At 38.4% G+C, this 262,543-nt stretch overlaps 56 protein-coding genes, 3 long non-coding RNA genes and 2 pseudogenes across 99 annotated transcripts in view; 34 read left to right on the forward strand and 27 right to left on the reverse strand.

The window, feature by feature from the left end:
* Positions 1-300: 300 nt before the first annotated feature.
* Positions 301-2,573, reverse strand: LOC103333553 (Heavy metal transport/detoxification superfamily protein). Its single transcript, XM_008236404.2, has 5 exons — positions 2,251-2,573; positions 1,949-2,129; positions 1,688-1,860; positions 1,483-1,573; positions 301-930 (listed from the first exon to the last, which is right to left on the reverse strand). Exons 1-5 carry the CDS (start codon positions 2,269-2,271, stop codon positions 428-430), a joined length of 969 nt encoding a protein of 322 aa, XP_008234626.2. The 5' UTR covers positions 2,272-2,573; the 3' UTR covers positions 301-427.
* A 212-nt stretch (positions 2,574-2,785) lies between these two features.
* LOC148917543 (uncharacterized) lies at positions 2,786-4,010 on the forward strand. Its single transcript, XR_016127059.1, has 3 exons — positions 2,786-3,263; positions 3,375-3,443; positions 3,571-4,010. It is a non-coding gene; the product is annotated as an uncharacterized LOC148917543 (long non-coding RNA).
* A 5,556-nt stretch (positions 4,011-9,566) lies between these two features.
* Positions 9,567-12,168, reverse strand: ILL3 (IAA-leucine-resistant (ILR1)-like 3). Its single transcript, XM_008236403.3, has 5 exons — positions 11,667-12,168; positions 11,406-11,531; positions 10,913-11,227; positions 10,393-10,521; positions 9,567-10,166 (listed from the first exon to the last, which is right to left on the reverse strand). The coding sequence occupies exons 1-5, from the start codon at positions 12,018-12,020 to the stop codon at positions 9,786-9,788; spliced, it is 1,305 nt and encodes a 434-aa protein (XP_008234625.2). The 5' UTR covers positions 12,021-12,168; the 3' UTR covers positions 9,567-9,785.
* Positions 12,169-12,381: 213 nt separating this feature from the next.
* TIP (TCV-interacting protein) lies at positions 12,382-15,741 on the reverse strand. Its single transcript, XM_008236402.2, is given in 7 exon segments — positions 12,382-12,643; positions 12,646-12,886; positions 12,971-13,215; positions 13,317-13,407; positions 13,587-14,126; positions 14,720-14,997; positions 15,308-15,741. Coding segments are annotated over 7 exon segments (1,608 nt in total). The 5' UTR covers positions 15,489-15,741; the 3' UTR covers positions 12,382-12,611.
* A 2,083-nt stretch (positions 15,742-17,824) lies between these two features.
* On the reverse strand, positions 17,825-22,124 carry LOC103333549 (Calcium-binding endonuclease/exonuclease/phosphatase family). The gene is given in 11 exon segments (XM_008236401.3): positions 17,825-18,527; positions 18,530-18,629; positions 18,924-19,031; positions 19,148-19,258; positions 19,409-19,534; positions 19,612-19,720; positions 19,814-19,890; positions 19,992-20,212; positions 20,570-20,675; positions 20,778-20,882; positions 21,234-22,124. Coding segments are annotated over 11 exon segments (1,341 nt in total). The 5' UTR covers positions 21,378-22,124; the 3' UTR covers positions 17,825-18,393.
* A 2,773-nt stretch (positions 22,125-24,897) lies between these two features.
* On the reverse strand, positions 24,898-27,205 carry LOC107881224 (WAT1-related protein At5g64700-like). 2 transcript variants are annotated; one of them, XM_016794527.2, is made up of 7 exons: positions 26,660-27,205; positions 26,503-26,565; positions 26,222-26,338; positions 25,881-26,112; positions 25,605-25,763; positions 25,295-25,446; positions 24,898-25,182 (listed from the first exon to the last, which is right to left on the reverse strand). In XM_016794527.2, exons 1-7 carry the CDS (start codon positions 26,857-26,859, stop codon positions 25,017-25,019), a joined length of 1,089 nt encoding a protein of 362 aa, XP_016650013.2. In that variant the 5' UTR covers positions 26,860-27,205; the 3' UTR covers positions 24,898-25,016. The 2 variants fall into 2 exon arrangements, with proteins under 2 accessions (XP_016650013.2, XP_088908631.1); XM_089052505.1 differs by having other exon boundaries at positions 26,503-26,568.
* A 1,058-nt stretch (positions 27,206-28,263) lies between these two features.
* On the forward strand, positions 28,264-30,091 carry LOC103333548 (large ribosomal subunit protein uL6z/uL6y). The gene is made up of 3 exons (XM_008236400.2): positions 28,264-28,713; positions 29,559-29,681; positions 29,863-30,091. The coding sequence occupies exons 1-3, from the start codon at positions 28,339-28,341 to the stop codon at positions 29,947-29,949; spliced, it is 585 nt and encodes a 194-aa protein (XP_008234622.1). The 5' UTR covers positions 28,264-28,338; the 3' UTR covers positions 29,950-30,091.
* A 619-nt stretch (positions 30,092-30,710) lies between these two features.
* LOC103333752 (L-type lectin-domain containing receptor kinase VIII.2-like) lies at positions 30,711-33,257 on the forward strand. The gene has a single exon (XM_016794609.2). The coding sequence runs from the start codon at positions 31,013-31,015 to the stop codon at positions 33,071-33,073; it is 2,061 nt and encodes a 686-aa protein (XP_016650095.2). The 5' UTR covers positions 30,711-31,012; the 3' UTR covers positions 33,074-33,257.
* A 521-nt stretch (positions 33,258-33,778) lies between these two features.
* On the forward strand, positions 33,779-37,234 carry LOC103333547 (uncharacterized). Its single transcript, XM_008236399.2, is given in 10 exon segments — positions 33,779-34,027; positions 34,198-34,444; positions 34,542-34,691; positions 34,982-35,039; positions 35,140-35,232; positions 35,422-35,487; positions 35,633-35,724; positions 36,582-36,641; positions 36,748-36,816; positions 36,818-37,234. Coding segments are annotated over 10 exon segments (1,221 nt in total). The 5' UTR covers positions 33,779-33,815; the 3' UTR covers positions 36,992-37,234.
* Positions 37,235-38,498: 1,264 nt separating this feature from the next.
* On the forward strand, positions 38,499-40,765 carry LOC103333546 (UNC93-like protein 1). The gene is made up of 2 exons (XM_008236398.3): positions 38,499-40,156; positions 40,334-40,765. The coding sequence occupies exons 1-2, from the start codon at positions 39,000-39,002 to the stop codon at positions 40,575-40,577; spliced, it is 1,401 nt and encodes a 466-aa protein (XP_008234620.1). The 5' UTR covers positions 38,499-38,999; the 3' UTR covers positions 40,578-40,765.
* Positions 40,766-41,299: 534 nt separating this feature from the next.
* Positions 41,300-42,158, reverse strand: LOC103333751 (uncharacterized). The gene has a single exon (XM_008236645.2). It carries the CDS (start codon positions 42,048-42,050, stop codon positions 41,487-41,489), a length of 564 nt encoding a protein of 187 aa, XP_008234867.2. The 5' UTR covers positions 42,051-42,158; the 3' UTR covers positions 41,300-41,486.
* Positions 42,159-43,722: 1,564 nt separating this feature from the next.
* On the forward strand, positions 43,723-45,085 carry LOC103333545 (uncharacterized). The gene has a single exon (XM_008236397.3). The coding sequence runs from the start codon at positions 44,324-44,326 to the stop codon at positions 44,753-44,755; it is 432 nt and encodes a 143-aa protein (XP_008234619.1). The 5' UTR covers positions 43,723-44,323; the 3' UTR covers positions 44,756-45,085.
* An 824-nt stretch (positions 45,086-45,909) lies between these two features.
* LOC103333544 (DNA mismatch repair protein MutS, type 2) lies at positions 45,910-52,498 on the forward strand. 9 transcript variants are annotated; one of them, XM_016794723.2, is made up of 21 exons: positions 45,912-46,283; positions 46,377-46,505; positions 46,596-46,763; positions 46,863-46,946; positions 47,137-47,187; positions 47,538-47,591; positions 47,671-47,753; positions 47,915-48,035; positions 48,138-48,197; positions 48,404-48,646; positions 48,956-49,036; positions 49,170-49,318; positions 49,624-49,751; positions 49,913-49,960; positions 50,067-50,197; positions 50,434-50,516; positions 50,803-50,906; positions 51,146-51,216; positions 51,488-51,768; positions 51,888-52,114; positions 52,224-52,498. In XM_016794723.2, exons 1-13 carry the CDS (start codon positions 46,029-46,031, stop codon positions 49,667-49,669), a joined length of 1,524 nt encoding a protein of 507 aa, XP_016650209.2. In that variant the 5' UTR covers positions 45,912-46,028; the 3' UTR covers positions 49,670-49,751; positions 49,913-49,960; positions 50,067-50,197; positions 50,434-50,516; positions 50,803-50,906; positions 51,146-51,216; positions 51,488-51,768; positions 51,888-52,114; positions 52,224-52,498. The 9 variants fall into 9 exon arrangements, with proteins under 9 accessions (XP_088909327.1, XP_088909328.1, XP_088909326.1 ...); XM_008236396.3 differs by having other exon boundaries at positions 45,930-46,283; positions 47,912-48,035; positions 52,227-52,498; XM_008236394.3 differs by having other exon boundaries at positions 45,931-46,283; positions 47,912-48,035; positions 52,193-52,498.
* Positions 52,499-53,475: 977 nt separating this feature from the next.
* On the reverse strand, positions 53,476-55,041 carry LOC103333543 (TRP-like ion channel protein (Protein of unknown function, DUF599)). The gene is made up of 2 exons (XM_008236392.3): positions 54,579-55,041; positions 53,476-54,314 (listed from the first exon to the last, which is right to left on the reverse strand). The coding sequence occupies exons 1-2, from the start codon at positions 54,738-54,740 to the stop codon at positions 53,730-53,732; spliced, it is 747 nt and encodes a 248-aa protein (XP_008234614.2). The 5' UTR covers positions 54,741-55,041; the 3' UTR covers positions 53,476-53,729.
* Positions 55,042-56,007: 966 nt separating this feature from the next.
* On the reverse strand, positions 56,008-58,783 carry EMB1687 (ribonuclease P family protein / Rpp14 family protein). 2 transcript variants are annotated; one of them, XM_008236391.3, is made up of 5 exons: positions 58,625-58,783; positions 57,724-57,911; positions 57,474-57,611; positions 56,783-56,969; positions 56,008-56,439 (listed from the first exon to the last, which is right to left on the reverse strand). In XM_008236391.3, the coding sequence occupies exons 2-4, from the start codon at positions 57,899-57,901 to the stop codon at positions 56,821-56,823; spliced, it is 465 nt and encodes a 154-aa protein (XP_008234613.1). In that variant the 5' UTR covers positions 57,902-57,911; positions 58,625-58,783; the 3' UTR covers positions 56,008-56,439; positions 56,783-56,820. The 2 variants fall into 2 exon arrangements, with proteins under 2 accessions (XP_008234613.1, XP_016649893.1); XM_016794407.2 differs by having other exon boundaries at positions 57,724-57,932.
* A 628-nt stretch (positions 58,784-59,411) lies between these two features.
* LOC103333539 (cyclic AMP-responsive element-binding protein) lies at positions 59,412-62,260 on the forward strand. The gene is made up of 2 exons (XM_008236390.3): positions 59,412-59,578; positions 60,265-62,260. The coding sequence occupies exon 2, from the start codon at positions 60,270-60,272 to the stop codon at positions 60,705-60,707; it is 438 nt and encodes a 145-aa protein (XP_008234612.1). The 5' UTR covers positions 59,412-59,578; positions 60,265-60,269; the 3' UTR covers positions 60,708-62,260.
* A 610-nt stretch (positions 62,261-62,870) lies between these two features.
* On the forward strand, positions 62,871-64,212 carry LOC103333538 (Pathogenesis-related thaumatin superfamily protein). The gene is made up of 3 exons (XM_008236389.3): positions 62,871-63,399; positions 63,533-63,797; positions 63,902-64,212. The coding sequence occupies exons 1-3, from the start codon at positions 62,919-62,921 to the stop codon at positions 64,050-64,052; spliced, it is 897 nt and encodes a 298-aa protein (XP_008234611.3). The 5' UTR covers positions 62,871-62,918; the 3' UTR covers positions 64,053-64,212.
* BIN4 (double-stranded DNA binding protein) lies at positions 64,166-67,134 on the reverse strand. Of its 2 annotated transcripts, none has more exons than XM_016794615.2 (12): positions 67,052-67,134; positions 66,897-66,949; positions 66,549-66,686; positions 66,101-66,371; positions 65,956-66,017; positions 65,822-65,872; positions 65,517-65,634; positions 65,332-65,378; positions 65,145-65,171; positions 64,970-65,045; positions 64,731-64,873; positions 64,166-64,648 (listed from the first exon to the last, which is right to left on the reverse strand). In XM_016794615.2, exons 3-12 carry the CDS (start codon positions 66,594-66,596, stop codon positions 64,544-64,546), a joined length of 948 nt encoding a protein of 315 aa, XP_016650101.2. In that variant the 5' UTR covers positions 66,597-66,686; positions 66,897-66,949; positions 67,052-67,134; the 3' UTR covers positions 64,166-64,543. The 2 variants fall into 2 exon arrangements, with proteins under 2 accessions (XP_016650101.2, XP_088908632.1); XM_089052506.1 differs by having other exon boundaries at positions 66,897-66,966; positions 67,052-67,069.
* Positions 67,135-67,744: 610 nt separating this feature from the next.
* On the forward strand, positions 67,745-70,740 carry LOC103333537 (chloroplastic import inner membrane translocase subunit HP30-2-like). The gene is made up of 6 exons (XM_008236388.2): positions 67,745-68,143; positions 68,834-68,949; positions 69,681-69,807; positions 70,090-70,238; positions 70,339-70,401; positions 70,485-70,740. Exons 1-6 carry the CDS (start codon positions 67,856-67,858, stop codon positions 70,522-70,524), a joined length of 783 nt encoding a protein of 260 aa, XP_008234610.2. The 5' UTR covers positions 67,745-67,855; the 3' UTR covers positions 70,525-70,740.
* A 1,572-nt stretch (positions 70,741-72,312) lies between these two features.
* LOC103333536 (protein RESPONSE TO LOW SULFUR 3-like) lies at positions 72,313-72,980 on the reverse strand. Its single transcript, XM_008236387.3, has one exon. The coding sequence runs from the start codon at positions 72,918-72,920 to the stop codon at positions 72,594-72,596; it is 327 nt and encodes a 108-aa protein (XP_008234609.1). The 5' UTR covers positions 72,921-72,980; the 3' UTR covers positions 72,313-72,593.
* A 2,354-nt stretch (positions 72,981-75,334) lies between these two features.
* On the forward strand, positions 75,335-79,120 carry ATG13 (Autophagy-related protein 13). Of its 4 annotated transcripts, none has more exons than XM_089052509.1 (5): positions 75,336-75,521; positions 75,802-75,876; positions 75,954-77,501; positions 77,611-77,792; positions 78,570-79,120. In XM_089052509.1, the coding sequence occupies exons 3-5, from the start codon at positions 76,134-76,136 to the stop codon at positions 78,880-78,882; spliced, it is 1,863 nt and encodes a 620-aa protein (XP_088908635.1). In that variant the 5' UTR covers positions 75,336-75,521; positions 75,802-75,876; positions 75,954-76,133; the 3' UTR covers positions 78,883-79,120. The 4 variants fall into 4 exon arrangements, with proteins under 4 accessions (XP_008234608.2, XP_088908635.1, XP_088908637.1 ...); XM_089052511.1 differs by having other exon boundaries at positions 75,807-75,876; XM_008236386.2 differs by having other exon boundaries at positions 75,335-75,521; positions 75,802-77,501.
* Positions 79,121-79,510: 390 nt separating this feature from the next.
* On the forward strand, positions 79,511-82,414 carry LOC103333534 (Peptidase C78, ubiquitin fold modifier-specific peptidase 1/ 2). Its single transcript, XM_008236385.3, is given in 7 exon segments — positions 79,511-79,685; positions 79,833-79,912; positions 79,915-79,943; positions 80,201-81,066; positions 81,160-81,271; positions 81,386-81,481; positions 81,563-82,414. Coding segments are annotated over 7 exon segments (1,434 nt in total). The 5' UTR covers positions 79,511-79,518; the 3' UTR covers positions 81,647-82,414.
* LOC103333749 (ABC transporter B family member 19-like) lies at positions 82,362-87,244 on the reverse strand. The gene is made up of 10 exons (XM_089052507.1): positions 86,987-87,244; positions 86,850-86,904; positions 86,549-86,724; positions 86,266-86,466; positions 85,916-86,175; positions 85,514-85,827; positions 85,151-85,374; positions 84,718-85,061; positions 84,169-84,599; positions 82,362-84,064 (listed from the first exon to the last, which is right to left on the reverse strand). Exons 1-10 carry the CDS (start codon positions 87,242-87,244, stop codon positions 82,587-82,589), a joined length of 3,741 nt encoding a protein of 1,246 aa, XP_088908633.1. The 3' UTR covers positions 82,362-82,586.
* A 1,312-nt stretch (positions 87,245-88,556) lies between these two features.
* LOC103333532 (cullin-associated and neddylation dissociated) lies at positions 88,557-98,370 on the forward strand. The gene is made up of 29 exons (XM_008236384.2): positions 88,557-88,709; positions 89,191-89,299; positions 89,417-89,586; positions 90,054-90,264; positions 90,988-91,153; positions 91,577-91,706; positions 91,918-92,032; positions 92,174-92,331; positions 92,423-92,546; positions 92,744-92,794; positions 92,871-92,953; positions 93,147-93,231; positions 93,306-93,407; positions 93,526-93,624; positions 93,789-93,899; positions 93,977-94,060; positions 94,132-94,272; positions 94,437-94,529; positions 94,659-94,780; positions 94,894-95,053; positions 95,138-95,377; positions 95,653-95,901; positions 95,989-96,165; positions 96,264-96,410; positions 96,555-96,671; positions 96,879-97,047; positions 97,151-97,228; positions 97,341-97,479; positions 97,747-98,370. Exons 2-29 carry the CDS (start codon positions 89,264-89,266, stop codon positions 97,841-97,843), a joined length of 3,654 nt encoding a protein of 1,217 aa, XP_008234606.1. The 5' UTR covers positions 88,557-88,709; positions 89,191-89,263; the 3' UTR covers positions 97,844-98,370.
* A 1,109-nt stretch (positions 98,371-99,479) lies between these two features.
* LOC103333748 (uncharacterized) lies at positions 99,480-101,548 on the forward strand. Its single transcript, XM_089052761.1, has 7 exons — positions 99,480-99,765; positions 99,856-100,041; positions 100,129-100,290; positions 100,389-100,767; positions 100,873-100,983; positions 101,078-101,179; positions 101,292-101,548. The coding sequence occupies exons 1-7, from the start codon at positions 99,691-99,693 to the stop codon at positions 101,456-101,458; spliced, it is 1,182 nt and encodes a 393-aa protein (XP_088908887.1). The 5' UTR covers positions 99,480-99,690; the 3' UTR covers positions 101,459-101,548.
* A 97-nt stretch (positions 101,549-101,645) lies between these two features.
* On the reverse strand, positions 101,646-103,623 carry LOC103333531 (replicase polyprotein 1ab protein). Of its 3 annotated transcripts, none has more exons than XM_008236383.2 (5): positions 103,115-103,623; positions 102,957-103,010; positions 102,742-102,867; positions 102,321-102,534; positions 101,646-102,061 (listed from the first exon to the last, which is right to left on the reverse strand). In XM_008236383.2, the coding sequence occupies exons 1-4, from the start codon at positions 103,478-103,480 to the stop codon at positions 102,355-102,357; spliced, it is 726 nt and encodes a 241-aa protein (XP_008234605.1). In that variant the 5' UTR covers positions 103,481-103,623; the 3' UTR covers positions 101,646-102,061; positions 102,321-102,354. The 3 variants fall into 3 exon arrangements, with proteins under 3 accessions (XP_008234605.1, XP_008234604.1, XP_008234603.1); XM_008236382.2 differs by having other exon boundaries at positions 101,646-102,084; XM_008236381.2 differs by lacking the exon at positions 101,646-102,061 and having other exon boundaries at positions 102,088-102,534.
* Positions 103,624-103,761: 138 nt separating this feature from the next.
* Positions 103,762-106,916, forward strand: SWC2 (DNA binding protein SWC2). Of its 2 annotated transcripts, XM_008236379.3 has the most exons (12): positions 103,762-103,952; positions 104,031-104,100; positions 104,201-104,272; positions 104,358-104,404; positions 104,483-104,735; positions 104,872-104,947; positions 105,073-105,192; positions 105,327-105,395; positions 105,499-105,541; positions 105,918-105,983; positions 106,144-106,520; positions 106,606-106,916. In XM_008236379.3, exons 1-11 carry the CDS (start codon positions 103,885-103,887, stop codon positions 106,331-106,333), a joined length of 1,074 nt encoding a protein of 357 aa, XP_008234601.2. In that variant the 5' UTR covers positions 103,762-103,884; the 3' UTR covers positions 106,334-106,520; positions 106,606-106,916. The 2 variants fall into 2 exon arrangements, with proteins under 2 accessions (XP_008234601.2, XP_088908888.1); XM_089052762.1 differs by lacking the exon at positions 106,606-106,916 and having other exon boundaries at positions 105,918-106,047; positions 106,144-106,306.
* A 267-nt stretch (positions 106,917-107,183) lies between these two features.
* LOC103333529 (agenet domain-containing protein) lies at positions 107,184-110,183 on the forward strand. The gene is made up of 3 exons (XM_008236378.2): positions 107,184-107,780; positions 108,968-109,414; positions 109,865-110,183. The coding sequence occupies exons 1-3, from the start codon at positions 107,322-107,324 to the stop codon at positions 109,877-109,879; spliced, it is 921 nt and encodes a 306-aa protein (XP_008234600.1). The 5' UTR covers positions 107,184-107,321; the 3' UTR covers positions 109,880-110,183.
* Positions 110,184-110,636: 453 nt separating this feature from the next.
* Positions 110,637-112,505, reverse strand: LOC103333527 (large ribosomal subunit protein eL13x-like). Of its 2 annotated transcripts, none has more exons than XM_008236376.3 (5): positions 112,353-112,505; positions 111,786-111,908; positions 111,555-111,688; positions 111,133-111,291; positions 110,637-111,029 (listed from the first exon to the last, which is right to left on the reverse strand). In XM_008236376.3, the coding sequence occupies exons 2-5, from the start codon at positions 111,892-111,894 to the stop codon at positions 110,808-110,810; spliced, it is 624 nt and encodes a 207-aa protein (XP_008234598.1). In that variant the 5' UTR covers positions 111,895-111,908; positions 112,353-112,505; the 3' UTR covers positions 110,637-110,807. The 2 variants fall into 2 exon arrangements, with proteins under 2 accessions (XP_008234598.1, XP_008234599.1); XM_008236377.2 differs by having other exon boundaries at positions 111,786-111,901; positions 112,353-112,502.
* Positions 112,506-113,642: 1,137 nt separating this feature from the next.
* On the forward strand, positions 113,643-115,740 carry LOC103333526 (Tetratricopeptide repeat (TPR)-like superfamily protein). The gene is made up of 4 exons (XM_016794499.2): positions 113,643-114,994; positions 115,076-115,228; positions 115,370-115,441; positions 115,556-115,740. The coding sequence occupies exons 1-4, from the start codon at positions 114,068-114,070 to the stop codon at positions 115,664-115,666; spliced, it is 1,263 nt and encodes a 420-aa protein (XP_016649985.2). The 5' UTR covers positions 113,643-114,067; the 3' UTR covers positions 115,667-115,740.
* A 3,201-nt stretch (positions 115,741-118,941) lies between these two features.
* LOC148917544 (late embryogenesis abundant protein At5g17165 pseudogene) lies at positions 118,942-119,622 on the reverse strand (annotated as a pseudogene).
* A 4,004-nt stretch (positions 119,623-123,626) lies between these two features.
* On the reverse strand, positions 123,627-126,697 carry LOC103333525 (late embryogenesis abundant protein At5g17165). The gene is made up of 2 exons (XM_008236374.3): positions 126,458-126,697; positions 123,627-124,320 (listed from the first exon to the last, which is right to left on the reverse strand). Exons 1-2 carry the CDS (start codon positions 126,559-126,561, stop codon positions 124,044-124,046), a joined length of 381 nt encoding a protein of 126 aa, XP_008234596.1. The 5' UTR covers positions 126,562-126,697; the 3' UTR covers positions 123,627-124,043.
* A 2,085-nt stretch (positions 126,698-128,782) lies between these two features.
* Positions 128,783-130,527, forward strand: ENH1 (rubredoxin family protein). The gene is made up of 6 exons (XM_008236373.3): positions 128,783-129,055; positions 129,147-129,371; positions 129,600-129,766; positions 129,863-129,947; positions 130,038-130,106; positions 130,194-130,527. The coding sequence occupies exons 1-6, from the start codon at positions 128,915-128,917 to the stop codon at positions 130,362-130,364; spliced, it is 858 nt and encodes a 285-aa protein (XP_008234595.1). The 5' UTR covers positions 128,783-128,914; the 3' UTR covers positions 130,365-130,527.
* Positions 130,528-131,136: 609 nt separating this feature from the next.
* LOC103333523 (transmembrane protein, putative (DUF1218)) lies at positions 131,137-133,690 on the forward strand. Its single transcript, XM_008236372.2, has 3 exons — positions 131,137-131,395; positions 132,482-132,684; positions 133,055-133,690. The coding sequence occupies exons 1-3, from the start codon at positions 131,300-131,302 to the stop codon at positions 133,392-133,394; spliced, it is 639 nt and encodes a 212-aa protein (XP_008234594.1). The 5' UTR covers positions 131,137-131,299; the 3' UTR covers positions 133,395-133,690.
* Positions 133,691-134,551: 861 nt separating this feature from the next.
* On the forward strand, positions 134,552-137,498 carry LOC103333522 (cell division cycle 20.2, cofactor of APC complex-like). The gene is made up of 5 exons (XM_008236371.2): positions 134,552-135,038; positions 135,595-135,867; positions 135,986-136,255; positions 136,377-136,958; positions 137,046-137,498. Exons 1-5 carry the CDS (start codon positions 134,940-134,942, stop codon positions 137,184-137,186), a joined length of 1,365 nt encoding a protein of 454 aa, XP_008234593.1. The 5' UTR covers positions 134,552-134,939; the 3' UTR covers positions 137,187-137,498.
* A 138-nt stretch (positions 137,499-137,636) lies between these two features.
* On the reverse strand, positions 137,637-139,825 carry LOC103333521 (P-loop containing nucleoside triphosphate hydrolases superfamily protein). Its single transcript, XM_008236370.3, has 4 exons — positions 139,369-139,825; positions 139,195-139,237; positions 138,351-138,430; positions 137,637-138,222 (listed from the first exon to the last, which is right to left on the reverse strand). The coding sequence occupies exons 1-4, from the start codon at positions 139,385-139,387 to the stop codon at positions 137,801-137,803; spliced, it is 564 nt and encodes a 187-aa protein (XP_008234592.2). The 5' UTR covers positions 139,388-139,825; the 3' UTR covers positions 137,637-137,800.
* A 146-nt stretch (positions 139,826-139,971) lies between these two features.
* Positions 139,972-144,587, reverse strand: LOC103333520 (scramblase-like protein). 3 transcript variants are annotated; one of them, XR_016127524.1, is made up of 12 exons: positions 144,466-144,587; positions 143,463-144,030; positions 143,013-143,099; positions 142,460-142,501; positions 142,314-142,358; positions 142,027-142,092; positions 141,863-141,919; positions 141,687-141,748; positions 141,367-141,487; positions 140,748-140,825; positions 140,497-140,666; positions 139,972-140,207 (listed from the first exon to the last, which is right to left on the reverse strand). XR_016127524.1 is itself a non-coding variant. In XM_008236368.3 (12 exons), exons 2-12 carry the CDS (start codon positions 144,009-144,011, stop codon positions 140,177-140,179), a joined length of 1,245 nt encoding a protein of 414 aa, XP_008234590.1. In that variant the 5' UTR covers positions 144,012-144,030; positions 144,466-144,587; the 3' UTR covers positions 139,972-140,176. The 3 variants fall into 3 exon arrangements, 2 of the variants coding, with proteins under 2 accessions (XP_008234590.1, XP_088909837.1); XM_008236368.3 differs by having other exon boundaries at positions 140,560-140,666; XM_089053711.1 differs by lacking the exon at positions 144,466-144,587 and having other exon boundaries at positions 140,560-140,666; positions 143,463-144,054.
* Positions 144,588-145,182: 595 nt separating this feature from the next.
* On the reverse strand, positions 145,183-149,761 carry LOC103333519 (Tudor/PWWP/MBT superfamily protein). Of its 5 annotated transcripts, XM_016794760.2 has the most exons (6): positions 149,240-149,672; positions 148,391-148,584; positions 147,989-148,228; positions 147,530-147,814; positions 146,609-146,847; positions 145,183-146,504 (listed from the first exon to the last, which is right to left on the reverse strand). In XM_016794760.2, exons 1-6 carry the CDS (start codon positions 149,428-149,430, stop codon positions 145,668-145,670), a joined length of 1,986 nt encoding a protein of 661 aa, XP_016650246.1. In that variant the 5' UTR covers positions 149,431-149,672; the 3' UTR covers positions 145,183-145,667. The 5 variants fall into 5 exon arrangements, with proteins under 5 accessions (XP_016650246.1, XP_008234588.1, XP_008234589.1 ...); XM_008236366.3 differs by having other exon boundaries at positions 147,989-148,584; positions 149,240-149,679; XM_008236367.3 differs by lacking the exon at positions 147,989-148,228.
* A 2,833-nt stretch (positions 149,762-152,594) lies between these two features.
* On the forward strand, positions 152,595-156,150 carry LOC103333517 (uncharacterized). The gene is made up of 5 exons (XM_008236364.2): positions 152,595-152,852; positions 153,598-154,051; positions 154,280-154,549; positions 154,680-155,692; positions 155,823-156,150. The coding sequence occupies exons 1-5, from the start codon at positions 152,739-152,741 to the stop codon at positions 155,901-155,903; spliced, it is 1,932 nt and encodes a 643-aa protein (XP_008234586.2). The 5' UTR covers positions 152,595-152,738; the 3' UTR covers positions 155,904-156,150.
* Positions 156,151-158,162: 2,012 nt separating this feature from the next.
* FU (kinase family with ARM repeat domain-containing protein) lies at positions 158,163-167,015 on the forward strand. 7 transcript variants are annotated; one of them, XR_016127020.1, is made up of 23 exons: positions 158,163-158,248; positions 158,846-158,978; positions 159,067-159,141; positions 159,253-159,345; positions 159,493-159,567; positions 159,710-159,802; positions 160,345-160,408; positions 160,516-160,600; positions 160,959-161,031; positions 161,109-161,177; positions 161,280-161,360; positions 161,554-161,656; positions 161,737-161,880; positions 162,244-162,382; positions 162,543-162,714; positions 163,056-163,154; positions 163,242-163,778; positions 163,993-165,153; positions 165,361-165,601; positions 165,683-165,826; positions 165,995-166,075; positions 166,310-166,498; positions 166,600-167,015. XR_016127020.1 is itself a non-coding variant. In XM_089052472.1 (23 exons), the coding sequence occupies exons 2-23, from the start codon at positions 158,889-158,891 to the stop codon at positions 166,843-166,845; spliced, it is 4,047 nt and encodes a 1,348-aa protein (XP_088908598.1). In that variant the 5' UTR covers positions 158,163-158,248; positions 158,846-158,888; the 3' UTR covers positions 166,846-167,015. The 7 variants fall into 7 exon arrangements, 6 of the variants coding, with proteins under 6 accessions (XP_088908598.1, XP_088908601.1, XP_088908602.1 ...); XM_089052472.1 differs by having other exon boundaries at positions 165,368-165,601; XM_089052475.1 differs by having other exon boundaries at positions 161,749-161,880; positions 165,368-165,601.
* A 4,112-nt stretch (positions 167,016-171,127) lies between these two features.
* LOC103333516 (protein TOPLESS-RELATED PROTEIN 2-like) lies at positions 171,128-179,534 on the forward strand. Of its 2 annotated transcripts, none has more exons than XM_089053713.1 (25): positions 171,128-171,916; positions 172,247-172,426; positions 172,687-172,800; positions 172,896-173,054; positions 173,329-173,506; positions 173,593-173,719; positions 173,827-173,936; positions 174,068-174,206; positions 174,287-174,396; positions 174,580-174,649; positions 174,739-174,812; positions 174,891-174,986; positions 175,065-175,160; positions 175,323-175,450; positions 175,722-175,956; positions 176,040-176,207; positions 176,388-176,498; positions 176,571-176,717; positions 176,994-177,104; positions 177,198-177,380; positions 177,516-177,644; positions 177,753-177,848; positions 178,214-178,399; positions 178,623-178,795; positions 178,936-179,534. In XM_089053713.1, the coding sequence occupies exons 1-25, from the start codon at positions 171,837-171,839 to the stop codon at positions 179,141-179,143; spliced, it is 3,408 nt and encodes a 1,135-aa protein (XP_088909839.1). In that variant the 5' UTR covers positions 171,128-171,836; the 3' UTR covers positions 179,144-179,534. The 2 variants fall into 2 exon arrangements, with proteins under 2 accessions (XP_088909839.1, XP_008234585.1); XM_008236363.3 differs by having other exon boundaries at positions 176,391-176,498.
* Positions 179,535-180,645: 1,111 nt separating this feature from the next.
* LOC103333515 (serine/threonine-protein phosphatase 4 regulatory subunit-like protein) lies at positions 180,646-183,363 on the forward strand. The gene is given in 8 exon segments (XM_089053716.1): positions 180,646-180,676; positions 180,679-180,745; positions 181,155-181,235; positions 181,416-181,464; positions 181,645-181,741; positions 181,894-181,946; positions 182,387-182,449; positions 182,751-183,363. Coding segments are annotated over 8 exon segments (717 nt in total). The 3' UTR covers positions 183,027-183,363.
* Positions 183,364-183,748: 385 nt separating this feature from the next.
* Positions 183,749-190,698, reverse strand: LOC103333745 (uncharacterized). 6 transcript variants are annotated; one of them, XR_016127526.1, is made up of 19 exons: positions 190,317-190,698; positions 190,153-190,211; positions 189,917-190,048; positions 189,659-189,799; positions 189,417-189,473; positions 188,888-188,982; positions 188,314-188,446; positions 187,491-187,658; positions 187,151-187,341; positions 186,905-186,971; positions 186,630-186,763; positions 186,174-186,240; positions 185,894-185,956; positions 185,548-185,792; positions 185,332-185,461; positions 185,093-185,193; positions 184,940-184,990; positions 184,516-184,701; positions 183,749-184,212 (listed from the first exon to the last, which is right to left on the reverse strand). XR_016127526.1 is itself a non-coding variant. In XM_089053715.1 (18 exons), exons 2-18 carry the CDS (start codon positions 190,161-190,163, stop codon positions 183,919-183,921), a joined length of 2,211 nt encoding a protein of 736 aa, XP_088909841.1. In that variant the 5' UTR covers positions 190,164-190,211; positions 190,317-190,694; the 3' UTR covers positions 183,749-183,918. The 6 variants fall into 6 exon arrangements, 2 of the variants coding, with proteins under 2 accessions (XP_088909841.1, XP_008234860.2); XR_016127525.1 differs by having other exon boundaries at positions 184,926-184,990; XR_016127527.1 differs by lacking the exon at positions 185,093-185,193 and having other exon boundaries at positions 184,940-185,018; positions 190,317-190,696.
* A 1,189-nt stretch (positions 190,699-191,887) lies between these two features.
* On the reverse strand, positions 191,888-194,801 carry LOC103333514 (uncharacterized). Its single transcript, XM_089053717.1, has 7 exons — positions 194,463-194,801; positions 193,762-193,852; positions 193,560-193,675; positions 193,371-193,430; positions 193,226-193,291; positions 192,254-192,453; positions 191,888-192,172 (listed from the first exon to the last, which is right to left on the reverse strand). The coding sequence occupies exons 1-6, from the start codon at positions 194,517-194,519 to the stop codon at positions 192,262-192,264; spliced, it is 582 nt and encodes a 193-aa protein (XP_088909843.1). The 5' UTR covers positions 194,520-194,801; the 3' UTR covers positions 191,888-192,172; positions 192,254-192,261.
* On the forward strand, positions 194,107-194,444 carry LOC148917545 (uncharacterized). The gene is made up of 2 exons (XR_016127529.1): positions 194,107-194,243; positions 194,311-194,444. It is a non-coding gene; the product is annotated as an uncharacterized LOC148917545 (long non-coding RNA).
* A 420-nt stretch (positions 194,802-195,221) lies between the features above and the next one.
* LOC103333513 (anthocyanidin 3-O-glucosyltransferase 2-like) lies at positions 195,222-196,998 on the forward strand. Its single transcript, XM_008236360.3, has 2 exons — positions 195,222-195,868; positions 195,981-196,998. The coding sequence occupies exons 1-2, from the start codon at positions 195,358-195,360 to the stop codon at positions 196,892-196,894; spliced, it is 1,425 nt and encodes a 474-aa protein (XP_008234582.2). The 5' UTR covers positions 195,222-195,357; the 3' UTR covers positions 196,895-196,998.
* Positions 196,999-197,172: 174 nt separating this feature from the next.
* Positions 197,173-208,108, reverse strand: LOC103333512 (protein EXPORTIN 1A). The gene is made up of 32 exons (XM_008236359.3): positions 207,757-208,108; positions 206,988-207,104; positions 206,488-206,580; positions 206,295-206,366; positions 205,935-206,042; positions 205,757-205,839; positions 205,487-205,625; positions 205,333-205,401; positions 205,124-205,201; positions 204,664-204,726; positions 204,545-204,589; positions 204,240-204,347; positions 204,016-204,114; positions 203,070-203,273; positions 202,729-202,788; positions 202,209-202,319; positions 201,900-201,997; positions 201,628-201,736; positions 201,360-201,425; positions 201,066-201,164; positions 200,906-200,986; positions 200,646-200,735; positions 200,245-200,330; positions 200,075-200,155; positions 199,812-199,994; positions 199,540-199,606; positions 198,965-199,075; positions 198,706-198,813; positions 198,493-198,630; positions 198,280-198,417; positions 198,101-198,205; positions 197,173-197,851 (listed from the first exon to the last, which is right to left on the reverse strand). The coding sequence occupies exons 1-32, from the start codon at positions 207,853-207,855 to the stop codon at positions 197,729-197,731; spliced, it is 3,231 nt and encodes a 1,076-aa protein (XP_008234581.1). The 5' UTR covers positions 207,856-208,108; the 3' UTR covers positions 197,173-197,728.
* A 1,593-nt stretch (positions 208,109-209,701) lies between these two features.
* LOC103333511 (ER lumen protein-retaining receptor-like) lies at positions 209,702-212,127 on the forward strand. The gene is made up of 6 exons (XM_008236358.3): positions 209,702-210,103; positions 210,595-210,860; positions 211,055-211,170; positions 211,356-211,429; positions 211,528-211,591; positions 211,875-212,127. Exons 1-6 carry the CDS (start codon positions 210,013-210,015, stop codon positions 211,909-211,911), a joined length of 648 nt encoding a protein of 215 aa, XP_008234580.1. The 5' UTR covers positions 209,702-210,012; the 3' UTR covers positions 211,912-212,127.
* A 2,232-nt stretch (positions 212,128-214,359) lies between these two features.
* Positions 214,360-218,733, reverse strand: LOC103333510 (protein STABILIZED1 pseudogene; annotated as a pseudogene). Its single transcript, XR_514215.3, has 2 exons — positions 216,680-218,733; positions 214,360-214,931 (listed from the first exon to the last, which is right to left on the reverse strand). The product of XR_514215.3 is annotated as a protein STABILIZED1 pseudogene (transcript).
* A 189-nt stretch (positions 218,734-218,922) lies between these two features.
* Positions 218,923-221,804, forward strand: LOC148917546 (uncharacterized). Its single transcript, XR_016127530.1, has 2 exons — positions 218,923-220,307; positions 221,341-221,804. It is a non-coding gene; the product is annotated as an uncharacterized LOC148917546 (long non-coding RNA).
* Positions 221,805-222,545: 741 nt separating this feature from the next.
* Positions 222,546-224,973, reverse strand: LOC103333509 (laccase-15-like). Its single transcript, XM_089053718.1, has 5 exons — positions 224,804-224,973; positions 224,455-224,606; positions 224,128-224,372; positions 222,973-224,046; positions 222,546-222,878 (listed from the first exon to the last, which is right to left on the reverse strand). The coding sequence occupies exons 1-5, from the start codon at positions 224,894-224,896 to the stop codon at positions 222,748-222,750; spliced, it is 1,695 nt and encodes a 564-aa protein (XP_088909844.1). The 5' UTR covers positions 224,897-224,973; the 3' UTR covers positions 222,546-222,747.
* A 2,383-nt stretch (positions 224,974-227,356) lies between these two features.
* On the reverse strand, positions 227,357-231,314 carry LOC103333507 (ERAD-associated E3 ubiquitin-protein ligase HRD1B-like). 2 transcript variants are annotated; one of them, XM_008236354.2, is made up of 8 exons: positions 231,224-231,314; positions 230,320-230,865; positions 229,616-229,792; positions 229,091-229,240; positions 228,785-228,993; positions 228,294-228,432; positions 227,832-228,090; positions 227,357-227,727 (listed from the first exon to the last, which is right to left on the reverse strand). In XM_008236354.2, the coding sequence occupies exons 2-8, from the start codon at positions 230,850-230,852 to the stop codon at positions 227,563-227,565; spliced, it is 1,632 nt and encodes a 543-aa protein (XP_008234576.2). In that variant the 5' UTR covers positions 230,853-230,865; positions 231,224-231,314; the 3' UTR covers positions 227,357-227,562. The 2 variants fall into 2 exon arrangements, with proteins under 2 accessions (XP_008234576.2, XP_088909845.1); XM_089053719.1 differs by lacking the exon at positions 231,224-231,314 and adding an exon at positions 230,941-230,965.
* A 198-nt stretch (positions 231,315-231,512) lies between these two features.
* Positions 231,513-234,230, forward strand: LOC103333506 (NADH:ubiquinone oxidoreductase, 17.2kDa subunit). Its single transcript, XM_008236353.3, has 5 exons — positions 231,513-231,671; positions 232,447-232,473; positions 233,186-233,274; positions 233,690-233,799; positions 233,885-234,230. The coding sequence occupies exons 1-5, from the start codon at positions 231,583-231,585 to the stop codon at positions 234,038-234,040; spliced, it is 471 nt and encodes a 156-aa protein (XP_008234575.1). The 5' UTR covers positions 231,513-231,582; the 3' UTR covers positions 234,041-234,230.
* An 877-nt stretch (positions 234,231-235,107) lies between these two features.
* Positions 235,108-239,943, forward strand: VGT1 (vacuolar glucose transporter 1). The gene is made up of 14 exons (XM_089052749.1): positions 235,108-235,389; positions 236,070-236,164; positions 236,635-236,713; positions 236,881-236,940; positions 237,084-237,150; positions 237,242-237,366; positions 237,470-237,571; positions 237,777-238,145; positions 238,228-238,275; positions 238,376-238,438; positions 238,651-238,731; positions 238,857-238,955; positions 239,219-239,356; positions 239,492-239,943. Exons 1-14 carry the CDS (start codon positions 235,345-235,347, stop codon positions 239,621-239,623), a joined length of 1,503 nt encoding a protein of 500 aa, XP_088908875.1. The 5' UTR covers positions 235,108-235,344; the 3' UTR covers positions 239,624-239,943.
* Positions 239,944-240,470: 527 nt separating this feature from the next.
* LOC103333504 (uncharacterized) lies at positions 240,471-241,386 on the forward strand. The gene is made up of 4 exons (XM_008236351.3): positions 240,471-240,704; positions 240,837-240,903; positions 241,025-241,111; positions 241,204-241,386. Exons 1-4 carry the CDS (start codon positions 240,543-240,545, stop codon positions 241,281-241,283), a joined length of 396 nt encoding a protein of 131 aa, XP_008234573.3. The 5' UTR covers positions 240,471-240,542; the 3' UTR covers positions 241,284-241,386.
* Positions 241,387-241,657: 271 nt separating this feature from the next.
* Positions 241,658-244,319, reverse strand: LOC103333503 (uncharacterized). The gene is made up of 8 exons (XM_008236350.3): positions 243,859-244,319; positions 243,644-243,752; positions 243,410-243,525; positions 243,176-243,298; positions 242,977-243,066; positions 242,474-242,622; positions 242,125-242,392; positions 241,658-242,037 (listed from the first exon to the last, which is right to left on the reverse strand). Exons 1-8 carry the CDS (start codon positions 244,081-244,083, stop codon positions 241,885-241,887), a joined length of 1,233 nt encoding a protein of 410 aa, XP_008234572.2. The 5' UTR covers positions 244,084-244,319; the 3' UTR covers positions 241,658-241,884.
* Positions 244,320-244,791: 472 nt separating this feature from the next.
* On the forward strand, positions 244,792-248,634 carry LOC103333502 (transcription factor-like protein DPB). Its single transcript, XM_008236349.3, has 9 exons — positions 244,792-245,258; positions 245,740-245,819; positions 246,049-246,092; positions 246,544-246,606; positions 246,708-246,854; positions 246,951-247,019; positions 247,213-247,311; positions 247,712-247,782; positions 248,043-248,634. Exons 1-9 carry the CDS (start codon positions 245,050-245,052, stop codon positions 248,287-248,289), a joined length of 1,029 nt encoding a protein of 342 aa, XP_008234571.1. The 5' UTR covers positions 244,792-245,049; the 3' UTR covers positions 248,290-248,634.
* A 401-nt stretch (positions 248,635-249,035) lies between these two features.
* Positions 249,036-254,666, forward strand: EMB976 (Tetratricopeptide repeat (TPR)-like superfamily protein). Of its 3 annotated transcripts, none has more exons than XM_089052747.1 (8): positions 249,036-249,750; positions 250,081-251,473; positions 251,616-251,927; positions 252,190-252,294; positions 252,378-252,465; positions 252,554-252,675; positions 253,053-253,127; positions 253,355-253,498. In XM_089052747.1, the coding sequence occupies exons 1-8, from the start codon at positions 249,139-249,141 to the stop codon at positions 253,363-253,365; spliced, it is 2,718 nt and encodes a 905-aa protein (XP_088908873.1). In that variant the 5' UTR covers positions 249,036-249,138; the 3' UTR covers positions 253,366-253,498. The 3 variants fall into 3 exon arrangements, with proteins under 3 accessions (XP_088908873.1, XP_088908874.1, XP_008234570.2); XM_008236348.2 differs by having other exon boundaries at positions 249,039-249,750; positions 253,053-253,117; positions 253,355-254,666; XM_089052748.1 differs by lacking the exons at positions 252,554-252,675; positions 253,053-253,127; positions 253,355-253,498 and having other exon boundaries at positions 252,378-252,469.
* Positions 254,667-254,702: 36 nt separating this feature from the next.
* Positions 254,703-256,485, reverse strand: LOC103333500 (Tetratricopeptide repeat (TPR)-like superfamily protein). Its single transcript, XM_008236346.3, has one exon. The coding sequence runs from the start codon at positions 256,386-256,388 to the stop codon at positions 254,952-254,954; it is 1,437 nt and encodes a 478-aa protein (XP_008234568.2). The 5' UTR covers positions 256,389-256,485; the 3' UTR covers positions 254,703-254,951.
* A 105-nt stretch (positions 256,486-256,590) lies between these two features.
* LOC103333499 (NADH-ubiquinone oxidoreductase-like protein) lies at positions 256,591-258,334 on the forward strand. The gene is made up of 3 exons (XM_008236345.3): positions 256,591-256,794; positions 257,809-257,893; positions 258,033-258,334. The coding sequence occupies exons 1-3, from the start codon at positions 256,678-256,680 to the stop codon at positions 258,143-258,145; spliced, it is 315 nt and encodes a 104-aa protein (XP_008234567.1). The 5' UTR covers positions 256,591-256,677; the 3' UTR covers positions 258,146-258,334.
* A 466-nt stretch (positions 258,335-258,800) lies between these two features.
* Positions 258,801-262,543, reverse strand: part of LOC103333498 (P-loop containing nucleoside triphosphate hydrolases superfamily protein) — a 4,090-nt gene continuing 347 nt past the window's right edge. Inside the window, exons 1-8 of the mRNA XM_008236344.2 lie at positions 262,244-262,543; positions 261,744-261,839; positions 261,502-261,612; positions 261,102-261,411; positions 260,682-260,772; positions 259,978-260,308; positions 259,701-259,849; positions 258,801-259,568 (exon numbers count right to left, since the gene is read on the reverse strand). The exon at positions 262,244-262,543 is cut by the window's right edge and continues 347 nt beyond it. Of these exons, the coding sequence (XP_008234566.1) occupies positions 259,055-259,568; positions 259,701-259,849; positions 259,978-260,308; positions 260,682-260,772; positions 261,102-261,411; positions 261,502-261,612; positions 261,744-261,839; positions 262,244-262,543 (1,902 nt within the window). The 3' untranslated portion in view covers positions 258,801-259,054. The remainder of the gene's footprint in view (positions 259,569-259,700; positions 259,850-259,977; positions 260,309-260,681; positions 260,773-261,101; positions 261,412-261,501; positions 261,613-261,743; positions 261,840-262,243) is intronic.

Below are 262,543 nucleotides of genomic sequence, written 5' to 3' on the forward strand. Positions count from 1 at the left end.
TATTTTTCACATGGAGAGAATGAAAAGCTTCTAATTAGGGGTCCAGCAGGTTTACTACAGTGGTTGTGGCTCTCTCTCTCTCTCTCCGCGGAAGATTAAAATTCTAGAATTTTTTTCTTCCCAATGTTTGTTTTTAAAAACATATTGTTGGATCATCTCGAGTTATTAATTATGACTAGAATATTATATATCATTAATCGATTCAATTTGGATGAATATTCCACTACTTGATAGACACCATCCACCCAATTACTTGTCTAAAATTCTAGTCACGAGTGGTAGAACTTGCTATATGGTATGTATAAAAGAAAAGAAAAACATTTTTTATAAATATAAATAATATACTACACATAAGTAACATAACAACATTTTAATAACTTGTTATTATGAAATATTTGATTGATCATCAAAGTTGGAAGTTGGTGGGTCATGAAATGCAACATGCATTTGGATTCTCATCACTGAACAGCTGAGGAGGTGGGATTCTCTCAATCAAATACAGCGGCTGATAATAGTACTGCATCATTCTTTTCGTACTTTCCTCATCCATACCACTATTTACGTAACTGCCGCTCATCTGCTCCACCACCTTGCCGACCTCCTCCTTGTTTTCCTCACCAGCTTTCTCCTCCTCCTTGTTTTTACTTTCTTCTCCACCATCACCACCACTCTCTTCTTTCTTTGCCTCTTCTGCAGGTTTTTCCTCTGCATTTTCTTCTTTCTTGTCTTCTGATGGTTTTGCTTCTTCTGCTGCCTTGCCATCACCTTCCTTGTTCTCTTCTTTCTTCTCGGGTTCGGGCTCCGGTTGTGGGACGATTCGGGCTTGCTTCTTGGTTCGTCTGTACACATAATCTACTAGCTTGTCGCCGTCCATGGTTCCTGTCACCATCACCTTCCCGCTATTGTGATCAGTCACAGCACTTTGCACTCCTGCCATTAATTAATCAAGTTGTTTAAATTAACCTCAACTAAATTGTATATCTAATGAGTTGTTTAATTATATAGGGCCCAATTCTTAGAAACATATAAAAACAGTTTTGTCCCTAAGCCATACTTATTTACAGCTCTACTGATGAACCTGAGGAAATCTAGCTCTATCGGGACACGTCAGATAGGGCCCAACATTTGGTTGGTTATATGCTTAGTTGTAAAGATCAATCTTGACCAAAAAAAAAAAAAGTAGTTGTAAAGATCAACGTGGCTACAAGAAAGCAGGGCAGGCAGACTCGTAACATAATGCATCCTTTTCTGAAGTTCCTTTGTCACCAACTTTAATTTGCTATTTCTGAGATTGGTCAGTCACAATCAAATTTATCTCATGTATTGCTTCTGATTCTGCTAATTTGTTGACAGTAATTATTTTGACCTCATTATTAAGGCATAATGTGATAGGACATTGCCAACTACATGAAGAGTAAATTAGGTCATTAACATGACTAATTAGGTTTAACTTAAGTTGAGTACTACATGAATTGTAAATACCTCTGAGTTTGAGTATCTTTTTCTTAAGTTGCTCTGCGCAGGCCTCACAGTGCATGTTAACTTGGAGCTCCACAGTTACTAGTCCACTAACCTGAAGCAGTAAGAAGAATTCAGAAATCACAAGTTATTACTGGCTCCAGTGTTTCAACATACTTAATTTCAGTTTGTTTAATGTTTCTGATTAATTAAGGTTCTGCGCATGGACCTGTGAAGCAACAACTTCCGGCATGGGTTCACCCTCTGCAGCTGGTAATGGGGACAAGACTTTTGCTTTTCTCTTGGTTTTCTTCATGATTTTGTTGCACACTGCTTGAGGCTCCACTATTCCCTTTATTGTCACTTCATTTTTAACCATATCTATCACAACCCCCTCCACCCCTGCATTTTCAAAAGAAACTGCGTTAGCAAAAATGCACACCAAATTACAGACATGCAAATGAAAGCGAGAGGGAGAGAAAGGAAAGACCTCTAAGTCGCATGATGGACCTCTCAATCTTCTTCGCACATCCCACACAATGCAAGTCTACAAATAGCACAAAAGGAGATGGTGGTTTTGGCTCTTCCTTCTCCTCTGCCTTCTCTTCTTTCTTCTCCTCTGTTTTCTGCTCTGCTTTCTCCTCTGGCTTAGCCTCTGCCTGAGCTTGTTCCTATCCAACGAAAACCAAGAGGGGCAATCAATAAGCATTACAGCAAATGCATGGAGTGGAATGGAATGAACGTTTCGTAAGTAATAAAAGAAACAGGAAACATGCAATACACGCTAATTACCTGCTTAGCCTCTTCACCCATTTGTTATCTCACTGAATAATTGAGTATCAAAATATATGATTTATCTGAAATTGCACAGATAAATTTAAGAGCTAATGATAAAGAGAGAGAAGGGGGCTATTTTATATGCAGGGGAGGGGAGTGAGAGTATAATGGATGGATGGAGATGGACGGTTGGGTTATTAGAAGACAAAGTGACTGTTATTCAAGAGCACATGCAATGCCACTAAATTATACAAAGAACCTGTTAATGTAATAATGTTTCTTTTTGAATTCTTTTCCCAATCTCCAAGACTTTGGAGGTAGAAAAAGAGGGAGATAACAGTGGAGCAGAGTTGGCAGATTTATAGAGAGAAGGGGAGGTGAATTAGATAGATTATGGGGAAAAAAGAGAGAACCAATTGATGAAAAAGGATAATACATGCATCACCCACCGACTAGTGGATTTTCATGACTAGGCGGTGAAGTGTCAGACATCTGTAGCATCTGATGATGTGTACAACCTGGATACCTTGGTCCTGAAGGAACTTATTATTCTATAAACCCTGTTGTGGTATAAACCATCCATCATCGCTCTATGATCGTCTAGTCTTTTGCCACGTCAGTGATCATCGTCATTTTAGTTACTTGAGGTGATCAAGAAAGTAAATATACTTTTGATCTGGGTTTTTGCTGTTCTGCATGTTTTCATACTGTACTTAGACAATGATGACCAACTTTCTTGGTGGTCCAGGTTAAATTAGCCATTAGTTGTAGGTTTTATGCCGTACCTGGACTCTAAAAGAATTTAATAAAGTTGCACGTAGAATTTACCAGATTCCAATTTCCATGAATCATATATAACTCTCTTGAGTTGGGATGGAAGAAGCTTGGGGATGTGAAATTTGCATCCCAAGTTTTGCGTGTATATAAAATCCAGGAGCAAGTAAAGTTGATCTCACATGGGTTGCTTCCTCCACTCCACATCACAAAGCTAAAGTCTCCCTTTTATCTTTCTTTTGCTGTTTTCTCAGGTTATTGAGAAAGCTCTCTCTCTCTCTCTCTCTCTCTCTTGGTGATTAATTAATTAGTTCCCACTTTAATTTCCTCACCAAAAGAGTGATGGTATTTCTTTCACCATGCAGGTGCAGCTTACCTTTACCCATTTGCCCATTTCAAGCAAATACATATAGGAGAGGAGGAGATTAAAATTTGTAAGTTTGGTGCAAATATTTATCCATTTTGGTTCATATATCTCCTTGTGTCAAATCAAAGCCAACCATGCTTTTGAAACGAAAGCTGAAAACTGATCGTCCTCCTTTCGTTGGTTTGCTTCCCAAGAGCCAAAGTTAAATGCAGAAACTTTTTGAACAAAAAGATTTCGTCTTTCGTACCAATTCAGAAAGAGGAGGCCCAACTTACCATGGTGGTTACACGTGGGAGTGAGTCAGCAAAGGGACACCAACAGAAGCCCGAAGTTGAAAAGTTTGGTGAATGATCACAACCACTCAATTTCACCAACCAACAACGTATCTTGTGCGGCCTCATGCTTAACTAAAGTTAAGCCAAAAAGAATTTAGGTTGACCACCTGGATTACCTTTATCCATTTTTTTCAATAATAAAGTTGGAAGATTTAGGTTACGTGGGTGAGAATGATTTGCACTTTCAAAAGGTTAAGCTAATTAAGAGATTCTAATCAAGCCAGGGTGCGCTCCATGCATTGGTTGGGATGGGCGGTTAGAAGAATCTGGATGATTACTTGGCCTGGTTAGTAACGTAATCATAATCAACCACCCAATTATTTTTGGATTTGTTTGTTGCTAGTACTAAATACACATGATCTTCTGAATCATTTGATGATCCCACAAACATATAAATATTAGAGCATTATTCAATATTCTTAAGAAAAGACTATTGTTAAGGCACCTGGCTTGCTAGTGTTTGGAATAATGCTTCAAATAAACTGAAAATTCTCGAGTATCATCGTCACATTACCATGTAGCCGTGTGACAGTAACATAGAAGAATTTCTCCAATTAAACAGAAAACTAGTCATATCATTAAGAAAGAAGAAAAAGTATTAAGGCATTGAGTTTCACCAAAAGAGGCCGAAAGATAATCCAAGATTCTAGGCAATAGTTTATGTCCATCCATATGGCCCCCAATATGAGGAATTAAAACAGTCACTTTTAAATTACTCTTCTAGTAAAACTTTCCACCTGAAAATTCCATTTTATTTTACCTTTTTTTAATTAATTTATTTATTTGTGGCAACGAGGTATAGTCCAGTGAAAATAGACATTGATTTGCAAATCAGTAGTCTCAGGTTCGACCCTATAACACCCCGATAATGCGTGTGTGTGAAAAAATCTCTCCTATAAAAAAAGACATTATTCATCCGTACACAAGTGAATCATTGAACAAAAACGAATTCTTTACTTGTTTGAAACAATACATTCTCTTACACTATTATCAGCTTGACACAGCTTAGTACAACATAGCAGCACGCAACCAAACCATCAAGTTTCTCCAGAACGCTCCACAGAAAATAAAGGGACTTACTTGGCTATGGAGGGGATCAATTTCCCTTGAGATGAGCTGTTGCAATGCCAAAATTGCAAATGAGGCAGCAACTATTGGGTTGGCAGTAAGATGGGGTTCTGCAGCATGCCCGCCTATCCCGACCATTTTGGCTTCAAAAAAGCAAACAGCAGCTAAGGGTAGCCCTGAAAGGGATGTCTCACTGTTCCCTTCGACACCATATGAAAGAAAAGTTTAACGCAAAATTTTCCTGTTTTGAAAGGGTTCTGCTTTGCATTTTCTTGGAAGAAAAGAACAAGTATTAGGGGTTAGTTTGTTAAGCGTGACCAAAGAATTTCGGCAATTAAACAGAAAACTATTCGCATCCTGGAGGGAATATCCAAAAATGGCTGGGGTGGTAAACAGTGTATATTCCGAAGCATAGCATCATAATGGACTGTATAGTTTGTTAAGCGTGCCTGCCCACCTTTGTATATGGGATCAATCCATATCGGCCCAAATGAGGAAATGAAACATTCACATTTAATGGTGTTGGCGTGACTTGTGGATATTGACTTACTTTCCTTACACGGATTCCTATTTTATTTGTAATTGATTTACTTTAATTCCTGATTTCCTACTGTAAATAGATTTAGGAATTTATTATTTACTTGCCCATTCAGGTTTTGTTGTATTATAAATATGACCTCCTGGAGAAGAATACATAGAAAATTCCACAAACAAATATTCTCTTATAGTTTTCATATTTTAGCATGGTATCGAGCGGCGATCTTGGAATTCGACTCTAGTTTCAAACCCCGCCGCTATGGGGTTGATGATTTTCAACCCTCATGGAGGTAGCACCACTCCTTTTCTCATTCTCAACCAACCATACAGGTTGAGTGCCCAAATGGCTCAGCTCCTCAGATGCGGACTTTGGCCCCGAATTTGATCTGAATCGGGATCCTATTTTGACGACCCCAACCCGACTATGGCGGCGGCGACCCAGACCAACTCAGAAGGCGATCTCGACCCCAACTCCGATGATGACCACAACCGAATTTGTCTATGATTCGGACCTCGATCCGATTTCGACTTGACTCAGCCCCGACTCAGGCTCCGCATCCGATCCGAATTCCTACTCTACCTATATCCTATGCATCTTCCGCATGATTATGACTTCTCGACTAACGACAAACACATGGACTAGATTGCGATATTGTGGTGATCCGAGACACACTCGTGAGACTTGTTTTAAATTGCATGGCTACCCGGTTGGTGGGCTACTCTAAAGATCGAGGACAATGCAATCGACCGATAATGAATCTGGTTATGGATTCCATACTGATAAGATTGATTCCGTGGAGTTGGATAATTGATTCGGTGCAGATCATATGACGTTTGATCTGATGATTTTCGAATACTACACAACCTCGGCGAACTGTATTGCAAATGCCAATGGCGTTACTTATCTGTGTGGTGTGTTGCACTCTCATCCTCTCTCACCGTCTAATACTTTACTTGTTCCATCTTTATCTACTAAATTGTTGTCCGTTAGTCGACTTCTTGAACAATTGAATTGTTGTGTACTCATTTACCCGAGTTTTTGTTTGCTTGGATATTCACACTAAGGAGATTCTTGGTCGTGGTACTAAGAGAGGCTATATTATGTCGATGACTTGATCCCGGCATAGCTAACAGTGTGACGCATCCCTTTGATAGCAAACAAAAGCAAATTTGGTTGTGGCACCGTCGATTGGGACATCCGTCTTTTAGTTATATGAAGCATCTTATACAGATTTATTCTCGGTTTCAAGGACTCCGACTTCACATGTGATACTTGTATTTTGGCTAAGAGTCACCGTGTGCCCTACCCGTTGAGTACGAACAAGTGTACTACTCCATTTACGTTAATTCACTCTGATGTCCGGGACCTTCACCTATCACGCTTGCTCCTCGGTGTTAGATGGTTTGTCACATTCATAGATGATTGTACGGATGACATGGCTTTATTTGTCTGAAGAATAAGCGAAGTGTTTTCCGTTTTCAATCATTCCACAAGCGATGAAGCTTCGGTTTAATGCTCAAATCAGATTCTTGCTCAGACAATGGTGGAGAATTTGTCAATCATGACTTTCAAACTTACTTCCAACAACATGGAATTATCCATGAGACGACTTGTCCTCGACACCGCAACAAAATGGTGTTCTGAGCGAAAGAATCGACATCTTCTTGAAACCGCCGAGCACTTCGATTGGCGCTCATGTTCTCGCCATCACTGGGATGATGCTATTGTCACTGCAGTTCACCTAATCAACCGCATGCCTTCGGTGTATTGACTTTTAAAACTCCTTACAGGTGCTTGCGCAACACGGACCTCGCCCTCTGTTTTGGTACTCACACCCGAATCTTTGGATGTGTGGCTTTCGTTCATCTCCACAAAAATCAGCGTAGCAAACTTGATCCATGTGCGCCGTTGTGTTTTTGTGGGTTATCTCCCACTCATCGGAAAGGCTACCGTTGTTATCACCCTCCTACCCGTACCTATGTCACTTTGGATGTGACCTTTACGGAATCATGTTCTTCCATGACCCATCATCCAATTCTACGCTTGGGAGATCTGAAATGAAGAGCGAGTGGAGCAACTTGGAAAGCGAAGAAATTCTCTATGTACGAAATAATTGATCATCCAAGTCCGAGCACAAGATTACTCTCTCGGCGACCAATCGCCCATTCATAGCGATCAATTACGACCCACTGATCCATACGAAGATATTTCGATCCGAGTCTCACACCTGGACAATACAGAACAACAAGATGAAGACCCCTCTAACTCAGCAGTACGCACCAATCTCACGAGAATATCTTTGAGGTAAGTACTCCTACTAGACTTGTGCATTTAGAGGATAAAACTATTGGATATCAATTACCTTTCAGGCAAAATCGTGGGAAGCCACCAAATCGCTATTCACGATATTAGCAAGACATCCAAGTATCCAATTGCAAATCATGTATCTCGAGAAGTGTCTGAACCACTCAAGACTTTTGTGCATCAATTATGTCACTATCCATATTCCAACCAAGGTCTCTGAAGCATTGAAAGATCCTAAGTGGGTCCAAGCTATAAAAGAGGAGATGAAAGCTCTTGAGAAAAATCAGACTTGGACATTGGAGACTATACCACGAGAAAAAAAGACTATCGGATGTAGATGGGTGTTTACTATAAAACACAATGCAGATGGATCTATCGAGCGATACAAGGCAAGACTTGTGGCAAAAGGGTACACACAGACCTATGGTATAGACTATGAAGAAACCTTTGCTCCAGGTTGCAAAGTTAAACACCGTCAGTCTTATTGTCCCTTGCAGCTAATTTGGATTTGCCACTACACCAGTTTGATGTAAAGAATGCTTTTCTACATGGCGAACTCACGGAGGAGGTGTACATGGACATTCCTCCTGGTTATAATACTACTCGGTGAGCAGTTTGCGAGGCTACAAAAGCATTGTATGGGTTGAAAGCAGTCACCACGTGCATGGTTTGGACGGTTCACCATGGCAATGAAGAACAATGGTTTCAAACAGCAACTTTCAGGATCATACTTTGTTCTTGAAACATCGGAAGGAAGGTAACAACATTAATAATTTATGTTGATGATATGATTATTCTGGAATGATAAGCAGGAAATATCACAACTACAAGACTATCAGCTCTGAGTTTGAGATGAAGGATCTAGGTGGACTCAAGTATTTCTTGGGAATTGAGGTGGCTCGATCACTGAGGCATATTTCTCTCTCAAAGGAAATATGTCTTGGACTTGTTGATTACAGAATGCTAGATTGCAAACCTGCGGACACTCCTATTGTTGAATCATCATCTTGGAGAATATCCAATCAAGTTCCAACTAACAAAGAAAGATACCAAAGGTTAGTGGGAAGATTGATCTATTTGTCACATACTCGACTGGACATTGCTTATGCGATGGCGTTGTCATCAATTTATGCACTCTCCAAGTGAAGACCACATGAATGCAGTTCTTGGATACTTAGATATTTGAAGTGCGCTGGAAAAGGACTTATGTTCTCAAAGCATGGTCATCTAAATATTGATGGTTATTGATGCTGATTAGGCAGGTAATGTAATGATAGAAAATCCACATCGGGTTACTTCACATTTGTGGGAGGTAATTTGGTGACATGGAGGAGCAAGCAGAATGTAGTAGCTTTATCGGTCAGAGCCGAGTTCGAGGCATGACTAAAGGGATATGTGAACTTCTTTGGTTAAGAAAGTTGCTTACTGAACTTGGGTATAAACCTACATCAACAATGAATCTCTTTGTGACAACAAGGCTGCTATAGCCATTGCACAGAATCCGGTTCAGCATGATCGTACTAAACATGTTGAGGTGGATCGACACTTCATCAAGCGAAGCTTGAGGCTAAAGTGTTTGATTTCCTTTTGTGAAATCCGAGGATCAATTGGCGGATATTTTGACAAAGCGATTTCAGAAAGCATTCCACAATTCTTTGGATCGGTTGAGCATTGGCGACATCTATGCACCAACGTGAGGTGTTGGCGTGACTTGTGGATATTGACTTACTTTCCTTACACACCAAGGATTCCTATTTTATTTGTAATTGATTTACTTTAATTCCTGATTTCCTACTGTAAATAGATTTAGGAATTTATTATTTACTTGCCCATTCAGGTTTTGTTGTATTATAAATATGACCTCCTACAAGGAGAAGAATACATAGAAAATTCCCACAAACAAATATTCTCTTATAGTTTTCATATTTTAGCAAATGGTACTCTCTTGTTGACTTTCAACCTGAAAATTTTCATTTTCCTTAACCTTTTTTGTTTGTTTATAAACAAGTGAATCATTAAACAAAACGAATTCTTCACTGGTTTGAAACAAATTTACATTCTCATTCATTACTTTATCAGCTTGACACTGCTTAGTACAATAGAGCAGCATGCAACCAAACCACCAAATTTCTGAAGAACGCTCCGCACCAATTGCTCTGAAATTTTACTGTTTAACCGAATGTTGGTGGCTATCCAAATAAATCTCCGCCAAGGCAGCATGTAATGCAGCCCCAATTGGAAGGACATCCTCATCAAGAAAGAAGTAAGGGGAGTGTGGAAAGTGAACTGAACCCACTTCCTCATTTCTAATTCCAATGCTAAACATCACTCCAGGTATCACTTCCTGATAGAAGGCAAAGTCTTCACCTGCCATGAGTTTCTCACACGCCATCACATTCTCAGGACCAAGCATAAGTTCTCCAACCCTCTTCACATGCAGATGCAAGCTTTCATCATTGAAAACAGCAGGTAATGGTGGGAATTCTTCATCTTTCATGTCGACATATGCATTACATCTGTGCACCACTGCCTGGCTCTCAATAACCTGCAAGCAATTCCAGTTTTTAAGGCATCACCAACTTTATAAATATGAACCAGCTACTTCACTCACTTCTATCTTTGTTCTCTTGAAACAGGCTAACAGCCTACCTACTCAGCTACGACACAACATCGGGCATGATTTTCGAGTAAAGATAATAGGGTGGTGATGACAATGATGTAGTAATATACCTATTAAGTGTAATGAGAAATGGTTAGCGAATGGCGTGTACCTCTTTCAACCGCCTCCTGAGTTTCCACAAGCCTTCAGTTGTAAGACTCCTCAATGTGCCCCCAAATTCAACATGTGATGGAATTACATTGGATGCACTCCCACCTCTAACATAAGTAACGGACAGAACCTTCAGCAGAAAACTAGCTATTAGCATTAAGCTGAAGTGCAGGTTTTTATGTCTTTGTTCCTTCTATATGCATAATTCTTGCATACCAAAACAGGCTGAAAATTGAACGTGATGATACAATGTGGGAGAGAATAGTTAAGCGAACAGAGAGAAGAGGATAAAGGACAGGAAAGATAAACAGAATCTTATATAGAAAAATAAATGCTAAACATAAACAGATGAAGGCTCTGAAACCTACATTTAATAGTCATCATATAAGTTCTTTCAGAGATGTCAAGTAACTGTCTCTTCACCAATTGTTCAAGTTGACAAACAATAGAAATTGGAATGAAATTAAAGTAACATGAGGGGGGGTTGTGTGTGTTGGGGTGTGGGGATGTTGTGGACTTACTTGGCTATGGAGGGGATCAACTTCTCTTGAGATGAGTTGTTGCAATGCCAAAATTGCAAATGAGGCAGCAAGTATTGGGTCAGCAGTAAGATGGGGTTCTGCAGCATGCCCGCCTATCCCGACCATTTTGGCTTCAAAAAAGCAAACAGCAGCTAAGTGTGGCCCTGAAATGGATGCTATAGTTCCGGTAGGTATTCCATAAGCAACGTGCATCCCAAATATTGCTTCAGCTTCACCAAGCGCACCTCCTTTTATCATCTCAGATGCGCCGGCACCTCCCTCCTCCGCAGGTTGAAAAATAAGTCTCACTGTTCCCTTCAACACCATATGAAAGAGAAGTTTTACGCAAATTTTTCTTGCTTTGAAAGGGTTTTGCTTCGGTTTTTCTTGGGAAGAAGCTGAACCAGTTATTCTATAGTGATGTTTTTCCTTGCTGAATCCACAGAAAAATTGAAACTTGTGCTCAGACTGCACAACATAAAACTTAACTGACCTTAAGTTTGTCTTTCCGTTGATTAAGCAACTTAGCAGCGCCAAGAAGCATGGTGGTGTGAGCATCGTGACCACAACCGTGCATCTTACCATCAACCTTACTCTTGTGCTCCCACTCTACAAGCTCCTAAAAATCCCCACCCCACAAGCCATCAATTACTACTCTTATAAAATTCACACAAACAAAAAACACAAAACAAAAACAAAAAAAGAAACTTGCTGAAAATTACAGAACAAAAAATAAAAAGAAGTTGGGGTTTACTTGCAATGAGAGGGCGTCCATGTCAGCTCGAAGCGCAACAACAGGGCTCGAACCAGAGCCAATTTGGGCAACAATACCAGTTTTGGCAATTGGGTATGTGTAAGTGATGCCAAGTTGGTCCAATTCTCTGCGTAGAAGAGCACTGGTGTTGTACTCTTCGAATCTGAGTTCTGGGTTTTCATGGATTTGCCTTCTTATGGAGACCAACCACTGTTTATCTTGCTGGGCTGCGCTTAGAATCTCTTTTGCATAGTTGGTATTATGATCCTCCTGATGAGTGCCATGGACGGGACAAAGAAAAGCAAGTGAGAGCAGTAAAACGAGCAGAAAATTGGCGATCGAACGAGAATCCATCTTTGTTGTTGGTATGATCGAAATTGCGAAGAAAACCAATAACTGATATGGGTCGGAAAGAGGACAAGAATAGTTTGTTGACTTGACTGTAAGAGAAGGGTAGAATTATAAAGTGAATATTCTTCCACTTGCAAAGCTCGTTGCTTTCACTTTGGCGATGGTAGCAAAACACTCTCCACTTTACTTTTCAAAAGACGTAATTTCGTAAACGCTTTTGCTTAAGTTCCTTTTTCGCTCTTTTGACCCAAAAAGAGTCCTTTTTCACTTTTTCACTCTCATTAGACTGGTGTTGTTAATTGCATAAAGGGCAACCAGTATATACAGCGCGGGAAGCGAACAATTTCTAATAAATCCGTGCAGCTTAACTAAAGTTCATAATTTTATTTATGGAAGAAAAATACCCTCAAATTGTTAGCTGCTGTACATAAACACACGAGAACTCGGTCTGAGTTATACTAAAATAAGCACGTAAAAAATAAATATCAACAGACCTAACAAATCAATGATCTATTCTGTGAGCCTCACAAAACAAGCCCCTTCCTCAAAAATGGGGCTCAGGCCATACGCGCGGTAAAAGGGCTTCCAGCAGCATCAAAACTTATGAAATCCCCATACGCTAGCAACATTATGAACAAGAATGCAACCACAACAACTACCCTAAACAGAAAGGCAAATGACCACATAGAATGACCAGCAGGAGAGGCCTGCAAGATCACATTAGGGACCCTTTCGCCTGTCAGAATGCTGCCCTCTGGGGTGAAGTTTGGTCTTGTGGACATGGTTTCTTTTTTTGGTGGATCAGTAGCAGCATCAACAGCATCACTAACAGCAGCATCAACAGCTTTCTCTTCAGTATCTCTTATCTCCTGCAAACAGCGTTAAAAGGATTACCAATCCCTGAACAAATCTCATCAGACTTTGACATTATTTGGGCTTCACAAACTTCTCACCTCCACAGCCATTGGTTTTGTTTCTTGGTCTTCTGGTCTACAGTTCCAATCTTTAGACAAATTGCTGCAGTAGAGTACTTTACGCTGAAGCCGTAGTCTTCTTGGTGCATCACCCTGCCTCGCAAAGTTCTCGGTGCTAGTTAGATTTTGTGTTTTGCGAGCCCGAAGCCTGATTCCATTCCCAGCGTCTCCACTAAGAAACACATTTGAATGATTGCTTGTTACCCGGAACATTGAGGATTGGTCTGCATCAAAACCAAATGTCAAAACCATTCTGTTAATAACATTCATCTAGTAAAGCACGTATCTCCGAAACTCAAAAATGTTCATATCAGAAAATACTTACCACAATCTATTCGAGTTGACTCATTCTGCACTGGACCCTTTCTGTCAATATTCCCCTCAGACTGAACAGGATTTTGAAACTCTGTCTCGCACTGTATGAAATGAGATCAATGGAAATTTAATTTTCTAGATACAACTATTTAAAAGCGCATGACACCGAAATCAACTATTTTAGTATAGTGCTGCAGATATTTACGACCGCAAGTTTGGAGGCAAAACTTGAAAAGACGATTTTGATTAAAATTTAAGTAGCATGAAAGTTTCCACTCACTGGTACTGCCACTTTTGCATCTACATCACTGTGCTCCCCTGAACTATTAAAAATTGAGCTCAAGAATTCAGAAATATCTGCATCTTGATCATTGGTGCCGTATTGAAACTTCACCCCCTGATGACCGTTGTTGAAGTTATTGCTGCCATAGTAATAGAGCTCCGTTTGCATCTGCGAGTGCAGTGGGGAAAAAAGTGGCTGTTGCGGGGGATCATAAAATATGTCTAATTCCTCCAGCGGCACATTCAGTTGATCTTCTGCATCATAACCATTATAGCTGTTGCTAGGGCACTCAATAGGTTGTAGAGTGTCTGGTTCCATCCCATTTGAACAATCAGCAGTGGTACATTCTACTTTAGTCGGCTTTTCATTTCTCTCAAATGATGGTGATGCTGGACCCAGTGCATGATCAGACTGCGTGTCTTGAGGAGAAGATATGGCAGCAGTAGGGGATGAAACTGTAGGTTCAACTTCAGCTAAGTTTGAATCTTCGATAGTCTCATCTTGTTTTTTAAACAGACGACAAAGAACAAAGGGATTCTGCATAATACAACATGGACATTAGCAACAAACACGGTCATCTGATTTAATACTTGAAATTTTAGTAATTTTAAATTACAGGCCAGTGATATGTGCATATGTGTGTTGGATATCTACAAAAGTGCAATATACAACCACACATGCAAACAATTAAAGAACTTTCTTTAAAAAACTGTACGTATTTCCATGCAAAGAGACTCAAATAAAGATTGAGATTTTCGAATTGCTTCTTAATACTTCATAATTGGGGTTCGCTAATCACTAACAAATTTACATGTTTTGTCTATAGATGACCTTATTTGTTCTTTTTTGGTTGCCCCATTCCAGTAATTTATCTGCAGGCTCCATCAATTATGATATGACATCCAAACCATCAAACAATTCCTCCCTTCATCGCCTGAATCACCAATTCCTCCCTTACTAAATTATACAATTTACACTTAACATTAACGATTTTGGAAACAAAATATGGTCATAGAAACAAAATAAATAAAGAGTAAAACAATTACTGGAGAAGCCAAGATCAATTAAATGTCATAAACAAAATAATCAGAAAACTTAGAAGCAAAACAGGAGTTGAAGAAAAATCCAACCTGGCCAGGATTAGTGCCATCAAGCTCCTTTTGTGTTGTGCGGTATTCGTGCATAACCCAATTGGTCCTCTTACCCTTAGGAGCACGACCAGTATGGAAGACCAGGGTCTTTTTCATTCCAATCAAGATTGTTGCTGACTTGATTTGACGATCTTTGCCAGTGGCCTTCCAGTACCCTCTACCTGTAGCCCTGTTCAACCTGTGCCCATTTGGGTACTTTCTGTCCTGTGGACAGAAGAAGAACCACTCTGGATCCGTTGTCCGTATCACTGATAAATCTGCAGCACAACATAAACTTAAAATTGAGCGAAAAAATTCCAAATTTAAGATCCAAAGATAGATAATTGGTGAGAAAATCAAGTAGTTGCTACCAAAAGTTTATAAATTTACCCAAGTTTCAAAAATTAAACAAAATCCCTGCCTAATTACAAGTGAAGGGAAAGTGAATCGTGAATATGACAACTAAATAAGCCATAAATGGATCGTTTTCTACTATAAGGCTTTAATCATAAGGGAAGTCCTAACCATTTTTTACTACATTCAATCAAAACCCATAAACAGAAAAAGTAATGAGAGAGAGAAAAATACCAGGCAAATCCCACGGCTCCCATTTGCAAACATCAATTTCACGAATAACAGTGACTTGCTTATGATTGCCATTGATTTTGGAGCGCAAATAATAATCAATAAGCTCCTCATCCGTAGGCCTAAATCTGAACCCTAGTGGCAGAGTATTCGTAGAGAGCACTGTCATATCCACCACCAACATTCACAGAGACTGGAGAGACAGAGATAGAGAGAGGGAGAGAGAAACAGTAGGAAAGCAAGGTTTTTTCAAGGAACCCAAAAGAGAACCCTAGGAATCGGAAGGATTCTTGAAGTCGAATTGAAGAGTTGGTTTTTAGAGGGGATTAGATGTGGCCCATACTTTTTCATTCACCAGAGAGAAGGTAAAGAAAGTTGGGAGACTCTGCTGAAAGAGAGAACACAGATAGTTGGTCCTTCAGTCTTCGTTTTATATCTAGCAGACTACCAACTCGCGTTTAAATTCCACGTACTTACCGCGTCCCACAAAGAGTAGGGGTATTTTAATGCCATCATTTTATTCGTAATTTCGGGAATGCCATGGTTCCCACAGAATCAAAGGTCCTACAGGATAGCGCGTTTGGGTAGAAGCGGTAGTTTTCACGTGACAGTAAGGGTATAATGGAAAATTAAGGAAGCGTTGCGACGAAGGTAATGAGGCGGGGTTGTGCATGCAAGCCAATCCTATACGGACACGTAATAGAAGTGGCTTACCTGGTAGCCTGGTCCCGCTTGTTTCATTATTATATGAAATTGCTAAGAACATTACACCCTCCTATATATTATTGTTATTATTTTCTTAATATTATTTTTGTATTTTAGCAATTTGAAATGTTCTTATCAAAAAGAAAAAACAATTTGAATGTGGTGGCCTGGTAAAGGAGAAAGAGACTGATGTGATAGGATGAACGAGTATGATACAGTGATATGTAACTGAAACTTTAGCACCAAGGAAAAGAAAAGAACATTAATATACAAGATTTGTCTATGAAAATGATGTAGTGTAGAGGATTTTTAATCAACAAAACAAATAGTAATATACATAGTTCTTGTAGAATGTGTGAAAATAACATTTTGAGTATGTTTATTCTTTTTTGGGCATTGCTCTTATTATTTACTTTAAAATGGTATGTTATTTGACTGTAAATTTGGATTTTATATTTTAAAAAATAATTTACTTAATTAAAATCGATGTTTTTAATATAACACATTAGATTGTTGTGTGATAATCATTTTCCTTATTTTCCAAATGTAGTATTTGGATTGTTGGTGGCATCCTCCTCGAGTCGGGTTTTTTTTCTTAGTTCATATTTTCAAAAAAGTTAGATGTTTAACTATAAATGCCAAAAAGATGTTGTTTGTGTGTGTGTGCGCGTTTTTTTGTGATTTAAAATAATGTGGTTTTTTAATCACAAAAAATGAAAAATTGAGAGGGGATCCTATTTTCCCTCACTACTAAAAGAAAAATAGTTTGATAGCAACAAAGTGACCATAGTGATGGCTAGCTAGCATCATGCATGGAAATATGGAGTCTAAAATTGATTTTATTGATGATAAAGAGACGCCATTGGCATTCATTTATGCTTGTCACAGTAAATATAAATATCACGGAAGAAAAAGAGAACAAATTCCACGATATTTACAATGAATAACATTTGGGAAGCTTGTGGGAAACCCAGAAGAAAACCCTAAGACTTGGGATATTCATATTCTGTATACGAAAAAGAGAAAAAGCTTGGAATATTTAGTTACGCTGCTGATATGTTAAACTAGTGTGGTCTTTTTTTCACTTTATACTTTTCAAAAGATTACAATTTATTAATCCAACATTTTATAATTAGGATTCTAAATGATTCCACAGTTTTTGCTTAATTTGTGATTTATTTATAGTATCATAAATTCATCTTTTCATCCTATCATGGGTAATAGTGTGAACACAAAGAAAAGTGATTTGAAAAAAGAATCTTTTCCATTCGGCAGGGTTGCATTGCATTAATGCAATTTGAATGGGTGTGGAAAGTGATTTCAAATTTGACAAGGGAGACAACAAGTAGCAGGACCTTTATCCTTAATCTAATCTTAAACTCTTTTTACATAGGAGTATACCATGTTAATATGGTCTGCTAGAAAGCCAAAGGGGTTTTTGAATCATCCTTATCATTTAACTAACAAAGAGAGAGGTCATCTTCCACTTATTACATCTTTTGCAAACTTTGTGCTTTTTTTTTCTTTCTAGTTTGATGCATCATACAAGAAGAACAAAAAGAGAAACTTATTCACATCAGGCTTGGCAGAAGATTTAAAACTTCCGGCATGCTCCTTTGTTAATCACAAGTAATGGGTTTCTGAATCACAGTCCAAACAAGGATATTATTTTCAAAATTTCTGAATTAATGGACACAGTCAAAAGATCTGGTGGTTTTTTGTATCTAGTATCATAATATTGAGGAAACCAAACCAGAAGATAAAAGTCTGTCACAAACTATTGTTGCTGTCATAATATGTCAACGTGCTGCAGAATAGCGAAATCAGTTGCGATATGATTGTATTAACATTGATGCTCAATGCACCGTAAGTACAAAAACCCTCTAATTTGGTACATCTCATCTCACCGTGCTACAAATAGTGGGGGATCGCTGCAAGCCTACGCATATGCACTGCTATGCAACTATCTAGACACATATGCAAATGCACAGCTACACAACTCTTTGTTTCTTATTCTTAGCTTCCTTTTTCACATCAATGGGCAACAATGGAAGGCAATATAGAACCGAGTGTAATGCAGATGCTAGTTCAATTTATCAATTGCAGATCAAAGGGCCAGTTCTAATGTGTTTGTTGGAACTACTTGTATATGGAAGATTGAGAAGGTTCGAACCCGGGCACAGGAAGAAACGAGGAACCCCGATCAGCGGTCTTTTTACTCTCTCTGGCTTTACAATCGAAGTTCTTTTTACTCTCTTTGCTGAAGACAACTGGTTTTACATCCATTCCCCACGATCTGGCAGCCACTGACCTTTTCCACTTTGCAGGTTTTGGGTTCTTTATGTACAAGTCTTAAACCAAAGCTCCGCTGCACCTGAGGTTGATCAGGGAATCATCTGAGAGCATGGCATTCTTATTGGTGAGAACACCACTGTGAGTCGTGCATGATCGGATAGAGAGTAGTCTTCAGGCCAAGTTCCTTTCTCCACTTCAGGAGGGAAGAGAACCGCATTTTTACACTGAAACCAATTGTTTGTTCCTGATTTCCCTTGGAACCACTATCACTGTCATTACCACTTTCATCTCTCTGCTCTAATCCCGTAGGATTCCAAATTCGTTGCTGCAATGCCAATAGTAGTAACATAAACATTACAAAATGTGACGAAGAAACTGTCTAATGGTGTCAAAATAGATTTAAATTGCTGAATTGTTAGAACCAAATCGCAGAAGAACCCACATAGGTGAACAAACTAAGCCCACTGGCACCAGGAAGCAAAAGCCTTTTCCTACATATAGGCTTAAACTCCCCGCACTGCTAATGGTGGTGCTTAAAGTCTACATGCAATTTTACAAGTATCTTGGTGGTGTATAGAAGAGTAATTGTAATGAGAAATAGTTGGTGAAGATAATTTACCTGAAATTCTGCGTAATCAAGAATACCATTTCCATCTATGTCTGCTTGGACCCACAAGTCCTTGGTCTCTTCAAGGCTAAGTCCATGGCAATGACCAGTCATATTAAGCTGCGTAATATAACAAGAACCAGTTGGCATATTTACTAATAGGCAGAGATTCTGTTCAGAACAAGAGTGAAAAGAGAGAGAGAGAAAAAAAAAATTTGTTTCAATTGATATCACACCTGTCGAAGTGCTTCACAGAAACCTGAATAGGTAATGTAATCACCAGGATTATCAGCCTTCAGAAAGGCAAAGGCATCATCTTCTGTCAGGGAAGCTTTTCGTAGTAGATACTGAAAATGCGAAAATTCTCTCCCATCAGAGACCGAAAGAAAGGTTGGTTTAAAGGAACACAACATTTGAAAGTATATAACTTCATGCAACTACATCTGAGAAAGGTCTTAGGCAATGCAACTAAAAAAGGTGTAATATGTATTGCTGACCTTGAACATGCCAAATACTGCCTCACTCCAACTTGTTTTTAGTAATTTGCGGTAACTATTAGGATTGAGAAGCCATATAAAATCAACGCCACATATGTTTCCCCTGTGGTTTCGGTGGCTAACCCACTGTATGAAAAACATGAAAGACATGAGTTACAGCCATATGGAAACAAAACTATTGGTGTAAAGTTGAAGATATTGACCTTGTGTGCATCTGCATCAGTGTAATGATGAGCAGTATCATAAGAAGATACAAACCCTTGGGACCTAAGAAACTTGTAAACATGTCCACGTTTGCTTCCATTCCAGTCACTGAAGCAAGAATAGATTGCAACAAAAGGTTACAAATGAATCTAATTTGAAAATTGGGAAAAAATCTCAGAAATAATAAGGCATTAGAAATACCCGCAGAGTATGATGGGCATGGGATTAAGCTTGTTCTCTTTTTGATAAGACTCTACGTATTGTAAGATTCTGTAGACCTGTGATTCGAAATAGACAAGATGTTGTCAGAGGATAATACCATTAGGTTAGTAATAGGTAATAACTAACAAAACGTTTATGCAATAGAGAATGAAGTTACCTGATGCAATCGAACTATACACAAACTTGAGTCATGAGGAAATAACAAGTGGGTGTTCACAATGAGGATATCCTGCCTAATATCATTGTTTCGAAACTGTGAAATTGGGGTAGCTAATTCCACATGTAACAACTGAGCAACACGATCACCGCAATCATTGAATAGAATCTCCTGATAGTTTACAACTCTAAAGTAGTCCTTATGCACCGCAGTCAGCAAACCTGTACACCAGCAGAAACCCTTATGAATCATGATGTATAATGTGTCTGTGCTTCAAATTCAAGTCATAAACAATTATTTAGGACTGACATAAGAAGGAAATTCTGACAAAGCTTAAATGGCTACTGGAGAACACAAGAGTCAGCTTAAGGATCACCCTGAATCAGAAGTTATATGTTGTAATTAATTCTCTGTCTAACTAAATCAAAGGTGGTACTTTCATACCCCCATCTCTTCATTTGACAGTTTTCTCAGAAACTTTTCCCTTTTTCATTTTCTGGGCGGTAGGATGAACAGTTTCCTTAATACCCAAAAACAGAAGAGATTTTTCTTTATATTCACAATGAAGAAGTCAGTACCATCGCCACGGTTGTTGGTCCGTGCTAGCTGAAAGTTGACATAACCAGCATCACCAAGTCTCTTCTCATAAATATTCACTAGCTCTTCATTTCCTACCCAGAACTCCTGTGCCAATCCGTGCACCAAAGACAGAGATAATAAGCACCATATTAGCATTACGCCATCACAAAATGTATCCTAATCCGTTAATAAGTTTAAAATGCAAACCTGAAGACAAATGATGGAAGATCTCTCCGCCAACAAACAATCCAATATCCTTTGATTCCTGGCCAGCCAATACGCTCTGTAATCACTTTCTCGACAATTAGGGTCCTGAATTTATAACAAATGAATAAAAAGAATTCAAAATGAGATTACCCATTATAAAAATTGATTTTAAAACAGAAGCAAGAGGAGACTTTTTATCGTGGCATAAAATAAATGAGGCTTGAGGCCAAATTAAGATTACCCATCAGAAATTATGGACTATAAAATCAAAAAGGAAGAAGCTTTTCACTATATATACTTACATATATGAATAATGAACAATGGTTTAGGCAAAATCAACAATACCCATTAACTAATGATAGAACACAGCATCAAATATCGAAGCTTTACAATGAAACTCAAAAATGAAACCTTTATGATTGTTGCGAAATGAACAAGAATGAATAGCATACGTACGTCATGGTTGAGGCGCTTGTAGATTGGAGCGAGGATGTTGAAAGTGGTGCACGTAATGCAAGGCTGTTGATGGTGGCCGTCTCTTTTGGAAGATGCAATTGCATAGCTTCCAATTCGTGATACCCTGCTCTTCATTTTAGTCATGCTGTCTTGTCTGTTCCTCACCAATAAGCACCCACCTTTCAACTAAAATCTATATATATATATATATATATATATAATATTTGCACACAACAATATCACCAGCACCCAGAATATTAAAATGCAAAACAGTTCGCCTGCCTGGTGAAAACAAAACAAAAAAACAATGGGCTCTGATAGCCGAATGATGATGGTCTGGTGGTCCAATGCAACAGAAAAACTGCTTTTTCTTAGACGGATTCTGACCCGATTGCATTCGAAAGAGAAAGGAGAAAATAAAATATTGGGGACGACGTTGTTTTGGGGGAGAAAAGGGAAAGTTAACAGAAATACCGGCAGTGGGGAGTGATCCTCGACCTCTCAAAGAGAAGAATACGAAGAAAGACCACCGCCACAACCACCTTCTTCAACTTGTTGTGGGTTGTGGGTTGTGTTGTGAAAGGCCAACCTCATTTTTGTTGTCTTTGTCAAAACGACAGTTATGTAGAACGTGTTTTGAATAATATTTAGAGTCTTACACGGCCATGGCCATAACTCTCTCCTCTCTTCTCTATGTATAGAAGTTGCAATTTGCAAATGGGGCAAATGGCATATTTCCTAGGGCACCCCCAGAAATACTAAATCTTGGGCGCATTATTCGCGTTTTGCAATTTGAGTCTTCTTCCCCAAGACTTGCCAAAGGTTCCTTCTTTGCCTATAACCAACGCGGCCTCTTCTGCCTCTTGCGCTCTTTTCACATTTCAAGTTTCTTTCTTCATTGTTACCCCTAAAAAAAATGTTTATTTCTTTATTTTAAAATAAGTTCCTTTTCTTATTGTAAATTTTGCGACTGTCCTTTTTAAATCACCTTTATTATTATTAAAACAGGGAGAATAAAAGGTCGAATATCTCGGTAATTACGTAGGCAAGGCAAGGTTGACAATAGGGGGGTCCACATAATTTTCATCCTCTCCCTCAGCCGACAGTTGGAAAAGAAAGGGTGTTGATGATGAGGAGGAGGAAAGCTTTTGGATATGGATTGAGGATTTGTACTGGCTAATTATTACTACAAAACCGTGCTTGATGCCATGAGCGCATAAATGATTAGGAATCGGATTGTTAATCCAACTCATTACAGACATCGTTTATTAATAATAAGTTAGAAACTGTGATTTACTATCAACCGGCCGGCAGCTATAATCACCAACGTGCATTCAAGGCGTGTAATATGCACACGCCTTGTTATTCATATGCCTAAATCGGGATTTTTCTAAATAAAATGGGTGTGGTAGGGTGATAAGATCCAAGCACAAATAATGTGCCTGAGTTAACGTTTACCATGAATATAGCAATATCGAATCGAAAAAGGGTACTTTCAGTTTTTCATTCTCTTTTTCCCGCTTGGTCCTCCTAGCATTGTGCAAAACTATTGAATTAGATGCTGCAAGCATTCAATCTTGGCCACGCCTTACAGAATAAACGCATCATTTAGAGAGACTCTGATCTTTTGTTGTCTCATTTATCTATCTCAAATCAAATGTTGTCGTGGTCGTGGATGAATAAAAACAACTTCGATTCGGCCTTATCTAGCGTGTGTTTTACACTCTAGATTCTAGAAAGTGAACAGAGTATTTAATTTTCATATGTCCTCGACATAATCCTAGTAAAATATCTTTTGAAAGATCGACTATAAATGATGGTTGTTAATTCCCAAAGTTCTGACTTATAATCGCCAAATGTAGGTGGTGGCCCAAAAGGAAGTTGAGAAATGTATGATTAATTATTTGTTCACATATGGACATGGAGTGGGAGGCATAACTATTCATCACTACACGTCAGTGATGGATGAGAGTGGCATGTTTGGCTTTGGAATGAAAATTATCTGTATTCAATTATATTGTGCAAAGTCAGACGTATAATTCCAAATGTGAAGCATAAACAATCGGATTGGATACGTGAGATGAGAGAGTGAGGACAGAGAAAGGACCTATCAGTTTCGGAGATGGATGGATGAAGACATTTCTACAGATGCCATGCCCCATTGACCCCATGGATCTATGAGAGTAAGTAATCAAAATCCTAACATAATAAGGAACCAAAATCCTAAAATAGTAAGGACTCGCCAACACATCTCAGTCCAAGGACCTCTCTGTCCTCCCATGTTCAACCCATTGTCTCTCATTTTTGTTGCCTTATCATCAGCTCTCATACTTGGCGAAGAGATCAGAATCGGAAGGTGCGAGTTTTATACTTTGCTAAGTATTTACTGTATGTATATTTCTTACATTATGCTGCAAATATCAATCCAAAATTAATTAATTATTTTGCCTGGACTCGAATTTCTGCAGTTTGCTGGGCAATTTTTTATTATAATCATGTTTGGATTGTACTCCACTCCTTGTGGGGTAAAAGAAAGGAAATGAAAATCCCAGATTTGCTAAAATCAGAAGCTCCGGGAGTAGCAAAAACAAATGGGGAGCTGCCCGCAGCCACAGGGTTGCAACTGTAAGATGGTTGTGAGAAAAGCCATTTCCCAGATAAAGTTCACTTTACAGTAAGCAGAGAACTAGTTCTAAACAAAATTGGCAAACAAAGTCAAAGGCTTTTTTTTTTTTTCAATCATTATGTACTTCAAAGTCGACAGACTGTATCTTGCTTAACTGGCGTGAAAGAACCCCACGGACAGAGAAAGGACCTTTCCCGCCATGCCCCATTGCCCCCACGGACCCATGAGGGGTTGGTTTAACTAGGCGTGCAAGTTGCCATCAGCTTTTGGCCATGGCGTCAGGTGTGCGACATTTAGAGACTCATCGCAACAAAACAAATGGGTTGGCGGCAGAAAGTTGAGAATGAGTCACATTTTGATGTATGATAAAAACTAAAAAAGTTTTGCGAAAGTAAGCGGAAGCTTGGGCTAGTATGATGGCGGGTCGAAGCCCATGCAATTTGGACAACGTTAAATCTCTGATCCGACCCATTAATGACTCACTCACTGACACTGTGTGTGCTTTTAAATTCTTCACATGAATTTTCCTTTGGCACCCGCCTATATTCACAAGAAGCAGGCTCGCATGCATTCATGTCTTTCAATGGCTGAATAATGCTACTACAAATTCAAGCTAGCTACTTAATTTCTTCATGCCAAGCATTGTGTTGTGTTTTGCAGGCAGGAGCCATGGATGTCACCGAGGAACATAACAAGAAGAGAGAAAAGAAAGAGAAGCAGAGGTGGAGAAACAGACTCAGCCTCTCAGCCAGCTTGCCTGATGATGTTTGTGGTGTTTTTGCAGGTAGTACATGCTTGGTCAAGTACAGCACAGACCCAATTTTTGATATGAGGGAATCAATACTAGAGATGATCCGGTACGAGGGTGTTTGTGATTGGAATGATATGGAAGAGTTAGTTTACTGTTATGTTGCTCTTAACCCACCAGAGGTTCATGAAATTGTTAGGGAAGCTTTTCTCAGTTTATGTTCTAATTAAATTTGTTTTCTGAAAGCAAGATACAGTCTGAACAACCTTTGAAGTACATAATGATTGAAAAAAAAAAAAAAAAAAAAAAGCCTTCAACTTTGTTTAGAACTAGTTCTTTGCTTACTGTGATGTGAACTTTTTCTGGGAAATGGCTTTCCTCACAACAATCTTCAACATTAGCAGTGCAATCAGCACAAGGGTGACAGTTGCAACCCTGTGGCTGCGGGCAGCTCACCATTTGTTTTCCCTACTCCCGGAGCTTCTGATTTTGGCAAATCTGGGCTTTTCATTTCCTTTCTTTTACCCCACAAGAAGGAGTACAATCCAAACATGATCAGAATCATGCCCAGCAAACTGCAGAAATTTGAGTCCAAGCAAAGTAAATAATTAAGTTTGGATTGATATTTGCAGCATAATGTAAGAAATATACATACAGTAAATACTTAGCAAAGTATAAAACTCGTACGTTCCGATTCTGATCTCTTCGCCAAGTATGAGAGCTGATGATAAGGCAACAAAAATGAGAGACAATGGGTTGAACATGGGAGGATAGAGAGGTCCTTGGACTGAGATGGCCCATGAAATTAAGCAGAACGTTGCAGCTGTGGTTAGCGCTCCCTATACAACAATTACAATCAATTCATTCAGTAGCTTGCACATAATTTATCCTAGAGTTCAAAGAAAAAACAAACCTTTTCAGTCTTGACCACTGGATATCAGTTAAAATTTACACATCAAGGAAGAAGTAGTGCTTGATGGTCTGTAATTAAGCTTACCGAATAAATTATCGTAACTAGCTGCAAATTCCACCCTAACCTCCACGAAGCCGCCCGTCTGTCTAAAAATAGGCCTATGACTGTTGATTGCAGGGTTGCCATAATGCACGTTAACATTGTTGCCCAATATTTGAGTGGAAATATTTTGAGCAATTTAGTCTGTTCATGAGAAACAAGAAGAACGTTTACCAGCATCAGTTACAGAAACCATATCCTAGACCATGGCAGGCTACATTTCCTGCTTAATCAAATGGTTTGCAAAAAAGAATTACATACTTGCACTATGAACCATGTAGAACAGGACAGGCAGCTACCGGCCAACATGATAGTGCCACGTGTCCAGTGAGCATAAGTTGTGTTGACAGTGATATGAGAGTGATTGCTGTGCTGGCGCATATAAAATGCCTTTCCCTTGTAAAGGCTAGCAGTGAGGGTACCCCCAACGCATACAATTACCCCCAAAGTCTTGACTTTGCCTGCTCTGGTTTGCAGGTTCAATTTATCTATGCTGCAAGCAACAATTCAAAACAGAAGCAAAAGAAACTTCTAACAACATTTTCTCTATATATATACACACATGCAAAGCTTCAGTTGAGGGGTGCCTCAGAAAAGCTTACCGAGTGATGATGGAGAGCACAAACGTTGCTATCGGAATTAAGTTGAGGAAGTTTGTAGCATATGTAGGCGTGGTGTCTCGGAGGCCATAGTAAAACAATCCCATCGCAGATGTGATCCTGCATTTTTATTATTTTCTATATATTTAAAATGCCACTTCGTATAAAAGTAGAAAACAAAATGCATGAAAAGCAGATTAGATTTGCAATAATCTTTAAAGGGCATCGAGATAGCAAAATATGTCAAACATGATGCGAAACCAACCAAACCAAACACGGCTTACCCTGTTAAGGCATTGACAAAGAGCCAGAACCAAACTGACCAACCCAACTTGATTTGTCTAACACTGCTGCAACAATGCCACCAAAAAAGAAAACAGTTAAAACATGGAAAAGATGAGAAAACATCACGAGAAGAATGTGAAGCAAAGAATATTAAACCTTTCGAAAAAGAAGGCAAAAGGAGCAACACAAATGGCAGCAACGATATGACGGTAGGCCATGAGTGCAAAAATGAAGGTTCCCTCACTCAATATCACTTTGGAAAGCAATTGCATCCCAGTTACAAATATCTGCACCATCAACATGGCCAGCACCAACTCTGACCACTTAAACCATTTTTTCAACAAACCCATATCCATCTCTCTCTCTCTCTCTCTCTCTCGAACTGCAGTGGGATGTCTAATTAATTTGTAGTATGTTATGATTCCGAAAACACCTAGAGCCAAAGAGAGGAATAAGAGAAATGAATGCAACTGCGCATTAGAAATAGAAAATCCAATGGGGCACAGATGGCTACAGATGCCATATATTCGTCGTTAGGAACCTATCTGTGTCAGCCACTATTCTGCCTCACTGCCATGCCACTACTCTCTCTCTATTATTTCTGGCCCTGCCTTTGCCTCTGCTCACTGCCCTGCCCTTTCATATCTCAAGACTCAAACTCTGTGCGGCGCCTTTCACCAAACTGACTTCCTCTGAAACTGTGTGTTGCTTGCTATAAACAACCACGAAAGATAAGAGATCTGTTTTGAACTTTTGATCATCATCTTTGTACCTGGTTTGCTTTTAACATCGTCACGTAACTAAGTAGTAGTTGAAAAAACTCTTTATGTATTTAGTGAAAAAACAAAATCAAATCTTAATTAATGAATAAATATGATACCTGGCAATTTCATGGTACTCTACTACCCAAATTATCTCTATTCCTCTGCATTTGTTTTCTCCTTATTTGACCAAATATGTGCAATTAATCTCAGCCATTAGAAACTCTGATTGTTTTTTAGATCAACGTGGGGAAGGAATTTGAAACAAACCCATGTTGGAGGTTCAAACAAACTCCCCCACCAACTTTTCACGATCACTTCAAATTCAATATAGAGGTGTCAAGGGATTATTATGGACTCTTATTAATCTTTTTAATTGGTTATATGATTCGAATTAACAATGCATTATTATTATTTTTGAATATAAAATTTCTCTAAATTAATGAGGGGAGCCTAATTTGTGTGTAAAAGGCGGACTCTTTGACTTGGCCACCCCATCCCCACTCTTAACTCACCCCAACCCCACCTTCTAGTTGTTCTCTCCCCCTCTACTCTCCCTCTCTCCAAGATAATATAGGGTTGAAGTTGAATTGTTATCAAATGGTTGAAATTCTCTCATCATAAAATGATTGGTACCCACCCATGATCTGATTTGATACGATATGTAACTCACTTTTGTTGTCTCAAGCTTCTTACACATTCATAACAATTAGGTTAAAATTAAGAATAAGAGGGAGAGGGTAATGTTAAGGACTTCTAATGTCACAACAAAAGTTTAAGGACGAAATATGATAATTTTGTGAACCTCGGATCATTTGCGATAAAAACAGGCTATGACTTTTCCACTCGAAGCCCAAGAAACATTTTCATTTTCCTACGTCTGATCAAGCCCAGATTTATATTGGGCTCCATTCTTTCGGCTACGAACGGCCCGGCCTTTATAAATTGGGTTTTAGGGTTTAACATCGAATCGTATTATATAAAGCATACATAACACATTAGGGTTTGCTGTCTCTCCCAAATCATTCATTTACGCACCAGAGCCGCTGAGAGAGAGAAAGAGAGGTAGCGGAGATGAAGACCATTCTGTCGTCCGAGACCATGGACATCCCAGATGGGGTCAAAATCAAGGTCCATGCCAAGATCATAGAGGTCGAAGGTCCTCGGGGCAAGCTTGTTCGTAACTTCAAGCATTTGAACTTGGACTTTCAGCTCATCAAGGATGAGGAAACCGGCAAGCGAAAGCTCAAGATCGATGCCTGGTTTGGCTCACGCAAAACCAGCGCAGCCATTCGCACTGCCCTCTCCCATGTTGAGAATCTCATCACTGGTGTCACCAAGGGCTACCGCTACAAGATGCGTTTTGTATATGCCCATTTTCCCATCAATGCTTCCATCACTAACGCAGCCAAGTCGATCGAGATCCGTAACTTTTTGGGTGAAAAGAAGGTACCGTTTTCCCAGATTTTAGCTGGCTTTGCTTTGTTTTGTTTTGTGTTTTTTGTATCTGGGTCATTTGTGATAAATGTTTCTTGTGCATTTTGGTGTTTTTGTTTGTTTGATAGATTCTTACAACTGTTTCTTTTGTACTGATGAGATTTGTTAATCCTTTTGTACTGATGTTTTGGAATTTCTTAAACTTTCCGTTTGAATTTAGTGAAAGCATGCTTGTAGTCTATGGTTATCTGGTTAGCCCGAATACATGTCTGTGCTTAGTCTTTAGGTATTTTGGACCTTACTGACATATGCTGTTAAACGTTGTCAGTTATGTTCTAGTTTTGTAAGAGAAACAGATTTCATTAGCATGTGGACTATTATTGTGGAAGAAATATTTTCAAATAGAATAGTCATTTGTCCTCCTTTTTTTGGGTCAAGATTTGTCCTCCGTATAATCACTTTATTTTCTGTGTTTATCATATGTCCCATATGCTCTAATTTTTATGTTCAAGAAAGATGATACCATTTCTTTTTATCTGGAATCTGTGTAGCTTTTGATCTCATAAAATGCAATTAGGTATTGGAAATGATTTCATGCAAATATATGGGCATGTGAAAAAGGCCTGTGTTCAAGCTCTTGCTTGAGCTCAGAAACCTGAATGGCATGGTTATGATGAGAAATTAGAATGTTGTGCTGTTTGCAGTTATGAATTGCTAACGAATGAGTCATTGGTTAGGTTAACATGTTTTGTCCTGTGAGCCAATAACTGATTTTGATATGGCACAATTTTGTTTAATCTAACTAACAAAGATTTCTAGTGTGTGGGTCTTGATGAACTATGTGTTTGCTCAATCAGGTGAGAAAGGTGGATATGCTTGATGGGGTTTCTATCCTCCGATCTGAAAAGGTGAAGGATGAGCTGATATTAGACGGAAATGATATTGAGCTTGTTTCTCGGTCATGTGCTCTGATCAACCAGGTCTATATTTTCTTATCTCTCTCTCTCTCTCTCTCTCTCTCTCTCTCTCTCTATGTATGACTCATATCAATTTCTCTCTTTCTCTACAAATGCTCGGAGACACTTGTATTATTGTTGTTGCTTTTAACATGGCAGTTGCATATGCTGAAGCCTTAATTTTGTTTATTTGATCTTTTGACAGAAATGCCATGTGAAGAACAAGGATATCAGGAAGTTTCTTGATGGTATCTATGTTAGCGAGAAGGGAACCATCCTTGAAGAGGAATGAGCTGTGTCTGTTTTGTTTTATTTTCCGAACGTAGTTTAATTTCCTCATGGAACTGAAGTTATCCTTTTGTTGGAGTTGGCATCATTTATAAGCTTGTTTGACGTCTGATCGATAATTTTGTGTTAAAAGTAATTTTTCATTAGATTTTTGATTTTCTGTTAGACCTTATATATATGGGGGAACAAATTTTGTGCCCACCGCTTGGTTATGTGATGTCTCGATGCTCGGTTTTGCGATTCACGATTATAATACTTGTATAGTTTACATATTTAACACAGATTTAGAACAAGTATAACAGGTTAAGAAGGGAAAAGGAGGAAGTGGAACGGGGCAACAAGAAACACAAAAAATTGATCTACCCTAGATCGATATTGGGCTTCCATTTTTCATCCCTATCTAGAATGACATTCTTTCTTCATGTTCATGTTTTTGGTATTTGAGCGTGTTTTATTGAAGGGTCGAATCATTGATAATACACATGATACCTTGCCGGTAAGAATTGAATATCTGAGTTTGATATAATCCTGTTGATATGGTCTGGTGGTCGACAACAGCCCAACAAGAGCCAAGGAAAAAGAAGAAAAAAACACAAACTGGTGGTCCAATGAAGACTCAGTGGGAGAGAAAAAAGAGTGTATAGGGACATGGCATGGACCCAAAACCCATCTCCATCGTCCATGACTTGTTGCATGACTATGATGAGAGACTCAGAATATGTCATACAATAATAATATGATTGGTAACAAATGATTCATCATTCCTCTTCTTCAGCTTCAGTTCAGGATGTTGTAATCAAAAAATTATCTCTAACTTGCCTGCTTTCCTATCTTACCTTTATATGTGGCCACTATTTCTTTCTATTGTCGACTTGATTCTCAATCATAACTAACTAATTGCAGATTTTAATCAAACAAAGCTACAGAACTACTTGTCCAATGTCAATACGTATTTATCCCAACTGGTACAAGTAGTTTCTGTAGCCCTCCAAATCTTGTTTCTTTATAGGAACCCCCACCCCACCTCCTTCCATTATCAAAGCATTTCAAATCTTCAAAATATATGAATGGGTTGCTGCAACCACAACTATGGCTTCATCTGGTTCATATGCTTGGTGTTTATGGAACACACAGTTACAGTTCATTCAGGTAGTGACAACAAGCACCGTATACATGGACCACTGGTTAACGTCACCAAGCATCTCTCTTTCCCAGATTTCAGCTTCTCCAAAAACCCCCGAGTTTTAGAAGATGTAAAGCTTCTTGGCAGTGCCAAGTTCTCCGCATCATCAGCCATCCAAATCCCTGATGATCATGATCCACCCCACGGCAACGGCAATGATATTGATCATCTCAGACACCAAGCAGGCAGAGCCCTCTACTCTTCTCCCATCCGTCTCCTTGACCCTCACACCCAGTCCCCTGCTTCTTTCCAAACAACCTTCTCTTTTCAATTCCACAACGCTTCTTCTTCCAATTTCAGTGCTAATTCTTCTGATCATGGTGGCAGTGGCCTCACCTTCATCATTGTCCCTGACGAGTTCACCATTGGCAGGCCTGGCCCGTGGCTGGGCATGCTCAACGACGCTTGTCAGGATGATTACAAGGCAATAGCAGTCGAGTTCGACACGCGTCTCAATCCTGAGTTCGGAGACCCCAATGACAACCATGTAGGAATCAACCTCGGCACGATAGTCTCCACCAAAACAATCAACGCTTCCGATGTTGGTATCTTTCTCGACGATGGTTCAGTCCACCGAGCTTGGATTGGCTACGACGGCTCACGCCGTTGGATGGAAATTCATTTAGGATCAGACGGCGGCAGCAAGGACAGTCCTCCATCAAAGCCGATTTTCTCTGGCCCTCTTGATCTCTCACCCTTTCTCAACGAGTACATGTTCGTCGGATTCTCAGCTTCCACTGGCAACCATACCCAAATCCACAGCGTCCTCTCTTGGAATTTCAGCTCCACTAGCCGAGCTTTTCTTTGGATGCCTTCAGTGGAAACATGCCAGAGTAACATCATTGTACATGGCAGAGCAGGTACCACGAGCGCTGAGCCTCCAGGCACATTCTTAATCTTTGTTGCTGTGCTGGTTTTGGTTCTGGCTGTTGTGCTTAGCCTATACTACAACAGCGGGCGCAAAAGTACAGAAATATCAGAGACTTCCATTGTGCTGCCGGAGAAGAAGCAGAGACCAAGGCCCCCCAACAAGCCCCGCTGCTTCACAATCTCCGAGCTTTCCTTGGCTACTCTATCCTTCAGCGAGTATGAATTTCTGGGTAGCGGCTCGAGAGGTGTGTACTATAGAGGAAAGCTTTTGAATGGATGTCAAGTGGCTGTGAAGCGGTTTTCTTTTCAGTTTTTGTACTCTCAAGGATTTGATAGGCGAAGGTTTTTGAAGGAAATAAAGGGCATTAGCCGAGTTAGGCATCCAAATTTGGTTCCGATCCGAGGGTGGTGTCAAGATCAGAAAGAAACCATGGTTGTGTATGAGTTTTTCCCCAATGGGAGCCTTGACAAATGGCTATTTGGGGTGGGTGTTCTTCCGTGGACTCGGCGGTTCAAGGTTGTGAAAGATGTGGCTGAGGCCCTCAGTTTCTTGCACTCCAATCAATTATCCCACAAGAACTTGAAAACAACTAGCGTCTTTCTTGATATTAGTTTCCGCGCAGTCCTTGGGGACTTTGGGTTTGTGCTATGTGGTGCAGAATCAAAAAGGTTCGAGTCAGCAGTGAGCCAAAGCGCGGATGTGTTTGAATTTGGGTTGTTTGTGTTGGAAGTGGTTGGTGGGAGGCAGAGACTGGAGGCAGAGTTGGGGCAATTGGAGGAGAGGGACTTGCTGGACTTTGCATGGAGAATGCACGAGATAGATGAAATGGCGAGGGTAGTGGATAAGAGGATGGGCACAGTGATAAACTTGGAGCAAGCAATTAGAGTTACGCAAATTGGGTTGCTATGCACACTGAATGTGACCAAAGGGAGGCCTTGTATGGAGCAAGTGGTGCAGTTTCTTTGCATGGAGAGACCAATCCCGGAGTTGCCACCGAGTCGACCGGTTGCTCTGTTCCCTTACAGCAGCACCGGCGCCCTTTGCACTGGTTATTCTTGTGCTTCTTTCAAATGAAGCTATAATTACTAGTCTTTTGATTGAGGTTTGGATGTCGCGGCCTTTAATGGTCGTGTTTGTATAATAGATTGCAAATGTAAAAAGCCAATTCGCAACATGTGCTGCTGTGCTTCATTTCCTTCATGTATTTTAATAAGTCATATGCAATATCAATTGCCGGTGCCAATTGCAATTCTTTTTACGCATGCCCTTCTTGGGTTGGGGGCCTTACTATTCACCATTGGTCTAAGTAAGCCAGAGGAGCTGCCTGCAACTAGGCCTGAAATGAAACCCATTGACGCAAGTTCATCCGAGAGTATCACTCTGATTGCTGTGTTGATACCCAACTTAGGCCTACCACAAGTTTTTGAGAGCCAATTTTGGGGCAACTCGAATATCCTATGAGATTATGATGTGGCCAATTGTTAATCAACCTATCAAAATATAGTTTTGATTTTTATTCTTTTTATTTTTCAAAGGAAGCCGACATAAAAAATGGACAAAATGCTACTGGTAATTTTCGGGTAATAGTTTTAGTGTTGGCCAAGGAAGTTTTGAGGTAAAACCGCAATCAGTTAAAGAAAAGAAAAAAAAGAAAAAGAAAATACCGTACTTCTTCTTGGAGAGCAAGAAAATAAGGAGAGAGATTTGAACAAGGCCACGAGGGCTTCATAAAACCCTTCGCCTTTGTAAAACCTCCCATTGAATTCTTACTAGCAGCAGAGAAATCCGGAAAAAAAGAAAGAGAAAAGCCAACAATATGAATATGTTTAAGCTCAATTCCCTCAACTCGTTGAGAGCTCTGAGGCATCTCCACCATTCCCAATCTGCCGGTGTAAGAGCCCTCACCACCTGTTCGTCATTAATCCTCAAACAGTCGAACCCACTTCTTTCCCCTCCATCTTCCTCTCCGTTTGCCCCCTCACACAATCTGCTTGCCGTTCGGAACTACCGAAGCAGTCGCGATCTCAGGTAATTCCTACTCCCACGTGTTTCTTCTGACAAGTATTGGGTTGGTGGATTATTGGAAATATGAAATGACTTGCAGATTTATTTTGGGTTTTATGTGTGCGTGCTTTTTCAAGTTATGGGTTGGTGGTTTTTATAGGATTTGAGTGAGAAATTTGGATCTTTATGTGTAGAAACTATGAGATTACGCCTCCGACGAATTTTGGCATTCGGATTGTGCCTGAGAAGAAGGCCTTTGTGATTGAGCGGTTTGGGAAGTACGTCAGGACTCTGGATTCTGGTATCCATTTCTTGATTCCCTTTGTGGATAGAATCGCTTATGTGCATTCCTTGAAAGAAGAGGTCATCAATGTTCCTGACCAGTCCGCTATCACCAAAGACAATGTCGCTCTTATGATTGATGGTGTGCTTTACATCAGGGTAATATCACATTCTTGAATCGGATTTGTGTGCCTTCGTATATATATATTTCTTTAGTGGCTTACACGGAGCTTTGTTTTCTCTTGTGTGGGTGCAGATTATGGATCCTATGCTGGCCTCCTATGGCGTTGACAATCCTATCAATGCAGCCATTCAGCTTGCACAGACTACTATGCGTATTGCAATTGGGAAAATGACTCTTGACAAGACATTTGAGGAAAGAGAATCCCTCAATGACGAGATAGTGGTATGTTTATCTTCCCTTTTGCTTCTGATAACTATGAAGATTAAGAATCTGGCGTCTTATTTAGAGCCATAGTTTTGGCTTGAGTCTCTGCTAAGAAGCTTTTGTCCTGTATTTTGATGATATTTCTGTCTTAAATTTCTGGTAATAAGCAAATGTCTGATGAGGGCCATGCCTTCAGTTTGCATACCCTTGTCTTTAAACGTTGTTGCATCAGCTTTAGTTAAGTTCTATTTTCTTTGTCAGTTAGCATATTAGGTTAAGAAATATTTTGAGTGGGCATCATTTTGCAGACAGGGCTCAACAAGGCTGCTACAGCATGGGGCTTGGAGTGCCTCCGATATGAAATAAGTAAGAGACCCCTTTTACTAGTGTTTCATCAGATACTCTTTATTATTTTTATCAAATTGTATTATCATTTCGTAAATGCTTGACTGTTCATACTTGTTAGAGGACATAACTCCTCCTCGTGCGGTGAGGGAAGCTATGGAGATGCAAGCAGAAGCAGAACGCAAAAAGAGAGCTCAAATTCTCGAGTCTGAAGGTAAGGAACTCAATGTTCGTTTTATAGTTCAATATATATGTGCAAAGTGAAATTCTGTAGTGAACCTTAAGGGTTGCAAACAGATGAAGACATTGTCTTTTCATGTGCTTCTTCTAAGTGTAGTATTTCGAGTCACACTTGTAGGTAGAATATGCATTGGCAGAAACTAATATTTCTCATCTTTCACAGGAGAAAGACAGGCAAACATAAACATTGCAGATGGAAAGAAGAGTGCTATAATATTAGCAGCAGAAGGTAGTTGCAATTCTGATATAATTTAGTCCCAGTAGTGTGCAAAGTTGTGGTTAATTTGATGTTGATGTTCCTTTAGTTGATTAGATTTCCATTTATCATTTGTCCCTTGGACCCTTTCATTCTTCTTCATGTCATTCTTTTACAGGAGAAGCACAGTCCATCCTTGCTAAAGCAAATGCAACATCTCGAGGAATTACCCTTGTGTCAAAGACTCTCAAGGAAAGTGGTGGTGCAGAGGTGAGGTTCTTCAATCTCCTTCATTTTGCTTGTAGTATTCTCAATAAAGTTTTGGGGATTCCAGAAATGAGGTGCTAAGTTGTTTGTTTTGGCAGTATGCACATAGTTGGTTGGCACTTGTTTTCTTAGTCCATTCAGGCTCCAACACATGTCACTCATTCCAAATGAGTACATCCTTATTTTGCTTATTTTTCATATAAAAAATGCAACATCATATGGTTTCCCATCGTGCATCTTGTCAAATAGGGTTACTATTAATTGGGAAGTTGACAGAATATTGCTACATTACGGGCTCTTTAGCTTAGTTTGTTGAGATTTTGTGGAAGGTGATGCATTATTCTCTCTAACCCCTCACATTTCACCTACCCCTCACATTTTACCTGAGATTTTGATATTGAACTACATGATGCTCCTTCTTCTTCTTCTTCTTCTTCCCCAACCTCCCCACTAAGCTTTCCTTTATATCTCATATCAAATATCTAACTGGATGCCATCCACGTACTCTAGTGTCTAATAGGCCAAAGCTTCTAAATCCTTTAACTCTATTTGTTTGTAAAATGAAAAAAATATATAAAAAAATCATGAGTTCTTAGGTTGTTGCAGGACATGTGGGTGTGGATGTGGATGAGTTTCCATGTTGATGTTATTATAATGTATTAAATTGTTCAAGTATCAGTAAATCTGAAAAGGGTCCAGTTCTTCCTTAGCATCTTCTAGAGCTGGGAATAGTTTTTCCTTATAAGCAAGGATCATATAGACTTGTCTTCCGTGATGTGTACGGATTTTATGAAAATCTTATGTGTGTGCTTTGTTTGTTTGTGTGGATGAAGGAACTAATATTATGGTCTGATTTGCAGGCAGCTGCCTTGAAAATTGCTGAGCAGTATGTCGAAGCCTTTGGTAATATTGCCAAACAGGTGAGAGCAGAACCATCTAACTATGTATATATGCTGCTGTATCTAATGATGCTCAATGGATTAATAAAATAGTTTTTTTCCTTCCTTTTATTTAAAATTTTTGCAGGGCACAACAGTGTTGCTTCCTAGTGCTTCAAATAATCCTGCTGGCATGATTTCTCAAGCACTAACAATCTTACAAAAGCTTGGTTAATGATCCTTCCACTATTGCAACAATTGGAGGCACGAAAGGTGATACTTCCTCAGAAGGATCTGAGCATGGGATTCGACTGATTGAGGAAACAGTTGATGAACATAATGATGCAAAGGAACCAGGGTTTTCGCTTCAAAACCGCAAGAAAGGAGCATAAAGTTGACTTGTTTCAGTTGTTTGCGCAATTAAACCACTTTTGGGGTTCTTATACACCAGACCAGTCTCTTTCATTGTAGGATGGATGCTTTCTTTTTGTTCTTTTAGCCTAAAGGTAGGATGCGACCACGTAATCTGAGCTGTGATTAACTTAATGAGTGTCAAATCTTTGCAATGAGAATGACAGAATGACAGATGCCAAATCATATCAAGGAATTGAAATTTTTTGGGTTGGAACTGGTTATTTTCCCTTGTCATTGTTCTTTCATCTAATTTCTCATAGTGGTGAACGTTCTGTGGATATAGAGTGAAGTGAACCGTCTGGAAGGTCCTTATTGTGTTTTCGAGGACCTCCCATTTTGGCTCTCGATGGGCTTCGGTCCCTTTATACAAATACAACGATTGACTTTTGAAGAGGGATGGGCTTTCTGCCTAACAGATTTGAAAATCAATACTTTATCTTATCAGTTAACCGGAGTTATTTTATAGGAGGGTTTTATATATGACTTTAGGTGATATAAGACGTTAACTAATTTAATAGAAATATAGAATTCTTGCAGTTAACTGACCCGTAAAAAGATATATATAATATTTTGTCTGGTCTTGTTGTAGTAGAACTAGCCTGGTGGTGTTTTCGTTTGTTTTCCTCTTAGGAGCTGCTTCCAGAAATTACAACAGGCGAAAAAGTGAGAAGAGAAGGCAAGCCTATAATGTCAATTCTTGAAATGAACGACATCATCCCCTTATCATTTACAACCGTATTACTGATGGTCAATTCTTGATTGGACCACCATGAGCTCTGATGAAAGGAAGGCTTTACATCCATCCAAGTTCCAACCCAAGTGAGCTTGTGTTGTCAAATGTTTTTCCACAAAAACAACAAAAATGGTCACTGATAAGATAACTAGTTGCAGCCGGCTGGCCTGCTGTTATTTAAATGCCTTAACATCACTATGTTACGTGTGATGGAGAACTTATTTGTCGCAGCAAAATATGACTTTTTCTGTCAAGAGTCATGAATGAGAGCTCCCTTTGCTGAAAGCAGAAGCATATAAAGAAAGAAGGGCGAGCCAAACAAGTTGAAAACAACAAGGCAAGTGTATGGTTTCCTTCATTAAGTATTAGTTAGTCAAGCTGTTGGACCTTCCTTTCCTTCTAATATGCGCCTGCAAATTAGACATAATCCACCCAACTTAATTATCTATGTTAGTGAATCTTTAACATATTCGTATGTAATCTTTTTAGGACAGGTTGGCATAAGACATAATAATAATACCCTTGTTTTCCCAACTCATTTGTTTTTGGTTTATGGTTACTAATAACATTCAAGTGAAAAAAAAATATTACTAAAAATATATGTCATGTTTTTGGTGGTCTCTGGTCTCTGGACTGGCCTGTTATTTATGCGAGAAGAAGCGGGTCCACATAGGAATTGAAATCCAAGATTCTATTCCGACTATAACAAAACAAAACAACCGAAACTGATTGAGATTAACTTATTCTTAATTATTTAATAGTTTTATTATTATGCAGATTCATCCCCGTCGTCCCGTTGGGATCATGGATTTATATTTCGACCTTTCTCGCTGTCTTTCTCACACCCCGCTGGATTCTGGAAAGGAAGCAAGCCTGGAATCCAAAATTTGTCATTTGCAATGCAATTTTTCTCCTCCAAATCCCAATTTCCAAATTCCTTGTTATTTTTTTGACCTTTTGCAATTCATCATGGACTATATCTTCTCAACTTAAATCAAAGCTACATAGCATGTTCTTGTCAGAATCAGAGACAGCCCCAGCAACCCACTCGGACTCTGCATTCAAATCAAAACCCCTGTCATCTCTTTGGCCTCCCCAACTCAGAGCATCAACCCCTCATCCCCAAATTCCCTTCTGTCTCTTTTGTCCCGAATAAAGCCTCGAGCTTTCCCATCCCCTCTAAAAAGAAGAAACTTTTCATTTTCAGCAATCACAAAAACCATTAAAATCGTCAAAGTCATCATCTTGGCTTGATGGGTTTCGAAGGAGCTGAAGAATCAGGAGGCACTGAGGTGCCCCAATCGAGATTCAGGTACAACTCCCCTTTTGTGCAAGTGAGCCTTATTGGGTTGGTCTGTTTTTGCTGCCCAGGCATGTTCAATGCCCTCTCAGGCATGGGTGGTGGTGGCCAGGTTGACCCAACAGCCTCCAACAACGCCTCCACCGCCCTCTATACCACCTTCGCCGTCTTCGGCATCCTCGGCGGTGGCATCTACAACATCCTTGGCCCTCGCCTCACTCTCCTCTCAGCCTGCTCCACCTATGTCCTCTACGCTGGCTCCTTCTTGTACTACAATCACCACAAGCACCAGGCTTTTGCAATTGTCGCCGGAGCAATCCTTGGAGTCGGTGCAGGCCTGCTTTGGGCTGGCCAAGGTGCCATCATGACCTCCTATCCCCCGGCTAATCGGAAAGGGACATATATTTCCATTTTCTGGAGTATCTTCAACATGGGTGGTGTCATTGGAGGCCTAATTCCCTTCGTTCTTAATTACAATAGAAGCGAGGCAGCTTCTGTTAATGATGCTACTTATATTGGGTTCATGGTTTTCATGACTGTGGGGACTCTTTTATCCCTGGCCATTTTGCCGCCTAGCAAGGTTGTTCGTGATGATGGGAGTAAGTGTACCAACATTCAGTACTCTCGTGTTTCAACTGAGGTTGTTGAGATTGCCAAGCTGTTTGGAAATTGGAAGATGCTTCTTATAATCCCTGCTGCTTGGTCCAGCAACTTCTTTTACACCTACCAGTTCAACAATGTCAATCAGGTTATGTTTAATTTGAGGACCAGAGGATTGAACAATGTGTTTTATTGGGGAGCCCAGATGTTGGGGTCGATTGGGATTGGATACATAATGGATTTCAGTTTCAAGAGTAGGAGGACAAGGGGTTTTGCTGGCATTACAGTGGTTAGTATTGTTGGCACTGCAATTTGGGTTGGTGGGCTTGTCAACCAGCTAACCTACTCTCGCGGTGATTTGCCAGAGAAGTTGGATTTTAAGGACTCTGGTTCGGATTTTGCCGGACCATTCGTCTTGTATTTCAGTTTTGGCTTGCTGGATTCCATGTTCCAGAGCATGGTTTACTGGGTTATTGGAGCCTTGGCTAATGACTCTGAGACCCTAAGCAGGTAACATAGATGATAGATCAGATCAGATAATAGAATATGCCTTATTGCTCAAGTTTTTAATATCTCAATGATTTTTGTGTGATAGAATAAAGTGACTGTTTGGAGGCTAACATATAATCAAAGTTTGTGATCAATTTAATTGTGATGCTTAACAACTTTTGTGCATGTGTATTGCAGGTATGTTGGATTCTACAAGGGAATACAGAGTGCTGGGGCAGCTGTTGCTTGGCAAGTTGATACACACAAGGTGTCCTTCCTCACCCAATTGGTTACGAATTGGTCGCTCACTACCGTGAGCTATCCGTTGTTGGTGGTTCTAGTCTTGCTGGCTGTGAAGGATGAGAGTAAGGCTGATCTAGAGGAAATTACCAAGGAGAAGGAGGCCGCTCCTTCATTTGCTGGACCTGCCTCAGAAAAGTGATAACAATGGGTGGGCTTAGCAGATCAATTTAGTCATAATTTTATTGGAATTGTCCTTTCCATTTTCTCGGGCATTTAAAGTTTCTATCACGCTCACACAAGTTGGAATCATCACAATTTGTGAAATAGATATGTCATGTTAATTGTTCAGTGTTCTATAGAGTAATCAAAATTAGTGTTCTGTTAAAATATCGTTTGGAATATTTCTTGATTATCTTCATGTCTGCTTCTTTTCCTGCTTAGAAATGATAAAAGTCTTTTCAGTGGAAGACTCTTTACAGATCAAAGGAAACCATCTTTTTAAATTTTGTAACAGAAAAGGTGCTAGAAAATATCAATTTTTATAAGGGAATACAGAGTGGTGGGGCAGCTGTTTGTAGAATTGACATCAAGTTTAATAATGTTCGTAAGTTCAAATCTTCCCAAGTAGTATATTTGGGAGGCTGGCTGTCAATAGTGAAAAGTTAGTATTCTGTGGCTCCATCTCCAGGAGATTTCTGATTTGTTCTTGTATTTATCCATGTAATGTAATAGTAATGCAAATTCCATGCAAAGATTGTAGCTGTTATTTGAGTCACAGAAATCCAATTTTGAATTCTGACTCTGAGCATGTGATCTATTTTTGCCAGATTCTTCTGCAGCAAAGAAATGATGGTCCTAATCAAATATTTTGCATCACACATGTTATTCTTAAAACTCCAGAGTAAACGACTATGAGGCATATAGCATAGATAACTTAATAATTATGGGATATAAGTAAAATAGGATTTTCAATACTTGTGGTTGTGGAGTCCCAAAAATTCAGATACAAAGTGCACCAATATATCCATCAATGCTGTGTTGCACTTTCTGGCTCTTTTTTGGGAGACACATTAATTAGTAGCTAGATTTAGACTGGAAGCGCAATGGATCAAACAGTGAGAATAGGTGCATCTTTATTCTTGCCCTCCGAGGCAGGAGCTGCCTTTGGTTTGATGTCTGCAGCAGGCTCCTCCTCCTTGGCCTTGGGTTTGATCGCTGCAGCAGGCTGCTCCTCTTTGGCCTTGGGTTTGATCTCTTGAGCCGGCAGCAGCTCTTTCTCTTTGGTCTCCTTCACAGCCTCAACAAGATTGACCTCTGCTAGTTGTCTGGCAGCAACTTCAACTTGATCAGCTACTTTTTCCTCTTTTGGTTTCTGAGTTGCTGCCACCTCAGCCGCAGCTGCAGCCTCAGGCTGAGCCTCAGCAGCAGCAGCAGGAACAACAACAGGTGCGGCTTCCTCCTCCTTCTCCTCCTTTGGCTCTGAGAGATCTACCAGAGGTGCTTCTGCTTCTACATTGGTGGTGTCCACCGCCTCTTGATTAGCTGCAACGTTGGTACTATCAGTAGTCGTTTCAGCTTCACGGTCTGCTTTCTCGGGTCTGGTGGACTCAGTTGGGAGAGCCTCAGGGCGGGCAGTATCGAACTCCTTTGGTTTGCTCGCACAGCCTCCCATGATTTTTGATCAAGTATGGGACGAATGAGCGAGTCTTTGGAGTTCTTCTGATGAAGCTCTCTCCTTTTTATTTATCAACTTTCTGTTGCTGTTTGTTGGAGGAGGAGGGGCTGTTGAGGCTGAGGGAAGAATTTAGGACAAGATGGGTTCATATAGTGGAAGGATGGGTCTTATGTTCAGGAGAAACTGTTGGTCTCAATTTCTCAACTCACTGGATCGCCCGGTAAAACCTCCATTTTGCACCCATTCTAATTTCTATATTGGAATATGCCCTGACTTTTTCAAATCCCACAGCTCACCTTTGCTCCTCCCTCCGCCTTTCTTGCTCTCCCTCTACAGAGACATGCGCTTCCAGTTAGTTATTACAGTTGCTTCTGTCCCCATTTCATGGCTGTCCCAACACCATGCGTCTCTTGTTCCACCATTCTAGACTCGACCAAATCAAGAAAATAGAAAGAATAAATATTATTAAGGTAAAAAAAAAAACATGAAACAAACAACTATGGGCTAGCTGGCGGCATACGTGAAGGCTCATGCTACAATGCTACAACTATGGGCTGAGTTGCACTTATTTAGGCGATGGGCTACAGTTGAAGGTGATAAACTGGGTTAGGAATAGACTGGACTGTGAGCTAAACTAACTTGGAAAAGTTAAAAAGTAATAATAATAACAAATGTGCCATGGGCTAAGCCCGTAACTTCTCTAATGAGGAGGCTATGATCAGGGGTTGAACATAACCGTTGAATAATAAAATTTTCATTGATCGGCTACTATTAAGGACCCCTTACTGTCAGCCCTCGTTATAAGTTACTAGCCCTATGTGCCAATTGTTTTTAATTTTTTAATTTTTTAATTTTATTTTTAAAATTAATAAAATATAATATGGATAGTTATGTTCCATAAAAATAGAACCTATTATCTGATTTTGTTTTTATTTTTAATTTTTTTAGTATGAAAAATGTGAATTTACTATATTATCCTCATTGAATTAATAATTTCAATTCTTAATGTTTGAATTAACCAAGGACATTTTCTGGTATTTTGAATGTTTTATCATTCTCTGCATTTTGCTTTATATTATACTAGCCTCTTCGCACGCATTTCCGCGCCTACGAGAGGTTTTTTTTTTTTAAAGAAAATTTTAATTTATTTTAGAATTAAAAAAGATAATGGGTAGTTGTGTTTCATAAAAATATGATCAATTATCTGATTTTTCTTTTAATTTTAATTTTTAAAAATATAAAAAAGTGTGAATTTACCATATTATCCTCATTTAATTAATAATTTCAATTCTTAATGTTCACATTGATCAAGGGCATTTTTTTGATATTTTGAATGTTACACCATTTTCTGTTTTTGCTTTATATATATATAAGTTATAACCTATCTTAGACAAAATATTGAATGTTTCCTTGGCCTATTAGTCCAAGTATATAGTTTGCGAAATAATGGTGTCTATATTTATTTACATAACTTGAGAAAATAATTGCAAGCCATGATTGTAAGTTTTCTTTGGTAAGTATTGTAATTTGCAATAAGTTTTCCTTTCGGCCCAAAATTAATTAGAAAAGTTAAAAAAAAATCAATCAAGATTCAAGACACGTAATAGTTGTAATCTATTTAAGACCCAAAAGAAGAAAATCTATTAAAAACAGATTTATTACTGAAAAAAGACGAGCACACAAACTCAAGGTCGATGTCCAAAGGCAATGGCTGTCCCCATATTCCGGCCGAATTCAGCGTTCAGTGTCAAAATCTATTTGACGCATAAACGACGCCGTCTCGCAAGATCGAAGGCACAATTAACCCAATAAGGCATTACGCGTCAAACAAGTGTCTCATCTTCGCCCCCTTGGTTCAACCCTAAAAATTAGGGATGAACTCGAAGGTCGATCCTTTTCCCCCCTATTTTTTTCCCACCGAAATGAGGATATATTGAGTAAGTAGTCAATGAACAACATTTCCATGGTAAACTCAGATTTCGGAGCATCATAAACCAATCTAACCTAACCTAACCTGATTTGGAGAACCAATCTCTCAAATTTAGGGAAGGTTCAGGGAAGAAGAAGGATTTGCAGTTGGAAATTAAATGATTTTCCCTCAATTTTCTTGAATTTGGGGAAGATTTTAGGAGAGGATTGGGTTAGCTTCCCCAACAATTCCATAACATCAACTGCGTAAGAATAAAAAGGCGAGCTTTTCTTTTCTTTTCTTTCTCATCAACAAACAAGAAAGAAAAGAAACGAGCTCGCCTTTACTTCAAATTCAAACAATGGAGCCCCAGTTCGCAAAATCACCAATCCCTCTCATCCTCCTAATCCTCTTCCCCATCTTCATCCTCTGTTCCTTCCCCACCGTACGATCCGAGCATGAATCTACCATCATCCGACTGCCCTCGGATTCCCAATCAGCCGATCGATGTGGCGCGACTCCATCGTCTCCCTTGTCATCGTCGTCGTCACCCTGGTCCCGCCCCATGTGCCCCGTCAATTGCTTTCGACCCGACCCGGTTTGCGGCGTGGACGGTGTGACCTACTGGTGTGGGTGCCAGGAGGCTCAATGTGCTGGGGTGAAGGTGGCCAAGCTAGGGTTTTGTGAGGTGGGTAATGGGGGTTCTGCCCCTCTCTCCGCTCAAGCCCTGCTTTTGGTTCACATTGTGTGGCTGATCGTCCTCGGCTTCTCGGTTTTGTTCGGACTTTTCTGAATTATGGGTCTGGACTGATGATTCATTTGAATTGAATTATAGGTCAAGCTCTAATTTTTTTTGTAATCTAGCCAAGCCGCCAATGGGTTACGACAACAACAGCAACAGGCGTTTGTGCAAGAAAGACTTGATATCTTTTTGTCATCTTTTTTTGGTTAGGCTATCTTTGTATGGTAACACCTTCTCTTTACCGACCGCTGTCATGACCAGTAGTAAGTAATAGAGGAGGACAGACAGGCGTTTGTGCGTTTTCAATGTACATGCAACAAGAGCAAAACAAAATTAACGGCTAGTTTTTTTTAAACCAGAACAAACATAGTTTTTTTTAAACAGCCTCCACATTATTCTTCCTTTTCGATTTTGTGCTGTGCTGCATTTGCGTATGTATCTGTTAGCGTGATTGAGGTTGTAAAGACAAGACTAAAACTAAAACAGGACCAAATCATCAATTAAGAACTACTTACAATTGTAAAGAGAATTGTCAAGAGCAAAGAGACCTGGAGTTAACAAGGCCAGCAGAGCAGCTGCACACTTCTTCTCTATCTACAAGTGCCTCAAATTACAAGCCCGAAAAGAGCCCAACAATTCCACAAGTACAGAACCAAGAGGATGAAACTTGATGGTCAGCGTCTAATCATCTCGATTCTCGACAGTTAGAAGATTCCTATAAACCAGAATGGCAACACAATCAGAAATCCAAACTCCGCTGCAATCTCTAAGTGAACTACCATAACCATTAAAATCGCGAGAGCCTCTCCTACGTCCATCATAAGCATTCAACTTTATCCAACTTTAAGGCAAACCAATATTTACAGAGGCTTGTACCTCAAGAGGGTAGTAAGAGGAGGGAAAACAATATTTTTCTTTTGAGCAATGAGAAAAACTCTGACAACCAAGGCTGCTTTTTTATTCAATCAATCAAGACTGCTTTTCCTATTTCTTCTTTTTACTTGCACATCAAGGCTTCGGTTCGAGCCGATAAAGAAAAATCAAGCGGGTCTGGCCTTGATGAGGGCCTGAATTTTACTTGCATATCAAGGTATAAACCCATCCCTCTATAACTATAAGCCCAGTCCTAACATTTGAACCGGCCCGTTAAGTTATTTGGAGCCCACTATAAGACCAGTCGGCCCATAATCTAAAATATGGCTGGTCGGTAGCTACACCACACGTTGCCTGGTCGTCATCATCAGCATCATGGCGGCCTGAGGATAAACGCCGATAAATTGTACCCGCCAGTTGTGACCGTTACGGAACCCATAGACTGAGAGAAATGCTTTCTTGCTCACCGTTTGGAGTTGGCAACCCCATCGTCTCCCTCTTTCCCACTCCTCTTGCTACTCTTACTCTTACAAAGTTCAGCAACCGTGCTAATTTCCTCAAACGCTCCTCAATTTCCGCGGCTAATTACCAGTCCCACAAAATATCACAGGCCCACTACGACAGTCTTAGGGTTTTGGAATGGGACAAGCTCTGCGATTCCGTTGCCTCCTTTGCTCGTACTTCCTTAGGCCGCGAAGCCACTAAGGTACTCCTCCAACAAGCTCTTCATCTTCTTTCTTCTTCATTTGTTTTATATTCATTGGTTCTGCTGCTGCTGGTGTAATATTGCAATACATAGGCACAGCTATGGTGTTTGAATCAGACATACGAAGAAAGCCTCAGACTTTTGGACGAAACCAATGCGGCCGTAGAAATGCGCAAGCACGGTGCTTGCTCTCTGGATTTTAGCGGCCTCAATATCGTTTTGGTAATCATCTAAGTTAATATCATTCCTTTCATGAAAATTTGATGACTTTGCCCACTGCCCACCTAACCTTTTGCTTTGTTGTGTTTGAAGGTGCAATCTGCCATGCAACATGCTCGGAGGAGTTCACCACTGGATGGGAACGAAGCGTTGGCTGTTGCGGCGCTGCTACAGTGCGCAGAGGTTTTACAGAGTAATCTTAAAGTTGCAATCAAGGAAGATGCAGATTGGTACACACGTTTTATGCCTCTTTCACCAGTGGTAAACACAACATTGAGATTTGAATAAACTACTACCAATTGTTATTTGTTAGCATACAATTTAAATGCATTTGAATGTACTTTTAACTATTTTGTGCAGATAATGGGATTTGTCATTAACCGATCACTCGTTAAGCAGATACAGCAAGTTGTAGAGGAAGATGGCAGTGTTAAAGACTCTGCGGTTTGTTTCTGACTGTGCTAGTCTATATTTATTATTTTCTTTCCCTTTCTAATAAATCTTTGCGTTTCTTCTTTGTGCTTCAATAGAAGTCTTTAGTTAACGTTATCTGATTGATTTTTTTTTAAAAAAATGTTCTGTCTGTTTTCCCTGGATTCTTGTCTCACTCAAAACTTGTATTCCCTGTTTTTAGAGTCCTACTCTGAAACGATTACGCAATCAAGTTCGGACACTTGAGGGAAAGGTAAATTCCTACTTTCTATTTTGTTTATGATCACGTCCTATGTACATTTAAATAGACCATGAATTGCTTGGTAATATAGTGACCCTATCCTTAGTGGGTTTGAGTTGTGTGCCTTCTTAGTGGGTTTTACATGTTAGAGAAGCATGTTCTAAATCCTATCACTTTAGGAGTTCTTTGGTACTTTAAAGTACCTCACCCAAACACACTGTAAATGTTTTTCTAACATGTACTCTCATGCTTATTTAAAACGTAAAGTGATAGCTTTCAAATAGGCTATGGTTTTGAAATTATCATTTCTCTTCATTCTCATTCACAACTTATTCTTACAACCGGTTGCTCCTCCTGTTCAGATAAATCAGTTAATGAACAGCCTAATTAGGGATGACAGTGAAACACCCTCTCTGGTAAGAAGCTCAAGTTCAGAGATGTATTTCGTAGAATCTTCAAGATGATTTCCTAATTATTATACTGTCATTCGTTCAGGAAGTGAGTACTGTTGATGGCAGGTGGTGTATAAAATCCAGTGCTAGTGAACTGACAAGTATTAAGGGTCTCCTATTGCCCAGGTCTGTTAAGTTTGTTGTATAACGTTTATCACCTCTGAGCATGCAAAGAACTCTTTATTTATTTTTTATAGGTCTTAACCAATTGGTGTGGCTCTCTCTCTCACTCACTCATCTCAGTTGTTGATTATTTCAATCCTGAAAGTGATATAATGTTATAGTAGTTCAGGCATAGGAAGCATCATTGAGCCATTATCTGCAATCCCTCTAAATGATGAGTTGCAACGGACAAGGGCTCTAGTATCAGAAGCTGAGACAGAAGTTCTCTTAACGTTAACAGAAAAGGTTTGTGGCTTTATGTGGTTATAACTTTTTTTATTCTGGCTATATAATCTTTTCCTTTTTTGGGAAAAAAAAATTACATTTATGTTGTGGTTTACTGTACAGATGCAAATGGATCTTGATAACATTGAACAACTATCAAACAGTATAATCCAACTGGATGTGGTAGGTTGCTGCCACCATTTAATGATATCTTCTCATACTTTCCTCCTCTCTCTCTCTCTCTCTCTCTCTCACACACACACACACACACACATACACATCTTATTCTTCAATGGGACTTATGGAATTGCTTTCTGAATGCCCTTGTGGTGCTACTTTGTCTGCTTGTTTTAGTTGGCAATTCCTTTGCTTGGGCTGTTAACTTGTAGGTCAATGCCCGAGCAACTTATGGTCTAGCATTTGGTGGAACATGTCCCAATCTATTTCTACCAGGAGGGCTTGGCTCTTTCACTTCTGATACCTACTTATCAGGGAACAGACATCCACAACAATCTGATCCCTCAAAGAATGAATGGGTGTTGTATCTGCCAAAGGCTTATCATCCTCTACTACTTCACCAGCATAGACAAAATTTACAGAAGGCCAGGAAAGATTTAAAAATTGCTACTATGGTATTTATGCAATATCCATAACCTGGTGCCACTTTTTTATTATTAGTTTTTGTCTTATTCCAGTTCCTGAATAATGGTTCAGGATATATAATTAATTTAAATCGACGTTATTTTACTTTATTCTTTTAAAAGAGTGGTCATCTACTCCTTGCACAGGAGGAATTGCATTGAGGTGATTGCCACTTGTCGACAGTCATTGTTTTCTTCTCAAATATGAATCGTTGCACATATAGCTTGCTTCTTGACAAATGTATTTATATACAGTTCTTTGGTTACTTATCTTTTGGTTATTTTCCTTTTTCTTATTAGGAAATCAAAAGAAAACTGCAAGGAGAGTATGTTACACAGAAAGCAGGAAAAAATATAGATATTTCATCCTTAGAGTTGAAGGTAATTTTTTTTGAATAGGTTGATTATTCATAATATCAGGTGATAATAAATTCTTATCTCCTAGTATTTAGACATTCTATTTTTTGTTATACAACTATTCTGTTTTTAAGGTTATTTTACCTCTGTTTGGCAGGCTATAGAACTGGAACAGGTTAAACCAATTCCAGTTGATTTTTTCATAGCTCAAAAAACTCGAGTTTTGGTTATCACTGGCCCTAATACGGGGGGTAAAACCATTTGCCTAAAGACCATAGGATTGGCAGCTATGAATGGCAAAATCAGGTTTATCTGATATCTCTCAATTCTTTCAATCATCCTTTAAGCTTGTGGAGTTTTACCAGTAGTTTTACAAGCATACATATGTTTCTGATGTAATTTAATTATTCTATTTTATTAGTATCCTTATTTGGATAGGAAGCACTCATGTAATGTAATTCTCATCATTTTTCTTATCAATATGAGGTTCTTACACTTCCTTTCAGCTTGCTCTACAAGAGGGTAGAGAATATTCAGGGACTGAAGAATTAATCACAAATGCAATTCATCAAGTTGCGTGGCTTGTGACTCCCTTTTTCTAAATATCGCAGGCCTTCATGTTTTGTGTTCTGGATCAGTACAAATCCCTTGGTTTGATTCAGTTTTTGCTGACATTGGTGATGAACAATCCCTGACCCAATCACTTTCCACCTTTTCCGGCCACTTAAAACATATAAGTGTAAGAAAAAGAGTTATTTTGGAAAGTGTTTCTATAAACATGACCAAGTACAAATGTAGAATAGTTAAAAACTTGATTGACTACAAGAATTTGGTGAAAATCTTTAACGTGTACTTTTATGATATGAAACATTCAACCAGTATCTTTACTGCATATTGCAGGACATCCAGTCACAGTCAACAAGTCATTCACTCGTGCTACTGGATGAGGTGTGGTCAAATTGCCTTTTCTGGAATATGACATGTAAAAATTGTTACCAGAACAGAAAAGGAAATACAAATGAATACAGGTATCACCTCCTTTTGTTTTTGGTAGGTTGGTGCAGGAACAAATCCCCACGAAGGAGCAGCACTGGGGATGTCTCTATTGGAATCTTTTGCTGAAACTGGTGCTTTGCTGACAATTGCTACAACACATCATGGGGAACTCAAAACCCTGAAATACAGGTATTTGGCATACAAGTTAAAGATGCAACTAATGAATTACTACAGTTCAATTGTTTAATACATCGAGTCTGGAAAAATAAGTGGTGGTTGTCAGACATTTAGTCAAAGTTGTTCTGCATGTGGTTTATTGAAGCCAAGTTTGCCCCATCTTCCTACTTAAAATCTATATGAGCCCATAGAATATCTACCCTGCCATTAAGTCTTGTTTTGTGTTGATGAGATTGTTCCTTTGACAGCAATGACGCCTTTGAAAATGCATGTATGGAGTTTGATGATGTGAAGTTAAAGCCAACTTACAGGATTCTCTGGGGAGTACCAGGTCTTCATTCTGACAAACGACTTTAACTTCTGTTTTGCTTTTTTCCTTTTTAAATCTTTTCTCCTGAAGAGAGAGTAAGGGACGATCCATAATATATGCATCTCCATGTGCAATTGAGTAACTGGTCTCTTTTCTGTTAGCATGTATTGTAATTTACTAGCATGTAAAAATTTGTTTAAAACACTTTTTCTCAAGCAACTAGTAGTCATTTGGTCTTCCGATCTGTTGTTACATTATATATTTATATTACTGCATAATGACTCAAGGAGTGATATTTATGCTGCAGGGCGTTCAAATGCAATCAATATAGCTGAAAGGTTAGGACTACCTGGTAAAGTAGTAGATAATGCCCGCGAACTATATGGTGCAGCTAGTGCGGGGATAGATGAGGTGACATGCCTAGATTTTATTACTGTTATATTAATTAATATATATGTATCTCCTTATTTGTTAAGGAAAAACACTGTATGAACGGCAGAAAAACAAATTTCTGATATGTTTCTTTTATTCTTTTTCTTGCATTTACAGAGAACCTTTTTTATTATTCTTTTTGAACATATATAATAGACATTCTTTGGATGGTTGTACTTAGTCATGCATAAAAATGCATCTGTTTATTCCAATGGCAGGTCATAATTGATATGGAACGGTTAAAGCAGGGCTTTCAAAAGCTTTTATATGAAGGACAGCATCATCTGATGTAAGATTTTTCTGCCCAGTTTAGATAATTCTGATGTGAACTTACTCTTAAAATCTTCGACAAAGGAAGAAATTTGTTAAAAACAGAAAATAACATGAAAATGAGGGATGTCATAACTTAAATTTTGGGGCATCCAAGTTGATAAAATAAACTCCATGCAGAGGTTTTGGTAATAATCAATGCTATCTGTTAACAAAGTCAAATCATGCTGCATGGATAAATCTATGGCTACAGATGGTGCATCTAAATTTGCTCATGCTTGTACTTGTAGGCTCTCAAGAGAGTCGTATGAGAAACTGTTGGTTGCCAAAAGGAAGACTATGGAACATAGTAATGATCAAAGACTTATTAAAATGAGAGAAATATCTGAGGCTGCTGCAATGGCTCGTTCTATCCTTCATAAAAAAGTAAGACAGCACCGTGCATCACTGGTTCAACCTTTGCAGCCTACTTTAATGCATAAAAGCCAGCACAAATTGGAAACTAACGGTCAACGCACAACTGATGATAAACATCAAATGGAAAGGAGTGCATCCTTTTTATCATCATCAGGTATTGAAAAACCAATGAAAACTTTTGAGACTCTCAAATCTCTTTGACAGAGACTCTCAAATCTCTTTGACAATCTGGTGAGTTTTCAACTAAGAATGTCTCTCACTTTTATATTTCAGAGAAGTTTGAGATTCCCAAGGTTGGCAATGTGGTGTTTGTTTCTTCCCTTGGTAAGAAAGCGACAGTTTTAAAAGTGGTGCCTTCTAAAGAAGAAATCGTGGTTCAAGCTGGAAACATGAAGTTGAAATTGAAACTAGACGACATTAAGACGTGACTGTCAAGAATAGTTGCATGTGAATGCCATCCACGATGTCAACAGAAAGGATTTTTGCTTGCACATTAATGAGTAAGCATTCGTATTTTTGTTTAATTCATATCAAGCATGATTTGTTTCCATAGCAACTCGTCTCTTTCTCTCTTTCAGTTAGCATTATGTTGAATACCATTAATTGCAGCAGTGCATTCCGTCGAACGAACTTAACAATGAACAAGATTGAGGGCTGAAACACATCTTTGGGTATTGAAATGCAAAGCTTCAAGAAAGTATTTGGACAGCTCATCACTCTAATCAAGCATGCTAATTAGGCGCACTATAATAAGTTGAAAATGCAGACATCTTGAAGACGAAGAATCAGTGGGAGATACATCTTTTACTTTATTGTTTCATCGAATGACAGATGATGTAAACAGCATCCGGAGTAATATGAGATGTAATTGCTTCTTTTGATTATACATGATCCTATCCTCTTCTGATGTTATGTTATCGTGAGAATATTTATTATCAGTAGCACTTGAAGTCTCCATTAGCTGGAGAAGCTACTAGGACTCCCTGTCGCTGGCAGGATGGCTGAAGATGAAATGCTCTTTGAGAAGGAAAAAAGAAAGGAAAATAAACTTTGCACACGGGCTACAGTTGTGTTTGTTTAATGGACATTCGCGGGTCAAATCAGAGGTAAAAGACATCCAAGACAGGGACAGAGAGATCACAATTCTCTTGGAACTCAATTCGTTGAAACATGGCCCAACTTTTAAATGCCATGATCGAATCGAATGGATCATGGATGGGACATGAAACTGAAAGACCTCTTTGTGAGGAAAATAAACTTTCTTGTAACGGGGATTTTGTGAGGCATCTTTATAACTGTGTTGCATCCACAGCATGTTGCCCGCCCTTGCTTTATGTTTCTTCCCTTTAGTTTTAGGTAGCGTCTGGATGACGCCACTATAATCTGTTGACTTTGCTTCTTATTAATCTATGAACTAAATGAATCACAAATCTTTTTTTTTTTTTTTGTTTTTTTGTTTTTTGTTTTTTGGCTAATGGATATGAATCATGAACCTTTCACAGCCACCTTGTCAATGTCACACGTTACCTGCTTCACGAGTAACACTTATCAGTATTAATTTTGTGCTTTAACTTTTGTTTCTTCCATCGAAAAGAAAAGGAAAGGGGAAGAAGAAAAGCCTTTTTGTCTGTATTTATTAGTAATATCAACCATGAAGCCTGCTGAGCTACTTCCATGTGATTGGTGCCTTTTTTTTGAGTGACTGCGATATTTCAAGAACAAATAAATCGACCTCAACTCGGCATGATGTTGATTCGCATGGGACATGGCCAAACTTTGCTTCCTGCTCTTTGGAAATGTGTACGAACAAATGCCTTATTTAGACCAAGTGATCTCACTGCATCGGCCCAAGATTCCTTACTAGAATAAAAGACGATAAGGCAGCAACAGATTCCTCTGTCTCTGTCTCTAAATATTATAACAGCAACAGACCAGAAGAGCATAGCGTTTCCTAGTGGTACTTTTATTTCAACTCGCTTTGTTGTTACATCAACTTATTGGGCAATTCAATTCAACTTTTATTGAATCTGAACTGCTTTTAGGTTCAATACTTGTAGGCAGTTTTGTTACTATTCCTTTCTCTGCTAATGATGTTGTAATATGCTAATTAAAACGCTAATGATGTTGTAATGACGTGCCTTGTTCCTCATCCTTGTTAAGGCCGTTGTGCTCCTCCTCATCTGTAACCCCAACAACCCATCCAAACTGAAAGGTGACATCCAGGAAATAGAGCATGATGACCAAAACAAAGCAGGACACGAACATGGGAATGGGCCCAAAGATCCACAGAAACAGAGGGAAAGAGAAATAGAAGGCACGGAGGCCCAAGGACCAGAAATAGCTGCCTCTGTTGACAGTGTTGGCAACATACTCTGTTGTGAGATAATGATGCTTGTGATGCGGTGACATCTTTTTGAAGGGGGTGTTGATGAGAATGCTCGCGTGGCTGTAGTATCTTATGGACTGCACATTGAACAGGAAAGCCACCAAGAAACAGACCAATATGGCAAAGAACTTGATGGAAAACGCGAGCTCGCTTCTGTTTCCGAAGACGAAAAAAGCCTTTCGATCCTTGCTGCCACCTGTCATCAACACGGCAATGAGAGAACTGAGCATAATGGCCGTCGAGGCCAAAAGGGTCGATGCCATTATGTTGTTTCGCAGTGTCTGCACCGCAAGAACACCATTCTTTGGCGCATCCTGCATTTCATGCATGCCCAAATTGGTCAATAAAGATTTAGTATTTATATCAATCAATCAATCATTCATGTTGGTTCTTTTAAAATTTCAAAGATTAGTGATAGGTATATAAGAGGCATCATTTTGAATCATCAAGAGGGATCGATCGATAGATCATTCATACATACAATAATATATGAACAGGAAGGAAGACATACCTATATATATATATATATATTAAAAGAAGTGAAGTGATGGTGTGTGTTAGGTTGGGTTGGGTTTTACCTCCATCATAGCGTAGACCCAGAAGCGGCGGTTGATGGAATTGATGCCGATGATGGTATTATTTGGTTGCATTATAATTCGATAGAGAAGCCAAAGGTGGTATGCCACCATAACTAGGAGGCCTGCCGGTACGAAAATGTAATCAAGAACTCTTTCCTGCATTTTTAATAATCAAAAGAAACAGAAAAAAGAAAGCCCTCTTTTAGTTTTCTTCTCCTCCTCCAAGGGAGGTTCAAAGAGCAAGGTAAGAAAAAGAGGGAGGAGTGTCCAAGTGTAATACGGGTGTGGTTTTTGTGTTATGTTGTGTGGAGTGAGTGATTTGGGTGAATAAAAATGAGAAAAATGAGGTGGGTTTTTATAAGGCTATGTATGTATGTATGTATATATGTATGTATCTTCTTAACAGCCAGCCAGCTACACATGACATAGAGGAGATGGAGCCCTTAAAATGCGATTCATACGTGGAAATATAGAATTTTAGACGCATAGGGGTTGAGCCACGCCCACCACTGAACTCAGCAAATACAATTCACAAAGCAAGCTGCCTTTGAATTTAATCAGGCTCAGCAAATACAATTCACAAAGCAAACTGCCTTTCTGGCTTTCTACCTATTGCCGCCCGCCTTCAACAACATCAATGCTTAATGGAAAACAACCTGTGTCTGTTTTCTCATCATTATTAAATGAACAGAGCACTACTAGTATCTTCCTCCCACATTGCAGAGTGCAGACTTTGGTATAAAGAAAATGGTTTTTGGGCAAGAACTTTCATGCGAAAATTCACAAAACATACATTCCAATATGTGCTGGTGCTATCTATCTATCTATTTCATTACCTAGAAAATATTGATCACCACCAACCCACTTTGAGTTTGAGTATGTGAATATATCTGTATATTTGAAGAAAATTACAGAGCCGTACGCCACTTTGAGTTTGCTCTCATGTCATGCAAATATGCACACATGCTTAGTAAGCAAAGCACTTGAAAATCTCAAGCTTCACGAGGCAGGGCCAACTGGCCAAGAGGTGATATGATATCTAACTTCAAATTAGGCCCTAACTTGTGTCATTTATAACTAACGTACACACTTAAATTAATTGTCATCAAATGCCAAATCCACATGGCTGATAAAACCATTCTATATTATTCGGCTTCTCCGAGGATCATCTGGCTAAGCTTCTCCATGGGAGAGGAGAGGTGACAGTATCTTATGTAGTACGTCCCAATAACATCAATTGATTCTTCGGAATGAAAAGATTCTAAAGGTATCAATCATTCACACAAAATAGATTCGAAAGGTTGCTACTTAGAAGATTCCACCATATACCATCATTAGTGCTCACATAGTGCCCTTGTAACCTAACAACTCATAATTTATCTGAAATATTATAATCGTTACCATTTGAATTTCTAGCACAGAGATAACATAAACATAAAACTGTTCTTACTTGCTGTATATATAAAATTAAAATAAGCTTTCGCTTGTTGAATGGTTATACAAAATGAATTTTGCTACTTGCTTGATCGTCATCACAACAGTGTATGTGCAATACACGTACTTATCCCCTCCACTAGTAAATAACACAAACCCGACAGCACAAGCACATATTCCCCAAGAAACTAGATAGAAATATAGCCAAATCAAATACTTCCCCTGCCTAATCCACTACTTGATTTTACATCCACATAACCTTTCACACCTATTTAAAAGAAAATTTGATGTTCCTGCAAGCTTCCTCTCCTTTTAGCTTTCCTAACTTTTCAGGATTCCACACGAGTCACAGATTTGGCTGGATAATAGACGCCAAACACCAATGGAGCCAGGGCATGGAGACGGGGAAGGAAGGCTCACCAAATTCCTGCAACATGTTCAACAAGAATGAGTTCGGGTTTTAGATAAAAAAGGAGACATAAACATCTACTTTATGTCTTCCTGAAAATGCTACAGATCAACTCCTTCATTTTAAAGAGTTCCACTCCTTTGCAGATACACAGTAAGAACCCCCTCTATGAAATATGAAAGAGCAGATATTTTTATCAACTCAAAATCCCAACATTACTGACTGCTGATTGTGATCTATAACACCAGAAGCTCGTTATTACCGAGCAATAACAAGGCTCCATTTAACAACCAATAATACTTTTTCCATGATAGCCCATATATTAAAAATAATAATAATAAGATATAGGAACAGGACTTGCCATCTGAATAAGTATGTCACACCAAATGCAGTAGAACTTTAGTGCTCCAGGCCTTTGATCTTGTCAAGATAGTTCTGCATTTTTTGAGTATCTTGAGCTGAAAGATTAGATCCAACCGCAATTTTGTGCTGCTCAAATTTTAGTTCATCACACTTCAAGGCAGCTTTTTTACAAGCTTTGATGCTTCCTGATACAAAGTAAAAGAACAGGGAAATTAAATGACTTTTCTTTGACAGATGAAAAACTCGGAAGACAATAACGATGTGTCTTTGTTTTGACAGTAACATTAGAGTAGCTCGAGTCTTTTGCTATGATAATGATGATATTCTATAAAGAAATGCACAATACGATGTAAAACATATGTGACCTCTTAAGATATCTCAAACAATGTTTGAAATAAGAATTGTGCTTCCTTCTAAGGAAATAGTAATTCGACAATCACCATAAAAGTTAAGCACAGTATTTTTCTTTCAGCCAATAATCAAGCACAATGATTAAATAACGAAAACCCAAGAGTCAAAAACTTCCACATTTAAAGATGAAACCTTGTTACACCTAAATCGCCAAAAAAAATTAATAACCTCTGCTTTAATATACTTTTTCTTAAAACTATGCAAGCCAAAGCCATGTTGGAGGAAAATAAAAGGCATCATCAGCATACGAGTTACTCTGTTGCAATTCTTTAACTCACCACTTAGATCCAACAAATTAAATAGCACCGGGCAACCTGCAATACTCCTGACCATGGTAACTGCAGACCATACTTTTTGATATTCCTCCCTTGAAGCTCTAATGATACACAACCTTGTAATGTCATTTACATACTTCACTGCACAAAAATTGGCTCAACAAAATTTAGACAGGCCATTCTACTGAAAATTAGTTGCAAACGTCCATATAAACAATGAAGGAAACAATAATTATTTGGAACCATGACTTACCTAGGAATGATCCAAACGATGAAGCCAGACCACACTTCCCAAAATTTTCAAGAATGCTGTCTTTGATAGCGTTTGTAACATTATATGAGGTAATTATAACAGGATCTTTTCTCACCAGCTCTCTATTAGGATCCAAGATAACCTCCAATACCATATACCTATTCTTAAATCCCACCATGATCCTTTACCTGTTTACAGCACAATTGGATCTATAAAATATTATGAATTCCAGAGGAAAATATTGTATGAGAAGCAACCTAAACTGTGTTTTGAAACTCAAATTCAACAAACAAGGAAATTTAAGGTGAAAAGAGGCACTAGAACCCAATAAGGAATAAGGATTGAGAAATCAACAAAATCCAAAAATTATTATATACAAAAATTAGGAAGTACTGATTTCGTTCAGAATCCTGAAAACACACAGGCACTAGAAAACCTAATACTGAATGATAAGTCAACAAAACCCAAAACTTATATAAAAAAATAAAGTTACGATTTTGTCAAGAATCCTGAAAAAACACAGGGCAGACTTTTAAAAGAACAAATCCAAATTTCTGATCAAAAGTTATTGAAAATCCTGATAATACATATAGAGCATATAGGTAGGCTATAACTAAACAAAATTACACACTATACATCATATAGCATCAATCAGATTATTACACAGTGATACATATGAAGCATCTACAACAACAGAGTGAAATATGTTTCTCAATTCGAGCAACCCTAAAAAAGTTGACAAGAATTGGATTGAATTATATCAAAGAACCGATCCATTTTAAAGACTTAAATAAAACACAATCATTGACAAAGCAGGTGTTTTTCCGATTCAGATTTTTACAAAGTTCACGACTTGCAACAAAAAGTGAATAATTTGAAGCAGAAAAAGAGATGAGCAGACCTAATAGTTGAGTCTGATACTGAGAGTTGAGAGCATAGATGAGTTACGCGCATGGATTTGAAAACCCTAACCCTAGCCCTAGCAAACAGGGAGGACTGAAGAGCGAAGAGCAATGGAAGCAAGTCGGGTTGAGAAAGTGGTTCCGGGTCAAAAGCTGAAACCCAAGAATAACTGGGCCGAGACTTGAAATGCCAATTTGGGCCTGAGAAGTCATAGGCTCAGCGAAAATGACGGCGACGTGGCAAATGGTGGTACGTTTAAAAAGTCAGAGAGAGAGAGAGAGAGAGAGAGGGAGAGCGTTTGAATCGATAAGGGAGAGAGACCGTTTGGGGTGGGGACCGGGGCACATGACAGTCCGAGTCACACTCTCTCCGACCTCGGGGTTCACATTTTTACTTTTTTTAATTTTTAATTATGAAAGAAAAAATAGAAAAATAGAAAATTTACTTGGATTATCCACGTTTGTAGGTAAACCCTTTAAAAAGTCAAGTTCACTCGGGAATCGGGTCTTTTTTTTAATAAGGAAAAAATGTGGGGGGACGAATTTCACCCGCAATTTACCCGAAATTTCATTTGGCATTTTGGAGCTTTGTGAGTTTGGGTCTGGGTTGGGTTGGGCTTTTGGATTTTTGCATCCAAACACTGTAACTACAATCTCCTCTCTCCCAGTTCAACGTCAACTACCCCCCTAACCCCTTACCCCACTCTCTCTCTCTCTCTCTATCTCTCTCTGTCTCTGTCTCTCTCTAACTATCTATCTATAAATACCCACCCCTCCTCTCACGTTTTCTTTGTTAGCTTGCTAGGCATTTTGGATAACGAGAGAAAGTTTGAGTCTTTGAGAGAGAGAGAGAGAGAGAGAGAGAGAGAGAGAGAGTGAGGAGTAGGTGGTGCTGTTGCTGGGTAGCGTGGAAGCACAACGCGTGTTGTTGTTTTTGACTTTTGGAAGCACAAGTAAGTCATTCTCTTCTTCTTCTTGTTCTTTCTTTTCTCCTATTTGTCTTTCTAAATTTGATTTTGTTAGTGTTGTTTCAGATAGTTCTTTGCATGTGTTAGGAATGATCATGTAAATGAAAATATAAACGTTGTTTCTTGATTTTAGAGGAATAAAATTGTATAATTTTATATCCCACATTCATACATGTATCAGATCTGATGAAGAAAGTTATTTGCTGGCTTCATATGGGCCATGATAAGCGTTGCTGTGATCTTGGGGATGCTTACAATGCTCTTTTTTCCAAATAAAAATATTTTCTTTAGAGCAGCTTGGTTCTAAAAGACAAAAGAAATATAAATAAGATGTCTGTGGGACCATGTTTGTCAGGAAAACGTTATTAAGCAGTATTTTTTTAAAATAATTTAAATGTGAGGATTTGATGTGATGTGAAAATATATGCGTGATCAATGTTGTACAATTTGGTTAGAGATCCGGTATATATATATAAACAGAGAGTGTTCCTGAAGTTGAACAGTCAGGACTTTGTAGAAATTTCATGCAAGCATTTAGTTATTAAACAGATTCCATATGAAGTCTGGGGAACGAATTTCTACGTTGTGTTGACATCTGTAGAACCTTTAGAGGCAAAGGCCTCCGAGAGTGGAATCTGTTCAATTGACTTTATTAGCTCATCAATTCGCAGTTGCAATGGAGGTGGATGGCAAATCTGTGGTAGCAGGATCTACGAATGTTATTTTTCTGTCGACTATTTTGGGCCGAGATGGGTCAACTTCTGTTCACAAATGTGACTGGAAATGCCAGAACGAGCATGTCTGCGCGAATATGTATTGCTGCAAGCTAACTGGACTCACTCACATCTGTGACAAAAACTGTGACCAGAGGATCCTGTATGATAACCATAGCTCCCTTTGTCGAGCAAGCGGAAAGATTTTCCCCCTTACACAAGCAGAGGAACAGGCTGTGAGAGGGGTCCGGAGGAAGCTTGAGTCAGAGAACTCTTCTGTGGACAGTTGTTCTTCTAAGCGCAGACGGGATGCCCAGTTCCATCCTTCTCCTTTCGAGAGATCCTTCTCTACAGTCAGTCTGATCTGCAGCAAAGTTGGAGATGGCATGGATATGAGCTAGAGTTATAAGATAACTGAAAGACTTTTATTGCTTATCTTTATCTTGTTCCTTTGAAACCTTTCCTTATTTTTCATTCGTCGAACGGACATGGATGATGAACTTGATGAGTACTTAAGTGGCGGACCTAATGTGTCCTACCCGTCTGTAGGAACAATCTATATTTGTAGTCCTGTTTACTGCAATTTAACTCAACCATTAGCTTGACTTAAACAAGGAATGTCAATTCGGGGGTTGGTCAGGGGTTGTTTAACTGCTTATGAATCTTGGATTTATCTTTCTTCTTGCTAACCTTACTGCTTCGAATGTGAGCTATATTCAGTACAGGGTGCTCTCAGGTCATTTGTATGACTTGTGTCATGATTTAGCTGTGACTTTGTTGTCTTATCCCATTAATTATTTTGCCTTATTAGGAGCACTTCTTATTGATTTGCATTACATGATGGTTGTACTGCAGAAATGTAATTAATTATATGTAATAATAAGTGGTTCCCTTAGTTATTTCTTTATTTGGATCTGTACTATCTTTCATTTTTGTTTACTGCCGGTGCATGCAGCATAGGTTGTTGTTGAGTTACTCTGCCTAGTTTGGTACAGGTTACACAGGAATGATCTGGTTTTCACACCTTTGATTTATTTTCATCATCGTACTTTGTTAATTATTTATTTATTTTTGCTTTGGTTATTTGGGGAGTATGGATCTGAAGTTTATGTCAATTTTGCAGGGCTTGAAGCATGTGCTATCGAGGAGACATTAAATATGCTTGTTAATAATGAACAATGTCTTATATTTAGACATTTTCTGGTATGGCTTCTTATTTATTTTGTCTTTCGTTTTCTCATGTAGGTAATTGCATCATTTATTGGCGAAGAAAGCTACACCTGGTGATGCTGACGAGTTTACCTGGCTGTCCTAAATATGTCATGTAGAAATGATTGCACATCAGAGAGACATGTTGGGTCAGTCAAGCTTTCGAATTCAGGTTCAAATTTAACTGTGCTAGCCATGTGCACAATATGATACAACTTCGACAATACGATAATTCATTGATTCTTTCTGTTTGCCTTATTGGTGGGGAAAACAGAGCAATTTCTGCTCAGCCATCAACGCAAGTTGCGCGAACATTCAGTTGCTTTTGAGCTTACACTATGTTCATCTGATCTTACGCTGGTGGCAGGTCCAAGTAAGTTGTGTTTGAGTTGTCCTGCCCATGGCCTATTTGGTTCGTTAATATTTTCCATGCAAGGCAAATTCTTTTGAGCCGGCATGTCTGAAAGTCACTGGGCTAAGCAAGCAATTAGGACCAAATTTGGCTGATAAGGTAGAAAGTGCGTTGAAAGTTGTAACTAGGATATTCCGTGTTACTATATTAGTTATATGTACTGTTAAATTCAAACCCTTCTTATTCTAGAGGATTTTCGAATCTCTTAATATGGTGAAAGCCCTCTTCTGTTATAAATTTTATGGTGGTGCCAAGATATTTTGATTACTTTGGCATCATCCGTTTGTGTACATTATAATTGACTCAGTTTTATGAGTAGAAATTTCCTCTTAATTTTCCATCCATCCATTGGATAATTAATTAGTCAAAATGCTTGTGTTTCCTGTTCCTTGTTCTTTACTTTGATTCTGTTAATTCACATTATGGTATCCACACAACACAAAGCTGTATTTAAATGATGGTGCAGCATTTACTCTTTAGCAAATGCTATTGTGCGGTGATACCTACGCCACGCTCATACACTCAGGTTTTAGGTTACGCTAACCTCACTGATTCTGCCTCTCTGCAACTTCTCCTCGTACATCTTTAAAGGATATTGTTTTATGTTTCTTTTGGAGAGAGAGAGAGAGAGAGAGATGAGCATTTAGCTTCCATTGTGTAATGTGTACTACTACTAATAAATCCGTCGTGTGCCATGCAATTGCAAAAGAAAGGAATCGCTTCTTAAAGAGGCAGGCCATCCAAGATAAAAGAAGAAATGCTAAACCCAAAAATGTCATCTTGCGGCCGAGAATTTCATCACAGCAACGTAACCCCCCCTTGGATTTGTATTGTCACGCACGGCACACAATCCCTTCCCCTCACAGGTTCTTCAAAATACAACAAATATGCTTAGATTGGTCGTTTCCTGTTATTCTCAACAAATTGCATAAATATATCCATTCCACCTGAAAAAGGAAAGGCTAAAAAAGCCAAACCTATCACCTACACAATGACACCTCAAACTTTCCCTTGTTTCCTTTTCATCCTCTTTCCCTTTTTCTTCTCTTTATCCTGCTCATGCACATTTACTATAACAAACAACTGCCCGGATACCATCTGGCCAGGTACTTTAGCGGGTTCGGGCAGGCCTCAACTCCCAACAACTGGCTTCCGGTTGGACTCCGGCCAAAGTGCTAGAATTCCTTCTACTCTCGGATGGTCAGGACGTATATGGGCAAGAACAGGTTGCACATTTGATGAGTTGGGAGCGGGCACGTGTCAAACAGGCGACTGTGGAGGAAGACTGGAATGTAATGGCAACGGTGCCACTCCACCTGCCTCACTCTTTGAGATAACCCTTGGCAATGGCAATGATAAAGATTTTTACGATGTCAGCATTGTAGACGGCTACAATCTACCCCTTATCGCTTCTCCACGCGGCGTGTATGGTGCCTGCAATGCTACTGGCTGTGCTTCAGATATCAACATAGGTAAGGCTTCGAATCTGATCATGCTCCAACATACACAAGTCTTCGATTTGCAGGACACATTTTCTTATATGCTGAACCAAGTTGGTCACCAGATGCTTCAAATTTTTAAAATTGAAACGAAACACTGTTGCAGGTTGCCCAAAAGAGCTTCAGGTGGTGGGAGGTGTAAACGAAGGGAGTGTGGTTGGGTGCAAGAGTGCCTGCGAGGCATTTGGTTTCGACCAATACTGCTGCAGTGGACAGTTTGCTAACCCAACAACATGCCAGCCTTCCTTTTATTCAACCATTTTCAAGCGGGCTTGTCCAAGAGCATACAGTTATGCTTTTGACGATGGCACAAGCACTTTTACATGCAAAGCCTTTGAATATGCCATTGTTTTCTGCCCTGACGGCAACGGGTACACTTTTCATCCCATCATCACTCAAACAAATTCAACTCTAATTTTTATATGAAGCCACCATAAAACCCTTTTCTGTCCAATGAAATATATTTTTGATACAGGACGAGACAACCAGATGATTCGTTAGCTCCTCCAAGATATCAAGTGCCTGGCAGTGAGAAGGTTGTGCAGCAGATGGTTTCTTCTTCAAACATGCTCTTACCGATTCCGTCACTAATCCTTCTTCTCATCTTCTTCTACATACTCTTTTGAACATATGAAATTAAGTACAGGGGAACAGAAGGGTTGAAGAAACAAAGAATTTGAAATTTTATTTCGAAGAGGAAATAAGAATGTATTAGATAATTCATTCAGGCACGCCAAAGTGCATTGAAATGTTGGGGATCAATTGACTTTTGAAATTTGAAAGGAATCCGAAGCCTTTAGTACATGAAAGGGGTTACAAAACAAGGGTCAACGACATGGTTCTAAGCATGACGTTTATGATTCATGACGATACAATCATAAAGATCCTGGCTCAGTTAATTGTAGGCAATCTACAATAATGTAAAATATTGTACGTAACCACGAATCTGCGTACGTTAAAATTTCAGAATATTGGCCACCAATGGCCATCATTATACAATAATCTGTCACTACATAATCCTCAATCAACTCTACTTTCGTCAATATGAGAACTAACATCTAGTTACTGATTTATGATTTGTTGCAGTAACAAGAAATGATAAACAAAATTGTACGCCTCATTTTTTGCTCTTGGCTTTCTTGGAAACTTGAGTTTTCTTTCTTGCTTTCTTCGTTGGCTGTGGCTTCCCTCCAGCAGTTTTACCCCTCTTCCTTACAACAGTCTGTAGACAAAAACTTAAAATAATTGAAGATTAATTTACCCCAACAAAAATTGTAAAGGAAATTTAAGGTTCATAAACGTACCGATGCTTTCTCAGCTTTCCCCTTGGCTTTCCCCTTAGTTTGTTCTTCAACATCCTCCTCGTTTTGATTAGTTTGATGCGGAATGGCTTTAGGAAGTTTATCAGTTTCATCTTCTGAATCAAATGAGAAACCATCTAGGGTTCCTACACATTCAAAATGACAAGTTGTTTTTAAGAAACATACAAAGCAAAAATAAAGAAACTGCCATCACAACAAAATCCCTTTGGAAAATTCCCTACCTTCAACCATTGTTTCAGCTTCATAAACATTTGATTGTGGTTTCAGCTGAATAAAGTCATTCATGATAGCTTCAATCTGCTCAAACAATATACAATTCAAAGTTTAGTTAACATTTCTTTTTTCTTCATAAAATCCTGCATTTTTTCAGCTAATCTAACTAACTGATTAACTAACCTTTGCCTCTGATTGACCAAAGCTAACCTGGGCAAGAAAAAATTTGTGTCACGTCAAATCCCTATTATTTAAAATGTAATTTCATTAGTAATAGAGGAGGAGATATCTGATTCCTACAAAGTGCTAATTACATAATTAAGGACATGATCCCCGATGTTAAAATTGTAAATGGAGACATATAACTTACAACACAAAATGTCCTGGAAGGAACTATTGTTGTTTTGTATACGGTACCTGTAATGTTAAACAAAAAAGCAAACCAATCAGATGTAGGCAGCTAATACGGAAACATGCAGCACAATAAGTTGTACTGGCAAAGCTAAACAATCAGCACATTTGTCTATATGATAAAGAGATATGAACAAGACATGCCTTTCAAATCAAGGTACATTTCCCGATTTGCAGATTTAGAATCTGAAATTATTACCCGTCCTACAGCACCCATATCACCGCTCAAATCTATTGAATTTCCTTCACACTCAACAAGTGCCTGAACAAAAAGCAAATCATTTATTTAATCACAGGTTTCCCCCCCTTTTTTTCAAGGGAAAAGAACTGGTCAGTTAAAACACCAAGCTATTGAACAATATCTTTTCAACTTAATTTTTTTCTTCTGTTAAGAACAAGATCTTGATAACTATAGATACAAGCTACAACCAAGCAATTTGTTGTTGTACCTTTGAACGTTGGACTTTTTCAGAGAGCACCAAAGGCAACTTCGAGGATACCTGCAAATTACATATAACCAAAGCAACTCATTATGGAAAAGATTACATAGACAATCATCATTGCTTCTATAGATTACTCTTACATGAGGCTCAACAGGCTTGTCGGATGCTTCTTCCTCTGCAACTTCCACATCACCACAATTTCCTGAACCAAATTTCTCTCTTTAAAAAGTCTCTAAACATCGTGATCAGGGAAACCAAAATTTTCAACCAAAGCTTCTGTGTTACCTTCTTCCTTGGGTTTGTCTAGTTTCTTCTTTTTCAGGGACTCTACGTTTTTCCTTTGTTTCGGAGAGTTGCTTTTTAATCTCTTTTTTGATGGAGACTCTGCAACAGATTTCGTAAGAGTTTTATCTAAACTCTCATCTTCATCGGGAATTTTAGAAGATTCAGGTGGAGACAGTACTTGGCAATCAGATTGATCCTCCCCTGAAGGAACACCATTCAGTGAAGACTCGGAATCTGACGATAATGACACCGTTGAATGAGTTGATGGTACCTGAAAACAAAGAAAACCTTGCACTTAGCATTCAAAATAAATAAATAAAGTTGAAGGAAAACACAATGCTTCAAAGTAATTTTAACCATTGAAATGCATCAAGACCTAACCATCAGATCAGACCATGGAATATATAGCCCAGCAAAAGATAAATGAAATGATTCTTCTTCAAAGTACCTGGAAAGAGCGCAGCCAATCTGGAGACTCCTCCCTCGAGGTGCTCATTCCTGCTGGCTGCTCGAAAGTAATATATTACTTAATTTGATTGCAAGACCGAGTCTGGGTTGCCCAAATATGTCCTTCCTCCTCTTTCCCCTTCTCGCATGACAAATTTTAATGCATTTCAAATGATTATAATACAGAAGAAAGAATCAGCAGCTATGCTCTTAAGATGTTTGTAAAAATGCCAAACCCACAAATCAGAAGAGAGACTTAGAGCAGAAACTAGAATTGCGGATCTGATATCGAACATTTCACACTCTCAAGCAAAATACAAGTTTCTGTCAAGCATAACGAAGAAGGTACCACAATATGGAGAGGCCGACTGCGCAAGAACGAATTGGACGGCTGCTAGCCTCCTACAACAAGTGCCCGACTATGAAATTAAACTGAGGGTGATTTGCGCCAAATATAATAATTAACCACCGTACCGCCAAAGAAAAGAAAAACGCGGGACTTACAAAACTAAATAAATATTCTTTTTTCTTCGATCGGCGATGTTTACGAACCTACACTGTTCCGCTGCGGAATTGTGTGTGCCGCTGCCTGCTACACCTATAATATCTCCCCTTTTTTTTGGGTCCAGCTTATGACACGCACAACATTATTGGGCCTCAACCTGGGCTGCCGTTGCACGGCATAAGGATCATATTCTGTTAATTTTGTGTGTTTTGGGCCTTGAGCCTTCCTACCTATAACCAAAAACAAAACGATAAAAAAAAAGGGGGAAAGTAATAAATATTTGCAACAAAATTCATCTCTCAACTAGACAAAATTGATGCATATATGGGTTTAGTGAAGTTTGATAGGGCGGATGTGCTTCCTATTTTGCACCTAGTTTGAATCTTCCTTCCCATAGTTTATATTAGATTCAAGTAGAATATTGTTTGAATCAAAACAAAACAAAAAACTGAAGAAAAAAGACGGTCATTCAAATACAAATGCAAAATGATATAACGATGTTCATATACATATGCAATATATATATATAATTCCAATTTAGCTTATTCTAGGTACTTTATGATATAATTGCGGATTGATTTGCTTCCATATATTGTTGCTGAATTTGTAAATTATAAAAATATGTTTATCAAATAGGTCAAATTTCTGAACTTAGGAGGTTAAATAAAATATAAAGAGGGAAGAAAAGAAGGAAACCTCGTTATCCATTAGACTCACACACCCTACCCTAGTAGTACGCGCTCCAATAGTGCTAGAGAAGAGAAGAAGAGGAAGGAGCAAATTGAATTGGGAAGTGAAAAGAAATGCAACAAGGGAAACAGGGAGTTATGGTGATACCTCAGCAGAATCAAAACCCAATAGAGCAGTTGCAGGCTCGGTTCAAGGAGCTAGAAAGTGGGTTCAAGGGTTGGTTGGCCAAACAGTCTTTGCCTGTGGAGGCAGCCGTCGTCACACTCACAAGCGGCGCACAGGGCGCTGCCATCGGTGCCTTCATGGGTACTCTCACCAACGACGTTTCTTCCTCTCTTCCCACCCCTCCTCCTCAGGCCGGCCTCAACCCTCAAGCCATGGCCTCTTTCAAGCAAGCTCAGGTCTCCCTCTCATATTATAGGTTTTTCTTTTTCGTCTGTTTTAAAAATTACCTATGATTGGATTGGATTTCTATAGGGAAAGTTTGGAGAAAATTTGAACCTTTACCATAACCCCTTCAACCCCATTTGGCATTTGGATTACATTATAATTCCAATATTTCATTCTTGTTTCTATCAATTTTCTGTAGTCAAACACGGGCAAAGTTTATTTCACGGGAATAAATTGTTCTTTTGTTCTTTGACGTTGCTTACCGTGATTACTTTCAGTGCTGGAAAATCTTGGCTTGGTTGAAACCTATAATTCTTCAAATATGTGGTTTTCAGATAGGATCGATGTATACAATTAGTAAGCAAAAAATGATGCAATTAATCAGCTCAAAGTTTAGAACTTTTCCCTCTTCTTGTTGACTTTAAACTCCAATTTGATTACTTTTCACATTTTTTAGTTGAAAAGTTCTGATGTTTTAAGGATTTGTGGAAGGCACAGTTTTTTCTTTTCGTCATTTATGTTATTATGAACTCTAAAGTTTGTAGTTAAGGATATCCCAATTGTAACCTAATTGAACAGAAAACATGTTCCCTCACTATGATCTCAGATTAATTTGAAACATGGGTAGTGTTTGAATTAGTTGTTGCGGTTACTTGGTGGAGCAGTTCTGTTGATATATGCAATGTTCACTTTGATTATAGGCCCTTGCTGGGGGTCCCTTGATACAAGCTCGCAACTTTGCTGTTATGACTGGTGTCAATGCTGGCATATCCTGTGTCATGAAAAGATTGAGAGGCAAGGAGGATGTTCAATCTAGGTGAGCCTTTTCTTTCCTCCGTATTGCTTATGATATCCCAATCACAATAAATTAGTGTTTTGGTTGAACTGAGTCTGGCTGTTAATTTTGATTGCTTCAGTGAATCATTCTAGGTAGAAATTAGCACAATTTCTTCACGTTCAATCTTCTGAGATTCACCTAAAATTATATAAGTTCTGAAACAATATTAGGTTAACCCTTCTTTTGAAATTTATCCTATCACCTTTTAGATGTCACCTCGATGCCTTTATGTCTGTATATAGGTCATTTGAGGAGTAAGAAACAGACTTTAGTGAATTTGTTCCTTTGGTCCACTTATGGAAAAGGAAAACTTATTCGCTTCCTGTGTTTCATAGAGATCATAGTTCTAAGGCAGAATTTCTGAGGTACTCCCTGAAACTGAAAATGCTTCATTTTTTTTCTTTGGTCCCAGAGCCATTTTGCTATTTGGTTCATTCTATGAGCGATAGACCTGGATCTCTTTCTTTTCTTCCTGCTTTTATATGTTCTCAGGGAAATCTTCCATTTGTGTATGTTCCCCCCTCCCCCCACATTTTTCTTTTACATAGAAAAGTGTCTTTCTGTGTCTATAGGTAGATCATATATCAAATTGTTCTTCATAATATCATGCCTGCAATGCGCAAGTAGTATAGATTTCATTTATTTTTAATATTGATAGGCGTGTTTTTTGGGTTTTACCACAACCTTATTGTTATTCCCATGTACTGCAGCATGGTGGCTGCTTTTGGGTCGGGAGCCCTATTTTCACTGGTGAGTGGCATGGGCGGCCCCAATCAAGCAGCAAATGCAGCCACTTCTGGACTTTTCTTCGCACTAGTTCAAGGTGGACTTTTCAAGGTGAGCCTGAACAAGATCTAATTTATCATTTTGATAGTAGGTAAAGTGTGTTCATTTTTCTAGTCCCTAGCTGCACATGATTGCATTGCAAGCTTTGAGGAGACCTCAAAGTGAACAAGTCCTTTTTAAGACAAGGAGACAGCTGAAAATTTGGAACTAACATTTTTCAAAAATACCCAACTATAAATGAATCTATATGGGGTCTCGTGCTAGTACTCTGAGTCACTGATTTGGTGCTGGTTACTTATCTGCGCTGAAAGCACTTTCACATGGTTGATGCAGTTGGGGCAAAAATTTTCTCAACCACCAACTGAAGATATTTACTACTCTAAAACAAGGAGCATGTTGAGTAACCTTGGCCTCCAGAATTATGAGAAGAATTTCAAGAAAGGGTTATTGTCAGACAACACTTTGCCTCTGCTCAACGACAGGCAAGTAACAGGCTTTTCAAATTCTTTCACCCCCATACTCTTGTAAAGTCACTTTGTATATGTTTTGATGGCCTTCCTTCCATTTGTGATGCCATTTCAGTGCACTGAGAGACGTGAAAATCCCTCCTGGACCAAGGCTTCTTATTCTTGATCACATTCAGAGGTCTTACTCCTGCTCCATAAGTAGTTATATTGCCCCCCTTGAACTTCTGAGTTTATCTCACTTATGATTAATTTTTGTTTCAGGGACCCTGAGATAAAAGAGAGGCGAGGATTTAGCAGTTGAAGTGAACTGCCTATTGTCGATTTAGTCTGCTTGGCCTTCCTGAAGAACCTCTTCTTTCTCCAGTTAAAACATCAGTAGACTCATAAGGGAGATGTTTTCAGTTGAGATAATGTCATTTTGCTGTCAACTGTGTTCTTATTATTCAACCGCTACAATTTGCTAGGTAAAATAATGATGGCATGATTTTGGTATTTATGGAAATTCATTTATTTGCAATCCTGAAGATCTATAGGAACTCTCCTTCTTCAAGCATGCCATCATGATTGCACAAGTAACAATTCATAAAAGTAAAAACCAAAACCAAAGAGACCAAGATTATGAAGAAAAATCAAGAGTGGGATTTGTTTGTTCCAGAAAGGCAACCCAGTGATCAATTGCCAGATTTGTACCCGTACTTGTTATCTTGGATGCATGATGCAAGCGGACCTTACATTACATGTGTAATAAGTAGTATGCAGATACAGCAGAACATTACACATAGACTTTGGAATGGACAGATGTAGCTTCACATGGCACCCATTGTTCTTTGTAATCTTGCAGATGTGATTGCAGTGTAGCTTCACCTTCACGATGCCCTTGTCCTGTGGCCTTCCTTGGCGAATAGTACGAAGTTGGAAATTCACGTGAGGTGCCTAATTGCGGATAAATAATTCTTTGATGTGAACGTGACACCTCCGCGTTGTGTTATAAATTGAATTAAAATTTATTCATATTATAATGTGTATTTATTCATTAATACTATAAGTCCATAATAATTAATTAATTACGCGGTCCATCCATATTATAACTACTTATTAACGCTATGTGATGGTGTCATGTCACCGTGCCATCTCTCGTTGTATTTTTGCTATGCGTTTGCCTTAATGCCAGCCAGCCCTCGTCTTCGTCTTGTTGGCCTTTCATTTTCAGCAGTAATGCTAGTCCCCATGTGACGGACCGTTTGATCTTGGCAATAATGCAAGACCCCTTTGCTGTGAATTGTGAGAGCACGTCTCTATAGATTGCTTTTTTATTTGTCAAGCTTCTTCATTTGTCAAGCGCCTTGACGAAGGACCTAGACTCTATACCTTTTCTTTCTTCTTTTGCTTTCAAGTCTTCATATTTGAGATAAAATCAATAGATTTGATACTGCATTCTTCGGTTGCCATCTTCTTTCTCCAGGAGTCCAGTCACATTCACATCACTTTTTTTTATTTTTTAAAATGTCAAATTAAACTCGTGAGTTAGGCAAGAATTACGTAAGATTGTACTGTAGTGTTAACAAAAGACTAACTTCATATCCTAAGCAAGAGGGATCATAGAGAGATAGGTCGGAAAGGCTAGATAATCTGCCTAAAATCAACACGCTCAGAAAACTTCGAATTGACAATTTTTTCAATTCAAACACGTTGCGTGCAAGTTATAACCAACCAACCTGTTCCCGGGCGGAAGATAATTATTTGGAATAAAATAATTAATCACCAATTCCAGTAAAAAATATTTTGCATAAATTCCCTTAATACGAGTGGACCTTTCTTCCACTCATTCGTTGGGTGGAGCAAAGGTCACAACTTGTCCACAAAACAACTTTTCAGCATTCACACCATGATTGCACTTCAGTCTTCATTCAAATTAATTATTCACTAATCGGACACTATTTTGCTTATGCATTCATTTGACATCCACCTCCTCCAAGATTACAACTTTGGTGGCCGGACGGAAATTACAAACCCAAAAACAAGAATAGACTTTCAAGTATCGGAGAGGAAGTGGAACAGAACAAAGATGCAACTTTGTTGCTCAGAGAAATTAATCAGATCAAAGTAACAAACTTTATATTTATATTTGTTTTATTTTCTTGAAAGAGAAGATGGATCAAAATCAAATGATTCACATCATCAAACTACTTTATACACAACACACAATTACAACCAACAACTACAATGGACCAATCCCAACCCAAAAGCACTACAACAACAACAACAATAATAACAACCAAATTCCAATTTTTTTTTTTGTTCAACCAATAAAAAAGGAAGAAAAAAATCAAAGACGACGAAACGGTTAGTAACTGAGCTTCTTGTACGTTGTCATTTGGAAGCGAGTCCCAAAGGCTGCGTAACGGATGAAGCCTGGAGAAGGCGTTGGGCCTGAGAGAGCTGGTTCATGAGGGCCAGAATCCGAGCGTGATCTGTACGAGCCTGATCGACGGCCTCCGCTTCGAGCTCACCGAGCTGTGAGCAGAGCCGCTCCTCTGCCTCCTCTGCGACTCTGAGCCTCTCGCGGGCCTTCTGCAGCTCAGCCTTCATGCGCTCCTCTCTCTCCTGGCTCTTTCTCAGCTCTCTCTCCAGCTCCTCGTTCCTCTTTCTCAGCAGTTTCTCTTCTTCAACCTCCGGCACTTGCTTTGTTACCGCCATTTTTGTTTCTTTCTTTGGAATTGCCAGGCTTACAACAATGTGTTGTTGCAGAGTACGTTTGATGGTGGGGTTTATAAAGGCAAAAACTGTGTCCAGGTTCAATGTATCTGCCTTGCTTTCGAATTTGTGATTCTGCTTACGCCCTTGCGTCTGTCATTCAACTCGTTGGTCGGTATTTGATAACTTCTTTTCCCTTATTGTTTTTCACTTGGCATCTTCCTTCCATATCGTCATTACCCAACTAATCATGTCGCGCCTCGTTTAATTAGAGAGAACATTTTTCTCACTATTTTAACTCAAGTGTATTCTCATTATTATTCTCAACACTAAAAAACGTGTCTATAGGCATAACAATAGTTCCACATATACAAAACATATAGTCAACTAATGTTATGCCCATGTACAGACACGTGTGAAGTATTGAAAAGAATGTTAAAAATACATCTTAAATTAAAATAGTGCGTACAAATATTTTATTAATTATATTTTTTTTAACTTTCATCACCGTAATTAATTAGAAGATCGGGATGAGGCGACTTTTCATTTCTAGAAATAAATGGCTGATCTAATGCAGGCTGCGCGTTGTATTAAAAAATTCAAATATTCAGTTGGTTAATGTCGATATAGGTGACCAAATTCTCGTTGTTTTCACACATACGGCATTGTTATTGACCAATGACCCAATCAAGAAAAGATTTGAGCTTGTTTGGGTTGGTCTTTAATTAACCTAGGAGTAAATAAAAGGCAAATCAATAAAATCGAGAAAGCAAATGCCCGACAAGATGTGTGGTGGTACTAACAAAACAATACTATGTGAAATGGATCCTTGTAGTGGGTAATTATCGGACAAAGGATCGTGGCCAATCGAGGTCGCACAAGACGCACAAGTGGGTGGGCCGTCCAATCTCCTAAAGGTTGGGTCACACATTATAAAGTACATCAAGGACCATAACTTTTTTTTTTTATAATGGAGATTCGAATATGATATATTTTTTCTCAAATTAAGGTAATCTTTAATTACGGACTATAGATCAAATATAGCTCTAAAATAATGTAAAAATCATCTCCAGTTATGGAGAAAAAAAAAATTGGCAAAATTGGCTCTTTAACCTTCCAACCAAGTCAATTGTAGGCTAGCTTCCAAATTTTTTTTGTAGGCCCCAAGCATATGCTTTTTAAGAAGAGAAATTATAAAGTGTGGAAAATAGCGAAACATCTCGTGCAAATGTATATTCAATATCCAATATTAAAGGCACGCTAATGTCATCGATAACGTTTAGTCATATGACTGGAGATGGCTTAAGATATTTTTCCATTGAACTAGATTCCGTTGACAAAACCAATTTTTAAGCTAAAACAACTTTAGCAAATACAAACCATCTAAATAAACAAATGTTTCACAATAATCACCATCCCTATTTTTTGTTTCTCTTCTTAAATTATTTTAGACTCCCTTTGGATGGAGGGATTTGAAATAATAATAATTTAGATGTGACAACAAGATTAGCAACATAGATTGTAATAGTCTAAACAAATAATATTAATCTATGAATTTAGAATATCTCTCAATCCAAACGGAGCTTTAACGAATTCCATTACATTTATGACAACACAATGGATCGAAATACGATCTTAATTAGTAATCTAAAACATTAGATTTGGCATACTCTTTCGTTTTGCTTCTCTTGTCCTAAATTGTATGTGAACGTAAAATGAAAAACAAACTATAGTACCTGTTTCAAACGATGAACATTTTCTATTATCTCAACCGCGTGGCCCTGGAGGAGACTTGCTTGAAAATGAACTAGTGGACCCTGGTGAAATAGAGAGTGTAGAGTGGTGAGGCATGGATTGTGACATGGTGGTGGTGAGCACGCATTGCATTATATCATGATAATTAAATAAAATAATGGTGAATCGTGGGCTTGATTGGTGTGTCGGTAGGATGAGAATTCGTCATTCCAATGCAAATTTCTATTTATGGGATTTATTATTTGGACTAAAATTAATTACCATGCATTTGTCAACTCTTGCTTTTGGACAATCCATTGGCCCAACTTCCGTCCTCCCAAGAAAACTTCATAGAGATAGTCACAGTGGGCAACTACCAAATTTAAAGAAAAGAAAGAAGAAAAAGAAAAATATAATGGGCTTCACTATGAAAAGACGATAATGGACTGGGCTCAGTTTATAGATTTCAGGTGATGGCCTTAGGGTTCTTCTACACTCTTTTTGTTACCCATTCACATAAAAGAAAACCAAAACCCATTAGTTGCTAATGTCTTGTTTATTTTAGATTGCAAGAATTTTGTTTTTTTCTTTAAAAAAAAAAAAATAGATTTTAGTTTTAATAATAATAATAATAAATTGATCGTGCTTTTAAGTTTATCCCCACCGGCCAGTCTATTGCAATGACATAACTTAAAGCAAGGCAAATGATTGAGAGATTTTTTTATTCGAAGCAATTTGAAATGTTTACTTCAACAAACTGAGGAAGAGAAGACGCGCTGCGTGGGCTCTTTGTGCTCTACGCAACCCTTGACGTTGCTGTCTCTTGCATTGTAGAAGAAGAACATCAATCACCTTCGCTCTTTTCTTTCGGTAAGTTTTTCATTTGATATGCATGTTTTTTATATTATATTATTCTACTACGTTTCCAATATCATCCTGGGTTTTCTTTTTCAAGATCTCTGATTTTTCATGTCATCTGATTCATACTGCTATGATTGTTGCTAATTTCTCGATGTTCTTGGATCATCCGAAGACCCATATGCTTGATCCGTTACTTTCCGGTGCTCATGGGTGATTGAATGCTTTATATGTTCAATTTTTTATTTTCGTTTATATGGGTCATTTGATTTTGCTCAATCTCTTTATACAGAGTAGCTGCCTGGTTGCTTCTTGCATCATTATCTAGGTCAATTCTTGAATTTCTTACTTCACTGGCACTTATGAGGTACACATCTACGGTTCATAAAGCTTCCTTGAAGAGGGTATTTCTTTTTCTCTGCTTATGTCTCTTCGTTTAATCAGAGAATGCACTGGTACACATCAAACAGTTGTATAGTTAAATGCAAGTGCAAGACTTTATCAGAATTCGGGTTTGTTTAAGTGATTTGGGCAAGGAGTGGTTTTTGTGGTATCGATTGCTTCTGAGTAAAATGCTGTATAAGAGGGACTTGGAGTCTAGTTAGAGATTTAGTTTTAAGAATTATGGATTTTCAGAATAATTTTCAGCTCGAATCAGGGAAATTGGAACAGATAGTTTCCCAGTTTCTACTGAAGAGCTTGCATATTGTTTTGGACTCTAGGATCCCTTCTCTTCACCCACACGATCGCAGTGGTGACCTGTCATCCGTTCCTCAAGTGAGAAAGAGTGACAAGTGGTTCAACTTAATACTAGGGGACCGCCCTGCAGCTCGTGAAAATTTGAATTTCTGGCACAGAAATGTGATGGATCCGATGATAATTGACATAATACTTGTTCGTGGAGGGCCTAGTTCTTCTTCTGTTGACAATCTATATGTGAATTCTGTGGAGGGGACATCTGTTGAGACGATTATAGAGAGGTGGGTTGTCCAGTATGAAACTCCGCGGGTTGTGGCTCCCCAAACTGGTGACACTTCGGCCTCTTATAAGAAGACATACAAGAAGTCAATCATACTTTTACGTACTCTTTATTCATATATGAGGCTTCTTCCAGCTTATAGGATCTTTAGACAGCTAAGTACATCTAGTCAGACTTATAATTTTGATATTGTTTACAAGGTGTCTTCACTTAGAGATCCATTCTCAAGGGCAGAGGAGGAACTAATGGAGGAGTACAGTTTTGCTCCTGTAGAGGCTCATCCTGGCTGCCTTTCTTTATCCGTGACTTACCGTTCAACACTATCTGATTTCAATCTTGAGCCTGCAGCACCAATGCCACCAAGGATAATTACAGATTATGTTGGTAGTCCTGCCACTGACCCCCTGAGGTCTTTCCCCTCATCAGAGAAGGGTTCCTTTCCGCGAGGAGGAATACCACCGCCATATACTGTGCCACTTCAACGACCACACAGCTGGACAAGTGGCTTCTACAGGCCACCTCCTTTTATTCACAATAAACCCCTAGTCGGATCTCCACCTGCATATCGTGCACCTCCAATGTCACATGACGTTGGATCTCCTCCTATTGATACATTTGCTAACAGAGTTCAAAACTATAGACCTCTAGGTGGTCATCAGAGAAATATGAGTTATGATGAGTATCAGCTTTCACCTCCATTTTCGCCATCTCCATCCCCATCTCCCCCAACATACTTGTCCAGTGGAAATTTAAATCCTATGCAAACTCGAATTCGTTCAGGAACTGCCCCTGTTAGTATCCCTCTTCCAATGGGGAGCAGAAGCCCTAGATACCTGTCCCCCAATTTTTCTGATCCAAGTAGAAATTCTCTTCCTCCATTATCACTCAGAAGCACAAGGAATGACGCTTCCTCTCAAGAGTCTTCATCTGTAATCAGAGCATTTAGAAAATTAGAGGCTTCAAGGACCGGTGAGATGCACCCTGGAACATCAAATCATATGGTTGGTCAGAAGGTAGTCCCTGTTTTCTGGTTTAGCAGCTTTTTCGCGCCACATTTATAGTCTTGAAGTTAAACTGTTTGTTTCTTTCTTTCTAGTAAGACCATTTATTATTGTTTCATAGGTGATGAAAGACAGTAAAGATGATTCAGGGCGGTTCTCAGGATTGTTGTCTTCTAGTGGCTCACCACGTGTTGGATTTTCTAGAAGCTCCAGTAGATTATCTTTCCAGGATGATTTGGATGGTTTTGAGTTCTCATGTCCTTTCGACGTGGATGATGTTGATACATCAGATTCTCAAGTCAGGTACTTAAATTAATCTTTATGGTTAAAATCTATATACGCAGTCATGGCCCATTTTTGGCCTAAGGAAATTTGTATTTGAGTAATGGTATTATTTATATTGAAGTTGTTTCCTTCACAATTGCTGTGGCTACTTTTCTGGATGCATCTTTTTTCTGTTTCTCACTCTAACGGTTATTTGTTCCGGGCCTCTTGAATTGCTGAGTTTTATGACGGAGAAAAGTAGCAGCAAAAAACAGAACATGGTTGGATCTATTTCACAATACCTGAATCCCTGTGATACAAATATAAAAAACAATGCATTTTATTTGCATGATCATGATTACCCATCATGCTCTATCATTTTCCTGGTTCAGCTCGTGTAGGGATTCACTTTGGCTGCAAGAAATGCCACCAAAATCTGATATTGAAATGACAGTTGCTTTCCTAGTGCTGGCTCAATTGGAGATAAGCAACTGTCAAATTTTCAAAAGACAGTTGACTGGGTATTCTACCATTACTTGTATGCATCGAGAAGTTATGCATGCTTTTATATTACTTATTCAAAATATAAAACTAAGAATTCAAGTATATTGAAATGGATGAAACGGATAAGGTGTTTGCTATTTACGATGGGTTATTTACTATTTTGACTTGAATTGATATGCCATGCATTTGTTTTCTAGCCTTATCTAATGCACTTGATCTGAGGTTACATTTAGTATGTTGCTTGTTGCAAATATGCAAAGCTTACTTGCTTAGTATCTTACTTATGTTTCTCTATTCATGTTTTTGGTGCAGTCAAAATCTCGATGGCAGAAAAGCTTCTGAGTATACATCACAGTCATTGCCAATAGGCAGAAAATCACATGATGCTGCGGTTGGCGTTCTGGTTCAGATGCTGAGGACAGCTCCACCTCTGCGCCAAGATTCAAGTTGTTACTCATCCCAGTCTTTGAAACCTGAACACGAGGGAGGAGTTGCTACAGCTTCTGGTTTCTTTATGCCTCGGAAGACATCTGATGCGCTGGAGGAGCTCAGAAGTTATAAAGAAATGAAAGACCTTCTACTATCAAAGAGTGGAATGAGGGTGCTTGCTAAAGAAGAAGCATAATGATACTGCAGCTTTGGTCATTGGTGGGTTACTTGTATTTCTTGTGTTAGAGGGAAGCTTGAGCTCCCCAGTTAAAAAGATTGCTGTGTGTATAACTGGAGCAACTATTGCCACGCCGTGACAAGAACATGTATTTTCCTGTGAATGCCCTGAATGAAGGACTAACTGACTGTAAATATCATGACTGATAACTAGTTTACCATCATTAAAGCAGTTTACTGAATTTTATTGATCGTTACTCTCTCTCTCTCTCTCTCTCTCTCAATCTCTCAGAAAAACTTGGAATTTGCCACCTTGATAATGGAATAATCGCAGTTAATCACCTTTTATTTAAATAATGATTTTGAAAACTACTAAATTAAAATCAACATATATTCAAATTTCAATCTCCTACAGAACTGAACTTAACTTGAAAAAGGAGATGGGGAAGAAATGCTTAAACTAATAATAATTATTAATTTTTAAAATAAAAATAGAAAGAATTATCCCCAAAAAAAAATAAAAAATCATATAACATTATGGGCCATTATATTTGTAACAGACTGTAGCACACAGTCAGGCCCATTACAGCCCCGTCCCGAATCCGAAGTCCGATCCTTTTAGCAGAGTCGGGTTGGCTTGATCCGGGAAAGAAATATGAACGAACGCCCACGCAATTCAAATCAAACTAGGAGAGCTTACAATTTTCTTTCATTTGTTCTTCTTCTTCCCGCTGTTTGGCTCAATTCGGAGAAAATTTATGTCATGGATCTGTCGTCTTGCCCATTCTGTCATTTGGAAGTTCCATCCTCAGAACTTGAGTGGTATTATAATACGCAACTCGTACACACATAATATATAGCTGCATAAGTATTTGCAGCAAAGCAAAGAAAGTTAATCCTTTTTTATTTATTTAAAATTTCTGGATTGTGGTTATGTATGTGATTTGTAAATAAAATGAATTGTTGCAGGCATGCCAACAGTCACTTTGAGGTCGAGGATGAAGATGAACAACTAGCAGGGGACTTGGAATTTGCCCAACAACTTGCTCTTGCCCCTCTTCACCTCCATCATCATCCATGGTACTCTTTTACTTTCTCGTTTACTTTCTCTTCTTATGGCTTGCCCATTCAAATCATATATGAAAACAAAAGTTTCTTGGGTTTCTATAAGAAAGAAAGGATTTTTATTCGTTTTTCTCAGGGAAAAGAGAAACGTCTTTGTTAACAAATGGTTGGACAGCAACTTTGTTTTCTTCTTCTTCTTTAGTCTTCTTTTAAGTTGTAATCTGAAGCTCAGTCTTCCTAACTTCTTAGTTTCGAACTGGATACACCCGCAGAATAGTCAAGCAATCAGTGACCTGCCAATTTCTAACTGTGATGCACAAATTAGCATGGAGGAAAAAGTCTCTTGCTTGATTGCTTTACAGACTAGGACCACTTTCTACGAAATTGAACATGGCTTGATGGCCTTGATGAAAGACTGTTTGGAGTCAGAACGTGGAAATACAACCAGTATTGTGTCCGGTTATATTGATCATTTTCAGAGCATTCCATCTGAGGACGTTGGGTGGGGTTGTGGGTGGCGTAACATCCAAATGCTTAGCTCCCACTTGCTTATGCAAAGGCACGAAGCTCGGGAGGTTTTATTTGGTGGTTCGGGATTTGTTCCTGATATTCCATCTCTCCAAAGATGGCTTGAGATTGCTTGGGAAAAGGGATTTGATGAACTTGGCTCTGATCATTTTGCTAATAATATTTATGGCTCAAAAAAATGGATTGGAACTACTGAATGTGCTGCCCTTTTCCGTTCTTTTGGGCTTCGAGCAAGAGTAGTAGATTTTGGTCCCAAGGAACTTGAATCATTTTATCCTTTGCTTCCTGGTTCAAGTCTTGGGAAAGAAGTAAAGAGAATACATAATGGCGGAAAGAGGAAAGCAATTCAGGTTTGTGGCCCGATGGATGGGTATCTATTGGCAAGGAATCATGATGTTTCCCAAGCAAGTTCAAGTGGGGATGAAAAGTCTGGATGTTCTAGTATTCCTCTTGGTGACTCGTTGTGTAGCAAAAGTAATGAGAATTTGGGAAATAAGTTTACAAGGAATAGCAAGGGTCATCAGGTTCTCATTGATTGGATCTGGAACTACTTTTCTGATAAAAATTTTACCAAATCTGGCAATCGTCAGGTTGTTGTCAGTGACAAAACGTAAGTTTCTATCTCAGTTAGTAGCTATAGTACCAAGAGTGCACAATTTATTTTTATATTTTGTTCTAATTTGAAGAGAGGTTCTTTGAGCAGACCCTTGTACCTCCAACACGATGGACATTCGAGAACGGTTGTTGGGATTCAAGTCAAACATCAACATAATGGGATGCAGCAGCACAATCTCTTAATATTGGACCCTGGCCATGTAATGTTCCATCAATTCGTAGGAATCTGTGGTGCATCTTAGGTTTAACATCTGTATTTTGCAATTTATTATTGAATACAATTGTCTTTTCACTCTTGTGACACATAATTACAGAGAACAGCAGATCTGGAAAGATCGCTGAAACAGAAGGTCGGATGGCAGAAGTTCATCAAAAGAGGGGTTCACACACTGAAAAAGCCACAGTACCAGGTAATGATTATTTAAATATAACATTTGCCTTTGGTTTGACTACTCATTAGGATTGGAGTTGATGCAATAATTTTATCTCAGTTGTGTTATATTGATACTGGAATAGCAAATCAGGAGGAAGTGGAGTTACTCAAGACAATAGAAAGTGTTTTTCTGGAGTTCTAGAGGAACCTGTTGCACATTTGCGATCTGGATTCCAGTTCTTCTGAATATATATGAACAGAGGAACAAGTGGCTATATTAGTGTTCACGTATATGCAGTGAGTGTTGACAGGACAGGGAAAGATAAGATATGTTTGAAATTAACGCAGCCTAAAAGAGAATGATTTGATATTCACCGTGTTAAGGCTTGTCCCCCACCCTTAGAAAGACAATTTGATTTCTGAAGATATTCCGGCTGCAGTTTCTGTGTTGACCTCTTCTTTACAAATGATCCTGACTAATGATGGATTGATTTTGAGAAAATGTGTTACTGTTAGTGGATTTCATATGTGCAAGATGGCCAGAGAGTCAGGGATTCAGATCTTCTTACTCTTCAGATGCTAGGATGTTGTGATGTTTTACAAGCTCTTAATCTAGGCTATCTTGGTTGTCATTATGATCAATTTGAGTTGCTTTTTAGCTGCCTGGAAGATTTGGCAGGAGACACAGCATAAAAAGTGACTCCCTTATGCTTGCTTTCTGCGGTGTGCTTACTTTTGAGGGTGAGAAATAAAGCCTGCTGGAGCTCAAGGGAACACTCTTATATTCTTAGTTGATGTTGATGGAGCGAATGACTTCCTGTTAGTCTATTATTTTCTTAGGTTTTGTTGATTCCATCCATGAGTGTATTCTCTTGTATACATTGTATTTAGAGTCCATATGGCATCATCCGTTGAACTTGAGAACAAATTTATTCGTTTATCAATAAATAGGAATATATGTTGCAACTTCTGTGCTTCTCTATTCAACAATTCATTGTGTCATTAACCTCGTCCCGCCCCTTTTTAATACGAAATGGCTACAACAATATTACTTTAAGCTCCTAAAGAAAAATATATAGTCCTAAGGATTTTTTAAGTGCCCTTGCTGTATGCACATCTCCAAGGCAACTGAACGTATTATGTTACTCTTCTGCCAAGTTCTGTAGCTGATATAATCTTGAATAAACTCCCTCAGTTGCTGTTATCAGGGCTGAGTGGGAACCTATCTCCACAATCTTGCCTTTATCCATAACGATAATGGTATCTGAGTTTATTATTGTGGAAAGCCTATGTGCGACTGTAATTTGTGTGGTTTTTGACAGTATGCCTCCATTGTTTCTCAAATTTATCGCAGCCAGTGCACTCACAACAGATTTCTCAGATTCAGCATCAAGGGCACTTGTTGCTTCGTCCAGGAGCAAAATTGCAGGCCTCTTTAGCAGTGTTCTAGCTATGGCTATTCTTTGCTTTTGTCCTCCTGAAAGTTGACAGCCCTTCTCCCCAACAACCGTTTCATATCCGTCAGGCAAATTACTTATGAATTCATCTATGTTTGCTTCCTTAGACACCTCCACAATCTCAGTCTCAGAAGCCCCGTCGGTCCCGTAGCAGATATTTGCTTTGATTGAGGAGCTAAAAAGAAGAGGCTCTTGTTGAACTAACCCTATTTGTCTTCTCAACCATCTCAAGTTATATTCCCTTATCTCCTTTCTGTCAATGAGTATTCTTCCTTCCATAGGATCATAAAATCTGAGCAGAAGGGCCAATACAGAAGATTTCCCAGCTCCACTTGGGCCAACAAAGGCCACCTTTCTTCCAGCTTCAATTTGCAAACTGAGGTTGTTCAGGACAGTTACTTCTGGTCTTAAAGGGTAATTAAACTTGATATTTTGAAATTCGATGCTCCCTTTGATTCTGTCAAGATTTGAATCTTCTGGTATAGCTGGTTCTATTTCAGTTTTGCGGTCAAGGGTCTGGAATGCAGGAGTTAGCACACTGATGGCAGAGATGACAGTGGGAACCAGTGTCCATAATTCTGTGATTGAAGGTACTGTAAGAGAAAAAATCTGGTATGATCTTATGCTATTTTTAAAGCTTGCTTGATGTCTATCAACCAACACTGTTGTATACCACAATGCAACAGCATGTGCGATGTTCCATAAGCAAAGGGAAACACCCTGAATTATGCCGTACTTAATACTTTCTCTCCTGCACTTTCTCCTGGGGTTTTCCAGAGATATTTTGGCTTTTCTGAGTATATGATCTTCATGACAGAAGGATGCAACGGTTCTTATGTTGGTTGCAGACTCAGAAGCAAGAGTAACAAGTTCAGAATGTGCAGCAGCTGCGTCACCTGAAAATCCTTTAGCAGACTTGGCTTGAATCAGACCACCAATGAAGTGGCAAGGCATCACAGCCCAAGCTACCAAGCCCATTCTCCAGTTAACATACATGCTCACAATTGTTGCAATCAGTATGGAGGAGATGCACTGAACAATAACAGACATACGATCAGCAATGATGGTTTTAACCATTGAGGTGTCATTGATGATCCGTGAAGTAAGCGGACCAATGTTGTTCTCAGGTTTCTCAAACCATGCGATTTCATTGCGTAGTACACCTGCAAGATTATAATGGATGGGTGTTAATTTGTAGTTTTGTATTACCTTCTTGAAGCAGAATTTAAAATATGAGATGATTGTTACGGGCAGGACTGTATGATACCTGAATAGAGAGCTCGTCTCAGGTTTGTCATGGCCTTCTCTCCAACCATTCCAAAGATGTAATGTTGCACGGTGTGAGAGAATAATGAAAGAAATGCTATTAGAGAAAAGACAATTGAATAATGTTCGACCTCCCTCTTAGCATCGTTGTCGTAGTATGCTACTCCGATTGTTATAATGAAATACCCAAAGGTAGGCTTTGATATGCCAGAGAAAGCTGCTGCAAAGGAACCAAGAGCAATCTTTCCAAAGTCTCGCTTGTTCAAGTCAAACCAGATTCTGAAGAATATAGCTGCTTTTCTTCTTTCCTGTTCTTCATGCTTTGGAGACTCCTTAAGCTGGCTGTCAGGCTCCCTAGGTTCCCTGGCTTGTTCTATCTCTTTGGGCGAAATCTGTTGGGTGTTGGCAGGTTCTTGAGAGGAACTAGTGTCTCTGTTTTTCAGTCCACATTGTATAATGGTTAGTGAGGTTGTTATGATTTATTGCTATTACGTTACGTGTGTAAGCATTAAGCAAGGAAGATTTTCAAGTGTGAATTAATATTACTAACCTTGACTCATGAACGGGGTTGAGGTTCTGCATAGCAAACAAGTTATTGTAGAAGTTGCTGCTGTCAAGCAATTTACGATGCGTCCCTGTTTCTGTAACTTGGCCATTTTCAACAACAGCAATCATATCCGCATTAATGACAGTTGAGAGTCTGTGTGCGATCAAGATGACTGTCCTTCCCTGCATGGCCTTGTCAAGGGCGTCTTGAACCACCTTCTCTGACTCTGAATCAAGAGCACTTGTTGCCTCGTCAAGCAGAAGAATTGGAGGGTTTTTTAGAATGGCTCTAGCTATGGCGATTCTCTGCTTTTGTCCTCCTGATAACTGGACACCCCTTTGCCCTACCTGGACCCCCATGTCATCCAAAGTGCACAAGTTATCATCATAATGTCTTAATATACTGTTCTCTTAATGAGTTGAGCTGAGTTGCTGACCTCTGTTGAGTAGTCATCTGGAAGTTGGGATATAAAAGAGTGTGCATTTGCCATAACTGCTGCTTTCTGGATCTCTTCATCTTCTGCATCCATCTTACCAACTTTCATGTTGTCTTTGATGGTCCCTCCAAACAGTGATGGCTCTTGCGAAACTGCTCCTATGTTTTTCCTCAGGAACTTCAAATCAAGGTCCTTGACATTGTGGTTGTCAATCAAAATCTCCCCTGAATATCCATCCGTACATACATTTATCAATTTCATGTACCAATAAGAAGAACTCTGTGCAACAAGTAAACTCAAAGAAAAGCCTGCCTACTTAGTTGTGTGGTTAAGGAGTTGAAAATCAAGGAGGCAACAACAGACCTTTTGAGGGATCATAGAATCTTGCGACAAGGGAGATGATAGTACTCTTCCCACACCCACTGCTGCCCACAAAGGCTACTGTCTGTCCAGCTGGGATTGACAACGAAAATCCTTGAAGGATGGCTCTCTCCGGTCGGGACGGGTAGGAAAAGTGCACATCATGTATGTCAATGCTGCCATAAATCTCATTAAGTGTCTTCCCTTTTGAATCATAACTTATAACTGGCTCTCTGTTTAAGACTTTGAAAACCTCAGTTCCTGCAGCCTTTGCCTGATTGAAGATTTGCATGTCTGGTGCAGCATAAGTGAGTGATCTGAAATTCAATAGAAACCAATTAATTGAGGTTAATTATTGAACTGTCAATCATATATAGAAATTTGCTTGCTTGCTTCCTTGCTTACATAGCTCCAAAGAGAATGCTCATGACAGCAGCTATAATATCTCCACCGCTTGCCCTCGTGGCAGTGACTACAACAGCACCAACCCATATGATGAGAGCCCAAGAACCAAAAGACACAGATTGAAGCATTCCTGTTCCAACTCCCTTTATTAGAGCCTCTCCTTTGCTTAGCAAATACTGTTTTCCCATGCACTCTGAGAAAGACTTGATTGCAGACTTTTCTCCAACAAATGCATACACTGTTTTTATCTGAGATATTGTCTGTGATGATGATGCATACAGGGATCAGTTAGATAGTAATATGTATCTTTGTTGTTTGGCACTGGCAGGGTCTAGCTAGCGAGCTGTTACCTGTTCTACCATAGACGTAGCTTCTGACTGGTAAAGCATTCTTGCGGCGGAGATGGCGTTCATTTTCTTTGTGTAGGTGGCTCCAATTATAAGAATCAACGGGACAACCAAAAAGGTAAGCAGTGCCACTTCCCAACAGCATATGGCAGCAATCAAAATTCCAGAAAAGAAAGTTGCAAGGCATGACAGAAAATGACCCAACTGCATGCCGCATGCGAGTGATATTAATATTCATTAATATTAATTGTCATGACTCATGAGCAAGAGTAGCTAGGAATTAAACCTTCTCTCCAATTGCATCCTGTATGATACTCATGTGGTTGCTAATTCCAGTAATGATTTTGCCACTTGTTAAGTCTGTATCAAAAGCTCCAATCTCCTGGCGGAGCACTGCTCTTAGATATGCTAATCTTAGACGTGCCACTTGTCTTTCGCTTGAATACATCCAGCATCCAATTTCTGCAAAACTCCACTCCAAGCAAGCAGCAGGATATATAAGTAATTAATTAATACGATGATTAGAGGTTTATTATTATCTTACTAACATGGACATTCAATATTAGTTGGAAATGAAATATATATACCAAGTATTCCAGCTGGGAATGTGGCGAGGGCCATGTACCACACATATGGAATAACCTAATTTACAAACAACAACAAAGCTCGTGAGATGTGAAGCAAGCCTGCACGCTTTTTAAACTTAATTTACATACAGTACTACCTCGTTGAGGGATTTAACCATGGCAACAGTGTCATTGATGTTGTTCCCAAAGGCATCGAGAGCTTTGCCAAGCAACAGATATCCAACTGGAAAAGCCATACCATGCACAATGGAACCCAACGTCCCCAAAACCATCAGGCTCCAATCCAACGCGTCTGCATAGCTCAGCAGTTCATTAAATCCCAGAGTTTCGACTCTCGTCATCTCCTCCTTGGACTTCTCGTCCTCCATCATTTCTTTCTTCTCTCCGATCTGCATGACTACTTTTCCATCGCATGCAGCATGTACTTATACAGCATGCACTTATTTTATTAATTAAAAGAGTTGCTATCGCCTTTTAATTTAATATACAAAATTTATGAAAACAATACGCATATACAGATGCACCAAACGAATATCTCCGTATATACCTTGGCAAAATCAAGGGGAAAAAAAAAGGTCCTCCTGGAATGGTTTATTCTCTTGGCTGCATCTTGGTGTTCAAAATACATGCACAAGAATATGCATGGTGGCTGGCAAGAAGGCAGTGATTTGTATATAAGTTAAACCCTGCTTACCACCCAGAGCATTGTTTAATAGCCATTTCATTTTCAAATCCATTTGATTATGAGATACATACAGAGCAATTGAAATGATTTATTGGAATCTCTGGTGCTGAAACGGATCAAATTAAAGTGAAGGAAATCTGGATAAGTATCAGTACGTATGTCGATTAAGATAGTGATAATGATTTTAATAATAAAAATTTGTATTATTTTAATATATATATGAAAACTAGTAATATTCAGTGTCACTTAATTACATGCATATATATTCTTACGGAATATTGAATATTTTGAATGTTCCATCATTCTCAACTTTTTACTTTATATATATAGAGATAATGTTTATCTTTACTGTAAAAAGTTATTTCGAGACCACCACTCCTTTTTTCCCCTTTTCGGTTTCGTTTGTTTTTTCTGAAAGCGCATCTTCCAATTATACTAAGAGATTTGGGCCGTGCGATTAAATTTCACAATGGACCAAGCCCAGCACATCAAACAAACAATAATGGGCTCAATCACTTTATTGCAATTTGGATTCCTCATGGGCATTATCGTTAGACCAAATAGAGAAATACTAAAGCAACTTGGATTTTCAGTTTTCAGTTGATAATCAATGTTTAGTTCAAAATTTGGATGGTCTCTCAAGTTCTCAACCCTTAACTCAATTGCTAATTTCTTACTTTACACTTAACTTAGTCCACCTTCCTTCAAATTTCGAGTTACACTAAAATTTGAAAGAGATATATACGTATTAAGTTACACTTGTATATCTTTCAAATAATACATGAAGTCGTCATATTTGACATAATTCAATGTAACTATTTTTAACAAAATTGGATGGTAAATAATGACAGTTATTTGTGAAGTAAAACGTGGAGAATGATATTTGAAGAAGAAAAAAAAAATGCCATGACCAATTTGACAGATGTAAAGAAATAAAAAGAAAGAAAAATAAAAATGTTTAGCTGGGCGCGTGGTTTGGAAAGGTGGAGGGATGATATTGCGGATCTTGGGATACAATACAAGTCGAGTGCTTTGATTGTCCACGTATATAAAAAGGTGTTCCTAACACTCTCTCCACCATGCCCTACGCTAAATGAACTCCGAACAAAACCAACCCTCCACTGTGACTCACTGAGAGCTCGTCGCCGGTCGTTGCCGGTCGTCGCAAACCGCCGGTTAGCTTCTCTCTCTTCTTATACTTTTCTTTTCACCGATTCAACTTTTTTTCATCTTCCCCCTTTTGCTCATCCGCTCTCTATTTAATTTATTCTTCTCGTTTTTTTCCTTCTTTCACCATTTATTTTTGATAGACTTTTTGGGAGGCTTTCTGCCAAATGCGTCTGATGGTATATCTGAATGCATTGAAGTTTGCTATACATTGTTACCCCATACAATCTATATATATTTTATAGCTTTGCATATCGCTAGCTTTTAGTTTGACAATGTCGCTAGGGTTAGTTTTCCGATTTTGTGTAATTGGTGTTTTTCGTAGTTATAAACTTGTTGCTATTATTGATTAGGCCGCTGGAGTTTCCTTTTCGTGTTGGGTTAAATAATATGGTAGTTTATTTTTCTTTTATGTCCATGTAGTATGTGTACTGGGTTTCATAAACTCTGATTATCTAATACTTGAATTTTCTTTTTATTTCTTGTCAGATTTGATATAGGCGAGCATAACATTTTTTCTTGAGTTCGCTGCGCACAGTACCCTTCATATAGTATCGCCAAGATGGCGAACCTAGCAATGACCGGTATACTGGAAAAGGTGTGATCCTCTTAGGTGTTTTCTGGCTAAAGGAAGATGAATGTGTGTTTACTGGTTGCGTCTTTCAGCTGTGCTGCATGTGTGATGCATTTTGACTTGTTCGAGTTTGTTTTTCAGATGACCGGCAAAGATAAGGATTTCAGATATATGGCAACATCTGATTTGTTGAGCGAATTAAACAAAGAAAATTTTAAAGCTGATGGTGATCTAGAGATAAAGTTGTCAAATATTATAATTCAGCAACTTGATGATGTTGCGGGTGATGTATCTGGATTGGCTGTGAAATGGTATGGAATATGTATCTGGTTTAATTCTATTCAGCATTCATTATTGTGGTTGTAGTTGTACAAATATTCTGGCCAGTGTTCTGGGTGATTGCTATGTAACTCTTGTTGAATTGTAATGAAAAAGCATAAAAACTCATAATGCTTTGGTACTTCTTTTCATGTAAAGTAACCTTGTATAAGTTTCTAGACATATTGACACAGATCGTAGGTAAATTAGTAGAATGTTATGGAAGTCTCCCAGCACATTTCAGGCATTGGTGATTTCAAGTACCATGTCCCTGAAATTTGAAGTGGTTTACAAATCAAAAATAGGCATGACATGCTGTCGATGCCTTATGTTCTCTCGGTGTATCAATGTTAAAATGAGTGGAAAAATAGAAAAAGTTATGTGATACAGATGCTACAGTAGCAAATTTATACAACTTTTAGTTTGATTATTTATTTGTTGTTTTTATGTCATACCACAGTCTTGCTCCATTAGTCAAGAAGGTCAGCGAGCAACGAGTTGTGGAGATGACAAATAAACTTTGTGAGAAATTGCTAAAGGAGAAGGATCAGCATCGTGACATTGCAAGCATAGCTTTGAAGACTATTATTGCTGAAATTTCTACTCAATCTCTTGCACAGTCTATTCTTCTGTCTATTTTGCCACAGTTGATTAATGGAATTACTGGCCCAGTGAGTTAGTAACTCTTATCTTTTGTCACTTTATTATAGACTTTTTTTCCCTCTTTCGGTCAAGGCTCCATTTATCATTTAATAAGATATGTTGGATGCTACTAACTTGGAGATGAAGCACCTAACAAGATTGATGATTTGCATATGTAGTCTAGAAAATTATATCCATGATGGCCGTAGAGATGCTTCTAATTTGTAAATTATCACACTTTGGAAAGTACTAAGGCTATATAAACATTGAAAAGGCTTTAGAAATTACAAATTTACGAGCACAAAGAACTGATGTGCATAAGTTGGTTTTGTTTTTGTTCCACGTGGACATTTGTGCTTTTGCGTTTTGTATTTGTTTCAATTTTGTTTGATGCTTAAACCAACTTGATTTTGAAGGAAAACTGGTTTATAGGCCATGTTTATAAAGGACTGGAGCACAATAATTAAAATTAGTGAAAATGAGTGATTCATGTCCCTTGGTTGAATGGATCAGTGACTCTCTCCTTCTCCATTGATTCTTGAGTTTTAGAATCAAATCGAGGGCTTATTAACTAGTGGTTAAATTCAACAAAAAAACTGGAGATTAGTCAGAATCAATTTATATTATCTTTCATTTCCTCTGGTATCATCTGTTTTTCCATCTAATTCATTCATTTATTCCATTGCATTGCTATTTCTAGATGCTAACTTTTGGTTTTTCTTGCTAATCTTTTGTACTCTAATTTATCCCAGGGAATGAGCCAAGAGATAAAATGTGAAAGTCTTGATATCTTATGTGATGTTCTTCATAAGTTTGGCAATCTAATGGCAACCGACCATGAGCTGCTATTAGGTGCTCTCTTGTCTCAGTTGAGTTCCACTCAAGCCAGTGTCAGGAAGAAAACTGTGTCATGCATCGGTAAGATTACTGGATTCCTTGCAGTGACTTTTGCTTACCTCAAACATGTATTAGTTTTTTTTCGAAGATCTGAAGGCCGTTTGGATTGACTGTTGCCACTCACATTTAGTCCGTTTAAAAATAAAAAAAAAATTACTATTTTGGGTTTTTGTTTACCATTCAGAACTAAGGGTTCTGGTTTGGGTTCTTAGTGATGTAATTATTTCTGAATTCTAATTGTTTCTGAGGCTTGTGACTAACCAAATTTTATGAAGAAATATGCATAAATTACCATGTACGTAGAAACCTGTTTGATTTGGTTCTAGCATACTACTATTGTTCATACTTGTGGAAATTGGTATTGAGAAATTAGATGTAGATTTTCCTTGTTTTGTTTCGTAAATTGAATGGTAGATTGAACTTGACAAATTGTTTTGCCTTTAGCTTCTCTTGCTTCGAGCTTGTCAGATGATTTGTTAGCAAAGGCAACAGTTGAAGTTGTTCAGAACTTGAGAAATAAAAGCTCAAAATCAGAAATGACTCGTACAAATATTCAGATGATTGGTGCTTTAAGGTGAGCTTTATGGTTTGCATTCTTTTGCTGATTTGCTTGACTTTCAAGTGGGGCGCATACATGGGCAAAAAAGAGTGGAACGCATGATTTCACTGTCAATGTAGTTCCCACGGATTACAAGTATCTGACTTTAGTCTTAGATACCGTGTAATGCGCTTATGGTCTAGAGATAACTTACTTTTGGTAACTAGTTTGATATTATGGTGTGCAGTCGTGCTGTTGGATATCGTTTTGGACCTCATCTTTCTGACACTGTCCCAGTGCTAATTAATTACTGCACAAGTGCATCAGAGAATGATGAGGAGCTTCGTGAATACAGCTTGCAGGTACTGTTTGTATGATTTTCTTTGTTGTGTTGGTATTTTTCATTAGATTTCAAGGATTATGTGAAAGGTTTGTTATGTCTAAACCAATTATTTTTAACATATATATTGGTTTTGTTCATATATGCTTTATTTTGACTGCAGGCATTAGAAAGTTTTCTGCTTAGGTGCCCCAGGGATATTTCTTCCTATTGTGATGAAATTCTTCATCTTAATTTGGAATATCTAAGTTATGACCCAAACTTCACTGATAACATGGAGGAGGATACTGATGACGAAACTCACGAGGAGGAAGAAGATGAGTATGTTTTCAATCTGTTTGAGGTTATGTTTGATTCAGAATCACATGTACACTATATGATTTCTAAACATGCTGGCTTTATTATGTTGTAGTGAGAGTGCGACTGAATATACGGATGATGAAGATGTAAGCTGGAAAGTCCGAAGAGCAGCAGCTAAATGCTTAGCAGCATTAATCGTTTCCCGTCCTGAGATGCTTTCAAAGCTGTATGAGGAGGTATCTTTGCAATTTTCTTGAAACTTCTCATTATGTTTTTGTATGCTCTCTTGTGTTTTTGATAAATTTGTAACATTATGATTTTGCATTTTACTTGGTATGGACCTCTTGTCGACTTGAAATGTGATGTTTAATTTCCTTCAAATTCTCAGATAGTCCTTCAATGAAATCATTAAACACTTTCTGCTTTTCCGCAGGCTTGTCCAAAATTAATTGACAGGTTTAAAGAGAGGGAGGAAAATGTCAAGGTAAACCAGAATGAATGTCAGTGGATCTTCTCATTAAGCTTCACGGGATTAATTATCTGATATTATTTTGTTGCAGATGGATGTTTTCAATACATTCATTGAACTGTTGCAGCAGACTGGAAATGTTACAAAAGGACAGATTGAGATAAATGAACAGAGGTAACTTAGTTGTAAACTTGTAATGTTATCTGAGTGTCAAAGAACGTGCAGTTTGTTTTCTCTTTTGCCTCTTATCTAGCATTTGCTCGGTTGAGTGTGGTTTTTTAAATCTTAGATTCTTAACTAGGGAATTGAACTTGTCCTAGTTCTGAATTATTAGATGCCTTTGCTAAATTATTGGCATGTTTTGCAGTCCAAGATGGTTATTGAAGCAAGAAGTGCCAAAGATTGTCAGATCTATAAATAGGCAGCTACGTGAGAAATCTATTAAGACAAAGGTAGGATTTTTTAAGTGTCTTTTGGATTGTCCGTTGTGGGAATGTTATAAACTATAACATTTATCTATTTTCAGGTTGGCACATTTTCTGTTTTGAAAGAGCTTGTGGTGGTCTTGCCAGATTGCCTGGCTGATCACATTGGTTCACTCATTCCAGGAATTGAAAAGGCATTAAGTGTAAGTAAAATTATCTCAAATTGGAAGTGTATTTTGGACTAATAATTTTTTTTTTCTTTTTCTGATGCCGACATTTGTTCCCTTTCCTTTTTTGGGGGTTCCTTGTAATTTTTTCTAGGATAAGTCTTCTACCTCCAATTTGAAGATTGAAGCTCTTATATTTGCACGATTGGTGCTGGCTTCACATTCTCCTCCTGTTTTCCATCCTTATATCGAGGTAAGTGCAGTAACTCGTACGAATATGCTATGTTATGAATACGCTGATATGATATCGAGAAATAGACCATAAGTTTTTTTTTTTTTTAAATTTTTTAAATGAAGTAGACCACAAGTTGCATTCGGTGTGGGGACATTATAAAATATAAACTCATATTCTTGCAGGCTCTTTCTAGTCCTGTTTTATCTGCTGTGGGAGAGCGTTATTACAAAGTCACAGCTGAGGCATTAAGGGTGTGTGGGGAACTTGTCCGTGTCGTTCGCCCGAATATTGAGGTAAATTAGTTGGCACTCTTAGTCTTGTGGTCCAATTAAACCATTCTCTACTTATATGATTTGGTTTTTCCATGTAGGGGGATGGTTTTGATTTCAAACCTTATGTTCATCCAATATATAATGCCATAATGTCACGCTTGACAAACCAAGATCAAGATCAGGTAAATTTTACTTTATATGTACTTCTTAATTGTTTTTGTCTGTATTGTGGCTCATACCTCTTCTTATGCAGGAGGTAAAGGAATGTGCTATATCTTGCATGGGTCTAGTTGTGTCAACATTTGGTGACAACCTTGATGTTGAACTACCTGTATGCCTTCCTGTACTGGTCGATCGGATGGGAAACGAGATCACTCGACTTACAGCTGTGAAGGTAATTTTTTTTGCTCACTTTTGTGACTGGCTGTGACTGTACATTTGCCATCTGTATGCTGATGTCTATTTTTTGGCCTTTCTTTTCTGAAGATATACATTTGGGACTCTGTATTATTATGTACATGTGTTAAGTTTTTAAGACCTTAAGTGTTTTGCAACCAGGCATTTGCTGTCATTGCTGCTTCTCCACTGAAAATAGATCTATCATGTGTGTTGGAGCAAGTGATTGCAGAGTTGACTGCATTCTTAAGGAAGGTATGGAAATTTACTTAATTTGTTGTTGAATTCATAATCTGTTACAAAATGTTTTATGAGATTTTTTCTTAGAATCACTTGAAGACCTATGAAATTAATCTTAATATTCTTTGCCTTTGTGGAAATCAGGCTAATCGGCCTCTAAGACAGGCAACATTGGGGACCCTGAATTCCCTAATTGTTGCTTATGGAGATAAAATTGGCTCATCTGCTTATGAAGTTATTATTGTAGAACTTGCCACACTGATAAGGTTTCTCTTGCTACTTCCACCAATTTTATTTTGTTCTTTTCAAATTTTTGTGTGATTGGTGGCTGGGTGGTTTAGTTTCTGAACCCTAGTGTCTATCTAATACCCATTTCCAGTGATTCGGACTTGCATATGACGGCCCTCGCCCTGGAACTCTGCTGCACCTTGATGGCAGACAGGTCAAGCCCGGTTGTTGGTTTGGCTGTTAGAAACAAAGTTCTTCCGCAAGCACTAACGTTAATTAAGAGCTCATTGCTGCAGGGGCAAGCCCTTTTGGTAATTTTATCTATCTAACTGGTGTTTTGTCTTGATCTAGAAACTTTGCACATGTTTGAGAACATTCTTTGTTGGATATTGCAGGCTTTGCAAAACTTTTTTGCTTCCTTGGTGTATTCTGCAAACACAAGTTTTGATACCTTACTAGACTCTCTGCTATCAAGTGCTAAACCATCTCCCCAGTCAGGTGGGGTTGCAAAACAGGCTTTGTATTCAATAGCTCAATGTGTGGCTGTCCTTTGCCTTGCTGCTGGTGATCAGCAATGTTCATCTACCGTGAACATGCTAACTGAAATTCTCAAAGATGACAGCAGTACAAATTCAGTAAGTCCCCCTCCCAAAAGAAAACAACTCGATTAGGGTTATCTTCACTGATGACAGTGTTTTGGTTTTTGTAAGCAAATAGGGATAGGCTATTTAACTGTTCACGATTTATTATTATTTGGTAATCTTAAAAAATGAAGGCAATTTGGTGGTAGGCAAACTCTCGTTATAAATTTGGGGTAGATTGATTGAATCTAGTTGATTTATAGTTTTTTATTTATTATTTTATAACTTTTATTTGGGCCCAGTATAATTGCTTTCTTCATATGATATAGGCTAAGCAGCACCTTGCTTTGCTGTGTCTTGGGGAGATTGGAAGGAGGAAAGATCTAAGCTCCCATGACCATATAGAGAATATTGTCATTGAGTCCTTTCAATCTCCTTTTGAAGAGATTAAATCTGCAGCCTCCTACGCTCTTGGCAATATTGCTGTTGGTAACCTGCTCAAGTATTTGCCTTTTATTTTGGACCAGATTGACAATCAACAGAAAAAACAGTATCTCTTGCTTCATTCTCTGAAGGAGGTGCATTCTTCTGAACTTTAAGAGCCTGATTTTGTTTCCTGAAATGTTTTGTCTGTTGAGTTTAAGTTTATTTCAACCATTTTTCAGGTCATAGTAAGGCAGTCTGTAGATAAAGCAGAGTTTCAGGATTCGAGTGTTGAGAAGATACTTAATTTACTTTTTAATCACTGTGAAAGTGAGGAAGAGGGTGTTCGCAATGTAGTAGCTGAGTGTCTGGGTAAAATTGCACTTATTGAACCTGCAAAACTTGTTCCTGCACTTAAGGTATCTGGTCAAATGACCCTGTGCCTTCTCCATAAGATTATGAGTAAAGAGTATTTGATGGGTTGCATATCTGTGTTTCTAATCCTAATTCCCTACAGGTGCGAACAACCAGCCCAGCTGCTTTCACAAGAGCTACTGTTGTCATTGCAGTTAAATATTCAGTAGTTGAGAGACCAGAGAAGATAGATGAGATTTTATATCCTGAAATCTCATCATTCCTGATGCTTATTAGGGATGATGACCGGGTAAGTCTCAGATTTCTAGTGCTTGATAAACTAAGTGTTTTGCCATCTTTTTGTTCCCCCCCCCGATTGTTTCTCTTTTCAATATTGTTTTATGTTCTAGGTTTGTTGACTTTGTGGTGACTGATTTGCTATGACTCCATGCAGCATGTTAGGCGTGCGGCTGTGTTGGCTTTAAGTACATTTGCCCACAATAAGCCAAACCTGATTAAGGGGCTTCTTCCAGAGCTGTTGCCACTTCTTTATGACCAAACTGTCATCAAGGTTGGTTGAGTGTTTTGAAGTTTATCTCTATGTTATGCAGTTGATGTATGTATGATATAGAGTGCCTTTACAGAAGATAGGACATTCATGGTATTAATACTGCTGTGCTCCATGTTTAAAGCAACACCACCTTCTGTCATTCGTTAATTTGTTTCCTGTGTTAGTCTTGAGTTGTTATCTTATTTAACGTGAAAATTCTGGGTGCAGAAAGAATTGATCCGGACAGTTGATCTTGGTCCTTTTAAGCACATTGTGGATGATGGGCTTGAGTTAAGGAAGGCTGCATTTGAATGTGTGGACACATTGCTGGACAGTTGTCTTGATCAAGTGAACCCTTCATCTTTTATTGTTCCTTATCTTAGATCTGGTTTGGACGGTGAGTTTAGTTTTGGTTTATTCAAATTTGAAGATGTATGGTTAACATGTGGTGCTTGTTAAATTTATTACCTTCCTAACTGAATTGGATTTTGCTTTTCCAGATCATTATGATGTTAAGATGCCTTGCCATCTTATACTCTCAAAGCTTGCGGACAAGTGTCCATCTGCTGTTCTGGCAGGTCAGTTAATTTACTGATCTCTCCTCCACCCCCACTCCCTCCCTCCCTCCCCCCTCCCCAACCCAAAAAAAAAAAAAATTTATTATGTAATGTAAAATTTTCTGTCCTTCAGTGCTGGACTCACTGGTGGATCCTCTCCAAAAAACTATTAACTTTAAGCCAAAGCAAGATGCTGTCAAGCAAGAAGTAGATCGCAATGAAGATATGATTCGCAGTGCTCTTAGAGCAATTGCATCCTTGCATCGTATAAGGTTTCACCCTTTGCCTTTTTATTTATGACCTGATGTAGGTTCTGCATGAAATTCTTGTGTGCATTTGTTCGTCCTCTATAGACTGGAGTGATTAAGTAAAGCAGAAATAACTGTGGTCCTTGGCTAGGTGGTAAAGAGGTTGGATTGAGTTGGGTCTTTGGATTTAATCAGACCTTTTCCCCAGTATTTTGCTTTCCTCTGCGTGCATGTGTTTGTTTTGACATTGATGAATCTTCTACTGCTTTGTTATATTTGTTTATCCTGCAGTGGTGGAGATTGCAGCCTTAAGTTCAAGAACCTTATGAATGAAATCTCAAAATCTCCAACACTCTCGGACAAGTATTATTCCATCCGAAATGAATGATAGACCTGTTGTAACTCGCCCGTCTTGCTGTCATGTCAAGGTCATACGCAGTGAACAAGAAAGATTGTATCATTATTTTGACGTGTGCGGGCTAAAGCTTTTCTGCGGCAGATTACAAGATAGAAAGGTTGTAGCCCCCCATCCATAAATACGTGTTGTAAGGTGGGATAGGAAGTTGAAAATGTGAAGTTTATAATTCAAAGCTGCATGCTGCATGAACACATGTTCTTATCGTGGGAACACCAGTTATGGTGTCTTTCTTGTATAGGTTCAAGTCATTGCGTCGTTTTTGCCATTGCAACCAACCATCATTTGGTTTGGTTACATGATGATGTCACGACCAGCAAACAAGTTTACTACTACAGAAACGCATGTATTGCTGAACAGAACAGATATAGGGTGTGGAATCAACGAGATTTTTGTCATTGAATGTTTTATTTTTGAATTTGTCTCATTAAGTCATCCATTATATACGTACAGTTGAAGATAATTTTTTAATTTGTAAATCTTTCTCTTATTTTCTTTAATCAGGTTGTACATTTGGCCTTGGTATGCAATTTTTGCAGGCTTGAGTGAAAATTCTTTCCCCAATGGGAGAGATGTTTGCAATTTGACTTCCAGTGAAAACATATCACATTAACACCGTAATTCGAAAATTCTAAAAATTAAACGTACATTTGAACCTTGAAACAATACATGCAAACTGGTTTGCATTTTGGATTAGCGCTCCATTAATATGATATTAGCAGTGGTAGTAGTAGTAGGCTGAAGGACCACATTTTTAAGTGCATCAAAATTGTAGGTTAATGATGGGGATATGGCATAAGGGGCGGGGCGCATGGATCCCTATATATATATTGCATGTGCAGCTGCCTTAATCTTTGCATCATTGCTTGTAGTATTAGAACGATTGGGCAAAACTAAAATGGCACGAGAGAGAAATGAACAAAGAAGACACAATTGGTCATCTTTCTTGGCTCCCACGTGATCCCAAGACCCCCATTAACCTAAAATAGGAAGATGATGCCTATTTTTACCAATAATTAAACTTTGCTCCCTCTTTAGTCTAGTCTAGAGATAAGTAACTATGCCTTATTGACATATCCCGAGAATAGGCATTGCAATTGGGATGAGAATGTCGTTATTTTAACCATTAATCATTATTTTTCCCCATCTTTAAGTGTTGTTTAAGCTTTCCGAGGCGTTGTTTATACAATCCAACGCAAAATTAAGATATCAATTCGATTCAACAATACAAAAAGAACGAAAGAGAAGGATACTCGTAATAAAAGTTGTCTCATGCGCACACAAGAACCGCATATAATATAAGTATGCAAAGAGATAGAATCTCACAAGCTATCAAAAGAATATTATTATTTTTGGAAATACCCCCGTTCCTAGTTATAAACGGAATGTACAAATCCAGGAGCCTTATTACATATAGTAAAGCCTATTTGGGCAAGTGTCTCAGTTCTAGTTGCCACCTTCCTCAAGTAGTAATAAAAGTACACTGGCGTTCTCATTAGCTTTCCTATTTCAGCAACTCTTCCTTCTTTTGTGTTATTCTGAGCAGTAAGTAACTCTTCCTTCTTTTGTATTACAGAGAGAAGAGAAGCCGCCTTTACTGTGACTTTGTGTTATGTTCATCTTCTTCTTCTCTGACCTTTTTGTTTCACATTCGGATTCCTCTTCTTTGTTTTGTAGAATAAAAATCTACTAATGCAATGCAAGAGATAAACATAAACCCCATGCATATAAATCATCAAATGTTGGTCGAAAATGGCTTGCTTATATCTCTATATATAATTTTCTTGTACAGGTAGCATTGACTAAAGATTTGAGTTCTCATGGAGGAACTACCAGGGACAGTTAGGCCAGGCAGATCAGTCTCCTTTAAAACCCAGCACCAATCAACACACACAGTGAGTCTAAAGCCAGCATATAGACTTTCATCTTGACGAGTTTAAATAACAAACAAGATAAATTGACTTCCCAATTATACTGTTGATTAGAATGGAAAGCTGGAGTCTTGGCACAGAACAGAGCAATGCTTACAGAGAAAACAAAAAACGTTTTCTTCTTCTTCTTCTCGCTGCAGCTCTTCGGAGATTCCACAGAGCCCCGTCCATGCCATGGAATTTTTATGTCGCTCATGGAGCCCATCAGCCTATAACTTTCAGCAGATGTTTACACCAAGTGTGAGAGTCTTTAAATTCTTGGCACTTTGCACGTATCATGTACATCTTGTCTTCAAGTTCATATAAATATGACGTTAATTTTTACAGGATTTGTTTGGTTCACATGACAACTGGACCTCAGGGAAACAGGAAGACAAGTTCAATTCAGGGGAACCAGAAGAGAAACTGGAGATACAAGTCATAGATGAGTTGCCATCCCAAACTAGTAGTAGAAGCCCTATGATCAGCAGGGTGGATGACACGATATGGGTAATTAGCTCTCTGTCTCTCTGTCTCTCTCTCTCTCTCACATGTGCACTTCAAAATGACCAGTCTAATTAGGAAATCTCTCTCTCTCTCTCTCTCAGATGAACTCCAAGCACACAAAGGGATGGTTAGGAGGCAAATCCTTAATAAGCATATTCGGACTGCAGAGAGTGAAGAAGAAAGATGATATTCGACTTCACACAGCTAGCGTTCATGCAGCCCTTTCTGTCACACGCTTGGCTGCAGCTATTGCCAGCGTTGCTTCCAACTGCAAGAACAGCAGCATAGAATCAGCGGAAGATGCCGACCCCATTATAGGTGACATCGTTGCTTCTGCCGCAGCTCTGGTTACCACGGTATGTGCTGAAGCCGCAGAGTCATTGGGTGCACAGAAAACAAATGTTTCTTCTGCCATCAACTCCGGCTTGGCTATCCAAACAACTGACGACATGATCACACTTACAGCTGCTGCTGCAACATGTAATGTTTTGATCAATGTTTCCTTCACCATAATCTTCAGATAACCCCTCTCTTTTTTTCTCCCATAAAAGACACACGTTAACTAACTCGATGACAAGTTGCCAGGTTTAAGAGGAGTTGCAGCGCTCAAAGCAAGAGCTATGGGCAATGCCTACTTTCCAAGAAGCCAAAATTTGCTTCAAGTAAAAGCCGAGCTATCAGTTGTCACTCCTTCTGGTAAAAGAAAATGCGAGGACAGAATTTTAAAATAACACCTTTGCTTTTGCTGTTATATGAAAAAATAAAGATAGATTCTTGTTTGTGCAAGCAGGAAGCAGAACATACGGGTGGGCCTGCATATATTCAAAGCATAGTCAGCTCATGCTTAGCCTCCAAAAGAAGCATCTGGGATTCTTAGCCACAAGAAAGGAATGTAAGATCAAAGGCTTCTGATTTTGTTTTCCTATTTCTTTCCCCTGAACTACGCTTTTAATTATTTTTTATTTATTTATTAGAATTGTGAAGTAAAACTTAACGCTTTGCAGACAAGATTTTGCACGTGATGGAGGGAACCCAGGAAGCTCAGGGTCAGGGCAACCTTTCAATCAGCCTAAGGAGCAACAATGGAAATATCAAGCTCTTGTTTAAAGATGAAACTCAGTCTTTAGTTTGGACGTCAAGCATCTCTAATCTCTTACAGATGCATAATTGATGTCATGTAAACCTAACCTATACAGGCTTATAGCTTTTAATATTCAAACTCGTCAATGCATAATGCTGGTGTTTGTTATATACATCAATTTCATGTGCATAATGCTGGTGTTTATTTCTTGCTCGATTTCATGTGCATTCGTCTTATAGATCAATCATCACACGAGATACCTTCTTCTCAACAAAAATGATACCAAGCTCAAAATGGCATAAACAACAATACACTGCAACAAAAGGCAGATTATTAGAGTGTACAAACAGAGATACGAGATTTCTCTTCTAAAAACATGACTTCAAAATACGCAAGTAAAAGATTTCATGAGCTTTTCTGCACTGTATATCTGCATTTGTGTTTGACCGGTTTCTTTTTGTTGCTCGATACTGACAGAGTAACTACATTGACATAGCTAAAACCATGCTACACAACCTTTGCGACCCTTCGCCAAAAGGAAGAGAGTACCTTGCTGCCCAATAATACAGAAAATTGAAGTAATAAGAGCACAGTAAATTTAATTTTCTTTCTCAAGACATACCAATTTTCTCGCTTAAAAGTGCCACAAGGAGCACCAAAACTTTTGCTGATCACTCATACTAACTTGATTCACTGCAGACCATAAGAAGAACTGCCTATCAATATAAAGATTTTTTCTGTCATCAGCAAAAAGGCCATGTATTTTGTTTCTCAACCTCTTCCTATAGTAGAGCAAACGATATACAAATGGCATGATTGAACAATTCTTACTTCCAAAATACAGGAGGCATAATTTACAACAAGAAGAAAACCAAGAATAAGACTTTATATAAGCGGAAATGAAAAGTAAAAACTCTTGCGTTTTCTCTATGTATGTAATCTAAAAGTCTACCAGGCGTGATCTTCCACACAACTTGGGTATCTCCTCATTTCTCTTCAAACTCAACATCAATAATCTCCGGTTCTGATTTCGACGAAGACGGGCCTCTACCATCTCTTGAAAAGAAGTCCCCTTTTGGCTGCCACACAGTGTTTCCGCAGCTTGCACAACGAATTACTTGGTTCTTGTAACCAACAAATTGCCTCTTACAAGCTGGACAAGCCCCCTGTCCAAATTTGGTGCAACAAACACAATTAGCCCTATGAAGAACTATCTGATTGGTTACATTGCAAAGTCGAATTGCCATAAAACTCACTCAGTTTAGTTGCAGACTTCGCAGCTAGTATAATTATGAAATATGATGAGACATACCCAGTAACACTAACACAAACATTAACATATTCAACTTGTAGCAGCAGGCAGCTAGTAATACCTTAATAACAAGGTTATTGGCAACCGCTCCAATGACCAGAGGAGCAGCAAATGGCAGTACCCATGTAGCGAATATCAATAACCGAAAAAACCATCCGGATAATGCAAACCACAGGAAGAAGATTGTCTTCAAAATCATTCAAAAAATAAAAATAAGTTGAATTAGTTGAACATAAACTGAAGACCATCACACAATTGTAGCAAATGTTAACTTACCGCAAAACTTCTTCCCAATGGGGTTTCCAGGAAATCATTAAGCTGCTTCCTGTACTGCACAAATTGCAAACACCAACCAAACAAGAACTCAGTAAACACAACACCACGTCGTATCCATATACATAATAGAGCAAAATGGTAAAAGCAAGAGAACAAACCCTAGGCAAATTTCTGCTCAAATCCATGCTAAAGGCGCGCCAGCGCGTCCCAATCTCGAGGTCTCTGTCAATTTCACGGGCGCGAGCAGCGGCGGACCGAGCGATGGTGTCGAAGCGGTGCGAAAGGGCGTATCGGCGGTCCAAGCGCTCCGCCGTCTTCTTGGCCTCGAATAGGAATCGCTCGAATCCGTCGTTGGCGCTCCGCCACGCGTCCCTCGCGAAGCTTCCGATGTCGCTTCGCCCGAAGGCCCGGATGTTCGACACCTGGCGGGGCCCCATTGGGATTGTGCCTCTGCTGTTGTTGGGCCTTCTCGCCCTCCATGGAAGTGGTGCTACTGCTTGAGGGCAGCGAAGAGTTGTGGCCATTCTGAGATGATGGACTACGTTTGAAGAAAGATAGAAAGAGGCTCTCGAAGCACTTCTACTTCAACTGCACTGCGAGCTTCGTCTTTGTACGGTTTGGCTCTGCAAGCCTACAACGTCGATCAATTTTCTTCTTCTGAAATTCACTCAAATACAACACGACACTCGATTCTATCGGGAAAATCTAGAATGACGACATGCCGTTTATTTATTATAAGCCATAGAACGACATATCGTTTTTATTTACCTCTTTCTCTTCCCGTATGAATTACTAATTAGGCCGTGGGGTGAGAGTTTATCAGTGAGACTGAGATTGAAACTTTGGCGGGGGGTGCTAGGGCATATTTCGGCTGATCCAAATCAAATCGATTTTTCAATTTCGTCCTTTTAATTTCTCTTGGGTTGCCATGGAGACCCCCAAAAATGACCCGCCTTTGATTCTCGATCGTACCTCTCGCGCCACCAGAGGGAAGAGGTAACTAAAGTTCAATAACTGGGTTAATGAATTCGATTGATTTGAGGTTTAAGCATTTTTTCATTTTACGATTTTCAGAATGACCAAATTACTTGATGAGGAAATCGAAGAGGACGAGATGTTCTGGAATCAGGAGGCTCTTAAAGAGGTGTGTTTTACTGTAACCTCTTCTTTCGTGCATGAACAAAAAAAAGTCTGAATTTAGTCAAATATTTATAGTTACCCTTATGAATTTTATATTCTGGTAGGATGAAGAGGATGGTAACTATGAAGCAGAGCCTGAGGTTGCTGACGAGTTTGATAGCGACTTCGACGAAGATGTGAGTTTTTTTCTTGGATTGTTCACTTCAAATGTTAGTTTCCTACCAGTTCTATCTTGCTTAGACTTGCTTAAATTGTTGGTAGGAGCCAGACCCGGATGAAGGAGTAGAAAACAACGAGGCAGAGGAAAGGTTGAGTTTTGCTTACCCAAATGACATTTAGTTTCTTTTACTCAGAATTTAGTTAAATTCAATGAATTATAATTACAGAGTTCAGACAAAGAAGCGGTTGATATTTCCAGGAAAGCAATCAAGCAAGAAGAAGAAGAAGAAGAAAGTGCTAACGGAATTAGAGAAAGAATCTAAGGTTGAAAATGAGAAATCTTCCCAACCTGAACATCATCACGATGCTCCTGAGGAAGGAGAAGGAGAGAGAATCGTGAGAAAATCTTCAAGAACTTCAGTGATTATCAGGCAAGCCGAGAGGGATGCAATACGTGCGGCTTTGCAAGCAACCATGAAGGTGAGTTTTAAATAGCATTTGATATTGAATGTACTCCAAATTCTGATTAAAGACCGTTGGTATTTGTTTGTGAGATCATTGCGTTGATTAAGATATCATACTATTTTTAATGAATATAAATTTTCTTTTACATTAGCCAATAAAGAGAAAAAAGGAAGGCGAGGAGAAGAGGATGACCCAAGAAGAGATGCTTTTAGAAGCAGCTCAAACTGGTTTGTACTTTAAGCCTCAATATTCGTAATTAGTATGTGATTTGAATTGCTGGGTACTTATTTATATTTACTTGAAATTGAAGCTGGCTGTATCTAAACTTGAATTGTTACCTGCAAAACTTCAGAAATTATGAACTTGAGGAATTTGGAGCGTGTTCTAGCAAGGGAGGAAGAAGTTAAGAAAAGAGCAATTGTGCACAAAGCTGTCTATACTGGCCCGCAAGTACGATATTTCTCAAAAGATGGTAAGCTTTCAGCTTTACAATATTCTGATCTTTCATTTTCTTTTTTGAAAAATATATATTGTTAGTATACACAAATTGATCATTGTGGCAATGTCATTCTCTGATAAAGAAATTTCTAAACTACATTTCTTTAGGTTGCTCGTATCTGGAATTCAGTAGAGGATTATCATTTCAGTCTGAAATCTCTAGCACGACTGTTCCCTGTAAGTGATAGTTTAGATGAATGTGTTGCTCAGGGATTTATTTTTTATGTTTTATGTTTCATAACAATGTTTTTTATGTATTTTTATTTCTTTTTATTTCCAGACCCTGAGAAAGCTGTTTGTGCAGTTACTGGTTTACCTGCCAAGTAAGTGCCTATATTTGATGTCATGGTTTCTGCTGTGTGTGTGTGGGTATGCTGTGTGAGCATGTGTGTGTGTGTGTGTGTGTGTGTGTGTGTGTGTGTGTGTGTGTGTGTGAGAGAGAGAGAGAGAGAGAGTTTGAAAAGATTGATTGTTAGTTAGTGTATCACGGCTATTGTCCACCTCTTACACAATGCACTAATAAGCATGCTGTTTGATGAATGAATGTGTGGTGCCAGGTAAATGATGATAAATGTTAGAGCAGTTCTGAGTGGCCATGGAGAGTGTGAGGATTGATGGTGTTGGAAACATACAATTATTTAGGTTAAGCTGGCCATCTTGTATAATGCGTCCACTTAATGAATTCATTTGATGTTGCAGGTACCGTGATCCAAAGACAGGGCTACCTTATGCAACAAAAGAAGCTTTTAAAATTATTCGCCAGCGGTATGGTTTTCCATGTATCAGAGTTAATTGTGCGACACTAATGGACTTTTTCTCTTTACAAGGCGTTAGTTTCTGTGTTGTGATTTTAATATCCTGCTCTTCAGTTATATTTGACATCCAATTTAGATTCGTTTACAATTTTGTTGTTGTTGATTTTCAGGTTTCTACTTGAAAGTGGTCGGGTCAGGAAAGAGATGGACCTGGGAGATTTGCACGATTCACTTTCTGGGAAAGGGTTTCTGGCAAGGCGGAAGAGATCAGTGTCGTCAAATAAAATTGATGTGTCGTATTCACGTTACTTTGCACGTTTCCGCAGAATTCCAGCTCTTGAAAGTGAATCTTCTGATTAACTTCCATGGTAATCTGAAGAGTTGTTTGCTGCGTGCATTTTTAAAAAGGAAGAAATGTTACATACTTTTTGGGCGGAGGCCTAATTATTAAGATACAAACAAGGATCTTATTTGTCATCTTCACGAGGAAAGATGATAAAAGCTCTAGGAAGAAGAAGGCTTGCAGACTAGCATTATCCTGTTGTGTGTAAGTATTTCAATTGTAGTAAATCGCAAGAAACTTGTTGACTTATCTTAAATTGAGATATATGATTGAATTTGTGTGCATTTAGTTTGGCAGTAGTGTTCCATGCCGCCATGGTGCAATCCAAGACTCGATCATGCTTGCAGGGAACGCCTATGTCCAACCAAACCACTGTGTTATAATGAAGAGCGTATGACTTGCAACAGGAGGAAAGCCTGGGTCCTAGCATATCCAAGACATTATTATTATGTAATTCAAGTAATTGTTAGATGTCACGTTGATCATTGAAAGCTCTTTTCTGAGTTTATTTTGTTGCTGACATATGCCGCGCAACAGAGAATTTTGTCCAGTTTTGGCTTTCTATTAATCTGGTCATTTCAATTTTCTGAGAGGGAAGAAGTTGGTTTTTATATCATTTTATGAATTAATTTTTCTGAGCGGGATAAGCTGATCATAAACATTTTCTGGCCAAAAACAAAAAGATATTCACTTTTCTGGTAACATTTCTTCAATCAGTGTGTAGTCTATATTATACTGCTTTAATCCAAAATAATAAAACCACTCAAGTATTTAAAAAAAAATTATATATATTCTTCTATAACTGGAATTAGAAGCTACGTGTAAACGAAAAAAAAACCCGCTTTTGGTTTGACGGACCCACCCGCCCCAACGCTTCATCTCCCGCCTATATCCATCTACTACTTTACTGTACCTGATGCGAACGAACCCCTTGAGTTGAGAAGAAAAATAAGAGAAAAGCCCTAAAGGGAAGGCGGTGCCCTGAGAGAGAGAGAGAGAGCTTCAATGGTTGGCTCCAATTTCAAGATTGGCGACGAGGTGGAGGTGACCAGTCCAATCCACAATATGCGTGGCACTCTGTTCCCGGCAAAAATCATCGGCAAGTCGAGAGATAAAACCAAGTTGAAAGTTGAATATAACAAAGTGAAGGCCAAGATTGATGGCAATCTCAGCAGGAGGAAGAGGCACCAGCAGCGCAACGAGGTGGAGGAAGAGGTGGACGTGGCGCTCATAAGGCCCTTGCCGCCCCAAGAAAGTAAGTACTGCTGCTTCAAGTTAGGCGACGTCGTTGATGCCTTCTTCTGTGGCGGGTGGTGGGAGGGAGTCATCACTGATGTTATGAAGGACTCGACGTTTGGGGTTTATTTTCGGTTTGCCAAGGAGAAGTTTGAGTTTGAGTCGGAGGAGCTCAGGCTTCACCGGGAGTGGGTCAAGGGCTCTTGGCTTCCACCTCTTCAGCAAGGCGTAAGTAATGAATCGCCTTTTTTCTTGATTGCCTTTGTTATTTTTTTTTTTTCTTGGTGTGCCATTATTCAATTCAAGGGATAATATTAATATTGGGATTTTCTGTGATGATTTGCCCTCCGTGATTGTTTTGTTACCGGATAGGAGATATGAGAAGCATTTGGTTTTTGTTTTGGTTTAAAGTCTGAAGAATGAATAACTTTTGTTATTACGTGCTTTTCCCATGATCTATTTCGTAATATGGGTATGTATTTTACTAGTATGAAAATTTAGGGGTGTTCTGTTCTGTTCTGTTCTGTTCTGCTTTAAAATAATATATGTGCGTATTGTAAAGAGCCTTTTCTTTTCCTTTCTACTTTTTTTCTTCCATTTGGCTTGAGCTGGGAATCGGAGGACCAGTGATCAGCTGACCTTTGAACTAGTTTCATGGGACTATAGTCAGGGGATAAGGAGAAAAACCAATATTATTGTTATTGAATTGTGGAAAACTTGATCTTAGTTGAGAATGATTGACAGAGAAAGAGGTGATATATTCATGACAGACTTCCTGAAAACCATGTTTAGTGCCAAATACCCCATTAGCTGCTTTGCTGTTCTTTGGGAGAGTATGCGAACCTTGTTTTTCCTCCTATTTTGCTTGATCTGTTGGCCAATCTCCTCCTTCCTTGACATATAGCTTATGTTAGATTAGAAGATTGGATTGCTTGATTCTGAGAATGTATGAAAGATTTAAGACCGGTCATTTGCCCTCTTGCAGTTGAGAAAGAGTGGTAGATTTCTACTTTTTCCTTTGATTATTCGTGTTTAAAAAATAAAATAAAAAAGAAGTCTGAATCATATGAGTTTAAAGGTTGAACAGGTCGATTTCATGAACCTTGTCAGATGCAACCAAGTGTAAAGAATATGTTTGTTGGCCTTCTTTTTGATCAAGGAAGTTATATCAATGGTTAGACAATTATTACATGTTGTGAATTATCTCCAATTGAGTTTAAAGGTTGAATGGTCAATTTCATAAACCTTGTAAGATGCAACCAAATGTTTCTGATGTCTTGTTTAATAGTTGAACATGTACGGTGTATTTGATATGATCTTTTACTTTTTTCATTATCTAGTTTTATCTCCTATTTTGTGGATTTCCTCTATCTTATTTTAACTGAAATGCAAACTCCTCAAAACTTGGACTGCAGGATGTCTCAACTACCGAAGAACCAAAGCCCTGGATGAAAGAGGGCTTTGTACAAGGAACACAAGTTGAGATTTGCACTGATGAAGATGGATTTCAAGGTGCTTGGTTTGCTGCAAATATTGTCAAAGTAATGGGGAAGGACAAATTTCTCATTCGATATAAGAGCATAAAAACAGATGATGGTAAAGAGTTCTTGACAGAAGAGGTCGATGCACAGCACATAAGGCCTTGTCCACCTGAAACTGTTGTGGTTGAAAGTTTTAGTCTGAATGAAGAGGTTGATGCTTTCTATAATGATGGATGGTGGGAAGGTGTGATCCGCAAGGTCCTTCGTGGGCCAAGGTACAGAGTTTACTTCAAAGGTACAAAAGATGAATTGCTGTTTGAGCACTCAGATTTGAGACCACGCCAAGATTGGATAGATAGAACATGGGTTATGGCTTCTCAGGTATAACTTCTGAAAACTTTCCTTACAATCTGTTAGTCAAGATGTTCAGCTGAATATGTTAGATCACAAACGAATTTAGGTTAAAATAAGAAAAGGAGAATCTGCCTAGAAGTTTCTTATATGCTTGTGGCCAAAGTGCTCAAACACCTTGAATCTAAACATGTCAAATTTAGGTAACACTCAGCTGCATTTTTACAGCTATCCCGTGGTTGAAGTTAACCAAACCCTTAGTAATACATGACAGTATGTCTTGTGGACTACTGATGTATCAGGAACTAGGGAGTTATTTGATGTTTGAACTCTGAACTAAATTATGCTTGATATGTTCTTCCTTTCCAAGTTTCAGTGTAAGGTATCTGGCAATGATAACTATTGTATATTGGGGGGAACTAGTTTCTTAAGTTATTTAACATCCTGATACCGGTTTGCTAACAAATTTTTTTTTGTCAGGCATTGAAGCATTGAGTGCAGAACAAAAGTCAGATACTAACCACTGAGCATTTGCGCATTTCATATATGGCACATTGTCAATCTGGAAGTTTCATTGCTGAAAGCATTTGGTTAGGACGTGTTCTTCGTCCTATCCATCTTAAGCGTAAAACTGATGGTTCTTGGTGTGTTTGGTATTAGATTTGGAAGTCCTATGAAGAAGAAACCTTGAAACAACCATTTTTTTTCTTTTGTAGTTTTTGAAAGAGAAACATTAAACTTACTCGTAAGTGTTGCTGTTCCATCTTTGTAATTAAATGGGGTTTTGAGTTTGCGGACAGATTATGTGATTCTGGATTGCACCGTTTGATCATTGATGATGTGAATGAACAATTGAAGCGGACTTGGATCCAAATACTAAGGAAACGAATCCACTGCATATAGCAACCAAGCAACCTAAAGGTCCTGCCTGATCTACTTTCACGTCTCGTTTTATGGTAACTGCATCCAACTGGGAACGGTTATAGACAAACGCAGCCTTGGGTACAACTCTTTTGGTTAACAGCCTTGTCCCAACTTCGCAACTGAAACAACTGAAGGCATCAGGCATTTCTGAAAAGCGAAATTGAGATGACAGAGTGGATATTCCATCAACCAACGCGAGCATAGCATTAAAGTACCTTCCTTTTACGCAATGTGTTGAGATAATAGTCATGCGGTCTATGCAAATGCTTTTAGCCTTACAATTGAAACCAAGTAACATAAGATAAACCGAATTACAAAACCATCCGAATTAATCAAATAAGAAGCTTTAATAACCATAAAATCTTTAACTTCCACGAACTTAAGCGACATTACAAACTCTAAAATTGTCATGTCCAGTAAACAGATCAAAACCTAAAACGAAACACCTTCCAAAACAAAACCAAATTTTAAGGGCTCATTTAAAGGGCCCAGGCTCTCTCTACTTCTTCTCTTCCTTCTCAGCCTCTGCTGCCTTCTTAAGCCTGGCACCTACATGACGTTGGTTCATCCTTTCCACACGGAGTTTGTCATATGCCTTGAATGATTTCAAATCCTCAGTAACCTTCACAAGCTCAACGGAAGGCTTCTCCCGTGCAATTGGAAGGTAGGAACCTTGGAGCTGGGTGGCATTAGCAAGTTCCTCTGGGGCAGAATCACCAGCCTGTAGCAAAAAAAAAAAAAAAAAAGAATACATATCAGATGAGATATCATGCAGACAGCAAATACACATTCTTACACTACTCCAATCAACCATTTAACATCACCTTGAATTTGCCAGCACGTCTTGGGAAGACAACTAATTTGGCCTTGTATGTCTTCAGTCGCTGCACATTAGCTTGAAGACCCTCAAGAGAACGATTCTTCCTACGATGATCAACTGCGATCCCAATGGTTGGTGCAAGTTTCTTTGGTATCCCAGCAGACTGGTAAAACATCATACAAAAAAGCGAGAAATAAGGTTACATATTTATTTTTATAACACAGCAGCCTGTAATGAACTTCAAGAAACTCCTAAAATACAAGCTGGACAAAATCTACAGTACATTTTTCATAAATTCAAAGTGGAAAACACAGAGCAAGGCAATGAGCAAAAGTTCAATGGTCCTTGACCAATTATATCAGCAATCCATAAGAAATGGCAGAAATGCCGAAGGTTATAGCATTGTGGTAAAATCAATAAACTTACCTTCAACTCTTCCAAAGTAAAGCCCCTACCAGCCCTAATTTTCATGTTATACTTCAAAGTCTGTCCATGAACAATTGGACGGAGAGGTCCGGCAGTAGGGCGAGGGAAGATTTTGACAGCCTTCTTTTGGCGAGCTGATGACATTTCAGAAATATTCAAGTCAAATTATAAATTACATGTAAAACAAAGAAACAAGAGAGGTGATAGGAAAAAAAAGATACTGTTACTCACCAGTTCTTCTCCTGGTCTTCCTGGCAGGTTGGTTAAACCAGGTCTTGACATAGTTCTGCCAATGCTTCCTGAAGTGGGAGCTAGGGATAACGTTGTTGTGCTTCACCATGGCTTACCTGTAAACTAGTCACATAAGTCGGAATTAACTTCAATGTGCACAAGTCATACAACGAACAAAAAATGCAATATAGATTCTTCTGAGAGCGCTAAGAACAAATAAATACCCAAAAAACAGATTCATACAAATTATAATAAAATAGACGCATCCTCTATATTCTGCCACAGTGCAGAAAATGCAAGACATATGCCAAACAGATATAAAGAAAAAAACTGCACCTTCTAAGAAATAATAAACGCTACAGATCTAAGCAATAGCTAATTCAAGTATAAGCTTGAGAACCCAAAAAACACATTAAACAAAAGCCTGCTTAAAACTCAGAAGCTCAGTTATGGCTATCATTGTTCGTCTTTCATGGAACGAAAGAAGCAATTGACATGAGACGCCGAGTAGTCATAAGTCTTCTATAGAAACAACCAGGGGGAAAGAATAGTGAGGGAAAACCAAACCTGAAATCGCCGCCGAGGAAAATGCAGATGAACCCTCCTCTTCCTTTCTCTCTCGCGGCTGCAAGAATGACTGTACTCTAGGGTTTCTTGGGTTTTATAATGGCTGATATGAGTCTATTTTCGTATTGGGTCGGCAGTCTTGGGCCTTGCCCTTTCCCTCAGTTTCGTTCTTACAAATCAACTGACCCAACTTTGATCGTAAATTGATTAGGGCCCATTAAGGCCCAGCCCAACACAAGAAGGTGGCCCAAAATTTTATTTATGTTTTCGTTTTACTATCAAATTATTTTTGAAGAATATGCACAACAAGGTTGGGTACAACTTATAGTAGTAGGTCAAAAAAAAATTGCTGGTTCTTCTTCATAATGATTTTGTGTATGTGCTGGATTAAAGGATATCGGTGTTTCCTTACGTGTTGAAAATAGTTTTTTATTTATTGAATGAAAAGATTGTGAGGTGGTGTTTACATAGAGATGGCCTCCCCTCTCCCCCATTGAGAGCAATCGGTCATGTGGAATGTGCGTTCTTGTTGTTGGGAGACTTGGTTCCCTCTCGTTATTGTTATATATATGGTGTAATTTCCTTGCTGCCTTTGTTTTTGCTGGTGGTTGTATTAGCTTTGTCTTTCAATGAAGTTTCAATTCTTTATTAACCAAAAAGAAAAAAGATTTTGCAGAAAGGGGTGATGATATTCTTGTGGAGTGTGGAGCCCTGAAAAAAAGAAGAAGAACCTGTTACCTGTGTTCTAGTCTAGCCTATTATTTCTGTGTGTAGCCTCATAGCATATTATAGTATTAAACCACAGTAAAATGCAAGAGTTGCACTAATTTGAGGTATTGTCTTCATACACACACATTATCAAGATGTCATATAAGTTCGAACTTGAAACTACTGATATATAAATCAATGCAATTTTCCAATGGCACCTTTCCATTCCACGCCCAATGGTGCTAAGAGCAACTCCACCCATATTGGCGTTGGTTGTTCCTATTCATATCTCATAATCGGATAAAATTTTCAATTTCAAATTTCGATAAATTTTAAAAAAGGCTGGTATTTATAGAAAAAATTCATTAATTTTTGGTATTTTTAAAAATTTCAATTTTTCCAATGGCAGGAGGAAAAATCGAATAGCACACTTGGGTTTGACTTGGGAAGCGGATTTCAAATGGGCTTGTGATTGGGCCATTGGGCACACTTGGGTTTGACCTGCAAAGTGGGCTCGCCTGATTGGGTCAGCCTCCAGTGTCAGTCATCTTATTCTAACTCTAAACTCCACCTTTTTTTCCCGTTAATTGTCTAATTATAATCATCGTCATTCCACAGAGCAAAAAAGCAGTGCCTGAAGCGCCTTGTACAGCCAAAAGATAAACGAGGCAGAAAGCAAAGCCTAACCGTTTTGTTAACACAAGGGCATAGATAGATATGCTGATGCAGTCCATTTTGGGTCGCAAGTCACCTTCATTTTCATCTACAGGTGCCTTCACTCCTCTCCCTTTGTTGTGCTCAGGTTGTCTCAAATACTCTGATACGTACAAGTTCCATGGTTCTTTCACTCACTCAAAGCGCAGAAAGGGTGTGAAAGAAGTCAAATTTATAGCATTAACTGATCAAAACCATGCAACTACTAATGCCCAAATGGTGAGGAACTCTCTGGTGAGTCATACAACCATTTGATAAGTGATTTTTGTAGAGCAGGCCAAATTGACAAGGCCATGGCTCTTCTTGCTGAAATGGAAGCTCTTGGGGTTCGACCCAATTCAATCTCTTACGCTCATTTGATTGACGCTCTTGGAAGTACTGGCAGGACTTTGGAGGCTGATATGTTGTTTCAGGAAATGATATCTTTTGGGTTTAGGCCAAGAATTAAGCTTTACAATGTTTTGCTCAGAGGGTTTTTGAAGAAAGGCCTCTTAGGACTGGCAATTAGAGTTTTGGCGGTAATGGGTGATTTGGGGGCCGAGAAAAATCAAGAGACATATGAGATTCTTCTTGATTACTATGTCAATGCTGGGAGGTTGGAAGATACTTGGTCAATGATTAATGAGATGAAGCGGAAGAGGTTTCGGCTAAGCTCATTTGTGTACAGTAAGGTTATTGGTCTTTACAGGGACAATGGAATGTGGAAGAAAGCAATGGACATTGTGGGCGAGATAAGGGAGATGGGGATGGCATTAGACAAACAGATTTACAACAGCGTTATTGATGCATTTGGGAAATATGGTGAGGTGGATGAAGCTTTGGAAGTGTTTGAGAAAATGAAACAAGAAGGTGTAAAGGCTGATATAACGACGTTTAATTCCTTAATACGGTGGCATTGTAAGGCTGGGGATATAAGTAAGGCACTTGATTTGTTATCTGAGATGCAGGAACAGGGGTTATATCCTGATCCAAAGATCTTTGTCACCGTTATCAGCCGACTGGGGGAGCAGGGGAAGTGGGATATGATACAGAAGACTTTTGAGAATATGAAACGCCGAGGGCATAAGAAAAGTGGGACCATTTATGCTGCTTTGGTTGATATTTATGGGCAATATGGAAAATTTAAGGATGCAGAGGAGTGTATATCTGCCCTAAAGGCGGAAGGTCTTATTCCTTCAGCCAGCATGTTTTGCGTCTTAGCAAATGCCTACGCTCAGCAGGTTTTCTGCCCCTTCCAAATTGTTTTCACTTAATGCACGGACATCTGGTCCCATAATCTCTTTTTTTTTTTGTTAATGCAGGGATTATGCAGACAGACAGTTAAGGTACTTCAGCTCATGGAAGCTGAGGGAATCGAACTGAATGTCATAATGCTGAATGTGCTGATGAATGCATTTGGTGTTGCTGGTAGACATTTAGAGGCTTTATCCATTTATCACCATATAAAAGAAAGTGTAAGTCTTGTTTTTGCATAAAACTTGTCTAGTTGTGGGTGATAACTTTTTCAGATATATTGAATTTCTTCAACCAATACAGTTCTCTCATGATACTTGCCTGCTGAGTTGCTAATGGTGATGGTTTTGTTGTTTCTGAAGGGTTTTAGCCCTGATGTGGTTACGTATACTACCCTCATGAAGGCATATATTCGGGCAAGGAAGTTCAATAAGGTGCTATATATTCTTCATGAACTTTAAAATTTAATGTGAGCTATGACGAATAAGAGAGTAGGAAGCTTGTTTTCTATTCTAAATCTCTCAAAATGCAAGTGGTTTCCTGATCAGGTCCCTGAGGTTTACAAGGAAATGGAACATGCTGGATGCACTCCGGATAGGAAGGCTAGGCAGATGTTAAAAGTTGCTTTAATTGTCCTTCAACAGAGGAATTGTGAGTAGTAGTGAATGGTTGGGTTGTGATGCAATGTGCTTGTTCAGTCTGGTATGGACACAGGCTATGATCCTTTCAGCAGCAGTCAAAAGACGGTGAGTTTTTTTTTAATCCTCTCTCTCGTGAATTTTGTTGTTCACTTTACGTTTGGGACTCCTGGACTCCTAGTCATATTAATTTATATCATATTGACCTTGTTTGTGGGTTATAAAATGTTTTCTCAAATCTCAGGTCTTACGTGATGGCTGTGCCATTTTTTTACAAACGCTTCAAACCAGATGCGGTGTTAACTTTCGCCACATTAAAATGCACAACTGATAAAGCAGCAAGAGTTGCACTGATGAACTGGTGTAATATGTTGGAAAGACAACAGCTAAGACTAGCCCCTCTGGTTTAGCAGTTGGAAACATGGACAACAGAGCAAGGAAGTGCAACACAAACTCTCACTTCAAAGCACGAGCATTTTCGTGGGCTATCAACTTGGTGCCTGCCTATGCAGGGCAGCATTGGTTACGATGTTAGAAACTTGATGGTATAGCTTGTGCTGCAACTCAAACAGGCGTGTTTCCATACACCGTAGCCGAATGTAGTGGAACAATTGGCATTTCAAGGTGCCAGTTTTTAGTGCTGCTGCCATACGGGGTACACCGTAGCCGAATGAATTAATTACAATTATCATCTCATTTCATGTGGTTTGACTCACATGAATGTCAATGACGATATACATTTGTGATAAGTTGGATATTTATTAAACTTATGTGAGGAATCCATCAACTGAAGCTCTTTGTGTATTACATAGTACATTAGCGTCCTGACAAATTATAAGTTTCGCGTAACATATGGTTTCAAACTATTCGGTTCCAGTCCCATCTACAATTAAGTTCCTCGAGAAATCGGAGATAATAATTCCAGTAAGACCATTGTTTCAAAAAATACCCTTATTTGCCTGGAAGGAGGAAACAGTGACAGTTGTTTTTATCAACATTAAACTAGTTTTGCGGTTAACTTCAACTACATTCTCACATTTACAAATGTGGCATCCGAATGAGATAAAGAGAAAATGCTATCACACATCAACTTATTATTTCCAAGAGCTATATATACTTGAGAGCCTAATATAGCTTCAGCAATTGGACTGGTAAGAGTTTCGTAGAGAAACCGGTTTATTCAAAACCGCAGGAGCTGCTCGGCTGCTTTCTTGAACTCAATCAATTATACTGATGAACGTGAAATCATCAGTGTCAACCAAACTTTAAGTTGAGATTGCAATTCATGAACAAAATACATTTCAGAGTCCTAGGATACACACAGAGCGTTACCTTTTTTTATATGTTGTCTCACACTTTGTTTCAGATCAAAATTAGAAAAGTCTGCTTCTTCTAATAGCTATTCAATATGGATGTTAACTTGAGTGTTTTCAACAGCATACTCCTAAATTCAAATGAAAATTTAAGAATTAGCTGATAGATTGATAAATCCTCTGTCCCTCATCTCTTTTACGAATATGACCATAGAAATAGTCAAACATAAAGAAAGAAATTGATCAGAGGATCAAAGAGATAACTAATTTTCCAGTAATCAAAGATATAAACACTCAATCAGCAATCTGAAACGCAATTAATCACTCAGTTAATTGCGAATTTATTATATTTAAAGCGTATAGAAGCACGGGGATAACCAATAAATATATTCGAAGTTATTATATTTAAAGCGTGTAGCCGCGCGGCTATACCATTTAAATATATTCGAATTTATCATATTTAATGAGTATCGCCGGCTATACTCTTTGAATACATTTATAATACAAGAGTGTAGCCTCACGCCTATACCCTTTGAATATATTCGAATTTATTATACGTAATGAGTATAGCTTTGAATTTATATAATTCAAGCCTACAGCCGCATGACTATACCTCGAATTTATTATACGTATTGCGTTTAGCCGCGCGGCTATACTGTTAAAATATTTTAATTTATTATAATTCAAGAGTATAGCCGGGCGGCTATATATTCGAATTTATTATATATAGGCTATACCCTTAAAATATTCGAATTTATTATAATTCAATAGTATAGCCGAGCGGCTATACTCGTTAAATATATTTTTTTCCCTTCCGCATGGATGTTAACTTGAGTGCTTTCAACAGCATAGTCCTAAATTCAAATGACAAATTAAGAATTAGCTGATAGATTGATAAATCCTCTATGTCCCTCATTTCTTGTGCGAATATGACCATGGAAATATTGACTATATAAATATCAGAGTCAAACATAAAGCAATAAATTGAACAGAGGATCAAAGACATAACTAATTTTCCAGTAATCAAAGATATAAACTCTCAATCGACTAAATCAGCAATATAAAGCGCAATTAATTACTCAGTTAGCTAGCTTCTTTAAATATTATATGTAATGAGTATAGCCGACCGGCTATACTCTTTAAATATTCGATTCAAGAGTATAGCCGATCGGCTGTACCCTTCAAATATATTGGAATTTATTAAATGTAATGAGTATAGCCGCCGGGCTATACCCTTTAAATATTCGAATTTATTATAATTCAATAGTATAGCCGGCGGATATACTCTTTAAATATTCCAATTTATTATATTTAATGAGTATGACCGAGCGGCTATATCCTTTAAATATATTCTAATTTATTATATGTAATGCGTATAGCCGTCCGGCTATACCCTTTAAATATTTGACTCTATTGTGTTTAAAGAGTATAGCCTCTGTAAATATATTCGCATTTATTATACGTAATAGTTTCCTTTGAGCCATCCGCTCTGATAAATCCAACAGTTAGGAAGGGATTAAAGGTCATGCATGCTTTTTTGTGGATCCATTCACAAAAATTCCAACAAACACCATATCAATACTGTATAGAAAAATAAAAATAAAAAGGAAAGCCATGAACAGGAAGGTGCTATGACTGAGTCGGCGTCATTAGCCAATGCCTCGATCGATTCGAAGATGAGTATAATTATCTTCAAATTTTAAATTAATGATTATCTGTTTGCTTTAATTTAACGGCATCTGCGTGCATGCCATTGCTTTCAAAAGGGGTGCAAAACTCTTGATTTACTGATTTAGTTGGTTTCTTTTACCCTTCATTTCTTTTTCATAAGTTCACGTTAGTTTCGTTAAGCTTGGCATCAACTGATTCGCATCTTACTAAATTTGGGGAGAGAGAGAGAGAGAGAAAACAAGTTCGAAGGCATATCCATGTATCCTATAGCAATATACCGTAGAAACACGTCCCATAAGCATAACTAGGAGATACATAATTAAGTTACATATAATAATGTAACATACAGTCAACAACAACTCAAGCTCTCTGATTTATGATATATGATATATGAACATCAACCCACTGCTCTCTGTATATAGTAGTTCGCGCGCACACAACACAGAATAGAAAATACAAGTACTACTGCATAGGCAGGGCGTGCACCCGCCTACCTATAACCCTTATTTATATGATTAATCTATACATTCAACACTCCCTATCTAACTGATTCACCAACTCTCTCTCTATTTTAATCTCGTAATATATTCCTTTGCAAGGACGGATATCTGTATATTATAGAATAGGAAGGTTGAATAATAATTGCCTCAGACTCAGGGAAGGTGAGGCTTCTCCGAGTCCTCGATGCTGGTAGGGCGGAACCAAGCCTTCTGCTCCAGCACCGAGGCTTCCTCGCCAATATCCACAGGTGAGGAGCCGTCCCTTCCACCTGCGGTATGACAATGTTCAGCTGCAGGCCCAAATACCCCAGTTTGAGGGTGTGGAGCCCAGTACTTGTCAGGTTGGGGCGGGATCACATTGTCTGGCACAATGCTGGGTTGAATCTCGTAACCTGGTTGACTTCTGTGATGCCCACCCGCATTTGTGTCACTTGGTGGCATTGCATTGTTATGTTGCTGATACAAGTTCTCAATTTGTTAATTATCCTGGTTTCTTTTTCTGATGCTAATTATATAAAAATTAAAAGGATGACTATTCTGATTCTTCAGGAACTTGCAAGTTTACCAACTTTAGAGCTGATTCAGAATGATGGAAGTCCTGCTGCCAGAAAGCTCTTCATCCTTGAAGGACCCCTTTGTTCATTTGAAGAGATTGGCTGAATTTTTGGGCCAGCCATTTTCATTAGAGGAAGAGAGAAAGGGGGTTGTGCAGGAAATAATAAAGCTCTGTAGTTTTGAGAAGTTGAGTCATCTGGAGGTGAATAAAACCAAGGTGCAATGGTTTAGCAGCCAGCTTGTTGTTAAGAACAGTTACTTCTTTAGGAAAGGTCAAGTTGGGGACTGGAAAAATTATTTCACAGATGAGATGGCAAGACGTCTAGATCAGATCACAGATGACAAGTTCAATGCTTCTGGATTGACATTTGGTCCCGCTGCCGAGTAATTACGGTCTTTTCTTTTGTGCCTCTTGTCTTCATGCATGTAACTTATAATTTAATTCATCAAATAAGGTTGTAGTCCATCCATACCATACAATCAAAAGCATAAACAAATCGATGTCTTTTATTGTAGAAATATTAAACAATTAAGCGAGAGCTTAATTAATGCTTTGATTCATCTAAAGTTTCAAACCAAAAGAACCCAACTTTCCTCTGTGATTTTTGTCAAGATGCTCAAGCATCTCAACCGTTAGATATGGTTCTTGGAGTCTCCAACCTCTCCTCGTCTGAAGAAGGCACTGTTGTTCACCAGCAAAGGTGTTTGCCCCGTTTGGGACGCAATATGGACATGATATGCCCCACTTTTGTTCACCTCCAAATTACTCAAATTCTGAAAACTGCACAAGTTTATAATTTCTTGCACAACGCCTTGCCTCTCTTCCTCTAACGAAAAAGGATGCCCCATGAACTCAGCCAACCTCTTCACATGCTGCATTGTGTCCATTTTCAGATCCTCGTACTTCATAAACACTACCTGATCAGGGATAGGCTGTCTTTTACCGGACACTCCACTGCAAGGGAAATAGTACATGTTGCTGCTCTATACGAGAGAACCAAGATATTACCAACATCAGGTGGAGGTTCTGTCAGTTCCAGGTCAGGATCATCGCCCCATATGAATCAGACCCACCCTGGCACGCAGACCCTAAACCCTAAAGAACGAGACCCACCCTGGCACCCAGATCCGCCTAGCGCCGCCTAGGGCCGCCTAGACCCGCCTAGCGCCGCCTAGGGCCGCCTAGACCCGCCTAGCGCCGCCTAGGGCCGCCTAGACCCGCCTAGCGCCGCCTAGGGCCGCCCAGACCCCCCTAGACCCTCCCAGCGCTGCCTAGACCCTCCCAGCGCCGCCTAGACCAGCCCCGCAGTGCATAAGTTTGAAAAATCGCTAGGCAGTGGGCTTAAAGAACAAACGAAAAGAACCATACCCACCCTGGCACCCAGAACTGCCCAGCGCCGCCTAGACCCGCCTAGCTCCCCCCAGACCAGCCCATGCCGCCTAGACCCGCCTAGCTCCGCCCAGACCCGCCTAGCGCCGCCCAGACCCGCCCATGCCGCCTAGGCCGATTTTTCGTAATGCTATGGATTGGAAGGAATGGTTTCAACATGAGGGGATATTTGCTTCCAAGGTTGTTAAAGTATGAAGATTCTGTTGCCCTCAGTGTAGGACATTAAGCATATCCGTAGTCGCAAAGGGTTTTTTTTTCTTCTTCCATATACGTAGGAAAAGAAAAAAAAATTTAGAAATAGGGAAACAAGCACAGTAGACATTTGTGAGAACCAACCAACCATAGTCTGCAATCTGCATTAAGTCCAAACAGGGTTAAGCCTGTCCGAAAAAATTCGAGTTTCATTGACATTTTGTTTGATCTGTTTGATGATTTTTGCTCCCTTATATATCTATGATGAACCTTCCAACCACTAGAAAACTGGCTTTGAAGAATAAGGTTGTTTTTGGTACTGGTGATTACTGGTGTGCTCCAACTGTAACGGCAAATATGGCATTTGTGAGAGCAATTTCACAAACTGGGATGTACTTGTTTACCACTGAGCACAGACCTCGGGCTTTGACTGGTGATTAGTTCTATGTTGTCCTCAGATTAAGAAGTGAAGCATACTCCCATGGATGGTGATATCAGGTATAGTTAATGCACGTTAACAATTGAAGTGATTGAATCTGTATCTACATTCATTAATAGCAGCAACCTTTACACTTATAGAGAAACAAGCAAACACATTATCCATTAATTCTAACTGTTACATCAAATGTGTGTTGAAACTGATTATAGGAATATCCTCTAAATAAATGTACATCTAGAGTTTTGTGAGAGTAATGGTTGGTTGCAAGGGTATGCAACTTTTGATGAATTGTTTCCTTCAGTCTGCAAAGTGGCTGAATTTAATTTCACACATAATTGTTGTGGATGCATACAGCTGGTTTATTTCAGCCACAGTGGTAGCTTTATAGGCACCACAGATATTTGCTTCAAATTTGCAGAGCTCTGCATGTCAAATTTTGGTACATAATTTTGAAGCCGTTTTTGTTTTTATCTGAGGCTGCCAGCCTGCCAGCATGCATCACAAAAAACTGAAATCTTACGTTGTCATCTCAACTGCTACAAGTTGGTATACAAAACTTGAAAGCAATGGGAACATATGGGGTCAAATTTTGCTGAGAATTCATCTAAGATCACATAGAACAGAATAGAATGTATGTTGTGATCATTACTGGTTTTGCACGAACAAAATTCAAATTGGTGATGATTTCCTTTTCTACTCATAATATAACTGAAAGGAAACGAAATTGTCAATGACGATATATATATTTGTGATAAGTTGGATATTTATTGAACTTATGTGAGGAATCCATCAACTAAAGCACAGACGCACGGAGCACAAGAAGAAGAAGAGAGAAGCAAAGAGTATAGCCGATCGGCTGTGCCCTTCAAATATGTTCGAATTTATTATATGTGATGCGTATGGCCGAGCGGCTATACCCGTTAAATATTCGAATTTATTATATTTAATGAGTATGGCCGCGCGTCTATACCCTTTAAATATATTCGAATTTATTATATGTAATGAGTATAGCCGTTCCGCTATACCCTTTAAATATTTGGATTTATTATGTTTAACAAGTATAGCCGTGCGGCTATATTCGTATTTAATATATGCAATGAGTATAGCCGGCTATAGTAGAGCCGCGCGGCTATACCCTTTGACGCGATTGTTGCGTGCTATAGCCATTTTAGCGCGGCGATACCCTGTAAATATATTGGAATTTATTATACGTCCTGCGTATAGCCGCGCGGCTAGACCCTGTAATCCAATTTATTATACGTAATAGTGGCCTTTGAGCCGTCCCCTCTGCAAAAGATTCACATAACTTGTAATTACTTAGCTAAATCCAACAGTTTTGGAAGGGATTAAAGGTCATGCATGCTTTTCTGTGGATCCATTCACAAAAACTCCAACAAACACCATATCAATACTCTATAGAAGAAGAGAAATAAAAAGAAAAGGCATGAACAGGAAGGTGCTATGAGTCTATGACTGAGTCGGCGTCATTAGCCAAGGCCTCGATCGATTCGAAGAACAGTACAATTATCTTCAAATTTTAAATTATGATTATCTGCTTTAATTTAACGGCATCTGCGTGCATGCCATTGCTTTCTAAAGGGGTGCAAAACTCTTGATTTACTGATTTAGTTGGCTTGTTTACAGTCACAGCTGCGTCTCTGTATAAATAAATAAAAAATTTATATGACAACTGATTAATCGTGCATGAACTTTCTAATTTGCTCATCAGAACACGATCATTACTATTCTTTTGGTTAACTTGTGTTGTGTCACAAATTTTCCTTTTACCCTTCATTTATTTTTCATAAGTTCAAGTTAGTTTCTTTAAGCTTGGCATCAACTGATTCGCATCTTACTAAATTTGGGGAGAGAGAGAGAGAGAGAGAGAGAGAGAGAGAGAGAGAGAGAGAGAGAGAGAACAAGTTCAAAGGCACATCCATGTATCATATAGCAATATACCGTAGAAACACGGCCCATAAGCATAACTAGGAGGTACATAATTAAGTTGCATACAATAATATAACATACAGTCAACAACAACTCAAGCTCTCTGATTTATGATATATGATATATGATATATGAACATCAACCCACTGCTCTCTGTATATAGTAGTTCGCGCGCACACAACACAGAATAGAAAATACAAGTACTGCATAGGCAGGGCGTGCATCACGCCTACCTATAACCCTTATTTATATGATTAATCTATACATTCAACACTCCCTATCTAACTGATTCAACGACTCTCTCTCTATTTTAATCTCGTAATACACTCCTTTGCAAGGACGGATATCTGTATATTATAGAATAGGAGGTTGAATAATAATTGCCTCAGACTCAGGGAAGGTGAGGCTTCTCCAAGTCCTCGATGCTGGTAGGGCGGAACCAAGCCTTCTGCTCCAGCACCGAGGCTTCCTCGCCAATATCCACAGGCGAGGAGCCGTCCTTTCCACCTGCGGTATGACTATGTTCAGCTGCAGGCCCAAATACCCCAGTTTGAGGGTGTGGAGCCCAGTACTTGTCAGGTTGGGGCGGGATCACACTGTCTGGCACAATGCTGGGTTGAGTCTGTTCATCAGGGTTCTTGTCGTAGACTGAGGCGTGAGCAGCCCTCCTGATCAACACACGCATAAATAAACATATGCACATCAATTATCTGTCTAGGAACCAATTATCATTAAATTAATTAAAACATAATCACGAACACATATAGCATAAGTTTCAAGTTTTAAGTTAGTTAAACAAAATAAAGGGTATACAAAATGAACTTTAATCTACGTAGATTGCAGTTTAGCCAGCCATTCATTCATATGCTTGAAAGATGGGGAGGGGTAGGGACAATACTTTCCCATCAAACATGGAGACAAGCTTAAGTTTACCTTCCCTCTCAAATTAATAAACCTAGCTACTACTTGTTTTCATCTTTTGAGACGATAAGAAAGAAGTATGGACGGATGGCCCACCATCTTTTGTACTCATTAGCTGCCTACCTTGCAAATTGGGCATCAGTTTATCTTAAATTAGATTAGATTCCCCAATAGCCAAGCATATATAAAGGGTGAGGATTTGTCTTAGGGTAGATGTGACTGCCAACCAGGGTGCAAGTTTTAGACGGGTTAGGTGTCACCTAATAAGAAAAGAAAGAAAGTCCATCCAATTCAACAGAGAAGGCGATGCTACTCACATGACCATCAACATGTTATCTAATAAAAAAGATAATGACTAGAAACCGACCCAACAACTTTTCCATTCCCCAAAAAAAAAAACTAGTGGAGTGGGCTGCTGTTCTGCATTTCTCACACTGCACTTCTCCGGCCTATTGTCGTCATGCAGGCATGTATGTATATGCTATATGGGTATCCTTCCAAGTTCCATCCAAAATATAAATTATAATAAACCAAAATATCTGACCAAAAAATATCTAAAATAATCTTTCATGGTCAAAGTAAACGAATTCCTCATATTAATGTTAGAAGAAGATAGCTACCCCATTACTTCAACAGTAAAACCAGACCAGCCCATTTATAGTATTCCAACAAGGCAACAAATATGATACGGTGGAGTCTCACTATTCCGATAATTATTTATCATACTAAAAAAACTCAGTCCCACAAAAAATAATAATGAAACCACAAGGAAAAGCTATATATATTTATTTATTTAGAGCACGAAACATGCAAGTTTTGAACCCTAGATCACTTATTTAGTTCTTATTTTAAGTTATAACTTATTTGACCAAAAAAAAAAAAGAAGTTCGATATTTCATTGGGAGATACCGTGGCCATGCCTATGATATGATGATATGCATGTCCATGGCGGCACTCCACCAGTTTCATATATAGGATGTAAATTTACACCCAAAAAAAAATTGAAAGAGAAAAAAAGAAAAAGGAACAAGGCACATAAGCGAAAACACCAATCGTTATTAACTTATTATTACCAAAACAAAAGTAAAAAAAAATTCCTTCTCTTTTATTTTTTTATTCATTAAGTACATCTATGATGCGGTGGACAATCGTCAAAGAAACGTAGTCAGCACAGCAGTCTGTCCTTATCCATACGATCCACAACCACTGAGTACGGCAATGAAGCCCTCTCAGTTCGAAAAAGCAGATAAATATTATTCAGCTTTTTGTTTTTCAATTTTTAATTTTCAGATAAATCACAAAAGCAGAAAATATTCGATGAAAACGAAGCTGCCTGAAATGGAAATGGAATTACAAAATCTAAGCTCTACTCTGCATCAATGTCAGTCAACAGAAACGAGCATCATGTGGCACTAAAAAGAAAGCAAAGAATTTAAAACAGAGAAAGCAATTCTTTCACATGAATCTCTCTCTCACACACACCTCTGTCATAAATAAATAAAAAAGAAGGAATGGATCTCCACAAGTGATTCAGATTCAGAACAGTCGCGCATAATTAATTATAGTAATATAGACAAGAAAATAAATTTCAACTATTTTATTTTTCTTCGTTCAGTATTCAGATCATAAATTGAAAAACTCCAAAGAATTAGGCCAAACTCTAAGACCATCAAACAACTCAGATCGCAACTTTTTTCTGTAACATCAAATAAAATTATCAACAATCCAAACTGATCACATAATCAATAGCAAGCAATATACTCAACGACCAGACCAGTCACACTTCCCCGCAGATTTTCCAAGCAAAAATGAAGAATATTCTCATCAAAAGTAATTCCTAGAAAAATTATACCAGTAAAACACGAAGAAACTCAAATCAAGTACCTGAGAGTGAGAGCAGATAGCTGAGTTGAATCGCGAGCTCGGATCTCGTTGACGACTCGCTTCCCTAAGCTCACGATCCCTCGACTGCTCGAATTGGCGGCCATACAAATAAGACTAAGCTCGAGTTTACAAAGAGAAAGAGTGTGTGTGAAGGTAGAGAGAGAAAAGCTTATAAAAGGAGGGAGTGACTGATCGTTGGCTTTTTTCTGTAATAACAAGAGTTGTTTGATGACTCAGTGTTTATATAAAGAGAGGGTAGTGTCTGATTCTTTCATTTCACGCCTCACCTGCCCCAGCACCTGCCCCAGCAGGGACTCGTTTCTTTTGGACCGCACCTACCCGTCCCGTACTGCTTGCTAGTACAAAGCGGTGTCGTTTTTCTTTTTGACGGTTGGCTTTGTTTTACGCGGATTTGATGGAATATTCTCGTTCCAATTCTTTAACGGCGTCAGTCGTTTGTTGACATGTGCGAACTTTCTCTTCGTCATTTAATTATAATTTCATTAACTATATTAAAATGAAAGGACACGTACTATTCTTTGGCTGAAATAAAATCTTTTATTCTTATTATGGTAAAGTTTTGTTCACATCGATCTCTTCAGTTTTTTTTAATCAAATCTATCTCTTAAGTTTAAGTTTCATAAATATATTTACCTAATTAAAAATAAAGAGTCTTGAATTAACAATTCGTGACCTTTTTTATGCTAAAGGGGAACTTGAATATTCCGTTGTGTTTGAGCAAACATGGAATTATGCCATAACTCAATTGTTGTAATGAAAATAAGGTAGAGATTTTACCCTCTTTTTTTTGGCCGATGGTGGGTAACCTAGTTGGTTTGGTGCTCAACTTCCACCCAAGAGATTGGCATCTAGTGTGCAGAAAAGCTCCCCCTCCACGTGGTGTGGTTGTGGCTTCGATTCCAACAAACATCGTCAAATTTTTTATGTCCAAAAATGAATGATCACTATTAGACCCAACTTAGAAGTAATTCTGCCTTCGATTTTGTCGATCCTTTGGCATAAGAGAGAGTGATCTGCAAGGAGAAGAGAAATAGCACTGTAAGACCTTAGGCATTAGTGTACCAGCCGAAGTCCCTCCAATACTTAAGTAAGTAGAAATAGAAGGGGAAATAAGTAATTGGACAGAGTAAGAGTAATTGAGCCAAGTTACTATTACCCAATGTCTTGGGGGTAAGAGCCCTAATTATATATCCTTAGGAAGAAGAACCTTGAATTGTATTTCTATGTGAGACTGTGAACATCGTGTGATAGGCTGCCACGAGTCCATATATGGGATAGTTTGTGAGGTGCTTTCGACAATCCAATTCGGCATCTAGGTTACCGAAGGCTAGCCTTGCCTATGGAAGTTTGTGGGCTTTAGAGATTGGGTTGAGCCTCATGAAGCCTTTGTCTAATGTCACGTGTCTTTACAAAATAGTCCAATCATATATGGTACAAACGATGTTATGTTAGCACGAATCTCGGTTTCGAATACGGGTATATATTGTATTTTTTTTATTTGTCTACAAGAAAAAACTAATAAATATTATTCTCACAAATCCCCCTTCCGATTCAAATGATCATACATGTAATTTTTTTTAAAAAAATGAAAGGACTAAAGAAAAAACAACAATTACGTGGAGAAAATATTTTTGTTTGGATTTATCTCTACTAAGATATGTTTAACTTATATTAAATACGTGCTACAAGAGAAAAATGTGCGGGGAGTGTAAATTAATATAATTGTATAGAGTAAGAAAGGTTGTTTGGAGTATCATCATGAGGAACATGTGTAGTCTTTGTTTATTGTTAAATTTTCGTATAGGTATATATACCAACAATGTGTGAAGAGGCAGCTTATGCTAAATGGTCGAATGTATAAAATGAATGAGTGGTATTATCGGTCGCTGGTTATTTAGAAAATTAATTGCGCCAACCAACAGAGTCTGAATTAGATTCAAATGTCTTAACTGACCAAACTGCGAGGCCTATAGAATGGAGAGGGTCCATTTCAATTCATTTCCATTAAAGCAAGAAATACCATTCACGATTCGACCGCGAAAGAAAGTATGATGCCTGAGTGCGTGGTAGGCCAGGCTTGGCTAAGCATTCGACCCGCTTATAAAAGTACTGCTGGGCCGGCTTGAACCCTTTTGGGCCAACCAGCCCTTGTTTGAACAATGCTGCTGCTGCATCTCAAAATTTAGTTTTTCTTTTTGAAAAGTATTATTGCTACTCATAATTTGTGGCCAGCTAGCCGTTAAAACTCAAAGCCGATCGTGTGGCTGTTTGTCAACCAATCAAAGTTTATCTCGTCCTGCTGCAACACTGTGCACAGCTTCAACAAACACCACCTTAAAGAATACAAGAACAGAGGGCGTGTGGTTGCCTCTCACTCTCTCCAGCTTATCTGTGTGATCTGGTCGTACGCTTTAGAGTTTGGTCGTAGCAGCAAACATGTCACAAGCGGTGGTTGCTGCAGCTGCCTCCTCCTCCTCTTCTTGCTCTGCCACCCTCAACAGGCACCAGTACAACCACTCCATCAAAACTCCACAGCTTCTTACAAGTCCAAAACTTTTGCCACCTAATCAATGCCAGGTACGTACCCAATTGTTTCTATTAATGCCCAAAATATCACTTGCCCTTCTTCCAGAACCTGTCTTTTAAGGATTGCTCTCTCTCTCTCTAGAAAAGTAGCTTCCAAGGCTTGTCACTTGGAGAAGCCAAAAGGGGTGTCTTTGGTTCTTTCGTAGCTGTAGCTGAGGCTGAGAAGAGGAGTAACGCAAGAACAAGAACAGGGCTTGGGATTATTACAGCAAAAACTGCCGGGGCTTCAAAGACAATTGAGGCTGAGGTTGACAAGCCATTAGGCCTCACTTTGGGTCAAAAGCCCGGAGGTGGTGTTACCATCACTGTAAGATTCTTCAATCAATTGCAATTTGCAATTTGCTTTAATATTTTATTATGTTAATTAATGTAGCAGCTGCAGTACCAAGCAGGGAAGCAAAATGATCTAATTTCAATGAGCTTTCTATAAAATTAATTCCACAGCATTATATATATATATATATATATATATGATACATTTGGCATGGCGATGGCAGCTTTGTAATTAATTATATTATATATGTCGTTGATTTAGGCCGTGGATGGAGGTGGGAATGCAGCAAAGGCAGGGCTCAAGGCAGGGGACCAGGTCCTCTACACTAGCAGCTTCTTTGGCGATGAATTATGGCCGGCAGATAAGCTGGGATTTACAAAAACTGCCGTCCAAGCTAAGCCAGACTCTGTTTACTTTGTTGTTAGCAGGTTCTCTTTCAATCACTTGTTTTAGATTGCAAATTTAAGAAATATATAATACCAAAACACAAGTTGCAAACTGATTTCTGATCATTTTTAATGCAGGGGTGGTGCTTTTGTGGATGTTAAACGACTGCCAAAGCGTCCGGCTCCTCCTCGCTTTGGAAGGAAACTAACTGAGGCTCAAAAGGCAAGCATCAATCCATTCCCTTCCCCATAAACTCTCATAAGCTTCTGTTACTCTCCACATTGAATTTCGTGCGCCGTTGACCATTTTCAGGCTAGAGCTACTCACATATGCATTGACTGTGGATTCATATACACATTACAGAAGCCTTTTGAAGAGCAGGTAATTGGACAAGTGTGCTTTTGATGTGCATGCATAAGCTATCTTCTTAATCTTATATTAATAAAATGCAATGCAATGCCAATGCAGCCGGATGCATACGTATGCCCTCAATGCAGAGCACCAAAGAAGAGGTTTGCACGATACGACGTGAACACCGGAAAAGCAATTGGTGGTGGTTTGCCTCCGATTGGTGTCATCATTGGCCTTCTGGCTGGTCTTGCCGGGGTTGGAGCATTGCTTGTATATGGTCTTCAATGAAAACATTCTTAATTCCTCCTCCTGTTTAGTTATACCACTACCAGTACATTTAAAATTATACTGCCCCCTCAGTCCTCAGATCATGCATCAATTATTGCAAGAGTGTAATTTCCTCTAAAAACTATATGGAATTGGTTCAATTGCATCACTGGTTTAAAATAAATTTGGTTCACATAAGTACATATATGGGATGCGCCAAAAACAAAAACCATGGCTCCAATTTGATTATTATACAGTACTACTACTAGTCCGCCTACGCATGTTATGACATTTCCACGAACCATTACGAATGGCGAATGAGAAGAGGAACATTTGGTTGGGGTCGGAAACACAAAACGGGCAATTGCAAAGAACAGGACGTTTTGTTCCGATCTTTTCACAAAAAAGTTGCAAAACCTTCTTCTCTTTTTTTTTTTCTTTCTTTCTCTGATTGGGCTTTTGCCATTTATTGTCTTGGGCCTTCTGTTTGTTTGAGCTGTTGTTGGGCTGAGATTTCATTTTGGGCTCCCTTTCGTACTTAAACATGGAGATCCATTTTTATTAAACGGCAAAATTGATAGACTTTGACGATAAAGGCAATTTGATACTAATTGGAGGACTATTGAAAAATTTTAATTTATGAACCAAAGTGAGATTGGAGCAAAAATTGAGGGAACATTTCGGTCAATAACCCTAAAAGAAAAATAAATACACCTCGTTCGAAGATAGTTATAAAAAGTTATAACCTTTTTTTTCTCTTTTTTGGCGCTTTTTTACCTGTTCCATTCCAGTCGAGTAGTGCCCTCTGGGCTCCTCATCTTGGGACATCATAATTCACGCAACTCACCACAGTACCTCACCAACTTTACGTATTCTCTTCTTCAGAGTTGAGACAATCGAAATCTACGCCCAACCCAAATAGAGAGTAGGGGCTTCCTTTTAGCTGAGATAGAGAGATGGAGAGAAAGGTACTGCTGGTTTGCTGCGCAGTGGGTCTCTTGGGGCTATTATCTGCTGCTACAGGTATTGGTGCTGAGTTTACAAGAATCAAGGTAAATCGAAAAAGATTAAGTGGGTTTTGCTTAGATCTTCTTGTCCTTTTTTCATATGGGTTCGTTCAAATTTGTTTCCTTTCTGCTTATACACTAATCTAACCCTGCGTTTTGGTTGCTCTGAAATAAGGAATGTGAAAGAGGAATCTTCTGTTTTGTTGTAATATTCCAAAATAGGCCATGAAATTGTATTAGTATGGTGGACTGAAAGCTTAGGGTGAAAATTCCCAAGCTTGGCGCTTCAATTTTTTCTTTGCTTTGACCAAACTGAGAATAATTTGGATGATTTCTTTTATTTTCCGCTAATTTCCTCTTTCTTGTTATTTTTCTTGTTCCACTGCTTCTGCTTGAAGTTCCTGTTCGAAAGCTGAAACCTTTTTTTTTTTTCCCGTATATTTTTATTTGGCACCCGAACGCAGCTCTCCTATTTAGTTTAGCTTCATAAGAAAATGGCTTCTTCTTTGACTGACTTCAACGCTTCCTACCCCTTTCTAGAAGACTGCCAGACTGGAAAATAATATCATATTTGGTGTTGACTTTGAATGTCTCTGCATAAACTTCCAAACTTCAGCTCTTTTATTCGCTTTCAATGCTTCTACTTTTGCGGGTTCCAAAATGAGGGTGCGGAAACTCGCTAGTATAGTTTGCCAATGCAATTTTGCCTGTTGTTCACTGCATTAGAACGTGTTTTGAAAGTGCCTTAATGTTTTACAACTTGATTAAAAATCTCGTGTTATCTTCTACGCGCTATCCTTTCATCTTAATCTCTCTTTTTGAACAAATAACTCATCTTAACCTTCAATGCCAAAAGAGCAGTGTTTGTGTAAGAATCTAAGATGGAGGTTAAGGGAGAGAGTATGTCTTCCCTCTCCATCTGGCAGTTATTGTTGGACCTCAATTTTTTAGATATTCTCACAAGTTGTCATTTTTGGAGGGATTGTTTAAAACCTTTGAACAAGTTGTCTCTGATGTTGGGTTTAGTTTTTCCTCAGTTTTTGTTGACACTCAGTATGTAGTGGAAACGATGCTGGAAATGACCTGTTACTTTGTTTCCTAACCCTACTACTTTGTTTCATAACCCTACAGGGTTCTCAGGTTCAGTTTATCTCCATTACTCAATGCGAATACCCTCGGAGTCCTGCTCTTGGTCTTGGTGTAACTGCTGCAGTGGCTCTTATGCTAGCTCAAATAATTATAAATGTTTCAACGGGCTGCATTTGTTGCAAGAGGAGCCCCCAGCCTTCCAACTCTAACTGGACAGTAGCCTTGTTCTGCTTTGTTGTTTCCTGGTAATTCTCAACTGAAACTTGGTGAATGGTGAATCGATGGTAGAACACTTCTTATCGTCTGATACTTTTATTATAATCATTTATGATATTATACTTTCATGAGGAAATGACTTGGGCTGCTAATCCAAAAGCATGCTTGGTTTTGACAGTTTGGCCTTTGTCAGGCTGAAAGGTTAAACAAGATTGCTTATCTTGCCAGTTTCTTAATGTCGTACAGTTTAAAAAGAAAATACCAATACTTCTTTTCTCCTCTTATTTTGGGTGCATCTCACTGTTTAAGTTGAGTTGGCTTTGAAAATTTTATGTCTGTTTAAAATGGATTAACAATGGATGTGCTTCACTCCATACTCCACACTCCACACTGGTGCAGGTTCACGTTTGTTATAGCATTTCTTCTGCTGCTCACTGGTGCTACACTCAATGATCGGCATGGTGTAGAAAGCATGTACTTTGGCAACTACTACTGTTATGTTGTGAAACCTGGAGTGTTTGCTGGAGGTGCGGCTTTGTCACTTGCAAGTGTGGTACTAGGAATTGTCTACTATGTCACCTTAAATTCAGTGAAGGACAGTAACAGTCCATGGGGCACTTCTGCTCCTCCTAATCCAGGGGCAATAGCTATGGGGCAACCCCAGTTCCCTCCACCGAGTACCACTCAAGAACCAGTATTCGTCCACGAAGACACATACATGAGACGACAATTCACATGATTCGTGGATATCTTTGTTCAGTTATTCCTGTTGCATCACTGAACTTTAATGGTAAGAGAGCCTATGATCAGTTTTTGAAGAAGTAATGGTTGCCATTGTAGGAAATGGGCAGTTTTCTTCATGCAGTGTATAATCTGTTGGTGGCATAGCTCTATAATCCCTGTTTTGGTTTGTCGCTAGAGTTCCTTAGGATTGTATTTGATTTTGTTTATACCACACATTGTGCAAGAAACCGAATGTGTTTGAATAGGAGCTGAATAGATTATTTAAACCTAAGGGAAATGCTTTATGGTTCATCCATGGTAGTAATCTCTCCAAAATTTTGATTGTGGCATATTGCATGGATGAACTCGATGGATTCACAAACTTTGTCCACTCTTGATCCAGCATCTTTGATTTTTTGTTATGATTTTGGCAGAAAGGTATAGTCTATTAGACCAATGGAGACATTTTGTAAAAAATTCAAGAAATTTTGACAGAATGATGGGGGAGGCTTTGATAGTTCCCTAAATCCGAAATATTTTTGCACACAACTTTAACTCAAGGTGTATGCTCACCACCCTAGTTAAAGTGGCGAGCATTCCAACCTCACCTGTTCCTTTTCCCTCCCCCATTATTGCATTAACAGACTTTGCCAATTTTTTTCTTCCCTTTTTTGGTTGTAAATAACATCAATCTTACCGTTTTAACCCTCCAATTATTCCTTACTTAAAAAAAAAATAGTAATGCTACACTTATCATATTTTTATCCTACATTTCTATACCATATGATGTGGCATGTACATATCATATGCACATCAATTAAATCAATTAAGTGTATTTTAATAAAGAATGTTTAATTAACAGTTTTTTTAAAAGTGTTAATAAATTATAAAAGAAAAGAAAATATTAAATAATTTTAATTGAGAAAAAAATCTCCTTCAATTAAGGGAAAATTTGAAATGTCAGATTATAGGATTTTTTTTACTAAAAAGAAATTACTAGATACGAATTCGAACTCAGCGGTATTTGACCACTGTGGTAAATGTCCTTTTACTGTAGTACCCCTGTATGCGGATGGTCTGTCGTCTCGATGGCCTGGGTCGATGCAGGGGCATTTTTCGTCACACAAAATTACAACGGCTCTGTGTAAATATAGCCGTTGCAGGTTTTCTCCAAATCCAAAATATTCCTTCTGAAATTAGATCCAAAGGTTATATTCAGACTACCTGAAAACCCTAGTCATCCCCTTCATCTCATCGTTATATAAACCCACTAGTTCAACCTATCAATAATCACTTGCTCTCTCTCTCTCTCTCTCTCTCTCTCTCTCTCTGAATACGCAATTCTTTGCAACGCTCAGAGATTAAAAACGCGGCCTCCAATTTTCTTTTCTTGCGAAGTGATATACAATTCTTGAATCTAACTCTCTTTTGCAGGCTTGGTTATTTTACACTAATTCATCTTTTTGCAGGAATTTTCATTTTTTATTTCTCTGCTATTTTGTACTGTTTTCATTTTTTCACATATATACACACATATATTCTTTTGTGCGCATTAAACATAATGGATGCAGGATCAATGAGTTCTTCGTCTATCTTGAAGTCAGATTCTAGATGCCCTCTTCGAGAACAGTTTCTTCAGAAAAGGAATTCTAGGGAAAATGTAAGCTTTTTTATTTTACACGTTGATCTTTATTACCGTCCAATCCATTTTATATCGGAAATTAGGGTTTTTATTCTATAGTGAATTGGATTTTCTTTACCGATTGGAATTTTCATTTCTGAGTCTTTTTACGCTTTTATATGTATGTATAGCGTTTGGGGTTCATGTTCATCTATTTTGGGATCTGATGTGAGGTTTTTTTAAAAAAAAATCAGGGTTCGATCTATATGACTACTGAAATCAGGGTTTCTGTTTTACTTTGAATTGGATTTTCGATCTATACCAAGTTCTTTATATGACGTTTATCTTTATTAGGGTTCAATCTGTTTGATTGCTGATTTGAGGGGTTCTGTTTTACTTTTAATTGGATTTTATTTATTCATTGGACTTTTTGTTTCTGAATCTGGTTACCCGCATGTGTGTATAGGGAGCGTTATTCTATTTTGGGATCTGATGTTAAATTGAATTTGAAAAACAGTTATAAATGTGATTAAAATGTGGGTTTTAATATTTAATAGAATGATATTCTGATGTCCTTGTGTTATGTGACTACCAGCTGGACAGGTTCATCCCCAACAGATCAGCGATGGATTTTGATTTCGCGCACTTCATGCTGACTGAAGGTAGGAAAGGTAAGGAAAACCCAGCTATGGTATCTTCCCCATCTAGAGAGGCCTATCGGAAGCAGTTGGCTGAGGCCATGAACATGAACCGGACACGAATCCTTGCTTTCAAGAACAAGCCTCCGGCCCCTGTAGAGCTCTTCCCACGCGAGTTCTCTTCTTTACCACAAGATAAACCAGCAAAGCCCCGAAGGCACATTCCTCAAGTACGTGTATATTTGATTTTGATCTCATGAATGGATTATATTTGCTTGAACTTAATTGGTTATTTTGAAAGTATTTGTTGTGTTTAACTGACAACTTATGATTTGATCATATATGCAGACTTCAGAGAGGACATTGGATGCTCCCGACCTAGTGGATGATTACTACCTGAATTTGTTGGATTGGGGAAGCTGCAATGTTCTCGCGATAGCTCTTGCAAACACAGTTTATTTGTGGGATGCTACCAATGGTTCTACTTCGGAGCTTGCCACATTTGAGGATGAAGTCGGACCTGTTACCAGTGTCAGCTGGGCGCCTGATGGACGCCACATTGCCATTGGACTGGACAATTCTGAAGTACAGTTGTGGGATTCAACTGCTAATAAGCAGGTTGGTTTGTTTTTGTTGTCTTTTATCTTTGTACCTTCGTATTCCTCCCTTTCTGTTTTATATTACCTGCTGCCCAATTTTTCTAACATTCTTTTGGTTATTGTGATGTTTCTTTCTTTAGCTGAGAACTTTGAGAGGTTGCCACAGATCGCGAGTAGGCTCATTGGCATGGAACAATCATATTCTTACAACAGGAGGAATGGATGGCTGTATCGTTAATAATGATGTAAGAGTTAGATCACACATTGTTGAGACATACAGAGGACATGAACAAGAGGTTTGTGGGCTTAAATGGTCAGCCTCAGGCCAGCAATTAGCGAGTGGAGGAAATGATAACCTCCTCCATATATGGGACAGATCAGTGGCATCTTCTAATTCACCGACTCAGTGGCTTCACAGGCTTGAAGACCATACAGCTGCTGTGAAAGCCCTTGCTTGGTGTCCTTTCCAGGGCAACTTATTAGCTTCTGGTGGAGGTGGGGGTGATCGGTGCATAAAGTTTTGGAACACCCACACAGGTGCATGCCTGAACTCAGTCGACACTGGCTCTCAGGTTTGTGCTTTGCTGTGGAACAAGAATGAAAGAGAGCTGCTTAGTTCACATGGATTTACCCAAAATCAGCTTACTCTTTGGAAGTACCCCTCAATGGCTAAAATTGCAGAACTCACTGGCCATACTTCTAGAGTTCTTTATATGGCTCAGGTAACAACCTTAACTTTATAATCATCATAAATCATGTTTCCTCTTAGACAAAATACTAAATTCTCTTATGTTGCAAATTATCTTCAGAGCCCAGATGGTTGCACAGTGGCATCAGCAGCTGGTGATGAAACACTGAGATTCTGGAATGTGTTTGGGGTCCCTGAGGTGGCTAAACCAGCTCCCAAATCTAACCCCGAGCCTTTTGCTCATTTGAATCGTATCCGCTGATCAATCAAGAACATGAAGCGCAAGTTAAATTGAAAAAAATACATATTTGTTGTGTTTCAACTCTTCATCAAGGTCTCAGACATGTGCACTGCACCTCTCAGTACAAAATTCTTTCTACAACTTCCCTGTATAAAGAGTTATAGGCAAATAGGAGAAATCCTTGTAATTATTTTTAGTAGTGGATTTCTCACTTTCCCGTGGATGTAGGCAAATTGCCGAACCACGTAACTTTTGTGTGTTTTGTCTGTCTTTGATACTTATGCTTAAGTGTTTGGTTTAATTCAAAAGAACACAGGATAGGATTAGATCATATATCTTCATATGAACATGCTAATGAATCCTTTCCTATGTCACGCAATGGGTGCTCAAGATGGATGGATTGGAAACTCTTTTAAAACTGATCATTGAAGCATTATAATGGGAAGAAAATTAAGATAGGGCACCATCAAATTAAGCAGAAGCAAATATTGACGTTTAATATGATGATCAATCAAATAATCTGTTCAAATAAAGTGGCATAATATCTGCACCAAAAAGTTTTCAGAACAATGTTTGATGGTAGATTCTTTCGAACCAGAATCTACAATTTTTCCTGCCAGGCTGCTACTCCTAATTTAAATCTCAACTCTTAAGCTGAAAATCAATCTTTGAATGGTATTTACTATGTCTTGAGGACTTAAAGTGGCATCAACTTTAAGTATCCCTTCAGAATCATCAATCTGAAGCAAGCCTAACTGAGACTGCAAAAGTGCAGGCGACATGAAATGCTTCCCTTCTGCGATTCTTTTCTCTAATCTAGCAGCCAGCACCTCTGCCTGCGCATCCAACAGGACAAACTTCACCAGACTGACATGACTTCCAGGTTCATAATTAGGGTCGGCAGATCGTAGAACTTCTCTGTATCGCTTCTGCAGAGCTGAACACCCAAGAATTACAGTTCCTCCATCGACCAACTTTTCTCTTAAGGCATTTCGAAGTGTTTCAAGCCAAGGCATCCGGTCTTCCTCTGAAAGGGGGATCCCTTTACGCATCTTTTCTGATTTAAGAAATGAATATTTCAGAAGATAGAAGATTGTTTATCATTTTTATCCAAATATAGTAGAATATTGGAAAGAAATCAGAAATCAGAGAAGTTGCCAACATCAAATACAAAGCTGCATGTACCTTTGTTTGATTGTGGATGGAAATCATCTGCATCTATAAAGTTAGAGTTTGTCTCTTTTGCCAGCATCTCACCTATCGTCCTGTTGAACAAAATATTGAAATGCATGAGAAGCAGAAGCTACAAAAGTGAAAGATCAGATATAAGAAGCTACAACTTTCTTAACTATGCCATGATATCTAAATCCGGTCACATAAAAGGCATTTGACAAGGTCATTAGGATCCAATGTGCTGTTGTAAACCGAAGTGCGAAGAAACATACACATATAATCAATGTAATCCCATATTTTTCTTACACAGTTGTGCTTCTGAACATGGCTCTGCAACTCCTCAAGAGATATACAGAGTTTGTTGGCTCAGTGTGACATGATAAGTTAGAATTGGTTGGAAAGAGAGATTTATCAATAAACAAATGATCTTGTTTAGGCTAACAGTAAGTAAACGAATGAAATTCTACTTATAATATCACAAAAAGCTGGACATTTGAACAAACCATCACATGTACTGAAATCAGCTTCCAAGAATTAGCAGTCCCATTGGAGATATTCTTGTGCTGAGATTTCCAGTCATGACATCAAACGACAGTAATATCGAGGAGGCTTTCATTACATACAAATCAAGGGCTCTAGAAACTCCTTCAAGAAAAAGACTACGGCTTATTTGCATATTTTCCGACATATTGATATCTAGAAGAATTGTTAGTTTTATAAGATCCTTGAAATTAATATCTAGAAGAGTATGTTTTAGTACCCAGAAATTACAATACTTATGAACTCATCAATGCTACCCGGTGGTTACACAGAATTTAAAGAGAAGAAGAAGAAGAAAGCAGAGATTAAGGCTTACGATTTCCCAGCACCACTGACACCCATAATCACAACAGCCATCCCTGTTGACACGGAAACAGAAAAAGCAACACAATCCACAACCAATCAATTTCCATTCGAAAACAGATATAAAGCTCTTCTTCTTGATCATCACTTTTAACTTCATACATTCAGTGCAAAACCTAGTACCTACCTCCGTGAACTGAAGCCATGTCCTTCGCACCAATCAAACGAATCTACAAAGAATGTTTTTCTTCAAAATTCATACATTCGCGCGTACATGCAAATCGCAGCAGAAGAAAGAAAAAAAAACTGAGCTTTTTGGATCGACGATGCTAACTGTGGAAATGTTTGGTAACCGTAAAAGAAAAAGAAGCGTTGACATGATAAGCACGCGTTTGGTACACAAAGCCCACGTCCTCAAGGAAGGTGGAAGGTGGAAGGTGAAAGCCGTGATCTTTTTAAACCTGTAAGCCATTAGTTGTAACAGTGGTCCTCTATTTTACTTTCAAATTTGGCAGGCAACTTTGACATGCGTCTTCTGTTTTTCTAGTGCAACTTTCCAGCTTGTGTTTTAAACATGTGAAAACTACGCAACAGTCGTTCTTATTGTTATAGGTGGAACAAAACTTTTTCCAAGTAGGCCTAAACTTTTTCCAACAGTCGTTCTCACTTTCAAAAGTTATGTTTTAGTTCATTGATATAGGATGATCCAACTTATCAATTTAGAGTTAACTAAATTTCTCTTCTTTCAGGTTTTGCGCATGTCTCTTGTGCTGCAGAGAATACCAAGATATGGTCTTTGCAAGTCATCCTAATCGATCATAAAAAGTAAGCTATTCAATGACTCGATGGTACAAAAATGTCTTCACCAAGAAACAAGAACATTTGCATCCCCGCTAGAATCACATCTAACAAGCAGCCGGGCCTTGTCTTGAGCCCTCATGTATTAAGAATGACCGCGTAACCACATTGATTTTCATCTGTACAGCCAGCCAGACCTACTCTCCTACTTCAACAAAAGGTAATCCCCTGGAAACGAAAAAAAAAACAGGCACAGGCACGTGCAAACAAAATTAGTGTGCGTTTTCAACTCTCTATCTCTCAATTGAGAATGAGGCAGCATATTAAGTACTGTAATAATGTCCAAGATATACAAGATAAAGAATAACATATATCAGTTTCCAAGATGAACTACAAAAACAATGCGAAGAAGATGATAGAAATTTGGAGTGCCTCAGTCTATAAATTGGAGCTGGTTCTAAGTTCTTATAGCACAAATAAGTGCTTCATACCAAAGCCACGATGTGCAAATACATACCAAAGTCAGAACTTCCACTGAACATTCTAGCCGTGGTGTCTTAAGAAATAGTCATTGGCTTACCATCCACCATGTCTTGAGAAATAGTCATTGTCCAACGATATAGCCAGAGCAACAGTTACAGCTCTCTCCAACAGAGTAAGTGGACGTCTGACTTCCAACTCTTCAATCTGCCATAAAAAAAGTGGCAATAATATTAAATGGAATACACCATAGTAAGGAGAATATCATTTTCTGATTGGATACTCTACCAAGCTTGCAGCTCTGGTCTTGGAGCTGGGATCAGAACTCCCGAAACGGATCACATATTGCCCCGCATCAGTAAAAATCTGCTTGATGTGGAAGCATAATGAAACATTAGTTGGTATGCATGCAACATAATATGCTGGCATGCCACATAAAAACTAATATTTAAACTGGTAAATGCAAATATAAAAGAACCATGGCAACAGAAATATAGAGCATTACGCTTCCGTGAGTGTTGAATCAAAGAATTATCTCAAACCTAATATGCTTTTTTTCTTTTTCTTTTTAACGTCTTGGACTCCACTAATCAATCCCTGAAGGCACATGCAGACCCTCCAATCCCAACAGCCGGTACAAACAATGGGAGGTGGCCCACACTACACATCCGTCAGGAATCGAACACGAGAAATATACATAAAAACTGAACCACAACTAAGAAACTCATCATTTGATAAGATCAAATTTACAATAAATTGCTAATCTCAAAAGATATAGGTCCCCAAATGCATCTTCAAAAATATGACATACTTTCTTCACAAGATAGTAACGTTATATAATTGACTGCAGTTATCTACATTGACACGATGAAACTAATTAACAAAACAAAACAAAACAAAAACAAACCTCAAAGCCAAAACCCCTCCAGTCACGATCTATCTGAGCCAAAACTTCACCATCAATGTCCTTCAAAGTAAAAGTCCAATTCCAGAAGCCAGGGTTTTCAACAACTGCAAACTGCTTATCCCTACAAACCATTTTATCTTGGGGTTAGACGCAAAAGATGAAAGCAATGCAGAAGACCAAGAATAAAACCACAGTTTCAACAACAAAGCAGCATAAGGGAACAATGTGCAATATAGGGCACTAACCTTGATGATATGTATAAACTCACTTTGAGTTTAAATAAATAATTACAGGAAGAGAAAAAAGCATTTGGAAATTACCCTAGGTACAAATCATACACCCTCTTCCAAAGATGCCATCGTCTGTGAACCACACCAACTTCCTAGAGAGTAACAGACATCCAACACCATCAATAACCAGAATGCTATTTCACATACTCAACAATCTTTAACACTGTCGTGACCACCGCCAGAGAAAATATGTCATGTTGTCCTACCTTGCCATTGATCTCTGCATAAATTGAGCTGGTTATCCACCAAAAAGGCCGGCGAACCTAAATAAGGTAAAATGAGGGGTCAAGCTGAAACGTCAACATATCCAAAATTGGGGCATCCACCAAATAATTACAATTTATTTTTTTTAAAGGCCCTATATCCTCACCCTAAAGAGCTCATTACCCATGGCATCAGTTATAAAAGCAACAAAAGGGCGCCTCAGGCGAAGCAACTGCAACATGAAAAGCAAGCATAAGCACTGGAAAACCTCTATAAGATAACATAAAGGACAAGAAGCAATAAGTTGCCAAACGTAAGTAATTCTATACTTTGGCCAGCATATAAACTTTAACAAGTGAGAAACAATGCCATGCTCATGCTACATATACTGTGCATGGCAGAATATCAATAAAATAAATAGTCAAAAATTGTAAAGATTGGGTTAGAAAGTACCTGTCTAGTAATAACATGGCTCTGCTCACGAATCAAACCCACAGGCTACAAAACATTGAGTAACAGAAAATGAGTAATTAACTTAAAACCTAAACTTCCAGTATGGGAACCTCAAGAGGATGAAATGAGTTACAACAATTACTCACCGACTCTGGGTAGCACACATCTACTATTCCATACCGGTTTTCCTGGAATTATGTCAAATACAATTAGTAACTAAAGTACCACTAGAAGCCAGATTGAGTGAAAATGATCTGAAAGGCATGTCATATAGCAGAGCATATAAGGACGCACATTATCTAGAGAGAATGAGGATGTGAGTCAAGCATCTGTTAACCATACTTCAAAACTGTGTTTACTTGACATTTTAAAACCTGTTCACCCAGATGAAGCATTATAAAAGCATTTATGAAAACATTTGAAATAGAAGCAGTATACCTATTAAATTCAGAAAAGATTTCAGGAAGATTGAAGGCCAAAAATTTGAGGGGAGGAGAAAAAACCAAGAGCTTTCAATAGAAGTCAATTTGACAATTTAAGAACCACCAAATATGCAATCCCCTCTACCACACAATATCAGCAAAGTAAATCAGACAATACAAGACAAGCAAGGTTGAGCACATAATCTTAGTCTTCTGACCATGAGAGTATGAGCATACAAATTAGCATGAAAGAACGATTGTTAGGACAAATAATCACCTGCTCAAAGCCAAGTACAAGATTTGCCCACTCTATATCCCTCGTAATCAGCAGATTTGATCTAGCAAGAAGAGGCATCACCTGGACCTAAAGAATACAACAAATGGCAAGTAAGACATTTTGTGTATCGGGGGATGATTTGGATACTAAGAACTTGAAAAGATGAGCATAAGTAGGAAAATGTGGTGTAACAGTTATAGCATGGTTAGATAAGAGAATGTGTTTCCAACAGTAAAAGCAATCACAACATTCCAGTTACATACAAGTAAAACTACCTTCGAGTTGCTACTCTTTATGAGCATAGAACTAGTTAAAAGTTTAAACAGGCATACTTACTACAAAACATATACCCGGATAAGCATGGAAAATAAGGTTATTGCAGCTCCGTGTATAAATCTTAAAGCTGAAATTCTAAGCGTGGAAAAGGAAAAAAAGGAGACAAAAATTAACCTCTTCTGGAGATTCTGGTTTCAGAAATCCCGAGATGGATTGGCTTAGAGGTGGTTGGCCAGAAGGGTCTGCTGCATTGAAAAATGCATCCGGATACCATCCATAGGATGAATAGTGGTATGGTGTTTCTTTCTTATACTTAACAGCTTTCCCTCTTCTCTTTCTTTTGGAGTGTTCCGTTTTCCTATCTGCAACCCAGAGCTGTACCAGGAAGTCCCTAGTCAAGTCAGGATCACGACCAGTACCAGCCTCGTGTCCAAATTGACGAGATAAAGATACCGGGCTCTGTTTAGACCACATGGAATTTCCTTTAAACCTCCAAATGACATTTCTTGCAACAATGAACCTCTGTTCAAAATCTCGAAAATCTGTAGCCACAGTAGCTGCACCAACTCCATCCTGAGGCCATGAAGTTGCTGGTAGACTTCCTCTTTGAGTGTCGTGAATAGCTTTCTGATGGGATTTTCGAGTATAACAGAATGACGAACCGCATTTGGAATCTGCTGCAGTAGCTTTGTAAACCTTGGTGGAAAACCTTGTCCAATTCATCTATAATCTATTACAATTCCTGCCACATATATATATGAATTTTTTCTTGCATTAATCAAACCAAAGCCATAAATCCGAGTATGCAGATTGCAGAAGCATTATTATTCTGAAAACAAACATAAACAACAGAAAAGAAAGAATCTTGCTGTGATACTAAGCCAAAGAAAAAAAGCGTTTAAGTTAAACAAATCACAATTTATGAAGTTCCTTTTTTTTCAATCAATTATTTTCTGTCAAACTGCCGAAAGAGAAAGTGATAATATTTACCACCGAGGGCCTAACATGCCGTATGATAAATGGTATTCACTGTTCAAGAAACAAAATTTACTTTTGAAAACCCGAAATAATCGAGAACCTGCTAACCCTTTAATCGCAATGGAATTTCATTATAAAAGTGTTTTCAGGAAACGTGGCATTCTCGTTTCGTTTACGGTGTGAAGGAAAACGAACTCACCAGTTCAGGCCCCTTTCTCTCTCTTTCTCTCTCTCCGATCAAGTTCCAAGCTTTCCCTCTAATTTTTCCCTTTTCGTTCTTTCGGTCCGAGCTTGCCCTCTACTCTAGTCTCTACCTCTGTGAATGAGACAATGAAATGGCTTTGTCAAAGGGTTCGGATCCCCTGTGATGAGAACCACGTTGCAAACCAATTCTCCCAATGGAAATGGATTGCGGAAAATACTTTTTTTTTAATTAACCAATAAAATACTTTTTATTTAGAGTGGTGATTTACTCATTTTTCTCTATTTTATCACTTACACTCCTTTTTATAACTAAAAAAAGAGTGTAAGTGGATAAAATAGGAGTTTATAATCCAAATCTGGGTCAATAAGACACGAAAGTTGGACTGGGCCAATATGGTAGTTTGAGTAAAACAGACCGAACCAATCCAAGTTTAAATGGGTTGGGCTATTCAAGTTTTTAAATGATTCAAGTTTTTGACAATGACGAAGGTATAACTTCTCAAAAACCAAAAAACAACTGGTATTTAAGAGATGAAATTAACAGATGAAACTTTGATTCTCTATCACTGTTATTTAAGAGAAGACCTTTTCTCAACAACTTGTAAGAAAGTGCCAATTAAATAGTAATTACATATTTATTATTTACCAGTAGTAGTAATAAATAATATGGACCCAAATTTGAGAGAGAGAGAGAGAGAGAAGTAAAAAAGAATGAAATATCAACAACGCACACAAAGTGCTCCCATTCTTGCCTTGTTAATTAATCCGATACAGAGAGAGAACTACAAATTCAATAAAACATCTACAGAAGACTCCTCGCTTCTTTCTATACTTCTTAAATTAGTTATGATAAACAGAGCAAGATACATAAGCTTGTATGGAAATAAATGTACATTTCCCTATGAATTCTATCTATACCTACTTCATCTGACTAACATGAGCTTTGTTCCTTCAAATAAATCCTCAGAAATCCACATCCAGCAAATATGCAATGCAATGCAGTTGACAACACTGTCTGCTGTGCACGGCTGCTTCCTCGGTTACCTGCTTCATCCGATTATTCAAAAAGACAGCAGAAAAATGCTGACTTATACAGTCCAGTTTGGTAGTGGTCCGCTGGAAAGAAGATATTAGCAATAAATGTTGTGCTAGCAGTATAAACTTATTGTGCTTATATAACAATGTACAAGTAATCTATCATGAATTTCTCTCCTTTTCGCTATTCAATAAAACCGTACTAGCTGCTTTTGATGGGGGCCTATTGATCTTCTCAAGTAACCTACTGAATACTAATTTCACGGGTATGCAAGCTACAGTTGTGGGTCCAGAAGACTCCGGTTTCATCAGCCCTTCCCTTTGACCACTACTGCTATCAAGATGTATTGGCTTGTTACTAAAATTCTGTTCAATGGCTATCGAAGATAAAGTCCTCGTTTTCTGGCTAGATGATAAGCTGACTTTCTTGGCCACCTTTTTTGACAACTTTCTATCAGCGGGAAGCCGGGAGTTGTGAAGAAGGTTCCTCTTACCCTGGCTTGCCTTATTACTGAAACTCCCTAAATTTAATTTCTTGAATGGTGGTCTGCTTTCTTCATCTAAAAGGGGAAGGTCGTCAGCAGCTTCATCACCATCCAATGCAGACGATAAATGAGGGCGCGGGACTCGAACATTTGCCGTCCTCCTTGCAGTCCTCCATGCATGTGGAACAGTTGCACCCCCATTATTGTCAACTGCTTCCTCACCAAATTCATCAACTGTTGAAAGAAGCGAGTTGGATGAACCATCTTCTAAGGCTTCAATTTGGATTGGATGCCCTATTATTGCCTTCCCATTTAACTTGCTCATCAGAGAAACAATAGGAACTGGCTCTTTTTGGTAACTTGCCTGGACCTTCAAGTCTACATCTATCAAGTATCTCGGCCTCCTGCGATAATGATAACGGCCATCATAAACCGGGTGAAAGCGATCTCTTTTGATGTCCCAGTACTCATTCCAGGCAGACCTATCCTCCCAGGTCGAGTCTTCCCAATCAGTCTGAAAATCATTATTATCCACATTAGCCCTATGACGACAATCATTAAAATCAATGTATCAACAGAAACATGGAACTATAACAACCTTTGGCTGAAAGCACATACCTTTTCTTCAGAATATGGTCCATAAATATAGCCTCTTCCGTCAGTTGCATCCATTGATCTTTTTGTAAGATTGCGGATATTTCTTTTCCCCTTCAACTGCCATTTGGACACAGCCTCACTAGCAAATAAAGGGTCATGACTGTAGAGGTGAGACATATCACCAGAATGTGTTGATTCATCAGGCTCGTCGCCAACCATGATTCCATGTTCTCGTGCTTCATATCTCCCAACTTCTGGTTCTAAAGGTACATGTACAGAAAAGATTTAGAGGTTGAGGACAAAGAAGTGGCATAGCCATTATGAACCCTTGAGGCCAAAGCTCAGAAAACCAACTCCATGGCGTGAAATGCATATTCAACAAGTTATTCATGTTAACTGAAGTCATGAGATCATAGTCTAAAAAATTAAAAGCAAGTTTTCTGAATCACATGAACCATAACATGGTACTGATAATGGAATCTTGACAGGAAAATCAACAAAAACCTCACATGAACCATAACATGGCTCAATGGCTAAAAGCAGTTTGACCAAATTTCTGTAAAGAATAATAAAATAAAAGGTGAAAAATAAATATAAACACACAAGTTCACAAAATGACAAACTTTGAGAGCTGCATATACATGAAAATCACCATACCCCAAGAAAGGGCTAACCACACTCTAACTTGACAATGAGGTTATCATTTCACACATAATATGCACTTTCATGGCAGTAAGAAATATGATATGCATACCAAACAATAAAGGAGGTAACTGCAAAAAGAAAGACAAAGAGATTTGTCCTGCATGCATATTATAAGCAAGAATCATAGAGCTGATTTTTCTAACATGTCTGAGCAGTAGGGCTACTCTGCATCAGCAAAATCTAACAACTACATAAACCATGGAATCGACAAAATATAAAAAACAGTAAAAACTGAACCTGAGAGTAAAGGCATCTCTTCATCCATATCTGGTTCAGTCTCGGAAGAATCAGACTCGGACTCAGAAGAATCAGTTTCAGAAGAATCAGATTCATCTTCCGTAAAGCCAGAAGTGTTCTCTTCAATCAAGGCCTCAGCATGAGAACGAGCACCAACTGGTGAAGCTGAGATCTCAACTTGGTTTGAAGGAGCTGCTTCATACTCCAAGAATTCACCAGACTCAGCAGGCAAATACACACATTTACTCCTCTTTGCTTTGCAAACAACTCCCGTCTGCTCCACTCCTGAAACAGAAGTATAAACAGTAGCACTGTCAGGTGGCAAGGACTGTGGAACAGCTAATTTTGCACTATTCTGCAAAACTTGGACAAGAGGACGACGTTTATCAGGTCTCTTGGCCAAAAGCTCATCACTCAATCCCTCATGTGAACTTTTCATTTGCTCTAAAGAATTTTTACCGTTCACATGATTTGTTCCTCCCATGCTAAGACCACCACGAGCAAGAGCTTGAACAGTACCATCAACTGTGGGTTTCCAAGAACCATTTAAAGCAAGAGAAGATGAAAGTTTTCGCTTTGAAGGGGCAATTTTGAGACCAAAGTCCTGCAAGCCTCTCATCCGAGGTATGGCCTCAGCATGATCATCTTCACCACTCAGTTGATTTCCCTCTTTGGTTCTTTGGGAAGATGGAGGACCGCCTATAATATCATTTCTATGAGACGTGTCCAATCGCTTAGAAAACTGATGTGATTTGGAATTTCCAGGTTTTACATTGTCATTTCCCAAACTTTCGGAAGATATAACTAACTCCTTTTTCACAGCACCAGATAATTTACTGTTCAAGCGTTCAGAAGTTATACCTAACTTTCCTTGTTTTCTCAACAGCTGCTTCTCAAGTTCAAGCGCATGAAGAATAGCATCTTCTCGACGTGCATATTTCTCTCTTTTCTTCACAGGCATACCCTGAGATGATTCAGCCTTCTCAATACAATCATCAAACTCACCGCATCGAAACGCCTTAACACGCTTGGATTTTTCCAAATTGTACCAATCACTGAGAAGAAATACCACGGAATATCATTACTAAAACAGTTGGTAAAATCAAAGCAGGCATGTAAGTAGAAGAATCAGTAAGTATGAACAATGGGAGTTATATTTTGTTACAACTCTCCAGTTTGAAAAGAGAAGACGACCCTCTTATAATAACATTTTAATAAAATCCATGGTACATAATTTCTATATTTTTGTGCCACTAGGTGGATAAGGCAAAGGGGGCAGAAGGCCTGAACCATGATTCTGCTAAATAGTTCTAAGGTGCCAACCAATTGTATGTACAATGAAACCTGATTGATTAAAATGGCATAGCAAAACGTGATATAATGGGGTTTCAGTGCTGGGTTTTAAAATTTCCGTTGATGCTAAAACCCTATAAACGAGTTTGACCAATGAGTTGCAGTAAGTTTCTGGTATGGGTTTCTACCTCTGCTCCAACATGTTGTCCTAAGCTTTTGTGATTTCTTCAAGTAAAGCAGCAAAAGCGCTATTTTAGCTCATGTATACAATAAAACGGAGAAGACACTCAGTAAAGTAATTATTTTTCTCGTTTCTACATAAATATCCAATCACAACCCAAAACGCCCACAGTAACATGAAATGGTTTCAAAAGACACCATTAAGAAAAATTTAGGGAAGAACTATGAGAGACATACACACTGGCATCTTCTCTACCGAGAAGCTTGACGGGGGTCCCAGAACGAGGCGACGTGAGATGCGAAGCGGAGAGCTCTTCTGGGCCCACTATCTTCCCCGGCCACCACGACCCGTTCCTCCTCCTCACCCAAACGATCGATCCTACGCTGAAATCGCCCGTACCAGATTCCGTACTCCCCATAACACACATACACTCACGCACTCTATATCTCTCTTCTCTCTGTCTCGCTATATCTCGCTGTGTCTCTCGGTTGCTCTCTTTCTGTGAACAATAGAGGAGTCGGAGTTTGACTCAGCCTCCAGCAAAGAACAGTGAAGAACGGATGATCCGAAGATAGACGAAAATGGAGGGTCCAATTTGAGGGATTCGGGTTGGGGCTAGGGTTTCCATTCAGAATTGGGGATTTTTCATTTCTATGCTTTATTTTATTTGTTTTCTGCTCTTTCTCTCTCCGGAAGCCTATGTTTTTTTCCTCTCTGTAAATTTTTTATTTTTTATTTTTAATCAAAATTTCGAAATTAAAATACTCGGGACTCTGTGTACATAGTTTTTGTGACGGTTTGTTTGTTTGAAGAAGCTGGGCTAAGGCTAAGGCTAAGCAGCCAAGCAAAAGAGTGGGGTCTGTTTGTCTGTGTCTTGTGGCTTGTGGCTGTGGCCTGTGGAGGAAATAGTACGAGTTTTGTGGGCAAGCTCCGAAGCAACGCGTGCTGCGCAAGCTTTCAGTTTTTAACACGTGGATTGCTACAACTTTGGGCTCCGATCTTTTACAATTTGGGCCTTCATAGGCCTGCCTGCACTTCTGACCTTTCGAAACCTATCTTGTTCACATTCTAGGCCTGCCTAATCTCTATGAATGTCCACTTGGGCCCAATTGATAATGTGAAATATATAACTTTGGACTTAGCTCCAATTAACCCTAACTAGACGATATTAGAAACTAATGTGCGGGAAGAATGATTGAACTCGGGTGCAATAAGGGTACACACTAACTTTGTCAGCTGATGTAACTCTCATCTGTCTATATAAAGGGTACACATAGATATTATGAATTCCTCAATTTCTTTCTTATTCTCTTTATCCGATGTCACGTATACATATAATACAATGACATAAGCATGCTATCTAATCTTAAGATGGACATTTAAAACAATGAAATTAGAAGTCCATCAACAAAATGATCTATTTGGTTTATCTATGCACCTTTATCTTTAGTTTGTTTCAAATAAACCATTATGAAAAACACACATAGATTTGCTCATATTCTGTTTAGTTATGCATGCCAAAAAGTGTGAGTGGCCAGAAGTTTAAATATCAAACTTCCCTCCATTAATGAATTGATTTTCCAATTCCTGTATTGAACAATAAAAAGTCATAAGATTTACTACAATTCACACGAGACATGATAAACATAGTACTTACTTAAGACAACATTTAAAATAAACGTCAAAATGGTTTCTTAAAATAGTTGAGAACCTTTGATATCATATCGCACCACTTGAGATGCTATCATCTAATATTAATTTAAATGGATAACATGTAAAGAGGAAGCCAAAAAGATAACTCATATGAAATTGCATATAGAAATAAGAGCTCGATAAGATACGACATACTAGACAGTGATGGAATCAAGATTTTGCATTAGAGGGACCCTTCATAAAATTTTATAAAACAATTCGAATATGAGCACTCAAGCGCTAACTAAATAATAAGTTAATATGATACTATTAGGGGTGTCTAGACCCCCCGCTTGATTTGTGTTGGTTAGTTAGTTTTGTTTGTTTGGGGTGTATATATGTATATATATGATACTAACTACTCGATTTAGCTCGTTTCATAATATCATTTCGTATTGATTAATAATTTATTCATTCATTACAATCATAATTGTCTTTAATTTTATAAAATGGTTGAATATTAATCTCATCATCTACACTATTAAAGAAATATAAAAAATTCATAATCCCAATATTAAAGTACCCTACTCATACTGTAAAAAGGGAGGGGAAAAATCACAAAGCTTAAGCTTAAATTAAACAAAAGAGGAAGAGAACGAGAAGGAAAAAAATTAGGAGTTTTTAGTGTAAATATCTTAACATAACCTAGTAGATTTAATTGAAAGTAAAAGATTGATTATGGAGTTTAATGGTTAATTTGTAGACCCAAAAAAAAAAAATTTATTTTATAGTAAATATCCCAAATATAATATAATATAGGGATATGATTTCCCCACTCCCATTTTCTCCACTTACACTCCTTTTGCTTTTTAATACTTTTTAATCAATTTTGTTATTTCTCTTTCCTATTCTACCATTACCCTACATTAATTTCATTTTACTTCACCTTTATATTAGTTATTTTTCTTTATACTTAAATTTTCAACTTGCACTCCATTTTCAGTAATTTTTTTTCCTTAATCGAGTAAGAAATTATGTTTTTTTTTCCCTATAGTACTAAAAACGGAGTGTAAGTTGAAAAATTAAGCATAAAGAAAAATAAACAATATAAAAGTGAAGTAAAAAAGAAATTAATGTAGGGTAAGAATATAATAGGAAAGAAAAATAACAAAATTGATTACAAAGTATTAAAAAGAAAAATGGAGTGTAAGTGGAGAAAATGAAAGTGGGGAGATCAGCTCCCATAACATATTACAATATTTATATCATATATAATATTTAAATGCAAAGTGTAAACAAATTGAGGGGAGGTGGTCTGGGATCAAACTGGATCCCTAGATAGCTCTGCCCTAATACTGGATCAATGGGTTGTGGGGAAATAAATTAGGTTTTTATTTATTAGTGGTTGGTACTACGAAGACATGTGGGAAGTTACAAAATCTAAAGACATATTATAATATTTTTATACGAGCAAATTGAGGGAGGAGAGAATTGAACATAGGACTTTGGGTGTAAAAATAAATATTTTTAATAAGTTGAGCTACAAGCTCCTTGTAGATGTATGATCATATTAGTTATTAAGGTTATGCGATTTACATTTAATTAATTTTTTCTAATTCCTAATTAATTAAAACAAAGGTTGTGAAATTATAATATTTTGGAGAAAGCCTAGGTTAATATTTTTTAAAAAAAACCTTAACTATTCACTGAACAAGTGCAATTCTAAATTTGTTAAATGTGATGTGCATCTTCCCAAATGCGAATTTTCCATACTTTTTGCTCATGTCCGCGATTACACAATTATGCCAATACTTACCCACGTGACCCAAGTTTATAATTTATTCACTTGCTAAAAAAAGAAAAGAAAAAGAAATTGTTGTCAATAATTTCAAATTTCAAATCCGCGCTCCAACGGTCATAATTTCTAGGGTTTTCCAAACGTCTCTCCTGGTCTTGCCCATACGTAGGGCTATACATGTATAAATATCCCCAATCGCTCTCTCATTCTCTCAAACGCTTCAACATTTGTCACTCGATCTGTAGCCGTCTCTCTTGCGAAGACCAAAACAGCTTGTTTTGATCATCTAGGGTTTCCCGTACACTATGGATTTCTCCGGCCTCACAAGAAAGGAGCTTCAGGCTCTGTGCAAGAAGAACAAACTCCCAGCTAACCTCACCAATGTCGCCATGGCAGATTCTCTCAAGGCTCTTGAACACGTAATACTTTTATCCCCCTTTTTCTTCATACCTATTTGATATTGTATTATTGTGGATTTAAAATATGTTTGGTTGCCAAGAAAAGTGATATTGGAAATCACCAAAATCAGTACATTTTCAGATTCAGATCTTCTGGGAATTGCTGTGTTTGATTTGGATTCTCTAATATACTTTTCTTTAAAAACTTTATAATTAATCACATGTTCTACATTCTTTAATATAATAGATTTGAAATCCATTTGGTTGCCAAGAAAAGTGATATTGGAAGTCACCAAAATCAGTACATTTTCAGATTCAGATATTCTGGGAATTTCTCTGTGTTGGTTTGAATTCTCTAATATACTATCTCTCTACGAACTTTCTAGTGTGAACCACATGTTCAACATTCTTTCATGTTTGGTTGGTGATAAATGACCGGAAAAAGAAAAAACCTATATAATCATTCATTAATGTTGAGTTGAGCTCAGTAGTTATGGGGCTAGCTAACAGATCTAACGCCTTACAAACCTCTATAATATTGCTCACCTAAATTCATAATTTCTCAACATAAATTAAACAGGGGAATCGTAGAACATCCTTTTCGGTTTGGATGCCGAGAATCACAAGAAAATAAAAGAGTCTATCAACATACAGTTGTTTTGATCCTGTTTTCCCATCATCTTAACATTCTTTCGATTTCAAACAACACGCTGGATGGATTTATTAATTTATTGGAATCTGACTGTTCTGCAAATCACTGTACCAGGTGGAAGGGCTTGAAGAGTTCCTGAACCAATCCAAATCGGATCCCCAGCAATCTCCGGAGAAAACCATGAATGGATCACTAAGTATCCCTCGTACTGCCGGCAGAACCTCGACTCGTAGAAAGCCCATCCAAGTAGAACCAGAAAGCTCACAGCCATTGACTCAAAGTCGCCGCAGGGCGAGGAGAGCCGTTTCTGAAGAGATGGACCAAGAAAAGACTGAGGTGCCTAAAACTCCTGCCGCACCAAATACCCGGAGAAGGGCTCCCGCTGCTTCTGCTCGACAGAACACCACACAGAAGGAGAATCCTTCGGTGCAGAGCGTCTATAACACAAGGCGATCGGTGAGGCTGCTGGAAAAGAACATGGCAAAGTTGAGCTTGGATTATGAAAACAGTATGTCTTTTAAGATGGATGAACTTTCCACAGAAATCAACAATGGCTCAGTTGATATGGGTAAGTCCAGCGTTGCATTCATTTGATGATTTACACTAGCACTACACAGATATCAATTTTTGTTAGTGTAGCTTAGTCCGTTTGGTTTCTGGATAACTATAAGTGGTGTAAGATGGGGTTATATAACATGCGGTTGACTTTTTAATCAACTAGTTGTAATGTTTCTCAGAAATATATTGGAAGGAAAATTATGTTATCTGACATAGTTCATGGTATGGTGTGAAACAGGGTCTAATATGCAGACGATATCAGAGGTGAGTTCAGAGAGGGTTGATGTTTCTGAAGTTTCATCGGAACCAAAATCAAATGGACCATTTGAGAATGAAGGGAAGTTGAAAGATGATGTTCAAGAACCTAACAAGACTGATATGATTAAAGTAAAAGATGATTCAAAGGTAAAATCAGAAGTGGAATCTGGGGTATCCGAACCAAAATCAGCCTCAGATGTCATTGTGGATGTATCTCACGAAGAGGGGTCAGACGAAACAGATGACAAGGGTAAGTTCAATTGCATTTTATGTATTACTACGGCCAGGATGTTTGTTCATCTGATTTCATGGTTTTCTCAATTCAATTCTTGTGGTTCCTTTTCGTTGAACTTATTTGAATCTGTTTGTGATTGCTACAGAACCTCATGACGAAGGAACAGAAAAATCTATAGCTGCCAAAGTTTCTGATGATATTTCTGCTGAGGTCATGTGCAATGCTAATGCTGCTCAATTTTCGTTGTTACAAGAAGTAAATGAATCACTGAGTGAGGAAGAATCCACTGACCCCAATTCATTGACTCTGAGTTCCGCTCATGGTCAGGCTCAGAACCCAGAAGATAATTGTCAAAGCCTGGAGATAAAAGAATCTGAAACCAATGCAGCAGAGGATCAAGATTTCGACTCAAAATCTGCCCCTGTAGGAGAGACTGGAGAAGTCAAGGACGTGACCAATGTAGAAGAAGCTGCTAAACCCCAGGTATTGACCCTGAGCTTGTCTGATGAACGACAGTCTATGATAAGTTGCAAGGACTCAATACTGTATGGGGCGGAGGGCGATTACACAGAGAAATTCAATTTTGAATCAGACTTCAGCTCAGAAGAAGATTCTGGTGATGACATCAGTGAAGAAGAATCTAGTGAAGATGAGACTATGGATGAAGAATCATTCGAGGATAAGAAAAATGATTATATGCAAGTGAGTGAAGGGGGTGATTTAAGTTCTGAAAACTCTATAGCAGAAGTTGACACGGCAACCCAGTTAAATCCTTTGTCAGATGAGATACCAAAATCTATGAAAGTAGCTCAGGAGGCAATGCCAGTAGAAGAAATTTCTATGGTTACCAATAACCACGAAGGCACTCCAAAATTGCCACCATTGGCAGCAGCTGACCAACTTCCGCTACAGTTTCCTCGTCCAACTCTCTCAAAATCCGGCAAGTCTCCAGGCAAGAATCAATCGGCAATTATGAACTACATCTTTGATGACAACGAGGAAAAAGACATTGAGAGTAGTGATAAGTTTCTCGGAGGAGTTGAGATGAAGAGAGACACTGACACCGTGCAAAAAGAACTTGATACTAAGAGTCTAAGGCAGCTGAAGAAAATGCTGAAAAATCAACTAAATATTGGAGACAGTAAGAATGGCACCAAGGTGAGGCTTCAAATCTCTCTCTCTCTCTCTCTCTCTCTCTCTCTCTCCCTCTATTCTTTCACTTGAAATTTTTAGATTTCTGTACTATGATGTCTTACTGATAATGTTTCTTTTTGATGATGTGCTGCAGATGGTAGAGAAGCCAAGAATTGCCTTGCAGGAAGTCCCAGAGAACCAAATGGCTGTGAACAAAGCTGGCAATGGAAACTGATTTTGGATGTGGTCCTCTAATTGAATTTTGGTTGTGAAGAGTCAATGTGTTGAGGGGGGTTAAACCTTGGTTTGCCTCCTTTAGAGTTTTAAGATAACTTTGGGAGTTCATTTTGGTCATTGAATCTTTAAGGTCTTTTTAATTACTTGAGTAATAATGTAGCTCACCCACCCAATCCTTGATGGTGGGCTTGGAAGTTGTCAATTTTGCTTATTGATATATACTATTGACTTCTTGGCAGCATCAATGTGTTCCAGAATTCAATTCTCTCTCTCTCTCTCTCTCTCTCTCTCTCTCTCACATTCATCACAGAACAAAGCTGACTGAAAAGGTAACTATTAGGCATCGCAGTACATTGGGAACACGGACTGACAGTTTTTGTACCTCTGTTTTTTTGCTTGTTCTAAATCTCCATACACACTGGTAACTTCTCAACAATATCATATTTTGCTTCTACAAAGATCATTCTGTTTGGAAATAAATCCTAGAGTTTTTTAACCACTAATTAAGGTGGACAAAGGAGCATAGAAAGTAGACTTCGGTGGCAGCAAAATTAGCCTCAATTGGGTCCCAGTTTCCTATAATAAAAAAATTTATAGTCTTTTGGCAGTGGGAGAATGATCAGGCAGGCCAATATGAATAATGTTTAACCCTCAATACTCATGTGGCCAACGTATGAAATACGAATACTTTATACAAATTTTAGACAAAAAGGCGAGGAGATTTGGTTCGTTGTGTTGGGCTTAATTTTGGGATAATGACAAGGATAAGGAATGAACTTTATATCTCTTTATTTATAGGGAATTTTAACAAGATAATTACGAGGCGGTCACCTTAGCTCAGAGCCGAGCCGTTTGTGTCACACCAAGCTGTTAGGTGGCAAACAGTCTAGAATCATCCACAACCTCTTTTCATGATAACTTCACGAGTCTTTGCTAGGAGCAAGGGTGGAACCATGAATTTTTTAATGGGTGAGCTAGCTAAAGTTATTAGCTTAAAATTTAATGAATATTTTTTTTGGTACTTCAAATTTCTCTAGTCTTTCTAGAAATAAAAGTAAACATTAAATCATATATACCAAGCTAGTTCATAACTCCATAGACTAATTTTCAATAAGTTTTAACATAAACTAAATAGGGTTTAACACCATAGTGGATTGAACATCTAATGCTTTTTACCTAGATTGACCTTAGGTTCCTTCATGCATTTATATCATACATGAAAAGTTGTTTTATGTAAAAATATTGACTAAGTATGAAAAATATGTTTTCGAAATTATTATTTTCTCAAGATAATTTTTGGCGGCTTTTATTCCTCACACATCAAATAAGAAAATTTGATTTTATGGGATTTTAGTATGAAATATATATTGACTTAATGAGCCATCATTTTTAGCTTAAATTGTATTTTTCACTAAAACCGATTTTTCATATTTTGACTTTGTGGGAATTTGATTTTCTAGTATTTTTATTTTAATCCAAATGGGGGATACTTCTTTATTTACATTGTAAACTTAAGTAAATTGAATAATATAAAAATAAATAAAAGTAAAATGACAAAGACATTTACTTAAATGTTGAAAATGGAAATAAGGTAATATGTACAACGCCAATAACTAGGCTAATATTGAAAATAAGTTAAATATATAGGTTTTATATTTTTTTTCTTAAAAAATCACACTAGGCTATAGCCCACTGTAGCCTTTAGTGTGGTCCCGCCCATGACTAGGAGGCAGGTACAAACAGAGTAGTATGTAACGCACAACTGTAGTCCCATTTGGTTAGGTGGTGGATTAGGTGGTTTACACGTGGCTTTGGATAGGACATGGGCGCTCTTATGAGAGGTGGTGAACCCATTGTTAGGGGAGGTTTTGTTGTCGATGTGGCTGATTCGCACCCTTTCGAGTTTCCCCAAGGTAGCTCCAAGGCTGAGGTGGAGGATGGTTCGGTCATTTTATGCCAAGTATTACGCAAAGTCCACGTGTTCTGTCTTTATTGGTCAGACGAGGACATATACTGAGTGTCAACAAATAATGTGCATCTTGATTTCTAAAGTTACTTTCTCCAAAAAGAAAAGGAAGAATGAAACTTCAAAGTCGTAATGCCTTTTTTAGTGTCGTTGTATTCAAAGTCAACGCTGGAATTTGAATCATTTTAACGACATCTATTTCAAGGCCCAAACTCTCCCAAGGCCCAAGCCCCTCTCGCTCACGCACTAGTCAATATAATTATAAATTTAAATAAGATGGGCGGGGAAAATCCACAAAACCCGACAGTCTCACTCTATTCCCAATTTTCAAATCTCTCTCTCTCTCTCTCTCTCTCTCTCTCTAATCTCAGTTTCAGGTTCACTTCGATACTCTTTCTAAAATGATCAGCAATTCCCTTTTATATTCAGATTGAAGTTCAGGATTTCATTTTTATGCCTTTATTTGTTACTTTCCTAATCTGCTTTCGTTTTATTTGGTTGTCTGGTAAAGTATTCAGCGATTCATTTATTTTACTTCATTTCTCTAAGCAACCAGACAGACACAATGGTTTCATTTTCATGAAGATTAGGGTTGTAGTTTCATTTTCAATTTAGGATCTAGAAGTTATTATTTAATTTCCGAATAATTTGAGTTGGGGTGATAAATGGGTAGTCAATTTATTTCGTTATTTTTTAAAATTCAAAACACAAATTGGTTATATTGGAGCATAATTATGACAATTCAAGTTTGGTTGAGTTTAGCATTTTTGTATTACCTGTATGGTTTTTGAACCTAGATTTGCATAAATTTTTTACTAAACCAGCTAGAAGCTGCTTCTGAAGTTGACCGTTAATCAAAGTTTATCATTACTTAAGGAGATTAGTTTCCAAATTTTTATCTAGCAATCATGAATGAGTTTTATGAGAGCGGCATCAAATTGGTTTAATAGTTCTGGTGCTCGTTTATCTTGCAGGACTGAAAAGGGTAGAGATATATTATAGCTGCAGACTTACAGGATGGGTGTGGAGAACTACCATGTGATTGAGCTTGTAGGCGAAGGTTCCTTCGGGAAGGTATACAAGGGAAGGCGCAAGTACACCGGGCAGGTACGTACCTTTTGCACTTCTAATTTTTCGTTATCTGTTTTTCTTCTTTTTTGTTTATGCGGGTTCCATGTTTTTATCACTGCTTCAGACTGTTGCAATGAAATTCATCATGAAACATGGGAAAAGCGACAAAGATATTCACAATTTAAGACAAGAAATTGAGGTATTGGACTCATTTTATCTCAAATCAAACAAAGTTTACAATTAAAACTTCCTTGATTTCATTTATCATTTATGATTGATATTCTGATATTCACTGTTCCCAAATGTGCAGATCCTAAGAAAGTTGAAGCATGAAAATATAATCGAAATGCTTGATTCCTTTGAAAGCCCACAAGAGTTCTGTGTTGTCACAGAATTTGCACAAGTACTGATCCCTGTATTCACTATAACTGCATTAATTTATCTAGACTAGCTTGTTATTTTGGAAACTCTTGCAGATGCACAAGAATATCTAGACTCTTGTGGAATAGGTTCAGACGCATTAACTATCAATGAATTTCTTGATATGCAGGGTGAGCTATTTGAAATTCTTGAGGATGATAAGTGCCTTCCCGAAGAGCAAGTTCAAGCGATTGCAAAGCAGTTGGTACTTTCTTTATTACGAATTTTGGTTCCATCTCAATTGTTTTTCATATTTGGCTGTCTAGTCTTTCCAGTTGTGGGCTATACTTTTTCCTTAATTGTTCACAACAAATATAGTAAACTTTCTTTGTTACTGAATGTTACAGGTGAGAGCTTTGCATTATCTGCATTCCAACCGTATCATTCATCGTGACATGAAACCACAAAACATTCTAATTGGTGCTGGTTCTATTGTCAAGGTTGATTCTACTGATATCTCTATATGCTTAACATAAATTTATGAACAACTGTAGCGAGTTACTTCATTTTGTTAACCAATCTTATTGTTGTTGCCTTTTGCCCCCTCGTTCTACTTTATACATGTGGTGTGCTGATTACAAGAAATAGCCATAGTGGGTTAACATAAACTTCATCTATGTTTAAATCATGTACAGTTTTTCTTTTGCGTTATTATCATTAGTACTCTGCAGTAGATATTTGGAGTATCGTCTCGAAGCTGAGTACCCTCGTCTGTCTCATGTTTGTTTTCATGTCCATCATATGCACTATAGCACTGTCTTTTGTAGCAGACAAAGGACTATTGCTCTATTTTCTATATAGTAATTTATTTCTTCATTGCTATCCTTTCGCAGTTATCATTTATATTATATATTTATGTTGTTAAGTTCTCATGGTGAGATATCTAATTAGTTCCTTTTAGAACTTACACAAGTATCCTTATGTAAGTGCATAAGTGCATGTCTGCTTTCAGATAACTTATAAATTCTGTTGTTTGTTACAGCTCTGTGATTTTGGGTTTGCACGCGCAATGTCCACAAATACTGTTGTTTTGCGATCCATTAAAGGTTAGCTTACTATTCTAAATTAACTTTTAGGAAACTTCCTGAAGATCCTGGAGGAACTTTGCTACTTTGTTTGCCCATTCAGTGAAGTCTTCATTAATGTTCATTAGGTACTCCTCTGTACATGGCACCTGAACTAGTACGGGAACAACCCTACAATCACACCGCGGATTTATGGTCTCTTGGAGTAATATTGTATGTTGCATCCTTACTTCTTTCTTTCTATTAAAACAATTTCCTTGATTTTCTATTTAACTTGTCTGCTTCTGATTTGTTAGATTTTGACCCATGTTATAATATATTCTTTCCCGTTATGTGCTTTCTATTTAATCTATTCCTTCAAGTTATGCGCTTTCTTTCCTTATTTTTTTTAAGGATTTCATACAGGAACTAATTGCAAATTTCCATATATCATAATCGAAATATAAATATAATTTAGATTGCAAGTTCCACAGCCTGTTTGGGTTTGCTCTGTTTTCTGCCATATCTTTTTTTTCTTTTCTTTTTCCCCATATTTGTTGAAATATATATATATTTTTTGTGTACTCAACAGATATGAATTATTTGTTGGCCAGCCTCCATTTTATACAAATTCTGTATATGCACTCATCAGGCACATTGTTAAGGTACATGTAATCAAATCTTTGTATGATTTAGGTATTTCAAAAAAAGTATAATCTAATGCTACTTTGAAATGTTTCAGGATCCGGTTAAATACCCTGACAACATGAGTCCAAGTTTTAAAAGCTTTCTGAAGGGATTGCTCAATAAGGTTGTTATACAATTTGAAATGCACGGCTTTTCAGTTGAAAAGTTTCAATACTTATTTCTGCTAACTTTCATTATTAACAGGTGTTTTTATTCTTGAGAGCAGGTACCTCAGAATCGATTGACTTGGCCAGCTCTTCTGGAGCATCCATTTGTTAAAGAGATGCCTCATGAACTGGAGGCTAGGGTAGTGATATCTCAACATATCTAATTCCATATTTACATTATAAAGTTTAAAGTAGTATAAAACCTTGTATTACGTTTCACAGTGTTTTAATATGCCATGAGGTCAAGACGTACTAGTTCTTTGTCTTTTATTGACAGATACAGCTGTCGAGATATCTAGTTGTAACTGTAACAATTGTTAAACCTTTTTCCAGGAAATGCGTTCTGCAACTGCTGCAGAAAGAGGATGTGTTGCGGCATGGAGGGGTGAAGGAAACACAGTTCAAACATCAGTTGGTTTGGCTGTTTCTTCTCCTGGTAGTTACTTTTTTCTCTACTTCAAATGTTTTTCTTTTTCTTTTATCTGTCATTAACTATTTACCATGTCATTGGCAAAGTCAACTCTCCAGATTCTTCAGAAAACAACAGTGGAATAAGTTTTCAGAGTGATGCTCAATCAGACATTCCTGACTGCACAGCAGTCAATTCTTCCCCAAATGAGTTCCCAGGATTTGCAAATCCTAATGAAGTTAAACAGTCAGGTATATGAAGCCTCCATAACAAGGAAAATCATCTGATTCTATTTTGTTTAATATGCCAGGACAGATTACATCAGTTTGTATGACTATTTTTTCACTAGGACAGGGAGAGTGCATTTTAAAAGGGAAGTGGAAACCTTTTGATGGAGCTACAAAGTTGACATTCCTGCCCCTGTTAATTAATGTGTGTGTGTGTGTGTGTTTGCATATGTCAAGATTAAGAATTGAATGAAATAACTCTAGTATATCATGAATGAGGCCTGGCTTTGTGTTCATTAATGGAAAAGCATAAGTATTGCAATTATTACTTCATAAGTTACATGATGTTGCTATAATGGGCTGAACTTAAGTAATGTTTTGCCTCAGGTTGCCAAATTTTGGACAGATTGGAAAATAACTCTCGTACAGTTAAAGGTGCACAAATAATTAGTCAAGATAATCAAGCAGTAGCACATGTTTTGCTACCACTTAAAAGATGTTCCCAAGGATCCCCAAATTCATGCAGGTAAAGCTGAATTGCACTCCTCTACTAAATATAATGTAAAATTTTGTTTCTTAGTCTCCTGTCAAGTTATACTGGTTCTTACTTTTTTTAAAGAATGATTTAACCAGATACCTACCAAATCTTTATCTGAAAGACTTGAATGTTTGTCACATTTATACAGAGATCAAGATATTCTTAATTCAAACCAGTCTTTGAGGATCCTTTCAAACTTAGTTGCGGCTGGTGTCATCCATTCCAGTGGGCTACTTGATGAAATAATACATGAACTTCTTGTTTACACTGGCATCATAGTTAGCATGAAAGCTTCTGAAGTGAATGAGTTAAAAGCAAAGGTATAAGTGCGTTATTTAGAAGTTTCTTAATTCTAAGTTTTGTATCTTGAGTTATGATTGGCTGTCAGTAATTTACTGTACCTTTTGCTGACTTCAAATTGTACCCTTGTCAAGCTTATCTGTTACAATCCTTGCATCTGCACACTGCACCTCTCAATATTCATTAATATTTTAGTATTAAAATTTTGAAAAAAAAAAATCTAGCATATTATGTTCTCCATCCCCTGCCATGTCTACTGACACTTCTGAAATGTGTTTTCTATATCTTCTGCAACTATTAATTTAGTATCTTAAGAAAAGTGTTTTTCCCTCTCTGAAACCTTGCCTTCTTACTTTTGCAGAGTTTCTCAATAATTAAAATTTTGGTAGACAATGCTGGAAGTGGCGCTGGAGGCTCATATTTCAGGCACTGGGTTACGTTTGCTGATATTTTTTCACAAGTATGGTTCTTTTTGATATGGTACATATTGCTTTGTTGAGACAATTTAAAGGACCTGCTTCTAGTTCTCATCTTGTTGAATGTGTAGGTTGTTGGTTGCAGCGAAGATGCATCTGGACGAGTTCTGTATGAGTCCATTGCTTGCATAACTGTTGTGTTAACCAGAGTCACTCAGGGCCTTAAAGCAGTCTCTTCAACTTCAGTTCCTGAGGCGGTTTCTGATCCTAATGAAACATGGAAACAGATTTTGGATCACGCTAAAACATCTGGTTTAGTGGATCAACTTTGTCTCTGCTTAGTTACTGCGGGGTCAAGTCTTATTTCAGGTTCTTCAAATATGCTGCGTGCAGCCTGTGAAGCATGTAGGGCTATTTGGTTGCTGGTAGATGCATCAGAAAATCTTTCTATGAAAAGAAATGCCTATTCATTTCCACTTAACACTATGCGCAGTCCTTCACTCCAAATTGGCATTAGGGATCAAGATCAAAGTTCTTTAATTGGGACAGAATCAGCAAAACTTGTTGCTGCAGTGACTAGGGCATTCCTTAGATCAAAAGCAGTACAGGTTGCTATACATTATTGCCTTCATCAACGACTTGAGGCTTCACTGTATGCTAGCATTCAGGTGTTTCTCTCATCCTAACTATGTTAAGAAAATTTCAACACATGGTAGATCCACATGTAAATAGCCATGTATGTGTAGTCTTTCAGAAGTGTAAATAATGAGAAGTCAATTATCTTGAGAAATTTTACCAGCAGTTTTCAGTTAACATTTGTGTCTGCATCTAGCTTTCATAATTTGACATGAACGACTCTGCAATTGTTCTTCCATGTTTCAGCTATTGTTGAGGTGCTGCTTGCATAATGGAATTGTTCCTGGTATGCTCTGTGGTCTGCCTAGTTCCCTACCTGTAACTACTGTTGTCAGTGGTGGGGGTGATGGAACCATTATTTCAGAGATATTCTCGTTGTTGTCTTTGTGCATTTCATCTCAAAATAAAGATCCACAAGCAATTGAAACAACCAACTTGAAGTGCAAATTAACTAATCCCGCTACCTTGGTTCTGCATTCATGCCTCATCCTTGCAACAATTGCACAATGTTTGAAGGCAACTGGAAGAAATTCTGCATTATTTATGTTGACAACCTCCCCAAAGAAGCAGCTTTCTCGACTTTCTGTCCTTGCTCATCATTTTTCTTCTGATGAGAGCACAAACACTTCCTTTCAAACTCATACAGCATCAGCCATGTTGGCACTGGCTTCCATATTGTCGCTTGAGTCAGGAGCTTCTGTTGGGTCCTCTGTCTCCGAAGTAGCAGTGCCTTTGATTCCTCGAAGTGCCACACTATGTGACTACCTCAAAGTTTCACCAGGCAGTGGAATTGAATTGGGTCCTAATGGCGCCAAGAGTGCTCTCTCATACTGGCATGGTCTTAGGGATGGATGTGTAGGCTTGCTGGAGTCCAGACTGAGGTGGGGAGGACCCTTAGTTGTCAAACAGCTGTGTACAAGCAATATCCCTCTTCTTCTAGTCAGTTTGTTAGCCAAAAACCAACAAAATGTGTCTCCACAAGAAGTTGACAGCACAAATGATCAAGTTGGGCTTTCCCCTATCGGAGTTGTGTGGACAATATCGTCAATATGTCACTGCCTCTCAGGTGGAGCCTTAACTTTTCGTCAGATTCTGCTCAGAAGTGATCACATCAAGCTCATCTCTGACTTGATATCTGATATGCATCTCAAGCTCGTAAAGGCCTGGGTTGGGCCTGGTGGAGGGAAGGATGGTGTGAGAGATATAATAAATGCAGTAATTGATCTCTTGGCATTTCCTTTTGTGGCCGTACAGAATGCTCCAGGATTGCTATCAGCCACCGCTTCAGTGAACAGCGGGGCCCTTCTCAACATGGGTTCACCAGGTGTGAGAGTTGGCATGGAGGACAGAGACATGGTGAAAGTAATTGAGGAAGACCTGGGAAAGTATATTAAAAACCTTTTGGAGGTTCGGTCTTCTTTTCTTTGTTTTTCCTCTTCATGTGGCCGGGGGCTGGGGTTTGTTTAGATTCTTTTTCCAGTACGGTGTTCGTGAGATATTACACAGCAGCGTATAAGCTTATTAATATATTAGATATGCAGAATGAGTTAATTTTGCTGAATAACCATTCTGTACTCAGGTACTTATATGTTTCTCATTCAATTGCTTCTGAAGTTTTCAGGTAGGAGTGCCAGGCATCATTCTTCGATGTTTAGAGAATTTGGAGTTAAAAGATATAGGAAGGCCCGTGGCCTTTCTTGCTAAGATGATTGGTCACCGACCATTGGCAGTTCAACTTGTGGGTAAAGGCTTGTTGGATCCCAATAGGATGAGAAGATTGCTCGATTGTTCAAGCCCAAGGGAGGTGATGCTGGATGTTCTGATGATTGTTTCTGATTTGGCTCGCATGGACAAGGTCAGATTTGGTTTTGATTGAATAATCGTTGCTGCATTTAACATCCTGGGTCAATACATTAATGGAGCTTCTGGTGTTCAGGGATTCTACGAATACATTAACGGAGCTTCTGTACTGGAGTTCTTTAAGGAATTTCTTACCCATGAAGATCCTAATGTGCGCTCAAAGGCTTGCAGTGCTCTAGGCAATATGTGCCGGCACAGCTCCTACTTTTATAGTGCCCTAGTAAGTAGTGAACAATAGATTGTTATAAGGTTCTGTCAACACACTACTTTTCTGGATAATCAAAGCATCCCACTTATCTTCTGCAAGCACACACGTACACATGTATATAGGAGGTTAGATTACTATTTTTATTTTAGTATCTTACGACGGAAGATGATGATGATCTAGGCAAAGCATCAAATCATTGGCCTCCTTATTGATCGATGCTCTGATCCAGACAAACGGACACGAAAATTTGCTTGCTTTGCTGTAAGTTCTCTTGCCATGCAATAAAATACTTATGTTGCTTTCAGCTGTCTGTTGCAATATTGTTTATAACTTGTTTTTCACCATCCTATTATGAAATGTGTCAACCTTGTTTACTCTGTTTCTTCCACAATCAGAAATTATGTAAATTTGTTTTTTGGGCTGAAAAGCAGAAAGAAACATGTGCGGCCTTGCAAATATTCAGCTATATATATATATCTCTCTATCTCTTTGCAGATCGGAAATGCTGCCTACCATAATGACATGTTATATGATGAGCTACGAAGATCTATACCCCATCTTGCCAATTTGCTGCTTTCAACCGAAGAAGACAAGACGAAAGCAAATGCTGCAGGTGCACTAAGCAATCTTGTTCGCAACTCCAACAAACTTTGTGAAGACATTGTATCTAAAGGAGCGATGCAGGTTTGTGTTCTTGATTTGATGTCTAAGGGAGCCGTGCTTTTCGAAATTGAATCACTTTGCAATGGCATTAACTGGTGAGGTGTTTATATACGTTGCTGCAGTCTTTACTGAAGTTGGTGGTTGACTGTTCGGTGGTAGCACTGAACCCAGGTAGGAAAGATTCAGTAAATGAATCACCTCTAAAAATAGCTCTCTTTTCATTGGCAAAGATGTGTTCGCATCCGCCCTGCAAACAATTCCTCCGTTCATCAGAGTTGTTCTCAGTGATCGGACGGCTTCGGCAATCTCCAGAATCAACAATTGCCAATTATGCCTCCGTCATCATCACCAAAGTTGCTGATTCTTGATGCTGAATAAGCTTCATAATTACCACTAATCAGCTGTGGCCATGGCAGGCAAGAAAGTTTGCAGGTTCTGGGGTAAGATGCTCTAATAGTATAAATCCTTTGTACGTATGCCTGTATATGGATGGATCAATTCAATTGATTAATCAGCAAAGCTTTCTACTTCACATAAATATATGGTATGGATGGACCAATTCTCCAACACGAGGGGTAGGACTCATGCAAGATTTCGAAATTCAAATTTAGGGCCTTTTCTATCACTAGACAGACGAGCTAGTGCGATTGATTTTCAAATTTTTCTTTTCGGAAGAAAGAAAAAGGGATAATGATTTAAGTCAGTTCGTCAATTAATGAATCGGAGGCCTGATGTGGGAAATTTCTCACTTTGACCCAAGTTTAATTGTAAAAATATGTCCTAAAGGAGGAGGGGAGAGGAGAGGAAGTGCCCTAAATTCGTTGGATTTGGCCTTTATTAAAAAGGAGTCCACGTGCTCGCTGGAGAGAGAGCCCATGAAAGCGACTTCGTGTGGTTCCGTACAGTTGGGTAGCGAATCATTAATGATACTTCGCCACGTCTCGAGTTGACTGGTCTGAAGGGATCAGTAAAAGGAGAAATTCATCGGACACCTTTCGAGCTCCTGAGGCGTGGCCGCAGAGAAAATGACCTGTTGCGCATTAAACTGTTTTTGTTTGTTCGAAATGGGTTGGAGATTACTAGGCATTGAAATTGAACGTGGGTTTGGGTTTTGGTTTGGTTGCTTAATAATAATAATAATAATAATAGCTTGGACTCGAAGTTTATGGCAGAATGGGGATACGGCCCGTGCCTGTGTGTGCCTCTGTGTCTGTGTGTGTATTTCTGAGCCACTGAATGAATGACTCAGTAAGTGAGCAAAGCGTGAAATTTCATTCAAATCTGCTTCAACTGTTCCAAGTGGTCCCCAGTCTTAATCTTAAGATTATCATCTATTAATTACGATTGAAAGTGATTTGACCTATTATGACAATTTATTAGAACAACTTCTCAAGTGATAATCTAAATTACTTTAATTTAATTTAATTTATAAAAAATGATATTCAAATTTGAGTGCAAGATGGCGTTTCTAGAGAATAATTAAAGATGATGTGTTAAATTAATATGGTTAAAATGATGGTTCATCTAACATTGCAATAATGTTTATAACACCAAATTTTAGTAGATCAGTATTATGTCTTATAACCTAAATTTGAATAGCAATACTAAATCATCATATTCCTTTACGGTGTGTTTGAATGAGGGATATAAACTTGAGATTTTGATAAAACTCATAATTTATAAATTGACAAGAATCAATTCCCGTGTTTGGATTAAAAAAACATAGAAATTTAGAAATTCCGCATGAGAAAAAACATGAAATTTGGAGATAATAAATTCCAACTTTAAATTCTATTTAAAAGTCGTCATTTCTAAAATCTCAAGATAAATTGAGTTTTTAAAAAAGATAACTTTACAAATAAATTTTAAATTTTGTGTTTTAAATCAATCACCTAAACAAACAATTTTACAAATTCTAAAACATTTGTTTCATTTATTTAATAAATTATTTGTACTTTTAAATTTCTTTATTTAAACGCACTGTTAGGTGTGAGGACTTAGATGGAATTAAGGTATACGTATTACATACGACAAAATCCCTAGCATTACATTAGAACTGGAAAATAAGAAAGAAAGAAAGATACAATAAGTGTCAGAAAAGTGGGAACACAATTCCAAGAGCTGATAAGCGCACGTACTTATCACCCCACACCAGACAGCTACTCCGCACTAGGCCAGACAATGACAGGTTGATTGGTAGGTAATAAATGAGATTCTTTGATAATAAAAGTCTTTTAATATAAAATAGTTTATTGTTGGGAAAAGCAGAAAGTAGTGGGACCACAACCGAAACCAAAAATAAGGAAAAGAAAGACGGTGGTGGGAAGTATTTCTCTCTCTCTCTCTTCTCTCTCTCTCTCTCTATATAAATATGAGAAAACTTCTTCATGAGTTTCATTTTTGGAGTAAATTTAGGTTTTAGCTTTTAAAAAAAAAAAAAATTATTTTGAAAAAAAACCAAAGTTTTTCAATAAAACAGAAAAATATCTTAACTTTCAAATCAAAGACATGCAAATGTAAAAGATTCCTTAGGAAATTAAAAAATAAATAAAGACAATTTTGTCTATTTTAGCTTTTTTAAAAAAATTTCTCTCTCTTTTGTCTTTTTACAAAGTCTCCCTTAATTTATTTTGTTTTTTTGTCGTCAATTAATGTTGTTCATACAAATCTTTTAAAATGTTATTTTAAACCCCTCTTGCGCTTAAGTGCGGAATTTGTTTTTCGTTTGTTAGAATAATTTATACTATTTATAAGTAGAAAAATTCACATGCAATTTAAAATATAATTTTTTTGGCTGAGAGAGTCCCAAGCACTTGGACTTTTTCCATTTCGTGTGTGGCCTGATATTCCGGAGAAAAAGATGAAAAAGAAAAAAGCAAAAGTAGTTGCATATGCTAAAAACTGAGCTGGGAATGGGCGCTAAGCAACACGTGACACACAGGTTTTGTAAGTTTTTGAACCGTCATTTCATTTGTTCATTTGTGCAACACGACATCTGTCCTTTTTCCAAAAGATGACATGTATATTAATTTTGGTATACAACAATGACATGTCCATTCATTTAACATCGACTCTTCTGGCATGTCATGAATGATCTCGCAAAGCACCGAAATATATAATAAGAGGATTTCTCTTCACTATTTTAATTCAATTATTATTGTTATTTTTAACATTTGAAATGTGTCTATAGGCATAATCATAGTTCTTATGATTATAAATATGAGCACTTGTTAAGTGTTAAGAAAAATAACGAGAGTACACCTTAAGTTAAATAAAGGAAATGTAGTGTTTAAATAATAAATAATAACAATTCTTTACATGAAAATTAACAAATTTTAGTCGGTTTTATATAGAATGTGGTCCAAACTTTATTTTCATGCAAAATGGGCTCTAAACCTTTTGAATTGCATGAATGGAATATTATTTGAGTTGGCACCATCTCTATTTGTTTTTATTATAAATAGGATGTTTTAATTCTTTACACCACAATACATACAAATAATTGTTTTTATTTTATTTTATATATTTAAAGTCTAATGGTAATTGTGTTTGAGTACGTTTTATTTCCAACTAATATGGAGGTGAAAAACAATGTATTATGATGAGCTTGATATAGTTGTGGTTGCGAACATGAAGACATGATTTTTCTATTTATATTCAACATGTTCGTTTTTCAGGAGTTAGATGTTACGAGAGTTTTCATTTACTGCTTAGATTTGTTTTTGTAATTAAACATTTATGAATTTTGTAGATATGTAGCTTGTTAGCACAATGTGCCTACCATATGCATCCAAGTTCGAATCTCTCTATACGTATATGAGATAATTTAAAATACTTAAACTATGGTTTGGATATAACAGAAAATTAATTAATTAAAATTTATATATAAGAAAATGCTAAATATATTTTTAAAATTAAAAATTATTTTGGAAATTGAAACTCAATGAAAAAAGGACGTTGAAAATGAAGGGGCTTTTCTGAAAAAATAAAAATAAAAATAAAATAAAATGAAGGTGCTTTTAAAATTTTGTTTTTTGTTTATGTTTTTGACGAGTCTTTTGAATAGATTGTTGAAATGAAGGCGTTGAATTGAAGTGAACCGGGGTGGGGGGCAGAAGTGGAAGTGGAAGAAAACGAATGATGACTGCCGACCTAATGAGCCTCTTTCGGATACGAGTCTCTCTCATTGCTTTGGACAAAAAAAACAAGTGAAGTCCATCAATCCCACGTAAAATGTTACCGTTAAAGGTCATGCTTGCCAAGCCCCACACACAAGCGTTCCTAAAATAAATAGGACCCATTGACCAATGACAAGATGAGCTCAGGCAATACAAGGGTGGACCCTCTCACACTCTATCATTTCCACCTCGCTCGCTTAGGGTTTTCTGCTGTACAAGCTCTCTCTCAGGCTAGTGGGGTTTAGTCACTAGAGTCCAATCGAGAGTAAGGAAAATCAGGTAGAGAGAGAAATAGATAATGGAGAGGCAGAGGGATTACGTGTTCTATGTACAAACATAAATGGAAAACAATAAAATAATAGTGGAAAGACTGAGAGAGAGAGGTGCCCCAGCAAAAGCACAAAACAGCACAAGCTTTGTCTTTGTCCCGGAGAGAGAAAAAAGTATATAAAGATGTAAAAGAGACACATACAAAGTAAACATTTTAGAGAGAGAAAGTAAGGGTTGTTGCAGAGTTTAGCTGCAAAGCGCGCACACATAGAGAGAGAAGAAGAAGAGGAATAAAAGAGCTTCAGAAAGAAACCCTAACCCTAGAAAAATGTTTCATTTTGCTCCCCTCTGGTGACTCAGTAAGGCTCTGTTATTTTCTTAACCTTGATTTACATGTCATGTGAAGGAAGAACGATTCCACATATTGTCAAATCCAGCTCCAAAATCTAGTCTCTCTCTTTAATTTCTGCTTCACATGTCAACTTGTACTAAATGCTGGATCTTTATTGTAGAAGCTGAAATTTAAGGCTTATTTGGGGTTTTATGTGAAGTGGGTTGCTTGAACAAGAGGTTTTCTTGTGTTGTTTTTATTTGGGTATTTGTGCCTTTTTTTGTGGGTTTTCTTCTTTTTGGAAATTTGTCTGGGGATGAGAGGCATTGTTTGGGCAGACAAGAAGGTTAGATGATTGTGGGTTCTCTGCGTAACTTGGTATTTTAAGGAGGTGCTTGTTGAATGGTTTGAAATAAAAATTATTTGCACCAGAAGCGAGGTGAAGAAGAAATAGTTTCTGGGCGTTCAAATTTTCACTGTCTTTGTGGATCCGGAAAGTAGTTCGGGTAAAACCCAAATAAATTGCAGTTGATTTAAGCTTTCGATCTTTGCACTGGAGCGCTTAGGATTACCTGGGGCAATGTCTTCGTTAAGTAGGGAACTGGTATTCTTGATATTGCAGTTCTTAGACGAGGAGAAGTTCAAGGAAACAGTTCATAAGTAAGTTTGTTTTGCCGACACTGTTTTGTTCTGTCTCATTTTCTGTTTGCTTTGCTGAGGAAACTGCGGGGAAGAGAAGATTGTAAACATTTATGCCTATCTTTGTTTCCTTTTGTGTTGTCTGTTTGAAATTGCCAATACCAAGCTTGCAAAACAAAACCGCCTTTCTAAACGAGCCTTTGATTTTGCTGACTGGTGGCACTATATTGTTTACCTTTGTCTTTTTATTCCCTGCATTCCTCAGCAGAAAATTGGAGCAAGATAAATTGGGCTTAAATTTATTTTTATTGCTGTGGCTTTGTGTGTGATGTGCTTCTTCTGGACCGTTAGGCTTGAGCAAGAGTCTGGATTTTTCTTCAATATGAAACATTTTGAGGATCAAGTTCAGGCTGGAGAGTGGGATGAAGTTGAGCGCTATTTGTGTGGCTTCACTAAAGTTGAAGACAACCGATATTCAATGAAGATTTTTTTTGAAATTAGGAAGCAGAAGTATTTGGAAGCTCTTGACAGGTGAGGTTCAAAACTAATGCTTTCAACATTCATGAACATACGGAAGTTGACGCAGAAAGCTGATTTTGTCAGCCATTGACTGTACCAAATTGTCCATACGAAATTGATGCTAGAGAGGCACTTAAAATGGTTATGGTTTTCTAGGCTGTTTTATCAAAATAAAGAAGGGAAGCTGAGCCGTGCATTGTAGAATTTGATCTCAATATGCATTTATGCAGCAGTTTGATAGTTTAATTTGATTTTGTGTTTCCTTCTATCAGGCAGGATAGGGCGAAGGCTGTTGAGATTCTTGTGAAGGACCTTAAGGTTTTTGCATCATTTAATGAGGAACTTTTCAAGGAGATCACCCAGTTGCTAACTCTTGATAACTTTAGGTACTGCTTGTTTTCCTCTGTTGCTTCTTTATTAATATGGAGGTATGCTTGCAATTGGCGCTCATATATTCTTTCTATTTGTATCAAATCATCAGGCAAAATGAGCAGCTTTCCAAGTATGGGGACACAAAATCGGCTCGGAATATTATGCTTATAGAACTTAAAAAGCTCATTGAGGCGAACCCATTATTTCGTGATAAGCTTGCGTTTCCAGCCTTCAAAAGTTCACGTCTACGGACGTTAATAAATCAGAGGTAATTCTCACAACTTATCTTTACTTCTTTTGTTCCAGTTTGTGGTCAACCAGCGATAACCTTTTTTCACACAGGGTTCTGGTTAGCTATTAATCAATAATTGATTCATTTGTTTGATACATGACATTTTGCCACCGTTGGATGCCCCATAATTCCTTCTTGTATGCTTATTAATAAGAGAACTGATCCTGATGTTTTTACTTCTTTCTGGTATTGAATTTTCTTCTGACTAGAGTCGCTCTTTTGAAGCTTATTTCCCTATTTGAATTTTCAGTCTCAATTGGCAGCACCAGCTTTGCAAGAATCCCCGTCCAAACCCTGATATTAAAACACTATTCATGGATCATTCTTGCACTCCAACTGCTAATGGATCTCGTCCTCCTCCGACAAACAGTCCCCTTGTAGGACCAATTCCAAAGGCTGGCGCATTTCCTCCTATTGGTGCCCATGGCGTAAGTTGCACCTCCTATTCATCTGCATAACAGAGATATGCAATAATTTCTAACAATACTTGGATTGATTCTTTATCATTCTGCAGCCATTCCAACCTGTTGTCTCCCCATCTCCTGGTGCTATTGCTGGTTGGATGTCTAGCACTAATCCTTCATTGCCTCACCCTGCTGTAGCAGCAGCTCCTCCTGGTCTCGTGCAGCCTTCTAGTGCAGGCGAGCATGCTCATATTTGATTCTAAATGCTTTAGCTCTCAGTTGGTTCCCTAGAGCTTTTTAATATCTTAAATAAGATGTTTCTCCATTATGTTTGCTTTATACAGCTGCTTTCTTGAAGCACCCAAGGACTCCTACAGGTGTTACAGGGATGGATTATCAATCAGCTGATTCGGAGCACTTGATGAAGCGTATTCGCACTGGCCAAGCTGATGAGGTGTGAAGAGCAACAATTTATTTGTCAAGCTCATTTACCATGTTTGTCACTTGTAATAAGTGCTAAGATCTCCCTCCACCGTTCAAGTAAAAACAATGACAAAAATACGTATCCTCACCATGGTCTTGCAGGTGTCATTTTCTGGTGTGATGCATAATTCCAATGTCTACTCGCAAGATGACCTTCCTAAGGCTGTTGTTCGTACTCTTAGTCAAGGATCTAACGTAATGAGCATGGACTTTCATCCACAACAACAAACTATTCTTCTAGGTTTGTACTTGAAGATAATTTGGTCTTTAAATATTTTTTTTGGTTCATTTTTCTGAAGTTTCCGGTTATTTGGTTTGTAGTTGGGACAAATGTTGGTGACATCAGTCTTTGGGAAGTAGGGTCCCGGGAAAGGCTGGTACATAAACCTTTCAAGGTTTGGGATATGCAAACTGCCTCAACGCCATTGCAGGTATTGTATGTTATGACTTCATAGGAGTTATTCTTAGTTTCCTGTTGTCTATCTATATAGTCAGTATTATGTTATTTTCGCCAAGACCAGGGTAGTTTACACCTTCATACCAAACTTTGGTACAATTTAGTACCATGATCTAGAAGAGTAACTGATTGTACTTTAAAACCAATCCTGATTCAGACAGCTTTGGTGAATGATGCTGCAATATCAGTGAATCGGTGTGTTTGGGGGCCAGATGGACTTATGCTTGGTATGTACCCTCCTGACTGAATGAGACAAATGATTAGTATATTTTTTCTTTTACATTTTTATGATCTGCCTGCCTTTTACATTGCCCAGGTGTTGCATTTTCAAAGCACATTGTTCAGATATATACTTACAATCCAACTGGAGAACTGAGACAACATTTTGAGGTAAGCTTGTGCTTCGTATAACTTTCTCCCTGTGAAATTACTAGGTACTGGTTATTGACTATCTGTCTCATCTTTTAGATTGATGCTCATGTTGGTGGGGTTAATGACATTGCATTCGCTCATCCCAACAAGCAATTGTGTATTGTTACGTGTGGAGATGATAAAGTGATTAAGGTATTAGCTGTAAGAATTGATGTGGGTTTATACTTGGAAGAGATTCGGGCACCCTGATTGTAAATTTCTCTGCAACAGGTGTGGGATGCTGTAGGTGGACGCCGACAGTATACATTTGAAGGCCATGAAGCTCCTGTGTATTCAGTTTGCCCTCATTACAAAGAAAATATTCAGGTATGTATTCTCTAGAAGCTTATCAGGGCTTTCCTCTAATTTATCTTTTTAATATGCTGACTTGTAATTGGAGTCTTGACATTCATCCACACAACAAATGAAGCTGGGAAAAATCAGATAAGCACCCATCCTTCTGACCAATGCCTCTTTTCCATGTATCAGTTCATTTTTTCAACTGCTATTGATGGGAAGATTAAAGCTTGGCTATACGATTGCTTGGGATCAAGGGTGGACTATGATGCTCCTGGACTTTGGTGCACCATGATGTCATATAGTGCAGATGGAACCAGGTAAATCTTGTTCAGATAATGGAGAAGTACTCCATTATACCTTTTGTCTAATGCTGGTTATAATCTGGTATTGAATTATTTGACTAATGTATCACTGTAAGGATTTTTCATTACTTATGAAGCAGCTTTTATCTGATGAAGTATAACATTAAACTTTTTATCCTGTTTATTTTTGGAAATTTTCCCTTAAAACTTTTTTAGCTTGTAAGCCGTTAATTTTCTTTCTAAAATACATACGTATGCATAGTGAGGATACATGTTGTATATGCAGACTCTTCTCATGCGGAACAAGTAAAGAAGGTGAATCCCATCTGGTGGAGTGGAATGAGAGTGAAGGGGCTATCAAACGGACATATTCTGGATTTAGGAAGCGCTCTTTAGACGTTGTCCAGTTTGACACAACAAGGAACCGATTCTTAGCTGCTGGTGATGAATTTCAAATTAAGTTCTGGGATATGGATAGTACCAATGTGTTGACGGCAGTTGATGCAGATGGCGGGTTGCCTGTCAGTAGTGCTCTCCTTTACATTATTTCTATACCATTGAAGAGTGCAGAAGTCAGACTAGTTTGCCCCTTTTATTTTTGCAGGCTAGTCCTAGACTGAGATTCAACAAAGAAGGGTCACTGTTGGCTGTAACAACGAATGACAGTGGTATTAAGATCTTAGCAAATAATGATGGTTTGCGCTTGATTAGAATGTTGGAGGGAAGGGCTATGGAGAAAAATCGAGGCACTTCTGAGCCCATCAACTCTAAGGTAGTTTTTGTTCTGTGGTCCTGAAGTCAATATTTGGTAAATGTTTGATGGCATCATTCTTGTAATCAATATAAAGCTTGCTGTATTTGATAACTTATGCTGGCATAATTTCTTCATTGTTTATATTTTTATTTGCCAGTGAGGTTCTCATGTCAAGTTTTGTTGCTTAATTTCTCCTAGCAGCCTCTGATTGTTAATGCACTGGGCCCCATTGTGAATGTTCCTAATGCTGTTCCTCCAGCCCTGGAACGTCCTGATAGAATCCAACCAGCTGTGTCTATCAGTAATCTAGTAAGTTTAAGAAGCATGAAATTGTTAATGCTCTCTGTGTTTGTTGGTTTATATTGGTTTTTTTTACTGCAGGGTACTATGGAGAACAGCAGGCTCGTTGATGTTAAACCTCGGATTTCCGAGGATATAGACAAGATTAAGAGCTGGAAAATTTCTGATATTGCGGATCCCTCTCAAATGAAAGCTCTGCGGTTGCCCGACTCTACAACTGCTGGAAAGGTGTAGAGGACTATTCCTAATTAACACTTATAATCATAAAATATGAGACAGAAGCCCTGAAATTTATGGTTTAGTTTTTTCTTTTATACCAAAATAAAGCAGATTTTTTTTAAAGATATATTTTATTCAGTTAGAGAACTTATGTATGTTGATTTTGCCTCTAAAATTGGTGCAAATTAATCAACAAATATGTATGTACTATAGTGGACTAGATCATTTACTCCTTACATTAGAATCCACAATATCATAATTGAAGAAATTATTTGCTAATTGCAGATTGTAAGACTAATGTACACAAACAATGGCCTGGCTCTGTTAGCCCTCGCCTCCAATGCTGTTCACAAGCTTTGGAAATGGCAGCGTAATGAAAGGAATCCATCAGGGAAGGTCTGGCTTCTGTCTTTCCTCAAATGAATCTCTCCCTGTTTAAATTTGGTGTTTCTTATAGATTTCTACCTTGTGGTTTTGTTTTGTTTTCAGGCTACTGCATATGTTACACCACAGTTGTGGCAGCCTCCCAATGGAACTCTTATGACTAATGATGTGAATGACAATAAACCAGCTGAGGAATCTACTGCGTGTATTGCTTTATCCAAAAATGATTCTTATGTCATGTCTGCATCTGGTGGGAAAGTCTCTCTGTTCAACATGATGACGTTTAAGGTATGTTATTGCTGCCTTTTTTTAGAACCATCTAGAAAGGTCTATAGCACATTTTTGTACATCATCTTTTGTCATATATGCTCAAGCAATCTCTTTTAACTATCTTGCTGACCGGATCCACCTCGTACTTTGCAGGTCATGACAACATTTGTCTCTCCCCCTCCCGCAGCCACTTTTTTGGCATTTCATCCTCAAGACAATAATATAATTGCTATTGGCATGGAGGATTCTACTATTTTAATATACAATGTTAGGGTTGATGAGGTAAAGCGTGTCTCTTAGTTTTATCTGTATTTGTTGCTTGATGTCTTTTAAGGTTTTGCCTGTGTTGTCTGGTTATCTGATAAACTAAACCTTGGATGAGATTGGCAGATTAAAACCAAACTGAAGGGTCATCAGAATCGGATTACAGGCCTTGCATTTTCTCAAAGTCTTAATGTACTGGTTTCTTCAGGTGCTGATACCCAGGTTAGTGATTTTATAACAAGTATAGCAATTCTTTCCTATCCTCGAGAGGAACATTAAGCTGCTGCTCATTGTATTTGTTTTCTTTTACAACTAGTTGGTTTTTTTTGGTGTGGATTCACCTTTTTGCTTTATTTTGTTGGGGAAGGCGGATGTAATGCCTTAATTTAAAGGGGATGATAATATGAATGGAGGTGTCTCACACACTTTTTTTTTATAAAGCTAAAGCATTGCTTTCCTATGACCAAGTACAAAAATGTTTGGACCATTATGAAGAGCCACTGCTTTAATTGAACGAAACTAGGCAATGCTATTCCTCTTATCTAATTGCATGACATTTTTATTTACGTTGGTGACTTGGATTACAGTTATGCGTGTGGAGCATTGATGGATGGGAGAAAAAGAAAACAAGGTTTATACAAGCACCAGCTGGTCGCCAATCCCCGTTGGTTGGAGAAACAAAAGTTCAGTTTCATAATGATCACACACACTTGTTGGTTGCTCATGAAAGCCAAATTGCTGTGTACGATTGCAAGCTTGATTGTTTGCGCTCAGTAAGTTCTTAACCTGGCAGTCCTTGTCTCAGAAAAATGTTGAACTAACATAAAAGTTATCTGTCTAGAAATGTTTGATCTATAAGACTTGTATAAAATTAAATTTTAGTTTCTTATTTAGACATCTGCATCTATCGTAAAACTGAATTAATAATCTTTATTCTAATTTGACGATTTTTCTTTTTTCTTCCTATCTTCTTTTTTTTCACATCTATGATGGCAGTGGTCTCCAAAAGATGCACTTGCTGCTCCCATCTCAAGTGCAATATATTCATGCGATGGTCTATTGGTTTATGCTACTTTTTGTGACGGTGCTGTTGGAGTTTTTGATGCTGATACCTTAAGACTCAGATGTCGAGTAGCACCTACTGCGTATATACCATCATTTTCTCTCAGGTGGGCGGAAAAGTATTTTGCTGTTTATTGAATGGGAACTTTTTATTTCTTTCTTATCTGGTGCTTTTTTCTTTTGGGCTTATCTATAAAGACCTGTAGCCTCGTTTGTCATTTGCAAACTGATGTAAAATGTTGTGCAGCGGCAACCCCACCTATCCTTTGGTTATAGCAGCTCATCCGTCTGAGCCTAACCAGATTGCAGTCGGCATGACTGACGGCTCAGTGCATGTAGTTGAACCGTCTGATGTAGAGCTGAAGTGGGGCGGGGCACCGTCTCAAGATAACGGCCCTTCCAATTCGTCAAATCCTTCGCCTAGTGGTCAAGCATCAGAACTTCCTTCCAGGTGATGGTGGCACTGCCATGGATGAATGTCTCTTTAAGAAGAGTAGACAGACAGAAAAACAGAGAGAGACACGATGGTTCAGTTTCACGAATTTTAGCTAGTACCTTCCTACGACCGCCTTTTCCAATTGTAATTTTTGTGTGTTTCTCCGAGCCATTGCTTTGGATTATGGCTGTTTATTTATTCTCTATGTACATCCTTTTGTCTTTGTATTGCGAAATGAAGTTGTAGGGAGTATGAATCTGTATATTATTGTTGTCGTCAGAACGTGTTGGAAGACACCATGAAAGGCCAATTTGCCTTCCGGCAGTATCTTAGGTGGTTTTATTTATTTATTTATTCCTCTTTCTTTAATACGTAAATTATATAGATATTTAAGTGGATGGTTTTTGGAATGTGATTTATGACTTCGTAGTCTCTCCTCCTTCCTTCTCCTTTGTGATGTCAATGACTTATAATATACTGGTGGTCCATCTATAATAATAATATGTATATATTACAAGAGAGGGGTTTAACCGACCCAATAATTAAAAGAAAATAGGGAGGAGCTTGTAGCTCAAGTGGTTAAGAGCAGTTAGTTACTCATGCATTCGAGAGCTGAGAGTAAGAGTTCGAGATTTTGTGTTCGAAACTCTTTCTTTCTAGAGTGTGAAAAGGAAGGTTAGGGATTGTGTTTGTGTCTCTGTTTTGTAGAGAAAAAACGAACAAAAGGGACGGCCCAATTGCTTTTATAACTCTTCGTCACGTGGCAACATAAAATTGGAGGACAAATGATTATAAAATATAATAAGACGTTTTAGCTGCTCTGGTCTGGGCTCTCGCACCCAAAGAAGCTAATTAAGACGACGTTTTGCACGTTTGACCATTTTTGTTGCGAAGAGGACTCGCAGTCGCAGGCACCATCTCTCAGTTCTACTCTTGAGTTTGAGGCTTCTACTCCCACCACTTTGTCTTCTTTTTATTATTATTATCTCTCTCTCAAAACACAGATTCGAATCGATTCCCTTCGCTTCCTTGGGCTCTCAAGAAACCCAAAGCTTGGTAACGTCTCCATATCTCTTTCTCAACCTCTCCTTTTCTGTTTGCTTGCCGGGAAAACGCCCGGCCATGATTATATAAACAAAATAGACGAAACTAGTTTCCAAAATTTCCTAACTTCTTTTCATTTCTTTTTGGTCCCCCACAAACTTCAAGATTTATGCCAGTTAGGGTTTTCTTGCTTGATTTTCCCGGTAACCGAACGGAGTGGAAGAACACAAAATTTTCAAATTTTTTTTGCCGTAGGTCGTTGTTTACTTGTTTGTAGGGGGGGAAAATAATGAAAGTGAAATCAGTAGGCCGCAGCTATTAGGTCTGGCTAATGGAATCCTAAACTTTATTAATTTGAGAAATTTAATTGAGTGTTATTTTTCAGCAGCCAAATTGGTTCTGAGTTTTGCACTCAATATAATTGTTGATCTTACATTTATGTCTCGTTTATCATCAGAACTAGGCTAAGGGATCTGAATGGAGATGCCATCAAATGAGAATTCACAGCCTCAATGAATTCTACCAGTGATGCTGATAACCAACATGAGACTATTGTTCCCGATGGTTTAAATAATGCGTACGCTCTTCTTTCCCTATACATTTTACTGTGTATCCTACACGTTTTCTAATAACAAGGAAGCATATGAACCGTCTATTGTGTGATGCCAACTACCTAATTGTTGTAAATGGGAGCTGCTCTCACTGACTACTCGGCTGCTTCCCTACACTGAATTATTTCAACATATTATACCACAGTGATGCATTGTTTGTGAAGCTTTGTGCACTAACGGGCCTTTCTATCTAGTCAATACGCTTTTCAGTGATGTACATATTCTAGGGATCAGTAAATGTTTTGCCCTCCAGGGATCAGTAAATATTTTTTCCTAAAAATAGAGACCGGAGAAAAGGAAATTCACCTTCATGTTACTTATTTTTTGTTTCTGATTTCATATTAAGAAAGTGCTGTATTGAACTTGATATTTTAGATGTAAGGAGTCCAAGCATGAGGTTGCTGAAGAAGAAGTTAGAGGCATACTAGCAGTTATTGCATCCACCGGAAAATTTTGGTAAGCTGTTATTTTGGCGTGAAATTCTCTCATTTGTGTGTAGCATATTAATGTATTATTCTTGGTGCCTGTATGTGTTAGTTGTGTTTACTCTAGGTATGATGTACAAAAAGGCAACATTCTTCATCCATTTGTTTTTGCTTGGTATTTAAACTTTATTTATTTATTTATATCTCACAGGCATGATTGGGACAAATTAAAAAGCATGCTATCCTTTCAGCTGAAGCAGGTATGGGGAGGTATGCCAGCATGCGGGTCTTCCGCTATTTATGGTTGTCACACACATGCGTGCACACAAGCACTCTTAATAGATGTGCATAATTGCATTCTAGTTCCAGGATTATGGTATTTATCTGTCTCTCTCACTCTCTTCCCCCTCTCTATTGCTCTTCTTCCTTGATTTATGAAGGTTCTGTTGGAGTATCCAGAGGGAAAAATGGCAGATGAGCAGCAAATTGCTTCTTTAGGAGAAACGTACCCAGAACTGGTGAAGAGGTTGGATGAAGGTATTCTCATTCCCCTGATCATATATGAAATCAGCTTAAGGGCGTGGAGCTGAAATTATATTTTAGTTTATGGTGTTAGGGTCTACAGTTTTATTGAATTTTCAGTTCCATTTTTTAATGGTAATTGCTTATAGTTTGTTTCTTCACTGCAGCTCTTAATAGTTTTACTGAAGGTCCTCCATTTACGCTTCAGAGGCTTTGCGAGGTGTTCACTTCACCTTTATATTATGTATCATGCGTTACCTCTCTGCAGTATTCTTTATGATTGTGTCTTTCATCCCTTTGTCGACACTTTTCAAAGCTCCATGCATTGAATTTATAGTTGGGTTGAATTTGCCTAACAATTGGTACCTTCTTTTTTTGGGTCAAGTACAATAGGTACCTTTCTGAAACTGCTATTCCCTTCTTACCCCCTCTTTTCACCCTTCTGTTCTCCTTGGAAGTTTGTTTCCCTATCATTTGTAACTGTAGAAATGGTGGCAATTGGATGTAGTTTTTATAATTTAGGAGTAGTTTGCAGACCTTTAATGAGTGCTTGCATCTTTTTGCTTGTCTGATAGGTTAATGCACTATTATTCCCGTGCTATGTTATAATATGTATCACTTTACGATATGTAATTTTGTATTGAAATTTTTGTTGAACAGATCCTTTTGGATGCACAAACCACCTATCCAAATCTCTCAAAGCTTGCTCTTGCACTAGAAAAGGTATAGTAATGAAGAACCTGATTCACTGTTTTCCATCTCAATGCATCTGATGTTGCTAAGAGCAACTTTAATGGGGGGATGTAAATGGTTACTTTATCTCCACCATTTACTCATCTTCCATCAGTTTAGTGGGTTTCTTCCGTAGTTGGAATGATATAAAGCTGCTCTAATGCTTCCCTTTAAGTTTTTGCCAAAGAAAACTCTTGATTTAAGCTTATATATGCCAACCTTATTTTAACTAATACTGAAGTAGTCTACTTAAGTTCCAACTTACATATTTATTGCATTTTCTTTTTTGTAGAATCTATTGGTGACAACTATGCTGACCGTCTCAAACGATCCATATCCACAACCCATGGTGCAAAATTCAGCTGAACCAAACAAAGCAACTGAAGAACCTAAACTTCACTCTGATTCAGTGCAGAATGGGGTGGAACCTGTGGTAGGTGATAGGGATGAAGTTATGGCAGAGGTAGAACAAGCTGATATTGATGATGATATGACCATTGCCATAGAAGCTTTTGAAGATATAGTTGGATCATCAGAAACAAATTCAGTGCAGACCAATAATTCTTAGCATTCCAGTGATGTAGTCGAGAGGCATTAATCCAACAAAGCCCATTGGTTCACATGAGCAACTTGGTTGGATCATTAAATCTGGTACTGGGCTTGGTTAACCATCAAGTTAGCAGCATTAGTGGAAAGCATGGATCCTGGTCGCATAGATTCGGGAAGATTCTTATTCATATTTATGCCTAAATGATGTAACTATAAAATAGGGAGCATTGCATCGAGAATTATTGGCTGGCTTCTGTAGGTTTTAGAATTTTGCTGCTGCATTGTTACTCACAGGTCATTGATACTTGGCTTGCTTGATTTTGCATATTGAAATAAATGTCTTTTCCAATTTTTTATGTTCTGAATTCAGAACGTCATGCTTAATGCGCCTATATCGGAATCTGTCTTTTTTGGACGGAAAGCGGAAAGGTGATTAGAACGGTAGCGAAAACTAAACCTTCTTTGGCCTAAACCGAGATATGTTCACTCTCTGTACACTTGTTCAAATTCGCTGTTCTCTTATTAAAGGAGAAATCGTTTTGCAACAACTCGAGAAACTCCGGGGATCGACGATACTTAAAAAGGAAATGGGTAGAGTATGGAATTATTGCATTGCTTTATATGGGGTAAAGATCAGAACTCGAGTGTTGGAACCAAACAAGAAAAGAAAAGCCTTGGAAGTTTGATATTTAACAGCACGACTTTCATGGAAATGTACATATTTTTACTAACAGCATGATATTTACCGTAGCCAGATTTTTACTTTCTTTTTTTGGTGTAAAATTTGTCATATGTACAGTAAGTAGCTGTTCCATTTCATCCTGAAAGAAATCAATAGCAGACCAAAAAATTAAAATTGTTTGGCCCTACTCAAATAACAGTTTCTTTCTTCTCTCTTTCCAAATTTCTTGTTATGCTCTAACTTCAACCACGTCACCATCTGTGAGCTCGGTATTGGGTAAGACCAGTTGACCATTAACCCAGACTAGTTTTCCTTCCAGTCCTACTCTTCTAGCAGCATCTGCAGCTGTGCTGCCAGTTCTCAACCTCATGATGTCACCATTGGGCAAACATATAATCACCACTTCCCCAAGGACGACAGAACCTGGACTGCCTTGAAACTTTTCAGTTTGCTTTGCTTGTCCAAGACTTGCTTCTGAGCGTAGCTGCTCTTCCCACCGTAGCATTGTCCTTAACAACCGCACCTTGAATTTGAAAGCAGGCATTAATTAATTAGCATTTGGAGCACTGTCTGTCTTGTGTGGCTACTGTTTAGCAATACTAAGAGAGAGACTACCACATCCAAAATCACACTACAAGCAAGCCATGCAATTCAATGACTGCAGCAGTAGGTCATCTAGGAGCCATGATTAACAGATCATAACTATGGAATGAAGCAATAAGGCTATCATGCTCGAAAGCAAACACAAAACAAATTTAAGCAAGAAAATTTCAACAAACTGGTCATTAACAAAATGGGCTTCACAATGGCAAGGTCACAGGCTAACCTTGTTATTGATGCTAGTTTCCATGGAAGTTGATGCAGCTGATGTAAACCTCGGTGTCGATGTAATATCATCAAGCTGTCTTCCATCAAAAACAGCAGAAACAACCGCCCAGTATTCAGATTCTTCTTGATCCGTCAAATCAATGACCTGAATGAAGGTTGGCAACAATCGCCCAAACTGGTCTTGCTGCACAAGGAAGCAGTATTTAACCTAATTGTGGATTTCTGTTGTCCTTATATGCTTCAGTCTGAAATATTTCACATTGTTGACATTCATACGCTCTCTGGGTCTATCAGGCTGCTATATATGTTTTTGAATTTTCTTTCTCTAATTCTGAACATACAATTACAATTTCATTTTGAGATCATCTGTGTGGCCTACAAATCTCAGGAAGTACATGTTAAACATACCTTGTGGTACATACCATCTCGACAGAGTGCATATTTCTCTAGGCAAGTGCACCAATCCCCGTGTCCTGGTTCACACCACCACTCATCAGTCACCTGGAATATGAAGTCAAAGAAAATAGGGTAATTTGTTACTTGAAGGAGCATAATGGAACTCAATTAGGAGATACCTTGAAATTTTTTGTAATTTCTCTGCAAATAAAGAAAGGAAGGGGACACAGGCAAAGGATGATGATGATTTGTAGACTAAGAAAGCTTGGAGGCAGGTCAACTTCAAGTGACAAACTATCTTTAGATTTCAACCTCTTTCCATGAATGAAGCTTTAGAATAACTACACTATGGAATCAATGAATGAAGTTTTAGATTAACTACACTATGGAATCAATATGTGAAGTAAGGCAAGCCAACCTTCTTGTACAGCCTCGCATAGGCTTCCCACCGTTTTATTTGGAAAGGAGATTTTCTATCAGCTACTGCTTCAGAAGCTGCCAGTCCAAAGCTCACTGCAACGAGCAATTCCCTTCCATCTTTGTCTACTCTGCAATGTCAAGTTTAACACAAATCTTAGTGATTGGCATGTTCGTAGAGCAATTTATGCAAATTAGACATCAAGTGGTTATATACCTAATGATAACAGCAGCAAGAAGATGACTTCCTTGCACTCTAAGGACCGGATGCCCAATTTTCAACAAACTATACTTCTGAAACAAATCATCTACTGTAGAATTTTGGTCCTCCATATTTGTGGAGAAAAAGGATGATGCATCTATTTCAGATTCATCTGTGCTATTTATGTTAGACAATTTGTTTCCAGTTTCTTTATAAAGCCAATGTGCTGCAAGTCCATGTTCAGCATACTCGTGCATCCTCTGCATAATATGAAATGAAATTTACGAGTGTCAGCTAAACTTTAAAAACAAATGGTAGCAAGTAATTCTGATCTCCTTTAAATTTGGAAGAAGTTTGGCACCTGTGTTCGTATTTGAACTTCCAAAGGTGATCTGTCAGGACCTTGTACTGCAGTGTGCAGAGACTGCAGATGGGGATTTGCAGTTAAGATATGAAAAGTGCCCTCTGATAAAGTTACAAAACATATACATTACAAAATACATATAAAACCTATATCACATTCAGTTGGAACAGTCCAACCATGGCTCAAGAGTTGGGGATATTAGAAATTGAGAAAAATGGAGTGAAATCATTTAAATGGACCTTCCAAAAATATAGAATCATGAACAGGAAAATCTGACCTGATAGCCGCTAGGCTTTGGATTGATAATGTAATCATCAAACTCACCATCAATCGGGGTCCAATGTCTGCATATTAGAAATTATAAATATAAGTCAATCTGCCTATGTATATATACAGTCCCCTTCTATTGAGGGATCCCCTACAATAATTTTATATACAGTCCTCTTCTATTGGAAATCAGTCTGTTATCTTTCCGAGTCTGGAAAAAGAAAGTTGCGCTACAGATAAACTTGTGGCACAATAGTCATATAAATATTCAATTCATTAAGTTACTGACAGCAAGAGTTTCACGTTACCCAAATTTGAACATACACGCCATCATATAAATGCATAAAAATACCATTCCGTCACATCTATCACAAACTATCGCTTACCCTAGATCCCACAATAAATAAACGAAAGTAAAGAAATAGGAGGGTGATATAAAAATAGAAATCAGTGCAATTTGATTTACTTGTGTACAATGTCGAGAAGATTGTAGCAACACTGGATGGCAGGTCCATGCAAAGTTCCTTTCTTGTCTCCAACAACTACTCTTAATGCACGCGCATCATAAACTTTATTGATGCTGACATCTTTCCGCTTCATCTAAAACAAGTGCAGATACGAACGAAATGTTTCAAAAGCTTGCAAGGGAATACTACACAAGGGCCTATCTTGAAATAACTGCTATAAACATCAAATCAAGCACAGAAGCCCTCAAACATATTAAACTGTGAAGTGCATTACCTTGGTGTAGATGCTATACAAACTTTTTAGACGGCTGGATAAAGTTACTTCCATTCCTGGAACATAACTGAAAACATAACACGGCGAGGAACACTTAACATTGACCAACTGACACAATAAGGCTATTATAAAAATTGTATGATGACATATATGTTTGTTTGTGTGTATATATAATTGTTGACATATATACACGTAAATTACATAAAACTGCAAGCAGAAAAGGAAAAGCGGAAAGAAAGAACGTACGAAGTTGATATGATCAACTCCTGCTCGAGTGCCTCCTCACAAATTACCAAAGATGCTAAAGCAATTCCAGCATGTTGCACAACCTTTGGTCTTGTGTGAGGCTCCGAACCTTGTCCTAGAGTATTGAGAAATTTAGATCGTTTAGTCCGATCTAACAATACATCAAATGGCACTACAGCTTCCAAAAGATCCTGAAAAATATATAAAACAGAAGTTTCTAAACAGCGACTTTAATTTGAAATACAATCCTCATTCTTTTAGTGTCGATTTCTACAATTTCAGGATACAGCATTCAGACAGAAGCATAAAAAATAAAAAATAAATCCTTCTAAATGCTTGCCTTCATGGTTGTGACATCTTCATCAACTGCTATGGACCCTTCATTGTCAGAAATTGAGCTTTTTTCATTTAAGGGCAGCGAGCTGGATATTCTTTTTGAATTTCCTACTTTGCTGCTATGGCTCCACATCAATGCTAGATCAGCTCTCATTTTCTTAAACATTTGAGGCTGCTTATACAAGGAAGATTAGATCATACTATTGAAGAAGGAACTACAAATGCTCATATAGCAAGTTACATTTCGGTGCAATACAACATACTGGTTTTTGGTAATGGCCAAATAGTAATAAATTTAAGAAAAACAAAATCCACTGCATATTTCTTTTCAGACATTTTTACAACTAATTAAACAGCTTTAATCACTCAATGGAATAAGGTTCATCCAAATTATATCATATTAACCTTTAATAGAACCATATTTCCACCTCTTCTTTAATTTAGGTACCTAAAGCTTCGCAACTGCATTTTCTAAGTAGCCAAAAAATGCTTAGAAACTACCAGATGCTTTATTGAAACTATATCCACAATGTCCATTGTTTTGCTCTTTTCTTTACTTACACAGTCATTTAAGTCCTGTCTCCCAAATGGCATCATACTAATGTGTTTCCTGCACTAGTTTCTTCACAACGTCTGAAAATTATTCTTGATGTAACCATCTAATCTCCATTTTTGGTTCTCTGTACACTGAGAAAATAAGCTATTGGATTTCAACTCTTCAAGGAAAAACTTAAAACTATGATTGTCTTGCTTAATGTATCAAAATTCCCACAACTGACTTATTAGAAGCAGTTTTATCAGATATTTAGATCTTCTAGTGAGCAGACCTGAAGAACAGCAAAGCACAGATCTTCCAGTTCAGCTTTCATTGCCCACAAACCCAATCTGGAAGCTAGTGAGCACCAAATTACCAAGGTCTCTTTTGCAACAGCTTGAGCCTTTGTCAGTGGGAGAGCATAACTGTAAAAAAAAAATTCATCTAGGAGCGTAACCCATCTGCTAGTATTATGAGCCTAAAACTTCGTAGTGAAGAAGACAAGAAATTTCAAGCAACCAACAAAACAATAATATGATTATCTTTATCAGCTAAAGTTGGTCACTTGTTGCTAAGGGGGCATTATTTATAGTACCACGTTACCGACAAAAGTTTCTGTTAGTTGGCCATGTCCCAACAAACATTTCCATGCAATCAATAACTGAAGGATAATAGGATAAACAGGTTCTGTGTTTATATATTATTTAGAATCTTCAAGAGAAGGCAGAAATATTTCATTACAATTTAGTGTTTGTGCTCATTTCAGAGTCAAAACTTGTCTTGAAAAAAGAAATCAAAATTGAGGAATTAAAAGAAAGTGATAACAATATAAACTTATAATATCAATGTGAGTTTAGAGTCAGTACATTGTTCTCATATTGTGAAGGCGATCTGCAAGCTTTATAAGCACTACACGTGGATCATCAACCATGCCCAAGAGCATGACTCGTAAATTATTTGCCTGATAGATAAAGAATGCAAGCATGAGATATGGAAAACTGAAGTAGCAAAAAACTGGTGCTCATATGATGATCATCTTTAAGAATAAAACACATAAAGTTAATCTTTTATTATGACCTTATGCTTCATTCAGTTGAACTTGATACAACTAAGTGCCCATCGTATCCACATAATTGCTTTAATGGAAGATCACTACATGAAAATTCATACTCATGCACAAAAGTAATGATGCTTAGATATTTAAAAGTGTAAGCGAGCACCAAGAAACACATAAAATTACATGAAGATTGAGACATAACAAAAATCTAAAATATTCTTCAGTAATGATTTATTGTATTTACAATATAATTTTCCATTATTTTCTTATTACATCTCAGGTTTCAAGTAACTGTAGCATGGCTGATTCTATATTATGATGTAGAATATAAGTCCTACCTCCTCATGACCAAGCCTGCCCTGGTTCAAATTTATCCTGCGGCGTCTCCGTAAAAGCTTCAAGAATGACAACAGTTGATTAGAATTTGTATGTCTATAACTTTCTCATTGAAATAATATCTGCACCATTCTTTCCTATCCCTCACATTTCACAGATAAATGTGTCATCGTTTGACATCAGTTGAAGGCAGAATACCAAGAAAAGAAAGCCAGATTACATAACCGGCGTATAATATTAATACCTGATTTATGTAACTTAACCTGGAAACACCAGCTACCAGCCTAGCTACATCATCACCAAACTCCTCTTCTATGTGGGGGAAACTTACACACGTATCATCAACCACATCATGGAGAATCCCGGCCACAACTGTCTCAACAGCCTGCAGCAAACTTTTAAGTTTTGATGGAATTAATGAAATGCAAACTTGTTCTTCAGCAGTACAAGGGTTTTGCTGATTTGGTAAAAGTAAGGGGTGTTAAATAAGAAAGATGCATACTCGTTGGCCACTTGAGGGAACCAGCATGGCTAGGATTCTTCCTGTATGGATACAGTGGACTAAATAAGGGTCTCCTGTTCTGCGTAGCTGACCGTGGTGAGCTTTCTTAGCAAATGCAATAGACTTTTGCACCTGCCTTCACAGTTCACACACACATTGTTTTAGTGGAATTGCAGAGCAATAATCAAATTGTATTTGTATGTATTGAAGCAAGCAGATAATGAAAAATGGCAAACCTGTGGATCATTAAATATGGGATATCCAGTCACGTCTACTCCCTCCACTACATCAGAACCTGCACCATTAAAAAAGGAATCAAGTTTAAGCATAGCTCCTCCTATGAAATGAAGTAATTGCTATTATCAGAATTCACGGGGTTCAAAAACGCAAATCTCTTGACCTGGCTGTGCTTCCATTTTGGGCCACAAGAAATCGACTTTAGTGGAAAGACAAGCTCCGGAGGCGATGGCGAGGGCCGTGACGGCGACCTGAGTGATGGTGGAGGTGACGGCCCCGTGGAGAGAGCCAGAGCCGGAGGCAGCCGCTGCAGCGGCGATGACGTTGGCAGAGGTGAAGACGGAGCTGAGGGACGATGAGACTGCCAAGTTGGGTGCAATTTGGTCCAAAACACATCGGAATTTGGGGGAGCTGCGGAGGTGGAGACGGTGAAACTTGTGGGCTAACATGGTGTTGGTGTTGGTGGAGGAGCTTTGGCATGTCATGGCTCATGAGGAGCTTGGTGGCTTGGTTTGTGGATCATGTGGTAGTTAACTTAATAATGCGAGCGAACGCCAAATGAAAAAAATATATAAAATATATAAAATATCACCAAATTATTATCATTTTTAAAATAAAATAAAGAAAGATTCAGACAAACAAAAACACACATATATAGCGGGATCTCTCACTCAAGTAAGTTTATTTGAGGAACATCATTGTAGGGTCTACTTCGTATTGTGTTTTATTAATATAAATTGTTTGTTTTGTATATACTCATTCAAAGATCATCTTTATGAAAAAATCACTTGAATCCAATAATATTTGACCATTCAATTCAATTATTAAAATTTAATTTGATCACTCAATTCAATTATTAAAATTTTAATACTTTCTTCAAGTATTGTGTTAATTGATTTTGTACGACACAATTGGATATCAAAATGGTTTTCGATTTATCTAATTTTTTGCAAAAATGATCTATGAATGTAGATTTAAAAATAGATAATTTGGATCATTAAAAAAAATCTTAATGGATCCTAAAAAATGTCCCTCAAATAAAATTATTTGAAGAATCACTTAATATATATATATATATATATATATTTTCGCCAAAAACAAACACGCATAAGTAATTGTAAATGTGTGGTCAGCCAACCGCCAACAGCCAAGTGCTCTCTTTCTAATTCTCCGTTAAGGGAGACAAGTGGCCGTTACATAATTCCACGGTGGGCGTGGGCTGGCCTAGCCGTTAAAAAGATAAGTCTCTTGCGCTTGTCTTAAAAGCTGACACGTGGAATTGGGTCCTTTCAGCTGCTTTGCATATCTTTTTCATCTCTCTCAAATTTTCTTGATGAGCTACAAATGGGCTCAAAAGAAATACAACCATAACTTTTTTATTATTTTTCAGCACCTTTTTTTGGGTGAACATAAAAAATAAAAAGATGTTCTCAAACATCCAATATATTTAAAGCTTAATCTTTCAAACACTAATCAACGCCAACAGAGTTTAAAATTTAGATACTGTTTTTTTGTTGCCAAAGTTAGGAGGAGAGGTGGAAAATTCACACACACGGTGCCACAACCCAGCACCATTTAGAAGCACACCAATGGCCTAGTCAATCCAACTAACACCCTATCGGTAAATTTAGATACGGTTTTCAATCCACCCCAAGAAGGGGGCACCTGTGGCCCGTGGAGCAGAAGAAACTTGCATGTGGATTTAAATCTAAAATACACTTGGGGTCAATCATCTACAAATACGCAAAAGAAATTTTCAAGAGACATCCAAATCATACATAATCTTCAGCAAATATTCATCAATTTCACAACCTGCTCATCTGCTGTTCTTCAATATACATTGGATTAAGTGACATGTCTGAATGTGAAGTCTTGGAGTAAGCACTGATTAAACTTCACCATCTTTAGAAAAACCCAAAAGGAAAAGAAAAAGCTGATTAGAGTCCAGGGAGATTTGGATGCACAAATAACCAACTCTTCAGCATTATCAAATGACCAGCCCCAAGAATCCTAATAAACCTGCAGAAGAGACAGAGAACAAACATAATTAAACGGCCTGCCATTTAGTTGGTAAGACATAAGCAGGTAAAAAGTCTCAACCTCGAGTATTAGAATGATGAGGTGCCCACTGAAGAGTATCCAGCAGCTCTCATCTCTTTCAGTGTGTTAGCTAACCAATCCAAGCCCTCATAAAGGCCATCACCTTTAAGGGCACAAGTCCCTTGTATGTGCCATTTTCTGTTCTTGAGATCAAAGAGGCCTAGTCCTTCACATACTTCCATTGGCGACATAGCTCCTTTCTGGATCGGAAAAAGAGAAAACACAAATCACACCAAGTTATATTGGCGGCTGATAAATAAATCACACCAAGTTGCTAAGGAACCAACTTTGCACAATCATGCGTATGCTGGGTACTTGGAATGAATAAAACTTTCCCATAAGAAATAAGCCATGAGATCTGATAGGGGATCACTAAAGTTATCACCAATGAGTCTTAGCTCAAGTGGCATGGGTAGGATCGAATGAGGGGTTCCTAGGATCAATTCCCATTGTAACCAAAAGAATATGGCCAGCTCCAAAAGCAAATGAAAAAGACTAAACAGTACTTAGATGGAATACAAATACTTTATTTTTCCTTAAAGACACCAGTCAACAGCCCTGTGCCGCAATATCTGACATCTTATGACCATTTATGGCGTGTTTACTAATCCGTAATCGGAATCAAAATAAGGAGTTGAATTCCTATTATGGATTACTCCCGTTTTTACTTCACATGGAGGAATGAAAATGTAATTTAAGCATTCTGTTTGGATCTCATAATTCAAGCGTTACATCTCATTACATCCCATAAATCCAGATATCCTAAGTTCCAAATTCCTAACCCAAAATGTAAGTCATCACAACAGCAAACTAGAAACGGCAATAATTCCCTGTCTTGTCCTGTAATTTGGAGACTAACCAGTGAGAGAATCTTATGTTGGCCACCAACATCCACATTCTTATGTTCATTGAAATCATGAAATTGAGATCATTCATGCAATATATGGATCAGAAACTAATGCTGTGGCATACCATATCCTGTTTATTAGCAAACACCAAGATGACACTGTTGAGCATAAATGGATCACTGATGATGGCCTGAAAGAATAAACATAGATAAGTGAGAAACAATCACCTAGACTTGTATATGAACTGTATTCATTTCTTAATATACAACCTGAAATTCTTCCTTGGCTCTTCCGATTCTCTCTCTGTCCAAGGAATCAACCACGTAAATCTGCATATAGGAAAAAAAGTTATATATATGATAAGGCACAAACAGGAAAGAAACTAAAAGAGGGACAACTGACTAGCAAGATTCGAGAACCAGAATCCAGTAGAACAAGACTAGAGAAAGTTCGATTACCAGTCCGTCCGTGTTATTGAAGTAATGCCTCCAGAGTGGCCTTAGTTTCTCTTGTCCACCAACATCCCAAACAGTGAACATGACATTCTTATACTGAACTTTCTCCACATTGAAACCTGTTGAGACAAAGAAATGCCTTAACATAAAAATCTAAACAACCTATAATACCACAAGTCCAATTGTAGATATGAGAGACGCCCACCTATGGTAGGCACAGTGGACAAAACTTCTCCAATGTGCAGCTTGTAAAGGATGGTTGTTTTACCAGCTGCGTCGAGGCCAAGCATTACAACCTATGGCACCACCGCAAATGAAAATGGCAAATAAGGAAAGTGAAGTAAATATCATGCTCTTAAATTAAAGGTAAGCAACAGAAGAACATAAAAAAGAAGCAAGAAGTCAAGTACTTAGAATTTAATGAATAAGCCATTTTTCCATCACTTTTACAGGAATAAGTAGAAACCTATAAAACTTATTGGGGAGGGTAAGGTATTAATGTGATCATACAATATTATCTAATCACTGAGAATTTGAGAATCAAATAGTAAATATGCTGCAATTGCACTGTCCCCCAATAACTGATAATGAAAGAGTAAAAAAAATCGAAAGAGGCAAGAGAGAGGTGAGCAAATTCAGAAAACGATATTAAATATGCATATGATTATAATGACAATATGAAGTCCGGCCTCCTATATATCACAATATTCAAAAGAGCAATTGAAAATTTTAACCAGTAAAAGCTAAAAGAAAGGCAAGAAAGAAACCATTACGACATGAGCCCTACATATCCCTGGCAGCTACAATTGTCAAACCACAGAAAAGGGAAAAGAAAGAAAATGCTACAAAATTGGTACGAAATAAAAATGAAAATGAAAAAAAAAAAAACAGAGAGAGAGGGAGTACTCTCATCTCAGTGTTTCCGAAGAAGGTATCGAAGAGCTTCCGAAAAGCTTGACCCATGACGGCAAGCAAAATACTTGAACAAGAGAAAAAGAAAAGCTCGATCTCTTTCTTTCTTCCTTTCTCTCTCTGCGTCTGTGTGGGTGTCGAAGTGATTGTGAACTTCACGAGCTCATCGACTAATAAGAAAGAGAAATCAGCTGAGTTATGATTTGATGGATCGATTGGGGTTGATCGATATTTAGAGAGAGAAACAACCACCCGCGTGATGTGTGAGAGAAAGAAATAAAAATCAGAAACAAAGGTAGCGTTTTTCTTTCTGTTCTGCAAAGACCAAAACGAACCAGAATTTTTATTTTTATTTTATATTTTATTTTATGCAACAAAAACAAAAAAAAAGGAAAAGAAAGAAGAAAGTAAATTGGGGAGGAATTAGAATATTGGGTGTCTCTTTCTTTTCTTTTTCACTCCTCAGCTCAGAATTGACATTGAGAAAGAAAAACGCGAGTCGACTCAGCGAGTGGTTGTTTAGTGGTGGAGTTTGTTTTGATGGGCCCATATTGAATGGGCTGGTACTGGGTTCTATGGGCTGAATTGGGCTTAGAAGAGACAGCCCAAAAAAGAAGAAGTGGGCGTGGCGGGGGTTATCACGTGCATTGTTCATCTTCGAAGGAGGCTAAGCTACCAGTCTCTCTAGTGTCATGTTTGTGTTCCATTCCATGAAGAAGAGTAGAGGAAATAACAGTAATATGAATGATAGGCTGATTTTCTGGTGAGTTGAGCATTGTCTTGTGACAACCCCCTCTCCTTTGCCACTATTCCTATATAAAGTCCTAATCCAATCTCATCCAAATCCCTCCTCATCCCACTCCTGTTAGTCTTATTAGCTCATACATATATGGCACCGCAACCGATTGATGATGATCATGTTGTGTATGAGCATCATGTGGGGGCCCTAGCCTTCCCTTTCGCCACCCATGCCAGTCCCACCCTGGCCCTCGTCCGCCGCCTAGCCGCTGCCTCTCCCAGCACTCTCTTCTCATTCTTCAGCACTTCACAATCCAACAACTCACTCTTTTCCAACACTATTACCAATCTTCCACGTAACATAAAGGTGTTTGATGTGGCTGATGGCGTCCCCGACGGCTATGTGTTTGCGGGTAAGCCCCAGGAAGATATTGAGCTTTTCATGAAGGCTGCCCCCCACAACTTTACAACCAGCTTAGACGCCTGCGTGGCTCACACCGAGAAGCGCCTCACCTGCTTGATTACCGACGCCTTCCTTTGGTTTGGGGCCCACTTGGCACACGACTTGGGAGTCCCTTGGCTCCCTCTTTGGCTCTCCGGACTTAATTCCCTCTCCCTCCATGTCCATACTGACCTCCTCCGCCACACTATCGGAACTCAAAGTATGTACTCTTGCTCATCCATCCTCTACTTTTCCTCAGATGACTCTTAGCTTTGTTTGATCGGGGACGGGTAATATCTATTCGATTTATTGAATAATGCATGCTTCCGTAGGTATTGCAGGTCGTGAAAACGAACTCATCACCAAGAATGTCAACATCCCAGGAATGTCCAAAGTACGAATCAAAGATTTGCCTGAAGGTGTCATCTTTGGAAACTTGGACTCAGTCTTCTCACGCATGCTGCATCAAATGGGCCAACTGCTACCCCGTGCCAACGCAGTTCTCGTAAACAGCTTTGAAGAACTGGATATTACCGTAACAAACGATTTGAAATCCAAATTCAACAAGCTTCTCAATGTCGGACCTTTCAACCTAGCTGCTGCTGCTTCCCCTCCACTGCCGGAAGCCCCCACAGCCGCAGATGACGTTACTGGTTGCCTGTCCTGGCTTGACAAACAAAAGGCGGCATCCTCCGTGGTGTATGTTAGTTTTGGGTCAGTCGCAAGGCCACCGGAGAAGGAGCTTATGGCGATGGCACAAGCCTTGGAAGCCAGCGGGGTACCCTTCTTATGGTCTCTCAAGGACAGTTTTAAGACACCTTTGCTAAATGAGTTGCTAATAAAAGCAAGTAATGGGATGGTGGTGCCCTGGGCTCCCCAGCCACGTGTCCTAGCCCATGCTTCAGTTGGAGCCTTCGTAACGCACTGCGGTTGGAGCTCATTGCTGGAGACTATAGCAGGCGGGGTGCCAATGATTTGCAGGCCTTTCTTTGGCGACCAAAGGATCAACGCAAGAATGGTGGAGGACGTGTTGGAGATCGGGGTCACCGTTGAGGATGGGGTTTTTACCAAGCACGGCATGATCAAATATTTCGATCAAGTTTTGTCACAACAAAGAGGGAAGAAAATGAGAAACAACATAAGCACCGTCAAACTACTCGCACACCAGTCGGTTGAACCAAAAGGGAGCTCAGCTCAGAATTTCAAATTATTGCTAGATGTCATATCTGGATCCACTAAAGTATAAGTTATAACTACAAATATGTCGCACAAGAATAACCGAGCTGTACTTCACTATCATTCGCATAATGATTTTCCCTCAATAAAATCCAACTTAAAGCTTTGCTTCTACTATTTATCTCGCTCATTCATCGAATCTATTTCGATCTTTGGATTCGATTGTTATATGGGCAAATTTAGCACATAACCCAAAAGAAAAGGCTAAGCTAAGCCTGATTTTCTCAACCCTCAAATCAACACAGCTGCTTGGGTCATAAATTATAAGGTCACTCAACTCGTCGCAAAGACACCAAACTATAGATGATTTGCTAATCAAAAGGGAACATATAGTAAACACAATCGAATTACACAAGTTTCACTGTTCTCCAAGAGGGTAACAAAAAATCGGCGCCCTTCACCAACGCAATGAGACAACACATCCTATAAAAACCCGACCAAAAAATAAAAGAACAAGGAATTTCTACACAACCCAGCGAGGTTAGTATTAAATTACACCTAAGATGAATCATCGATACTAACATAGAGTCATTGAAACAGATTGCATCCCATCTGGCGAGTTCAAACTACAAAGATCAATTTGGATCCAGCAAAACCCTTAAATGACTCAAAATATACTCCCTCCCTAAATCAGCACCTAAATACTCTACAGCCATCCAATAGACTTAAAAGGCAACACTACGGGAGCCTTTGTGATTTTACTAATTTCAACTACGAAACAAAACGGAAACTAATCAGGGAAAAAAATGCTGTTGCATTGGCAGATTCCGATGATTGAATCAAGGCACCCATTGCATCTCCATCAGTCGTCCTTGAAATTAGCCTCAACATTAGAATTAGCCACCTAGGAATCAACCATTTCATCCTGTATCTCATTGGGGGCAATGAGCCCTGGAATAGAAAGCATTCGTTGCCGATCTTTCTCCCTCTGTGCAGCAGCCTCCTCTGCATAAAGATCTTTGTTGTCCTGCACAATCACAACATTCAGTTTGAACATTCAGATCACACTCGGATTTTGTTTAAAAAGTAGGGAAATATCCCAACATAAGACATATGGCCAGGGAAGATGCAACATTTTACATCAACTTTACAAATTAGTCCATAGAAGAATATCAAATTTTTCATGGCTGAAAGTGAAGAGAAAAAGGAAAAAAAGAGAGAGAGTATCAATCAATTAGCCAGTCCAAGCATCATCTGATGCTTCTGAATCCCCTACCTGTGCAGAAAATTCTTTGGATTGCACTAGAAAGTCTCGGATGTGATTCTTAAATGTGGATAGGTCAGTCCTCGAGTCAAATAGTCCACTCACAAATTGAGTGACCTGGAAAAAACCTTCAGATAAGTCATTTGTAGAAAAACAACTGTAAGACAATCGTAATAGTATCATACTTATACCTCTGTTCCAGTCATGTTCGGGAATGAAGTACTCAAAAGCTTGATCGTATACTCACGAACAAATATTCCATTATTGGGATATGGATAAGGAACCGCTGCAATATCCCATAGAGGCTCCGTCAACGTACCACTTTCCACCTGTAAATATGTAACTCCTAATTACTCAAGCTCGAGAATCAAAGAAAGAAGGTATCAAAATAACAAGATACATACCAGGCAAAATAAATGTTGGAGCACCAAGACATGCAACTTGAACCCAGGCTTATGAAACGTGTCCGTCAAGACAGCAAAGATTTCTTGTTCGATTGTCAAAAAGTATGTACGGTAAAATTGATTACAGAACTCCGACTTCTGTCAAATCAATCAAAACATTGTGAGCATCTTAATAGCACACTATATTTGACACAAATATGCTCAATGTCACACCTGAAAGTTCTTCAGCATCTCCAACAACAGGTTCAGCCCTGTTTCCGCAATGTTTCTTTCTGTGTGCCGAAACGCCCATATAATTGAATCCATTACAAGCTTTAGTTGCTGAAGTATACAAAAAAATATGAAAACAATTAATGGTCAATTTGTGATAATTATCAAGTTAAACAGACGCCAATAAGCCCTCATATATATAACCAGAGAACACTGACAATCAAAACACAGCCAAAAAAGGGGGATGAAATTAAGCACAAACCGGACTTGATAACCGAATCAATGCAGGAAAACAATGAGCAGCAATGGCACGAAGTAAAGAGAAGAACTTCAGGCGATGCTCTGGGTAATCTTCAAAATTTTTGGTAATCATCTGCAATCACACAGAATCTAGACATGTAAAGAAAACAACAGAAGTACAAATCAATCTTAAATAACTTTACACACCACACCAAACCCTATTTGGTATCAGAGGATATGCACCACAAACATATCACCAGCACAGATTCAAAAATCGCTCTTTAGCAATGCATTATGGAGAAAGGGATGCATAATAAGAAGTTAGGAACAATACTAACATGTTCAGCCACCAAAACAATTCATTTGTCGGACTTGATGCGCTCGCATCAACGCCAAAGGGTTAGGGCATGTTAAAATTATAGGTGTGAAGATAAATATTAACCTAACTTATAATTGCACTGATTATTTTTTTCATGGCTACTTGAAAAACAGTATTAGAGGACATCTAAATATACCGCAGTATTATGATAGTGCTCCAAATATTAATATAGAATCTCAGTAGTTTTGGCACCACTGCATGACAGCCCACATCCTTACCTCCAATGTGCACTGAAAAACAGCTTCAAATATTCGGGGCACATCATCTATCATTGCACCCTTGTACCTAAAAATAAGGGTTAAAAATATTTAAGAAATGGAAAGAAACTAAAGTCAAATTAGAATTTTTTTAATCGAAAAATAGTATCATTTTTCTATGCAGGCAGCAACAGCCTTCTTGTTTTAGTTGGTTAAAGGATTTAGCAAGATACCGACATGTATCTAGAAAGAAATAAAGCAAATAACAAGGTAATGAAAGAAAGATTGCATACTTATTTATAATTGTGGCAAAAAGTGACAAAACCTCTGACTCTCTAGCATCAGGCAAATTCCTGGCATAGTCACCGAGAACCGGATCCAACATTGGAGGGACAATTTGTTTTCCTATATGTGCTTGGTCTTCGGCCTTGTCCAAGAATGTCTCAATCAGCTTGAGAGTCTCCCTCTTTACTGACCTGTTCAATGGAATAGATTAAAACATGGTATTTGAGGGCTGTATGTTAAACTATAAGGTAAATTGTATAACAGGTCTCACCGTAGAAGTTTCACATAGGATGTCTTAGAAGCGAAGGGCCCCCCTTCTGCAATGCTACTAGATACGAGCTCACTGTACATCCTGTTCAAAAAAACAGAGCCGCACAAAACCATATCAGTTGAAAATTAAACAAAATTAAACAACTTAAGACCCAAAAATGTTGACCATACCTGTACACATTAAGCATGTCCAGAAAGATCAATGAAATCTGACTCAGGAAAAACGTTCCAAGGGAGCTGGCAACACTAGTATTTGTCTGCAAATCAATAATGACCAGCATAATTACAAATAATTGAAAACAGAACTGACTATAGGATAATCAATACAACCACTAGAATAATCACACTTAATATTGATGTGACACAATAGGATAAACAATCCTTGCAAATAGAAGTAAAGGATTCATCGCTGATGCAAAGGAAAGGAGCACGTAGAAGGTCCACAATGTAACAGAAAGTGCACAATCTAACATAAAAAGATTCAGCACAAAAAAAACCAAGATACTAATCAGGGTCATCAAAGAATCTTATCTGCAAAATATCTATATATCAAAATGTAAAAAAATTCATACCTGTAATATATTAAGCACGGTGCGAATAACCTCCTGATCCTTGAGGAAATCAACACTCAAGCGTGCTTGCCCTATAATCTCCGCCCATTTCTGGAGAACAAGCAAACATCATAAGCTACAAGCTAGTTTCAGCACTTGCGAGTAGTCATGCATGTTTTTGCGTATGTGTGTGAGGGTGAGAGAGAGAGAGAGAGAGAGAGAGAGAGAGAGAGAGAGATAACAAGTAAATCCTAAAACATTACAATTGCATTTAAACAAACCTGATTTGGGAGATTCATCAATCTCTGTAGATATTCATCCCTCTTTTGAGGGTCAGATTCTGCTTGAATCATATTACCAACCTAAGGCAAACAAAAGGCAATTTTTAATAACACAATTTTCTGTCAAAATATCTACCAAAAGGGGCACAAAAAGGCATACAGCTTCATAAAAAGTATGAATCTGGTGAGGCTCAAGATCGGCAACAGTTGTTGGCAGGCCTGTCAGGAGTTCAGACACAAATGGTTCATTTTCTCCAAGCTGAAATCACAAAAGCATTCATAGATCATAAAACTTGAAATAATCAACCCCTCTTTGCGGAACATAACACCAAAAAATCAATAATTACTTTCCTTTTACCCCGGTCTAAAGATACATAATTTTAAATTTTATGACAAGGAGGGTACTAAAATGCTAAGTAACAAGGCAAAATCTTACAAAGAAAAAAAAGAATACCTGTACAATAACAAATTTACGCTTGCACTTCTGAACGATTTTCAGGAATGTGTCACAGGCCATATCCTGAAACATATGCCACAATAGTTATAGAAGAGTGTTATATCAATAAAATGTCCCTGTGACTAACCCAATGAGAAAAAAAAAAGGGAAACTTGAAAGGAACATAAATACTTATATAACTCATGCATTAGAATAAAAAATGTGAAACTTAAGACATGTACATCTATCTATTTAACTTCAAAATCAACCTTAAACAAGGACTCACCTGAACTCCGGGATGGGTTTCATGCATAAACTCAAACAACTTATTCACAACAGTCTTTAGGAACTTCCAATGAGCTCTTAAAAACCTTGGGTATTGTCCAACAACATACCTGAAAACAAAGCAAAACTTCAAACATATGAATATTTATACTATAAAAATACATTTAATAGATAAGATTCTCAACTGAACTTATGTCAGCACTACAATGCACCATGCACTTATTGGTAGCACATTTCAGGTAGAAAAAACCCTTTAGAATCACAAATCCTTACATAATGTTGCTAGCAATAACTGCTTTGTTATCTTTCCCTTTTATGATTTCACATAAATTCAGCAAGTCGCGTATGACCATCACCAAAAATCTATTTTCCTGCAAAAGGAAAAGGTACATTCATCAAGAGGCATTCTAGAATAATAACTGCATAAAGAGCGTGAGACAACAATGGATCATCAAATAGATGCAGACTATGCAAAACAAGGAACTATATTATTTATCCTAGTTGAAAAGAGTATCATCAGTGAATTCTTCAAATAAGAAAACAGATTAAAGAAATGATCACAGAACAGAGAGCAAACAATACCTGTTCTTCCATCATGGAACCAGATATGGACCCTATTGCCCAGCATAAGGTGTTTAAGTTGTTCCATGCCCAATCCTCACCACTGAGTTGCTTGCTTAATTTCTTTAGCATCTGTGTTCGAATGTCAATAGAAAGAAAAATATCAATAGAAATACAATATAGGAATAGTTACTTCACTGTTAGAGGTTCCCCACAAAAGAGATTACAGCAAAAGGAATCTTCTCGGTGCTGGAAAAGATTCACTTCAGAGGTAAAGTGGGGGAAATTTTATAAGATGCAAAGAAAATATTGTGAAAGTAAAATAAATCATAAAATTCGCATTATGACCATTCAGAAACTATTATGTAGGAAATCGATTAAAGTCATGTATGTTTAAATCACATATGAAATATTTATTGAGACAAGAGAACATCATGCTACAAGCAACACCTTGCAGGGTCATGCATCAAAACAATCTAACAATAAGGCTTAATTATTGTTTACTTTTACTTCATAGAAAGGAAAACAAAATTCCCTTTACCTGCTTCTCAGTGTCCTCATGGTCAAGGTGTGACAAATATATCAGTGTCTCCCTCATGATCTACAAGATCAAAATGACACCGATAACAAAAATAAGTGAGAAAACATTCAAGAAAGAAAATAACAAATAACACCCACCATATCATGCTGAATTAAATTGAAAGCAGCATCCCTAAATTGTTTTGATAATGACACCTATAAAGGTACTAAAAGTCTGCTTTCGCAAAGATAACTTCACCCATCAGAGATCTTATTATTTCTTTTTATTCATCACAAGAAGGTTTAACATTATTTTAATAGTATAGCAATTACAAACATATCAACAAAATGAAGATGCATCACCTTATATTGAACAAGAACATCATTGTCCTTCAAGGTCTCGCGAACAATGTTCCCATTCTCATCTTCAACAATGAGAACCTCTTCTGGCTTAGCCATTCGACAGATCATGAGCAACCTCAACTTTGACATAATACTGGCATATATTTGCCGCCTTTGCATAATCTGTGAGCCAAGGCCATCAACCATACTAGGAAGCAAATTCATCTGCTTATTCAATACAAAGTATACCATCAAAAAACAATATAGATGACAAACTTGCAAAATTAGGCAGATGAGTGAGTGAAACCCTGGACATAAAGGTGTCTTTACTATGAAGCATAAACTAAATTTAAAAAGCTTCTGCAGACAGTATTTTCAAAAGTCTTCTGAACATAATTTCCAACAAGAAAGTTGCCCCATACCATATCTAACCTCATACACAGAAAATCCACTTTTTGAAAACAAAACTAAAGAAGCATTGCATTTACATGGTTAATGTGATTGTTGACGTGAATGAGCAAGAGTGACATGGACACAATGCTTAGAAACCTACTGTCAAAATTTGTTGGTAAAAGATCCGAATTTTATTGATAGGAAAATGATAAAGGTTCCAATGGTTAACTGAAAATCTCCCCAAATTTTCAAAAAACTTTCAAGACACCTACCTAATTCAGACTTGTCAAGTCCCTTTCAAGATGGAAGGTTAGCAAGTTCTGAGATGATAAATTGGTCTTTCTCTAGACAAAACCCTCTTGTTGATGGAAACCTAGAAAATACTTACCTATCTACTACCAATTTCAAATCATAAATCTTTATTCAACTACAAAGAGATAAAAAAATAAGTTTGAACGGTCATACTAAAGAAAAACATAGGGATTCAAGTAAAACTAGAGGATACATCCATACAAAGTAGAAAACAGAAAACTCAAACCAACAAAAACTTCAAAGATAAAAGTATCTAAATTACCTGCAGCCCCATCATATTTGCAGTTGCTGCAGGGTTATCCAAATTATGATGCGCCTCAAACAATTCCAAAACCAAGGAATTCCAATAGTCTAAGCAAACCTGCTCGATCAAACAACCAAGTCTAAGTCAAATTATCACTTCATCTGTTCAAATGGGAAAAGAGAGAAAGAGCTGCATAGGGCCTTCAGGGTGGGTGCTAGAGAGCACATCATAATTAATCATACCTTAAAAACTTCAGTGTCATCCACATATGAGATGTTTATTAGATATTCAAGACCCATCAGCAATGCAGCTATATTCTCTTGTGTGGTTTCAAGCACACGAATATGTGACTGCAAAAAGGAGACAATTAATAGCATCATCATTGGAGGCTTAAAGATCAACACAGAACTAAACCCAACAGCAGAACTATCATATCCCCTATATCGAACACTAAATCCTATCTATTGATAGAAAAGTCTTTGTCAAATACGGCTGGTGAAGGCAAAGCAATATATCAACATATTCATCTGAAAGAGAACAAACTTGCCTTGTTAAACGAAGTGAGAAACAGTGCCAAGTTCTGAATGAATGCCTGAAGAAACAACATCATATGAACTAGTTAAATACAACAACAGGAGAAGCCTAAAATCATTAAAGACAATATACCTGTTCATCGCTAGATCCATTTGCATAAGCTTGAGGGATGTTTGTGGTAGATGGGAGAATAGTCTGATTGGTTCCAATAAAAAAGAAATTAGGAAATCAGAAAATTTGCCCAAAGTCATATACATTCAGAATATGTAAATTGTATGTCCATGTAGTTCAAAGAATACTTGTGTCTCTGTAAACTTTTCGATTATGAGTAATTTTCTTAAAATATACAATTGATTAAAATCAAATATTTACTTTCAATTTTTAGACCCCATATCTTTATTATATACTATCTAGTGCATACCAAGTTTTATATAAACTTCATCTTCATATTTGGCTGAATTTTTAACCACATTTTACAATGAATTTATCAAATTATACATATTTTCCCATCCCATGTATTACTAACTGCATATTGAACTCTGAATGTTATGTTAAATCAGGCATAACATATACAAAATTGATAGTGGCACACCTGTAACTGGACCATGAATATATTATACATCTTAACATACTGTACATTGTAGAATTCACCAAAACTAAGTGCTGCAACCTGAAAACCAAAAAAACATATGATGAAACCTAAATCATTGAAAAGGCAAATACTGCATTATCTCCTCGTTTCTTTTGAGATAAGTTCAACAACCACATAATTGCTTCAACAGGAATGGAACAACAACATACCTCCGTTAAACACTGAATGGTGAGATTCCGGTAAGAAGGCATTGGAAAAAATTTTAGAAGGGTTTCAAGCTGTAAAATACACACACAATATAGAAAGATAAGGATAAATCCTTTAAAAGGGTAATCAAGAACTACAAAACAGTGTTATACATACCAAAGGGGACTCAAATATATAACCCAAGGGAATCCACGAGAGGAAAGCATGCAATGTGGATAATGTTGCACGTATGAGTTCGGCTCTTTGAGACGCTGATAGTACATAAAGGCATAACTCATGAATGAGTTGAAACTCACTGCAAAAAAATCGAACACAATAGGAAGTAAAAAGTTTGGCCCAACACAATAAATTTACATGTCAATACCACAATAAATTTAAAAGCTCTTTTGATTACGAACAAAGATGCGAAAGTCATCAGCCAATTACCTGTTCAATGATTGTTTAAGCTCTTTAATCTTCAGCTGAGTCATTTCCCCCCTTGAGAAGTCAAAAACCTCTTCACTTAGAAGCTGAGGGTTACACATCCAAGCAATTAGTAGCTACTCAATGAGCCATATAAATTTGATTTCTATCTTTGAAAAAGTTGAAAATTAAAAAGGCTTACTTTCAATATGGCCATACAATTCTCACAAATTGTTTCACTAGTTTTAGCTGCTGAAACGAGATCCGGTATAAAGCTTCGCCATCTAGCGGGCCAATCATGCTTCAAAATCTGTACATGGAGTAACCTCAATATATTACATCACAACACATATCCAAAGCTACCAAAGCAAACAATTTCAGATTTTAATAGACCAAGATAAATTCAAATACACAGATTTTCTGAGAACTGTAAATACAGTTGAAGTGAAAAGAATCAATGGAATAATGGAAAAGTAAACACAGTACATGGTACAAACAATTAATCCCAAAAATAAAAGCAACAAAGGCAATGATCCTCATGGGGAGGGAAGCAAGGAAATACCTGAACCAATATAATATTGAGTTTGTTGACATACAGTCTCTCCATTCGAAAAGAGGCCTCATTACTTGATAGCTTCGCAAGAGGAACAAAAGGTAAGAAGAAATAATATAAAGCCCATGAAAAAAAAACCATCAAACAAGATTTAACGCTAGCAAAACTTCCCCTCCTCAAAGATTTACTACATGACTCATACCTGAACAATGACGTCAGAGATATAATTTTTCATTCCATCTCGCTGTTCAACAGGTAATGCATTCCACCTATACTTGATAACCCCTTCTAGGACCTGTATGTGGACGCAAAGAAAACCCTCATGAGATCAGCACCTTAAAATAGGGATGGAAAGATTTATGCAGGTTGTGATGGAAAGTATAATAGAAAATTTTCCAAAGCATCAAACCATTAACAAGCTGAACAAATATGCAGCAAGATTTGATGGTAAAAACGTTCTGTAGACTTTACTAAGATGCCTTCCTTCATGAAGGACAGAAACATGCTCCCAAGTAGTAAACTTGATTATTATTCTTGCCATGTCCACATAAAGGCATTCTATTTTTGGCAGTTTTGAACTGCCTGTCACAGCCCTGCTGAGGCCTTGCTGCCCTAGTGCAATGACTGTCAGGGCATCTGACGGCAGCCTAGTTAGACAAAAGGAAAATGCAGTCTTATAGATTGTTATGCAACAAAACTGACCTGCAAGGCAAAGAACTTGGTGTTTAGGTTCTTGGCGCTCTGTAAAATGTGCACAACTTGGAGCCACATATCCGGATTGTTCTGCAAGTCCCGCAATATATGGTCTGCAGCTGTCCTCTGCATCGCCAACATTTGGGGAAAAAAATACTCTTAGAAAATAAACTACTTGAAAAAACTATATTACAGCCCAGAATATTACAAGTGAAGCATATAACTTGCCAGCACATCGATTACTCAAATACAAAACCTACGCTAAGAATAACAAAAGTTGCTTGGATTAGTAGGTTAAAATAAAAATAACAATTCCTGTAAAGCTAAGAACGTGGAGGGTAACAAAACCCATTTTTTCTAGCTTTTTGAAATTATTTAAGCGGAACATACAAATTTACACCACCATCAACCAACCAGTAAAAATCTCTCTTCTTAATCACAGTACCAGAAGACCACAAAATAGGCAGATATGTAATGTTCAGAAATCCATCAAAAGCTAACTGTTCCCAGAGAAAGACATCGAAGCTAAGTCCTGATTGCGTCTAAAGTTTAAAAAAACAAAAGCGGTTTTCAAGTGTTAAACCCTAAGACTGAGAGAGCTTCAATTTTCATTCAACGTCTTGAAAACCAAACAGAAAGCACAAGGTATCTAAGTAAAGGCCTCGTAAGGCAGGCTTAAACCCTAGGGGCCAAAAACCTCGATTGCAGTTGCAAATTGGCCACACTTGGTCGGAAAGGAAACAGAGAGTAGAGAGAGAAAGGAGCAAGAAGCCCTCACCTCCTCCTTAGATCCGGTGCCGTAGAAGGCAGCGACGGTGGCATCGAGCAAGCCGACGTCAATCGGTTGGCTCAAGTCCCTAAGCTTCTCGGCCGCCATGGCCAAGTGCGAGAGATAGAGACGAGGGAGGACGATCAAGCACAGTCGGATAAACCCTAGAGGGCGAGGGAGCGAAGAGAGAGATGAGGAAACACCCAAACCCTAGGAGAGAGAAAGATTCTAGAGAGAGAGAGAGAGAGAGAACAGTGTTGTGTTGAGGAGAAGGAAAGGGTGTGTTATTAATTTATATTGATTAGGAAAAGATAGAGAGGGGGGGAGGGAAATAAAGACAGCTTGAAAATGAAGCAGTGGTAGCGTGCAGCGAGCGAGTGAGCGAGAAGGCAAGGGAAGGGGACGGGGGGTTGTTTGTTTGTTTGTTTGTAGGGTGGGATTTGGGGTTTGTTGGGGTTTGGGGTTTCGACTTTGAATTCAGGGGTCTTTTCGTTGTATGTTTTTGCCTCCTCTTCCTCTCCTCATTTATTTATTTACTTATGGACTCCCCCTCCCCCAGATGCGATGTTCGGAATTTTTGAGTGACTTGGTTTGTCTCTTAAATGTTGTTGTAAATTGTAACGGTGCGTGACCAAAAATAAGTTCATTCAGAGATATACTTGGGCCCTAGAATATAGTTGTATCTATCCACCCTACAAATATGGCCATTTAGTCTTTGAGGGGTGCAGGTGGACTTTTGCTCTTCAGAAAATAAAAATAAATATTTGTTCCCAACTTTTACAAATAAAATTAAAATTGTTAATTTTATTTATTAATTAGTGTGGAAAACAAAAGTGTACGAGGCTGTTTAAAATAAAATTAAAAACTAAAGGTCGAGTGGGGCCGGTTTGCCTGGCTGTCCTGTGACGCTATAGTTGACGAAGCTGCCTGTTTTGTCAATACGTAATTGGGTACACTTTTATATTTTGTATTTTGAAAAATTCTTTTGCAGGGTTGAAAGGGGAATTTTAGTTTTCCTATTTTTCCTTTGGTCAAAATTTGTCTGAATATTGAAAAGGGGGAATTGGCTTGGCTTCCAGAATCTGCTGGAATCTTATTGGCTCCTAGTCCTAGCTGGCACTGGTGCCGGTACTTTAACGGCACGGGGTACTTGGGCTGCCCAATAGCTTACAGATGATGTGCCAGGAAAGCTCAACTCAACTTGGACATTACACTTTTGGGCTTTTGATAGTACGAATCTTGGGCTTTTACGGTTCATGGCCTTCGATTGGAATCAATTGGCAACATCAATGATCCTTCCTTTCCTCGTCACATGGTATAACAAGGTGAGGAGAATCATCAAAGTATAAATTGCATTTGCATCTTCTGAGATTTAGCCAGCTCCCGAATCCGAACTAAACTTTCTACTACTTGTGAAATTGCATAAATTTGTATCAAGGTTAAAGGTTTTGTTTGGATAATGGGTATCCCTGGATCCATCTTGTATTTGATTATATTCAAATAGATCGCACTCTTGACATATTTTAATTTTAATTTATTTCTTCACATTCTTAAAAAACCAATATCAACCAATTCAAATTGAAATTCTTGGTATACCAACCCATCCAATATTAATTGATTTGGCCGGCTCAATACTGACTTGGTTCGTGGTTTATAACATGTTTTCTTATTTGGAAACGAGGAAGTTGGAAATATAATAAGGAATTGGAATTAGATCAACAAAAACGTGTCATTGAGAGCCGAATTGTGACTATTTACTAGTAGCCCAAGAATAAAAGAATTCATCCATGATAACAAAATCTAACAAATTTGGGGCCCAAGCCCAAAGGGAAAAGATAACGACCCGTAGACGGCTCTCCAGACTCGAACCCAATATTTTTGGCGGGCCAGCTACCCCGATCAACAGAAAAACTTGGTCTCACAAGTAAGTAGTTTCTCCCTCCCTGATCATGTCAACATTCAAAGCGAAGACTGACAGATATGAGGATGAAGATCAGACAAAGTACATGTATGTTTTTTCATTTTTTCGGCAAAGACCTGCCGGAAGTCAATGCTCGCGCTGCGTGGTATACAAGCCGTCAACTTTAAACCAACGGGGAAAAAAACGCTTACATTGGGTTTGAAAGTCTGATAGCATTTTCTGCTGAAGCAGAAGCAAAACCAACAAGGCAGATAAGAGCAAGCAAGAAGCAAAACAATCCACGGAACAAAAGGAAACAGAGATTTCAAGTTAGAGAAGAAGCAGTAGCTAACCGTAATAAAATCATGAATCTGTTTAGGTTAGCAGGAGACATAACCCATCTGCTCAGCATAGTGGTCTTGTTCCGTAAGATCCGCACCACCAAATCTTGTGCAGGTATGAATATGTTAATTCATTCTTACCTTTCTCTTACGTCCTTTAGACAGTTCTTGCTTTTGTTTTTCCTATGTGTTCCGGATGAGTTGACCAAGATCTTTTTGTACCATGCATGTTTATCGCTTAATTGAGAATTAGTGTTTTGACATGAGATTATTGTGGCAGTTTGGACAAATTATGTTATGTTCAAACTCTCATACCACATTTTATTTTATTTTCCATTTTTAACTGTTCGACAATTGATTGATTCTGGTTTGGTTAAGAATTTGTACTTGTTAGAAGGGTGGAGGTGGTTGATTTGAAACTTTTGGGTTTTTTGTTTTGTAAATTCCTTGCTAGGTTTGCAGATTTCGTATTCTTAAAGTATGCAGTGATATGCCCTTATCCTCATATGCATCTGAAAATAAAGAATGGTCGTTTTTGTTGAATTATTTTGACTCAATTCCCCAAATTCAGAGTTGAAAACTTGTTCAACTGTTGCATTTAACCAGGAATTTCACTCAAAACTCAAGAACTCTACGGGTTGGTCTTTCTTACTCGATACATTGACTTGGTTATCAAGTATCACTCCTTGTATAACACTTTAGGGAAGCTCATCTTTATTGGAACTTCTCTTGCCACGGTCTGGCACATGAGGTACCATAAAGTAGTGAAGCAAACCTACACCAAAGATCAAGATACTTTCAGACATTACTATCTCGTCCTTCTATGCTTGGGGCTGGCTCTTCTGATTCAGCGTTCTTTTACAGTAATTGAGGTGAGGCATTTATCCTCCTCTTTCTTATGCCCTTATGGATGACTTTATTTTGCCTTTAAATGAACCTTTTGCCACTTGTTTGGAAAGAAAGCTTGCATCCAGTTTTATTTTTTTTTAACCCCCATCAGTTTGTATGATGCTGTTACTTTTTTACTCACATCTGATAGAAGCTTTGATCTATTCTATTGTAATAGGTTATGTGGGCATTTTCGATATATCTTGAAGCCGTAGCAATCTTACCACAATTGGTTTTACTGCAAAGGTCTAGAAACATTGATAACTTAACTGGAAACTACGTTTTCCTTCTTGGGTATGTTCCAATTCCCCTGAGGCATACAAATGAATTTGCTTTTGTGTTATCCACTTTCTTACCTGCAATGCAACCTGATTACAACTAGTTAGGATCATAGATTCAATTCTACTACCTTGTTTATGTTTTTCGGATTTAATTTATCTGTGGTGTTATATTTGTTTGGTAACTCTGTCTCTGTGCAGTGCTTACCGAGCCCTATATCTTCTCAATTGGATTTATCGTTTCTTCACAGAGCTTCACAGAGTTCTCTGGATACGTAAGTTCTCTTTTATAGCTTGCACTTGATACTCTTGTATCCCATTTTAGCTAAAGTGATACAACAAATTATAACTTGTTGTCAAATGCCCAAAACAGCTTGGGTTTCAGGCCTTGTTCAGACTGCTCTTTATGCTGACTTTTTCTACTACTATATTAAGAGGTAACTTCATTATTCTACTCTTTTGTCTTTAATTGTTCCCCAAAGAATAGTTTGTTTCATTTCCGTGCGTGCGTGGAAGCCAGAAACATGTTGGAATACCTTGCAAGGGCTTTGCAAACATGTTTCCATGCGCATTGTTAAAAACCAGCATATCTGATATAGCTTCTAGGAACATGATTGTTTGCTGCTGGAAAATGGCACCAATACGTGAAACCAATTTTGATAATGAACTTTGAGTGATTCTATTTCCTCCTGACAACAAGCTACCCTGATTTTCCTTCAGCTGGAAGAAACACGAGGAGCTTAAGCTTCCTGCTTGAAGTGGATCATTCTGGATGTGTAATTTCCACTAACACAAAAGCAATGGATACATGCTTGAGGATGTAGAACCAAAGCTGACCGCTGTTATCCTTGTCAGGGGATTTTCTCCCTACATGCATTAATATTGTAATTTGTATAGTGCAGCAACATTATCATGATTAATAGTTGACGGTGATCTGGTGGGACAGTCAGTGCTACCACATTTTCCAGGACTATCTAATGCATCTGCATCATCTATCCTACCTGTTTTGGAATCAATCTGGAGGAAAATAAAAAAGGGAAAACAGGATTATAATAAAAGAAATGGTTAATTATCTACCAACCAATCACCCACACTCACATTTATGTGTTCAACCTTTTGTTTTGTTTACAATATGTGCCTTGCCGCCTTCATCGTCACCAGCCCTTCACTTGAATTTGCACGCTACCTCCTCTTGATCATAAAAAATCTGGAATTCTCTTTGGTTCTCAATTTTAAAGTATATCAATTTATATAATGTGTATAAATCAAGACACACAACCATGTTGAAATATATAAAGTTAAGCATTTAATAGTACACGATATGTTCTTCTAATTAAGTGACAAAACTCTGAATAATATATTATTATTATATACCTCAGTTTCAAGGAAGAAACAAGGAGGGAGCAAATGTATTCGGTCATATATGTACAGAGCCTAACCCTTGACCTCCGAATAAAATAACTAGAGTTGAGATTCAATTCCTCGTGAAAGGAAGAAACGCGAAAGGAGCGCATGCAAGTCCTTTTCTTCAATACATCATTGAGCCCTGTAAACTTGTATAAAACCAAAATTTCACTTAGGAGCTGACACTTGAGACTTGAAACTTGAGAGAGAGAGAGAGAGAGAGAGAGAGAGAGAGTGAATATGCTGAAACTCTCTTGGTTTACCTTAGCTTCATTGTTTTTGTTGGCAGCATTATCAGAAGCCAACAACTCCAAGCCCGGTCGCCAAAAAGAATGTGAGAATCTCACAGCTCCCTACCAATTTGACATTGGGAAAGGAGGATCATGTTCCATGGACGAGTATTGGTTTGACACAATAAACTGCAGCAGTTTCTGTATCCCACTAAAATCATTCTCGGGAAAAAGTAATATTATTGAGGTGGGACAACTTTCTCCATCCCAGGTACGCGTAAATAACTCAGTTGCTTATAGCTGCAACACCATTAAAATGGGAGCAATATTAATGTTGTTGTACTCTAGTTCTACTGCTCATCATGTTGCTGCAGTGGACTTGAGTACTGGCAGCACACAAAACACAATCGCTGAGACTGTGAACTTGACTCGCACCCGGCACGCAATCTCCGACTCTGCAAACAAGTTCACAGTCATACACAAGGGATGTGACAAAGGTATGCAACATGATGAACACTTAGACTCATCATAGGTGGTCTTCTGGTGGTAGTGGCTGTTGCAATTCTTCCACTCCCAAAGCCATTAGTAAGTCTCTTGTGTCTGAGGGAGAGACAGAGAGTATGGGAAACATTAGTTTCTGGCTTATCATGAGTAGCCGCAGCAAATGAACCAGGTCCAGGCTCATCTTTCCTATGTTGATGGTAGGAGACATGAACAGCACACGACAAGACGCGCTCATCATGTTTCCATCATTCTATTCCTACAACAGAATTGTCTCTATTCCTACGCGCTCATCATGTCAGATTGATATCATCCGACGCCATTTGATTTCCACATCAATAGTTGTACATCCAATAAACCCATTTCCATATTTCGATTTCTCCCACAACTTTATGATATCCATTTAAACGCAAAGCACTCAAATGTTAATCCAAGTGTTCAAATGGACATTATGAAGGTGTGGGAGAAATCGAATTTTGGGAATGGGGTCGATTGATGTCTATTTGCAAGGATGGCAATGTGGCGTACAATCATGATATCGTTTCAGCGAGAAAGAAAAGACAATACGTCTTCTTGGTGTAATTGCAGTGAAGCATGGAATACAATCTGATAGATTGGACATGTAAGCAAGGAAGGAAATGGTATGTTGTCGAGCGGGAATGATAGCATCTAAGGTACAACTCATGAACGTATCTCCGCATATAAGATGCATGGACTAATGATAATGAGGTGATAGTCCTAGACTCCTAGTCGTACCCGTTAAAATGCCAATTGCATGAAGTTATTTTCTGTGTTTCCTTTAAAATGTGATTGAATGAAGGTTAAGGCTGTCCTTTTATGAGGTAGTTATCCGTTTAAACATACAATATTGAATTCATCGACATAAAATAGTTATCTTTAGGAAAGAGTGATAAATATATATGTATATGTATATGCGAAAAGGTTTCTAGTATGAGAAATGACAGAGGCGGACATTGAGCTGGTAAAATTGTGTTTGTGTATGAGAGCGTGAGTGTGCGTTTATGTTTGTATTTTTTCTTCTCGTCCTGCTTCTATTTTATATGGGAAACTGGAAAACAACTAAATATCAATATCTACAACACAAATATATATATATATATATATATATATATATCCTGGGCATTCCAAAGTGTAGTATAATGTTAGGCAAGGAAGGACTGCATTACATGGCCCAATTTATTGTCATCCCATGAACATATATACGGCCAGACAGAGCTTTATAGAAATTATTAGCATGGAGGCCTTCCTGGTGGCGGAGCTAAAATTTGGGCTCCTAGACCCTTTCCATTTTTCACAATGAACTTCACATCCATGCCCCATGACATATGCCGATCCAGATGACAGTGCATAAACCAAACCCCCATGATCAACCAAAAAGTAATTGACATCACATGATCAGCATCATTCATCATAACTTGATTAATTCTGAAGTTAAGCAGAGGAACGTCTTCTTGCACTGCCAGTTGTTTGGAAAGAAAGCTTGCAGCCAGTTTTTTTAACTTACGTCAGTTTGTATGATGCTGTTACTTTTTACTCACATCTGATTGAAGCTTTGATCTATTGTAATAGGTTCTGTGGGCATTTTCGATATATCTTGAAGCTGTAGCAATCTTACCTATTACTGCAAAGGTCAAGAAACATTGATAACTAAACTGGAAACTACGTTTTCCTTCTTGGGTATGTTCCATTTCTCCTGAGGCATTAACAAAAAATCAAGACATGCATGTATGTAAAACGATGTTGAAAAAATAAGAAATTAAGCATTCAATGTTCTTCTAAGTGACTGCTTCAAGGAAGAAAAAAGGAGGGAGCAAGTGCATTTGGTCATATACTGAGCCTAACCCTTGACCTCGCAATAAGAAAACTAGAGTTGAGATTCAACGCCGCGTAAAAGGAAGAAACGCGGAAGGAGCGGACGTAAATCCTTTTCTTCAACACATCATCGAGCCCTCTAAACCAAAATTTCACTTATATGTTGAAGGAAGGAAGGATTAAATGGAAAGGATGTTGCTTCTCATACTAGGCCATCTCTTCCACAAACTCTCTTGGTTGACCTTAGCTTCATATTTTTTGTTGGCAGCACTATCCGAAGTCAACAACTCCAAGCCCCCCTGCCAAAAAGAATGTGCGGGAATCTCACAGCACCCTACCCGATTCGGTATTGGGAAAGGATAATGTTCCATGGGAGTGTATTGGTTTGACATAATAAACTGCATCAGCTCCTATATCCCGCCAAAGTCATTCTAAGGAAAAAGTAATATTATTGAGGTGGGGCAGCTTTCTCCATCCTAGTACACGTAAATAACTTGGTTGCTTATAGCTGCAATACCATTAAAATAGGAAGAATATTATTAATGTTGTTGTACTTTAGTCCTACTGGCTACTGCTCCTCATATTGCTGCAATGAATTTGAGTACTATGAGACAATCTCTGACACTGCAAACAAGTTCACAGTCTTACTCATACACATGAGTTGTTGTGAGTGACTACTTTGGTTTTATGAGAGGGTCAACTAAGGTGCACAGTGAATGGGTTAAGGTATGTAACATGATGACCACTATGACTCATCATCACAGGTGGTCTTCTGGTGGTAGTGGCTGTTGCAATAATTACATTCCCAAAGCCATTAATAAGTCTGTTGTGCTTGAGGCAGGGATTCTAGGAAACATAACTTTGTGGTTTATCATGGGCCAACCAGGTACAGGCTGATCTTTCCTATGTTGATGGTAGGAGATATCAGCAGCACACGACAGGGCAGGATGTGCTCATCAAGTTTCCACAATTCTAATTTCTATTCCTACACAAGAATTGTCTCTATTTGCCTAAACTATATCCAATCCAAGTACTCCCAGAATCCACACAAGTACAAAACTGGAATACCATATGAAAATCAAAATTGGTAAAGGTTCTCCTGACACACTATATATCCATCTATCTATCTATTGGACATATTATGAAAGTCAGTCTATCTATCTATCTTTTGACACTCATCATTACGAAATTTCAAAGACAACCTAGGAATATAATTACCACAGGAAAAAGGAGAAGTGGCTGAGGAGGTTACATCCCACAACATATCAAAGTCTTTCCGGGCCCTGCACATCTCACCCTAAGTAAGTAAGTCATCTGCCCTAGAGTATAATTGATAAGTGCTATGCTCCCTTCAACATTTACACTTAATTAAATGTAACCTTGCATGTCTTGGCTCTTGTTTCTCATGTCTTTTGTTTGTGATCTCCGGAATTTATTTCAGTGTGAAGAAGCATAAGTTTATTAAGTTAAAATCCATGGAGAGGAGGCACAACAATTTTCACAACCGAGGAGCTAGAGATGGCTAGATTTGTATTGAAAACAATGAACACAACTGACCTTTCCATTGCGTCTTGCATTAGTGTAAGGAACGCTGCCTATGGAGAACAATGATTTTCCAAAATCCTGCCCTCTTACTGTGATGTCTCAGACTACCTGCTTCAGCTAATCTCCGGCGAGGAATTCAAGTTTCCTCTCGGAGTTGAAAAGCACAGGCATGAGGAAGGAATTAGATAGATATTATGATATCAAAAGGAACGAATATAGATGGGGGAGTATGGGAAATACAAAGAGCTAAAGGAAAACACATAATAACACCCAGCTCAAAACTGAATATGTAAAAAATGACATATATAGGAACAACAAGTAATTAATAAGTCAAGCCAAGCCTCATCACCGAACCATCCAAAGGCAATTGGCAATAAAAAATGAAATTGAGAAAAGCTCATAAGTAAATAGAGTACCATATAAATAGGATGCCCACAAGTGAAACTACTGGTAAAGGTCCAATTTTGGAGAACATTTTAGAAGAAATATAACCTGGAAAAAGGAGAAGCCCGGAGAACGGACAACTAGAGTCTATCAGTTTGGGGCTCCTGCCTTGCCTGCTGCGAGCTCTCTTCCTTGCTGAGTACCGCCACCACTTGATGCAAGATAGCTTCAGTTGGTTGGTGAGAGTTGTGCAGGGCCTTGGACATAGGTTGCCATTTTTCACCATGCTTCGGTTGTGAAGCAATGCATCTTTGCAAAACATTCTTCTGGTTCTCATCAGTCCCATGCTGAAGTTCAAATTTGAAGTATAAATCCCAGAAATCCCCAATATCTGGGGCAATTGTGACGGCCCTGTCGAGCCAAGTCCTAGCTCTCTTAACCTTACTGTGATGCTAGAATAACTTGGCCACAGCAGCAATGACATGGGGATCGTAATCACATTTCCTGAGGGCATCCATAACCTTGGCCATCCATTGAGAAGGGGGTAGGGGTACCACACTCTCAATATATGCTGCCCACAAGATACCACTATTGGGACACTCATGCAAAGCCCTCGCCATCAAAATATCAGCTTCCTTGTTATTACCATGCCTCAATTCAGTTCGAGTTGCAGCAAGCCACAGTTGAGGGTTGTGAGGATTTTTATTGCTGGCTAGCGTGAGGTGCACGAGCACTAGTCACCCCATTCAAATTCTCTTCAAGATTAACAAGAGAAAGCCAGAGCGGTATAGAATTAGGGCACTGCTTCAGGCCCAAGTCATAAGCCTCCTTAGCTTTTTCCCAACGATCAAGCCGTTCCTCTAGCTGTCCAAGCATCAACCACAATTTAAAGAACGAAGAAAATTTATTCAACCCTTCATCAAGCAATTTCCTCTCCTCTTCAACATTCCCTAATCCTCTCTCAACAATTGCTGATTTCATCCATACTCTCTCTGTGCCTCCCCCCTTTCTCGGGCTTCGAGACAAGTTCATGCTCTGCCTTGCATTTGCATTCTCCTCTCTTCCTCCTCCTCATTCGATTTCGCGGCAGTGGCGAGCTCAACCACCGCCTTCCACAGCAGAACGGAATCAGGAATCTGTTGCAATCCTCTACTCAAAACCCTGCTCTTATTCGAGTCATCATGCTCCAAATTTGCAGCCTGCATCCACAGCTTCACCAAATTGGGTATCAACTTCAATCCATGGGCAATCACAACCTTACCTGCTTCAATCCTCGCATTCGCAATCGCAATCCTACACGCCTCCAACCACACATCCACACTATTTGGGCACTCCTCACATCCTTTCTGAATCAATTGCCTCGCTGCCTCCACTTCCCCAGCGTCCTCCTCCAACCTCGCAGATGCAATCCAACAAAGTGGCTGCTTAGGGTTCCTCTCCGTTAAACTCTTCATCAACCGTCTACCGTTCTTTATCGCATCCCTTTTTACCTCCTCCATACTACCAGTAAGATCGATTACCCTGACCCGACACAATATCGGAGTATGAATTTCAATGACAAAGCCACCGTCTCTATCTTTATCTCGTACTCTTTAAAAAACCACCGACGACCGAACAAGACGGCAATTCCTTAGGAAACAGGAAAATTGACTCTTGCGTGTGTGCTTCTTGTGTCTCTGTTTTTTCTTCTCGTAGTGTATTTATAGGCGGCTCTCAACTAGTGTTTTTCCTTTTCTGAAAAAGGAATTCTTTTTTTCCTTTCCGACTTCTGTTTTATTTTATATATGTTTGAAAAAGACACCTAAAAATATAATTTGGGAAAAATTCTTTCTACGAACGGCGCCGTTTTGCTTTGTAAAACCTAAAACTTCAGAGACAGGCAGACGGTGTCGTTGATGGAAAGAGCAAGAAACTCTAAATCAAGAAGGTTTACAGCAGGAAGAAGAACAAGAGGACGATTTGGAGTAATTGGAGGTTAAGTGAAATTTCTCTTCTGGACAGCAACGATATCTTCATACTCCACTAGCCTGCCAATAGCCATGAGCTGAACCCATTCGATTTCTATCTCTATACTGGTGAATTTGGGATTAGATTTTTTCCATACCTGCTGATGTCAATTTCCATTTGACCACTTGAATTCTTGATAGAATCCCTCAACAAATTTTTAACCATCCACACATGTGCATCCAGGTTTTCCACGGCTCCCAAAATTTCATTCTTTTTCAATCTAACACTAAAAACACACCAGATTTCTCTGTTACTATTGCAGCAACATCCAGATTTCCATACTGGGTGAATTTGGGATTCGATTTCTATGTTGCTGCAATAGTAACAGAGAAATCTGGTGTGTTTTTAGTGTTAGATTGAAAAAGAATGAAATTTTGGGAGCCGTGAAAAACCTGGATTCACATGTGGATGGTTAAAAATTTGTTGAGGAATTCTATCAAGAATTCAAGTGGTCAAATGGAAATTGACATCAGCCAGGTATGGAAAAAATCTAATCCCAAATTCACCAGTATAGAGATAGAAATCGAATGGGTTCAGCTCATGGCTATTGGCAGGCTAGTGGAGTATGAAGATATCGTTGCTGTGTATGTTTCTCTGGCTGCGGTTGAGGCAGAAGTGGTTGCCCTACGCAATGCAATATCTCTCAGTCAAAGGAAATCAGGACGTCATTGTAGTGTGGTTAGCTGGTTGAACACAAATGCTAATGATAGCAGCAATTAGTCTGCTATGGAGTATCAATTTTCACGCACTTCGACTGTGGCGCCTGATTTCACACAGCCTTTGTCATTTATTTTATTGGATCCCAAAGAATGAACAAATCACAGAAGGTTTGTCAGCTTTTTTAACAGGGCAAGAAAACAACGATATGGTTGTTTCTGCCAGGATGATACGACTCTACAAGCTTGCCTGTTCGGAAATTGAAGAAGATATAAAAGAAAGTCCTATGAAGAACACCTTTTCAACTACCACAATAGTAGATGCAATAAGTAAGGTGCTTGATGGATTCTTCCATCTCATATTGCGGCTTGAGGCGCTGGCCTGGTGAGCTCTCCCCTATTGTTGGTATCGAAAACTATCCATCATCACGTGTCTTCTTTGGAAGTTTTTCACGACATATGTGAAAAGGATGCCACCAATTTGCAGTCAAAGGTAGAACAAGTGAGGGACATATTTTCACTAGAAGAAGATGTCTTGAGTTTTGTAGGACTCAATATGGAACTCCACATGGAAGATGAATGGAGAGAATGAGGTGATATCCCTAAAACTCCTAGCCGTACTCGTTAAAATGTTAATTGCATAAAGTTATTTTCTGCTTTTACTTTCATTGCAATTGAGTGAATGTTAATTAAGACTTTCCTTACATAATGTAGTTATGGTTTTGAATATACAATTTGAATTTCATTGACATAAAACTCTTTTTGGAAAGAGGGACACAAATATGACATAAAACTCTTTTTATAACGTGTATCAGTGAAGAGGTTTCCATTGCTAATAGATTTACATATCCAGGAGTGGTATTCATTGTTGAGATGGATTCATTTGTTGAGAATTAAAACTGATATGGAATACTAGTGGGAAGACCAGGAAATACAGGACATTAAGAGGTAGCATGATAGAAACCAGAAGTAGACAAATAATATGGAAGGAAACAACTATGGCGGCATAAAGAAGAGTTCAGGTTGTATTGGAAACTAAGAAAATTTAGGGTGTGCAGACGACGGGGAAAAGTTCTAAAATTGGGGTAAGTATGGTGGATGATGGAGGAAGATGCCTGTTTAAGGAATACCTGCAAGATATCCTTAAATAAGTGGTTTTCTTTTCCAATAATGCAACAGATATCAAAGGGTAGTCCTCATCTCCAGGATATTATACAGATAGGTAGTTTTGAGGATAGTTTTGAGGATTTGATTTAGTAATATCTAGCAAACCAACCATAAGCTTTAGATCCTATGCATCACCGTGTTCATTGCGCAAGCCTCATGAAGGCTCAGGCTCAGACTCATGAAGCCTCATGTATTTGTGGCTGGATTAGCTGCTGTTCATTGTATAGAGTTGTCCATCATAGACTTTTTATAATTTTTGGATTTTTCTAGAAGACTTTTGGTTTAATTCCAGCAGGAGTTTTCCAGAAGACTCTTGGATTTCTCCGGCAATCTATTTAGTGTTTTTTTTAGACTCTTGGATTTTCTATGCCTGTTACCTGTTATGAGTCCATACCTTTAGAATTTGGTTTTGATTTTCTCACCCGATTACTATGTAACTTCTGTTTCTTTCTTCAACAGTGAACAACAAGAGAAGAGGCTGCATTCCAAAAGCAACTACAGCAATTACAAGACAAAGAAGCAATGAGTCTCACATTTTAACTGAGCTGCAGCGATTGAAATTCAGTTTGTCCATTCTATGAGAACTGAATATAGTAGATAGTCACTTTTCCATTCTAAGCTGTTTCTTTTCTCTTACACAACAACATCTTATTCCTCAGGTTGTGAAATTTCACACAAATTCTGAAACTTTGTCATTTAGATGCTTAAGATGCAACTACATTGGTGAAAATTACAATTTACAAATAGAAGCTGATATGAACAGGAAATTGATACTTGCGAAACTTGATCCGTCTACAGCAGCAGATGGCAGATAGCTGATGGCTCAGTCAATCCCTTTGTTGACTGTGTATTAAGCTCAAATGCACATCAGGTCAAGTCCTTTGACACTATTTCTTATTGAAAAAGCAACTTATATTTGAAAAGCCCTTCTTTTAATAGAGGATCAAATTCCTCAGTCTTGATCAGTCGGGATTCTTTGTTGACAGTAGAATAATTTCATATCAAGCAAACCATTGTATTCTGTTCTCAGAGACTGGTGTGTTACCTTGAAGTTTTTATGTCCGGCTTTCAGGTATCCTCAAGGGCAGAGAGTCCAGCTTGAGGCCTTAATCAAGAAAAAGCACTGCTAAATGGTCGCAAACTTCACCTTTAACTTTTCTTATAAAAGAAAAAAAAAACGACTTTTAACTTTTTGGGGGTTAAAAAAAAAAAAGGTTAAGGTCCATTGCCATTGAGAAAAATGCTCACGAAATGATAAAATGAAAAGGGAGGAAAGAGTGTACCACAAATATAAGATGTAGCTGCAGTCCTTCTGGAAGTTCACTTTCTACAACTGGAAAACAACTTAACTCTATCAATATCTACAACACAAATTTGATTATATCAAGCATGGATTTGGACAGATGAATATTTATTGGGGGGTAACTTTCATGTTTTTTTGGAGGTTCAAGGGGATTAGCTTGCCAAAAACTCTGTCCAATAAACAGTGGCCAATGTGGTTGGCATGGCAGCTTTCTTTCTTTCTTTTCCCGTCTTGTTGGTGTTGACTTTATGAAGCTATGTTGCTTGGGGTTTTTCCCCCCAACGCACCAAAAATAAAAAAAAGTACGTTCGTTGATGTGCAGTTTAACCCATTGGGACCAATCTTTCAAAATAATTGATTTTGCAGACATTTGCAGGTCTAGCCAGCAAATAATAATCTCACTTATTTTGGAACATGTAAATTATAATACAAGACCGACCAGCTAAATTTTTATAACATATATATCCTGGCCAGTCCAAAGAGTAGTACAATGATAGCAAATTAAAGCAAGGACTACGTTCCCAATTTATTGCCATGAACATACAGCCAGAGCTTTGTAGCAATTAGCATGGAGGCATTCCTGGTGGCGGAGGTAAAATTTGGGCTCCTAGACCCTTTCCATTTTTCACAATGAACGTCACGTCCATGCCCCATGTCATATGCCTATCCAGATGGCAGTGCATAAACCAAACTCCTGTGCTCAACAAAAAAATCATTGACATCACATGATCAGCATCATTCATTATAACTTGATTAATTCGGAAGTTAACCAAACCAGAGAGTCTTACCAGGATTGTTTGCCTTGAATCTAATGGTAGTCCAGCCATTTACAGGGACAGCGATGGTGTTTAGAAGAGGAGGGTCAACAAGATTATATGTCAAAGGGTCCTTATCCTCGTCAAAATTCCCAAGTCCCCATCCAACAACATAGAAACTGAATCCATGGATATGCATTGGGTGGTCATCCCCTGCAACCAAATTTGTCCCCTGAAACACAATCTCCACGGTCGCGTTGTACTTCAGTATCTTCACTTCCGTCCCCAGCTTCGGGGTCTGTAAGTACAATGGCAAGACCTGAGCCGTAAAATTAAACAACAAGGGCGGGAAATTCGGAAATCGAGTTCCAAATACCCCATTGATATGGTAATAGTAAGCCTGCAATATGTCAATGCTGGGGTTGACAAAGCTAATGTTGTTGACGCTAGCAGCCAGACGTGTCCCATTAGGCCCTGCACATGAATTATTTAGGCATGGTAGTGTGTTGATAGAAAGTGTGTAAAACAATGGAGTTGTTATCTTGCGCGGCACATCAATGGGGTGGTTTTTATCAGCTAGACTTCTGAGACTACCAGTAAAATGAACCGATGCTTTGGTGTCGTTATGGTAATAAGGAAGATTAGGCAAGGAAGGGGTTGAAGTTGAGGTATAATTTCCATTGTATTGTAGCATGGCGGTGGTGGTCGTGTTGTCATAAACAACAGCTCCACCAACGTAGGCTTTAGCAGCAATGTAATAGTGGTTGGGGCTCTGGTCAGCAGTGAACAAGAGGTCAATGGTTTGGCCGGGTGATATTGTGACATAATCTGATGAAAATGGCTTGGTGTAGCTAGCATCTGAGCCCACAACCGTGACCTTGTGATTGGCAATCGAGAAAAACAGAATCTCTTGCATAGCTGAATTGATTAGCCTTAGCAGGTAGGTCTTCCCGTAATCAACCATCAGCTTGAATGTGTCTGGTTTTGAGCAAGGATAAAGATCGCCAGGTTGACCATTGATGAGGAAAGCACTGGAAATGTTAGGTTCCCCTCCATTTTGAATAGTTTCATTATAAAGCTGTCCAATATCTTCCTTCCACCACTCCCCTACAATTTTCAAGTCAATTTGTTGAACATGTATATATCAATAACATTATATTATTGTCGCATTAATTTTGCATTACGTACCTAAGATGATTGGAAATTCTGCATGAGGCTTGGGGAAAGGGTAAGTGGCTCCTCTGTTGGGGTAGATGACTATAGCGCCGTGGACGGTGGCTCGATCCCAGTCACTGTGAGCATGCCACCATAAGGTGCCTTCTTCAGAGGAAAACATGATAGTTTGGGTAAAGCTGCCTCCTGGTTGGATTGGGCACTGCGTGATATAAGCAGGACCGTCCGACCATGGATTCCTTAGTTGCTTAACTCCATGCCTGAAATATTGAAATCCTTAAATTTTAACTTTATATATCACAAGTCACAATGACATAAAAATAATAATAAAAAGAATATTACCAGTGGATGGTAATGTTACGATTGCCCTTGTTATAGACATCGACGATGATAGTATCTCCCATGCGAGCATACAGTGTTGGTCCAGGAAACTGGCCGTTTACAGTCAGTATGTTCTTTGTGCTACAGAGTCTTCTGTATGGAGTTTCTTCCACCTACAATGTTTACAAAGATATCCAACCAGAAGATATCCTTCATTAGTTTTGTTCAAGCTCTGAATAAATCAACATGATCATATATATACATAACCATGCATGCATGCAATTGACACACACACACACCAATATAAAATATCAGAGGAGAGTTAATTAATCACTTAGTAATTAAGATGATATAAGAGTATACTAATTACCACAAAAGTGTAACGAGGCCAAGCTTGGCAATGGAAGATGCCAACACACAACAACGTCAAGCCTAAAAGTTGCAAGCTAATTAAAATCTTCATGGCCAACTTTCTTTCTCTTCTAGCTAGTGATGAGAGTACTTGATATTTTTTCTATGACTGCTAAGCTAAAGCTAACTGATGCAGTTCAGATGAGTTCAATATATATATATATAGAGAGAGAGAGAGAGAGATAAACACGAGAGGCAACAAACAATTAGACGTCAGACCAAAAAAAACAAACAAACAATTAGACGTAATCGAAAATTTGCTGGTGAAGTTACCCTAAAGCGTTTCAGTGATTGCAAGTTGTAACTTGCACAATTTCGCTTTGAATTGAATTTAAGGCTAAGCTAGTTTGCTCTTGGCTAGCTTCTTTATTGGTATTAACATGTTTAGTGAGCAGTCCTGATCTCTTGGACTATAGGGGTCCAAGAGATTTGTGGTCACTCACATTGGCTGTAAATTCAACGGTTCACTCACTCTTGCACTCCCTAACCTTCCTTCTTATATATTCTCATTCATTCTAGTCACAGATGAATGAATTTTCCATTGATCATCAATTAATCTTAGATATTATAATCATTATAACAACTAATTAATCTTGGATTATAATCATCATCAATTAATAAGCGAGACACATTTACCAGTTCAATATGTATAGGGGAATGCTAGCAACCTTCTCTCTAACCTTCTCCTTTGGACCTTCTCCCTTTTCCTCATGACATGTGTCACTTTCCTTCACTTAAAACGATGTAACTAATGCATCAAACAAACCAACATTTGTTTTCCGAGTTTACCCTTATTAAATGTTTTGTCATTCAATTTGTTCAAAAATAATTGTACAACTCTCTTACCATATGTAAACAATTAAATAATAAAAAATGTCAGTTAAAAAAATGTCTATCTTTTTCAGAGATAAAAATTCTATTTTTTTAAACACAAAAGAATGACCTAAAAATACACTCAATAGAAAGATCACATTTTTATACAAAAAAAAGACTTCCTTCAAAAGGAAGTTCATTAATTGCATTTTTTTATACTACTAAATAAAGTTAAAGAGAATTTTCAGTGACAACTATATATATATATATATATATATAACCCCAAATAATCAGATTCCATAGGAAGTTCATAGTTTTATTTATATTTTTTTATATCCCTTGCTGCCTTTGGAGTTTGATTATTTGAAAAAAAAAATTCCTAAAATTCTGGCATACCAAATTTTAGATTAAACCAATGTCTCTCCTTACTTCCTTTGGAATCTTTCAGGCAACAAAAAATAAAAGTAACGTTTTTTCTTATTTAATTTTTAAGTCTTATTTGAATGTCTCATTGCCTTTAGAGTTTTTTTTTTAATAAAAAAAAACGTTTTTTCTTAATTAATTTTTAACAAGGTGGTAAGAAGTTTGTAAATTTTTTTTTTTGAATAAATTAAAGAAAACAGTAAAATCAATATATTTAATAAGGGTAAAATTGGAAAACTAATGATGGCTTGTTTGATGCATTAATTACATTATTTTAAGTGTAAGGAAATGGACACATGTCATTAAGAAAGTAGAGAAGGTCAAAAGAGAAGGTTGAAAAGAAGGTTCTAGCATTAAAGTATGTATATATGCCTGCAGGCTGCAGCCATTCTATATATAAATATTGAATTCATGGCCCCACCCACCCCACCCCACCCCACCCGACCCCACCCCACCCCCTCTAAATATTAATTAATTAATGTTAACTGTATTTTAATGCCTGAGTTGAGACATCATTACGGTGCGTAACACTTTTAGGAAACCAGTAACAATCAATAGATTTATACCTGCTACTACATCACTTGCACGATTTACTTTGCTTTCACTTTTGTATTTCTGGTGCTTAATGGATAAAATATCCTAGTACGACCTGATAACGAAATTTGATTTTCGAACAAGCAAAACCAAACAGTTTGGTTTTAGCCTCTGCATAATATTAATAGCATGTGAATCTTTAGGAGAAAGAATGAAAGAAAGAAAGAAATGTGTGGTAAATCAGAAAAAATACGTATTAAACAGGAGGTCGCGTCTCCATTCACGACCATCACATCACACGTGATAAGATAATGATAAAGCTCTAGTCCAATGAATTCTTCTGAATTTGGGATCCCTCAAGGACAAACAACAACAACACGGTCAGTGTTGCGGGTTATTGGCTTAGGTAATCAACCAAAACACACACCACCCCACCACTTTGGTCCAATGGCTGTGAGATCAACATCTTCCACAATAAGGTCAAAGGAACTCACTAGTCCCACCTTGGTGGCCACCGCGGCTCTTGCATCTTGGTCTTATACGTGTGAATTAGTAACACAACATAATTTAACTGTTTCCTAGAACACAACATATTAGTTTGATTTAAGGTTCTTATTTCAGTGTTCTAGAACACAACCATTTCCTAACACACAGTTGCATTCAACAGTCATTGGTTTGTCACTGACTCACTAGAAAGATGTTCCTCCGTCTGCCCTGTTTAGATTAGAAATTAGACAGGCCCTCCCGAGTTGAATCAGTGCATCGCTTTGCATAATCAAATTTTAGCATTGTTAATGTTCACATAGAAAAAAAAAAAAAAAAAAAAGGAAGAAGAAGGAGTAACTTATACAATATCGCTCAAACTCCAGTTATTATCCCTACCTATTTTTCTTATCCCTTGTATCCACATATAACATATTGCGTCTTAAAATATACATTAAGTTATGCCTATGAATCAATCTCTTCAAGCTCCACATGACGTCCACAATCTGAAACAGACGAGGACGAAGATTCGACATTCTTTCCTTTGCCATCCAAAGATGCTGATGGCCCCGTGTCCATGCTTTCCTTCGGTTTTGGCTTCTGTAAAGTTTGGAATTGATTCTGCAGGATCTGTGGAAGAAAAGTAGTTATTCAGCGACCACAGGATCACAGATTCACAGCATAAGTGATTATCTTCCTTCAAATTATGTTTCGCAACAAACAATCAATAGTACCTCAATCTGGTGTTGGAGAAATTTTTTCTGGGCCTCCAGTTGAGAAGCTGTTATATTCGGATCGCCACCCAACCTCTCCTCATAGGCCACATCAGGAACCTCAAATGGGACAAACATGTAATGTGGAAATTGAGGGGAGGACAAGTTTGAAGGTCCACCAGGGGTTGCAAGCTGTGAGTGCGATACTCCACTAGATTCAGTGTTAGCGGAGTCAGCCATTTGTCTTTGAACCTGAGGAAGTGCCACATATCCAGGAGACCTGCATACAACAGGATATTTTGTAAGGCTCTGCTTTGCAGCATTCTTTGCAGTGCCACATATCCAAAGTATATACACATGCACTCTAACAGGCATGCAAATACCTAAAACATAGGGGCAAACTAAAATGCCAAGGGGACGATAAGAGCACTCAACAATAAATAAATAAAAAGCAAACAGTTCACTAGGATAAAGGTGCCGTACCATACTAGTCTGTTTGCAGATGGATATACATGAGACTTCTCATAAATCGATGCAGCAGCAGCAGCAGCTCGGAGTCTGGCTTCATGTTGACTGAGATTATCACCAGCAACTCCACCACCTTGAGCTGTTGTGCCTGTCCCTGTTCCCAATTAAAATCATAATCACCTCACCAACATTTTATAATGAATGAATGAACCACCATGTCTTACTAAAAGTCCCATTTGAAAACAAAAGAGCGACCATGAAACATGAAACATGAAACCACCAGTACTAAAACTACTAAAGCCACAAATTCTACATCCGACTGGCAGTTTATTGGTGCCTTCATTTTTCTCTTCCTTTAGTAATGATCCTTCATGCATGAAGTAAAAGGAAATGTATGTTTAAAAGGTACAAAGTTCTGAAAGATCCCCTAACACCAAATATCAGACCTTATGGTTGTCACACACCAACTAAAAGCTACACACAAACTGCAAATCTCAGAAGTTTACCCTGTTGATGAGCATCGGACCGTGATCCCCTATGTCCTCCAGCTGTACCTGCCCCATTTTCAGGAGGTACAACTAGGGCTCTGCAAGTAGGACAGGTATGCTGTCGCTCTAGCCATGATCGCAGGCAAGGCACATGAAAAAGGTGTCCGCATAATAGTTTCTTGGCTGTTGTCATCTCTTCACGGCAAATGATGCAAGTTGCGTCACTTCTGCATATCCATCATAAAGAACTAAGACTCTAACATGCAGAATTAGAAGTTAACATAAAATAAAACACTTGAAGCTAATAAGAGGCTTTACACTTACGCATTAAGCTCTTCAGGCGTAGCATCTGGGAATCGATCATTCATGTTCGAAGTGAGCTTTCTATAACGAACGTAATCAGCAACGCGAATCTTAAAGTTCCTAAATGTTTCATAGAGCTCACGTATTAAGTGCAATGGCACACCATAGTACCTGGGATGGGACAAAACTCGATGTCAATAAAGATAGAACAACTTCAACTTATGCAAGTCAACAAGAAAATATGTTGATTACCACAATTCCGACAAGCTTAAAACTTAAATTGGGTAGGATGTGGGCCCACTATTGTCTCATATTCTAACATCTAGTCTCACATGTGGGTCTCTCTCCACCACTAGGGAACCAAACATGATGAATACAACACAGATTGAGCCAAACACGTTCTCAAAAGTTTAAGCTATCATGAAGTGGGCCAATATCACTTTTGTCCTCAAAGGGGTGCATAAGTGACTTATGTGTGTTATATTTAGCAAAAAATTTGTGTACATAAGTGACTTATTTAAAACTCAAGATAAACAGGATACTCACATGAAAATCACAAGAAAGAAGCACAGATACATGGATAAGTGGAGCAAGTCCCGAATAAGTTCCAAGTAAAATGTGTAGACAGGCTTCCTCTCCCATTGTCCCTCCATAAGCATGTCACTAACATAGAAAACATATTTCACAAATGTTGACACCGTCGTTGTCGCTAGTATCATGTACCTGAGATACAAAAGGATAGACATTTTAAAATAAGAAACACTGACGAATGCATAAATTGATAACTATATCCAAATCTTTTTCAATAACTAATACACAGTTACTTATCCATATGATTTGCAACGGAAATAAATCATGAATGAGACAAGTCAACAGTACACGAATGTTAATATCCAAGGCTTTCCCTGTAATCCTATCACAACTCTTAATTCTCCCCTATTGCCCATCGTTACTGGGACATACATACTTTGTTCAACCCACCATCATATCAGTCACCCTACCAACCACTTTATGCAACGAGATTACTGGCTACTTCCAAGCCTAAGTTAAAACTGTAAGCATAAGAAGAAACTAATATCCTTACATAGTAGAGTTGCTCCAGCCATTTCCAATATACTGAAGTCAAATGCAATATTAACTATTACATAAAAAGATGCCTAATGATTTCAATTAAATCAAATAATGACTAGCGTGTTCTAAACATGAATAAAAAGAATCAGAAGTAAGAAGCATTAAGATGGATCACTTACTCAAATGAAAAGAAGAGGGAAACCGAAGCCTTTTGTGTCTTTATCAAATTGCTAATTGAACTGTACAAAAAGAGACTATCTACAACAAGCAAGAATCCCAAAAAGGAGACAATCCGAACATGAGACAGCATGGGCACGGATGGGGTAGTCTCAATGTATTCAACCCTCTTCTGAGCCAACCAATGCAAAGCCTTGATCAACAGCAGAGCTGTGACCATAGCAAGAAAGGAGACTGAGAAGTCCTGCCTGAAAATAGTAATAGCAAAGAGGATCTCCATTACTTCCCTCCATGACTGCTCATTAAGCCTCTCCACCTCGGCTTCTCGGAGTGATCCAAGGAAGAGCTTTTTAGTTAATTGCCACATAGTACACATAATGACCAGACCCATGTTGAGAAGCAGCACCAAACTGATCTTGGAGGTTGATAAAAAAACCATGGCCGGGTAAAACTGGCCTCTACTGCTGAATGCATGATAAATAATCGCTAGAGTTGCTACCAAGCTAATCCCCGCATAGGTTTGCAGCCTCATCATTTTCCTCAACGTGCTGTTACACCACAACAATTGATAAGCTTCTCATCCAGTTTCCAAAAAGATATAGATTTAAGAATGTTAATAATACCATCGATTCGAGACCTAGAATTCAAATAAAACCCAAAATTATAAAGCTTCACTCTTCTCATTCAGTTTCTCAGCAGCCAAACAGACTCCCGATGAACCAAGAGTTTTAGTTACTGAAAACAATGAAATCATTTATCCTAAGGAAGCAAAAGAAAAGAAAGATCCTAATGAGATGAGCCATAAACAAACATCAAAAATCGGAAATTTGAAATCGAATTTTCTGAACTGAATATTATTTTCATCTAAACAAATGAAAAGTCATAAAATTTGAAACAACCGAGTACCTCTGAGAAGCTCGCTCTGTTGAAATTTCGGGCTCCCTGTTCCTTCCTCCCTCCCTCCCTCCCGGCTTAGGTTTCTTTTATTTTCTGAGAGACCAATAAGAAAAAGAAAACAAAAATGATGTAGCTCTATCCAATGAGGAAGTTCCACGTGTAAGAAAAGTCCAAATACCCGACCGCAGTTTGTACCGACCCAACCAAGGATAAATCCAAGCCCATCAAACTTGTTCATGATACGGGCTGAGACTGAGATCATATTAAAAGCCTGGCCCATCTTTCCAATCTCATGTCGTGGGCTTGTTGTGGCCCTATCTGCTGAAAATAAGAGAGAGCAAGAGAGAGAGAGAGAACGAACGAGCGATATGGCGACGGTGGTGAAGAGCGTTGTGAAGGCGATCAGAGAGAGAGGTCTCCGCACCTTCTTAAAGGAGCTAAAGGAAGATGGCTACGCGTATGTTCTCTCTCTCTCTCTCTCTATCTTTCCTTTTTAATTGGATTTTCTTTTGTTAATGCAATGCTTTTGGGATGTCAAAGATCTAATTTTTTCTTCTTGGCTGTATGTGTTTGGATGCCAAGAACATATTTTTTTCTTCTGTTTTTCTCATCATAACTAGTATGCCTGAATCCGATTTATCCTCTTTGATACCTGAGAAATGGAAGACAAATCAAAGTGGGATGGCAGTAATGAGACTTTGAATTCGACATTTTTTTCTTTTTTTTTTCTTTCTACATTTCTCTTAGCGACCAAACGCAGACCAAATGTACAAATTGTTTCCTAGAAGGTTAATTTTATTTTTTTTTGGTTTCCGAGAATTCTTAGGAAAATAATCAAAATAGTGGGAAAATTATGAATTTAGCTTACTATTGGCGAAAGAATTATCTGCAAAACAATATTTTTGGAAAGCACTTTCGAATAGCTAAGCGGGTTCTGATTATTTGGTCTGTTATCTGATGTAAATCTGTTGGTTTGGTAGGATTAGGAAAATGTAGGAAAGAAAACAACTTAAAGGCTAAACTTTTTTCATAAAACTTACTGTTCGGCACTCAGGGATGATACCTTTTGTTTCAATTATTGCTGGCATGGTTGGATTCTGGAGCACTTTCTGATATATGGCTTCCCTACGATGTCTTTTTGTAGTTGTTTGAATCGCTCTTAAATTGATATTTTTCTTTGGGACTATATCTCTATACTGTGTTGACTGTTTATACTGTTTCAAATCTTGCAGAAACTGCATTTTCGATGGAAACCTTCTGTAAGTCATATTATTTCCCTTATTCGTGAAATGTTGTTACTTAGTATGTTTAACAAAGAAGCATAAGTTTATTTTTACATGATATTTAGATTTTAGTTCTTTTTAAAAAGGTTTTGAGAAAGTCATGTTTGTGAAACTATCCCAGGTTCTGTGCCTATTCAACAAACTATCCCATGCTTGTTAAAGTTTAACCTTACATTGAAATTCTACAGAGAATTATATGGCATGTTATTCAAAGGAGACCATAAAACATTGAATTGTCACTGGTAGGCTAGTTGGAACTTGGAAGCCCCGAAAGGATTTCTCCCATCTAAGGAAGGCCATCCCAATTTGCATTGGAATGAGGGATTACTTTTGCTTCCTTGGGTGTTGGAATATTTTAGTCATATTTGTGTCTTTGAGGGTGGTTCGACGTTCTCAATGGCTATTTATTGGGATGTAATGTTCGGATTCTGTAGAAGTGCAAGTGAAGTTAAAGGACCTTGACTAAAACTTTCAGGGTTTATTTTGATTTTGTAAAAGAAAAGCTTTTAGGATTTATTTAGAACACAATTCTAAGAAAATGTTGGAGAAGAGTACAAAGTGAGGGGTTCATCTGTTGCTGCCTTGACCTGAGCGGTTTCTTTATATTTTATTTTCAAAGGTATTATATGCATATAACATCAGTATTTATCTTTAGCATATCTAACAAATTTTTGTTTGATTGCTTTAGGCAAACTAAAATCCACAACATTGGGGCAAGGCTTGTAGGTGTTGATAAAATTGGCAACAAATATTATGAGAAGCTTGACACTCAATATGGTCAGTGTTTCTTCATTTCCCCCCTTCTGATGCTTTTCTTACTATGGCAATAAGAATATTGATTCTTTACTGCATTGCATTGGATTTGTGACATTGTCATCTCTTCGCATTTCCAAGCACAGGCCATGATCAAATCGTGAAATAATCCTTGGTAGATTTGATCTTATGGATCTTGTCAAATCCTTATTCCTCTTTTTAAAAAGAGTGAAGAGATGCTTTTATTTTCCTGGGAAGTGATGCCTTGGTACATCAGAGTTCACCACATCCACATGTGTTTAGATTAGAGTGGTTTAGTAAATGGCCCATTTTTCCCTCTTTGATGCACTAGGAAGTTCTTCAAAGTATTCCATCGCTTTAAGGTTATTGTGGTATATACATGCTCAGAGCTTACTGATTCAGTTGAGGGATTTTACAGGAAGACACAGGTGGGTTGAATATGCAGAGAAGGGTCGCTACAACGCTTCTCAAGTACCACCAGAATGGCATGGTTGGCTGCACTACATAACTGATCGTACAGGGGATGAGGCAAGTCATGCTTCCATATTATTTGATGACTTATGCTGTGAAAAACATGTTGCATGTAGCTAACAAATAAGTGAACTGGTTGCAGCTTCTGATGCTAAGACCAAAGAGGTATGGCATTGAACACAAAGAAAATTTCACTGGTGAGGGTGATGAGTTTATATACCATTCCAAAGGGCACAGCCTGAATCCAGGCCAGAGAGACTGGACCAGGTACCAACCGTGGCAACCAACCAAGCCTTGAGTTATTATCACGGCACATTCGTGGTCAAACTTGAAAGAAATCTTACAGTATTCTGGTCTGTATTCGATTAATAAAACGGCTTGTACTTTGTGTTAGCTGTGAATCTTTTGTAATGTTTGCTGCTGTATGGAAATGACACTGTTAAACTTGATAGTTCAATGAATGAATGCTCTTTGTTATTGTGTGATTAGTTGGGCAAATATGAGTTCTATCCCGTGCCACACAATGCGTGGTTGACTATCTGGCCATCTGGACAAATCATGTGTGGAATGGATTTGATTTGAGAGCTCACAAACACTCACCACGAGTTGGCCTAATAAGCTAGTGAAGGATGAGCTTACAAGTCGTGACATAATTTTGTTTGTTGAGTTTCGACTGAATACGTGTAAAATTAATAACGAGCCAAGACATGAGTCCTTCACCACAAACACAAAACTTTCTTCCAGTCACTTCCATTCAATCCCGTGATTATCAGCTCCGTGACTTACGTATTGACAATTTGACATCGAGGTGAGGAGGAGGGCCTCCTGGTCTTCGCGCCATGCTTCTCTAATATTCTAGACACGGTTACTTGCAATGAAAATGATAAAACAAAGAGGACACTGTTGGTTTGGATTACAACTTTGAACTTGATGTGCAAATTGTTTTTCATCAAGACAAATTCGAATAGATGACGATGATTAAAGGGTTTTTTTTATATATGAAAAAACCATAAATGTTAGTGAGTATGAGGTTTTAAACACAATACCTCTTATGCAGAATTAATTGTTCCTTAATTTGAGCTAGCCGGCCGTTTAATAATCGTAGACACAAATTGTGTACGACAAGGAGCCCAACCAACAATAATGGGTTACTATGTTGCTGATGCGCAGTCCAACCCCCGTTCTTTGATCACTTTTTCTGCACCTGCGTGACTGCTGCACCTGCATTTGTTCACCTAGCTACCAACATCAACATATGACTTTTTATTATCACCTCCTCTTGTTTGGGTAACTTTCTCAATCAATTCCCACGTGAAAAAAGGAAAAACACAGCATAACAAAACTCGTAAATTTCACAAGTCATTCATAGGTCGAAACCTTGAAACTGAAGAGTCCTTGACCAACAGCAGACAGACACAACTCAAAATCTCAACTTCTTCGTTGTTGGCATTAACGGCGTGAAACTACCCGTCACCTCCATTCAATTTAGAATTCCTCCCACTTGCCATCTTTTTGTTTCCAATCACCGCGCTCTTCATTACTCAGTTTCGCTTTGCTTTCCTTCTTTACAATCATTTCTGACGCTGTTTCGTAGCTCTACCAATGGCGTCCGATCCTGAGCAGCCCCGGCTTTCTTCTCTCCAAAAGGTTTCATTTTCTACTCTCAATTCAATACAATTTTGCTTCTTTTTTTTTCTTTCTTTCTTCTGGTGCTTACGTTGTGTCTGTTTGCTCACTGAGAAGGGTCATTAGAAATTGAAAAACGTTGAATTGAACCAAAACAACATGAAGTTTTGCACTTTAGAGTGATCAAATTCAAAAAATTTACAAATTTGTTTTTGTTCTCTCGTCTTTACTCGAACACCAAACAGGGTTAAGTTGGGGTTTTGGTATCTTGACTTGGTGTTTCGTATCAGGTTAGTTCAATTTACGTTTGATGCCTGACAAGGTGTAGGAAAATGAACTGAGAGATAAAAAGAAAAACCACATGTAAGTGACAAGGATTTCGAAATTTTTATTGTCATTTGTATTCGATACTACCTATTGATTCTTTTCATTTTTGACATTTATGTTCTGTTTGGTTGCGTTGAGAATCAGAAGTAATAATTTTTGTCGCATGAGAACGAAAAGGGCGTCTATGGAGTACAAATGAAATTATTTGGTTTGGCTCGTTTGAGAGCTGACCCAGAATACCATAACAATACACACACACATAAATTCTATCCTATTGTTCCTGCTCCACTGTTTTCTCTGTAAACGCCTCTACTGTGATTGTTTGTTTTAGATGTCTGCATTCGAAGTTGTTGAAGTGCATTGCCATTTTTCAGGGGGGTTCTTCAGGTGAGCTTGGCGATGCACAGGAGCCTCTTCTTAGTGGGGTTCACAATTCAGAAAACTATTCTGTTCTTGCTGCGATACTACCGTGAGTAATATTTTTCAGTTAATCTGTTCTGATTTATCACAAGGTGTGCTTCTAAAGATTGTCATGCCTCTTGTCTTGTGGGGGGGTAATCCCTACCTATCCATGGGAGGCAGTGGCACTGGCAGTCGATAGATCTTTGTTTCCTATCACACAATTTCTCTGCACGGTGTTGAATAAGTATAAATAATACAAAACTGTTCTATATGATTGAAATGAATTCATATCTGAAAAGTTTTCGTTCCTCGCCCTGTTTTTTCTGTTTAATTTATCATTTGGCCAACCAAGAGAAGAAGCGCTTGGCCAATTTTATACACCTCCGCACAAATTATTTTGCTTGCCTTTATCTTGACTTGTATCAATAGTTTGCTAGTGCAGGATTAACTGATGTTGTAATTGGTATTGTATCTAACTGAAAACTTTGTACATAAATCATGTTATTCATGCTTTACAGATTTCCTTAATTATTTCAGGTTTCTATTCCCAGCTCTTGGAGGACTACTTTACGGTTATGATATCGGTGCCACCAGTTGTGCTACAATCTCCGTAGAGGTATACATGGTTACTCATTGAGTGAAAACTTAACAGATAATTCAGTTAAAACATATTTTGATGGATGTTTGTTTCATTACAGTGACTGACTCTTATGTGGAAATTTTGGTCTGGTTAGACTTGATAATCCAACTAATTGCCTTCTTGCTTTCATTCACTTAATGCAGTCACCCACATCAAGTGGAATATCATGGTACAACTTGTCGTCCGTGGAAATTGGTCTCATAGTAAGTTAACAACACAACTTACTTGTAACTACTGAAATCTCCGTGGGTGTATCTTTTTATTTTTTGTTCTGCCTGCTCCTCCTAAATGTTTCTTCGGCACCCAAATGTTGTGTCATTAAATTTGTGCATGGTTCCTTTTCCAGACTAGTGGCTCATTATATGGTGCCTTGATTGGATCTTTGCTGGCCTTTAATGTTGCTGACTTCTTAGGTTGGTTTTTCAAATACATTCCAAGTTATACAAATAAACTTAAAAATATCCTCCATTATTGATGAGGTTTGAATGATGAATCTTTGTAAAGGAAGAAGGAGGGAGTTGATTTCGGCTGCTATATCGTATATTCTTGGAGCTCTAGTAACCGCATTAGCACCTGACTTGCCTGTTATGGTGATTGGGCGCTTTGTATTTGGTATAGGAATTGGACTGGTAAGTATACAGTGCTTTTTTCAACACAAAACAATACTTGGCTCATTTTTTTTCAAAAAAGAAAATAAGAAGATATATAAATTTTGAGTCTGTTTTCTTTTAGGCAATGCATGCTGCTCCGATGTATATTGCTGAGACAGCTCCAAGTGAGATACGAGGTCGACTGATATCTCTTAAAGAGTTCTTTATAGTACTTGGGATGGTTGTAAGTGCTTCAACATGGCATCTGAGAATTTGAATTTTTTTACTGTTGTGACATGCAACCAAGCCAACTCAAAGCTGATTTGCAATCTTTCTCCTTTCTTCTTTTTTTGTAGCTTATTCTTCGAAATTTCTATCTATTTAATTGGTATATATATATATATATATATATATATATATATATCGTAACCACCCTCAATGTTTTGCAGGGAGGGTACGGAATTGGTAGCCTTTTAGTTGACACAGTTGCTGGTTGGCGCTATATGTACGCAGCGGCTATCCCTTTGGCAGTAATTATGGGAATTGGAATGTGGTGGCTACCAGCATCACCTAGATGGATCCTTCTGCGTGCCATACAGGGAAGAGGAAATATGCATGAGTTAAAAGAGACTGCAATCTCTTGCCTCTGCCGGCTTAGGGGTACATCTATTGGTGATTCAGCTCCTGCACAAGTGGATGAGATGCTGGCTGAGCTTTCTTATGTTGGTGAAGAGAAAGAAGCTTCATTAGGCGAGATGTTTCATGGAAAATGTGCGAAAGCCCTTGTGATTGGTGCAGGATTAGTGTTGTTCCAACAGGTAGTTTCAGTTGGCTAATGAATATGATATGATGTGATCCATTGCCAACTTTGGCTTATACATGGCGTCTATACTATGACAGATTACAGGGCAACCAAGTGTGTTGTATTATGCTGCTTCGATTTTTCAGGTACCCTGCTAACTTAGATATTGGACATTATTGAAGAGGTTATCACTAACAGGGGTTTCGTAGGAAAATGTCTCTCTTCCTAACCCATATAATTTAATAGAGTGCAGGATTCTCTGAAGCATCTGATGCAACACGGGTCTCAATTTTACTTGGTGTTTTCAAGGTATATTTTCTAAATTATTATTATTTTTCAATTATTATTGTTATCAAGAAGCATTTTTTCCCCAGTTAGATGCATGTCTTCATTATTGATCACATTATTTCCCTATACTTTTATTTTCTTCTTATTTTTCGGTTGAAAAAGTGTGCCTATTTCCTATTGAAGAAATTGACCTTCTAAACAGATATGTCTGACTTGCTATTTTCTTGTTGTAGTTGATAATGACTGGAGCTGCTGTTCTTGTTGTTGATAGACTTGGGAGGAGACCTCTACTACTTGGAGGTGTTTCGGGGATGGTAAGCCCCCTCTTGGGTTGATGTTTCTATGTTTCTTTGTTTTTCTGTTACTATCTTGAGATCTGCAGAGACAACATTCAACTTGTTTATCAAATTCATTGGATTCAGTCTTGTTCATGTGACAGGTCATCTCTTTATTCCTTTTGGGATCATATTACCTTTTCTTTGATAATGCCCCAGTTGCCGCTGTAGTTGCACTGCTGTTGTATGTTGGGTGTTATCAGGTAATCTCTTCTTTCTCGACATAAACCCACATTGTAGCATCATAGTATAATAGTATAATCTACGGTTTATAAATGATGCTAATTTTATTAGAGAATATGCTCACATATATACCATACTCTGTGTGTATATATAAACTAATTGCATTTCTTTTTTTCTGTAAGAAGCTCGTATTTTTGTAGCATACAAGTTTTTGTTTTCTTATTCTGGATAGGTTTGAGTGTTGGACCACAAAAATGTGTAACCCATGAAATTAAATTTGCAGTTATCGTTTGGTCCCATTGGTTGGCTAATGATATCAGAAATTTTCCCCTTACGATTAAGAGGGCGAGGACTCAGTATAGCAGTGCTTGTGAATTTTGCTGCAAATGCGCTGGTGACATTTGCATTTTCCCCGCTAAAGGTGCTTAAGATTTTGATCCATGTTTGCAATTTCTTCTGTTTGTTTGTTGAATGCTGTACTACCGATGGCGGCAATAATTTGTTTGATTAATACAGAGAGAGATTGTAATATGATTTGATTTGTGATTATTTACAGGTATTGCTGGGAGCTGGAATTTTGTTTTATGTATTTGGAGCAATAGCTGTGGCATCCCTTGTGTTCATTTTCTTCATTGTCCCAGAGACAAAGGGGCTTACACTTGAGGAAATTGAGGCCAAGTGCCTTTAGGGTTGGTTTTGTCCTCCTATTCCCTTCCCTACCATTGACGGGTTTAGCTAGAAATCTGGTTCATATATCCTCCCCTCCCCTCCATTTTCTGATATGGAGGAGGAGGGAGAGCGAATCAGAATATATCGTTCTACTGTTCTGGTGTTGTAATTATTAGTCCCTCATGAGCTTAAGTCCTAATATAGAGTTGACATACCAGTATTCATGTCTGTTATATATATATATATATTATACTTCACCTAAATATGATGTCACATGTATGAACGAATATTCTTTAAAATGTATCATATATGATGAAGATGATAGGGGAATTTATTTTATTTTTTCCACATTTTCATTCTTATGGCTGCTGGCATGCTGCAGTTGTGTATTTACCATTTTACTCAATTTTTACTGTCCTGAGTGACATATTCTGGTCTACTCTTATCAGATTGTGGGTTTTGTTATGAATAATGAGCTGCTGTGTTATCTTGAGATCATGCATTCATCTAATCTAAGCAATGCTTTTCAACATTTGGTAACATAACATATCACCTCAAATTGTCTCAAACTTTACAACATTCACCAACTAACCGTTTGTTTTAAATTAAACAACATAAACATAAAACGGAAATTCGCTTCGTCGTATTTAGAAAGTACAAAATTATTTATTTAAAATTGGAAAGTCGGTAATTTTTCAAGTGGTGGGTATGGTTGGTGTTCAATAATTCTTGGGCCCAAACTTGTATGGGCCTTCGGCTCCGGAAATTCGCTTTGTCTTTTCTTATATTGGGCTGGGTAGGGCCAATCCAGATGAGCCGTCGCAGAACCTCGGGCAAGGAAGAAAGTGCTTAATTTAAATTGGAATTGGGAAAGGAGGAGGAGGATTGCTAGGGTTTTAAAGGTAGGAAGGAAGGGGAGAGAAAAGAGAAGAAAAGAGATGGCCAAGTTCAACGAGGTGCAGAAGAGGAAGAGAGCGCAGAATGCAGAGAGGAAGAGAGCAGTTCACGGAGACCCATCCACTGGGAAGCTGAAGAACAAGCCCCAGCCCCTCTCTATATCCGGCAAGCGCAAGCGCAAGCTCTTAAAAAAATGGCGTAGAGTACGTTTGTTTTCTTTATGTTTTTATAACTTGTATTTGGTATTAGTGTTGGTGCCTGCTTGCTCTATCAAAACCAGTCTGAATTACCATATTTATATTTGTTGAATTGTGTGATTAATAATTTGATTTCAGGATCAGAACGAGGCTGTGCAAAAGGGCCTAATAACTATGCAAGATGTCGAAATGGCTGCTGCTGATGGTACCTCCGATATTTTTCAATAATTTATGTGACTTGTTTCTTTTAAACACTGTTATAAACAAACAAAGGTTGTCTGCATTTCAATTTGAAGCTGATGTAAGTTTGTTTGTTTGTTTTGTAGGTGGAGAAGAATCTACAGACACCAAGAAAAATTGTTCAAAGTTTCCCATGAAGAAGGGCCTCAAGCTTAAACAACTAAAGCGCAAAGGTACCTTACCTTACCACTTAGTTTAGTTCATATCATATGTTGTTGGCTTTAAATGTCAAGTTCATTTCTAACTTCTTTTTGTCAATGGACAGGTAGGAACAAAGGAAAATCTTCTTCAAAGCCTGCTGCTACTGCCGAAGCTTCACTGGATGCAAATGCAATGCTAGAGTAGCCTGTTCTGTTGTCTAGCTGATGAGATAATTTGCAAACACTGTACCCATGTACTTTTTTTTATTTATTTATAATTAATTGGAAATCAGAGTTTTAGACGGAAATTTGCCATCTGGGTGCTTTGCACTTTTCATTTCAAGTATAAAATCATTTGCCCTATCATCCCCCAATTTTCTTTTTGTTGATAATAAGAAACCATGGATTAAGTTGAGGGGTTAATTCTACTTGTTAAAAGTTAATGTTCACCAAATTGGAATGCTTTTTTTTTTGGGCAATTTAATCCTCTGTTTCAATGCAATTCTTGTTTTTCCAGATTCATTTTTGGCCTTGCTTTACCATGAATAAATATTAAAAAGCACAAACCACCAAGCAAGAAAAGGAAAACGGGAGTACTAAAATCATCATCGAATCTGTGCCGATTAAAAAAAAGCATCAAATAATTCTTAGTATCAATTTCCTTCACAATGACTAAACCAGACACTAGTGCTTAATGAGATAGATGACAAAAGTTAGAAAAGCATGCTAACCTATGACTAATTAATCGACCAAACCAACATTGTATGTCCTTGAGAATTGAGAGAGGCAAGCATAAACCATTGGAGCTATCTCCTAAACATTCCACAACTTTGAAGTGTTCTGCTGTATTCTGCAATGATAGGAGAGTTCTTCACCAATTCCCATATCTTGGCAGAATTCTTCAACCATTCACGTTCACTCACAGTTCTTCCAAAAGGAGGAGAATTCATGGACAAAACCTGAATAAAGAGAGGAAATATTCTTACAGCTGGTGTTATATGGAATGCATCTAAATTTCCGGAGAGGAGAGAGAGAGAGAGAGAGACCTTATCCCGCAATTTCCATAGCATAGAGGTATAACTTTCATACTGATCTCCTGGGGAGTCATCTTTATTCTTTGTTGGGATTACAAAGAAACTTGGCACTAAAGAATCTGGATCGCGACTTTGAGTACCAGGAGCCATAGAATCTGGATCACGACTTTTGGACATATTTCCATTTTCTGGTCTCATGAAAGAAGAGGTGCTGACATATTGTGCAAGTGCCTTCCTCAGTTGCACAAAATTATGTGGACTAAGATCATGGTCCCGTAGTCTATTAACAAGTAAGAACACAATTTCATATTATTACAGTGTCATTTTAATTAAAGAGGAACAGTATTTAAAGTTTACTCACTTTGTGTGCACAAAAACTGGCGTAGCCATATATTCTCCACCTTCATGAGCTTTATCTCTGCTATCTTTTTCAGGCCCTATATTAGAGCTCAGAGAATTGGAAAGGGTTGGTGAAGATGGATCAGGTATGCCATGTTTCAAAAGGTCAACCTGCAGTCAGATAACATAATCCTAGGGCTCAGAACATGTCATGCAAGGATTTTATGAAATTTCTGATAATTGAAAGTGAGAAAAAACTGAAGAAACCAACAAGACAACTTAGAACTTTGAGGGAACGTGGTTTCAAAGCTTCCGCATGCAGATTACATTCAGTTAATACAGGATGAAGGATTTTTTTACAATGAAATAAATAAATATTGGAGTATCAGAAAGTTTCAAATGAAAATTAGGAAGTGAGTGAAGAAAAATAAAAGGTGGATCTAACAGAAACAACTTGCTTGGAAATAATTGCATTAAAAAACAGATTGAAATATAACAAGTCATAATGAAGATGAGAGAAAATACCGTGGACATCAAACGCCACATACTATGATCATGAACTCCCTCTGATATAACCAGCAAAATGTGACAGATTGAGGTCAGAAGAACACCAAGCTAGAAGAATTGCTTGCAGCACCCAGAAAATAAAAGGATAAGTTGATTAAACGTCCATCCTATAACAAATAAATACATAAGATCTCTATTATTTTGTGTTTGTAGTTACCTGAATACCCATAAGTTCATGAGCCAACTCAGCAGATAAAGATTCAGCAGTAGTTAGAACAGGAACGGTGGACGAGCCATCCGGTCTCATCATCTCAGCTAAAACAGAAGGACTAAAAACAGGCTGGCAGTGAAAAGAGGAGACTTGATCATACTCAGTAACTCATTTACATAAATATGATATTTCAGATTGAATTCTAGACTAGAACAAGCTAGGTATAAAAGGAGGAGGAACCTGGGTATCAAGAAGTATAAGGCGTTCAGCAGAAACCCTGGGTTCAATGCCCATACTGCAATGCCTTGCCATGGCTTTACCCTCTTCCGTCTCTATAGCAAATGGGGGTAACATTCCTGCAATTCAATTTCTTTATCAATATCAAAATGCAGTTTCAGAGAAAGAGAAAAACATACACAAAGCAGAGCACCAAAAGCAAAGACATTAGGAAATAGAAGGAGAGTCAGGAGTGACCAGGTGAGGTCGCATCGAAGCCATAAAGCTCGTTCATAATAGTGGACTTGCCCACCCCAGGCGGACCAATCACCCCCACCACCGTAAACTCCGTGTTCTCAGTCAAAAACTGCAATTTCAGTCACAACTCGCTGTAAATTCACAAATACCAATAATATATAATGAACAAAGAGTCGACTTTTTTTATGAGAATGTGAAATTGGTTTCATTGTTACCGGGAGGAAGCGGTCTATGTGGAAGTCCCATGAATCAGAGAGGAGGTTGAGGGATCCGATAGAAGAAGGTAGACGGGACCGAAGCGACGTCGTATACTCATCCCCAGTACCGGCGCGCCCGAATTTACCCGCCACCGGAGCCCCCGTCACCAGTCCCGGCTTTGCTAGTAGGATTTTGGGAGGATTCGACGGGCCGCTCCCGCCGGTCGAGGTGGACCCAGCCATCGAGATAAGGAGTTTCAGTAGCTCCTTTTTACGCTGTCGTTTTGGCGGCCGGGACTCAACTACGCTCCTTTTTTTGGGCTAACGTAACTCGACCTAGGCTACTTTGTTCATTAATGTCGTAATGCACTTGGCACGCGGGAATTAACAATTAATCACCTGCCTCCGCAAACGTTTATTCGAATTAAGATGTTCACGTTGTAGTGTTGGTAGGTATATCGAGTTGAGAAAGAATCGCACCGTAGATGTATTCGGTTACTCTATTTTATTTTTAACTCTAATTCTTTTTCTTTTTTTTGGGTTACAAAAAAGGTGTCAGGAGTGTCACCTCTCCGAGCCGGGCATGGATTAAGGAAAAACTCTCCTTAAGAGGTTCTTTATACATGCGGATGTTCAAACTCGAGACCTCATTGAGGATACCAATAACATTCGCTCAACATGTGTGACATAGCCCGTTCAATTTCTACTAGACCAAACCCACTTGGGTTCTACTTTTTTTTTTAATTTCGGAAGAAAAGCGTCTTATCTACTAAAATTTTGTTGTTATTATTTTACTGATTAGTGAGTAAAAAACTAAAAATACAGAAAAATTTAGCATTGAACTTTTTCTTTTTAAGTTTTAATAGAGAATAATTGTTATAAATAAATAAAAAAAGGAGGCAAAAGAAAAAAGAAAAAGAAAATTACATGTAGTAGAGTTTAGTTGGGCATGTGGTTTGGCGAGCTTTAGGGGTATCTTTGGACTGGGACTGATTGAAGAATTCACTTTCTTCTTCCTTCTTCTTGTTGTGAACTTGTAAAGAGGTTTGAACAAGGATCAAGAGAAACAGGCAAAAACTGCAAAGACTCTCAGTTGAGCTGAATTCAATCAACTCCAAGAATCAATTTGAAGCAAAAAGATTGATTTGGTCCCCTACACAATACAGGTTAAGACAGATTGTTACAGATTGTGGTGCGATAGGAATTAGGATGGGGACAAGGTCCCAGCAACCGAGCCGAGAGCGAGCAGACGTCGACGACGACATGGCGGGTCAGTCGGTGTCGATGAGCGGCAGCGTGGGCTCGCCCTCCAGCCGCAGTGAGCAGACCATGGCCACACCCGCCGGCGACACCAATTTTCTCAGGTTGAACCATCCCGACGTTCACGGCGACGATGCTGGCTCCCAAGGCGCCGTTGGGTTAGTCACTCATCCCTTCCCTAATCCCCACCCCTTGTTTTCTTTACCTTCCTATTTTCCTGATTTTGCTTCTCGCTTTCTGATTCAGACCTTAGGGCACGAAGTTTGTCATGCCTTTTATTTGGGTTGTATATTTGTTTTCTTATTTATGTATTTATTTCATAGTTTTATTTGAGCCCTCTGTTTGATGCATATCTACATAACATTTATCTATGTGTACGTAATGCATCCACATTGTTTAGTTTCAACGTTCTGATTTCGGCTTATTCATCACCAATAGATTGAGTTAACAAGTACTATACTTTATGCTGCTAAGTTATGGTTTAACTGCACCTTTTTAATCATAATGGTGCACATAATTTTTGTACAACTTTTGTTTGACAATGGAGGTTGATTCTAGCGGACAAGAATTTGGCCATTAATCTTTCACAGCACTTCTTTAATTTCTTTAATCTTCCTAAATGATTGTTGCTTTAAACAGTAGCAAGAAGAAAAAGAGAGGCCAACGGGCTGTAGCAGGCGATAAGAGTGGAAGAGGACTACGCCAATTTAGCATGAAAGGTTTTGTATTGAACGCTGTCTTATCTTACCTTATTTCCATTTACATTGTATTTTTTCTTCCAAAAAGGTGGTTTATTTTTGCAACCTATGAATTGTTTTAAGTGGGCATTGTAATCTATATAATGAATTTTGGCTTGTGCTCTCTTGGATGGACACTGTTATTTGTTCTGTTCATGCCCCTGAACTTGCTCCTCGGATTATATGTTGATTCTTTGTTGCTTGTGCTCAGTGTGTGAGAAAGTGGAGAGCAAGGGAAGAACCACTTATAATGAGGTTAGTGGTTTCTTGAAGTCACTTTTATTGTTTGTATTTATTGTTCTTCTTCCAAGTTCTAATTTTTGTGAAGTCCTTGGGTTCAAATGCGTGACCTTATTGCTACTGAGGATGGTATAATCTCAGAGGTCACTTTTTAAGTGTCAACATCATTTAAAAGCCATGTTGTTTTTTTGTGGGAGTAATTTATCAAATGCTTGTTTCGGGATAATGGTGATAAAGTTGGAGGAAGGGGACTCATTAGGCAGTGTGTTAGCATTATAAGAGTGTTGTGATGTGGTTTAAATGTAACAGATCAAAAAATAGCGGTTCTCAAGATCTGCATGTAAACAGCTGTTCTTTTGGCCCGCATTTATCACTATTTTCTCGTTGAAGTGTATATCATATTTCGTTTTTCATGGTCCACCAATCAATTTTAAGTATGGTCGTAAGAGTTTAAAGTACTTTCCAGGTTGCGGATGAACTTGTAGCAGAGTTCGCTGACCCTAGCAATGGTGTTACATCCCCTGATCAGGTTTGATAACTAGGTTGATATATCTGCAGTCTTCTGGGAAAACTTGGAATGGAACTTGCTAATAAAATCCTTTTTTCTTTGTGTTGAATTTTTTTTGGCAGCAACAATATGACGAGAAAAACATCAGGCGAAGAGTATATGATGCCCTGAATGTTCTTATGGCAATGGATATTATATCCAAAGATAAAAAAGAAATACAATGGAAGGGTTTGCCTCGTACAAGCCTGAATGATATTGAAGAACTGAAGGTCTGATTACAGTTCATATTTTATGTGTTGTATTTTAAGTGGATTCCTGGAACAGTTTTGAGCTTATACAACTAGTTATACATGTATTAAATGCAGACTGAGCGCCTGGGACTGAGGAATAGGATTGAAAAGAAAGCGTCATATCTGCAAGAGCTGGAGGAACAAGTATGAATAGCTATTGTCTATTAATCCATGCTTCATAACTTTGGCACAGTTTAGGTTTTTGCATGTTCTTGATTTGAGGACTATAATTATTAATTATTAATAATCTAGTATAGTTCAGGGAAACCATGTCTGAACATGATGCCATGCTCATGATCAGTGTCTGCACACACTAACTTCTTTGCTCTTTTATCAGTACGTAGGCCTTCAAAACCTGATACAACGGAATGAGCAATTATACCACTCTGGAGATGCGCTCAGCGGGGGTGTGGCTTTACCTTTCATTCTTGTGCAGGTACTTTTCTTCTCAATGTTTCCCTTGCATCTACGCATTCTGAGAAACAGATTAGAATACAGTATTCTTTAAAGTTACGATGAATGAAAACAAAATGGTTTGTGTTTGAAGGGTTGGTATGATTTGGTTGGTGCTGGGGACATTTGTTCTTCAGCTTGACTCGAGAAATAAATTATGTATGATTTGTGATATGAGACATGTAGACCTTCTGCTGGATACAAGATATAAGTTACTACCGCATTGTATAACAACTAACAGCCATTTTTCAACCCTTTTCTATATAACAAGAAGCATATGATCAGCTTTACATGGTTAGTTTTCTTTCAGAATTCCTTTTGACAAGTTTATTGTTATCTGATTCTTTGTTACTTCTGTTATTCCTGACATGTGGATACCATAGACTCGCCCTCATGCAACTGTTGAGGTGGAAATATCAGAAGATATGCAGCTGGTGCATTTTGACTTCAATAGGTAACTTTCATTCTTATGTTGAGCGAAATGATAGTTGGTAGTAACATCTATACACCATTGTCTGCTGGGGACACAAGTGGAGATAGTAGCCACCAGTAGTATAATACTTGAGTCCAAAGTGCTGTTAATGTGATCAACTCTGTCTGTGTGATAGCTCAATAAGCAATTTTTGGATCATAATTTCTCCAAAACTATAAAAATAAATAAAAATAAATTAAAAAGGTTGCAATCTTTTTCTGATATTTTGATTTTGCTTGCAGCACCCCATTTGAGCTCCATGATGACAATTATGTTTTGAAGGCAATGAAATTTTGTGAAAGGCCACAGGCTGATGACGGGACACAAAATTTAACTGCAGATGGAGGGGAAGGTTGTAGCATGTCCAGCATGTATCAGCCACAGATCTCTCTTCCTTCGATGTTAAACACACCAGTTAGGCCTCCCACCTCGCCGCCTATTCCCGGAATACTAAAAGCACGTGTGAAGCATGAGCACCATGGACAATAATATTAGCGTCTGTATATTGTGGAGAGTAGTTTGCCGGAAGTTAATAGGTCCCTCACCTCATGTTTACCGTCCGTCGTTAGATATTGTCGTAAGTTGGATGTAGTTTAGGTTATAAGCACATGAGTCTTGTTGGTTGCTTTGATACTTGGGGGAGGAGGTTGCCTATGACAAATGTTTTGCTGTGCATGTCCAATGTGTGCTATTGTAATTTTCATCCCAATTCTTTTTTTTGATTTTACGGTTTTTAGGGGCCTCCGTTGTAGTAGAAATCAAAGTGGATTATGTAGTGTGAAGAGAATTGTCCAACTACAAATAGAATCATACAATCAATTCGACAGTTTCTTCTGTACGGCGTCTTGCATTTATGCCAATTATTGCTTATTTTCTGTCTGTCACTATTGTCCGGTTTTGTTTTGAGAGCCCCCTCCATACTCATATGATATGGTGGTTTCCAGATGACGACTAACGATTTGGCTTTCGTTTTTCTTTTTTCAGCCATACTAATTCTTCAACTTAAAAAAAGAACAAACAAACAAACAGTCTTAGAATGATAAACATACGACATGACGCTTTCTCTCTCTGTCAGAAGTCTGCCCTGAAGTTTGAAAGTTCAACCGAAACAGACGACGCAAATACTGTACTGATATTTTTTTATTTTAATACATGCATATTCGTGCGATATTAAGGGAGGTGAATTTAAACTTACGATTACGATTTCGGATTAAGTACGGGCTGATCTTAATTAATTAATTAAACAACACTAATATTATCCCCTCTCCGTCTACTCTCTCTCTCTAGTCAGAGAGTGGAGTCGCAGCGGTTGGTTCTTGTGCTGCTTTTCCCGCGGAAATGGAGTCACTAACGTACTCCTCGTCCTTCCTGTGCACTACTAATCCACTGCTCTCTTCCCACTGTTCCCAATCCAATACCACCGCCTTAAAATCCTTAACCTCGACCTCCACCTCAACGAAACCTAAAACGACCACCAATGTCAATATGAATATCATAGTAAAGCCGTCCTCCTCGTCAGTGAGGCCAGACCCCTGGTCTCTCAGCGACGGTAACCACCCGGACCGCCCGAAACCCAAGTCCAAGAACCCCAAAAAGCCCCTCTCCGACGACAACGCCCGCCGCATCATCAAGGCCAAGGCCAACTACCTCAGCGCCCTCCGCAGGAACCAGGGCCCACAAGCCCACACCCCCAAATGGATTAAGAGGACCCCCGAGCAGATGGTCAGCTACTTGCAGGACGACAGGAACGGCCACCTCTACGGTCGCCACGTGGTGGCGGCCATCAAGCACGTCAGGGCGCTGTCCGAGAAGGCCGAGGGACAGTACGACATGCGCATCGTCATGGCCTCCTTTGTTGGGAAGCTCAGCTTTAGAGAAATGTGTGTGGTGCTCAAGGAGCAAAAGGGCTGGAGGCAAGTCAGGGACTTATTTTCTTGGATGAAATTGCAGGTTTCTTGCTTTTCTCTTCTCTCTCTGTCTCTCTTTTTCATTTCATTTCATTTCATTCTATTTTAATTTAATTTAATTACGACTACGGTTACTCATTTCTTTTTGTTATCAATTTTTCAACTTCATGTGGATTTTTGTGAATTTTCAATAGAGAAATAAATATATAAAAAAATATGTGCTTTTCATGGTAAAGAGTCTACATACTCTGAATTTTCGTGTTGCTTTGCTTTTCTTCTTCCTTACTTCTAAGTATAGTTAGAGTATGTGGGATTAATACACTACTGTGTATACTATGTGTGATGATTGATAGACGACCTTATGTTTTAACAGTTAAGCTACCGCCCAAGTGTTATTGTCTACACAATCGTTTTGCGTGTATATGGCCAAGTTGGGAAGATCAAGCTGGCTGAGCAAACCTTCTTGGAGATGCTTGAATCTGGATGTGAACCTGATGAAGTTGCTTGTGGCACCATGCTCTGTACATATGCCAGATGGGGACGTCACAAGGCTATGCTGGCGTTTTATTCAGCTGTGCAGGAAAGGGAGATTCTGCTTTCTGTTGCTGTTTATAATTTCATGTTGTCCTCCTTGCAGAAGAAATCACTCCACGGAAAGGTCATAGAAATTTGGAAGCAGATGGTGGACATAGGAGTGGTACCTAATAAATTTACTTATACAGTAGTAATTTGCTCACTCGTCAAAGAAGGCCTCCATGACGAGGCTCTCAAGAATTTCATTGAGTTGAAGAATGCTGGATTTGTTCCTGAGGAGGCAACTTATAGTTTGCTCATCAGTTTAAGCACCAAAAGTGGCAAATATAACGAAGCACTAAGACTATATGAAGACATGAGGTCTCTAGGAATAGTCCCGAGCAACTACACCTGTGCTTCACTTCTGACATTGTATTACAAGACGGAGGATTATTCCAAAGCCCTTTCTCTTTTTTCAGAAATGGAAAGGAAGAAAATTGCAGCTGATGAGGTCATCTATGGTTTGCTCATTAGAATATATGGAAAACTTGGTCTTTATGAGGACGCTCAGACAGCATTTACCGAGATGGAGCAGCTGGGTCTACTTAGTGATCAGAAAACATATTTAGCAATGACACAAGTCCATCTTAATTCAGGGAATTGCGAGAAAGCTTTAGAAGTTATTGAACTAATGAAGTCTAGAAAAAACATTTGGCTCTCAAGATTTGCTTATATTGTCTTATTGCAGTGTTATGTTATGAAGGAAGATCTGAGTTCTGCTGAAGTAACATTTCAGGCTCTATCCAAGACTGGACTCCCTGATGCAGGCTCTTGTAATGATATGCTCAATTTGTATATAAGACTGGACTTAATCGAAAAGGCTAAGGATTTTATTGCCCAGATAAGAAGAGACCGGGTAGATTTGGACGAGGAACTTTGCAGGACAGTTATGAGAGTATATTGCAAGGAGGGAATGCTTAGAGATGCTGAAAAGTTTGTAGAAGAGCTGGGTACAAATGGATTATACCAGGATAGTAGATTCATCCAGACAATTTCTTGGGCTATGTATGAACATAAGGAAGGGAAATTTTTGACCTTTGACCAGCATGACACTGTGGCCCTTGGACTGGTGCTCAGTCTCTATCTGGCAGATGGCAATATCAGTGAGACAGAAAAAGTTCTAGCATCATTACTTGAGGCTTCTAGTGGCTTATCAATTGCGAGTCAGCTCATTAAGAACTTTATTAGAGAAGGCAAGCAACGTACATGCTATCGATTTTTTCAGTAAAACATTATACTTATTTATGCAACTCACCTCTGAGTAAATTTTTTCTTGATATTCTTAAACCATGCCTCTGAAGAAATGGAACAGTTTTGACATTGATTTTCGTGCAGGTGATGCATTTAAAGCAGAAACTCATATCAATCAATTGGCCAAGCTTGGCTGCAGAGTGGATGATGCCACAGTTGGTTCTTTGATTAGTTTATATGGAAAGAAACACAACCTGAAAAAGGCCCTGGAAATATTTACAGCATTCGCAGATTCTCCTTTGGCTAAAAAGTTACTATGCAACTCAATGCTTGATGCATATGCCAAATGTGGTAAACCACAGGAGGCATACTCACTTTACAAACAACTTTCAGAGGAAGGGCATGATCTGGATGCTGTTGCCATCAGCATAGTTGTCAATGTTTTGACTAACAGTGGTATCAGTTTGGAAACCTTAATTAGACTAGCAAAGATTATAGATTATCAGATAATAGAGCCACCAATTTTCATTTTCACCGTCTTATAAAAATATCATACTTCACCAAGCTTTTCAACGTCCCAAATAATTCTGTGCTATTCAGAATGCAATAAGACACCACATCTCAGCTGCACTCACAAAGCCACCATACCAATCGTTTCTTTAAGTTTGTCACGTAACTTTCCTTGCACCAATGTTAATTAATAAGAATTCATCTCCAGGAGAACATAGAGAAGCAGAGAATGTCATCCGCAAAAGCCTGGAACACCACGTGGAGCTAGATACCGTGGCATACAATACTTTCATTAAGGCTATGCTGGAAGCAGGTTCATATGGGCCACTCCAATTATTAGTGAATACACATGAGTAGAAGAAAGCTTGCAATAACTTGGTACATTTCATGCTGCAGGTAGATTGCGTTTTGCATCCAGTATCTATGAGTGCATGCTTTCTGAGGGGGTTATTCCATCGATTCAGACATACAGCACCATGATCAGGTAAGAGCTTGGTATACTTCTCTCTGCTTGTGAAATAAGTGAAAAATATATATTGAATGCTGTTCATATTGACGAACTATGGGTGCAGTGTTTACGGTCGAGGTCGAAAGCTGGAAAGGGCTGTAGAGATGTTCAATACTGCTTGCAGCTTGGGTTTGTCTCTGGATGAGAAGGCATATATGAATCTCATTAGCTACTGTGGGAAAGCTGGTATTGTTCTAAATCCCCCTCCATTTAGTGAAAAAACAAATCTAAATATTGTCACACAATTTTTGAATGATGTCCCACAGTTTTGCTATGTTGGCTTAGTTCATGGTGACAAAGAACATCCATGAATTTATGAAACATTTCTGTATCTTATATTTGGCCACTCTTGACAGTTTATACAATTCATTGGTGCTAATGGAATGTTATATAACATTAAATGCTCTATTCAGCAGTTAATGTATTTAATTTGCATTTATAACTATTTATGGAAGGTAAGTTCTTTACTTTCTAGTGGATATCTTGTAACATCTTCAGCTATCGGATTTCTTTGTTGCTTGTAATTTGTAAATCTCCCTAACTTCAATGCGTCTGTTTTGTAGGAAAAAGGCAGGAAGCATCTCTGCTATTTACCAAAATGAGGGAACAAGGGATAAAACCTGGGATGGTATGCAAAAGTGAGGTTATGTTAAAACTTAAAAGAGATAAATAAAGAGTTATTTTGACAAATTACTCAATAAAAAAATCGTGAGGATACACCTTGGTGCAACAGTATGGCTTATCCCAAGCAACCTGGTGGTTGAAAAAGATTACATTTCTTATGAATTGATTTTCACCATTATATGGTATGTGCTTCGGAAGTGTGTATATAAGTGTAATCCATTGTCTTTTATGTGAAAATCAGGTCAGTTATAATATAATGATCAATGTATATGCTGCTGGGGGGCTTTATAAAGAAGCAGAGGAATTATTCAAAGCCATGCAGCAAGATGGTTGCTCACCTGACTCCTTCACCTACCTATCCCTAGTTCGAGCGTACACAGAGAGTCTGAAATACACAGAAGCAGAGGAAACCATTAATTCTATGATGGAAAATGGTGTCTATCGTTCCTGTGCTCATTTTAACCTTTTACTCTCTGCTTTTTCCAAAATGGGATTGATAGGGGAAGCAGAAAGAATTTATGAGAAACTACTTGGAGCTGGTTTAAATCCTGACGTGGCATGTTATCAGACTATGCTGAGAGGTTACATGGACTATGGACTTGTGGAAGAAGGCATCAAGTTTTTTGAACAGATAAGTGAGTCTGTAGAGGCAGACAGGTTTATTTTGAGCGCAGCTGTGCATTTTTATAAATTTGGGGGACGGGGACTAGAAGCTGAAAACGTTTTGCATTCCATGAGTAATTTGGGTATATCATTTCTGGAGAACCTAGAAGTTGGATCCAAGCTAAAAGCTAAAAGCCCCATTTCAGAATCGATTTAGTTATGGGATGTTATGTACTGAATACTGATGACAGAGAGGGATAGGGTGATCCCTAGGAATTGTATTGCCAGTGACAAACATATCTTGGGTGTACCATTAATTGAATTTGTGAGGGATGCTGAATACATATCTTCAAGACCAATGATCAACAAACATTACGAGGTTGCATATTGGCATAACAGGATGGTGGGTCAAGACTTGTTGCAGTCTTCCGTTGATTGAGTGGGAAAAAGCTCATCGGTTGATTTTAGACTTGAAGTTAGTGACTGGAGAAAACTGTCGAACATGAAATGCTTATGCTTAATGGTTAGAGGCTCGGCAGGTCATAGTCTGACACATGGAGACTGTTTCTGCTGGCTTTAATCATGGTCAATGGATATGGAAGTCTAACATTAGTTCAGCAACATTACTTGGTATCCTTACTATATGGAGGTAACTGATTTCAGGAAATGGTCAAGACTCTGAAGAATAGATTACAACCTTGTTAGTTCTTTTGCACTAACATTACAGCTTCATTTTGTAGATTGTACAAAAGTTCATGTTCATTAGGACATATCACCTTGTGGTGATCTTGACAAACCATAATTATTCAAGATATTGTAGCAGTCAATTAGGGAACATGTACGGCATTCTTTTCTTTGGATGTTGAATAAACAATAATTTTGTTGTACATGATTATAGGAAGTTGTAGATGGTTTTCTTTCATGAGAAAATTTTCCCCACTTTGCCGTCACAGGAATTTCTGTACTATTGCATACATCTGGGATCATTAAATTAATTCAAGTTTATTAAGCTCTACTTAGACATTAAAACTTGTGTTCTTTCTACATTTGGAAAGGTGTGCATCTGTTACTCTTTGCACCTTGCACAAAATTTGAATAACTGATGAACAACTCCGGTTCTGGGAAATAAAAAAAAATTGCTCCTTCACGGGAACGTTGTGCAGATGTGTAAAAAGAATTGCATTTATATCAGCTCATTCTTGGAAAATGCCAGGCACATTTATGATACACGAATGTCAATCTGCACTTGTTGACAAGCTATAACCAGGAGCCTTAGCGAGTTTTCTCTGATACATACTCAATCGTACCTGCTCAACCTCTTTCCATAAACCTCTACTGGCATATATATTAGACAAAACAACATAAGCCCCATCATTCCAAGGTTCTAATTCTTGCAAATGCTTAGCCACCCACTCCCCCATCTTAACGTTCCCATGTTTCTCACAGGCACCCATCAGGCAGCCCCAGACTACCGAGTTTGCCTTCATTGGCATCTCCTCAACCATTTTTCTCGCCTCCTCGAGCAATCCCGCTCTGCCAAGAAGATCCACCATGCATCCATAATGCTGCAAGTGGGGCATTATCTCGTATGTATTCTTCATCATGTCGAAGTAAAATTTCCCCTCTTGCACAGTCCCACCATGAACACATGCACTGAGTACCCCAACGAAGGTCACATGATTTGGTCTCACTCCTGCCTCTCTCATGCACCGAAAGCATTCAAGTGCTTCGTTCACATGCCCATGCATTGCATAACCCACGATCATAGATGTCCACGACGATACGTTTTGTTGCTCCATCCTTGAAAACACCCTATAAGCCAAGTCCATTCTCCCACATTTCCCATACATGTCTATAATCGAATTTAACATCAAGGTATCCGATTTATCCACGTTTTTAGCTTGGTAAACACATTTATGCAATTGAAGAGCCAAGCCTAAGTCACTTAAACTACCGCAAGCTGATGTGATACTAACCATGGTCACATCGTCCGGCAAGAACCTACATTTCCTGAGCTCCATGAACGTGTCTATCGCCTCCTTTGCACGCCCACCTTGTGAGAGGCCTCCAATGATGGCATTCCAAGAACCCAACTTTCTCTCGGGGTTTTGCTCAAACATATTGCGTGCATTTTCAAATTCTCCCGCCTTTGAGTATAAGTTTATAAACCCGCTCTCACAGTACTCATTGGAGTCAAGGCCCAGCCTTAGAGCGACGGAATGAAGCTGCCTACCAATCTCTACAGCAAAAAGTTGACAGAGGGCTTTCAAAATAATGGGGAGGGTGTAACAATCAGGCAAAACACCAGAACGAGACATAGCAAGGTAAACAAAGATTGCCTTGGTTGGAGCATCTCGTCGAGTGTAGGACCTTATGATGTTGTTCCAGTGAAATGGGGCTGTGTAAAGCTGTAACAAGTGGGTTCTGATAACATGGGCATAAATTTGATTCAATTCTTGTAAGGTAGTGCAATTTGACAACTGGGTTGCAATTATTTTTGCTGGGTCGTCTTGGCTAGTTGTTGAAGCTTGGAGATTGGGTTGGGCATCCAAATTTACAGTACTTGTAGTGAAGAAGCTTCGGGTGAGAAGATGGTCTGCAAATGAAATGGCGGTGTTGTTGGGTCCTTGAATTCTGCAACGCCGAATCATGAAGCGTTGTAATGAGGTCATGTGTGTGTGAATCTGATTGCCTTATTGGGTTGGAAATTGCAGGCATCAAATCAAATCAACCGTCTACGCTACGATGAGAAATGAGAAACCGAGAGAATGCGACATGACGCACTTAATAAACGACATTCACCTTATGTAGTTGTTTCGAAGTCAAGGCCCATATATATAATATGGGCTAATGTCTTTTGATTATATGGGCCTTCAAATCAAACTGATTCTTTACCTGTAGCTCCTTCTCTACCGTTGTCTCGGCTCTCTCAGCGTGGGGGTGAGCAATCAGCACTCAGCAATGGCGTCCAGTCTATTTAGAACCCTAATCAGATCGTCCAAATTGGGATCAGCGGGGACCAGAAATTTCAGCCTCGTCAGGAGTCAAATCAGCAACCACACCGCCAAATGGATGCAGGTTCCCTTCTAAGTTTACCTAATTGATTGACATTAACATGATCTTACTCATTATTCTCTTGATTATTACGATAATTTCCATTCATCTGCAGTGGGAATCTATTTTTCTCTTTTCAAATATAATCTTTCAGTAAAGAAAGGAAGAAAGAATTGTGTTTGATAAAAAATAAAAAATAAATAAAAATAAAAATTAACATCATAGCTTATCGGCGAGGATGTGTCAATAGATAATAAAGATACTGATTTTGTTCAGTATTGTGTAGTTTTTGTGTGTTCTTAATTCAAAACTCTGTGCAAATAAATGTTTTCCTTGCATAGAATGGTTGCACTTTTTCTCAAATGCTTAAGATGGCGTTTAATCTGAATTTCTGCTATCCTTTTCCTTTGTACCATAGAATAAGATTGCTGAACTAACCCTTGGACGCTATAATAGATATGTCTAGTTTCCTCTACCAATACCGAAAAGCTTTAAAGCAAAAACTGAATGCTGGTGCGTATAGAGCGTCCAGTCCCTATTATTCCCATGACCTTGTTTACTATCATTGCAATAAGGTGGGGAGCCAGCGTATGAATTTAGCAGTGATTGAACACAGATTCCCAGGTGCATATGCCAACTATACGACACTGTGGGAACGACTGTAACAGTGTGTATATCCTTCCTGCATTTCAATGAAAACATTGATTAAGTTCTCAGCATTTTGTACTCGAAGAAGACCTTATTTCGCTTTTCAATGGTATTCATGTTGTCAGCTTAGTTTCAGAGCAATTCAATGGTATTCGTATTGTCAGCTTCCTTTTAGAGCAATGACCATGTTCTATGTTAGAGAATCTAATGTTTGCTTGTGTGCCCTTTCCACAAGCTTTTGCCTCAGTGTTTTCCTATGCACATTAAATGTCTTACTCTTTCTTGGTGTCTATTTCCAACGTTAGAAACCCAGTTGGTTATCATGTCATGTATTGATTAGAATATAAGTCAATGATCTTTTATTACTATTATTATTATTCTTATTAATAGGATACAAGCAAGAAATCTCCCATGGAGTTGATCAATGAAGTTCCACCCATCAAGGTTGAGGGCAGGATCGTTGCATGTGAAGGAGGTTAGGTTTTATGATGCTTTTCCTCATGTCTTTTACATTTATCCAGAGCAAAGCTACCTATGGATTATACTGCAAGATCAACTCAATAAACTTTCTTTAGAAGTAAAATTTACTTGGGTAAAACTGTTATTGGTTGCAGACATTGATCCTGCACTTGGGCACCCAATTGAGTTCATATGCCTAGACCTGGATGAGCCAGCTATCTGCAAGTATTGTGGTCTTCGCTATGTTCAAGATCATCACCACCACTAGAAATCTGGAAGTGATAATGCATGGGCAAGTTTCATCCCTATTATCATACCTTCAATGAAGCCATTTCATTAGCAAGTTGAATTTGTAGTGACAATACTACTTATCTGTTTGTTTATCAAAAGAATACTCGTGTGTTTCCAAATTTAGTAAAATAAGGATTTGGCATGCTAGTCATGTGATCTTTAGGCACGAATGCATATATGCACCCCATTTTGGCGCCATCATTATTGTTGTCAGATTTACATGTTGTGATGAGTTGTGTGGCTCTTGTAAAGATGCTTTCTTGAGTCTTCATATTAGTGTTTAATTGCATTTGGATGTTGATGAGAGCCCCCTTCTAATTTTGTCAACTGTAAAAGTATATGGCAACTCTATTTCCCAGCACCAAGAAACCCAGCATCCGTGTAGGATGGATGAAGGGCATGGTTACGTCCGGCCACTGGCCAACTCGTCTCTCTTCTAGCTAGTTTTCTCTGCTCTGCTGGCATATTTTCCCATTTCACATTGTTACCACTTTTTTTCATTTTAATCTTATGGAAATTATTCTGAATAAAACTTTAGTAATTAGAATAACTGTCATCAGTTCAGCATTGAATATTCTGAGGACAGAACAATAAGCAAATCTATGGAATACGCCTATGAAGTACGAAATGAATACTTGTCAATCACCATCAGCATTAAATTTATATAAAGAAAAGGAAATACCAAAAACCCTCCAATGATAGGGGGCAAATAATGAATAACATCATATGTTATGTGGTCATGCCCAACATCTTTATCTCTCTCTCTCTCTCTCTCTCTCTCCAGGTAAAAAGTGAACATCAGCCTTTCTCTAAGCCACCACTTTACTACTTAAACAGAGAAAACTGCCCGACGATTAATGATATAACTTATTGGACACCCATTACACTACACGCTACCTTTATCTCCGGCTGCCAGTTTCCTTCTCTGTTGATGCTCAGCGACCTTGTAGTCTACAACTTCACGAAATAGGCTTGGATCAAGCACACAATTCTCACTCCCATAAACCGCAGCTTGGACACTTGCCATCAGTTTTGCTATTTCTCTCCCAGAAAATCCGTCAGTCTTTGCTGCTGCTTCTTTGAGCATATCATCAGTCAACCCCTTCATCTCTATCTTCTGCGGTTGTCTCTTGAACAAATTACGGAACCAACCAGGTTTTCTTGTTTCAGACTGAGCAATGTACTTGTCCAGATACAACTTTAGCAGCTTAAAGCGCTCCTCTTCCCCAGGCAAAGGGAATTCAAGCACTTCATCAATACGATCTGCCACAGCTGAATCAAGATCCCCGGGACGGTTCGTGGCAAGGGCAAGGACTATGTCCTTGGACTGGTCACCAGTCCGGAATAGGAGAGCATTGAGTGCACTTCTTTGAGCTTCACTCATATAGGTTTTGTTTCTCCTGCAAATTTATTTGACACATTCAACATCTCTCAGCTGAGTTTTCAATGAATCATACAGAGAGTGAAAGAAGTTCTCTTCTACACTACAACTAAATTACATCATTTTCATGCCTGTTAATTGTATGACTTACTCGCACAAGAATGCATCAGCTTCATCGATGAAAAGCAACAGACCCTGCCGTGACTTTTTCGCCCAATCAAATAACTCGTGTATCTTGGTAACAGCCTGTGGTCCAAGTGGGGCAACATCCCCTCCCGTCATCAATGCATAATCCAATCCCTAAAGGCATTAGGAATCAAACATGGGAAAAAATGAGAATGCAGATTATGTGAAGGCTGAAGGATGACAATAAAGCAAAAACTACCAGATCAAATATCATCTGAGTATAATAAGAAAATGCCTCATACTGATTTACGAGCCATCTCTCTAGCGGCCATTGTCTTCCCTGTTCCTGGAGGACCATAGAAGAGCATGTTTCTGAATGGCGCCTGATGAGATTTTGTATTTGTGGTTGCATTAGCCAAGTGTTCTATCCTTCTCTGAAGAGAAGGGTGTAAAATAACATCACCAAAAGCCTTCCCATCTTTTGTATGACCCTTGTTGCCACCACGAGACAGGGTGCCAATAGAACGTGAGAATAATCCTGACCAAGGGTATTTCCCTTTAGAGGACTCTCTGATCAGTGATGGTTGTCCCAATATTCTGTCCACGTAGCTCCATATCACCTTTGCACCTTCTCTGCATTGTAAAAATGAGACCAGAATAAGCTATGGCATTGTGGAGAGCAAATGGCAAGGTAATGAATAGTCCAATACAAGTTATTTCACAAAGGTAGCCCACAACCTGCTATGACTTTGAATGCAAGTCTTACTCTGTGTACCAAATAAGAGACCATAAAAACAAACTAATTACTAGAACTTAACAGTTCTAGGCATTTACTACGGCAGTCCTTTTTCTTTCTCCACAGGGAAAACAAACAAAAACTACTAAATAAATTAGAGAAGATGAACCAAGACTATAGAAAGCAACAAATAGATTCCTAGCTTTCAAAAGAAAGCCCACACATAGGAAAGGAAAAATGCAGAATATTCAAGTAAATGTCAACACGGACCTTGTTGTGTAAACTCCTGCGGCTAGAGCTGTCACTCCCCCAACAGCAACAACTAGTTTATTCTGATCTGTCAGAATGGCTTTCAAGCCACCTGCAAAAAATAGCTAATTCTGCATCAACATTTGTTAAGAAATAAAATTACTTTAGAAATGCAGTAGTCCTAACTTCTAATGAGAATATGATGGCAGACAGAAAACTGCCTTTTTTAATTGGAAGAAGAATCAACGAAAATGCAAATTAAGATGAGGTCATATTCCAATTACGTATGGCTCGAATTTCAATTCATGTAGATTCAAGGACAAAAAGAAAGGAAAACCACAAAGAATTCCACTTGAGATAAAGTTACAAGACATGTTTGTTTATCTTTCTATTCATTATAAGGCAGTATAGACTACAGAATAGCAAAACAAGACAAAGCACCTCCAATATGATCAAATGTGGTATTTATTGCAGAAACCCATTTCTCTCTCTCAGCATTTGCACGGTCTATCAGTATTCTCCTGTTAACATCTTCGGCTAGTTTTGCTTCATGGGCTCGCCCTTCTGCTTCTGCAATAGCCCTCACTCTGATTGTTTCACGCTCTATCTCAGCCTTCTCCCTCTCTGTCTGTCGACGCTGTGCTTGGATCTGTTCTTCTGTCGCACGCCGAGCTTGCTCCTGCCTAATCGATGATTCTTCTTGCAGTTTTACAAGCTCTTGGTTCCTTGATCTGTGGTATTCATTTTCAGCCTGCAATACCATCAAGGAATTACATTAAGAATTGATTGTTTTTTCTTTCAAACTTCTGTGTGAAATACCAAAAAGCTCAAGGCTACATGCCTGCATCCTCTTCCTTGCCAATTCATCCTCATAGCGAGCCATTTGGGATTTTGTTTGCGCTTGATGCTGAGCTAGCTTTTTCTGCTCGTCATAGATGACCCTTTGTCTCTCCTGTCAGGTAATGAAGTAGATGACTTCAGAAAAAACTGGTGCCAGATAAATCACATAGGGTAATTTACGGACCTAAAGGAGAGTCACTAATCGAAAAGCATCCTAATGGGGAAATAAGTAGAACCTCTTACCGTTTCAAATTGGGCCTTCAGTGCATTATACTCTGCAGCCTTTGCATTCAACTCAACCTGCCTTGTCTCTTCTTGCTTCTTTATAGCTTCAAGTACCTATACATTTGCCAAAGAGCAACCATTAAACAAATTCACGGGAAGTCATTAAAACAAAAAAGCTGACTGATGAAAAATTTAACACATCCTTTTACTTCTTTAAGCTCAAATACGGATCAAGTATAAGATGAAAAAAATAGTACACTTCCGAATTTAGTTATGAACTAGGCGCCGATATGTTCGCTATAAATAAATATAAAATTCCCACGGGTATCAAGTAAAAGCATAACACAAATCCCAAAATCCCGATGAAAAATAAGAACTATTGGCAAAAAATAATTCTTAGTAACTTCACAAGAAAGGCAAATCTCGCGGCCCCGTTTAAAAGAAAAGATTAACAATAATAATAATCAAGCGAGCATAACCCATTTGAAGACGACGCAGAAACCCCCTAAATTTCTAACCTGTTTGGCACTAGAAGATTGGCTGATTTTTTCCAAGGCCTGAACACCCCGCTCCAGCGGCTCAGGATCGAACCCAGCCGAAGTTGTCCTCGGATGATCATTGCGAACCTTCGGAGGAGGAGGAGGCTCAGCAGCATCCCCAGTCGACGACGAGGAGGGTGGATTTGACGGCGCAGATTGCTTAGAAGAAGAAGAAGAGGGTTGGGAAGCATTGGAAGAAGGAGTAGAGAAGGGTGAGAAGCTGAAAGGGCCATCAGCGTAAGCACAATTGTTCTTTGATAAGGAGGCTGAGGCAGCTAC

This window comes from Prunus mume, linkage group LG5 (assembly GCF_029339155.1).
Source record: "Prunus mume cultivar Tortuosa linkage group LG5, ASM2933915v1, whole genome shotgun sequence".
Classification (NCBI taxonomy): domain Eukaryota; kingdom Viridiplantae; phylum Streptophyta; class Magnoliopsida; order Rosales; family Rosaceae; genus Prunus; species Prunus mume.

Bases quoted from the DNA above. Each gene is read 5' to 3' on its own strand.
- LOC103333553 (XM_008236404.2), bottom strand. From the start codon at position 2,271: ATGGGTGAAGAGGCTAAGCAG. The intron at 1,574-1,687 runs GTCCATGCGCAG...TTACTGCTTCAG, and splicing joins CGGAAGTTGTTGCTTCACAG to GTTAGTGGACTAGTAACTGT. The intron at 931-1,482 runs GTATTTACAATT...AATTAATGGCAG, and splicing joins AAAGATACTCAAACTCAGAG to GAGTGCAAAGTGCTGTGACT.
- ILL3 (XM_008236403.3), bottom strand. From the start codon at position 12,020: ATGGATTCTCGTTCGATCGCCAATTTTCTGCTCGTTTTACTGCTCTCA. The intron at 11,532-11,666 runs GTAAACCCCAAC...GGGGATTTTTAG, and splicing joins TGGACGCCCTCTCATTGCAA to GAGCTTGTAGAGTGGGAGCA. The intron at 10,167-10,392 runs GTACACGCCATT...AATTGCTTGCAG, and splicing joins TCAGGAGGCGGTTGAAAGAG to GTTATTGAGAGCCAGGCAGT.
- LOC107881224 (XM_089052505.1), bottom strand. From the start codon at position 26,859: ATGGATATGGGTTTGTTGAAAAAATGGTTTAAGTGGTCAGAGTTGGTG. The intron at 26,339-26,502 runs GTAAGCCGTGTT...ATAAAAATGCAG, and splicing joins TTTGTCAATGCCTTAACAGG to GATCACATCTGCGATGGGAT. The intron at 26,113-26,221 runs GTAAGCTTTTCT...TGTTGCTTGCAG, and splicing joins GTGCTCTCCATCATCACTCG to CATAGATAAATTGAACCTGC.
- LOC103333548 (XM_008236400.2), top strand. From the start codon at position 28,339: ATGAAGACCATTCTGTCGTCCGAGACCATGGACATCCCAGATGGGGTC. The intron at 28,714-29,558 runs GTACCGTTTTCC...TTGCTCAATCAG, and splicing joins ACTTTTTGGGTGAAAAGAAG to GTGAGAAAGGTGGATATGCT. The intron at 29,682-29,862 runs GTCTATATTTTC...ATCTTTTGACAG, and splicing joins CATGTGCTCTGATCAACCAG to AAATGCCATGTGAAGAACAA.
- LOC103333752 (XM_016794609.2), top strand. From the start codon at position 31,013: ATGGGTTGCTGCAACCACAACTATGGCTTCATCTGGTTCATATGCTTG.
- LOC103333546 (XM_008236398.3), top strand. From the start codon at position 39,000: ATGGGTTTCGAAGGAGCTGAAGAATCAGGAGGCACTGAGGTGCCCCAA. The intron at 40,157-40,333 runs GTAACATAGATG...TGTGTATTGCAG, and splicing joins GACTCTGAGACCCTAAGCAG to GTATGTTGGATTCTACAAGG.
- LOC103333751 (XM_008236645.2), bottom strand. From the start codon at position 42,050: ATGGGAGGCTGTGCGAGCAAACCAAAGGAGTTCGATACTGCCCGCCCT.
- LOC103333545 (XM_008236397.3), top strand. From the start codon at position 44,324: ATGGAGCCCCAGTTCGCAAAATCACCAATCCCTCTCATCCTCCTAATC.
- LOC103333544 (XM_016794723.2), top strand. From the start codon at position 46,029: ATGCTTTCTTGCTCACCGTTTGGAGTTGGCAACCCCATCGTCTCCCTC. The intron at 46,947-47,136 runs GTTTGTTTCTGA...CCCTGTTTTTAG, and splicing joins GCAGTGTTAAAGACTCTGCG to AGTCCTACTCTGAAACGATT. The intron at 48,036-48,137 runs GTTTGTGGCTTT...TTTACTGTACAG, and splicing joins TCTTAACGTTAACAGAAAAG to ATGCAAATGGATCTTGATAA.
- LOC103333543 (XM_008236392.3), bottom strand. From the start codon at position 54,740: ATGCAGGAAAGAGTTCTTGATTACATTTTCGTACCGGCAGGCCTCCTA. The intron at 54,315-54,578 runs GTAAAACCCAAC...CATGAAATGCAG, and splicing joins GGGTCTACGCTATGATGGAG to GATGCGCCAAAGAATGGTGT.
- EMB1687 (XM_008236391.3), bottom strand. From the start codon at position 57,901: ATGGTGGGATTTAAGAATAGGTATATGGTATTGGAGGTTATCTTGGAT. The intron at 57,612-57,723 runs GTAAGTCATGGT...ATTTTTGTGCAG, and splicing joins ATCGTTTGGATCATTCCTAG to TGAAGTATGTAAATGACATT. The intron at 56,970-57,473 runs GTGAGTTAAAGA...ACTTTGTATCAG, and splicing joins TAATTTGTTGGATCTAAGTG to GAAGCATCAAAGCTTGTAAA.
- LOC103333539 (XM_008236390.3), top strand. From the start codon at position 60,270: ATGGAGGTGGATGGCAAATCTGTGGTAGCAGGATCTACGAATGTTATT.
- LOC103333538 (XM_008236389.3), top strand. From the start codon at position 62,919: ATGACACCTCAAACTTTCCCTTGTTTCCTTTTCATCCTCTTTCCCTTT. The intron at 63,400-63,532 runs GTAAGGCTTCGA...ACACTGTTGCAG, and splicing joins TGCTTCAGATATCAACATAG to GTTGCCCAAAAGAGCTTCAG. The intron at 63,798-63,901 runs GTACACTTTTCA...TTTTTGATACAG, and splicing joins TTCTGCCCTGACGGCAACGG to GACGAGACAACCAGATGATT.
- BIN4 (XM_016794615.2), bottom strand. From the start codon at position 66,596: ATGAGCACCTCGAGGGAGGAGTCTCCAGATTGGCTGCGCTCTTTCCAG. The intron at 66,018-66,100 runs GTAACACAGAAG...AATTTGGTTCAG, and splicing joins AGACAAACCCAAGGAAGAAG to GAAATTGTGGTGATGTGGAA. The intron at 65,046-65,144 runs GTTAGTTAATCA...TTGTTTGAGCAG, and splicing joins TTGGTCAATCAGAGGCAAAG to ATTGAAGCTATCATGAATGA.
- LOC103333537 (XM_008236388.2), top strand. From the start codon at position 67,856: ATGCAACAAGGGAAACAGGGAGTTATGGTGATACCTCAGCAGAATCAA. The intron at 70,239-70,338 runs GCAAGTAACAGG...ATGCCATTTCAG, and splicing joins TTGCCTCTGCTCAACGACAG to TGCACTGAGAGACGTGAAAA. The intron at 70,402-70,484 runs GTCTTACTCCTG...TTTTTGTTTCAG, and splicing joins ATTCTTGATCACATTCAGAG to GGACCCTGAGATAAAAGAGA.
- LOC103333536 (XM_008236387.3), bottom strand. From the start codon at position 72,920: ATGGCGGTAACAAAGCAAGTGCCGGAGGTTGAAGAAGAGAAACTGCTG.
- ATG13 (XM_008236386.2), top strand. From the start codon at position 76,134: ATGGATTTTCAGAATAATTTTCAGCTCGAATCAGGGAAATTGGAACAG. The intron at 77,502-77,610 runs GTAGTCCCTGTT...ATTGTTTCATAG, and splicing joins ATCATATGGTTGGTCAGAAG to GTGATGAAAGACAGTAAAGA. The intron at 77,793-78,569 runs GTACTTAAATTA...TTTTTGGTGCAG, and splicing joins ACATCAGATTCTCAAGTCAG to TCAAAATCTCGATGGCAGAA.
- LOC103333749 (XM_089052507.1), bottom strand. From the start codon at position 87,244: ATGCAGATCGGAGAGAAGAAAGAAATGATGGAGGACGAGAAGTCCAAG. The intron at 86,467-86,548 runs GTTTAATTCCTA...TGCGGCATGCAG, and splicing joins AGGATGCAATTGGAGAGAAG to TTGGGTCATTTTCTGTCATG. The intron at 84,600-84,717 runs GTTAGTAATATT...ACTGAAAAACAG, and splicing joins AACCCCGTTCATGAGTCAAG to AGACACTAGTTCCTCTCAAG.
- LOC103333532 (XM_008236384.2), top strand. From the start codon at position 89,264: ATGGCGAACCTAGCAATGACCGGTATACTGGAAAAG. The intron at 93,625-93,788 runs GTAAGTGCAGTA...ATATTCTTGCAG, and splicing joins TTTTCCATCCTTATATCGAG to GCTCTTTCTAGTCCTGTTTT. The intron at 95,054-95,137 runs GTAATTTTATCT...TGGATATTGCAG, and splicing joins TGCAGGGGCAAGCCCTTTTG to GCTTTGCAAAACTTTTTTGC.
- LOC103333748 (XM_089052761.1), top strand. From the start codon at position 99,691: ATGGAGGAACTACCAGGGACAGTTAGGCCAGGCAGATCAGTCTCCTTT. The intron at 100,768-100,872 runs GTAATGTTTTGA...ACAAGTTGCCAG, and splicing joins TACAGCTGCTGCTGCAACAT to GTTTAAGAGGAGTTGCAGCG. The intron at 100,984-101,077 runs GTAAAAGAAAAT...TTGTGCAAGCAG, and splicing joins ATCAGTTGTCACTCCTTCTG to GAAGCAGAACATACGGGTGG.
- LOC103333531 (XM_008236383.2), bottom strand. From the start codon at position 103,480: ATGGCCACAACTCTTCGCTGCCCTCAAGCAGTAGCACCACTTCCATGG. The intron at 103,011-103,114 runs GTTTGTTCTCTT...CAATTTGTGCAG, and splicing joins TGAGCAGAAATTTGCCTAGG to TACAGGAAGCAGCTTAATGA. The intron at 102,535-102,741 runs GTATTACTAGCT...AAATTTGGACAG, and splicing joins CCAATAACCTTGTTATTAAG to GGGGCTTGTCCAGCTTGTAA.
- SWC2 (XM_008236379.3), top strand. From the start codon at position 103,885: ATGGAGACCCCCAAAAATGACCCGCCTTTGATTCTCGATCGTACCTCT. The intron at 103,953-104,030 runs GTAACTAAAGTT...TACGATTTTCAG, and splicing joins CGCGCCACCAGAGGGAAGAG to AATGACCAAATTACTTGATG. The intron at 104,273-104,357 runs GTGAGTTTTTTT...AATTGTTGGTAG, and splicing joins ATAGCGACTTCGACGAAGAT to GAGCCAGACCCGGATGAAGG.
- LOC103333529 (XM_008236378.2), top strand. From the start codon at position 107,322: ATGGTTGGCTCCAATTTCAAGATTGGCGACGAGGTGGAGGTGACCAGT. The intron at 107,781-108,967 runs GTAAGTAATGAA...CTTGGACTGCAG, and splicing joins TTCCACCTCTTCAGCAAGGC to GATGTCTCAACTACCGAAGA.
- LOC103333527 (XM_008236376.3), bottom strand. From the start codon at position 111,894: ATGGTGAAGCACAACAACGTTATCCCTAGCTCCCACTTCAGGAAGCAT. The intron at 111,292-111,554 runs GTAAGTTTATTG...ATGTTTTACCAG, and splicing joins TTACTTTGGAAGAGTTGAAG to TCTGCTGGGATACCAAAGAA. The intron at 111,030-111,132 runs GTGATGTTAAAT...TTTTTGCTACAG, and splicing joins GACGTGCTGGCAAATTCAAG to GCTGGTGATTCTGCCCCAGA.
- LOC103333526 (XM_016794499.2), top strand. From the start codon at position 114,068: ATGGCTCTTCTTGCTGAAATGGAAGCTCTTGGGGTTCGACCCAATTCA. The intron at 114,995-115,075 runs GTTTTCTGCCCC...TTGTTAATGCAG, and splicing joins CAAATGCCTACGCTCAGCAG to GGATTATGCAGACAGACAGT. The intron at 115,442-115,555 runs GTGCTATATATT...TTTCCTGATCAG, and splicing joins GGGCAAGGAAGTTCAATAAG to GTCCCTGAGGTTTACAAGGA.
- LOC103333525 (XM_008236374.3), bottom strand. From the start codon at position 126,561: ATGGCCGCCAATTCGAGCAGTCGAGGGATCGTGAGCTTAGGGAAGCGA. The intron at 124,321-126,457 runs GTACTTGATTTG...TGTGTTGATCAG, and splicing joins CTATCTGCTCTCACTCTCAG to GAGGGCTGCTCACGCCTCAG.
- ENH1 (XM_008236373.3), top strand. From the start codon at position 128,915: ATGTCACAAGCGGTGGTTGCTGCAGCTGCCTCCTCCTCCTCTTCTTGC. The intron at 129,767-129,862 runs GTTCTCTTTCAA...TTTTTAATGCAG, and splicing joins GTTTACTTTGTTGTTAGCAG to GGGTGGTGCTTTTGTGGATG. The intron at 130,107-130,193 runs GTAATTGGACAA...ATGCCAATGCAG, and splicing joins AGAAGCCTTTTGAAGAGCAG to CCGGATGCATACGTATGCCC.
- LOC103333523 (XM_008236372.2), top strand. From the start codon at position 131,300: ATGGAGAGAAAGGTACTGCTGGTTTGCTGCGCAGTGGGTCTCTTGGGG. The intron at 131,396-132,481 runs GTAAATCGAAAA...ATAACCCTACAG, and splicing joins CTGAGTTTACAAGAATCAAG to GGTTCTCAGGTTCAGTTTAT. The intron at 132,685-133,054 runs GTAATTCTCAAC...ACACTGGTGCAG, and splicing joins TTCTGCTTTGTTGTTTCCTG to GTTCACGTTTGTTATAGCAT.
- LOC103333522 (XM_008236371.2), top strand. From the start codon at position 134,940: ATGGATGCAGGATCAATGAGTTCTTCGTCTATCTTGAAGTCAGATTCT. The intron at 135,868-135,985 runs GTACGTGTATAT...TCATATATGCAG, and splicing joins CCCGAAGGCACATTCCTCAA to ACTTCAGAGAGGACATTGGA. The intron at 136,256-136,376 runs GTTGGTTTGTTT...TTCTTTCTTTAG, and splicing joins ATTCAACTGCTAATAAGCAG to CTGAGAACTTTGAGAGGTTG.
- LOC103333521 (XM_008236370.3), bottom strand. The intron at 138,431-139,194 runs GTAAGCCTTAAT...TTTGTTCAACAG, and splicing joins GTCAGTGGTGCTGGGAAATC to GACGATAGGTGAGATGCTGG. The intron at 138,223-138,350 runs GTACATGCAGCT...TTCTTAAATCAG, and splicing joins CCATCCACAATCAAACAAAG to AAAAGATGCGTAAAGGGATC.
- LOC103333520 (XM_008236368.3), bottom strand. From the start codon at position 144,011: ATGAATTGGACAAGGTTTTCCACCAAGGTTTACAAAGCTACTGCAGCA. The intron at 143,100-143,462 runs GTTAATTTTTGT...TGTATTCTTTAG, and splicing joins AACCAGAATCTCCAGAAGAG to GTCCAGGTGATGCCTCTTCT. The intron at 142,093-142,313 runs GTACTTTCTAAC...TTCATGTTGCAG, and splicing joins GCCATGTTATTACTAGACAG to TTGCTTCGCCTGAGGCGCCC.
- LOC103333519 (XM_008236365.3), bottom strand. From the start codon at position 149,430: ATGTGTGTTATGGGGAGTACGGAATCTGGTACGGGCGATTTCAGCGTA. The intron at 146,848-147,529 runs GTTCAGTTTTTA...ATGTACCTTTAG, and splicing joins AGAGATGCCTTTACTCTCAG to AACCAGAAGTTGGGAGATAT. The intron at 146,505-146,608 runs GTATGTGCTTTC...AATGATTTTCAG, and splicing joins GACCATATTCTGAAGAAAAG to ACTGATTGGGAAGACTCGAC.
- LOC103333517 (XM_008236364.2), top strand. From the start codon at position 152,739: ATGGATTTCTCCGGCCTCACAAGAAAGGAGCTTCAGGCTCTGTGCAAG. The intron at 154,052-154,279 runs GTAAGTCCAGCG...GGTGTGAAACAG, and splicing joins CAATGGCTCAGTTGATATGG to GGTCTAATATGCAGACGATA. The intron at 155,693-155,822 runs GTGAGGCTTCAA...GATGTGCTGCAG, and splicing joins ACAGTAAGAATGGCACCAAG to ATGGTAGAGAAGCCAAGAAT.
- FU (XM_089052472.1), top strand. From the start codon at position 158,889: ATGGGTGTGGAGAACTACCATGTGATTGAGCTTGTAGGCGAAGGTTCC. The intron at 159,346-159,492 runs GTACTGATCCCT...CTTGATATGCAG, and splicing joins TTGTCACAGAATTTGCACAA to GGTGAGCTATTTGAAATTCT. The intron at 161,881-162,243 runs GTATATGAAGCC...GTTTTGCCTCAG, and splicing joins TAATGAAGTTAAACAGTCAG to GTTGCCAAATTTTGGACAGA.
- LOC103333516 (XM_089053713.1), top strand. From the start codon at position 171,837: ATGTCTTCGTTAAGTAGGGAACTGGTATTCTTGATATTGCAGTTCTTA. The intron at 171,917-172,246 runs GTAAGTTTGTTT...CTGGACCGTTAG, and splicing joins TTCAAGGAAACAGTTCATAA to GCTTGAGCAAGAGTCTGGAT. The intron at 176,499-176,570 runs GTAAGTTTAAGA...TTTTTACTGCAG, and splicing joins CTGTGTCTATCAGTAATCTA to GGTACTATGGAGAACAGCAG.
- LOC103333745 (XM_008236638.2), bottom strand. From the start codon at position 190,638: ATGACATGCCAAAGCTCCTCCACCAACACCAACACCATGTTAGCCCAC. The intron at 185,793-185,893 runs GTGCCAAACTTC...CATATTATGCAG, and splicing joins AAGTTCAAATACGAACACAG to AGGATGCACGAGTATGCTGA. The intron at 185,462-185,547 runs GTATATAACCAC...TTGACATTGCAG, and splicing joins CTTGCTGCTGTTATCATTAG to AGTAGACAAAGATGGAAGGG.
- LOC103333514 (XM_089053717.1), bottom strand. From the start codon at position 194,519: ATGGGTCAAGCTTTTCGGAAGCTCTTCGATACCTTCTTCGGAAACACT. The intron at 193,431-193,559 runs GTAATCGAACTT...TCCTATATGCAG, and splicing joins TCAATAACACGGACGGACTG to ATTTACGTGGTTGATTCCTT. The intron at 192,454-193,225 runs GTATGCCACAGC...TTTCCGATCCAG, and splicing joins TTGCTAATAAACAGGATATG to AAAGGAGCTATGTCGCCAAT.
- LOC103333513 (XM_008236360.3), top strand. From the start codon at position 195,358: ATGGCACCGCAACCGATTGATGATGATCATGTTGTGTATGAGCATCAT. The intron at 195,869-195,980 runs GTATGTACTCTT...ATGCTTCCGTAG, and splicing joins CCACACTATCGGAACTCAAA to GTATTGCAGGTCGTGAAAAC.
- LOC103333512 (XM_008236359.3), bottom strand. From the start codon at position 207,855: ATGGCGGCCGAGAAGCTTAGGGACTTGAGCCAACCGATTGACGTCGGC. The intron at 206,043-206,294 runs GTATTTCCTTGC...CTCCATGTACAG, and splicing joins TCAATATTATATTGGTTCAG to ATTTTGAAGCATGATTGGCC. The intron at 198,418-198,492 runs GTATGTATCTTG...ACATATTTACAG, and splicing joins TCCAACATTTATTTTGCCTG to GTGGAAAGTGGTACGTTGAC.
- LOC103333511 (XM_008236358.3), top strand. From the start codon at position 210,013: ATGAATCTGTTTAGGTTAGCAGGAGACATAACCCATCTGCTCAGCATA. The intron at 211,171-211,355 runs GTATGTTCCAAT...GTCTCTGTGCAG, and splicing joins AACTACGTTTTCCTTCTTGG to TGCTTACCGAGCCCTATATC. The intron at 211,592-211,874 runs GTAACTTCATTA...ATTTTCCTTCAG, and splicing joins TTCTACTACTATATTAAGAG to CTGGAAGAAACACGAGGAGC.
- LOC103333509 (XM_089053718.1), bottom strand. From the start codon at position 224,896: ATGAAGATTTTAATTAGCTTGCAACTTTTAGGCTTGACGTTGTTGTGT. The intron at 224,047-224,127 runs GTACGTAATGCA...TGAAAATTGTAG, and splicing joins AGAATTTCCAATCATCTTAG to GGGAGTGGTGGAAGGAAGAT. The intron at 222,879-222,972 runs GTAAGACTCTCT...TGTTGAGCACAG, and splicing joins ATTCAAGGCAAACAATCCTG to GAGTTTGGTTTATGCACTGC.
- LOC103333507 (XM_008236354.2), bottom strand. From the start codon at position 230,852: ATGATGAGGCTGCAAACCTATGCGGGGATTAGCTTGGTAGCAACTCTA. The intron at 228,994-229,090 runs GTAAGTGTAAAG...ATGGATATGCAG, and splicing joins ACGCCTGAAGAGCTTAATGC to AAGTGACGCAACTTGCATCA. The intron at 227,728-227,831 runs GTACTATTGATT...TTTCTTCCACAG, and splicing joins TTCTCCAACACCAGATTGAG to ATCCTGCAGAATCAATTCCA.
- LOC103333506 (XM_008236353.3), top strand. From the start codon at position 231,583: ATGGCGACGGTGGTGAAGAGCGTTGTGAAGGCGATCAGAGAGAGAGGT. The intron at 231,672-232,446 runs GTATGTTCTCTC...CAAATCTTGCAG, and splicing joins CTAAAGGAAGATGGCTACGC to AAACTGCATTTTCGATGGAA. The intron at 233,275-233,689 runs GTCAGTGTTTCT...GGGATTTTACAG, and splicing joins GAAGCTTGACACTCAATATG to GAAGACACAGGTGGGTTGAA.
- VGT1 (XM_089052749.1), top strand. From the start codon at position 235,345: ATGGCGTCCGATCCTGAGCAGCCCCGGCTTTCTTCTCTCCAAAAG. The intron at 235,390-236,069 runs GTTTCATTTTCT...GCCATTTTTCAG, and splicing joins GGCTTTCTTCTCTCCAAAAG to GGGGGTTCTTCAGGTGAGCT. The intron at 236,941-237,083 runs GTAAGTTAACAA...TTCCTTTTCCAG, and splicing joins CCGTGGAAATTGGTCTCATA to ACTAGTGGCTCATTATATGG.
- LOC103333504 (XM_008236351.3), top strand. From the start codon at position 240,543: ATGGCCAAGTTCAACGAGGTGCAGAAGAGGAAGAGAGCGCAGAATGCA. The intron at 240,705-240,836 runs GTACGTTTGTTT...ATTTGATTTCAG, and splicing joins TCTTAAAAAAATGGCGTAGA to GATCAGAACGAGGCTGTGCA. The intron at 241,112-241,203 runs GTACCTTACCTT...GTCAATGGACAG, and splicing joins TAAACAACTAAAGCGCAAAG to GTAGGAACAAAGGAAAATCT.
- LOC103333503 (XM_008236350.3), bottom strand. From the start codon at position 244,083: ATGGCTGGGTCCACCTCGACCGGCGGGAGCGGCCCGTCGAATCCTCCC. The intron at 242,393-242,473 runs GTGAGTAAACTT...ACTTGTTAATAG, and splicing joins CCAGTTTTTGTGCACACAAA to ACTACGGGACCATGATCTTA. The intron at 242,038-242,124 runs GTCTCTCTCTCT...CTCTTTATTCAG, and splicing joins TATGGAAATTGCGGGATAAG to GTTTTGTCCATGAATTCTCC.
- LOC103333502 (XM_008236349.3), top strand. From the start codon at position 245,050: ATGGGGACAAGGTCCCAGCAACCGAGCCGAGAGCGAGCAGACGTCGAC. The intron at 246,855-246,950 runs GTCTGATTACAG...TATTAAATGCAG, and splicing joins ATGATATTGAAGAACTGAAG to ACTGAGCGCCTGGGACTGAG. The intron at 247,312-247,711 runs GTACTTTTCTTC...TGGATACCATAG, and splicing joins TACCTTTCATTCTTGTGCAG to ACTCGCCCTCATGCAACTGT.
- EMB976 (XM_008236348.2), top strand. From the start codon at position 249,139: ATGGAGTCACTAACGTACTCCTCGTCCTTCCTGTGCACTACTAATCCA. The intron at 251,928-252,189 runs GTATCAGTTTGG...ATTCATCTCCAG, and splicing joins CAATGTTTTGACTAACAGTG to GAGAACATAGAGAAGCAGAG. The intron at 252,676-253,052 runs GTATTGTTCTAA...TCTGTTTTGTAG, and splicing joins TAGCTACTGTGGGAAAGCTG to GAAAAAGGCAGGAAGCATCT.
- LOC103333500 (XM_008236346.3), bottom strand. From the start codon at position 256,388: ATGACCTCATTACAACGCTTCATGATTCGGCGTTGCAGAATTCAAGGA.
- LOC103333499 (XM_008236345.3), top strand. From the start codon at position 256,678: ATGGCGTCCAGTCTATTTAGAACCCTAATCAGATCGTCCAAATTGGGA. The intron at 256,795-257,808 runs GTTCCCTTCTAA...TCTTATTAATAG, and splicing joins ACACCGCCAAATGGATGCAG to GATACAAGCAAGAAATCTCC. The intron at 257,894-258,032 runs GTTAGGTTTTAT...TATTGGTTGCAG, and splicing joins GATCGTTGCATGTGAAGGAG to ACATTGATCCTGCACTTGGG.